This window comes from Elgaria multicarinata, chromosome 3 (genome assembly GCF_023053635.1).
Source record: "Elgaria multicarinata webbii isolate HBS135686 ecotype San Diego chromosome 3, rElgMul1.1.pri, whole genome shotgun sequence".
NCBI classification, from domain to species: domain Eukaryota; kingdom Metazoa; phylum Chordata; class Lepidosauria; order Squamata; family Anguidae; genus Elgaria; species Elgaria multicarinata.
Window position 1 is genome coordinate 63187500 of NC_086173.1, and position 288358 is coordinate 63475857.

The following is a 288358-nucleotide window of genomic DNA, read 5'->3' on the forward strand; positions in this document are numbered from 1 at the left end:
TGAGCATTGGGGAGGGTGGCCCCACAGAGACTGGGCTGCCCAGTCTGTGGGCCTGTGTGCTGAAACAGCCAGGTTTCCAGGAGAATGTGGTTGGAATGAGGATGGAATCCCAGGAAGAGTAAAAGGGTGAATGGAGGATTCAAGCCTTCCTCAAAGAGCCAGTGTGATGCAGGACTTCGACTAAGCATTGGGTTTGGTTGTGTTAAGGCCACATTCAAATCCCGGTGCAGTTGGTTGACTACTGTGCAAACAAAGTGCTGGACTAGGTGGGCCTTCAGTCTGATTCAGCAGGCTACTTCTTATGCTCTTATGAAGCCTACTCAGTGGCCCTGGGCAAGTCGCTTATCTCCCAGTTTAACTTACCCCACAGGCTTGTTGAGAAGCTAAAACTCCACTCAGAGCATCTTGGAGGAAGGGCAAGAGATTAATAAAAGTAGATAGAAAAATGGATTTCAGATTATTTATTTATTTATTTATTTATTTATTACATTTTTATACTGCCCAATAGCCGAAGCTCTCTGGGCGGTTCACAAAATTGAAAGAAGTGGAAGAAAACCTAGTGAAGGAGCCTTCAATACGTTGCAATCAGTAGGGTGCACGCCCTTCCCTGTGCTAGAAGCAGAATGTAGCAGTTTATAGAAGTTCATCTGCCCTGTGACGTGGGTAACGATGTGACTGAGAGACTCTGTCTTTTCCATCATGGGCAAATTATAGGGAAATGCTGAAAGTATATCTTTAGAAATGTCACAGGCTTTACATTCGTGATTTCCTTCCTATTGAAAACTGAGAAGCAGCTGTGGGAGGGGAAATGGAGGGAGCAAAACAGAGAAAGGGAGATGGTAGGAGCGGTGTTGTCCAGAGAGCTTTGGCTATTGGGCGGTATAAAAATGTAATAAATAAATAAATGAAATACATAACCACCTACAACCATAAGAAGAAAGTGTTTAAATTGTACATTTTGCAGCACTCTATAGGGCCTCTGGGCATCTTGTACACACACCAATGCTTGCCAATCTCTGTTGTAAACACCCTGGCTCTCAAGGCTGGCACATGCACAATAACCCCATAAAAACTTGCCATGTGGTGTCTTAAGGACATAGGGAGGCAATTGATTATCATTTATTTCATTTATTTATTACATTTTTATACCGCCCAATAGTCGAAGCTGTCTGGGCAGTTCACAAAAATTAAAACCATGAAAAGCATAATAACCAACAATCTAAAAACACAAATACAAAATACTTAAGCCCCATGTGACTTCTCTTCCAGGGCCGGCCCTAACATTAGACCGAGTGAGACAGCTTTCTTGGGCAACTGAACTGGGATGTCTTAAAGGGAAGTGAACTGATAGCTATTTAATTTATTATTGCCCTTTCTGCCTCAGGTGCTTTACCCTTAGGGTGAGGTGTTTGTGGGTCTTTCTGCCTCAGGTGATAAAATAACTTGGGTATTATGCACCTTGATATGAAGAGAGAAGGTGCCATTTGCTATTCCACCCAAGACAGCAAAATGTCTTGGGCTGGCCCTGCTCTCTTCTTCTGCCACTCAGAAATCCAGGGGTGCAGAGGGAGTGGGGCATAATAACATGGTTGGAGACTTCCTCCAGTTAGAAGTGCCACACAGGAAGCATTCTCTGAGTTCACCTTTAGTGACCAGTCCTTCCCATATCCTTCAACAAAGGTTATAGAACTTTCTCCACTAATTAAAACCTTGAGTAACTTTGAATAATAATTGGTTCACAGTCCCCTTGTTTTCACCAATACACCCGGATCCTCTCCAGGAAATAGACTCAAAACATGGAGCCCAAACTGTGAAGCCTTCTCAACGTTACCTTCTTCAAGGAGAGCTGCCTCCGTGCCTAGGTCTGTGTTTCCTGGGTGCTGCACTGGCTAGCTGATAGGAGGCACATATGCCACATCCATTTCTAATTACTGGCTTCCTCAGTGCTCCATCATGTCTCTGATCTGACCTTCTCCCTCCCCCGAGACTCTGGGCAAGCAGAAAACCGGAGGAACTGCTCAGAAAGTTCCCACTCTGATGACAGGAAATCAGGAAAGCATCATCATTAGCTTGAAAGGGAAGAGAGCAAGGAGTCAGTCACTTGTGGGGGCTGAATGAATAGGATTCCCACATTCTCTTCCCAAGTTGTGACCCTAAAGAAGGGAGGGATGGTTCATCTCTTTCGGGCTTCCTGAAATGATGCCTTCCAAATGTGGTGAACTACAACTCCCATCACACACAGCTATACTGGCTGGGGATGATGGGCATTGTAGTCCAACACATCTGGAGGGGGTCTGGCTTGGGGAAGTTTGACCTATATGTTGAGTTGAGATGGTCTTCCAGCTGCACATCTGAGCATTTAATACCAAACCAGTGTGAGAGCCAGTGTGGTATAGTGGCTAGAGTGTTGGACTGGGAGTCCAGAGATCTGAGTTCTAATACCCACTCAGCCATGGAAGCTCACTGGGTGACTTTGGGCCAGTCACAGACTCTCAGCCCAACCTACTTCACAGGATTGTTGTTGTGAGCATAAAAATGGAGAGGAGGAGGATTATGTATGCCACCTTGGGTTCCTTGGAGGAAAAAAGATGGGATATAAATGTAAAATAATAACAAATAACAAACGAAGCAGCAGATGAGTTTTCCAACCACCCTTTCCCCCTCCCAATCCTTTCGTCCCTAAAATACATCCCACCAGTCTTTCAGGATGCAGAATGGCCGGGGGACTCTTGCAATTTCCCTATCTGGGGCCACTGACAGAGGCTGGAGGAAGAAAGAAACATATACCTGTCGTTCAGCCTATTGCCTCTGTGTCTTCCGAAAGCTGTGTCAACACTAATTCAGCTCTTCAAAGTGGTTGCACACTGAATGCACATTGATGCGTAGTGAGCCGGCGCACTGCAGACAGCCAGGCCTGATTGCTATTGCGTCAGCGGCATCAGCTGTGCATTGTGTCAAGAGCAATGCTGGCACCAGGTCATCTCACTCATGCCGTTCTTGACTCCAGAGGCACAATCTGCACCATGACCTTTTCCTTCCCACTTCCCCTCCCATTAGACCGGTGGGAGCCAAGAGCACACACCAAGGGCCCCCAGTGGCTGGGCACTGGTGGGTGATCTCAGCTAGTTTGAATGATATACAGGCATATTAAAACAAACCCATGCCATCCATTTATAGTTCCCTCTTCCCCTGAAAGGGCTCCTTGGCCTCCTGCCTCATGTGGGAAGGCTATTCAGAAAAGCAGGGAGGGCGACCGGATGGGACATCTAGACAGTGTGATTTTGAACAAATCAACGAGCGGCTGAGGCTGGAACTCCCTGGGAGAGCGAAAGGATCATGAGACAAAAAAGATTAAGGAGCCAGCTCAGTTACATGCTTCTTTTATTTCCAGAAAGACCTTCTGGCAGATTTCCTAGGAGTCTGAAGAAAGTCAGGCCAGTTGAGATAGGGGTATCAGTTAACCAGTACAGATACTGGGTTGGTGGTGGGGGTGGGGAGATGACGGATTTCAGGCTTGCACCTTGGGGTGAGGGAGTTGTGGCTCCCTGGTAGAGCACCTGCTTCCCATGTAGAAATTCACAAATTCAAACCATGGCATCTCGTTAGGGCTGGAAAAATTCCTGCCTGAAACCCTGGAGAGCAGCTGCCAGTCAGTGTTGACAATACTGGGCTAGATGGACCAAGGGTGGATTCCCATGTTCCTATCTGCTGGAAACGTCTCCTTTTAGAAGACTATTTATTATAATATAATATAAATTGTAATAGCTTCTCTCCCTAGACCTGGTTCTGATTTCATTGCTTTTTGCAAATGTTCTCTGCCTGCTTTCCATGAGCTGCTTGTAGTACAGGGTGCCTGTGTTTCCATGGGACGGTTTGTCAAGTAGTATTTTCCATTGGGTGTATCTGTGGAGTAAAAGCCTGAGTCCTTCTGTTTGCATTATTACACTGATAGTCTGATTATGAGGAAATCAGTGGGGATGTAACTGATGCTCTGGAACCGAACCTGAAATCTGTTTTCCACATCAGGGCTAAGGATGGGAGAGAAAGTAATTCAGTTCACATTTTAATGCAACCTAATTTTGTACTTTTGAACTGCTATGTGAACTGAACCAGTGTTATCATTTGAAATTCACATTTTTCCAGATTTTGGAATAGTGTTCTCCAATTTTAAAAAAATTCATACAAAAGTGCATACTTTAGAGAGCATGTGTTCAAAAACACATTATATAAGGAAAATTGCTTGTAAATAAATGTATATTAGGGGGAAATCATGCATTGGGAGAAAGGTGCATAAACTTGCTTATAAATTTTCTTATTAACTTTTTTTTTAATCTCAACATTCAGGATGAACCAAATTTAAAATTGGAGAAATTCTCGAAGTTCAAGATGAACTGAAGATTGGAAAGATGGGAAAGTGAAAGAAAAATAAACCAACAGATTCATCCATCCATAATCAAGGCTGAGTTCTAAAATTTTTGAGGTAAGAATGAAACATGAAGCCATCTAGACCCTGTAAAATTCCATAAATGAGGCAGTGAGATTGCACAATAAAAGCTTAATCTGGAAGCACCCACAGAGCCACTCCAACGGAGGTATAACACCCAAGTACAAAGCAGGTGTGCACCAAATCAAACATGAAGTGAACTTATATGCATCTTTTGCCACGTCCCATTAAAACAGACATGGCTGACATTTATTTATTTATTATATTTATATCCCGCCTTTTTTCCTCCAAGGAACCCAAGGTGGCATACAAAATCCTCCTACTCTCCATGTTATCCTCACAACAACCACCCTGTGAGGTAGGTTGGGCTGAGAGTCTGTGCCTGGCCCAAAGTCACCCAGTGGGTTTCCATGGCCAAGTGGGAACTAGAACCTGGATCTCCTGACTCCCAGTCCAACACCTTAGCCACTACACCACACTGGCTCCTTTCCTGGTTGCTGCTCCTGCATATGTATGAAACTTTCCTGATTGCTGCTCCTGCACATGTAACTTCCACAGCTTGTGCAATGTGTATGTATTTTGTACTCAGATATTGTACCTAAAAAAACACAAATATGTTAAACAACAGGGACCACAGGGGACTTCTTCTTTTGTATGGCGCCAATCTGTTCTCTTCTGTGGGTGGCCACCAGCTAGAAAGGAGGAACAAAGAAAATAGCAGTGTTTATAAAGAGAGTTGTTGCTGGCGAAGCAGCACAGGCTGAGGGCAAATGGCCAGCACAGCATAGGTGCACAGAAGCTAGATTCTGGTAACTCCAAACACTGTGATGAACGCATGATTATTTTTGAGCAGGTCAAAAAGCTTTTTGGTGTCTACCCCTTCTAAGAAATAACAAAGCTTTTAAAGAGCACATTCTTTTTGGTTACCTAATTAATGCCCCATCTCTACATGCTCATAAATGGTAAGGTGAAGCTGTATGGTATTCAGGTCCACGTGGTTTCAGCTGGGCCTCACCATAATTAAAAGCAGAGCATGAGCCATTAATAGCTGTTGGTAGTCAGAACTAAATCCAAGCCGTTTCCTGTTTAAAACACCATGCTCACTTCCATTCCAAGGAGCCGAAACATAGAACAAAGGCAGGAAATACAACAACGAGGCACACTTTGGCAAATAGGCCTCCTATTATTCCCTACTCCTCAATTCCTATTCACATTCATTTTCTACTGTGGGTACACCTAGAAGAGCTCCTTTGCTGTTCAAGCCTGAAATCTAGAGGGTGTCTATATGCAGGGCCGGTGCCAGACTATTTTGCATCCTAGACAAGGTGAGCTATTTTCAAACCCACCCACCCCCAAATAAATAAATAAATGCCAACTTTGATTTTTAAGAACATATGTTTCCTGGAAAAAATAAGAAGCACAAAACTTGAAACTGCTAAATTTATTTTAAAGTGCAAGAAATACGTCATGCCAATTATAGCAAACAAATTGGAAAGGAACGTCTATGAGTCTAAAATGCGTTATTTAATAGGAATATCACCTCCAAATCATCCCCCCCAACTCACACGTGTGCACACACACACTCAGCATCACTCACTCCAAACAAACACACGAATGAACACATGCATTCACTCAAAGACCGTATGCACCCCATTCACCCATACATTCTCTTTCTCTCTCTCTCTTCCGAGTGCGTTCCAGAAGTCTGAACGTGGTGCCGCCCCACCCCCACCCCAGCATCCCTGGCTTTGCTTCAGCTGGGCGGGCGTGGGGTGCCATCTCGCCCGCCCAGGCCCAGCTGAATCCTCGGGCCGGGCCGGCTCACAGCCAATGCGCGAGTGTTGCAATGTGCCCAGCGCCCCTCTTAGCTTGGTGCTCTAGGCAGCCGCCTGAGTGGCCTATATGGTAGCACCGGCCCTGTCTATATGATGCTGCTATGCTGCTTGGTTCCCACAAAACCCCACAGCATCACAGCTGCAAGGCGGGAACGATCAATCCGAATGGCGGGGGGTGGGGTTGCCCAATCAGCCAGAAAAACTGCAGCACTGGTGGCCTGTGGAGCCTGCCCCTGGCCCTGCCTTCCCACCCTTACCTGGACTTACCCTGGGCTTCGATCTGCCCCCAGGAATGCCCACTGGCTCAACCTGAATTGAGGCTCCCACAGTCAGACAAGGAAACCTTAAAGTACCTTAAAAAATTACGGTAAATCAACAGCTCAAAAAAAAACCCCGCAGTTTCAGGGGGTGAAGCCAGATTCGGCTGCGAGTTGGTGGCTGTATCATATAAACAACGCAGCACCACTGCGCAGCCACAACAGGCTAAACAGGGCATATAAACAAGCCGCTAGAGGCACTATTGCTCTGCATTAGCTGTATAATGACTTAACGAATAGGGCTGTTGCCACAACACAGGCTCTGAACAACAAGCCCGGCCGCAGCCACTCCCTGCCCAAGCCAAGCACCACCGCTTGATACGCCTGAGGTGAGGGACAAACACCGCCTTTCTCCAAACTACGTGGAGGAAGGGGTTAAAATGGAGAAGGATTTCAATAATAAAATAATACGCCGTGAATTATATGTGCTGAGGTGAATTATTGTCAGAGTGGGTGTTAAATGAATAAACTTCAGATAATAAATGCCAAACAGACACGTGGGATATTTGTGGTAGTTAAAACAAAATAATTAAAATTTATTTTAAAAGTTCACAAGCTTTGTTTCAAAATAAAACATTTAAAAACCCTTTTGAAACCTTTCATCCAATCCTTTCACTTATTCACATACACGCTTTCCTTTCCCTCAGACAATCACTCTTGAACTTTATTATCACTATTACTATATACAAACTGTCTATCTGCACCCCACCCTCACAAAACACGACTCTCTATACTGAACCTCAATCTCTCCAGAACAATAGCATTCTACACACCAAGAGCTAAAGCACGAAAGGCTAAAGTCTCTAAAAGTACCTAAAAAGTCTCCTCTCAATCCCCTCAGTCCTTCCCTTATATATCACTCCTCCCCCTCCCAAGACATTCTAACTCCACCCACTCAGGTCAACATTCTAAACTCACCACAGACTTACCAATACAGACATACATTAGGGGACTGACTTGTGGGTGGAACACTACAGCTATCAATTTGGTTTTCCATAAAATGTCACCTAATTGGAGTCCAGGTTTTGATGAAAGTACCTTATGGTTAAGGACTTTTTGTAAATGAGCAGTTCCATCCTCAGGGGTGGAGTTTGAGGATGCGGGGGGTGGGAATACAACCACATTATTGTATACTGAAAAGGTTAGCTCCAGACTTAGTCATACTTGGAGTAGAGCCATGAAATTAATAGAACTGAAATTAGTCTGTACTAAGTATGACTTAGGCAGGATCTACACTACTGCTTTAAAGCGCTTTATAACAGTTATAAAGCGCTTTAACTGCTTTAAAGCACTATAAAACTGTTATAAAGCGCTTTAAAGCAGTAGTGTAGATCCGGCCTCAGTCTGGCTCTAACCCAGATAAATACAAATAAACCCAAAACAAAAATAGCTATGCTGGTCCATAACGGGGGGGGGGGGGGGAACAAACCCAAAATCCACAGGATTGTGTTTTTAGAGTGTTGAGTTGGCCATACTTATGCTTCCGTTTTGCAATGCCACGCCTGTCATCAGCGACGTATAATGATGGTGTTAGATGGAGCAGGTTCTCAGTCTCCTGGAGTCTGTAATTTTATCCACCCACTAGAAGAGTCTGTTGAAGCTGGGCACAGTGTGTGAAACAGCAGCGATTAAATTGAGTCTATCTGCACTACAGCCTCCATGGTACTGGAGGGCTCCAGCGGCATACATTTCATTTGCAACGTGTTACATCCGCTTACATGACTGAATGCTCCCTAACTGAACGCAACTGAAGGTTCTGTACAAGTTGAAGTGATTACACCACCCGACAAAGGCATGGTAATGAATGACTGAAGAACACCTGATAGTCAGGGTGAAATTGAAGTCTGACCATGGTGGAGGGAAGGGGTGCAATCACTCCCACTGATTTTAGTGAGCAGAAGACTTCCTTGAGGCCCTGAGGGGACACCCGTATACTACTGCAAATCGCTTCTGTGGCCACTGCGGTCTGGTTGTGGCGTGGCTTGGCGTTATCCTCTGCTGCCCTCGCATGGGATGCTATTATATTCATTCCTCATAATAAACTGTCTGCCTCAGCATTGCAAGAGTTCCAAGCAGCAACACGTCCTCACTCCCAGGAGGAATTAGATGAGCTCTTCTTTGCAGCAGAGCTTTTACATGCGGCTAAAATGGCTGGATCAAAATTCCCCAAACAACGGCCTCGGTGGCATTTCTATAAGTGAGTTACAGTTTTCTGAAATAGTAGTTTCTCTTGTAGTCTATACTGGGCAGGAAGCTTGAAGACATGTTTGCAAGTTTATCACACACTTTTATTTTTATTCCGAATTATTATTATCATTCATTCATTCATTCATTCATTCTTATCATACAGTAGTTCACCACTCAGGAATCTTGTCAGATACGGAGCAGTATATAAATCTGCAAATAAATAAATAAGGTTGAGTGATTCTTTTTCCCCAAAGTGGTGGTTTTTTTTTTTTTGGACCAGCAGCCTGGGAGGAGGAAGGGAGGGTTGTTTAACCTTTTCCCTAGCAGCTATTTGCCCACTCAGAATGGCCCATTCCCGAAGATACTTTCCAATCCGCAGGTAAAGGATACAGGTGGGTGACCCTATGGAAAGGAGGACAGGGCTCCTGTATCTTTAACAATTGTATATAGAAAGGGGAACTTCAGCAGGTGTCATTTGTATGCATGCAGGACCTGGTGAAATTCCTTCTTCATCACAACAGTTAAAGCTGCAGGAGCCCTGCCCTCTTGACCAGATACAATAGAGGGCAGGGCTCTTGCAGCTTTAACTGTTGTGATGAGGAGGGAATTTTGCCAGGTTCTGTATGCATACAAATGATACCTGCTGATATTCCCTTTTCTATATACAACTGTTAAAGATACAGGAGCCCTGTCCTCCTTTCCATAGGGTCACCCTAATAGTCCCTTGTACAAACTGCTGAATATACAGGTTAGGTTGCTGGCTAGTAAATCATCCTGATATCCAGTTCTCTCCAACTCTGCAATTGGCCCTCTCAGCCGTTGTCTTGTTTTGCCCGAGAGGATACAATTATTAGAGTGGGGATTCAATTAGATTACATTTGGGTCTCCCAGGATGGGCTGCGAAGTATGCGTTGTTTAGTTCAAGCTTTCATAATTCTGTGATGCTTTCTGGCTTTGACATGAAGTGACCTTGCTATTTATGATGGAATTCCTACGAGCTCCCGAAAGAAAACCACAGGAAGAGAACCAGAAGTGTATACACAGATCCATTACCCAACTCTGCATAATCAACATGTCCAGTATGGACACAGCTCTCCATTAAATGAGTTTTTTCTTTCAAATAAGGAAAACCTATGGTATAAGAGTTGACAGAGCATTAGATTTAAACTACATAGAGATGGGTTGAAATCTTTGCTCCCCCATGAAACTTGGGCAATTCATTGACTGTCTGTCTGTCTTTCTCTACATGGCTGCCAGGAACACCCCTTCACTTTGAAATCCCCTTGTAAACTAGATCCTAGCTTCCCTCGTGAAAAAAATGTTACAGAGGGAGCTGTTCCAAGCTTTTCTCCCCAATTCTGAGCACATACCAGAATCCTGGATCAGGAGTGAAGGAAGAGGGCTTAGAATTCCTGAGTTCTTGTCACATCACATCTCTAGGGTGACAAGATGAGTCGGCACAGCTTAGAATGGGGGAGTTTGTGAGCATAGCCTGGGGCCTCCTAGTGTGCTTGCAGAGAGCTGGACTGGATGCTTTTTATGTCTATTCCAACCCCAGAATGATAAAATTTGTCTCTCATGATTCCTTGATAACAGTTTCTGCTGGTATCCAAATTACATATGTCGTAGAAGATCTGTAATCAGGTCTACTGACACCTTTTTTTTAAACCTTAAAGGAGCTGTGGGTGCTCAGGGAAAGTATAGCTAACCCTGCGTTATTCCCCAGTACTAATTCCCCCCACTGCCAGGTTGCTGATACTCCCGCAGTGGAAAAGTTACAGGTACCTGTAGAGTGCCTGTCCTCCCCACCCCCTGCTTGGAGCTGATAGCATCATCAGTGTGTATGTGTGTGTTTTAGATCTGGAAAGTAGCATGTAGATAGGGGTGTTAAGTAGGGTGACCATATTTGGGAAACCAAAAAAGAGGACACCTAGTGTGTGTGTGGGGAAGCAGCTTTCTGAGTCCTGCAGAAAGTACGTTATTCCCCCGCCACCTTAAAGAACCCGATTGGAGTGGAGGAGGGGAAAGGATTTCACCATCCACTCCAATTGGGGCCTTTTCTATAATGTTCACGAATGACCCACTTTCCCCTTTAAGACCTCAATTGGAGCTCGTGGTGGGGGGAATGATGTGCCTCAAGAAAGCATGTCATTCCTTCCTGCCATGCTAATGGCAGCCTTAAAGGGGAAGGTGTGTCATTCCAGGACATTATTGAAAATTATAGAAAATCCCCCCTGACACCATGGAAAGAACAAAAACCAGGACAAATCTGGGGAAATCCTGACAGTTGGTCACCCTAGTGTTAAGCAGCCCTTCCTCCATCAATGCTGCTCCAATAAAAACTGGGCCATCTTGTGGCATCTTAAATCTATAATAATAAAAGAGGATGTGCGTCTATCAGTGTCATAGCAGCAAGACCGTGAAATGTAGAAAATTCGTATGCATACTCAGGTGCACAACCCCCGGAGTTATTTTGTTTTTAAAACACATTAATTTTAACCAATTTTAAATGTGCCCATGTGGTTGAAGCCAGAAGCAACATCTTCAGCCACTAGGGGCACACTTCCCTAACCAGGACATAGCTTTGCAGCCCATACAGTCAAGAGTGATCAGTAGGCCAAGCGAGAGAGTATGCCTTTGCCCCCTCCGTGCTGTGGGGCATCCCCCTCAGGGGAATGGAACGGACAGTCCTGGGGGCGGTGCATAGAGGTGCACCATGGCACAGGCTGTGCCGAGGGGTGCTAGTGAGCATGGCTTCACTGAGACAGGGTGGGCACAGTGCATCCAACTCTGACAGCCGTGTAAGTTTGCTTGAAGACTTTGCTGTATCAAACTAAGGGCAACCTAAAGGCTGCCTTGACGAGGGCGCATTGGTGCCTTAAGCCCCCCAAACCCCGCACCTGCACTCCCTCAGATTGTCCCCACCTGAGGAGCGAGTGTGGGGTTTGCATGCGAGGAGCAGCAGCTGTGCATCCCTCCATTTTTTTTATTTAAAAGAAACCCTTTTTCCAGGGGCCAAGTGTCCTTCTCCCCATGCTGGAGAAGCACAGAGGCGTTCCAGCAGCCATTTGGTTTGCTGGCCCGCCCCCTCCCTCCTGTCCGGAGCGATGGAGACCAATCAGGGTTTGTCATCTGCCTGGACAAGCCTCTGATGCAACTCCAGAGCAACGTGACAGATGGCAGATGCCATTGTTGCTTCACGGCAAGGGGGAAAAAGTCAGGTTAAGTCCCTAACTTTTTTTATTTCAGACCCTCGGGGGAAAGCCCTGGGATGGCTCCACAATGGCTTCTGTGTCATATAAATTTATTTATTTAATTTATATACCGCCCCATAGCCGAAGCTCTCTGAGCGGTTTACAAAATGACCTAGTCCACCGCGGATCCACCCCGAGGCTTTCCCCTTGTCAAGATAAGGCCCTACTTAAAGTTGGGTCCATCCGCTAAATTAAAAGAACACATATCTGACCCAAGGGAAATATAAGATACGTTGAAGGTTGCAAAAAATATCTGTTTCGAGACACTCGAGTTGCACCTGCACAGAGAAGCAGGGGGCGGGGTGTTTAACGGTAACCCTCAAGCACCCCCAAGGATCCTCGTGGTTCCACGTGGTTCCGGGGCCCTGCTTCTCTGCAGAGCCAAGTTCCCACATGCTTAGCCCAATAAAGAGCCACGTTTCACTAATTAAAAATAACTTCAAGCCGCTCTCAGACTTCTTGAGCCCATCTGCTTTGACGTTGTTTGCATGCTTGTGGGCAGCGACATAACCCACGCCACCTGTTTATTTTTAAACCACATGAAAAATGATGGTGCTAATTTAAGAAAGAAGTTCATTGCCTCGATGCAGAAGTTATAGAGAAAATGTACCCAGTAAACTGTTTGCGTTCTTCACTTCATTCGACATATTATGACTCCACATTGTTTTACATCCTGGAGGAGTAACTGATCTTTATCATAAAATCCAAAGGCTGAGAGGAATTCAGCATGTTTATGTGTGTGTGTGTGTGTGTGTGTGTGTGTGTGTGTGTGTGTGTATGTGTGTTTAAATATCTTATATGCTAGAGGGAAACAATCCAGTTGTTAAATCCTGGTAACTTCAGATCCTTGGTATTTCCTTACAAGGAGCCATGAAATGGTGATTTTCTGAAGAGGAGGAAAAGTCCTCTAGCTCAGTCCTATGTGTACTTACCTGGGAATAAAATGCCTCTGAGCATGTGACTGATGTCCAAGTAGACATAGATAGGTTTGCGCAGCCCCATTCCTTTAAACTCCAGATGCCTTTGGTAACCAGACACCTTACTTTCATAAGCTGTTTGTTGCCTTGATCCCTGTACAGGGGTCAATAGCCCTGCATGCTCTAGTGGCTATGGAAAGGCAAAGAATGAGAGCTCCATCACACGGCGGGGGGTGGGGGGACACGCTCCCTACCATCGCTTCTCCGCCTGTGTTTTCGTTCCTCAGTTACTTCCTGTAAGGAAAGGGTTAAGTGTACAAAGAATGGCTGTTTTTAAGAATTTTATTCATTGTCTATTGTCTGTTATAGAATTGCAGAAGTACCGCTTATCTCTCCACCTGGGCATGGGCGTGAGGCCATCTCCTGGCTCCGTCAAGGCGAGAGAAGTGGCCTTGGGGCAATTTGCATCTGTGAAGGGAAAAAATGGCCCATCCGGAGGGAGGGGGGAGTAGAATAGCTGTGTGGCCATAAAAAGTCTACCATACGTGGGGCCTGGCGCCTGAGCTGAAGGACACCTGGCTGGGGAAGTATATTCTGTAACATTGTATTAGTATTGCTGGTATTGGGGTTCAGGGTGTTATTTCTGCATCAATTTTAGTAGCTAATCTGATGTAATGCTTGCCTCTTACCCTTCCAATTTCAATAAAGGATTGGGCCTAACCCTTTCAATTTGAGAGCTGTGTGCTTTATTCCAAAGATCTGTGCAAAATCCAGTGGACAGCCGGTTTGGCTGAGGGTGATTTCCTTTACACTTCTGCTTTCAAAAAATAAAGTACAAAATGAGCACGAGGCCCATTGAGTCCACTGTTTATGGCGTTGCTTCTCCTGCACACAGCAAGAGAAAGCCGCAATTCCGAGTTTAAAAATACATTGGACTTAACGAGGGGTTTTTTTGTCACGAAAGAAAGGCCAGAAGGGGTGGAAGGCACGCAGGAGGCAGACTACGTCATGTGAGGGACCTGAGCAAACTCCGTGATCGCCCAGTTACAGAGCATGCTGTATAACGCTCATTGGATGGGGCTTTGGGATGACAAAGATCTGCTTTGCCCCAAACCAGTTGGTTCCCCTCGAACACAGTTTGCAAAGAAAAATAAAGTCTGCCAAAACGTTTACCCTAACTAAAGATATACAGAGAAGTTTGCATGTTATTTTGTTAAATTTAACAGCCAGAGATTTCCTTTCTGAGCAATAACTAAACTTTGATTTGGTTACTTTTAACTGTGGGCATTTGTTTACAAACTGTATGTTACTTTGATATCATTGTACTTTGGCCTGCACCTGAGCTTATAAAGGTGCACAGAGACTTCAATTTGAAATTAATTATGTTTGTATAATTATACTTGACATTTTTTACATCATAGTTCATTGTTATAGAGGATAGCCTAATTCTTTTTTTAAAAAAAATTATGGACATAAACTCCTAATTTTGAATTCTAATCCACAAGACCTCTCTTTTTTCCCAGCTCTAAGGAAAATCCATGGGTGCCTATCTCTAATCTTCATTTGCTCTAACTCTCCATCTCTCTGCATCTTGTTCTGTCCAACTGGGAAAAGCTGGGGAAGGATTTTTAAACCCCCCTTTCCCTGCAATATTTTTCCAGTGTCCCTTCCCTCCCCGCACCTTCCCCACACCCTAGCTGCTTTTTGTTCTTAAGCAGGAGATTCTGATCAGAAAAAAAACAGCATGTGGGAGGGAAGGGCTAAAACCCCCCACTCTTCTCCTCATGCTCCAGTCTGAATTCCACTCCCCCTGCAGCTGCACTTGAATCAGTGGAGGCCATGATGGAACTTGGTAATGGACCGCCTGGTGGCCATTACACTGAAGCTGAGCCGTGACAATGAGGAGGGACTGTGGAGAAGCAGTGCAGCATCCAGAAGCAAATGCTGAGACCAACATCTCTGGGCCTACTGGCGCTGCTGCCAGCTCCACTCCTCCTGTCATGGTCACCACTGTAGCAAATAATAAATTAATAAATAATTTCTTACCCGTCTCTCCTTCTGTATCGAGGCGGGGAACAACATAGAATACAAAAACATTATGGGCTGTTCAGGGCTGCAAGATGAGTGCCTGAACTCACCAGCTCCACCAGAGAAAGGGAGAGAGATGGGAGGGAGCTGGACTGAGCCAGTTGGACTGTCCTCTCCCCACAACGCTGCCAATTGCTCTGTGGGAAGGAGCACAGAGGAGACAAGAAGGAAGGCCAAGTTCACCTCAGGCCCCTTTTCCAGCAGGGCTGTCTCTCCCTCCCCTCAGAATGAATTGTTATTATTAATATAGTTTATGGTGTTTCTTTAATTAATCTATTGACTTACTCATACGCTGAATATCCTGAAAGGTCAGATATAAATAATTGCAATAAAATAAATATGTAATATATCAGGGCCAGGGTCAGGGTCATTTAGCTGGCAGCACTGGGGAATTTGGGCAGGTGGCATGGATCAGCACCGTTGTCAGGCTGCGTGCCGGAGGCGAGGCCTGTGGGGAGCAACAGGGGCACTGACAGCAGCTCCAGGCTCCGTGCCTTAACTCCCTGGTGCCGCCAGCTAATTTTGACTGGCCCCTGCTCCCAACGTCTGCAGTTCCTGGGCAGGGCTGGCATAATGAAGAGGGTGGGGCAGTGCATCCAGATATGCAGCTTGCCGCTCTGCTCAGTGCCACCGCTAGCATCATGGACAAGCAGTTCACAAGTAAGCCGCCCACCTCTCCAAAACACCTGGAGCTGAGCTGAGTCCTGTGGATGCATGGATGGCTCCCTGGTTCTGGGAAACGATGCCCAACTGGTCCAAGGGAAAGGCCGTAGGTCACTGGTAGAGACCCTGCTTTGCACTCAGAATGTTCTAGGTTCAATCTCTGGCATTTCCAGGTAGGTCTGTGAAAGACTCGTGTCTGAAAACTCTGGAAGCTGCCACCAGTTAGCACAGACCAACCTTTGCCAATCTGATGCCCTCCAGATGTTTTAGATGACAACTTTCAGGATTCCTGATACCATTGGCCACATAGACTGGGGCTGATGGAAGTTAAAGCTCAAAACATCCGGAGGACACCAGGTTGGAGAAGGCTGATACAGACCATATGCTGAGAATGATCTGTATACTTGGTATACAGCAGCTCCCTGTGTCCCTAATTTGGATTTATTTTTTACAGTCCTTCATGTACCCCTCCATCTGACGCAGACTGATTCCGCCCCCTTTTAATAAACGACTGGAGGCTCCCGCCTGGTGTAAATAGAAACAGGTCTCTTTCAAGTACTCTTGGTCGTGGAGCCTTCCTCGCCCTTCTTTCACAAAAGGCATTTCGCAGTTCCCTCTCATCACTGACTAGTTCCCTTCTTTTTTCTTTTCTTTTTTGTAAGAGATAGGATGTAACATAAAATCATAGAGCTGGAAGGGATCTTGGAGATTATCTAGTCCAACCCCTTACTCAATACAGGCTCTACACTTCAGGGTGCAGTTTTTTATTTTATTTTATTACATTTCCATACTGCCCATTATGCAAAGCTGTCAGCATCCCTGACAGATGGCTATCTAGCTTCTGCATCAAATACCTTCAGTAACTTCCTGAGCCATTCTATTCCACTGTTGAACAGCTCTCACTGTTAAGAAGTTTATTCTAATATTTAGCCAAAATCTGCTAAACAGGACTGTAACAAAATAAATATATAATGGAGCGAAATTTGGCACACATGTGTCAAGTTTAAATATAAGAACAGAATCTGTTCATAGGCACCCAAGTAGCAAGTTAAAACAAATACAGATACAACACGTTCAGTGTGGCTTGCAAGTTATGAAAGCTGGGGTGGTGGTCAAAATTGCAGTGATTTCACAGGGAAAGAAAGCTTGTGAGGAGCACGCACCTCTTCTGAACAGAGCCACACTTTTGCTTGCAAACAAGGTTGTTTTCTAGCAAAATCTCAGCAACTTTTGCAGCTGCAAAACTGGCAGGTAGGCAAGTGATACAGTCGCTTTCTCTTCATGCAGCAGTTTGGCCAGTGGGATTTTGTTGGTGGCAGGGGAACACCAGGAGGGCTGCATGCGGCTCGTGTGTTGACCACCCCTGCTTTACACCGCCTGGTGGCATCTCTCCAAAGACAGGAGTCTTTACCAACCTTACCTGGAAATGCCAGAGACCTGGCAGCTTTTTCATGTGCTCTACTGCTGAGCTATAGCACCTTCCCCACTGGCATCATGGCTGTCCTTCCCACTCCCCTTTTCACAATAGCTAGTAACGGCGGCATTTCAACATGATTTGACTTCTCCATCCCAGTTCTCTTCAAGCCTTCAATACTCATCTGGTCAAAGCAGGAAAGAACCAACTTAGGGTTACCAACCGGGTTGCAAAAAGCCAGCCTGGCCATTTTTAATTTGGTTTTTTGGGCAGCTGCCAGAAGAGCAAAAGTGAAGTAAAGGCTGCTCTCCAACCCTGCTTTTCTTTTTTCTATTTTAAAGCTGTACATTAATGAATAGAGGTTTTATTCTGGGCTGTGTCTTCATACCTACCAAAACATCAGGGCTCTGCCTGACTCCACTCTCTGACCCATGTATTTGTTGCTGCTGTTATTTAGGAGTTGGCAATGGTAAACTGACCCCAAGAACAGTCGAACTACCATATATGGCAAAACCCTCCGAAGGAGGGTGAAAGTCCAACAGACCACTATAAAATTGTATTATCCAAGGCTTTCACAGCAGTTCTTCAAAGCTCTTTAGCTTTTTCCGTCTGTACCTATTAATCACAAAGAAACATTCTTCACCACCTGCAGTTCCAAGAAATCATATTTTCTTTATTGTTTTAATTTTTTTTTGTAACTCAACAAGTTTCCGTTTTTTTTAAATATTTTTAAAATTTTCATTATTATATTTTTTTTCTGTTTAATGCACTCGACCCAAAATTGGTTTGGCATGTTGAAAGGAAGGGAAGGGAACTGAAAGACCGAGAAATGGAAAGGAAAAAAGGCAAAGTGGACAAAAGCAATGGCGTGGAGATAGAAATGGATCAGCACCAACCTGTAGAAGGGGACATTGCGGGACCAAGGAGGGAGAGAATGAATCACAAACCTTCCCAGCAGGCCCTGGGCTCCGGGGCACAGGCCTTCATGCTGCCATTTAAAAGGCACAGCTTCACTGGTAAACCTGGAGGGAAATGGAACTGGGAATGACAGTGGAGACCAGGGTGGGGCAGGGGGCAGGGCAGCTTCAAAGAGGCAGTGTGGCTTCAAAGCAAGCAAGCTGTAGGCTCAGTTTGGAGAGTTTGCAACCATTTCCTGTTCCGCCACCAAGCATCCCTTCCTTTTTTTGCATCCCTTTCTTGTCCCAGCGCAAGCACATCCTTGGCTCCGTTGTGCCTGGCATAATGGTTCTCATATCTTCACTGGAACAATAGGAAGATGGTGTTGGCACCTGGGCCCACCAGGTATTTGCCAGGTGGTCCTACAGACAATTATTAAAAGCTCCTTTAGTGGCACCACTGCACACAGACACAAGAGACACCATCTAGGGCGCACTGCTAAGATCTGAACCAGGTAAGGAGCTACTTGTAGGAGCCCCTATATGGCATCCATAGCCAACCAGAGAAGTCCCTTTACAAAGTTATGTGAAAATGGACTCCCCTTAAACAGGGAGGCCCCATTGCTTGGAGCACACACCTTGCTTGTGCGGTTTGGGGAGGATGGGTGATTCTCCACTTTTGAAAGCTGCTGGTTGATGGTTCAGGCTTTATAGCTGTCCTTTCACAGATTTTGCAAAAGAACCACCCTTCCTCTCGGGAGGTGAGGAATTTGGAGGCAGCCTGAGAGCTCCTGGCAGAGAAAGGAGTGCGGTTCGCTCCTGCGCAAGAGGGGATCAGGGCATGTGTGCCACCGCTTCCGAGGATTAAGCTCGGAATGGCTTTTAGAGCAGCAGATTCTGAGTGCTAAAGTTGCCCTAGAGGTAGTGCTGTCCTGAACTAGCTTATGCATAAGTGCCCCTCAGGTTGGCTTGTAGACAGCCAATGATAGAGAAGACAGAGATGGCCTAGATGAGGGGAGTACAGTGTCGTTGGTGAGGCACAGATGCTGACTTTCCCCAACCCTCTTTAGAAGAATGGGAACCACGGGTCATATCTTGGTCCTAGATGTTGCTCCATATTCTCCATCTAGTTTGGCCTGAAGGCTGGGCAGGGCAAGGGCCAATTTGGGCTAACCTTCCCATTTGCTTTCATTGCACCAAGGCAGTGATGGTGGATGGCTCTGGCAAAGCTGAAGGAAGTCTCTTTCCTAAAGTGAGATGAACTCATGGGTTTGCATAAGTCTTAGATGAAAGGGAAGAGAAAGAGAGCTGCAGTCCAGAGGCTTCCACTTCATGGCCTGCAAGCCAAAGGGAGTGCTGGCTAGACTAAGGGTGGCTAGAAGTGTAAACAATGTCAGGAGTGGGAAGGAAGCATCTGAGGATCTCTCATTGGGAAGCCCTTGCACTCTCTGGCCATAAAAATGGAGTGACAACTGTTGACTCCTGAGGGTTCATGTCGAATGGGGGTAATCAGGGATGTCTCCTTGTTTTCTGACTCTCCGACTAATTTCATTTTCAAGCATTTTCATTCCTTCCTGTGAGCCCCAAATAGAGAATTCAATGATATAAAATAAAAGACATGAATATAAAGATGAACTCTGTGCAAACATACAGCAGCAGACCCTCAATCTATGGAGGCCCTAGGGCAGATACATACCTCTGCCCCACCCCAGAATGACTGGAAATGATACATCTGGGTCTGGCAAGGTCATATCCCAGTGCTGGATTGAAGAGGAGGAGCATCTGTACTATGCAGACCCAAGGAAACCCCAAGCTTCTACCCTCTGAATTAGACTTTCCCAACCTAGTGCCCCATCAGAAGGGCTGAGACTACAACTCTGATCATCCCCATTGGCCATGCTGGCTGGAGATGTAGTCCAACACATCTAGAAGTGTGCCAGGTTGGGGGAAGGCTGCTCTAAGTAAAATGGACATTTCCTTCAGCTGTGAATTGGAAGGGTCTGTAAGTGTCATTGCTGGATATGAGGGGGAAGTTCTATTCAGCTACTGAAACTTTAAATCAAGTTAGTGGGTAGAAAATGAGACAGGAAAGCAATCTTGGGGACCAAAGTGAAAAATGCAATAATATTGGCTTTGCTTTGGCAGTCCAAAACAAACAAACAAACAAACAAACAAACAAACCACCCAGCAAATTCAATGTTAGAAAAGGGATTAAAAATAAAACAGAAAGTAGCACAATGGCATTCTATACACCTATGGTGCATCCGTATTTAGAACACAGTATGCAGTTCTGGATACCCTCATTCCAAAAATGAGACTGTAGAAAATAGATGGTTCAAAAACAGGCAGCTAAAATTATCAGAGTTGGAGCATCTTCCTTATAAAGAAAAAAAACCGAAGCCCTGACTAGGATCAGGGGATAAAGAAGTTTATAATGAATGGTGTGTGGAATGAAGGGATGTAAGTAGCATCTCAAAATAATTACAACCCATGCAGGGTATTTTTTTTTCATATATAGTTTTCTAAAATGGGGTAGAGTGAGGTGTTTCCCTATCCAAGTGGTAGCTTCATTCCTCAGGACTGGGATGGGCAAATCCGATCTTTATTGTCAGAAGTGGCTCTGCTAATCAAGGAATAAGTAATTGATAAAAGGCAAGAGATAGCGTATTTAGGAGAGTCCCAGTGTCAACCCATCTGATCCTCGGGCTGCTCCAAGAAAATAAAATCTGGAGCTGGGCAGCTGAGTTGGCAGCCACTATTTTAATTGCCCATAATGCCCCCAAAGTGTAGCATTGCTCTGCTGCATCAGAAGTATTGAGAGAAATTTAGATGGCAGCTCCCATACCCCTGCTCCGGAGCTGGCCCTGGATAGTCCTTCTCACATGGATACTGGAGGGGTATGTATTCCCTACTTTCTCCCTCGCCTTTATCCCATATCTCCTAGCAGGTGGGCATGCCCCTGCCCTCAGTGGCGATAGCAGATGCAGGACTCTTATCAGCCTCTCCTGTCATCCTTAACTTACAATCTGTGTGCCTAAGCTGCTCTCTCAGGTTCAAATGGTAATACTTGGCACTGAGATAAGTGATAGTAAAAGGAACTGGGCAATGATAAAACCCAAAGGATGCAACTAGCAAGAATTCTCCTTTAATTCATATCGATGCAGGCTAACACCTGCCCCATCCCCAAGCTGGGAACACCTGGGTTGATTCCAAAAGCAAGATGCTAAAAGCCCCTTACTAACAGCTACTTCAGAAGAACCATTCCTCTCATGCCAGGACAGATCACAGAGTAACACTGATATTACAAGTTGTTGATGCCTCCCTTCAAAGTAGTGTCCAAATCTCCACTGTAGTGTGGCCTACTCACAGCTAACATTAAACTGGAATGCAAAGCTTTGAAGTTGGGCTGCTAGATACTCGGTCTCTATAGCTTCACTCTTACAGGGTGGATGAGGGCAGATATGTCTTTGGTTTTTTTTAAAAATATGAGGTTTCCAAATGGAGGTACCTCTTGGTAATAATGCCAAGGAGGTTCCTGAACACAGGGCCTTCCTTGGGCCAATGCAGCAAATGCAAGTGGGGTGAATAAGGCTATTTGGTATTGGGAGGGATCAGAACCACAGTTTGGTGATGGGGCAGAGAAATGGTGGTGGGATCTTGTGCCCACCATACAAAGTGAACAGGTTAGTTCTGGACAAAGATCAAGAGTGTCAGGAAGGATTTTGGGCAAACAGATGTTCGTCAGGAATCCCAAGTTATCCCTCCAGCTTTCACACAATGAGTAATATAACCAAAGCCTATGAAACACCAACAGAGGAGGGTGAAAACCCCACAACCCAATCCCCCATACCCTTTGAAAGAAAGACCCGGATATAAAACAAATTAATTCTGAAGACTTTTGGAAGTCTCTTACTGCAGAAGTGTGGATTACACTGTGGGCTGGATAGAAAAAATATATTCTTCATGGAAAAGTCTTGAGTAATTCTGAGTCTCCCTGGATTCTAAAAGATGTCAGCTCAAGCTCTGTGCTCCAAAGCTGTATTAGGCTATCTTACTCTACAGCCATAGAATGTGCACGCTGGTCTATCATCCCGTTGTTGCGGTCTGTGCCTAATCTGTCTGGGCTCTTGACAGAAAAGAAGAGATCGATATGGGCAACATGACAAATCTCTCATTACCAAAATTGGTTAAGGGGCATTCTTAGGTGCTGTAAATATGCAGGAGCTAAAGGGGAAATACCATGTGAGGAGGCCTAGTCCAATGACAACAGAGGGAACACTGAGCAGCTAACCCCCCAAATAATTATCTCACGGGTGTCAGGATTAGGGCTTATCCCCTGATGGAAAAGACGGTATTAGTGGATTCTGCTGCTACTAGAGAGGGCAAGTAATTATTGGGTCCTAGGTTCATAGCAGTGGCACTGGGGTAAGACATGCAAAGACAAGGAATTTGCTGATGGCTCTTGGTTCCCATCCCAGTATGGTGCAGAGAAGGAAAGCCACTGCCCACTCCAAGGGAGGGGCTCCTCTAAAAATGCCAACCCCCCTCACTTTCTGCTCATTACAATCTAGCTGGGAGGGGACCAAAAGGGAAAAAAAGAAAAGAGAAAACAAAATAAAAACAAGAAAATAAACACTCGAGGCTCCAAGTAGCAAAACCACATACCACTTCCCTTTCCGATACTAGGTAACCAGGAAACTTCTAACCTGAAGGTTTCAAATAAATACAAATGATGGGGTTGCTTTTTAAAAAATGAAATGAAACAACACTCTGTCCCCCCGAAAATTCCTATAAGCAAAGGATTATCCTGGAACCTACAGCGTTACAGAATTACAGCATCTTTGGGTCTTGCAGTAAAAATGGTTTTTTTTGATATATTTTTTTTCCCTTCCCCACCCACAATTCCAAATTGGCAGTTAATGAGAAAATAACCACTTCATGTAGAGATGTATGAAAAAGGTACCTCATCCGGCAGGAAAGGGGAAATGCTTCAAGGTCACAGAAATGACGCAGTATATGTTATATATTACATAAAAATTGTGCCAAAATGTTTTTTTTTCCTTTTTTGATTGTAAAAAACTGCTCTTGGTGGGTTTCCCCGTCGTCTTCATCAAAGTAGGGATTTTCTTTTCCCTTACATGCTCCCACACCACACATGGGGCCAGAGCAGAGCTGAGTGCCATATATCTATATATATTCTATAGATATAGATATATTTAAAACCCAGATAGAAAAGTTCCTTGGTTTTGTTTTGTTTTTCCATTTTCAAGTGAGTAAATCAATTCTCCTTTTTGTTGTTGTTTTTAGGATTTCATATTTACAGCATTTCAATTGGTATCACGTCCCCCTTTCCCAACCCATTTTGACCCCGCCCACCGCCCGCCCCAGAGATATGATGCCTCTAGGTGAGACTGGTTGTTCCCTCCAACTCTCTCAGGATGAGAGTTGGTGAGAAAAGTCGGAGTTGTGCTTGAAGAGGGAGATTTGCTATTTCTTTTTCCTTTGGGGAAAAAAGTGCAGTCTGGGTTAGTGTTTTTTTGTTGCTGTTTGTGTTTTGTTTTTTGTCATTTTTCTGAAGGACAATCCATCCATTTTTTGGGGGGAAAAGAGTTCAACACTCCTACTTCTCCCCATGTGGTCCCAAATGTGTTCGGACGGCAGCCATATTTGCATTGCAGATACTCCTGACTTTTGCTTCTTCGTAGGCAGGAATGAAACAGAAGGAAGATTAGAGTATTCTTGCATCACTGTGAAATGCTGGAGAAGGAACTCAGCAGGCCGTGTGGAGGACAGATGGAACCAAGTTAAACAGATGACACGGGACGAAGTGCCCCCAACTCCATCCCTCCTCATCTCTATTTTGTGCGATTTTATTTTAAGCCTGGTGGCCACACCAAAGCAAACATGAGGGGAACGGCCACCAAATGCAGCCACAAAAATAAAATAAAACCTAAAGATAGCCACCTTGGTGCTACTTCCTCCTTCTTCCCCAGAAACAATGGTGCATTTCAAACATTCCTATGTGGGCTTTTAAAAAAAGAAACAAAGGAAATGTTCCTGCTGTCCTGCCCATCTGAAAGAAATAAGGAACTTAAATGCAAACCCTGTTGATAAACTGTGACAACCAACAAATACTGGAAGGCAGGTTCTGGGCTTAGCATCATCAGAGCAACTCCTTCCTCTCCCCCCACACATCACACCTTTCTCTCTCTCTCTCTCTCTGAATATTTTTTGGCAACAGTTGCATCTAAACCCCAACGAGGCCCAAGTGCCATGAAGGCCCCGTTTGTCCCTCGATCTCTTCTGGAAAACAGGCCAATAAAGTCACGGGAAGGGGAGGGCGGAGAGCTGACCCAGGGGGCAGAGGGCATTTCCCCCAGGTGCCCCATTCTCTGCGTGTGGCACCCTCATGGCTTTGATTTTTAGTCGCATAAAAAAATTATTTCAGCTTTTAAAGTTTTTCAATCTATTGTTCCTCCCCCCATTCTTTAGGAGGTATTGTCAAAATGTCTGGTCCTTTTGCCTAGATACTGCTCTCTTTCCTCCACTGCATTTGCCTGGAAAAGAAACCGACATAACCAAACTGGCAAGATGCCGCTTTCTGATTGGAAAACTAATTGGATGGAAGGAAAGCTGGGCAAAATGGCTGCCCACCCCCTCGGAGAAGCCCTCTGCCTCAGCTCTTTCTTCCACCTTCTGTCCTCCATTCATTCCCCAGCCCTGCTCCATTCTCTTCTTCCCCACCCTTTCCTCCAGGAAAAAATGAAAATGTTCAGGTCACGGCAAGGATGCCGCATTGGGGTTGGGGGGCATGGTCCCTCAGTCCCTTTTCAGCCCCTCAGAGGCTGGTCACCAGCTGCATTTGGCCATCTCCCTCCACTGCAGGGTTTTCTAAGCTTCCTGGGACCAAATAGCCATCATTGCTGGGTCTCCGGACTTGGTAGTAGGCCTGGAGCTGGTTGCGTGGCACCAAGGCTGGCCGGTTGGTATAGTAGATTTCATTGATGGCTTGGGCGTGAGGAAGCACTTCCCCATCTGCCTCGGGGCTGCTGTCCGGGTATGGGGAGTCCCTCAGGTTGGTCATACTGGTGTATAAAGAGTCCCTGTTGGGCGAAGGGGCTTGGCCGTCACCCCCCTCTGTCAGGTCAGCTGTGCAGCTCTCCGACTCCTCCAGGTCGCTCTGGTAGAGGATGGACTGTGCCCTCTGAAGCAAGAGCGGCTCCTCTAAGGCCTTATACATGAGTTCAATTTCCATGTTCTCCTCATGGGTCAAGGAAGGGGCGTCAGGCACAATGGCATCATCCTCATTGTTGGTACCCCCCTCCCCCTGCTACTACGTTGGGAGGGGGAGGTGGCCCAGGGGGGTTGGAGGTCTCCGTGGAACCCCCACCTCCCTTGACCACACCGCTGCCTCCCCCCCTCAAGTTGTTATGCACCAACTCAGAGATGATCATTTTTTCAAAGGCCGCAGCGTCACTCAGGTTGCGTCGGCAGTCAGCCATCTTGGTGCCGTCAGCTGCGAAGTCAGCACTGCGGAGGGAGTAGCTGTTATTGAAGTTGCCATTGAGCGGGAGGGTGTCCATGCCACAGGCGTCTCGGCTGTTGTTCAAGGGGTGCTCTGTAAGGGGTGGGTGGGAAACACAGATACGGGGGTTAGTGGGGGAAGAAGGGAGGGGGGCTATGAGCAACTGTGGAGATCAGGGAGTGGAAACCATCACTTGGGAACTGAGACACACAGGGCCAGCTGGTCTGTCCAAGTGGAGTGTAGGCAAGACCAAAACATGCCTGAGCAGCATGTAAGACAAAATGTGTATATGCACAAGAACTTATACATGTGTTTGTGTGTGAGCAAATGAACTGAACTAATAAGTGTGTGTGTGTGTATGGAAACCATATAGGGATTGTAACCCAGAGAGAGACCTGTCTTGTGTACATGAGAAAGGAGGGAAGCACCAAAAATGGCTGAAAAAGCAAGGAGAGAGGTGAATCTGAAGCAGGTGTCAGAAGGATAATTTATGAAACCAAATTGAACAAATAGGGCCTTTCAGAAGTTTCTATACTATTTCCGCAAGATGCTCTCAGGTAAGACTTGATCCATACATGACAATTACCATGTGCGTCAGGAGCTGCTTTCATTTCTTTTTTGGAATCCTGTGGATGAGAGGAAGAGAATTCTCCAACAGGGCCCACTCCAGTTCAAACAAAAGGGATGGAGAGGAGACGCCAAGGGACTGGATAGCCCCACTTCACTGCCTTGCTCTTCACCAAGGAGCAGAAGATGGCTGTGATGGTGTCAGGGAAAACGTCCAGGCTCCCACTCAGCAGAATGCCCCCCCCCCCCAAATGCAGCACGGCTGGCTTACCACATTTAGAAGGACGTGAAGTAACACACAAGGGCCATCCAAAGAGCCTCCTTCTCCGTAAGGCTGTTAAGTCCCGAGTCTAAAGTTACCTCATGACACTACTTGAAGGAGAAGCCATTGCTGCATACAAGTAACCTGCCTGCATCCTTGTCCTTCCCAGCAGCATTGCACTGAGCTTTTAAGAAAACACCCAAGTTATTTGGGGAGCAGTTGGTTTTGCCTAGTCGGGAAGAGTACTTACTCCCAGAATAGGCATGGCTCAGATGTTTTCCTCAATGCTCAAAGTCATAGCTGCCCTTCTTTCTCCTCTTCAGTCCAAGGTTAGCCAGCTCCATTCCCTTCTATGGGATTTTAAAGCTAGCATAGGAGGACGACTTTGGTACATGTCATAATTTTTTAATGCGTGAATTGGGTCTCAGAGTTCTAAAACAAGAAGAACAGATAGAACCTTGAAGAAGATGAAGGCATTTGTTGGTCTACTTTGGGTGATTTCTATTACATTTCTGGTCGACCCTTTGCCAGAAGAGAGACAGGGGGAGTGTGGCCCTGTGGATTCCCTTGGACCTCTCAGTTTAGTTCGATACTATTGACCATGCTAAGCAAGGGCAGTTCTGAGCCAGTGCCTGGGCATGGTAATCGACTGGATGAGGGCCAACAAACTGAGACTCAATCCAGACAAGATGGAGGTACTGTTGGTGGGTGGTTTGTCTGCCCAGCTAAGTGATGTTCAACCTGTTCTGGTGGAGGTTATACTCCCCCTAAAGGATCAAATTTGTAGTTTGGGGGTGCTCTTGGATCCAGAACTGTCACTTGAGGCACAGATGGACTTGGTGGTACGGCACAACTTTTATCAGCTTAGGCTGATATACCAACTACGCCCTTGTCTAGCTACAGTTTTCCATGTTCTGATAACGTCTCGTTGGGCCGCCTTTGAAAACGGTCCGGAAACTTTAGCTGGTCCAAAACAGGGCAGTGAGATTAACAGAGATTAGCCAATGTGATCATATTATGACAGTTCTTTTCCATCCACACCGGCTGCCAGTACTGATTCAAAGTGCTTGTATTAATAGTCACATAAACTGAAAGACTGAAATGCCTGGGGAAATAAGGTAGTCTTCACGTGGTGAAACTCATCCCACAACTGGTGTGCCACAATAGAAAAGGCCCTCTTCTTGGTAGCCCCACCACCTCATTTCCTTTGCCAGGGGATCCCAAAGAAGGACCCTAAGGATGATCCATATACACCCTAAGGCAGGTGTATATGGGAGGAGACGATCCTTCAGGTAACCTGGCACCAAGCTGTTGTGCTCTGTCTGGTGCCAAGTGAAGAACACCTTATTTTCTCAGGCATTTTAGTCTTTCCTTTTCTGCTTTAAATCTATTACTGTATTTTAAATCTTTGCATTGTTGATAGGTTTTATTTTGTTTTTTATTTCTATTTGATACGATGGTTTTAAACTTTAACATTTTTATATTGTATTTTATCATGTTGAATACTATGGTTTGGATTATCACGAACTGCTTCCGCTACTGGATGGTATAGAAATGTTGAAAATAAATAATTTTTAAAAATATCCACCCAGAACCTGTTTGCAGTTCACTTCTCTTTTTGCAGACTTGAGTGCAAATGAGCACAGGGTTCGGCTGCATGTGAGTTAGGTAGGCAGATGTGAGAACTGCTGCATCTTTGGGTAGTGTGAGAAGGATGTACATGTGTTAACTAATTTGTTAGGAGGTACCGAGATACAGGTGTGTGTGAGAGAGTGTGTGTGCAGAAAAGGGTTACAAAGACATAAACTTTAGGGTGATGGGAGACGGGTACAGCCACGTGGATATGCCTACTTTAGCCACGCACAGCCACATGCATTATGGAGCAGGCAGGTAATTTGTTTCACCAATGGAAGAAGCCTGCTGAAAGGTTACATAGCCAACTGCCTCTGCCCAATAAGGGAGACATATGGGGCATATTTGTCAGATATGGGATGGTTAGTCCTTTAGGGCAGGGGGGGCATACAGTAGGCTACAGGGCCCACTGTTTTAACCCAACATGCAGAGATGGGTCTTTTCGAGCTCTGCGGGTGCTTTTAGTGCCATCTAGTGCCCACAGCCAGAACTGCACGAACCATGCTGCCTCACCACCCCTTGAGAAACGGGACCTGCAGTAACTCGGGAGTTCACCCCCTCCCACAAAACCAGCGCTCCTGTCCTCCCTGCAGTGCTTCCTGCTGCTGGCAGGTGCAACTGAACGCATGCCCACTACTTGCTCACATCTGTGCTGTGCCCACCCCCAGCCTGCCAGTTAAACTAGCAATGAAAGAAACATTACTGCGAAATGGAACTGGAAAGGAGGGACGTACTGGACTCTCGGAAGCTCCCTGCAGGCAGCACACCATTTAAGAGAGGAAGAGAGAAAAGAGAAAGAGAGTTACCCAGGTGGCCCCAGGAGGTGAGGGGGCAAGAATGCAAGGTGAGAGACATTGCCCAGGTCCTCCCAATGGCCACAGCCCAGTGGTAAAGCACATGCATTGCATGCAGGAAGTCCTGGGTTCAGCTCCTGGCATCTCCAGGTAGGAATGGGAAAGGCCTGCCTGGGTCCTGGGGAGCTGCTGCCAAAGTCCATGTAAACAATACCAATCACCGTCGGCTATCCTGGACTTAATGGAACAATGTTCTGACTCAGTATAAGGCAGCTTCCTATCTACTGGAGGAATAAATCAGGAGCTCATTCACAGCCAGCTCTCCTGACCCATTTTCCTCAGTGCCCCAAAGCTTGGGGCACTGGGGAAAATGGCATTCCTTTAGCTTTCTAGCCATCCCACCCACCCACTGACTCTCAATAAAGAAATTGTGGAACAGTGTATGTGTGTCCTTATCCAGTCTTGGGCATCAACCCAGAGAGAAAGAGAAGGTCTGTCCTCCTGGATGGTGGTGGTGTCTTACCTGGAGAGTTGAAGACAGGAGGTGAGGCAGGGTTGAAGCCCACGGACTCAGCAATGAGTGTGTTGTAGGGACTCGTCCCGCCCCGTGTCTGCAGCACGGGGTTGGTCAGCAGGTGATTCCCCATTGTACCTGCAGGAAGCAGTATAGGCAAGAGTGTCAGCACTGCACAGGTAGAACAGAACTGGGCCCTCCATATCTAAGCGGGTAAAGGGCAGGGCTGGTTCTGGGGAGGAAGCGAATGAGAAGACGTCTTGCAAAAACGTGGGCAGAACTAGACTGGAGATCATCGATACAGAGTGGGAAGTGCTGAGTAGGGATCTCTTTCACCAGCTAAAGAGGCTGGCATGTGCATGTGTGTGTTTGTGACTGCTCAGTCAAGGGGGGGATGTGGGGGGGGGAATACTTGTCTGGGTTCTTGGTGGGCTCAGCGGGGCTGGTTTCTCATCTCAGTTGGGTGCATGTTCAACTCTGGTTCAGGACGGGAATGCTAGAAACGATGGGGAAACAGTGGGTTGCTTACCTCTATTGAGGGTGGGAGTGCTGTTGAGATCACCTGCCATGAAGCTGGACTCAGTTTGTTTCCTTACAGTATCATTCCACATTCTCCGGATTCGGCTCTGAAAAGAAAGCCCCGCTCTGGATTCAGAGGGGAGCTGGACTCCAAGGTCGAAGGACATCTCCCAGCCTCGCCCATTTACCCTGCACCTCCAGAAACCCAGGCCTCTAGAAACCTTTGTCTCCAAGAACCTCAATCCAATAACTGAGCCCCCCAACCCCGCCTCACACCTACACGTCCTTCCAAACTGTACCTGCGTCCCAGTGTAGTAACGGTTGTTGCTGCGGATGGCTGAGGTCTTGAGAGAGCCCAGTGTGGCCCCTGGTGGACTCCGTAGGCAGCAGGATGCGTGCCGCAGGCATTTGCTGAATTCCCGGTGAACCTGGTGGAGGTGGAGGGAGGAGAATCAAAAGAAAAAGAAGAAATGCACCAGCCCAGCTACACAAGGACCCTTCGTGTCCTTTCTGCATTCCTTGTTATTCCTCCTGTCAGCCTTTTTGTCACAGTCTTTACCCTCATGCAATACTATGGCTGTGAGATGTTTAATCAATTAATTGGGTAGATTGATTAAAAAACGTACTGCACTAAAAAGATGTCCAGATTAATCAGGCAGAGTACTTCTAAAAACAGCAAATGGTGTGCTTTTAAAGAGACATCCCTTCTTTTTTCTCTCACACACGGAATGCCTTTCATGGCACACATCTTGCTTCAGAACATATGACTCTTGCTTCAGAACTATTGTTCTCATTCATATGTATATTTATTCTATTAATACGCCAATTCATTAACTACACCAATTCATTAGTGAAAACCTATATGTTTATTTGACTAAGAGGGCAATCCTATGGTTCCTGGGTGAACGTCCAGGGACCATAGGATGGCTCGGATGACCCACTCCGAGGTAGGAGACAGTGCTTCAACCTCAGAAGGAAGAATTGGAGATCCGACCCCTCACACTGGCTGCCTCTCTGAGGCTGGAAAGTAGGCTTCAGGGGGGCAGGAAAGGGGGGAGGGGAGGTATTTGGAAAGGCCAGGATATGATTTATCCTGAGCCTGCTCCAGCCTCCTTCCCGTCACCCCTGAAGCGCCCTCGCCAGACAGGAGAAAAGCCTGTCTAAAGAAAAAATCAAATACTGGCGGACGGGGAGGTAAAGATTGCCTTCATCGCTCCTCCCGCCCTTCTGGCTTCAGCCTGGCAGGGCACAGGAATCTTGGAAGCCTCCGAGTTGGGGGGTTTCCAAGTAGTGAGGGCACAGTCCATAGGACCGCGCCCTAATTTTCATTAATCAGCTAGGTCCAGTGCCATAGTCTTCCATTTGGACCCCAGTCCTTTGAAGCCAGTGGTCCTCTTATGCTCAAAGGCCCCTCTAATTCCAGACACACAATCAAGACGTGCAGCCCTGCCCAGAGAGCCCTCCTGACTTCAGTAAAGTCCCTCAGCCTCCACCTTGCAATGCTAGCTCCTGCAGTTCTCCAAAGCCCCTTGTGATGTCCTTCAGTTCTGACCCACGGCTACCCACCTTTTTCTGCAGTGCACAATGAAACACAAAGATGAACATGCCCTGGATAGCATTGAAGGTGGTGAAGAGATAGGCCATGACAACAGACTCCTTGTTGATGAAGAGGAGGCCAAAGGCCCAGGTGAGGCCCAGCAGAAAAAGAAGAGTGATGGCCCCGAGTGCCCAAGACCTGTAGAGGGAGACACTTGTGGGTTCAAGGTGAACTTAGGTAATATGGGTTCCTCCCCTGATTAAAACTAATTTCACGTCTCCTTGCTCTTGGGCTGTTAGAAATCCTTGTACCGTCTATGGAAGCAAGGGAGTGGTTTATGAAAGGATGCCCTCAACATGTTCCGGGTTTTGGTGAGGCCTTGAAGAAGACCCCCTCAATGAGCTCCTTCCCTCACCACCATCACCATGAGCTGCTATTGCTCCTCTTCCTCATCATTGCTCCCACTTGCTTGCTTGAGAAACAGAGAGCCAGTGAGCAAGTGGGCAGAGGGGCATCTCCTGCTCCTCCTTCTCGCTACCACCATTGCCTCAGCCACAGGGAGAGGCAGGCAGGTTGCAATGCTGAAGGCAAAACGCAAGTCCAGGGCGCTCTTTTCAATGGGCCCTTGGCAGGTGCCCAACCGTACCCACCCTTGACATCGGCCCTGCCCTCCATCACCACGGAGACGGATCTATGGGCAGGATGAACCATGGCTTCTGCTGCAAATTCCATGGCACAGGAGCTCATCTGCACCACACAGCAGAAGGAACAGAGCTGGGGCTGCTTTTAATAATGTATTAGTTTTATATGTTTTAATCAATTATATGTATTTTATGGTGTTTGCATTTTCCTCCTCCTCCTCCTCCTCCTCTTCCTCTTCCTCTTCTTTTTCATGGCAGTTTTTAAGTAGCCTGGACTGGTGCTACACCCACTATTCAAGTCCATATTGTCATGCTGCACTACTTTGCTTCACTGTGTCCACACGTACCACCAATGAGAGGAAGCAAACTGAGAAGGTGCTCCTCTTACTATGAAGCTTTCTATGCCTGTCACCCCTCCCAACCACTCATTGCTACTTTTATTTATGAATTTATTCATGATTTGTTTTTTACTTGGCATTCAAAGCAACTTACAAAGGAGTAAAAACAAAGCAACGGTGTATGAATAAAATTCAAAACAAACTCTGTTAACCCTGTGATCTTGTGCAGTTGCTTGAACCATGGGTGGTCAGACTTCAACATTGTGGGATCTACTTTATGGGTTTTTCGTTTTCGATTTTTTAAGAACTCCAAGATTCACCAACAGAAGGTTGAGGGGAAAGGCAAAATAAATTCTGAGGCCAGAATTTGTTTATTTGAGTACCAGAACTGAAAGGAAATCATAAGGTTCGAGCATATAAGACCCACTCTGGCCCGCTCGCATTGGCTGCCTGTATGATTCCGAGCCCAACTCAAGGTGATGGTTTTAATTGATAAAGCCTTACACGGCTTGGGACCACAATACCTGACGGAGCGCCTTTCCCGACATGAACCTACCCAAACACTACATTCAACATCTAAGGTCCTCCTCCGGGTGCCTACTCCGAGGGAAGCTTGGAGGATGGCAACAAGAGACAGGGCCTTCTCTGTGGTAGCCCCCCAACTGTGGAACAATCTCCCTGACGAGGCCCACCTGGCGCCGACACTTTTATCTTTTTGGCACCAGGTCAAGACTTTTCTCCCAGGCATTTAGCAATATGAAATGAGCCTGGGTCTGTTTTTTGGCTCAGAGATTTTTAAAGTTGTTATAGTGGTTTAAAATGTATGTGTATATTGTATGTTTTTGTGGTTTTTAATTTTTGTATATTGATTTTAAGTGTTTTTATCATATGTGAACAGCCCAGAAGGCTTCGGCTATTGGGGCGGTATACAAATGCAATAAATAAATAAATCTGTCCACACATAAATCCACTCCTGGTTACGCCACACTTCTTGATTACAGTAGGATAAGTTAGGGCAGAGAGAGTAATATGGCTAGTACTCTTGTTAAACAACTGGGAGTCAGATATCTTTGCAGATCTACTGCAAGCCACCAGTAGATTCCAATCAACCTTCTGTCTACCCCTGGCTTAAATCCCATTGATATCAGTGGGATTTAAGTGATCTATGTAGAGGACAGCAGCCTAGGACAGCAACAATATCTATAAAATCCACAAGTAAAAAAATGTAACAGCAGCACCAATACTTCCTATAGAGTATTGTGCTTGTAGCAGTAGAGCCTTGCCATCACTAGCCCATGCATCAAGAAGAAGGGGAGAAAGAGGGATATGGGGGAGAGTGGAAAGGTGTTGAACGGGTGAGAACAAGCCTTGGTTCATATGTTGCTGGCAGCTTCTGTCAGAGCCCTGAGGACCCCCCCCTCCCTCAGCATGGTGCCCCCCTCCCCTCCCCTCCCTTGCATGTGCAACAGCAGTAAGGAAAAGCCAATCTAGATGACAAGAGCTATTGCTCTTGCTTGCCCACCACTTTAATTCCCCCACAATGCCTCTGGGGGCCCAATGCAGGAAAGCAACCCTTTGTTCAGCCACCAGAGGCATTGTGGGAGAATTAAAATGGCAAGTGCCAGCTAGACTTAAGTGCTGTGCAAAGGTGCACTGAGAGGACCACTGAGCCAGGAGGCTTTACTTGGCATTTTGGGTCAGTGGCAGGCTTGGTACCAAGATCTGAGGCTGTCAGCAGCGCCTGATGGTGCCAACTCCAGACCCTAAGCCTAATTGATGGCGGAGGCAGCTACCCTCCATCCTCTGCCTTGCCTTCCAAGAAAGAATGCGTGAGCCCTGCAATTTTTCTCCCACATGAGAGGGGCCGCCACAAAAGGATGAGCCAGAGAAAGAAGGGTAAGAAGACGTAAGAGGGTGGAGAAAGAAAGATTGGCATGACAGACAGCATCTGGAGAGGGAAGGGAGGTTCTCCCATGGTCCATTGATGAGAAGTATTAAAAGCCAACATTTTGGCTACAGAACACACACACGCACACTGGTGTGCCAGCAGTATAACACAAGAATATATGATAGGTTGTCTTTAATTCAAAGAATTATACCTTTTAGTACCAAGCAACCGACGTCCGGAAGCGCTCTCTGGTTTTTATTCTAAGAATTATAGTGGTATTAGCCTCAGTCATAGCCGTCTTCGAAAGAACTGCTTGTGTGTTGGATCAATGCATGCGTGGGGCCATGCTGACTAGCTCTGCTCCCGACATCACACATGTTGGCTTGACCCGCCCCCAGCGTCTGTGCCTATAGCACAAATGTCTGCAGCTGAGAAGCCTTCATGGGTGCAGCTGTTGTGTGCAACATCAGGGCAGGCCAAATTAGACTGGCCCCTTTCTCTGCATGTGTTGATCCAATGTGTCAGCAGTTCTTCTGAAGAGGGCTCCTTTCTTCGCGTAACATCTCCACGCCTTTAAAAAGCAAAAGTAAACGGGGACGATATGCATGACCATGGTGCAAAGGAGAAGCTGACAACCTCCAAGGAATGAAACAGAAAAACATAAGATAAAGGGGGTGGGGTGGGGAGGGAAGGAAGGTGACAAAGGCTCACAAAAAGCAGGTTATTGATGCATTTGGAGTGAGGGTGTTGTGGGGGAGCCTTCTAAGCATTTAGCACTTTTTTTGTAACTGTACATCGCCCTGAGATCCTAGTGATATAGGGCAGGATACAAATGTTTTAATAAATAAATAAATAAGGGCTTCATAAACATTTCCATCCTTGAGTGGTAAAGCAAGCTGTCACTGAGTGGGGTCTTTCCTTTAAAGCCATTATATTCCTCTCTTAATCTGGTAAATCTCAGATACTTTGAAAACAAGCTAGTCAGATAGAGCAAAAAGAAGTTACTTGTCTCAAAGGAAGTGGGCAGATTTGGTTTTGGTTTTTTAAAATGAAACGAAGCTCATGGAATGAAATGGCATGACCATACATGTATCACTCATCAGCAATGAAAACAGAGGCATTCTCCAAGAGGTTCCCATGAGACTCATGCAGGACTTTCTTCTGAGCAAACATAGTTAAGACTGAGCTACAAGTATCCTTCTACTGCCATGGGATAGTTAAAGTCAGATCTCCCAACAGAGTCCCTTTGAGTGGAAGGTAATAAGTATTAGAAATGTTCAACTGCTTATTTATCATTGGAATGAAAAAATCAAAACCCCAAGTAACATGTTGATGTGTCTATTTCTGACCTGGGGATTTGCTGAACAGCTCAATTGGCATATAAAATAAACAAAAGCATCAAGGCAGGAAGCGGGGCTGCAAAACCACACCAATAAAGAAGGAATTTATTGGAACATTCCGGTAAATTAATTAAGAAAATCAGGATAAGCAAGCATGTGAGGGCTGAGCAACTAGATAAAACCATCGTTATAATGTTGGCAACAGTGTTAGCAAAAGCTCCTCTGTCAATTAAGGCTGCAATCCTAAACATAGTTAATTTGGAGTAAATCCCATTCAAATCAATGAAGCTCATTCCAAGTTGACAGGGTTGGGCTATAAAGAACAAGAGCGAGATACGTTTTGTAAAAGGTCATCTGCAAATTAGCGTCATGCCACCTGGGACATGGATTTTTGCAACTGGAACTCCCAAAGTCTCCTTATTTTACAAAGAACAGCTGTGTTTGTGTGTACGCCTTGGTTTCCGGATCACAGCACAGGGGAAATAGAGCCTACCCGCTTTGCCCCCAGCACTGATTCCATGAGCCTCATACCTCTGCTAAACTTCCCTGGGTCAGTTAGAACTTCCCAGTTCTCTGTTTATGAGGTTTCTCTGGATCCATGTAAGATTGAACAGCATCTCCAGCCCATACTCCCCAGCACCTGCTCCAGCTACTTTTAAGAACTGTTCCGGCTTGGTAGGGCGAAGTTAAGATTGCTTATATGGCTATTAGGATGAGTTGAACTCTGCATTTCTCAGCTCTGTAGACTTTAAGCCAAGAGTATTTTTACCTTAACTCAACATTAACTAAGGTGTGTCCCCCCCCACCCCCCACCTCTGGATTATTCTCTATGAATATAAGAAGATGTGAACTTGTGAGTGGCACATGACGTTTGACAGTCTGGCATTTGCAGACTAATTGCAGCATAAGTCTTCCCAAGTTCCCTCAAAGGGGCACAACTCTCACCTCAACTCCTACATGATTCAGACAGTGTCTTTGTAGTAAACCAATTGAAAGAAGCACCCTAACTCTATTAATCGGCGAGGGCAGGAATTCCTGTAATGGGGATAAGGACATGTTCTCTTGTATGAGGGAATGAAAGTAGACTAGTAGCTCAAACCTCCTGGCGAAGTGAGCAGACAAATGCTTCATCATGGTACCCAGCGCATCCCAGCATGCTGGAAGGGACCATTCCAGCCCTCAGAATTTCAACTCTTTGGAACCAAGGCTGTGGGCCAGACATGAGGCACTGCTGGGACTGGAAGATGGGGGCCCTCTCTCCCATGGGCTGGGGAAAGAGCCTGCCCCTTTAAGCACAGAGTTGGCTACATCCTTTGGAGTGCACTGGCTTTGTCCCAATAAAGTGCTTCAGAAGAAGCAAATGTAGAAGAGGGATCAGAGGGCCTTGGGAGTGTTTTTGAGGGCTATTAAGGTAGGGAGAAGTCTGGATCTAAATCAGAGGATCAAAAGGAATCAAAGCATAAACTCACTTGATGTTGTCCAGTCGGCTGGAGTCAGGCTTGAGGACAGATGTGTTGCGGATCATCTTGTGCAGAGTGATCATGAGGAACACCAGGTTGATCTGGGGGATGTGCACAGCTGAGCGTGAGCAGAGGGTCCTTTGCCCCAGAGCAGCTCCCTTTCCCCCCTGATAGGATCTTTCCACAGATCCATGCTACGCTTGGCAAGGATTCTGAGGGGAGGAATGAGCAACCTGCCTGGCCCTCTTCTGAGCCCCCGGAAGAAAAGGAAGGTCTGATGGGTTGGAGAAGGATCAGAGCAAGGACGTTGCCTTTGTCTCTGATTTGGAGGCCGCGGAGGGAAATCCCGGTGCATCTCTTCCCAAACAATCCCCAGTGCCTGACTCACCACAATGACAAAAGAGACGGGTCCAATGAAGCTCCAGATGAAGTAGTTATCAACTCGAAGCCAGCATCTATCAAGAGAGAGCAGGAAGGTGTCCGACAAGAGGCAGAAAGGGCAGCAGACACCACAAGGCTTGTTGGCGTCAGATGGCACTCCTATAAATCCCCTTTCAAACCTGCATTCATTCCTTATGGATTCTTCTGCCCTGCCACTTTGCCAGGACTTCCCTCATAGCACCCCTAGACCTGCCTCATTTTGTATCTTTCGATGCAACATACCTACCTCTAATCTCACTGGCTCATTTCTGTTGCTCTCCTCCCTGGTTAGTGGGGTGCCTGTGATATGTCCTATATAGCCCTCCTCTGCACCCCTGACACTCTGCCTTTCATGGCCTAGTTTTGTTTGTTTGTTTGATCACCCCCACCCACCCACCCTCCTCCACCAGCTGCTCTCTGTACTCACGCTTTGTCGGTGCCATAGCTGCGATAGTCAATGGCAGCAGCAATACCCACAACCAGGGCAGGGAAGCAATAGCCGCCCACGTAGTAGTATTTCTTGCGGGAGTATTCACTCTCAAAGACCTCGACCAGCATGAGGTAAAGGTGAATGGCCTCCAGGCACATCCAGGAGAACGCTGCCAGGAAGAAGTAGTGCAGCAGCCCTGCAAAGATGGGGCAGGCAATCTGGGAGAGAGAGAGAGAGAGTTCCCATCAGCATGACGCCTCTTTTTCGGAAATAACTTATTTAAACGATTTATATCCTGCCTTTCTGCCGGAGAACAGGCCTCCAAGGCAGCTTGCAAGAAGCAGTACTAAAAGGAGAAGAGGACAACAACAATGGGGAAGAAGATGATGGCAGTGGTGGCCGGAAAAGGTGCTGTGCTCCAGCGCTGCTCTTTAAACGTCCTGCAATGTCTACACAGGGCAATAGCACCCCATCACCTCTACATACGATTCATCCCTGGGGCTGGAGCACTTCCATTTGGACAGACGGGGCTCAACTACACGAAGCAGGATATTCCACTATGAAAGCGGTATATAAAAGGCAGGAGCCACACTACCGCTTCATAGTGGTACTGAAGTGCACTGCAGGATCTACACTACTGCTTTATAGTGGTACTGAAGTGCACTGACAACTGTTGGGGCCCATGACACATCTACACCAAGCAGGATATAACACTATGAAAGTGGTATATAATATGTGTCATGGGCCCCAACAGTTGTCAGTGCACTTCAATACTACCCTAAAGCAGTAGTGTGGCTCCTGCCTTTTATATACCGCTTCCATACCACTTTCATAGTGGAATATCCTGCTTGGTGTAGATGAGCCCATGGAGAGCCTGTGGCTCCTGACTGAGGTGTCGGATTGCAACTCCCAGCATCCTCCAGCCAGCAGGGTCCTTGGCTGAGCTGCTACTACACTGGTTATGCGGCAACTGTTTATAAAAGGGTGCCTTCCTCCACAATGTTGTTTTGGGGGAGAGGCACTGCCGGAGGAAAGCACTTCCAAATGGATCTGTAAGGCAGGAGAGGTGACTTCTTCACCTCCTTGAATGGCACAAGTAAAATCTGAAAATACGACATCTGGAAGTACTATTATTGCTGCATAACACTTCTTCTACTACAGCACTAAGGTCAGTTAGGCCTCAGTGGGACAGCGTTCCCTAGAAAACTGCCCAACATACACATGCACGCACAACACTTCCTGAATCAAAGGGGCTTGCTAGTGTTGCACTGACTTGACAACCCAAATGGGTCCCGGGTCCCATCCTGTCCTACTGCACCACATGCCGCCCCTTGGTGAGCCTCTCCACTCCCTCCATGTGGAGGAATATCCCACGGCAACTGTGCCTGACCTGGAGGGGAGACTGTCACGCACCTCATACTGTGTCTTATCGATGCCGATGAGAAAGAGGAGCTCGGTGATGAAGAGATTGATGCAGAGGTTCTTGTGGATGGTGTTGCGGTCGGTCTGCAGCCCACGCAGAAAGCAGAAGGTGGAGATGCAAATGGCCAAGCAGACCAGGGAAATCACAATGCCCACCCACGTGATGACCGACAGCAGCAGCTCATTGATGCGGCCCTGGTACTGGAAGGAGAAGGAGAATGAGGCTGGGTGGACACAGCTTCCCTCTCCTGTTCTGTACTCTGCCCTGCTGGTAGGTTGAATCTAATGTTCTGAGCATTTAATTTACTACTGGATGGTCTCCATCTGATGGGATGCCATCTGATAAGCTGCCTAAATAAGGATTTAGTGAATCCTTATTAGCAAAAGAGAAAGGACCAACTCCCAACACTTCATGGCACAATAATGGTCACCTTGATTTGGGGCCGATATAAAAAAGCATACAGGTTCAGAGTGCATACTGAGCTGGAAGGGTGATCCTGACAGTGGCTGGGATGATGGCAGAAAACCATTTCCCTCTCCCTCCCAATCAGGCACTTCTCCACCATCCCGCCCAAGCCCCAACAGTGCGAGTGATGTTCTTACGATTTCACGATGGGCCATGAGCACTGCAAAGTTGGTAAGATGGCTGCATGCACAGGTGGTGTGGGTCTTGTTGGTCTCCACCAGCCGGCAACCCTGTGTGGACCAGTAACCCATCATGGAGCGCTCGGAGTAATTCCAGAAGGAGCAATTGGCATTGAAGTGGTTCTTGTCCTATATGGAAAGAAGGATGCCCATAGGAGTCATCAATAAGGTGGGGGGTGGGGTGAAACCAGGGCAGTAGAGGGACCTGAGGCTTGGAGGAGATGGGATACAGGAAGGTGATTTGTTACTGAAAAAAAGGAAATGAACTAGTACACAGTTAATTTGCACATGCCCAGAACATCATGGCAGCTCCTTACAAAGTCCAGAGATGGAATGCAGACCACCAAGCGCCTGTGTGTGTGTGTGTGTGTGTGTGTGTGTGTGATCTGGCACAGAAGGGGGAATGGCCCCAGTGGCCCCAGGTGTCATGCAAGTCTCACCTCCAGGTGGGAAAGAGTGAAGATGACAGGATCCATCAGGAAGACACGGCTAGATTCTTTGTTGATGGAGGCAGCAATAACTTGTGAGTTGACAACAAGTGAGGGGCTAAGCGAACCAACCTCACTACCCAGCTTGATGGTGGCATTCTCAGTAGAAAGGAAAAATCCCAAATTGTTGTAGAGGATGAAGACAACCTTGACCACCCCTGAGAAGACAAGAGAAAGGAGGTCGTTGAGGCACCAGTAGAGAACAAAGATAAACAAGATGGCTACACAGGTAAATATGGTTCCCAACACATTTCAGGAAATTCTTCATCGAGGTGCTGGAGCCACCCCCACCCCCATCCCCAATCCTGGCTTCTCACCATTTCGACTGTTTTGCTTGATTGTGTTGGCTGACAGCTGGATGGAGTTTCTGGTGGTATACTCATGCGGGAACACAATATCCGGCACCTGCCCCTCTGTATTCAGCACTGAGACCTCCAGCACTGCAATGAGATGGAAGAGTGAGATGAGTAAAAGCAGAAACTATAGACACCACATCCTGAACAGTTTTTAAGCATCCCCCTTTTTAGCGGAAACTGTACTTGCTTCCTATTAGGCAGGCACTTCCCACATGTTACCTCTTCTTTGGAATACCAGAGAAGTGGGGTGATTCTGTTTCAAGCTCTCTTTCAATGTGCTAATTATCCGTTCTGATCTTCATGCGGCTGCTAACACTATATTTGGTGATAGTCTATTTTGTTTTGCTCATATCCCCATTGTGAAGCAGCGTGCAAAATGCAAAAAATCTGTGCCGGCAACTGTAGCACTCCTGCTTACTTTGATTTGTCCTTTCCTCTCATTTATAGATTGCTGTTTTCATTCTTTGTCTAAATAGCCAGAATTATTTTGGTGTTTTCCTGCTTGCTGCTCTTAATTCAAGCAGGAGTGAAATACAGGGAAAGAATAGCAGAATGCTAGGTTTTGATATTTATTTTTCTAGAACTTTGGGTTTAGTACCAGAAACAAAGGGGTATTTTTTTTTTTACAAGTGGCTTGAGATTGAAAGGTGTCAGTTTATTGGTCTGATGCAGAACACGATTACTAGCACTTTCTGCACACAAGGGGTTTGGCTTTCAAAACAACCATTGTCTGTATTGTCTCAAGATAGTTCTGGCCAAGATAGTAACACTTGGTAGGTCATGTGAAATAAAATAGTCCGGATGATGCTGTTGAAAGGTATGGCAATAGTTGTACTAATGGATTCTATCTCATTAGTGGTTAGCCAAGGCCGGGGGTGTGGGAGGCTCTCCCCACCTTCAGTAGGGCTGGCAAATGTGCTTAATTGGTTCCCTCCTGTACTCCTGTGCTCAGACAGTTTTACTGCCTCAGTCTCACCTTATTTATTTATTTTTGCATTTATATCCCGCCTTTCTTCCTCCAAGGAACCCAAGGCGGCGTACATAATCCTCCTCCTCCTCTCCATTTTTATCCTCACATCAACAACTCTGTGAGGTAGGTTGGACTGAGAGTCTGTGACTGGCCCAAAGTCACCCAGTGGGTTTCCATGGCCAAGTGGGGACTAGAACCCGGATCTCCCGACTCCCAGTCCAACACTTTAGCCACTACTCCACACTGGCTCTCTTCTGCCATAACCAGCTCCTTCTCCTTGTATAAGAGCCAAACAATTTCCCATGGACATCAACAGATACTGACATGTATTACTCATTGGTGAAGTGCCTGTCAGTATGTTGGATGTCCGGCGTGTGCATGTTCCTAAAAGAAAGCTGCGTTGGAAAGCTGGCAGGACCCACACAGGACGGGCGAAAGTTCACAGGTAGAAGAGTGTTTGGAGTGGGTGGGAGTGCACCAGCCTCTCCTTCTCTCACCACTCTCGCTCCTGCCCATGTACTCTGGCCTTCTTGCCTCCCCTGACTCCAGCCCTCTCTTTCCTTCCCTGTGCCTTTCCCGTTTTTCTCCACTTGCTTCAGCCGCTCACATTGTACCTCTCCCTCTGCTGCTCAGGAGAAGAGTCTTCTCCTGATGGTGTAGACCATCTGGTTTGATTTCTCCATCACAACACCATCTTGCTTGGGTGGTGGCTTTTGGCACCCTCCACCATCTTGAAGCTTCTTTCAGCTGCAAAATGATGAGGCTGCGGTGCTTTCAGAGTGCGGAGAGTGAAGGAGAAGGGAGAGGCTCTAGGCACTTTAGCTCTCCACACCCACCCAGGAGCCGGTTTCAAGGCAATGGGTATTCAACAGGGCTTTCCCACTCACAGTTGTGCTTCCCTATTCCGAGTTAGTTCATGGGTTGGGAGTTGATTCGTGAGTCCCACCACCACCACCACCGAATCGAAGTTATATTTCTAGGTCACATCAGAACAGAGGCGGGCAACATCTTTGTCTCACTCTGCAACAGGCAGTGGAGCAGAGGCTGCACTGTGCATGGTCATATACTCACACCCTTACCTACTTACAGACACACACCAGCTCACTGCTAAAAGCTCTTTGCACTCACACCCTGCCAATCAGCAGGGTGGGGGAGAGGAGAGCAATTTAAATGGAGACAACGGTGCACTCTGCCATCTTCACCAGGTATGTTGCACTCTGGGAATGTCCTTTCTCACGCACCTTCTTCCTGCGCGCAGTCATGCGCCTCACAGCCCGCCAAACAGCTGTCAGGAACCAACCATGCTGTGGAAGGAGGTATGCGAGGAGAGACATCCCAGTGTGCCCTCTCATTCACAGTGCAGCAGTAGAGATGGTTCAGCAGCAACAGCCCTGGGGGAGGGGAGTTGGGGAGGGGCAGTAGTGACAATGGGTACCTGCAGCAGGCCATACAGGAGACCTCCAAGAGCCGCACGTGGCCCATGGACCGCCATCTTGTGGTAGCACATGACAAAGAGATGGAACTCAAAGAGACAGCTGGCTTTCGTATATTATGGCCGCCATTTCTATCACATTTGTCAGTGTAAAAAATGCTTTACAGTTTTCAGTTTTACTTATCATCACAACAATCTAGTCCATTAGGCTGTCTGAGATTGACGACCAAGTGAGCTTCATGACAAAGAGTCCCCTCACACATGACAAATGCATACATTCCTCTTTCTTTCTTTCTTTCTTTCTTTCTTTCTTTCTTTCACATACAAACACTCTGACTGCTGGCAGGCTCCTGCAAGTAAGGGCCCATGGTAAACTGGACATCTATGAATTCATTATATGGAATGGAACCCAAGGGGACGCAAGACCCACGTAGAAATGCAAGACCCATGTAGGAAAACTGTGTCCAATGCACCACACATGAAAAGCTTACATTTCCATGGGTGGAGCAGACACCCATGGAAATAACAACTGACCTAGTAGGTATTTATTTATTTATTATTGCATTTATATCCCACCCTTTTTTTCTCCAATGAACCCAAGGCAGTGTATATAATCCTCCTCCTCTCCATTTTATCCTCACAATAACAACCCTGTGAGGTAGGTTGGGCTGAGAGTTTGTGACTGGGCCAAAGTCACCCAGTGGGTTTCACCGAGTGGGGACTAGAACCCGGATCTCCCAACTCCCAGTCCAACACTTTAGCCACTACTCCACACTGGCTCAAGGATCTCTCTTAAAAAAAAGTAAAAGTCAATGAATAGCAGTGCCCCCACTTTTAAAGCCTGCATTTGATACGGCTCCTTCCCTTTGTATCGCGAGCTCAGGCACTGTGTATGGGATGCCCATATTCCAACACAACCTTCTGAAGAAAGGATGGTTTCGTTTGAGTAGGGGCAGCAGCCCCCCTGCAACTCCCCAGCTCAGCTTCCCCGCTCCCTCTTTCGTGTTCTGACATGAGCCAGGCATCCTCAACTTACCCACATTATTCTTGGCAGTGACAAAGCGGGCTGGCTCCTTGACATTGTCAGCCAGTAGGAAGGCTCCCTCCTCCAGGATGTCAAGCAGCATTGTGGCTGTGTGCACCTGCTCGGTGGCATTCATGTCCTTCCATGACTCTAGCGCCTCAGGACGCAGCAGGTTGTCCACCGTCTCCACCACAGCCTGGAAGGACATGGAGCTATGAGGGGATGGAGGCACGCATACGCCCGTCGTGCCCTGGAGGACCCTCCCGCTTGCCTCCCACTATAGCAGGGGTGATGAACCTCAGGCCCGGAGGCCAAATCTGGCCTGCTAAGAGTCCCGATCTCATCCACTGGGATTCCCCAGAAGACCACACACACACTTCCCCTGTTCCCACTATTCCCTTTCCCCCAAATGCCATTCGTTTGGTGGCTTTTGCAGGCCCCCTCCCCACCCAGCCATATTCTCAATGGTGAAATCCCTCTCCTAAGGCTGAGTTACTGGCATCAAGAGCTTTAAAGGTAAAATAGGCTGGTCTTTTTCAGTATTTCAAACCTACCCTCTTTTGCCTTTGGCTCCATTCACTTCTGAAATGCAGCCCCTGAGAGCTTCTCCAAAATTGAATTCAGCCCTCGAACTGAAAGAAGTTCAAGACCCCTGTACTATAGTAAACGTGCTAGGAACCAATCCTCCATGCTGCCACCTCCTCTCACAAAGAGAAGCCACCCAATATGTACTGTTGTGAATGAACATGTGTGTGTGTGTGTGTGTATGTGTGTAAACAAAGGCATAATTGTTTTACTCAATTGTTGCATGAGATATAAACATTCTCCCTCAAAGCAGATCTTAAATTGCAAGGCTTGGATCCCAACTTTGCTGGTGGGAGTGTTTCCTGAGTGGATCTCTGACCTAGAGAGGTGTCTGCCAGCAGAGGTAAAGGGAAAGAGGCAACTTTCACTGATTCCTCCTAACCCCTGCAGTCTTTCTGTAACCTCTGATAATCTTCTCTCCTCGCTCCCACCCACCCCCAACCCTGCTGCCTTCCTCCAGCGGGATCCTCCACCGGATCAAAAGTCTTTTGTGGATGGAAGGAGCCCTTCCGTTCTCGGAAAGCTAACTTTGGATCCAAGCCAAAGTGCTTTTCAAACCGTCGATAGCTGGAAACGATGGTGCAGTGAGATAGTATTAGACTCTGGACTTAATAGTCTTATGCGGTGGGGGGCTCCCTCTCTATATGACAATGTGTATTACTTCACTTAGGTCAAACGGTGGTAAGCTGGCCCTGCTGCATTTGGGCCCCCTCTTGTTTATTCTGCTGAGTGGGGCCTAGAAGTCTGCCCCAAAGTCCTACCATGAAGGCACCACTGGCTGGAAAAATGCAATGCTTCTCCCAGATCCCACAGCCAATGGGTATTGCGATTGTGCATGTGCTAGAGTGACCATATGAAAAGGAGGACAGGGCTCCTGTATCTTTAACAGTTGTATTGAAAAGGGAATTTCAGCAGGTGTCATTTGTATGCATGTAGTACCTGGTGAAATTTCCTCTTCATCACAACAGTTAAAGCTGCAGGTGCAGTCCATACTCCAGGAAATAAAGCCAGACTGCTCACTTGAGGGAATGGTATTAAAGGCAAAACTGAAGTACTTTGGCCACATAATGAGAAGACAGGATACTCTGGAGAAGAGGCTGATGCTAGGGAAAGTGGAAGGCAAAAGGAAGAGGGGCCGACCAAGGGCAAGATGGATGGATGCTATTCTGGAGGTGACAGACTTGACCTTGGGGGAGCTAGGGGTGGCAACGGCCGACAGAAAGCTCTGGCGTGGGCTGGTCGGTCCATGAAGTCACGAAGAGTCGGGAAACGACTAAACGAATAAACAACAACAAAGCCCTGCCCTCTGTTAAATCTGGTCACTCTAGTATAGCTTCATCACAACAGTTAAAGCTGCTGAAATTCACCAGGTTCTCCATATATACAAATGACACCTGCTGAAATTCCCTTTTCTATGCAACTGTTAAAGGTACAGGAGCCCTGTCCTCTTTTCCATATGGTCACCCTAGCATATGCTACAGGGATCTTGCCTTTTGTTGTGCATGGTGATGAGCAGCACACCTCCCAGCCCTAAATATTCACCGCTTGTGACAGTTTTAGGTTGTTTTTCCCCCTTACTGTTTCAGAGCCTCTCCTGTATTATTCATCACAGGAGCACGCATCTGCCTCTCTCCTCCCCACAGAAATCCCCTGCCATTTTGTAAACCTTTTGCTTTGCAAAAACATAACTGAACTTAACGTACACTGGGTGACTCTTTAGGAAATAGCTGAAATAATGAAGCTATCAAATTATATCAGAATAAGAGAAAATCAAGAATAAACAGAGTTCTGTTGAAAAATTGGATGTTATTTGTATATCAGTGGAACAAGAAATATGACACTGAACAATGATGTTCTTTACTATGCATGTAAGTTATTTTGTTATTTTCCTATATTAAAATAATAAAATAAAATAAAATATGATTATTGTTTTTGAAGCTGGCTTCACTACAAACCCCTGGAGTTATCATTTCTCATTATTTTCAAGAAGAGCCGGTGGTGGTGGGAGAGAATAGGGTTGTTATCCCACTCCACTTCTTATGTGCAGGCTGGATATTATGCTATTGTTTATGTCAAAATAGGACTGGCCACTGCTCAAAGTGAGAGGGCCCACTACTGGCATGCGCCCCCCTCACTTCACACACACACACACACAGGCCCCGTTCAGAAGGCACCTTAAACCACAGCTTTCACCACGGTGGTTAAGCCAGAAAACTGGGCTGTGTTTAGAAGACACCTTAAATCATGGGTTTAACCACGGTGAATAAAGCTTTTTGCTTTATTCAGTATAGTTAAAGCCATGGTTTAAGGTGTCTTCTGAACACAGCCTGGCTTTCTGGCTTAACCACCATGGTTAAAGCCGTGGTTTAAGGTGTCTTCTGAACGGGGCTATTCACACATACACACTGAACCCATTGGGAAAGGTGAGGAGCCAGTGGAGCCTTTGGGAACCAGCATGCCAAGGCATGAGGAACACCTTGAAGCGTCAGTGCCTGACTGAGCTGGCTTTTTTCACCCACCCACCCTCACCCTACTTTTCCCAACCGGGAGATGGGGGGGGGGGTAAGCGAAGCCAATTGAACCACTATCTCAAGCTACAATCTTTGAAGTGGCTGCTCAGTGGGAAGCTAACTTTGCTCCGCCCGTTCCTTTCCCAATGTGATGGGGAAGGTGGCCTAGTAGTCCAAATATGGTCCACGGGCCAGAGGTTCCCCATCTATGAAATTGAGGCTTTGAGACAAATGCAAAAAGGATGAGATGCAGTCATTCACTGATCACCAGTCTCATGTAGGGTATAGTTTGTTTCAAATCAGCCACGTTGCCACATTTATTTTATTTATTATTATTATTATATTTATATCCTGCTTTTTGTTTTCCTCTTGCAAGGAACCCAAGGCTGGTTGTACTTCTGAATTGTGGTTTTATATTGTAGTTTTACGCTTTGATATTATATCTTATGCTGTACTTAAGGTTTTAACTTTTTTGAACTTCCCAAAGAGCTTCGGCTATTAAGCGGTATTGAAATGAAATAAATCATTAAATGTGGCTTACGTGGCCCTCTCCACTTTATCCTCACAACAACCCTGTGAGGTAGGTTAGGCTGGGAATCAGTGACTGGTCCATAGTCACCCAGTGAGCTTCATGACCAACTGGGGACTAGAACCCAGATCTCCTGAATCCCAGCCTAACACACTGACCAATACACCACACTGGCTGTAACACCACACTGGCATATGAGAGTGAAGGCCAGTTTTTAAGCATTCTTTTTGATGTGGCAACTTTGGCCATTTTTACATGGAGTGTATGTGTGTGTGTGTGTGTGTGTGTGTGTGTGTGTGTGTGACTACAAACAACTTCCTACACAAATCTAAGGTGATAAGAGTCTTGATGTGAGGCCTGTACCTTAGACAGGCACATATGAATTGGTCCCAATTTTAGAGTGTTCTCAGGTGGCTTCATCATTTGGGATGCCCGTTCCTGGATCTCATACCTCAGTTGTAAATCTGGAGAGATTTATTCACTGAGATTGGTGGAAATCCAGTGGAGATGCTCTTCTCTATGTCCAATCTACAGTGGAGGCATGATTGGCTGGGACAAGCAAAAGGCCTTTGCCCCATGAGGTTTGCTTTGCCCCCTTCCCTTGCTGCTTTCCACTGCTTGGTGAAAATGTTCCTGTTCCAGCTTAAAAAAATCCTGTTGCCTTACTGAGCAGATGAGGTTTTATGTGGCAAACCCTGTTTAGGGCTTTTTACCTGGTGAACCTGTTTTTATAGTGGTTGATTTTTATACAGTTGTTTTATTATGGATTTTGTTGTTTTGGTTGTTGTGAACCACTCTGACTTACGTGAGTGTGTTATAAGGGTGGGATATAAATATCTGAATAAAAATGAATACTTGTCCTGTTGTAAATTTCAGGCAATCCCACAGAGACAGTTGTCTTTGTGATAAAAACCTGTAGGAGTCAAGGGTATTAGACTCTGCCTGAGATCCAAAGATTTTGCTTCTTGGACTTCAGACATATAAATAACATAAAACTAACTAACTAGGATCTGTAAATTGCACTCACCTTGATATAGTCCTTGCATGTCCTTTCTCTCTTGTGCATCTGTAGGTTAGAGCATCCACGCCCAGATTAAGCAGTAGTTGAGGGGAAGAAATAGAAAAGTATTAGGGCAGCATTCCAGAAGTAGGACCCACTGGGATAGGCTCTGTCTGTGACAACTTGAGGTGGACAACTTGTGGCCTTCCCGGTATAATGGCCTGCAACTCCCATCAGCCCTAGCCAGCACAGCCAATAGTAAGGGATCATGGGAGTTGTAGGCCAAAAAAAATCTGGAGGGCCACAAGTTGCCTACTCTGATGTAGGGGGTCCTTAAGCAAGTTTGGTCTTGCCATGAAACCATCAATTATTAATCAACCATCAGTTATTAATCATGGGCAGAGAGATATCAAAGGCATATCCTAGATGAAATGCTAAACCAAATCATCGTATTGAACATATGGAATTCAAATGAACAATTAATTTTATTTCCATAGTTTATTATTATTTATTTTCTATCTTTATTTATTTATTTATTGCATTTGCACAGCCGCTTCTGAGTGGTTCACAAAAATCAAAACCATAAGTACAATATAAAGTATATTTTCTTGTGCTATAAGACTGTTTGAATTATTACGATTTTGATAAATCCAAGTCAGAAATAGCATTGAGGTCCAGTATTGGGCAAAAGGCGGGATACAAATAAATATAATAATAATAATCGTATATAATTCCAATTATAAATGGTGAATTTTAAGTTTGAAACCCCAAATTTTGAAAATAACTTTAAGGCTGCAATCCTATATACACACTTACCTGGAAGTAAACTCAACAAGAATTACTACTGAGTAGATACGCATAGAATAGCACTGCTACCACTCTATTTTCTTTTTAAAAAAATCATAGATCACCAGTACAGGCACAAGCCTGCAAGCCGTGCATTCTCCACTCATATGCAAGATTCCCAAGGAGAGACCACTGAAATGAATGGAGGCTGAATACCAGTAGTGCTGTTGGACTGCACCTCAAAAGTACTCATTAAAGGATTTGTCTTCATTACCATTCTCGCATCAGACTATCTAATAAGCAGGGAATTTAGAAAACTACATCATTAAGATTGCAGCATAATTTATTATAATGATGTATAATTAATGTGGAAAAGCAATAATATATATATATATATATATATATATATATATATATATATATATAAAGATTGCAGCATAAAGCAAACAAATGTGGCCTCTAATATAAAAGCAGAAGCTTTCACAAAACCCAAAGAATTCAGCTTTCATTTAAAAATAAAAATAAAATAAAAAGCAAGCGTCTAGCTCTCATGGTTACCGGAAAAGACTCAATGCAGATTCCGGAGCACCCTTCACTCCCCAATGATATCCTTCTGCCCCTGAATCCCACTCCTTGTACCAACTCCATAGTTGCCATGTTTCGCCTGGTAGACTTTTGTATTTGTAACAGCTGCACAAGAAGCAGGATTTCAGCAGGTGACGTTTCCCCCAGCACTGCATTGTCCGACTGCCATAAGCTCTGCCTGTTGGACTTCTATCCGCATACCCAAGAGTACTGTTTGGTTTGTACTGATTTTATTTTCTAGCATTTTTGTTTTCTATGTTGTTCCCCACCTCGGTCCAGAGGGAGAGCCAGGAAATAAATAAATAAATAAATAAGGTGAGGACATGGAGCATTCTGGAGCCAGGCTCCCATGGTCTGCCAGCTCCAGAACTGCTGCCTAAGCCACTATTAAGCCACCCTGTACCTTGTTGTAGTTCTTGCCGGCTGACTCTCTCTCAATGGGGCGCAGGGCCTGAAGTTGGGCATCCAGGATGTCCAGGAGCTGCTCCATTAGCTTGACAGAGGAGCTGACATCTCCAGCGTAGATGGCACCACGTGTATGCCGGGCGAGCTCACTGGCAATGTTGGCTGCATTCTCTCCACTCTTGATCTACCAAGGAAGGGGGAAAGGAACAGAGTTGGGTAAAAGCAGCTGTGAAGGCACAAAGCCTGGTGCCCACTCTGAATACGAACTGTCTGACTGGTGACCGTTGTAATGGGAAGAAGCTCCAGGAAGATGAAAGCCATACCTTCTGTGCCACCTGGTTGACCCAAGGGCTTGTGCAGTTACTGAGATCAGGCCCCCGTGGGTTCCAGATTCCAAGAGATGCAAGACACTGGAAGGACGCAATACCTATGGGACAGGACAGGAAGGCAGGGCATGGGAGAGAGAAGAGAGACTTCAATCAGTCTCAGGCTGCCTAATTTCACCCTTCAGTCCCCATCCATGCCCTACCACAAAGCCAGCCCAGAGTTTCAGAGTCTCAGAGCAATCGTAAACCTCTAGAACAGACCCATTCTCAACTTGCCAAGAACGCAAGGGGTGCAGAGCACGGATAAATGGCTTCGTACTGCTGCCACTACAAAGGGAGTTCTGTTAGCACAGGTTGGAAGGAAGGAGCAACTCATCCCACTGAACCTGCCATCTGTGGAGTTATGACAGCTCCAAGTTCACACCGCAGAAGCTGTGTGAATGAATCAAGCCACAGAAGCAGTTCAAGTTGGCATAGTCTCTCCTTGAGTCGAATGGCGTAGGAGCTGGGTGACAAGCAATAACATGGCAGCCCCATTTGCTAGCTGTGCCATTGTCTAATGGAGAAAAGATGTTCTGCCAGAGTCCCAGCTTCCTGCTTTTGGGACTGGATGCATCTTTCTGTTTCAAGTAGGATTCAAACATGGCCACGCTCTAGGGTAAAGACGAGGTATTTTTGCCTGGGGCTGAGTTACATCCCTTGACGCTGCTCATTCTTACCTCGCGTGCCCTTCGGGCAAGGCCTTTCAACCAGCATGCCTTGCTGCGTGGCTGGCCACTGGACACGCCGCACCTCCTTGGCCTCACAGAAGAGCTCTGGAGAAACATGCTGATTGTTTGCTGGTGGACGGCGGGTGCTGGGCATGACGGCAGTGACTGGATGCAGCTCTGTCCCTTTCTGGTTTATGGCACCAACGGGATGGGTGGTGAGGGGGGTCTGCCGTGTGGTTGTTGTAGCGGCCGGTGAAATTGTGCTGGTGACAGTGGTGGGGCGGATGGTGGTGGTGGTGCTGAGTGGTGTTGAGGTGACTGGGCCTGTGGAGAGAAAGACAATGAGAGACAGGTCTCTTCTCAGCCCCACAGCTCCAGTCTCCAGATGCCCATCTGGAGCTCCACAGACAACCCTCATGTTATTTAGCCTCTGGCAACCCAGGAAGTTGCCTTGCACTGACTGAGGCCATAGTCCCATTTAGCCTGGGGCAGTCTGCTCTGTCTGGGGATGACTCTCCACAGTCTGCGGCACTGGACTTGCCCAGCTCAGCTACCTCAGAACCTTTAAACTAGAGATATCAGGGGAAGAACATGAAAACTTGCTCATGAAAAGCACATACTCAACCAGAGCTATGGCCCTTCCCCATAGGCGTGCGCATGGGGTGTGCCAGGTGTGCCCAGGCACACCCTAATTTCCCTCTGCTTTCCTGCTCCCCCCCACTGCTCCAATTAGAATGAAGGAGGGGAAAGTGCTCTTCCAGGGCCTCCGGAAACTGTTTATTCCCCACTACGCCAATGGCAGCCGCCATTAGCATAGTGGGGGAGAATTACACACTTTCTGGAAGCCCTGAAAAGAGTGCTTTCTCACCTCCCACTGCTCTAATTGGGGCCTTTAAGGTGCACACCCTAATGAAATGAGCTGCACATGCCTATGTCCTTCCCATGGCAAAATGTCTCACTCTAGAGTGAAAATCTAACCCCATCGTCTTCACCTGGTGCACAGTAGCACTTGCTGCAACGATTCCCACCAAAAACATCCATCAGATTCCTAAGAATCCCAGATTGTTTTAAATACTGTAACTTCCAGTTACCATGGTTGCAAAAATAAGCTTTAGAAGGTGAAGACAGTGGCTGCAAAGGATTCAAATGTGGAAGAATTACAAGAAGAAATCAAATTATTCTTTTCCTCTCTATTGTCTCCACTCCAAGCTCACTGACCCGTTTGTTACCATTGGACAATATCCCGTGAGTCACAATCATTCCTCCTTTTAAACACAGTATATTTTGCAATACTTCAGTGGCAGAAGCAAAGTATTTATTATTTAATTATTACATCTCTATAACACCCCTTAGCTGAAGCTCAGTGCTGCTGCTGGAATGCTGAAACAAATGGGTGCCTCCTAAGCCAAATGACATCGATCTATTAGATCCTATTTGCATAAAATGTGCAATTCGCAGAAACTGATGCCGTCACAATGAACTTCTGGGTTTGTTTTGTTTTTCAATAAAATGAAGGTTTTGTTTTTCAATAAAATGAATACAATGAATAAAATGAACCCTAACCCGTTTCCTTTACAAATCCCTTAACCTATATACTACCTAGAAAGCCCTCTGTGAGTTCCTCCCTGAAAGGATGAGACACAAAGGGGGATATCGTCACTTGTGCCATTTTTAATTTGAAAATCAAAGTAATGGGCATGATGCTGAATAACAAAGACTCCTCAGAATGAAATATGTTCTTAATTAGCCAAATGTTCAATCTGAATTTAATTGTGGCTATTTGACACATTTAGTAAGCTCCTGTTCATTTTGATGGTAACTCACAGCTTGATCCTTTTAAGCTAACAAGGGTTGTCACCTTGGACACTGGCTGTTGCCTGTTAAATCTCCAGTTGAAGTGGGAGAAAAGACAGATACAGGTTCTCCTGCAATTCCCTCCAAGGCAGTCATCCACCCCCACCCACGCACCCACCCGGTGCCTGCTCAGAGAGGGACAGACAAGAAGAGGGAAAGGGTGGGAGGAGCTAGGAGGGACTACCTTTTCCTCTGCTTTTGCTGCAGGTTTAAAGGGTGTCCAATGGAAGAGGAGGCAAGCCTAGGCTTAACTCTTCCCCACCCCCCAACTTTACGAGTAGCTTGTGCAGGCGAGCAGGCGACCATTCTCAGGTTTAACTGCCAGAGTTGCATTCACAAGAAGGCTGAATCCCATTCCCCCAGCCACAGCATGAGGTAATAACTGCGCAAATGCTCAGTTTGCCACTCAAGTCTGCAAATGCCACCCAGGCAGCAGCTGTGCAATGTGGGGTGAATGGACAAACTAAGAGAAACAAATTAGCTACACATTGTGCTAAACAAATCTGGATCTGGTACTGCACCTGGGCATGACTGATCTTGATTTCGCTTTATTCACAATAAGCACTGGATTTCCCCCCACCCCACCCCTTCAGTCCGGCTTCAAGGAATTAGTTTTCGTAGACTCTCGGCTTCTGCCAAATACCGCACACCAGACAATCCATCTCTGTCAATTTAAACTCCACGTGATGTTAACTGTCAGAATTTCAGGCACATGCTGACTCTGTTGAGGTCACAGGGAGTTTGAATTGAGCTGAGTAGATTCTCTGATACTTACTGTTTAACTAGAACTCAGAGCCTTTGCTTGTGGCAAAGTGGCAAAATTAAAGACACTTTCAAAAGCTGGCTCTGGGAATGAAGCCTTGCTTTTCAAGACGATCGTGCCATTATATCGTTGAATGTTTCCTGAGATGTGATGGATGCCAGATACTCTATAGAGTAGCAGGTGAGGAAATCATTGACTCAATAACTTGCAACTCATTGAAACATTTAGCTCAAGTGAAAATGCGGGAATCTTGAGTCATGTGCATTTGGGGATTGCTGATATATAAGATTTAGCATAAAGCATATATTTTAAATATGTATTTTAAAAAGGTCATACAAAGCAGATTCAGTATTTGCAGAAACGTACAATAAATCAGTAAGTGGACATCTATGCAAATTAACATTTTCTTTTTGGTCCCCTGATATATTTGACAATTCTAAGAGAACTGTGAACAGAAACCAAGGGCCCTTGATTTCCAGTTGTTAATGGCATCTTTTCCCCATCCCATATTGGGTGCTAGGCTTATGTCTCACCAGTGCTAGGGTCAGGTGGGCCAAACTCGAGTGCGTAGCGCAGGACGAAATAGTTGTTCCATACATAAAGTTGGTTGTCACGTGGGTTGTAGTCAATGGAAGAGATGAACTGGTAGGGATTAGGGAAAGTCAGTGAGATGGGTTCCTCGCGGTTCATGTTGGTGTTGAAGGCATAGTCAACGCGGTTACCAGCCGCCTCGCTGTCATCATCCACATAGACTGTCCGTACCACATAGAGGACTCCACACACCATGAAGGCATTGGATGCTGAGCGCTTGTCGTAGCCAGTCTCCCATGTGCCCTCAAAGCGTAGTGTGTAGGGATTGAGCTGGCTCACCACTAATCGTCCATTGTTGCTTTCAGTGGCATAGACGACCCATAGCCCATTTTCATCTACGGCCAGGTCAATGTCGGTCTTGCCGCCCCAACGGTAGGGTGAGGTGTCATGATAGTTGGCCGTGTTGATAACTGTCTCTCCACTCTTAATGCGTGTCCGCAGATCATACTTGATAATGTTGCGCGTCCGCTCCTTGTTGTAGAAGACTGCTCCATCATACACCACAAAGCCAGTGCCATCGACCCGGTTGGGCAGGCGATAGGTGGTGGTGTGTCGGGCGCCCACATAGTCCTCCCATGACGCATACTCCGTCAGCGTATCTGTCCGGTATGGGATCCACGGCATGACGTATATCCGGTCTCCAGCTTGAAGAGGGTCCTTGCACCAGGCTCCAGACTGGTGCTCTGACTCATGAGCCGAGGTAGGTTCCAGGATCTTGTGCAGCGTCCCCGGGCAAACGAATACTAGGGAGGGGATGTAAGGGAGGAAAGGATGATTGGGTAAAAGGGGGGAAATCCAGAGAGAATGCGACAGAGCGAGAGAAAAGAGAAAGAAAGAGAGAAAGAGAGAAGAAAGGATAAATTTGTAAAAGGCTGTTGGCAGGAGAAGTGAAATCCGCGCTGAGTTTTGAGAGCAGCTGCAATCATGTGACTTTTATCTGTTATTGAGCAGAGACGGCTCACTGACAAGTTAAATAAATACTGGGGCAGGGGAGTATCAGAGGAAAGAAACACTTTCTCTAGATCAAATTCAAATGGGAATTTGGGGGTTCCAATCCACCCCCACCCCCATGTGCTACATTCTCTGGCATTTGGTGGGGATGCCAAATTGTTTCCCTGCTGAGACCTGTGCGGAAGCATCTGGAAACCCAAAAATCTGAGCAAGAGGGTCACTGAGCTGACAATTTTAGCCTTCCTGGCCCCATGTTCTACATCATGCTCTGGAGGTCAGTACAAGAACAGCTAAAAGATCTGAGATAGCACTTAATATAAGCTAGAGCCTACATGATTGAAACCAGATCTTCTCTATTGGTGCTACCAAAGGATAGAACCGAATGGCATAGAAGTTAGGGAATCCAAATCAGATTTTAAAAAATGAAGATCTCAGTCTGGAGTAGTGAGTCAGTCTGTTTGTCCTAAGGGATCCATTGAGATGTGTATACTTGTTTGGTGTGTGGGGCTGATAGGAGCTGGTATTCTATGGGTCTCTCTAGAGAAGGAACATGTTTTTGTTTTTTCTCTCCATTAAACTCCTACAGAGTTTCTGTTCCATTGGGTCTTGAAGCAGCTGGGATTGCTTGTTCTATGGAGCTCCTCTGGAGCTGCAAGGAGCGCCATTAAAGCTGGTAAGATGATCCAAGAGCTTTCCCATTCACCAAGAGATGTCCTGTTTTTTTCAACTCCATGGGCCAAGGCTAATTTATGCCAGCCACCATGCAGCACTAAAACCTCAGTTTGTCTTGGCATAAATACCAATAGCAATGAAGCAGAGGGAAAGCGGGCCCTATTTCTACATTTGACTCCTTTTGTTCCAATTTTTCTCAGGGGTTTCTAATTCATTTCTAGAAATAGGGGGCTCCCATCCTTCCTACTTTTGTGGAATGGGAGGGGGGCAGATGTTAGTGGCCACTGCTCTTTCTTGGGAGTTGAGCGAGAGTGGCGGAAACCCTGACAGAGAGCTGCATGTTAACTCAATGCAGTCGAAAGCAATGATGCAGCTGGAAGCAGAACTTGAGGGTCCTGGTTCCCAGTTTCCACTCGTCCAAACTCCTTGACCTCACCTTCCACCACCAGGTAGCATTCTTCTATATCCTATCACTGGCTTCAGAACAGCTCTGAGGAAGTGCCTTCTCCTGGGAAAAGGATGAGGGGTTGCCATTGCTAAATGTTCTCTACTGATGTCAAAACATTGTTGAACGGGCAATGGGGAAAGAAAAGCAAGCCTTAAGAAGACCCAGTGTTTGGTCGCTTAAAGCCGACTAAATATAAAAGATAGGGCGTTTCCTCTTCCTGCTGAAACAGACTACTTTCATTCCCTGGAGACAGAGAGCTGTAGATTAGCTGAGGAACTGGCTCCCTTCTGGAAAGAAGAGCTAACAGTATCATGGCAGAAGGATGAAGTTACCAAAAGCTTCTGCTTCCCATTTCCTGGGTGCCACTGGAGCAACTTATCAGCCAGGTTTGATTCAGATCAGCAAAGGACATGAGACTAGTGCACATGGCAAGGGGGTGAAGGAGTGAAGTGACAGTGGGAGGGAGGGAGACCTGGGCAGATGGGAAAGGTAACCCATCCCTTCCACCCACACCCCAGTTGGCAGCCTGGAATCTTGGGAAAAGCCAGGAGGAAAAAGTTTGAAAGGAAGACAAATCAGGCTAGGCATTCTGCAAAGTGTCTCCCTCTGGTTAGCTGGAGCAAGGCTGGGAGAAAAAAAAGCATTTAGTGGTGGAAGGAGGGGGTGGAGGGGGGTGAGGAGAGCAGCATCACAGCAGAGAATTCACCTGTCTATTACAGCGCAGTGTCACTGAGAAGCCATAGAGAAGACACAGGAGGAGTCAAACCAAATCCAGACTGGAGGCCTTAAAGGCCGCACAGTGTCTTTAAAAATTAAAATGAGTGTTATAGAAGCCAGTAAATTGGTTTGATGTCATAGGACAAGGGCTGGGGGAAAAGTTGGAGCCCAACCACCCAGTTTCTGCTGGGGGCTGGCTTCCTCTGATTCTTCACGTGGCCATTAATATATTTCTCACTGTAGCATCACCAAGGCTTTTAATTGGACCTTGTGTTGGCCCCAGAATGTCTGGGAGTAGATTTTGTGAGTGCAGAAGTGAATTCTCTGCTCTGCCTTTATTAAATACGCGCAATTGCTATGATATGCCACATCACTTTGGACGCAGCTTGCAGTGAAACTTATCGGGGATGGGCATAACTTAGACTCCGCTCCCTTGGCTAGAGTCAGTAGTATCAACACACTTGGAAGCAGGTGGGGTGTACTAAGGACTCTAAAAAATAATGGCAAATCCCAGGTGGAGGCTGGCACCAGTCATGGAGGAGGTGAACAGCGTTTTTGCCAAAGGCAGGCCCCCATAAAGTATTTACTAATAACCCCACCCCACCCCTGATCCTGGCAGAACCATAGGCTGCCATACCAGTGCAAGTGCAAGTATTTTTGCATAAGAGGAGGGAGAGGAAAAGGCAAACATGGGCCTTAGGATTTGGGGCACAACTTATTCACAGTTAAGCAAGCGTAGGTCCCATTGAAATCAGTGGAATTTATGTGGGCTTCTGTGTATGCTAGATTGCTCCCGCTGTTTCAGATGGTCACAGTCCTTGGGTAACCCCAGGAGGAGAAAGCGGGGCTGAGTCAACAACCTGATGAGTTCACTCTTATTCACAGTGGTTAGGTCTCCATGGAGATGTCATGCTGCATCCTTCTCAGTAATAATAAATAACTCTGATTAATAAACCTTCTGCCATAGTAATTGCTGGCAAGTTCTGCCTCCTAAGTTCAGTTGTGAAGATGGGAGAGAACTGGCATATGGAAGGGAGAAGAGGGGACTCACCATGACAGATTATACGATGGGTTTAGAACCCGGGAGTGGTGGCTGCCGGACACCTTCCAACTAGTGAATGTTCTTTCTCCTCCGAGAGATGGAGGCAGAACTCAGGAAATCTAGTTCTGAGAGGCAGAGGGCCTTTGAGGGGCACATTACATGTTACAATTGCAATGGTGGTGCATGTTGCAGACCCATCCATGGTATACCTGAACAAACCCTAACATGTGAAGAGCACACACTTCTTTAACCCCATGTACACTATGAGACATTTCGCGAGAGGCTCCCCCTCCCCACCTTAAGTTTCTGTAATGAATGCATGGATAGGCAGGCTAGGGAGGGCCAATAGTAAATTGCCTGTCTTGTTTTAATTAGGAAGAGAGAGAGAGAGATTATTTCACATCAATCCTAGTCTACCAGGTGTGCAGAGATCATCTATCTAGTCTCCTTGCATAAAACAGCATGGCTATCTGCTATGGTTTGTGGTGCTGAGGGATGCAGAGTGATGGATTGGTTCACTGCTGAATGACAGTGTCAGGGGAAAGGGGGAACTGCCTAGCCTAGATGTTAATGACAAGGTCTGTTAAAGATCCCTGTAGTGTTTTCTAGTATGAGTCACCAGACAAGAACAGCTTAATGTGGAGCAGTTGGATTTTGTAGTGCTGCATGATGTCCCTTGTGTTAGCTATTTATCTCCGACTCATCCATGGTTTTCAAACTTTGTCATAGAGAGTTCTCCCTAAGTCAAGATCAAACCCACTCAAGACTCACTCAGTGTAACTGATGGCCATTTCAGAGGTTTTCTTTTTATTGAACCAGGTCTCAAGATGTAGCTCTTAAGATTGTGCCAGTATTACTTCACAGTGGCTGGACGCATGTAACACTTTGATGTTAGTGAGACCGGTATTTCCCCAACTAGTTTCTATACCTTTCAAAAGCCTGCATCCCACAACAAGCTGAGAACGGCTTAATTTTTAATTAAGCTTTAAAAAGTTTTTAACTTTTGTAAACCGCCCAGAGAGCTTTGGCTATGGGGCAATATATAAATGTAATAAATAAATAAATAAATAAATAATTCAGGGCCTAGGGTATTTTGTATATAGGCGGGATAGAAATTGAATAAATAAATAAATAAACAAAATGCTTAGGCTTTGTGTTGGAGCAAGGTCTAAGACTAAAATTGTTTTTAAATGGATACTGTTGTTTTTATACTGTTTTTATGTTTTTTAAATTTTTGTATACTTTTAATGTTTACTATTTTTAATTGTTGTAAACCGCCCAGAGAGCTTCGGCTGTGGGGCGGTATATAAATGTAATAAAATAAAATAAATAAATAAAATGTAATTGTGAGAAATAGTAAGAGCTGAACAACCTGCCCAAGGCTGTGAAGGAACCTCCAGATCAAGACCAGGCATGAACGATGAGGAAAGAGAGAGTATTCCATGATCAAGGAAGTCAAAGTGGATGGCTTGCTAACTTCATCCCTCTCTCACCATAATCCCTCTGATAGATATATCCATGTAAATCCAGAATGGACTTTTTTACGCCCTTCAGAAAGGAAGTTTGTTCCTTTCCTTATTATTGGGACGAGGCCGTGTCTGATTCCCCAAGTCAGTAAAGCTCCCCTCCCTGTCCCCCAAAGGAACAAAGCAGCCACATGGCCAGGGCTCCATCTTATGTTGTGCCCAAACCCATCCAAGTCTCCCTGGAAATTGATGGTCATGCTTCAGGGAAACCGCTTAGAACTGAAAAAGTTGTCATCATCAAGCCAGGGCGGGCAGCCTGAACCTGTGAGCTCCAACAATCATGGTTTATCTCCTTATTCTTTCGCCAGCTAAAGCCTTCTAGGGTACTTCTTCAAATCTGTTCCCATGGCTTCTCTATCTATAGAGATTCACTTGCGTGGCAAATACAGGGAAGGCAGCCATTGCTGTAGTAACCCTAGATCAGGGCTGTTGAACCTCAGGTCCGGGAGCCAAATCTAGCCCATCTGGGCCCCCAATCTGGCTGTCTGGGTTTCCTCAGAAGGCCATGCCCCTTCTCCTGGTCCCACCCCTTTCCAACTGCAATTTTGGTGGTTTCCTAGGTTTTGTGCAGTGTTTCCCCCCTAGTCTAAAAAGATAAACTGCCTCTCCTACAGCTTAATGACAGGCCGTTCAAGCTACAATATGCTGGTATTTTGATATTTTCACCCCCACCCATCACGGGAATGCCGCCCCTGAAAGCTTCAATGAAACTGAATTCAATCCTTGGACTGGAAGAGGTTCAATGCCCCTAAAATATTGTGCCAGGTAATGCACATCATTCTGTCTCGTTTCTCTCAAAGTAAAGTGGTCTATCATTTTGGTTGGGAGTGAGAAGCATGAGGGGCAGGTAGGCTGTCTGGAGCCACTCTCTGATATCGGGCCTGTTCAGACAACACACTAAGCCATGATTAAGCCGTTAACCCTTTTGCAGCAAATGGTTAGTGAGTGTGTTTAAACCGTGGTTATCTAGCCACCATGGTTAGAAATGGTTTACATGCCATGCTAAGCCATAATGTTTAGCTCAAAAGTCTTAACCATCATGGCTTAGAGTGTTGTCTGAACAGGGCCCTTGACTCCTTCAAAGCATAGTCAGGACAGGCAAAGGATAACAGTAACTTGGCAAGAGAGAGAAATCTCCAGACTGGAAACAGCAATGTGTGCCCAAATTCGCATAAGTCTTGCATGTATCCAGAAGTTGCACACAAAGGTGTCAAAGGATATTTAGGCAGTGTGCACCCAGGACATACTCTTGGAGGAGCTGGAGATACATTTCTGTACCTCTGGTGCTTATAGGAGCACGTGAACTACATTTAAAAATGCTGAAGCATTCAAGGAAGAGGCTTGTGTCATAGGAATCTGTATGTGTATAGATCAAAGGTAGACAGCTTGGTGCTTCCAGAAGTTTTGCACTACAACTCCAATAACCACTGATCATGCTGGCTGAAGCTGATGGGAGCTCTAGTCCAAAACATATGGAGGGCACCAGTTTGCCCATCTCAGGTGTAGGTTATATTTGTATGCTTCTGAGTGTGTGTTTATATGTGCCTGTGTCTGTGCTATCAAGTGCATATGTTTAATCTTTCATATGTATATGGGTGTGTACTACTGTCTTTTCCTGGACATCAAGCGTGGCTGTATTTTTGTAGGCTTTTGTATGTGTCACTTTGCATTCTTGCACGTGTATGTGTTACTCCTAGTTTCCATCTGCACACATTTAGCTAACCAGATCTGCTGCACTGTCATTTACGTGTACCCATGGTTTGCACTGCACAGATGCATCTCAGTGCTTTTTTAATGATATGTCATCCCCTCTTGCCTATGTATGAAAAATTGAGGCCTAGTAGCTTTAGGTATAACTTTTTAGCTGGGGGAGGGGAAGGATGTGGGCAAAATCCAAGAAATTTCAAATTTCTAGCCCTGCCTGCCTGCTCTGAACACCTGCCTGGCAACGTTGCCATCAAGCAGCTTCATGGAGTCTCACAGGTTCGGCTCAGCCCAGCTTCCCATCTGGGTTGGAGGGGTGGGATGGATGACTCCTGGCGGGGGGAGGAGAAACACACCATTAAAGAATGAAGCGCTGGCGAGGGGGGGACAGCACAAAGCGTTAACTGGTTCCGATCCCTCATGGATAGGGCAGTGTCGACTCAGCCTTCTAAGTCAAGATGGGGGCAACTGTGCTCTGGGGTCAGGGGAGAAGATGTCAGAAACAGAGAAGGAAACAATCAGTAAAAAACCACATCCAAAACCATGGAAACCTGTGGAAAAGAAAAGTATAAGTATATGCCTCCATCCCCAATCTTGGGAAAAAAATTCCAAACCAATGCAGGAGAAAAAAAAATCAACCGTGCTTTTAGAACAAACTAAACAGAGAGAAAGAGAGAGAGAGAGAGAGAGAGAGAGAGAGAGAGAGAGAAGAGGAGAGACATGGGTTGGGTGGAATCAAGCCTGGCTTTTGAGTTTTACTACTTTGAAATTAATTAATTTGCTGGATTTCTAGTGCTAACCTGACAACTTGTCCCTTGTTAAGACAGGCTCATTGCAGTTGTGACTCCTGGTACTTACATTAGGTTTGTAACCTCCAGATCTAGCCAAGATGTTGAAATTAAAAATACGTTGACTGACCCCCTTCTTTCATGCACCACCCCCATCTTCCCCCAATAACAGACAGAGCCAATAATCATGACTGCAGCTTTCTTTAAAAAAGGAAAAAAAGAAGAAAAAACAAGCAGAAAAAGAAAAGAATTAAAAAAAAGAAAAGAAATAAAATCACCCAGGATTGATCAGGAATTTTAAAAGGAAAGAAAGAAATAGAAACAGTAAGCAAGAAAATTTAAAAAGTCCACATCAAAGTGGTTAGTATATCAGAATAATTAATGTATATGTTTTCTATAAAAGGTTATTTTCTATGGGTATATCTGATTTCCACATAATTTTGATAGTAAAGCACACAAAACAGCTAAGAAAACAAGAAAAAGTCTCCTCAAGACAATTAATATCATTATTCAGGGATGTAGAAATGGCTCCATTGAAAATTTAGCTTGGGAATTCCCTCTAAAGAACTGCAAAAACTTGGGAGTAAAATTTCCACTGAAAGATGGATCACAAGTAGAGTAACTGGTGCTCAGTTTTATCCAAACATTTTATTCACTTTGCTTTTCAGAGTGGGGACAACAAAGTCAGCCAGGATTCAACTGATGCCACTTCGTATGTACAATTGAATTTTCCTCACGTAAGTGAGTCCACAAACCATAACGCATTAAACATGGTAAGGGGCTCAAAAGAACATCTCCGTGCTATTCAAGAGTGCAAGCCTACGCATGCTGAGACCGAAAAAAGTCCTAGAACACCCAACATTCCCTAGTCAACCATGCTCACTGAGGAATGCTGGGGGTTATAGGACTTTTTTTCTATTTAAACATGCATAAGATTGCACCCTAAAAGACTGGTTTCAGGAAAGCACTAAATGGGTGCCTTACACCTTGATCCTAAAATGGGGTTTGGAAGGTGGGCGAAAGCCACATTGATTGCAGTGGCATTTACTTCTGCATATGTCTAGGATCCAAGGTATAAATTTCCACTGGGATCTTGTAGATTGATTAAAGCAAGATTGGTTCTGTAATGAAAAAAAAGGGGGAAAGATAGTTCAAAGTATATATGTAAGGGCACTGAAAATTGTGCAGGAAGTCCTGGAAGAATAATTTTAAAATGCCCAAATCAGAATCAAAAGAAAAACTTTTTAAAACGAAAACCTATCCTCCTGTTTGTTCTTCTGCATTGTGACAAAATTGTTTCTGTGAATCCCAGGAAAAATTTAAGCATATCTTTAAAAAAAATCAGGAATTGGAATTAAAAACAAAAAGAAAGAAAGAGAGAAGTAGTGGTTGAGGTAGGCCAAGGTACCCACTTGGTTGCCATGGAAACATGAAGAAAGGAGCAGAGAGAATCAGTTGAATGATAAAAGACGCAGAGAACGGTTTGGAAAAGTGTATTTCCCCTGAAGGAAGCAAAACCAGAGAAAGGACAGCCATAGCCCAGACATTAATGGTGCTTCCCCTCCATATGTGAGCAAGGAGAATGGAAAGGTTTGGAAGGGGCCGTTCATTAGATGATTGCTCTATGTCCTTTATTTGCTGGGTGTTGTTTAGTTATTGGGAGATTTGTTTCTGGAGGGAGAGGGGGATGCCAATTGGAATTAGTGAGACCAAAGAGAGAAGAGGTAGGAAAACCAAGGGAAGGAGGGGTGGGAAGTTAGGAGGAGAAGGATCAAGGAGAAAAGGTAAAGGAAGGTCACATTAAATATGGCCACAGAGAAAAAAACAAGGTGCTGGGTTAGGGGTGGGGTCAGTGGTAATGTTGTTGTTTACCTTTCTGTTCCACTTCTACTTTATGCATCGGAAGGGAGAGAAGAAAAATATATTGAAAAAAAAAGGTGCAAGAAGGAAAAAAAAGAGAAAAGAGATTAAATTGCTTTTGTTTCTCCCCCCACCCTAAAGAAACCATTTTTTTCTCTCTCTTAAACTGTAAATTTCCCCACCCATCACCCCACCAGCCCAACGGACACCATCCCCTCACGCGTTGGAATCATCTCAAGGCAGAGAAGCGTGTTGGGCTTGATGGTGGTAGTTGCACTTGATCATTTTCCTCCCCCCGCCCCTTACACCATCTGATCAGTTTGAGGTTTACAGTTTTGGGGTGCTGTTGGGTTTTGTTTTGTTTTTAAAGTGGTGCCGGCGACATTGCCCTTCAGAAGAAAAGTCAGAAATCAAGCCAACCAGAAAGGACAACAAAGGAACAAAACACAAAAGGGGGTTGCTGGGTAGAAAGCATTGGGGGGGAGGGAGAAGGGCATAAGGAGGGAGAGGGAGAGCAGGCAGAAAAGTGAGAAAGGAAAAGAACAAGAGTTTGAAAGGAAAATAATCCCAGAATCTTTTCTTGTTATCTAAGAAAGGCTGACCCATCCTGAGCACCAAAGCATTGCCTGTTCTGCCCCCACCTCAAGAATCAGCCAATGTCTCCATCTATAAATCCATCCATGCTTCTGTTCCTCTGTCCCAATTCATAGTTCTTATGATAAACTATATATTAGTATAAATATTGACATGTTAATATTATAAATATATCTTCTTATCTTCTCCCAGTTTTCCCCCACTATAAGTCTGCTTTGCAGCTGTGGATGTCAATGTCAGCATATAAGGCGCTGCTTCTACAGAGTCAGGGGAATGATCCTGACAACACTGACTGGCAGTAGCTCTGCAAGGCCTATTATTTTTTCACCCCAAGGACTGGAAGCTCGGACTTTATGTATACAAGGCAAATAATGAACTCAGTACAACTATTCCTCATGCAAATCCCATATAGTGAAATTAACTAGACCACACTGGTCTAATCAATTTCACACTTAAGGTGAATTGCCTTAAGGTAAATGTTATTACTTTTTAAAGGGCTAGATGAACATATATATGAATACCCCTTTTTTCTCATTTGCTTTTAAACTTTAATTACAAAACAGTCCAAAGTGTTTCAGGCATTGAGTGGAATAAAGGGGTTGCTAATCATGGGTGCTATTGAATAGTTACACCAAAAACACACACTTCAATTTTAACAGTGCTTGTCATGCTACTAAAAACTTTCTTTCTTTCTTTCTGGCTGCAATGGTATACTCACTTACTTGGGAGTAATCTCCACTAAACTCAACAGGACTTACTTCTATGTAGATATGCATAGGACTGAAATGTTCATGATATAACTTGGAAGTGTTATGAAAGATGACAAAACAAGTTTGTCTAGAAACCATGGTGAGGCACAAAAACTAAGGGCAATGGCAACTCTGTAACATTGCCTCCAAGCCTTTGAAACACTACCATCTGTATATAGCCAGAGAGTACTTTCAGGGGTGGGGGAAGGCCTCACAAAAGCAGGAAGTATTGTCACATTTAACTGAAAATCTTCAACATGTTCTATTCTCATTTTATCTATGGGGTCTGGCATAAATAAACTCCCCAATAGCAATCCTGCTCCTACAGATCCATAGAGGCCCGTGGACGTTTACAGAATGTTGCCTGCTTTGGACTGAGATATAATTTGTCATAAAACGTGAACATGTCCAATAAATTATCCTTTGAACTTTCACTCCTAGCGGGTACCAGTTTCTAGCCAGCCTCAGACTGTAGAGAACATGTGTTGCCTCACTCAAGAGAACAGGCAGGCATGGGCAACTTCTTTCAACAGATCCTATGCAGTTGCATGAGGGAAAGTGTGCCTTGTTGGTTAGGTTGGAGTGGGTGTTCCCCTTCATCATCAAGCATCAAATGAAAGATACCTGTTGTCTCAGGGGGCACAAGACAGAAAGCAGATTCTGTTCTTCTCAAAGAAGTGGCATTTCCAAGCCTATGTTTTATTGAAATGTTCAGAGGAATCTAGAGGGGCAAAAAATGAAACAATCTGGGCACCCTGATCTTAGGAGGGACATTTCAGTGAGCAGATATGATTAAAGATCTTGTTATTTATTTAACTGATAGGGCCAGGATGCTTTCTAGGGGTGGTCACTGAGCTTTGATGGGGCATGGCAGAACAGCTAGAAGTGGCCCAAAATGGTACAGAGCCTGATCGGTGGATAATTTAGACAGCAGCACTATGTGAGTTAAGCTGTGCTGATCCTGGTATCCTTAAGAAGAGGAAGTTCATTCTCTTGGAGCAAGATCTGAAACAGCACACTTTGGGGTGGTGACTTCCAGGTAGTTTTGCAAGTCATGGTAATAACACACAGGACAAAATTGGGCAGAGAGGAAAAGAGATGTTAGGAGACAACAGATCTTCACGCTGGGGGACAATTGTCACAACACAACAGGAAAGAAGGAAGGATACACTGTCCTAGGAATGCTGTGGTGCACTGATGCTGAATTCATCCCCAGTCCTGTGCAGGTGCTGGCACAACAATCACACCAGGTGGCACTCTGGACCTATTTGTGGTTGCCAACTTAAAACTGGCTCCTGTTACAGTTGAGATTGCATGGGGCAGTTTTGCATTGGTGTGTAGTTAATGTTACACCGGGAACATGGGTCTGCTCCAGTGAGGTCACAGCCCAAGTTTTAAAAAAACACATGTCAGACACAAAGATGACTTAATGATAGGGTGAGGGGTAGAGAAGATCATCATGAGACTTTGGTCAAATCTTATCATTAAACTGTAGGCAGATGAGCTATATTTTTCTTCTTGGAAAAGAGATTCTAAAAAGTTAGCAAATAGACTGATGTTAGATAAAGTGCTGACTTCCATGTAATTTGGACTGAACAAAGGAAAGTAAAAGTAAAGAGAAAAGCAGCTTTGTGGCTCAGAAGATCAGAAACTTCAGCCCATGATTTACTAGAATGTCTCCATGTAACCAATGCTTATGAAGATCCCAGCTCCCCATGTACGTAACGGAGAAGACTGCTCTAGATGGTTTTAGGGGACATGTGTGAAAGTGAATCTTTATAAGATTATGATTTATGCAGATACGGAAGCAAGCGGGGTCAGGGATGCACAGAGAGATTATTATTCAGAATAATTTAAAGTCAAATTAGCTGTATAAGGCTATATATAACACAAGAGCCCAAGAAACAAATAGGTAAGAAAAAGAAGTCCTGTTTAAAAAGGAAGTAATTGCCACACTTTGCTGAACGTTCAGCTAGGTCTGCAGGCTCTGGCATCCTCTGAGGGAAAACATGTTTCAGATTCCTAACCTTCCTAAAACCATCCTGCTTACAGGATCTCCCAGTTCTATAAAGAACCTGGCCTGACCCACCATGCTAAGGGAGCAGGTGAAGTAAGGTATTTCTGCAGACATCATCATCATCATCATCATCATCATCATCATTTTAAAAAGGTAAAGCAGGAAATATGCTTACATGTTAAAAGGCACAAGTAACTCTCTAGAATTAGTTTATGGATATATGTTGGCAAGTTCCTACAAATAAACAAGAAGGACGGTTTCCTATAGGCTTGGGTACTGCTATGAGGATGAGATCATCTCTTCTCTTAAGAATGGAGAGAGAATTAGGCCCAGATGAAAGATTTGCCTGATGCAAGTTGCAGAATCAGTCACAAAGCCCTGTCTTGTTTGCTGGCCCCGTCAACAAGGGAATTCTCAATCTACTTGGGTCCTAAGGCAGGCCTAGGAGAGCCACTTCCCAGCACTGTCACAACATCATGCGCCACTCTAGCTCGCACTGCAGTCAGAAGACAGGTAGGCAGAGGGGATGGAGGAGTGAGAGTGAAAAGAGCCAGGGTAAAGAGAGGTCACACCCACAAAAGCCCACAGAAGAAGCCAAGGAAACAGGGTCATGGCTACTTGGACAGGGGTCGCCACCAAATCTCCAGGTCTGCCAACACCTGGATGTGAGCAGGTGTGGGGGGGAGGGGGGAGAATGGAATTATGAAGCCATGATAAATAAAGCATAAATAAAGCCAAAGGCTCTTTAAAGAGATCACCTAGTCTGAGGCACAATACCAGAGTGCTAAATCATTCCTCCTATATATATATATGTTTATCTAGCCACTTTGTAACAAAGCCAAGGAAAGAGATTCCATAGTTTCCCTCAGCAATTTGTTCCAATGTAGTTACAAATGTTTCCCGGCACTTAAGCCTAAATCTATTGCCCTGCACTTTAAATCCATTCCTTTTAGACTTATCCTCACTGGCAGTGGCAACTGATTTGACATTTTCATGGAATCTTAAATTTAAATATCTGAAGGCTGTTAACAACACTCCATTTAATCTTCTTTCTTGAGGCTGCTATGTAGCTCCTTCACACTTCCTTATACCTTGCAATTGTTTATTAATCTTCTTGGTTTCTGAATGGTCTTCAGTTTTACCTCATCTTCCCTTGAAAGTGGTGCCCAAAATGGAACGTAATTTTCTAGCTGTACATCTAACCAGTGCGAAGAGTACAGCACAAGCGTTACTTCCTCAGAGAAGCCAACAAAGCAAACCAAAAGATTTGCTTTTCGCAACTATAATATATTCTTTCCTGTCTCATTTTTATTTTGAAATCACCCTCACTTCAATCTGCTTTGTGGCAGCACTATTGCTAGCCATTTCCCAACAGCTCTGTTTAGTGTCTACGGGCATTTCTACTCTTCTAGGTTTAAACTAGTTTTAACTTCGTTAAACTTTAACTGTTCAACTCTGGCTCCCGACTAAGAAATAATCAGAAAGGTTGTTCTCCAAAATGACAGGGAGCCTCTAACAATGCATTCTCAGCATCTCTGTAAAACTACAGCCTTTCAGTTCATGATAATGAAACCAGGGGTGGTGGTGGTGGTGGCTGATCTCACACTAGTTTAAATTTGACCTAGGGACAGACAATAGTGTTCCCCCACCCCTCCCCCCAAGACACCTGAAAGCAGCCTGAAAGAGGAATCAGCACTCTTGGTGCATATGTTAGTCCAATGTTTACCTCTGGTAAACAGGTTTTGAGGCTTGTGTATTGTTCCAAAGATTGCAAAGCCTGTCTTACAAGAGTGGACAAAAGAAAGACATGTAGACAAGAGGAAGCAATAACTCTCTCAAATCACTTTCACCACTCTTACAGTGAAGATGGACCTAATGTTTGTAGAACAGTAGCATCAGTTTCAAATCTGCAATCTTAAACTCACTTACTAGGGAGTAAGCCCCACTGGACACAATGGGATTTACTTCTGAGCAAACATGCATAGGTCTGCGCTGTAAATGTCCTTACTTTATTCAACAGAAATATATATTTTCCTCTTCCGGGTCAAACTCTGAAAGAAAAAGTCTGCTGCCAAAGTTAGCTGTGGACAGCACTGGTTGGCTGTGCCCATAATGTCACCAAGACATCCTCTTCCCACAATCCTCAGGGAATGTTTTGCAAGTTTAAAAAAATGTTTCAGTGCTGTTTTTAAGTAAACCAAATGAGGAAAACATAAATGTATCAATTATAATTTTTTTAAAAATAGGCAGCCTGATTGAAGCATGGTGATGTCCAACCAAGTATTTGATGGGATGCTTGTCTGTTATGCAAACTGCAAAACTAGAAGAAAGCGGAGCTCATACATTATGGATAAAGAAGCTGCTATGACTTCCCTTTAAAAATTGCTTCATATCTTCACTTTAAAAACACCATGTCTCCAGTCTCGTAGTACAGATGAGCCTTTCCTAAATCTCTGGAATATAAAACTGCACAGTGAAGATACAGTAAGTAAGATCTATTTAGGCTGCAAGTAGGCTTAGGGACCGGCTAAAGCTTAGCCCCCCAAATTTCTGTTTGGATCCTTGAGTTCCATTTAGGCAACAAATCCCAGGTTTATCAAGTGCTGGTGCTCCCTGCAACTCCTGGTTCTTTGCCTAATTTTCAGAAGCGTTTGGTGAAGCCTGGAAAATCCTATTCACTTTTAGGAGAGAATCCAGGTAGTAAATAATTGTACAAGCAACCATTTTTCTGTGTGAGTGGTGGCATCGCAACAAGTTCCTTAAACATCCATTGCCAATCATTTTTTAAATCCCTCAATAGTGGGGCATCAAGCAGCCCTGGCCTACAAAAAAAAAACACACACACACACAAAACAAAGAAAGCAAGTGGCAGAAAACTAGGAGTGAAAGAAGAGGGGAAAGCTGGGGAAAGGAAGGAGCTGGCAGAAGGCAGGGGAGAGGGAGGTTGTGTTTTGAAAAATATTGACACAATAATAACAATTCACTTTGAAAAAATTCAAAACCAAAAATCAGACACATTAAATGAATTGTTTTGTTTTTCCACATGTCATGATTGGTCCCTGAGGAAGGAAGATCTGGTCTGGTTAGAGTGGAGGCAGCTGCAAAGGAAGGAAGCAAAAGGGTCTGACAACAGAGGCCCCTCCCACATCTGCCATCCCTTTGTTATCCACCCTTCTCCCCCTGGGTCTTCAGCTTCCTGTGCTTCCCCCTCCCATCACCTGCCCCAGCCCTGACCCCCCCATGACAACAGCACTGGATCAAGCCATTCCCTGCTCAAAGAAGCAAGATAGGGCAGCCAGCTGGGAGCGGTAGAAAGGTGAGCTAGGACAGCACAAAGCACTGCATTTGAAATGCCAAACGGTCACGACAGGTTGCCATGAGTTGTATCCAATGTTAGTCTAACAAGTCTCATTCACTTCAGTGGGTCTACTGTGAGTAGGACCAACGTTGGGTACATCCCCATGACTGCTAAAATCCCTGGCTTTTAGCATTTTAGCAAGATGGGTAATGTTGTGTTAGCATCTCTCCTACCTCATGTGAGTTGGGCCTATGCCTATATGAATGACTTATTCCAAAAATGCCTGCCCAGTTCAATCATTTCCAGTTTGGGGAACTGCAAGCCAGAGCATTTGTGGTAGCTAACATTTGTGCCAAAAATTTACCACTTTAGAAGAAATAAGATGGTATTTTTAATGTGTGGCAACGATCAAGGCATCGTGACGCTTTTTGGAAGAAAGGAGCCATGAAAGTAAGTTGGGAAGAGGATGTAGCTTCAGCAGATTTGAATCAAAAGGAGAGGCGCACACAGAGACATATCTATCTTATCATCCTGACAGAATATCATCCTTATTGCAGCTGTGTTTACAGCAAAATGGGGAAAATAAACCTGGATTTTAAGTGTAGATCCAGGGTTCATCTACACCAAGCAGGATATTCCACTATGAAAGTGGTATATAAAAGGCAAGAGCCACACTACTGCTTTATAGCATTATTATTATTATTATTATTATTATTATTATTATTATTATTATTATTATTATTATTTATATAGCACCATCAATGTACATGGTGCTGTACAGAGTAAAACAGTAAATAGCAAGATTGAAGTGCACTGACAACTGTTGGAGCCCACTGAGACATACTATATACTGCTTTCATACTGCTATATGCTGCTTGGTGTGGTTCCTGCCTTTTATATACCACTTTCATAGTGGAATATCCTGCTTGGTGTAGATGAGCCGACAATGGCTGTATTTGGACATGGCTTCCCACACCATGGTTTATGAAGTCTGTTTTCACTGTGGAAGTGTGCTCTTCCATCCTGGTTTGTTAACTAATATTAACCCAATTTGGATGTAAAGGGGAACTTTGGTTTAATGCAGAGGAGGATCTTTATGCCAAAGCCAGTGTGTGAGGAGACAGAGGAAAAGGAGGGGCCAGGGAGGAGCGCATGGCTACAACACCTGTCCACAGCTTCATAAAGTATGGCTCAAGAAGCCACAGACAAATGTCTGAATATGGCCAATGAAAGTCTGCAAGGGAAATGTTGGTTTGATTTGGCAAGCGGGTTTACACGTATAACTGCATATGTGAATAGGTATAACTGGAAACATTGGTACAGAGTATGTAAGTAAACAGGCAGATTTCTAAGATATTAAATTTATGTGTGTGCGTGTACATGAGGGACAGAGGGAAAATGTGCAAATATGGAAAATGTATGCATGTGGGCAAATATATTCAAGTATGCAAATATGTAATTACATGAGTCTGCATATGACTAGAGGTGTGTATACAAGCACAACAATAATTCATTGAAATTCTCCAAATTCCACCTCAGAGCTCAGTCCATCTCATGTCTCATGTATCAGGTTGAGATCTTTTGCTTTTTCCATGAAAATTCATGTGTATTTCCCCCCCAAAAGTATGCATCAATTGTATGCATCTTTGAAACATATGCATTCTTCTTCCATTGATTAATGTTTGTGCCCATTTTTCAAAAGGAGGTATTTTTTCAAATGGATGTATGCTGTGTAATGCATTTCCTTGGGTCCGCGAGTCACATTGCAAGATTGGCAATGTAGGGACTTCAACCCCAGATTGCATTTGAGTCCACTTTCAGTCCAGAAATTGCAAACCGGGTAAATCCTGGTCGAAAACAGCCTGAAATCAAATTCTCATACACCTTTACATATGACTCTGGGAAACTCTCTGTGAGTGGGGCGGGGGGAGAAGAAAGATCATATGGACAATCCACAGTGAGTTGTCACCTTTGTTTGTTTCAGGGTACCTTGTTGTAAAGTCCAAACCCAGTGCAGTTCCCTCAGCGTGGTTTGTTAACCACCCACAAGCCAGCCTGAGAACGCATGGCTGCTGGGATGTTCAGGGTAGCTTGTTTTCAGCATAGCTTGTCATGACATATGAATGCAGCATGACGGCTTTTGCATGGCTTGTTGAAAAGGGTTAGAGACCATCTGACAAGAGTGGCGAAAACCCAGCCTCTCCCTATGATCTCAGTAACAATATCCCCTCTCTATTATGTCTTGAAACGACACCAGTCAATTTATTCTTCCACGTCGTCGCTTCCCTAGAAAGTGACACCTTTTTGTTTTCCACCTTTGGGGACATTTGCTCAAATGTAACACTATTTTGTTTTCAACTTTAGGAGATTTACACATACTAAATGTTATTTCCCCCCCACACACACACACCTTTGGGTAGATTTGTGCAAATGTAATGCTATTTTTTTCCACCTTCAAGGAAACTTACGCCAATTTAACCTTTTTTTTTAACTTTTGGAAAGATTGGCAATAGTTACTATGCCTTAGTGAATTTGCATAAACCTTCCCGAAAATTAAAAAAATGTTACATGTGCACGAATCTCCCCAAAGGTGGAAAAAAACCACATTAAATATGTGCAAATTTCTGAAACTAAAAAAATAATTAAAAAATTCTACAAAATAAATATTGGCTACCGGGCCAGGTTTACAGTATTGGTACTAGTGTACAAACCCCTAAACAACTTGGGACCAAGATTCCTGAGAGAGTACCTTTTCCCTTACCAACCTGTCCGTCACTGAGGTCATTGGAAGGCATACTCCTGGTGGTTCCACATGGTCCATTGACCCGACTGGAGTCCACCAGGAGAAGAGCCTTCAGTGTGGTGGGTCCTCCTCTTTGGAACTCTCTGCCCCTGGAGGCCAGGCAGGCATCAACACTATGCTGCTTCTGGTGCCTCCTGAAAACAACTCTTTTCCAGGAAGCATTCCTTAACTTGACCAGCCACGGTTTTTATTGGTCCTTTGATTAAAATTGAACAATTTTAACTTGCTGGTTTTAATCTTTTTTCTTTTTTCCTGTTTCATTCCTATGTGCACTGCTCCGGAATGGTGTAGGCTGTCGAGGTTATGCCCTAAAGAGAGCTGGTGGGAGGACTAAGGGGGAAACAAGCCACAACAAGCCACAGAGTGCCTGAACATCTGTTGGCAGTAATGTGGGTTAGCGAGCAAACAAACAAACAACCCGCCATAGCTTGCTTTCAGACTGGCTTATCATGACGTGTGAACCAGCCCAGAGAGAGAACGAAAACACATGAATAAGCTTGTAAATGTGCCTATGAGTAAATTTTTACAATGTAAAAATGTGTATAAAAGGCAGGCTTTTTAAAGGATGTATGCAGTGGTATATACACACTGATGAGGCAATCTTAGTGTCAGCGTCTCTGCTGTGTTCAGTTGCTCTCCCTGCCCATTAGACTTCATACAGGTTCACAACACCCCCAACATCATCCCTATTTCTCCCCCACTTCCACCTTTGGGCTGCATTTTCATTACCCAGGTGATTTAGTGCCCTTTGCTGGTTTTGGTGGATCCCCAGTGCTGTTAATTGTGGGGGGTCAGGACTGGTTATACCCTGAGATGAGCGTTGGTTTGTTTCGAAGCCACCCGGTAGCTGGAAGGAAAAGGGGCAGGAATGAATGTTAAGAGGTTAAGAGGTCACGCCTGCCCTGCTCTGCTTCACTTCATCTGTGAGGAGAAACCAAAGGGGCATTAGCAGGGAGGGGAAGGGGACTGACCCTCCCACATGGACCCTAGCCCCAGTGGAGAGTGTACAAGACACCAAAAGACGAGGAGCACATCTCTCCACACACCCCAAGCAAGACAGAATAGGAAAGGAGGAGGGTGTATGAGCTGCTGACCCAGGAAGGAGGGACGCCACAAACTTGGCAGTCAAGTAGCTTTTATTAGATTTGCCAGATCAACATGTCAATAATAAGGGGTGGTCAAGACCCATGGTGCAAGGATCACGGGACTTTGTTTATCATCTGTGGGGCTGTTCTGAAGTTAGGAGCATTTTTGTTTTCAACATAATAGACACCTAGCAGCCCTATCTTGAAACCCCTGGCATGGCCTGTTGCTCAGAGGGGAATTGAGAGACCAGGTTAGGGAATGGCAGCCTCTTCCATCAGTATGAATGAGACAGATTGACTCCAGGAGACAAGAGACCCTCATAACCACTGCTGCTTATACTCTATAGTGCCTGGTGATCGCCTCCCAAGCCAGAGGATCAAATTGTACTGCACTCAGCTTATCAGCGTACTTAGGTGTGCATTTTATTAAAGCTCACAACTTCTTTCCCTTGAGAATAATTATTGCACATGGCTGCCTTCTCAGGAGTGGGTTTCTTAGGAATGCTCTTCCCACCACCACTATTTCTCCAAGGAATAATGCAGCTATTAAGCTCCATTTCAGGTCTCTTGATCTGGATGCAGATGAGTTTGGGCTTAAAACACATGGGATGGTGGTGCAAGCACATACATGCCCACACTCAATAAACGTGCATACATGTGCATACATACAGAGCCATAGCTATACCTGTGCTCACGACTTCACACGGCCTGTGAGCATTTATAAAGATATACATGGGTGTGCATACACACAAACAGCAATCCATCTGCCTACAGGCATCAAATGCAAGAGTGTAGACAACTGCCCTAGCTCCATTAAGGGATGACAGCCGTGTCTTTGGGGAAGCCATGCCCCCTAGTCATTCTCAGCCTGTCTCTCTGCAGGGAAGAGGTAGCACCCCTGCCCCCTGCTGCCATGGCTACACTCAAACAGGCTCCCACCTCCCAGATGGTGACTGTAGCCCTGATGCAAAGGCACATAGAGCCACCCCCTAGCACACTCCAAGACACTGAAACATGCACGTGTACATACACTCAGAGTTTGTGCACATGCATTGCACACAAACATGGAGATGGTCATACACCTGAGTGTGCATACAAATACATTGTGTTATCCATATGGGCATATAGACCATATATGCATGGATGCAATGCATATATACTCAGAGCACGTGAAGCACAAATGTATACATCTGCACTGGGCGTATTGCCCACCCAGACATTCACACAGCGCACAAAGCACACCAAGGATGATTCGAGTGCTATAGAACCATACATATCCGCAGAAGTGACCACAGCTGTTACCAACATACAGTGCACACCCAGAGCACGTATTTCAAGCACTTGCACCTTGCATACACAGTCATGTGTGGGCTTACATGCACACAGTGAGAGACTTTCTCCTGAGGGCCTGTGTGTGGCTTTGAGTTTGTGTTTTCCTCAAATTTGGGTTCAAGGTGAGAGGACAGCAATATGATCCTGCTCCTGGGATCTTTCTCTTAGGAGGAAGGCCTAAGCTGAGCTCAAATGAACCCTGGGTGCTTAAATGGACGAGGGCCATGGATGGTCTGGTTTCAGCCTATTGGGGCAGGTCTCACATAACAGCATAAAAATAGAGCTGCGTTCAACCTTTGTCCTAAACCTGGACAAAAAAGGCCTATTTGCCCAGGAATATTATTTCCCAAATTTAGAATCGTAGCATGTTACCCAGTCAAGTACATGGCACTCAAGTATGAAAGCCATTAGATGGGAAGAAATGGTAAAGAAGCTAAGGCAATGGACACCCAAACACGGTGAGTTAGTGACAGAGTTGCAGATGGAAACCAGGAATGCTTTTGCCCAGTTGCCAAAGTCCAATCCATTAGCTTTAATTCTCTTCTCAGAACCCAGAAGTTTTGGTCTCCTCCACCCCGGTTCTAGCTACTGGGTTTCTCCACCCCACCCCCAGTCCATCACAAGAGACACTGAGGAAAGGGCATGTTTCTTTGTTACAGATCTGGCAGGTACATCCTATTCCCATGCTGTATGCCAATATTGTCTGGGTGTGCATTAGGGAGCCAGTCTGCGAAGTCTCTCCTCCCTGGGTCAAGTGGGGTCTTATTTGGATCAAGAACAGAAATAAGGAGAAGCATCAGAGTACAATGAGAAATGGACTCACTGTAGGGGACACAGTCATACTGGACCTCCAGGTACTTGTAGGTGCCAGGGCAAGGGTCTGGGAAAGCATCTGAGCCAGCCACCACAACACACTGTGTTCGATTATTGCACCTAAAAGAGAAGAGAGAGAGAGAGAGAGAGAGAGAGAGAGAGAGAGAGAGAGGGAGAGAGAGAGAGAGAGAGAGAAAACAAACAGAATAGGTTATTATGCCAGCAATACATAATGCAGTTCTAAGGGAAACCACTAGATGGCAGTGATTGACACCCAGAACTGCACATACTTTCCAGACGGTCTTTGAAAAACTGCTGCACCACTATTTTGTTTGGGATACTGATTATAATTTCAGGTATGAAGCTGCTGCAGGCAGCAAGCAGGTACAACTACCTCCAGGATAATAAAAAGACACTTCTGTCATAACATACTGACAGCCCTTCACTTTATGCGAGGGACCATGGCTCAGTGTTAGAACACCTGTTTTGCACGCCTGAAACCCTGGAGTGCCATTGCTGCCAGTCAGTGTCGACCATATTGGGCTGGATAGACCAATGGCTTGACTCTGTATAAGGCAGCTTCCTATATAGCAACTCATTCCCCGACTGGTCAGCAGAAGACTTGCAAGATATCAGACATTGCTACTTCCCTGTTTCTCTGGCTTTCTCTTCTATGAAAGGAAAACCACGGGCCAGAGACTGTCGAGAACATTTTACTGTTGCGATAGTGGATTATGAGGCGCTTCTAACATAAGAGTATTCCTGGCAACCTTTAATTATGTGCAAAGCTCCACAAGTTGAAACTAATTCACATATTGTGCATTTATTTATTTATTACATTTCTATACTGTCAAAGCTCTTCAGTACATGCCCATAAATCCATAGGCGTATGCAGACACTCATGTCATAGCAAGCTATATTCGTTTTACAACTTTGTACAAGCACCCAAGAGGACATATAATTCCCATATATAATTGGGTTTTTTTTGCTGCCCTTCAGAACTGGGGGCTGTCTTGTAGGAGTGAAATGTGTTTTGCCATTCTCTCCTCTGCCACCAAGGTAATGGGTCCCTCCAAGCCAATATCGCCCCATTGTGCAAGAAAATCCTGGACATATACATCACTTCTTAAAAGCGAACGGACCATGGGTAGGGGAGGGGGAACATTATTACCTGACCCTACATAAGTAGTGCTAAATCGAAGAATCCCTCTATGACGTTTATCTTTTTCTCCAACAACCCAGGTCACAACTGGCAATGCAAGCAGACAGTCCTCTGACAACCCATTGCTAAATCATTAGACTTTCACCCTCACTTGGGTCCAGAAGGAGAACCAAGAAGCAATGCCCCCCCTTTCCACATTTCCCACTTCGTTAGCTCCTGCCACCTGCTCTCCCTTGAAAGGCTGATGCAACAGGCAAGGGAGGTTGGAAGGGGGACTCCCAGGAGCTGTCGGCTGCCAAAGCAACTGGAGCCGGTATCAGCTCATGCCTCCTGGGGCAGGACAGCCACCACCTGCTTCACTGAAGCTGGGTTTGCCAGTAAAATGGGTAGGATGAGGGCTAAGGTGGTGGTGCTTCCAGTTCCATACAGCCCCATCAAATGCCCAGTCACTTTCTCAGATCTTGCTGTGAGGAATACCCATCCATTGCATCCCTTTCTTAGAGCAGAACGTTCAAAGGGTCCAACCCCACTATTTGAGAGTTGGAATATAGGGCATGATTGCCGCAATACATCCGACTGCAGACTTATGTTATAGGTTGGGATGTGTAGGCCAGAGGGGAAGAGGGAGGGAAAAATTGAAGGATGAGAAATAAAAGTAGGAATTAAGTGAAGAACAACTTTCCTCATTCAAAACTAAGCTACACATCTCGGTCCTCACCAGAAGCTGTGCAAGAATCTTCCAGATGGACAAATCTGAGGATGTGATCTTTAACTAGAGGCAATTTTGTACACAGGAAAATATAAAATAGCAGGATAAAAAAGGCTATTGGTTGAGGTGCTGTGATCTCATGGAATGTTCAGGCACAATTTAATGCTCGGGGGAGGGGGGGCATCCTTTCAGTAATAGAATTCTAACAAAGTGCAGCTTCTGTATGAAAGGTGAATAAGCTTGGCTAGGAAAACTCAAACAGGACCTATGGACAGAAGGATATGTATGAATATTGAGATTTACTGATACTGTTTATTATGTATTTATATTTGTAATTATATTTACCAATTGTTATTGTTATTATAAGCCACTTTTGGCACAATCTGGGGCAAAAAGAGGCATAAAAATGAATGCATCCATGCATGCTGGCACTAAGAAGGGGGAAAGAGGCGAAGAGGTTAGGGGGTTGGGAAGGCTAGTGGGGAAGCCAGCCCAAAGGTCTGGTGGCTGAAAGATGGGGGACAGAATTGCAATGGGCGGATAAGCGAGGGTGTGACGGAAGGGGAACAGGGATAAGCAAGGGGTGTTGGGGGAAGAAGCAGAGGAGGCACAAAGATGAACAAAAGAGTCCAAGGACGAAAGCCTACACTAGATTTAGAGACAGGCAAATCTGGGTAGAAACCACACTTGGCAGTGTTTGAAATGCTCTGTCACACAGAGTACATAGCAAATTGTTCTGCTTTGAGTTAAAGGGCTTAAGTTGTTTATGATGCTGTTTTTAATGGTTCTGGAGGATTTGCTGTGGTGGACTAAAAGTGTTTTAGATTGTTATTTTAGCTTTGTAATATTAAATTAGTTGATTTTTAATTACATTTTATGTTTTAATCTTGTGTGTGTGAGCCACTTTGGGAGGGCTTTCTGTCCTGAAAGGTGGTACAGAAATGGTGGAAGGAAATAAATAAATAAATGATGATGCGTTGACGGGAAAGAGGTGAAAGGAAGTGTGGAAGACTATCAGATAGGGACATGAGAGGCAGGGAAGCCCCAAATACCCCAGGGTGGGAATTTCACATATCGATCTGAACTAAACTGGCCAAATTTGGGCTGCAAGCCATATCTGAGCTACAGCTGCTTGGTGTGTTACTCATAGCACCACCTGACTTTTGTTAGGCATCCACCTAATACATATCTAGTGCCTTTCATCAAAACAGTAGCCTTTGAACTATAACATAGACTTATGTTGGAAGGAAGCAGTTGGGTCCATATTGTGGCTCAAAGAAACCTCCACCCATGAGTACTATGTTTACTTGAACAACGACTGAGTGCTCAAATACTTGGGTGACCATATGAAAAGAAGGACAAGGCTCATGTACTGTTAACAGTTGTACAGAAAAGGGAATTTCAGCAGGTGTTATTTGAATTCATGCAGCACCTAGTGAATTTCTCTCTTCATCTCAACAGATAAAGCTGCAGGATCCCTGCCCTGTTTTGTATCTGGCCACTCTACACAACTGTTAAAGATAGAGAAGCCCTGTCCTCCTTTTCATATGGTCACCCTACAGATACCAAAGATAGCTCAACCACATAAACACTGAAGTTCTTTTGGGGGAAAGTATTTAAAACAAATGTTTATTATTTTGTAAGCATGCATTTCATTTTTTAAAAAACCAACAGAGTCCAGTATCACTTTTCTATTAACCCATTTAAGTGATATGATTTGAGACAAGATTAGAGAAATAAAGCTAACAATATCAAACCAATATGATGATGTTTGCTAAACTGGTGAGTGGAAATTATCAGCAGATAATGGAAATCCACCATTCCAAGCACCTCCTGCCATCAAGGTAGAGAGTGGAGGGAGAAGGAAATGCCCCCGGACCAAAGCTAGCCAATTGGGGAAGGTTAGTGATGTTGTTGCAGCACCAGGGTTGGTGGGATATATTTTCCACAGCAAGGGATGATGAGATATAAGCGGACTGAGAGGGGGGCAGGGGCTGAGTTAATCAACGCACAGTAGCTTAATAAGCTATGCATAGTAGCCTTTTGGTTTGATCGTGTGGGGGGTAACCATAGCTTATTTTCAAAATTATTTTCAAAATAAGCTACTGTAAATAGCTTTTTATCATATTCTATCGTGATGCCTGAATTGGGTCCTAGCTTAAAGAAAGATCCCCAAGACATGGCAGGGAAATGCTCTGTCACCATAGTATGGCTCAGCTTTTGAAGAGAAGTACAAGAGAAATAGTAGATAGTATGCTTATGATTAGTTCATAAAATGTGCCAAGGCTTAAACATGCCTGGAAGTTATACCCTCTGACCTACAAGACGCTTACCTGAAAGTCAGTCTAACAGGATTGTACCTTGTGAAATAGCACACTTAGGATTGTACTATTTCAGACTGTGGGGGGAGAGGAACTGTATGTCTGGCTGCTTTCCCACAACAAAAATGCTCCACATGAAGGAAGATGCCACATCAAGAAAAAATATTCCAGCCTAGGCTTTTGCCTGATGTGTTTATTTTCTATATATATTTACTTTATCAGGTGGAATGTTCAAACATTCAATAATCCCCGATCTGCAGTTTGAAGTAGTACAGATACCATAGGGCAGATTTCCCCAATCTGTTGCCTTTCAGATGTATTAGACTAGAGCTTCCATCATCCCCAGCCGGCACGACTAGCTGGCTGGGAGATGAGAGTTGAAGTCCAATACATCTGGAAGGCACCAGGTTGGGGAGGGCTGCCCTATGGCATTTCTGAGCATCCAGTTTGTTTCTGAATCTTGGTTGTGTGGTGCCTGGCTACGGTTGCTCCATAATAAGGATAACAAAAAGCACACACTGAGATACATCATCTGAACACAGGGCTGAACACTGACACTAAAAACAAGTTATGGGGCTAAGCCAGGCCTGCACAGCTTTTAACCTACCAAGAAAAACACAGCTCTCCAGCCATATAAAGCAACCTGATGGGGAGGCTCAAAAAACCTCCTGCTTTTGTTGTCTCCCTGGGAGCAGAAGCAGTGGGGAATCGCAAGTTGTGCCAGCCCAGGCTATTAAACCCTGGCTCAAATTAAACTCTGACACTGAATAAAAGAAAAAGAAGGAGAATAAGACCCACCCACCCACTCCTGTTGGATTAGAACAACAGTCCAGCATCCCTGTTTCCTACAGTGGCCAACCAGATGCCCACAGGCCTTGTGGATTTCCCAGAAGCCTTGGTGGCAAAAATAAAGCCCAGCTAGATGGAACATTAGACTGATCTAGCAGTAGGGTTCTTCTTATGTTCTTAGTTTGAGCCAGGGTTTAGTTTAGTTTAGTTTGTTTATTTATTTCATTTCTATACCACCTATTAGCCGAAGCACTCTGTTCACAAAACAAAAACATTAAAAACACATTGGAAAACGTAATATAAGATCCATAAGTTTAAAACAGAATAAAACTAAAGTAGGAACCAAGATAAAAGCCAGCAATACGTGATGCCAATTAATTTTTTAAAACTGAAGGGCTAAAAAGCCTGGGAAAATAAAACATATTCATCAAAAAGACCACAATGTAGGTGCCAGGTGAGCCTCTCTGGGGAGGTCATTCCACAGCCGGGCTGCCATCACTGAAAAGACCCTGTCCTTAGTAGCTATTCGCTTCACCTAATTTGGCAGGGTCACATTAGAGTTTGGGCAGGTAAGGCCTGGCCCAGTCATGTACAATTTGTGATTCCCCATTTACTGTGGAAAGTCCCACTGGCCTCTTCTTTGGGGTAAATGGATTCTGGATTGCAGTTCAGGCAACAGATATAGCTGCTTAGCAACAGAAACTCCACTTGTATAATTAGTGGATAATACTTGGTAACAAAAATGAAAATCAAAACAGCATGTAAATGCCTTTATAATGGTACTGGTAACTAATTAATCATTTCATATTGTTAATAATTAGTGAATTTTGCTGCTAAGAGCCATTTCTAATTATTTAAAAAATAATCCACCAGCAATCCTCGGAGCGCTTGGGGATGCTTGCTCGCCCTCTGCTGCTCCTGCTACCGCTGGGGAAACTCACCAGTGATTCCTGATAGAAATAATAAAAAAAAGGAAATATGTTGGTAACCAGGCAATCACCAACGAAAGTGAGTAGGAGTGAAGCAAGCAAGTCACCAGCCTACAGGACCTCTGGCAAACTAGAATGGTGAGGAGCTGCCTGACAGGTGGGAGACTTATGGAATTCTTGGGATGGGATGTTTGGGACGCTACAGCTGTTGAGGTGAAATAATGTATATGAGCATAGGAGAGGCAGCCATTTCTCTGTGTTGGGCATAATCAAGGGGTGTTGGACGTAGGGTCAAAAATCAATTCAGATACTGTACTAGAATTGGTGATTAGGGGAAGGATAAATAACAAAGCAACACTGCATAATTACAAAACCAGGGAAAACGCCAATGCTTACTTTCTACAAAGAGAGGTGCCAGAGAATCAAGCTGCCTGGAAACCAGACCTTCTGACTTGGAATCATTATCCTACAGGCCCAGATGTGTAGAGGTCACATGCTCAGAGTTACTCTCTTCCACGTTATTATTACTCTACTTGCTCCACGGCTGAGCCCTGGCACAGAAAGCATGTTTTCTGGAGCTGAACCCTAATGAAAGATGGCTTAGATTAAGCCATGCAAACCCCCTATCTGGAGAAAAACCTGTCTATTAATTGACTGTTCTTGTAGACCAATTCACCACATGCCCAGATCGTTTGTCAGCGATTGTGTGCTAAGTTCCGCTGCCATTGATGATCTGACTGAATGGAAAGCCTACGCATATGAACAATCACAACTTGTTAAGTCAAAGCAGGTTGACCAAAACAAAAACAAACCAGTTTGAAAACAAACTCAAAAAAGCACTGTGTGAATCAATGCCAGAGAAATGTAGCGTGCTTTCATGAGGAAACCTCCAAGCGGGACGCGAGTGCAAGAGCACCCTCCCGCACACATTCTCCAGCAATGGTAACCATTCAATATCAGTCTTAGTAGAAGTCCCTGTGGGAATCTACACTGGTGTTATTCTAACGCTTTGAATGGGTGACTGTGACGCATAGTGTCACGTGACCCTGGGTCTCCCACGTTGTAAATGAGTCGTACTTACAGGTTCTGTTTCTTAGTTCCAGCGTGGCTGCAGATTCATGTGCCTCCTTATACCGGTAATTCTCCTCTCGCAACCCAGAGCTGCTGGGATTGCTCCGCCCACTTCCTGTTCTCCTTCCTTCACCCCGTTTGCTGTCTTATCTGCTACAGCAGATAAATCACACCAGCCTTATACTGTGCAATCACTGACAATTGTATGCAAAGGACTCAGAAGTTTTCCACCTTAGAATCGGCTTTTATTGTGAAGTACTCCCATGCATCCTGCCTTAAAATTTGAATCAAATTGGGTCATCGGTTGATTTTTTATGATTTTTTAAAAAAACATTTCCCCCCTCTTTGCAAAGGAGCTGTAGCTCCCTGCAGGAAAATTAACAAGGGTCCAAAGTCCAAAACTCATGACCAGTGGGGCTTAAATGCGGCTGTTGCTAAAACTTTTCAATTTGGTCTCCCATCCTAACCCTGATCAGACCCAACCCAACTTAGCTTCAACAAAGTGGCTGGTTCCTGTGCATTCAGGCAATTCCCTGGCACTTATGTTAAGATGTTTTGGGAGGGAGGGAGTTTGTGTGTGCTTATGACTTGCCCTGCACTGCTGGCTAGGAATGAGGCAGGCAGTGGGTGGAGCAAACCCAGCAACGAAAGGATTTAACAATGTGCCCTGCAGTAACGTTACAGCTACAGAGAACCGATACAGAGAACCACGTTAGAAACGGACACTAGCAACATTATAAGACTAGTGTAGATCCGGCCCCTGTCTCTTTATTGCAACTTCTGAATCCTCATTCAAAGGCCACAACTTGGTTTCTATCGCACTTTCTCCTCTGTTATCCTTCTGCTTTTCATATTTGCCAAGCCTCTACATCAGCATTCTCCAACTTGGTACCCTTCAGATCTGTTGCACTACAACACCCATTATCCCAAGCAGCATGGTCAATGCCAGGTTGGGGGAGGCTACTTTACACGTTAGATCCCGATTTAAGCTGGATCAAGTGCACTGATAGATGTGGGCTTCCCTACTAAAATCAGAGAATCATAGAATAGTAGAGTTGGAAGGAGCCTACAAGGCCATCGAGTCCAACCCCCTGCTCAATGCAGGAATCCACCCTAAAGCATCCCTTCCCTTTCTAACTCTCTGAAAATGCTACACAGAGAGTCAGGAGACCCTGCTAAATGGAGTGAGCTGTGGTATGTGGAGGAGCGGGTATCCTCCAAAACTGTGCAGAAGGACTTTCGGCAAGCAAAGCCCTTCCTCTCGTAGAAGGAAAATCCTGGATCCAACCCAAGGGCTACAATCCAAAAGGACAGGAAAGCACACACCATCCACACATGTACCCAAATCATCTGGAGAGTTTTGTTCTCAGCAAGTGCCTGCTAAATTCTTCTGAGCTTAAAAAGCAATTGGCTGTTTAAAGGACACAGGGAGGTGCATCGGCAGCAGCACCCTTTAAATAGCACCCGCATTTGGGTGCCAAATGACTTCTTAAACTCAAAAGCGTTTGAAATATAGCTTGGTTGTTTCATGGGGACTGCTGATGAAAGGAAAACGCTAATGAATACATAAGAGTAAGCGCTCCTTTGGATCACCATCATTGTCCTTCTATGGGGTGAAGAACATAACAATATGCATTCAGTTTACTTGGTGATTAAAATAATAATAATAATAATAATAATAATAATAATAATAATAATAATAATAATAATGGCAAAGCCATGGGTTAGTTTGCATTAATTTGGAACACCTTTTTTGGGGGGGAAATACTTTGGAATACTTGTTGGAATAAATGTATAAGATACTGAGCTATTATCAATGTAGGCTGCCTGTAGAATGAGATGCAATAAGAAATGTTAAAATACTAACAAATGTAAGGGGTTTTTACATATTTAATTTCAGGCAAACAGTAGATTTATCTCCCTGCCCCTTTTGCATTTGGAGCTTTGGATCCTGTTTGTTTGATATGGACTGAGGAAAAGAGGTTGGGATTCCTGCAGCATTTAGGGTCAAAAGAGAAGCTAAGAATTGTGCTGAATGAAGGTGTGCCCTTCTTTGACTAATGGAAGCAGTATCCTGAACTTTCCTTGTTTCTAGGGGAGCAATTCTAACCATAGGAATCTCTGGAAAGAGGTGTTTAGGACAGGGCAGAGTTTCCATTGGTGATCGATTCCAAAATGGGGTGTTCAGGTGGTGGATAAGAGATGGCCCTGGATCCACTGGATTCAAATTGTCTCCATTCTTCCAAGAGGCTTTGGGACAGGGCCCATTATTATCTACACCAGCCTAGAGCAGATATTGGTGATTATTGCCTCCCACACTGAAATCAATTGGGGGGGGTTTTAAATTGTGGAGGGCCACCGCTGGAGAACACTCTGGGGAAAACACCGCCCAATCTTCTGTATTTAGCAGAAATTCTCCATATGGAAAGTTTTTAAAAAACTATTTCACCATGTAAAAACAGATAAATTCAAACAAAGCAAAACAAAATAAACCTTAGGTTCTCCGAGTTCCATGCTGCATACTTTGCAACCCAATCCAAGCCACGCATTGTTTTTGTGGAGGCAAAATGGTTGACAAATGCGACCCACAGAAGTGCTTTGCCATCTCTCACTTTCCTGGTGACAGTTGCGAGTCCTGTGCTTTGAGCACATTAAACAGTCATGGCATACACTGCGAACTGTGGGAACCTCCTCCCAAGGCTGTCACAGTAGTGCCTTTCCTGAAAAATTGCATCTAGATGCACCCTAATTGTCTTCTAAGCGCTTGAGTAACAATATTTATTACATCCTAATAACTAACAATAAATGAAATTATTTTTAAATAGTTAGGGTCAGTACTGGTATTAAAATTTAAAATAATTTAAGTAAGCCAATCCTGTTCAGTAGAGAAATAAAATTCACAGGAATCCATGACATACTAAGTAAAAGATATAGATAATCCTATGGGAGGAACAGTCTACTAGGGAATCAAACGTGCCTTCTTTGAAGGTGGGTTTAAAAACAACAACTAAACTTCCTTAGGTAGTTCTTATACAGCAAATATCTATAGTGTTGGGTTTGTTGAAGTGCAAGTATGTTTCATGTTAAGCTCACGATATTATATAGGTTAACCATATGATTGGGGAGGGGAACCCATCCCTACTTCCTCCACGTTTGGAAAGAACTTAATCTGTCAAATTTCTGCCCATAGCACAGATGTTAAAGGCACAAGATACCTGCCACAAAAATAAGGCAACAAAGTCCTTTATTTTAGTGACATTTGGGAAGACTTAGAGCATCATCACATGGGGGGAAATCACATTTCCTTACTGTCACTTCTCCAACTGGGCTTCTCCAACTGGGCCTCATTACTTCCTCTTTCTCAGTGAGAGGAAAGAGGAAGTAAACAACAGATAAGTGGCCCATTCAGTGGGCCATTTTGATCACGCTGCTTCTCCTGCACACAGCAAGAGATAGTGGCAAGTTCCATCTCCAAAATTATTTGGATTTACCGGGGTATTTTTTGTTGCATGAAGCAGGCTAGAAGACACGAGAAGTGCACAAGATGCAGATGACGTCGAGAATAGGGCCTGCGAAAATCTGTGAGTGGGCAGTAACGAGCGTGCAATAAAATGCTCGTATGATGACTCCCTTAGAGGAAAATTTTCTAGACTTCAGAGACCTAAAGGTTTGAGAATACTTGGTCTAATCATTTCAATTCTATGGCACTAGATAAGCTCAGGCTTTTAGATAAATGGTGTCTGTTACACTGGGAAATATATTTACATTCATTTCATTACAGGGTACTTGGATGAAAAGGTCACAGGGATGTGCGTGGCTTTCTGACCTGAGCATATTAAGAAAATATGACGCCTTGAAGGAGTTGTTGCTGAGGAACAAAGAACCGGTTGGTAGACCATTGAGCTGTTTGATGAGAGAATTAGGGCAATGGAATTGATTGACTCACTCTTTAATTTTTTCTTCCCCAGCAATGTGGAGAAGGTTTGAGTTGCTGAGTAGAAGTCATTTTGAGTGCCATGGATTCCACACTCTTCTTTGCCATCTCTCTTTCTCTCTGTTTAGAGTCAGCCACTAGTCCATCTTTTCTGCCCATTTAACCCAAGGATTTTTGGGATGGGGTGGGGTTAAACTCTACTAGCAAAGTGAAAATTGGTATCTACAATTCACCACATTTTCAGAATTCCTCAATTAAGCTTGAGGGTTGGGAGAAGACTTCACAAGATTTGTTATGCCTGTCCCTTAACTTTCGTTGTTGAAGTAATCATTAATATATAGAGAGTTCTCCTAGTTGCAGAAAAGACTTGGAAAAACTGGGTTAAATGCAGGTTGGAGCAAATAAATTAATAAATCAGTTTTCTCCCATTCTTCTGCAAAGGAACCCTGCTTATTTTCACAACAACTCTGTGAGGTAGGTTAGTAATTGTCCCAAGATCACTCAGTGAGTTTATGGGGGATTTGAACCTGTCTACCCGCCAGTCCTTGTCTAACACTATCCACTACACCAGCCTTCCCCATCTTGGTGCCTTTCAGATGTGATAGACTACAACTCCATTATCCCCAGCCTGAATGACTATGCTGGCTTGGGATGGTGGGAGTCGAAGACCCACATATCTGAAGGGCTCCAGGCCAGTGAAGCCTCCATGCTGGCTTTCAATCTGAAATGATTGCTTCAATCTGAAATGGCAGTTCATTTTTGAACTGTCCTGCCTCTAATTTCCCCAAAGGACCACATAATGGGTTAAGAAACGAACTGCTACTCAGGGGACTCAACTACATATTACAAAACAGAGATTTTGGAGGAACAGCATGAGACTTGGAGAAATCTTAAGGGGAAGAGGAGGACAGGGAAGATAAATGCTACCTTTACCCCACAGAAATTGTCCAGTATCTCTTACCTTTGGGACATGATTTTGAAGGCGTCTGGAAGGTAGCACTGGACGTTCTCCATCTGGAAGGGGTCAGCATCACAGATCTTGTCATCTGTGCGTCCATAGTTGGCATTCTCCACCATGATGACATCACTGCCTGGGCAGCGCAGCTCAATAGGGTAGCCTTCGCATGCCAGTTCCCGACGAACCAGACCAAAGGGTAAGCCAGCCCGGCTTAGACCTGCTGAGATAGGAGATGAGAGAGTAAGGGCTTCGGGCCTGTTATGCCACTCAATCCTGACATTCCAGTTCATCTCCTGATTGATTGCTGTAATTTCCTCCCATTCTTAAGTATGCATAGCACATATCATTAGACCAAAGCATGAAAATCAGGACTCCAGGGTTGCTTGCCTAACTCTGGATTCTAACAGGCTACAAAAAAAGGACCTGCTAAACCAATATTTCATTTCCGCCCTCGTATTTTCCACTCAGACACTGTGAGATCTGCAACATATTTCTTTACTTCTAAGTCCAATCCACCCCCACCTCTGTTTCATTCTTTGAAGGAAAATGGTAGGGGTTTGGGATCACTTCTCCCCCCAGAGATGTGACATGTCTGTGTATGCCTTGAATGTGAAGGTATGCTTGTCCTGACACCACCCAAATAGTAAAAAGAGATCTGGCCCATTTACTGGGCTGAGTTGAATATTCAGACTAAGCTGTACAGATTCAGGCAGATGTCTCTTTAAAAACCCAGACATGTTTTTCATAAAGCTCTTGGCTCCCCGCACCACCCGTGACCCACTTTAGAAGCAGCAGCTGAGGAAAGGGTCTGGGAAATGTGCTGAGAAAATTCTTTGCAATCCTCCTGAATCCTGCAAGGTTTTGCGAGGCTGGAGAGGTGGAGGTGGGAAGTAAACAAGGGAGGGAAGGAGGGAAACCAATTGAGGACTGAATATGGATATTAGGGAGTTTTCCAGAAAGATTCATGCTAGAAAATTCTGCTCATCTTTTTTATGGGATGGATGCTGAGCTGAGAGCTCAGGCTCCTAGATTGAGCTACCATCCCCGTAAGAAAGGAGGGAAGAAGAACAAGGACACTTAGGATTTATCCCACAGATGGTGGAGAAGTATTTCATTCCAGAATTCTTTCCACTATGATGTGGCAGATAAAAGCTGTGGGAAGCTAAGATTTCTGGGCACAGCTGTCTAGTGCCATGCCTCAGCCCCTAGCTCACCTTGGTACACACAGGCCAATAGTTTTGGGCTTTCTTTCATTCAAGTTGCAGCAGCATCCTTCCTGCACCCGGTCACTGCTGTGACTGTTCATGGGTACTCCGTTCTAAAAGCATTATTTGGGGGAAGCACAGCCACAGCTACATTTGCCCCCAAATCTGTCCGTTCTGTTACTCCAAGAGGCAGGAAGTAAGTGTGTTGTGGTTGCCTAGCAACCTTGCTGTGCGCTCCCCAGCTACAATGAGAGCTGGTTGAAAAATGGGTACGTTGGTTACCTAATGTACAGATAGCCAACTGGAGGCCTACAGGCCGCCTCTGCTCCCACCATTCCCTTTCCATGCTAAAAAGCAGGAGGTGCAGCAGTATGTCTTCCCTGGCAGGTGCACTTCTCATATTTTTTTAGGAGTGCCTGCAAGGTAAGAAGCAGCACTACACCTCACATTTATAATCTCTCATAGAGCAGGAGCAGGGGCCTGTCAAAACAGCATTAAAACAGCAGTCACGTACCTGGACAACACTGATGTGAACGGACACCTACGTCCTGGCTATTTGGCATGCTTCCCAGGGCTAATACCCAAGAAAAACATTTACATTTATTCAGTGCTCCATTTGCTTGGGCCTGCCCTGCTCTCTCAGCTATTATAATATGTATTACATTGGGTAAGGCATCCATTTTGTCTCTCCTTGCCTCCCAAGGAGCTGGCAAGCCACAGGAAGGAAATGGAAAGGAGAGCATCTTCGTCGTGTGTGGCAATATACTGTGGCCCATGTCTGGCAGAACACCACCCTCCTCGTGGGCTCCTCAGACCCTCTTAGCTTGTTGCAGCTAATCAGCCAAGAGACCTGTGCCTTAAGCTGCAAAGGGCAAGAGTCAGAGTCCCTAGTGGGGAGCCTACATTAGTGGCACTCAGGGCTTTAAAGGGAGGCTAGAGAGGGGACTGGGAAGCAAGCATGTCACCGCTGCTCTTTGTGTAATTTTTCCTTCCCCCTTGCTGGGTTAATGGAAGGGCCCTGTGGAGGCAGTCTGTAATTAAACCATTAGCTGAGTAACTAACTAGTACAGCCTGGCGCTGGTGGTTGTGGCGGCACACAGAGGGGGCCGGGGGAGAGAACAAGCAGACAAGAGAAGATAGGAGCTGAGAAAGCAAGAAAGGGCAGCTGAGAATGGATACATGAACGGAGGACATGAATGAAGAAGAAATGAAAGACTGGGCGAAAAGTACGAGAGAAACTGAAATGGGGTGGCCAAAGCCACGAGTTCTTGCACAGGCTGCCTCGGGATAGGCTCACTTCAAAGAAGCCCACCGGTCCTCATACTTCATCTTGTGCAATGAGTCAGGGCTGTGACACTTCTTTGGTTTCAGGGCAGGCAGGTTGGTGCAGATCGGGTGTCTAAGAGTGATCTGAGATTTTCCTAACCATCTCTACAGGGGCACATTGTGGTGGGAAACCTTTGACTCCATCTTGTTATTCTATCAGCTGTCATTATTGCCACTAGCCTGCCTCCCTCCCTGCCATATGGCCCTCATTTCTGAGTCGGGGAGAGTCGGTAGGTCTAAAGTCCCAGAAAACACTGTGCCAGCAGCTTCAAGAGCTCCAGCAGAATGTGGCAATGCTCAGCAGTGACATTGCACCCCATAGAGAAGACTTCCAAAAACTGGTATCCTCCAGATGTGTTGGACTGCAGACCCCAGCTTCCCTAAGTGAGTCCAATCTCCCCCCCTTCTGCCTGCTGTCCTAGATGGACTGCCATTATACCCCACCACTGCAGGAAGGAAGGGTAGCTAACCCGACATTTGAGCACCAAGGCATGAGTGCTTTCTGCTCCATACTGGTTCACTGCCCCAGAACATGGAGCTCCTAAAGCAGGGGTACAGAACCTCTTTCAGCCCAAGGGCCGAATTCCATTTTGGAGAAACTCTTGGGAGTCACATTCCAGTGGTGGGTGGTGCCAAAGACAAAAGGGGTAGGACCAAAATACGGGCATATTTTAGCTTAAAATTCTTGTTAAAGCCAGTAACTAAGCCTTAGGTGAGACATTTCAACCTTTTAGAATGGAGGGGGGGGGGGGGCTGCACAAAATCAAAGAAACCACGAAATGTTTGGTGGTAGTCAGGGAGCGGAGGCAAGTCAAAGGAGTGGGAGACCGGAGAGGTAAATTTCCTTTGCAAAGTATTGACTGTCAGACAGACCTTCCTAGTAGAACTGGACAGGGAGTGTGGGGGGCAGAGAAGTTGCATTTATCATGTTTTGATTCTCTAACTATTTAACGCATAATTCCAAATCAAGCTAATGGAGCCATTCTTACACTGGACAAGCCAGCAATCAGCTAGTATGCCTCAAATAGTGGATCATGAGAATCTTGCAAAGAGGCACAGGCTGTCAGAAGCAATTTGGCACAACAGGAGAAAAGGAGAAGAGAATGGGATTGAACATCTTCCTTTGGGTGGGTTCCCTTGGAAAAAATTTTCAGAATGACCAGTCCACTGATCCTCATAGGGTACCAGTAGCTCCTCTATCCACTCATAAGCAAGAACATCATTGTATGCCAGGTAGTGATAAGCATTAGGATGGGCATTAGCTGTCCGTACCCAAGCTGTCAAGCTCAGCCATGCAGACAATGGACCAAGGGTTCGTGTGGATAAGTGGCTTTGTTTAAAGCCACCCCCTGCCTATCAAAACCCATGTGGTTGATACTTTGAAGCTGGACCCATGAGCTGTTCAGTTGCCCTAGCAGAGAAACACAAAGGGGCCTGAGAGATGAAACACCAGAAGCAGCCGCCGCCGCAGCGCCTTGAAGTGGGAACCATGGGACAGAAAAGCACTGATTAAAGAGAGGCCAGGTGCATTATGGGAGATTCACCAGTGACTTTGACTGCAAGAGCCTTCTCCTGAAAGGGAGAGGGAGATCAAACATTCCTCTCTCACAGCAATCTCCAGCAATTTGACCAGGTGTGATATGGGCATTGGATGGAAAATGTGGGGAACAGCAACCCTGGGTTGGACACTAACTTTACCGGTGTTCACATGCCCTCTGCATTCTTGCAATAATATATCTCCATTATTTTCTTCTTTGAAGTTGTGTATTTTTGTTAATTAGCATTTGTAGATGTGCTGCTGCATGTGCTCCCATATACCTGGCAAATATATGTGACTGAGGGGAAAACAAGAACTTGTAAGTGACTTCTGGCTGCAGCCAATCCTCTTCCTCATATCATTTGTAATGTGAGGCTCAGGCAAACACATGCAATGACATCACATCATATGTTGCACTGTAGTAGAGGTTTCAAGGATGAGGGGACAAAGAGGCACAGAGTGCTGGCAGCTCATGTCTTTCGTAATATATCATTCCACCTTCAACAAATATTCCTAGTCATAGGTCTGAAAATATGTATACACATATAACTGTATCTGTGAATGTTTGTGCCTATGTGATTTTAGGCAGATTCACAGCCACTTTTTCATCCTGCTGCTGTATCTCAAAGACCACTATTACTAGTAGTAATTCTACAGTACCATCAATACATATGGCACTTTACAGAGTAACACCTCAAGGAGTGTAGAGTAAAACTCAACATAAAAGAGAGAGCGAGAGAGAGGGAGGTGGAAGAAAGGAAAAGCAGGGGAGGAATGTGGGTTTGGTCCAATTACATGCACCTGGGCTGGTTTCTGTAGGTAACAAGTTCTAAAGGGCAGGGCCAAAGGCTCTATGGAAAAACTATGTCCCAGCATCTCTAAACCTAAACCAAAATTATCTTGGAAAACATCCGAGGCTGATTTGCACATAACACTAAACTATGGCTTAGCACAGGGGTGCAGAACCTCAGAACCAGGGGCCAGACCTGGTACTCCTGAGATCTCCCAGATGGCCATGCTTCTTCTCCAAGATGTAAACCCTTTCTCCAACCACTGATGATTTTGTAGTTTTCTGGCTTTTTTTGCATTTCCCCCTATTCTAAAAAGTTAAAATCCCTCTCTTAAGGATTAGTTAATGGCAGTAAGTCTGAAGCTAAAATATGCTGGTTATTTTTGGCCTTTGACCTCATTCACCACTGGAATGTGGTCCTCAAGAACTTTTCTGAAATAGAATTTGGCCCTTGGGCTGTAAGAGGTTCAACACCATTAGTTTAGCATGACATGGAGGAGCCCAGGCAAACCATCAGGTTCATTCCCTTCCTTCCCCTCCCACGAAGCAAGCGGAGGACTAAAATAGAGTTTAATTTCATTGCTAAGATCTTGGCTTAGTGTCATGTTCTAAACAAGGATCCTAGTTTAAAACAAACTCTGGTTAGTTTAATAAGCCAGATTCTGAACCCATGGTTTGAAGTTGGTTTCTTTAGTAACCAGAGTTTGTTTTAAACCTAGGATCTCAGATTCAAACATAACACTGAGCTAGAATTCGTAAAAGTGAAACTAAACTCTGCCAAAGTCCTTCTCATGGCCCCGTGGGAGAAGGAGAGAGGAGGGACAAGCATGCAAGTCCAATATTTTGCTCAGATTCATCCAAGCTTGTCCACATAATGTTAATCCATGGTTTAAAGCTGCATGTAAACCAGTCCAATATCTAAATTCCTTCACATGAAAACCTGATGAATATGTATAAGATTTGAAGGGGGAAAACACCTTCTGATTACTGTATTAAAAGACCACATTCTCCACTATGGTCAATAAGAGCAATGCTTTCTTAGGTTTAACCATCAAGTGCCCAGATTGGACAGCAAAAGCATGTAAAACCGCATGCTCATGGACTGTCTGTATTCCACATTTTACAACTGCACTGCAGGGGTACAGAAATTGCTACACAGTCAAAATGTCAACATGTTCACAGTCCTAGTGTCACAGGGACCAAGAGCTAATCTAGTAGAATCTTCTCACTACATTCTTCGGGCCCTGGGGTGATGAATTACATGTACGCAAGTACAAACAGGGAAACTCATTCTAAATCAAATCCTTGATCTATGAGTCTGAACTCCCACAACTGATCAATTGTTTATTATTCAGGCTGACGAGTATGAATTAAGATCCAGGCCAGAGAACCTTAAGCAATCCCCTTAGTCAGATATGTGTGTGTGTGTTTGTTTATTTCGGTCATAGACCAGCACAACATGAAAGTCAGACAAACAGGTTGATGGGAAATAGAAGGACCTTGTTTTAGTCAGATAAAACAAGGTCCTTCTATTTCCCATCAACCTGTTTGTTTCTTGTCTATATACAAAGGCACCATATTGCAAGTCTAGGTGGTAAGGTAATGTATGTAGGCCAGCTACTTCTATTACTAGTAGAAACAGAACAATGCAAAGTAAGCAAATATGTGCAAATGTGCACAATCCATACAGATCATCACAGGATTCAGCTTTTCCTGGTGCAAAATTTTTGCAGGCTTTTTCTTTTAAAAGCATACATAACCCTGAGTACCCCAAACTCTTTCAATCTGAAACATCTGCCACAGCACCAGCTTGAGTATCTTCAGGCAGACCTCTTTACATAGATTATAGTGGCTGGGAAAATAAGGAACCATCTTCATATATTTTTTTGGTTTAGTAGCTGTTTGGGTTTGCTTTCAAAGGATGATTCGTTTAGCTTTCAGGATGTAAAAGTTTAGATATTTAAATAAAATAATTAATAGGGCCTCAAAGAGGTTGTTTTTGTAAATGTGTGCACACTGTCTTATGGCAGGAATGGGGAATGCATAGCCCTCCAGATGTTGTTGGACTACAACATCTGGCGGGCCACATGTTTCCCATCCCTGTTCTATGAAATGCATGGATTTTTATGTGTTGAGCTGTGTGTATTTGAATTCAGGTGGCATTAGTCAAGAGAAATTATGGGTGTGGGCAAGTAGTCACAGGACCACAGGTACCTGTTTCTAAATACTGCTGCCCTCTAGTGGGTCCAATAGGCAGTATACAATTGCCCATTCTCCAGACAACCAAAATCCCAGGAGAGACCAAAACAAAGGAAGCTGGCAGATGGTGTATCCCTTTGGGACAGAGTCTAGTAGGCAAGAATCTTATGAAATCACATTTTCCTTTGGGAAAGAGCATGCTTTGATCTCTTTCCATTCACCAAAGGCTTCTGAAATATTACAGGCCTTCAAGGCTAAGCACATCTGAGTGAATGGAGATGCCTTCTCCTCTCAAACTAAGAATACAGGTTTTCCCCCCTTGCAGGAGACTCGAGACCTCCAATCAACCCCACTCTCCTAGTCAGATTCGCTCAGTCTAAAATTAGAGTGCAAGCCAGATGGTGCTGTATGGATCCGATTAAAAAAGAAATCTTCTTCTACCCTCCCCCCATTCCAAAAACCTTGGAGGTAGCAGAGTATTTGGGAGACATCTGCTTCCAAGAAACTTAAGTTCTTAATAATGTATAAAATTTAAGGTGCTACTGTTAATCCATGCCCCTGTTAGAAATAGTCCCCAAAAACTAATATAAGAGACTGAATTCCATCGAGGATTGCAAGTTTTCCCTTATTTTAAGGCACATCTATTATTCTAGAGCAACCACGTTCCTAAGGAACATAGTGCCTATCCTTCCCCCTTCCCCATTTTTCTTTTTCCTTCAAACTGAACTAGCAACTCTTAACACCAATTCAGCCATGTACCAGCCCTTCTTCGCAAACCCTTCTTCCCAGTTCGCCCCTTGTTCCATGCTGCATTTCAGATCCATCCAGGAAATCAACAATTGCTGCCCAGAGCAACTAAACAGGCAATGTTGAGCCTGAAAAATGCACACAGGAAAGCCACCATAGACACAAAGGGTGAGTGATTATATCACTTGAGATGCTGCGTCCAAACCGGTGTCCAAGCCTCATAGATGAAGAAAGCTGGAAAGAACAGAAGTTCATTCTAGACCCACCTCCTGCCCCAAAGAAGGACTGCCCACTCACTTGCCATATCATCATGCCCTGTACAGTGCAAATCAGACAGTAAGCTAGTGAAATCCAGTGTAGACCATGTGCCTTGAAAACAAATTGCTCCTGACAATTCATGCGAGTAAGCTGGGCCACTCACTACAAAATGTAGTAAAGGAGGATGGGATGGGGGAGAAAAGGAAGAAATCCCCAAGCAAATACACAAACATATAAAAATGCATTTTGGCCACCAAACAATCTGATCAGGGAGGGCAGGGTTGCAAGGAAGAATCCTTTTCCATTCACAAATATAGTGATGAGTCAAACGCTGAGCAGAACAAATGCCAGCCAAATGAGGTGATCTGTGGGAAGGGGACGTAATTCTACAGTACCTAGCATCCTGCCTCTAATGTCAGTCATTCATTTCAGCAGACCAAGTGCGTTAGGATAAGGCTCGTGTAGGTCAATGTTTCACAAAATGGCTATTCAGGCTGCTCATAGAAAATTGCTGTAATTTTCTAAAACATCCTTGTATGCAAGAGATAATTAGGTGTGCAAAGTAAGAGATCACTACAGATTGAAACTGAAGGTACAGAAATGAAGGTCAGAAGAAGACATGAAATTGAGGTTCAAAGAGAAACAGGGAAATGCCCCCAAACTAACAGCATGGTGGAGAGATCAAGTGCTTTCTCAGCCCATTTTCCTAAGTTTCCTCTATGGAGCAAAATTACATGTGTGGAGATGAATCCGAAGTATTCTTTGAGCTTCCATTTGGAATGACTGAGGAAAGAAAGACAAAGAGCAGAAAGGCTCAAGAAGTGTAAAAATGGAAGATATGAGCAGACTGAGGAAGAGCTGGGGCGGGGGATGACATTATATCAAGTGACAGATCTAGGGTTCCTCTCCGATTACATTCTTCCAACCTTTCTGTCTTCCCCATGATTTCACAAGGCTGCTAGAGTGATCATGTTTTTCTCTGGCAGGGCACCAGTTCTTTCAACATCTGCATAATAGACCAAAGTTCTACAGGTAAAGCTTTCCTCTATTACTCCTTGTATGAGGAAACACATTTCCTTTTGAATTGCTGCCTTTCCTGTTAGAGATAGAGGATGCCTGTCAGGAAAAAGGTAGCAATGGTATGCAGTGGAAGCAGAGAAGCCTTCCAAAATTGTAAAGATGGGGACAAAGGTGATGCAACAGGGGTCACCATGTTGCAAATCTACAAATTCTGCAGAAAAGTGTAACTGCACAATGAATGAATGTAGTCATCTAATGGTAAAACTAGCTCTCCCAAAAGCAGCTTCACACTTTTTGCTTATGTGGCTCCTAATTTTATACATACATAGATTTATATTATTATTATTATTATTTATTTATTTATATAGCGCCATCAATGTACATGGTGCTGTACAGAGTAAAACAGAAAATAGCGAGACCCTGCCGAATAGGCTTACATTCTAATAAAACCATAATAAAACAATAAGGAGGGGAAGAGAAAGCAAACAGGCACAGGGTAGGGTAAACAGGCACTGGGTAGGGTCTCTCTCTTCTTTCTTAACAGATATATAATTTCACTATAAAATGAATTCTAGCATGGGCATTTAGCTTTTTCATTTAGAAGAGCGGTGGAAGCAACCTGCAGCTCTCCAGAAGTTTGGGATTACAACTCGCATAATCCCTGACCAATGCTGGCTGGGATTTATCAAGAGCAGTAGTGCAAAACATCTGGAGGGCACCAGGTTGTCTACCTCTGATTTAGATTCATATCCTGTCCTACTCCTAAAACATACACACACACACACATACACAGAGAGAGAAACAAGGACAGGAATTGTAATTGCAAAGCAGCGTACGTTTCTAAATAAAGTACTTCTGTTTTCAGTACTTAATTAGAAAATATTTTGACATGCTCAACAGAAGCAGTTAAATGGTGTTCTAAAAATTCTTTTTATTATTTATTCTGAAAGAAATTAAGTTTTATTCCAGAAATTGTGAATTGCCCTCTTCTATATTTTAAAGGAGTTAAGGGTTTTCTTCTAGACCACCACCTCCCAGCTCTTGCTCATGAATTGATGTGTCACAAAGCTTGCCTCATTTAGGAAGCAGTCTTGCTTTCTGAGGACTGCCTCTCTTGAACTCCTCTTACCTTGTGTAGCTGAGGTGACAAGGACAGTGGTGATGCAGAGACTCCAGAGGGCATGGATGAGCCGGGCCATGCTGCCTTGATGCTGGAGCTGTCAGCAACCTGGAGCCACTCTGGTCATCCCAGAGCAGGGGACACAACAGCAGGCCTGGTGGAGAAAGGAGAAGTCTTGAGTCTCGTGGGGAACAGAAACAGCACTGGGGTGAGCTTGTTCCTCTGCCCTTATTCCCCCCCCTCCAGTAAAAATCACAACTCTTGTGGTCTCTTCCCTGCCCTAAAGCAATACACTGTTAACCCAATCAGACCTCTCAGTTAGTGTATTTCCTAAGATGCCCTTACACCATTTATTTCCAGAACTCATCTCTAGAAAAGGAGTTTTTAACAGAAAGGGACAGAGATACTGGAGTTCAATCCCAAAGTAGAAGTTACTTGGAAGGGAAAATCAGAAGAAGAAGAAGAAGAAGAAGAAGAAGAAGAAGAAGAAGAAGAAGAAGAAGAAGAAGAAGAAGACGCCATTATCAACTAGGCTCTACCAGTTTTTGCCCATAATGTTCTCAACAGAATATAGTGTTCTATAAAAGGATGGGCAAAACTATGTTAAGGACATGCAAAGCAACCAAAATTTTCAGGACACTTATTTCTGGTTACTGCCTGGCCCCCATTACACATGAGGGATGCTTTTTTAAAAAGTTTAGGTAGATTCTAGGAGTCTCATCTATTTATCAAGAAATACCTTGTTTCTTTGGTATGTTTCTAGACTTGCACAACCCCTAAATACTTCACAAGTATCAAGCCTGCCCCCTAATTTAGACATCCCAGTAAAGACTCTTCAGTGGCATGCAGCTACCAGTGCACATATTTAGCTTTTAAAACAATTATCTAAATGTACCTCCCAGTGAATTGTCTGAGTGTCACACATTTACCACAAGAGCAGGTATTCGCTAGTGAGGTGCTTCTGATCTGTCTAATTCTTAACAATGCTGGTACATTCAACTGCAGTGGCTTTTAAATATTCTGCCAGAAGGGACACCATATTCCTGTTTCATGCACTAGGAATATCCAGACAGGAAGCTCCTAGTGCTATGAATGAAAAGACATTGTGCAGCTATTCTGTTTTTACCTCAATTGATTTTTATTTTTGTTTCTTTTGTGGTGGGGGTGGGGGAGATAGAAAAAGCTGTGGGAAAACACAGGAGGGTTACAAGTGGAAGGTGTTGTCTGGCCTCCCCTTGCCCCAGCAAAATTCTGTGAATGAGGCAGGGTGATTGCAGAACAGAAGCCTTCTCTAAAAACATCCTTAATCTCTGTTATCTATCAAAAAGAGAGCTCTGTTTCAGACTTTCTGTATCAGTCTATCTGCTGATAAAACTGTGTGTTAGGCATGGAACCATTGTGCATTGAGGATACTGGGTAAATTCTAGAGCCCAAATCAGATCACACAGGGCACTGGATAGTCCTATTGGACCTAGCTGACTGTCATCCTGGATGAAATGAAAATGTGCTCTGGAACAAACCCAACACTCCCCCTTTGAAAGCTCGTCCATCATTAATCATCTTCTTACTGAGGAACCCAATTAACTTCTGAGGAATCTCAGGGTCTTCCAGAACACAGATTGAAAAGCACTGCTTTAGCATCTTCCTTCCCCATCCCACTTCAGTTTGAGGAGTCCCCACCCCATCCCAGGAAATGAGTTGGTTAAAGAATTCATCCAAGGCCAGAAAAGTATAATAGTCTCTGTAATAATTATACTCAAATATTTCAGACATATTTATCTCTACTTATAAAGCTGAAAGTATGTGTGGGGGTTTGTATGTCTGGAAAGGTTTACCCACGACCAAATAAGTTAGAAATTAGAAATTTGACACACTGATAAGTCTGGCTGTACATTGTACTAAAAAAATCTAAAAATACAATTTTTCAGTTTTAAGTATTTTTAAAGAATTTAACCAAAAAAAAAAAAAAACCCACCATAGGCTTATGCTTACAACTCCCAGCATGCCTTGTGCAGGAGGCCAGACTTACTGGCCTTTGGCAGCTATTGTGAGAAAACATTTTGTCTAACAATATAAGAATCTATTTCTCTAGGACTGAGTGTTCAACCTTTGAAGCTACACGGAGCCACTTCCCTCTGCTTGTTGCTGAAATAAAAATCTCCAACCAACTTAAAGATGAATACGTTACAGAGATATTTGATATTTATCAAAATACACGTTATTCAGGAACCCTTGAAATTTTCAATGCCGATAGGTCTTTGTGTACAAAGTTAAAAACAACAACTTAAATCCAGAGTTTTTGCAGTTTAACTTTAAAAAATAATAATAATTTAAAACATATCTTAGGCTGACGCCTACAACTCCCAGCATGCTTACAACTCCCAGAAACTGAAGGCATGCTGAGAGGTGTAGGCCTAAGAGATCTTGGGGGATTGTGCCACATGGGCGATCTCATGAGATCTTTGTAATGGCTACACAGCCCAGCATGCCTTTGCCAGAGCTACCCACCTTGGCAAGAGGAAGAAAGTGCCTCTCAGAGGACGCAGGCAGTGGCCCACCAAAGGCATGGTAGCTGATAGCTGGTTGCCCAGCTGTGGCTGCTGTCTAGTGCCGCTGCCTTAGAAGACAGGCCGAGGAGAGAAAACAGAGATGAGGAAGCAGGCGCCACCTGCCTACTGGTGCCAAATCTCAAGGCTGCAAATACGAATTGCAGAGCAGCAGTGAGGCAAGCCGCTGTAGAGGGTGGCGGCAGCCCTGGCCCAGTGCGGAGACCTACCCGCTTGGCATCGTTGGTGCGGCTGATGGCAGCAGTGGCAGCAAGTGTGGAGATGTTGGACAGGTGAGAGAAAAGGACATGAGGACTGAGGGGATGGAGGTGCTCTTCTGGGACCCGGGCAACCCTGGGTATATCAGCTAGTCAGTGATGAAGTAACGACAATGGCTACCCGGGATTGCCAACTTTTTTTATATAGAAGAGTGCCTCTTCTTTTAGCAGAAAAAGACAGGCAAAAGTTTAGCCCAGAAGGCTTTTCTTGTCACTGAGATTGAAGTAATGGGAAAAGCTCCACCCGATGAATGTCTGTCACTCAGACAGCTGATGAAGGCACTACAGCCCTATCAGAAAAAGACATGGCAATCATATTACAGAGCACAGTGAGTTTAATGAGTTTACTGAAACACAGGAATTTGCAAAAAGTGAAAGGTGGATAAACTAAAGCTCTGAAGTAGGAAATCAACGAGGACGCCCCCACACACACAGTCTTTCACCCAGAGCAAAGCCATTCTTTTCTCTTCTCTGCCCTATTTTGTTTGTTTGTTTGTTTTTAAAGCTATACACCTCCTGAGGTGAAGTGACAGCATTTGCACTGGGCCCTGTCCTCCGACCAGCCCAATACAGCTTGGCTGCACCCCTAAACCTGCTCTGAGCTCCACACCCAGCTAATTTCAAGAGCTGATAATCCACCCCCCCTCACCCACCTACGCAAACTGCAGCATGTTGAGAGCTCCTTCGGCATGGTGCTCTGCCAATGCTATAGGGGAACATGCGTGACCACATGGGCAGGGGGTCTTACCCATGGAATTAGCACTCTTGCTGAAATGGCTCCCAAGTGGGCACATGTAAAGAGGGGAACCTGAGCTCAAGCCCTTCTCTCCTTTCCTTGGAAGAGGTTAACCTTGCAGCTGCAGACCATCTTTCTGACACAACTAGAGTCTCTGCGGGACCATGAACATTTTTGCACCTGAAGAGTAAAAATGATATCCCTTATGAACTCAACCTCATTTTTTTTCAAAAAAATAACACTTACATCATTTGATTAGATCTTGATGTCCTTGGTGGTAAAAGTCTAGGATTTCTTTTCTCATAGATTGTGGTACATTAATACAGTTTCCTTTTGTTGGTAAGCCTTGCAATTCGCTCAGTTGTCCATTGTCAGCAAAGTATTTTCTACTTATCTCTGAAGTATTGCTAGGATGTTTTAGGCAATCCTGATTTGTTACAATTTCAACTACTTGAAGTTCTGGATCTCCACAAGTAGCTGTTCGGATCTGATAAAGCTTATTTTTGGATGCTGGTAGAGAAACATGTGCAACATGAATGCAAGCTTTATCACCCTCCACTAACTTGTGTCTACTTGTATTGACAAGGTGCCTGCTATGACCAACTTTTTTCCTAGAACATGCTCAGCTACTGGGTTGAATCTCATTGTTCTTATTAGAAGATTTTAGCCTCATAATGGGATTTCATGCAAATCCTTTACTTTAATGAAAGTAACCAAGAGTTTATGGTCCATGAAGAATCTGAAGGAAGGCAGACCACAGAGACATCTATCAAAACTTTTGCTTGCTCAAATATTAGTTGGCATTCTATTTTTATTTGTGCATATTGTTTTTCTGCTTCGGTAAGACTTCTGGAGCAGAATGCATCTGCTACCCAGTCTGAACCCAAGCACACCTAGTTTGTAGCTGCTTGCATCAGTGCAGACCATTGTGGGACTTGTTGGCATCATAAAACTGGAAGATTGTGCACCTGAGGTCACGTAATTTAATCTTAGCAAAGGCAGTCTCCTGATCTGGCCCCCAAATTAGGAGGTTGTGGAATTCAATTTAGTTGTGTATCTTCATCCATATCAGCCTGCCCACACGTTAAGATCGGAAAGAGATGACCTTCTCATTTGCTCACCTGTGAGCATTTAGGTGGGTGTCTACACGGGAGAAAGCCTTCTCTGCGGTGGCCCAGAACCTCTGGAACAAACTCCTATTGGAGGTCCACCATGCACCATCCTTGCAGGCTTTCAAGAAGGCCTTAAAAACATTTACCATGGCCTTCCCATGATGAGTATTGTTATTGTTGTTATATTGTTTTAATTGCTGCTGTTGTTGTTCCTGCTGGTTTTGCTTTAATTGTTGTTTTATTGTGATCATGTCTTTATTGCTTTTAATATTTTGTATATTTTCTTGTTGTTGTTGTTGTTGTTATTATTATTATTATTAGTATTAGTATTAGTATCCCACCTTTTGCCCAATGCTGGGCCTCAAGGCGGCCTTACAAAGTTTAAAATATACATGGGGGGGAGAGGGAAACAAAACTATAAACAATTAAAAAAATACACAACAAAATTATAAGACATTAACATAGATGGAGGGCTGGATTATTCTCCAAAGGCCTGCTTGAACAAAAAAGTTTTAGCCTGCTTCCGAAAGCCCATCAAGGAGGGAGCCAGCCTAGCTTCCCTGGGAAGAGAGTTCCAGAGCACCGGAGCAGCCACCGAGAAGGCCCTCTCCCATGTTCCCACCAAGCGTGCCTGTGAAGAAGGTGGGACTGAAAGAAGGGCTTCTCCAGAAGGTCTCAAAGCTGCCTTGTGAGGCCCTCTGCTCTGAAAGGTGGCAAAGACACGTCTTAAATAAAATAAAATAAAAATCTGTAAAAATGTCTTGCAAATAGATAGTTCACCATTCTCAGAACACATCACCGTTCTGTGGTGTCAATGCTTTCAGCTCTCTGATGGCAGTTAAATTTTCTGGACATGGCTTTTTCCTGCCTGCCCCAAGAATCCTATTCCACCTTGGCATCTTTAGCTGGAGTCTGAATTCATGATTCTGATTCAAGACAATGGCCAGAGTTTTGTCATGGTTTTCCATTGATGTGCCATGTATTAGGATGTTTTCCATGAGGACAATGACTCCTTTTATGCCACTAAGGAGTTCTCTCATCTTCCTTTGAAAAATCTCAGAAGCACTTGTGATCGCAATGGCAAGCATTGAAAATAGAATCTCCCAAAGGGTATAATAAATGTAGCCTATTTAGTGCTCTGGTTCTCAGTGGTATTCGCCAAAACCCACTTAAGGTATCCAATTTGGAAAATACTTCGATATCTGTTACTTTGGGGAGAAGGTCTTCTAGTGTTGGAAATACATATTTTTCTCCAGCTACAGTTTCATTAATCTTTTAAAGATCTACAGAGATGCAGATGTCCCCATTTTTCTTAATGACTGGGACTATTGGTGCACACCACAAAATCGGCTCGGAGATTTTCTTCATATTGCCATATTGTTTCATTCTTTTCAGCTCCATTTTCACCCTGCAGCATACGGAAATGGGGATTCTACAGTGTTTGAATGCTCTATAGCATCCTTCCTCAACCTGGTGCCCTCTAGATGTGCTGGACTGCAAGTTCCAGCATTCCCAACCAGTAAGGCTAATGATCAGGAATGCTGGGAGTTGTAATCCAAAATATCTGGAGGACACCAGGTTGGGGAAGACTTCTCTATGGTTTGGCATCAAGTCTTAAAACAATGCTCAAAGGATCTCCTTTTAGTAGACCAGTGTCTCCAATCACTGTTTTCAGTAATCCCATTCTGGCAGCTACTTCACAACGAAGGTTAACTGGATATGACCTTGTATCACATACACGATGAACATAAACTGGTTTTCTTTGTAACTTGTTTGTGTGGTAACACATCCAAGATAGCCCTGGATTGTGTACAATGGTTTCTGCTTTATGTAGGTCTGGGGGGTTCTGGAATTCTGTGTAAGTCTCCTCTGAGATGTGACATAAACTCCTAAATCTATGTTGAAATTAATGGTTGTCTCATCAATAATTACATTTATTCTCTAGAGAGGGTCAGTGTCTTCCCAAAAGATGGAGCCTAAGAAAAAAATTATCTTTCTACTGCCGTGGTCACTTCTTGTATAATCTGGGCACGTACAATACATGACATCAAAATGCCCTTTTTAAAAACATTTCCTGGGCTTTGTTCCTCTAGCTGGGCAAACCCCTTTAATGTTACGAACCTTTTCACATATTGTGCATGCTGTCTGAAAGGAGGGCCCTTTTGCTGCAGAGTGCTTTTAGAATGGATGGATTGCTTTTTCTGGACTTTTTTTTTTTTTTTGGCACTGCTTTTGCAGACATGAGGAGTGAATTTGCCCTTTTCAAAATGGCAGCTGCAACTTTTGTAGAGTAGAGGTTACTTCCTCCAAGTCACTCCCAAGTTTTATTTGCTCTCTGATCTGGGTTTCGAGCAGCTCAGCTTGCCGAGCTATCTCTATGGCTGTGTGAAGACCTAAGCCCTAAGCCCTTTGTGTAGAATTCCAAGCACCAGTCTGCCTCTAAGGTGTCCCTCTTTTTAAAATCAGCAAATCCACAGTATTCAACCTGCTCATAAAAGGGTCCAACCAATGACTCAACCATTTCTCTAGGCTTCTGAGCTTTGATAGAAAATTATCTACTCATAAACCACACTCTTCTTGAGATTGAAATGGGCAACAAATGTGGTCAGAACACTCTCATAGTTAGTGCTTATTTAATTTGTATACTGCTCCACATCTAGACAGATTCTGGAGCGGTGAACAACAAGAGATAAAATGAACAGAAGATAAGAGGAAGAAAGATTAAAAAAAGATTAAAAGCTTACGGCTCCCTTTCTGCAAAGGTAAAGGATTTATACATATTTTTGGCTTTGTCTCCATAGCATGAAGGAGTGAACTTACTCTCACCGTCCCTTCCTTCTCGCGGAGCTTTGATTTGCTTGTGTTCTCCTTCTTAATTATTTTCATTAAGGCTATTAAAACTGAAGGTGATTTAAAACTTACCTTCTAACACAATGGGGCTGTTCACATGACATGACAGGACACTGTGGGTTATTTAACCATGGGGAGGCTACAGTGCATGTGGCCACCATTTTGAATATGGAAAACCAGCTCAGGGATTGTGTCCTTCCAACCTGGCGAGCATAGTTTATATGCAGGTTAAACAACTCTCACATAACTCTTGTTCTGTATTAGGATTATGTCAAACCTCTATTTGAAGGTTGTTTAACCCTTGCATAATCCATGCTTCCTGGGTTCCCATTACACAACAGCCCCTTAGCAGGAGTTGCATATGTAACTAGGTGCTCACTGGCGCTGCAACTTGTCGTGGGTTAAATAACCCACAACAGCCATGGTGTGTCATCCAAACCCGGTCAATGTCATGGAAGGTTTAGAGGCCACACTAGTGAAAAAGCTAGAGAAAAACCTGACTCTCCCCAACAAGAACTGTTCGCCCGGATAAAGAACCGAAAGAAAGGTGAGCAGGAGAGGTTTTGAAATTGCCTATTAACAGTTAGCACTTAGCAGACTGAGGTTGCCTAGTCAGGTGTCTTCCCCACTAGAAATATTGTATTTCTATTTAAATTATAGTAAATATTACCAGATTTGCATCTATTTAATCATTTATTTATTAGATTTATAACCCACCGTTTTCCCTCCAAGGAACCCAAGGCAGTGTACATAATCCTTCTCCTCTCCATTTTTATCCTTACAACAACAACCCTGTGAGGTAGGTCGGGCTGAAAATCTGTAACTGGCCCAAAGTCACCTAGTAAGTTTCCATGGCCAAGTGGGGATTAGAACCCGGGTCTCCCGACTCCCAGTCCAACACCGCACTGGCTCTCTCATCTATACACAGAAATATGCATATGCACATTTTATTCAAATCCGGCCCTTCTTTTATCCTCCATAGGGTGTGATACATTTTCTCTTTATACCAATGCTTAAGCAGCCTCCCCAAGGAACAAGTCCAATGCCAACTAGTGATTAAACTATATGACACTATCCACACATTCCCCACCATGGTGCCTAAAATACTGAACCCGATCAGTGCTCATCCCAAGGCAGGAGGTGGACTAAATGGCTGTTGGCACATAGGCAAGGATTAATCATTGCTTCAAACAAGACAGTATCTTAAACAAGGATACACAACTCAAATCACTTGAGGGGCAGATGTTGTTCCCCACACCAGAGATCTCTCTGCACATTAGAAGGGCCTTGCTGGATCAGAACAAAATACCTAGCTAGCCCAGCATACTGTTTCCAACAGTGGCAAGCCAAATGCCTCCAGGAAGCCCACAAGCAAGAGCACAAAGGCTAGCTAGAAGTCTCCTCCTCAGCATCGGGTATACAGAGGCACACTGTTTATGTGTGTGGAGGCTTCATTATGCTATCGTCTGCCACAAATTAGGTCTAATCTCCTTTAAAATGCGTAAAACTACTGACCATGATCATATCCTGTGGCAGTGAACGTCATGGGTTAATTCATGGGTTAATTACATGCTGTGTGAAGAAGTACGTCCTTTTGGGTTGTATCCAATGTTCATCTTACTTTGAGTAGACCCACTGAAATAAATGAGACCTAAATTAGTCATGGCTAACTTGTCCCATTCATTTCAATGGGTCTACTCTAAATAGGATGAACATTGGATACAACCCTATGTCCATTCTGAACCTCCTGCCAGTCAATGTCATTGGGCGACTGTCAAGTTCTACTATGATGAGAAGAGACAAAAAGTTCTATCTGCTTTCTCCACACCATTCATAGCTGTCTAAACCTCTATCATACCCTTTAGTCTTCATTTTTCTAAATGAACCCCACCTCTGGATGCTTTAGCCATCATAAGGGTCGTGGGATGAGTTCCAACTCTGGGAGGAATAGCATGATGAATAGCATGAGGAGTTTTGTTCCGTATCTGGGCTGTTCTATAGTCTCTATTCACCAAAAGAAGGGTGTAAACATGGGATTAAACATCTTCGACACAGAAGAAACAACAACCCACTCCCCAGCCATAATCCCCATAGCCAAGTCTGATAACAGGCCCCTGCTGGTAGACAGATGCTCTGGCAGGTGCTACTCGCCCCCCAGCTGAGCTACAACGGGGGCTTGGCTGAACGAAACACAATGGTTTCACCATCGTCTGGGCCACCCTCTGTGCTATGACCCAGAACACCAATCCCATGTGTAGGCTGCAAACAAGGAAATGTCCACTCAGTAATGGGAGAGTGCACTTGTTTTGCCAAACTAAGAAAGATCTCCATGGCCTTGTATAGAAAACAATTTGCATTGCTTGAACTGGAAGAGGAATTATGTCTAGAGCAGTCTTCCCCAACGTGGTGCTCTCCAGATATTTTAGACTGTAACACCCACGGTTTCTGACTACTGGCCACATAGATTGGGGCTGATGGAAGTTGAAGTCCAAAACATCTCGAGCACGATATTGGGGAAGGCTGGTCTAGATGAAGTGTCTGAGAAAGGTTTCAGCACCAGATTTTAGGGAAATATTAACAGAGGAAGAGGGATAGAGGAACAGGGAGTTGTCAGGACTCCTGGGTTCTATCAACAGGACTCCAACCTCAAACTGTTTTAAATACACATTCTATGATTGAGTTCCACATATGTGATATAAAAAGGGATCCCGCTTTGTTGTGCTCAGCGTTTTCTGTGAAATGCAACGTATCAGCAAAAAATGAGGTGCTGATTGCATTTGTCCCCACATCCCATACTGCCTACTACTAGGTTCTCCCTGGTGCTGCAGAAAGGTACTGCTGTCCCTGCAGGGGAAGTGTTTGTTACTGAGCACTGTGACTTCCACAGCTTCCCAAACTGGGAGGGGGATGCTCACAGCTACTGCACAGAGGAAAGAGAGATACAGGCGCCCCACTCTTGGCTTCAGTGCCTGGTTCCCTGGCGCTGAGACAGTGATTCCCATGGAAGCCAAGGACACAACATGAGCAAGCAGCCGTAAATTTTCGCATAGAATAAAGGAGTATGGCTTAGCTTCGAGTAGGACAGGAGATGGGGTGAAATAGGACCATATATATCTCAGAGCCAGAGAACACTGTGTTCTGAGCAAGAGCCATCCCTTTCACATTCCCTTCTCTGCCCAAATCTAATACGGGATGCAGGGCTGGTGCAGAAATGACTCCCACCCTACTGGCACCTTCCATTTGCCAACACAGCAGTGATTTAGATTCTGGAGTAGGAAAACTGTAAATGGGTCTTGCCCACATCCCTAAAACACCCGCAATGAGTATGAAGAGTCACAAAGGAGACTGTGCCATACGGGGGTGGGTGGGGATTGGTCCTGTGCCTACAGATGCCCCAGCTCATTTTCTGCAGCATGGTGCATTTTACTAAACCTGCACACCCACAGGACACTACATCCTGTTGACCGCCTGCACTGAAGGACAGTGCCTACCTTCCTTAAGCACAGCACTCTCCTCCGCGAAGCCTCAAACACAACCTTTTCGGATTCTGATCATAAGACTGCTAATACAACATAGGTAGCTTCAGGAAAGTATGCATAGCTAAATGTCACAATATGGTGTGGACAGTAGTTCCTACGACCAAAGATATTCACATACTATCAGTGCTGACAGAACAGCACCAAAAACAGAACCACTTGCCATTCTTGACTCTTCTGACTCTGCCACAGGAGTGTCCACGACCAATCACGCTGTGTGCAGTATTTAATAACTAATGGTATGCTTATGATCATGCACCAGGTGGAATTAGCACACACCCAGTTTACTGCTCTGGAAGCCAGTATTATTGATCATGATGATGATCAACATTTATATAGCACTTTACAAACTTTGTTATTGTTTGCACATAAAATTTATGGAGGAGAATACAGCCCTCACCACCCAGCAGCATCCAGATTCATGCCTCCCTGGCCTCAGCCCCCTTCCCTACATCACATCATCCCCTCTGTCTCTGCAACACAATACTCCACAAGCAATTGTGTCAGCACTAACTGATGGGAGAGATTATCCCCTGCAGAGCCTTTCATGTTAATTTCCTGCTCTGCCATGCAAACAGACCCAAACCATCCCAGCTTAAGCTAGGGGTTTAACAAGCAGGCTGAACGCTGCCCTCACTCCCGCCCCTTGCCCCAGTGCTGAGAGAATGCTGTCGGACTCCTGCCTCAGCAGGGTCCCACGTCTTGGTCCTGCAGCACGTCACCTTGTTTGCTCTGGGCTTTGTGAAGCAGGGCCGAGAGTACGCTTCCCCAGGCAGGGCTGTGTGCATTAAAGACACTTTCAAAAACCCTCCCTAATTATGGATTTATCATCTCTCCACAAGGCTGCTCTCTTGCTTGCTCTCTCTTGGGAAAAGACGCCGCTTCTTAAGAAACTGCCTAATTACATCTAAAACTGCCAAATTATTGCATTACCCCCAAGAGGGCGGCGATGTACATATCTCTGTAATGTACACCAGGGTGAGACAGCAGCCAGATGTAGGCCTGGAAGAGATTATTACACAGGGGAAGCGAAAGGGCAGTTGTAGTGTGTGCCTAGCTGGTGCAGTGTGATCCAGTGATTGAACACTGGAGTCAGAGCAAAGACAATATGGCTTTGATCCTCAGCTTTGGGAGAAGAGTGGGGTGCTATGCCTGTTTGTTGCTGCATAATCTTAGGCAAGTCCTCCCTCTGCACATCTTGTAGTTTATCCAGACAGTAAGTTCAAACCATACCACTTCCATAATTTAGCCCTTGTAAAATAATCCTGAGGGAGGGACCGTCGCTCAGTAGGAGAGCACATGCTTTGCATGCAGAAGGTTCCAGGTTTAATCCCTTGTACCCGCAATCGAAAAAAGAAAAGTGACTGGAGAACAAGTAGCAGGCAATGGGAAAACCTTTGCCTGAGACCCTGCAGAGCCACGGCCATTCAAAATAGATAATACTGGGCCAGATGGACAAACAGTGTGAACTGGAATAAAGCAGATTCCTATGTTTGTAAATCATGATTCAAACACAACAGCATGTGAAGCTTGTCCCAGAGATCTGTTTTCAAGTCTCACTTCCTTTTTAGGCAGCTCTGTAGCAAAGGGGTCTCAGAAATTAGACTCAGTTACAGCACTGGCTTCTCCCTCCTAGCCTGAGCAGCAGCTTGAGGCAAGGGCCAGGTTTGGAACTCCTCTCTAGTCCAAGAAGAACATTTCCACATAGGATTGGCGCGCACACACACACACTCTCACACACACCACTTTAAATATAGCCCTTATCCAACCCTGTATCCTATCTACTTGGTGCAGCTCAGCCAGCTGGATCATGTGAGCCTCCTGTAGATCAGCTGACCACAGGAATTGCCGGTAGGTCAACTACCCAGATGACTGCACCACATAGCACAATATCAAGCCCACACAAAATGGACTGAGGGTAGCCATGGACTTGCTACAGGTATGCTGGAGAAGCTGTTGGTTCTTTATCAATGAACTGGTGTGTGCCTCAGTTTATCAGAAAGGGAGTGTGCAACCTGTAAAAAGGAGACTTGCATGGGAACTGAAAATGTTAAGTCTCCAGACAAAGTACCATCCTTTGTAACAATTCAGTGGCCCCATTCAGAAGACCTCCCTCACCACAACTGCACCATATTGTGACCCAAGCACAGCCTGCAAAGAAGATCTTGTGTGGAAGCCAAAATTGATTTATTTCAAGGTAAAGTGAGGGGGAAGCCACTTGATAGTCGCATGCCAACATCCTGTCTTTAGATTTTGCTTTCCAATATTCACTGGCCCCATTCAGAAGACACCTTAAATCATGGCTTTAACCATGGTGAATAAACCAAAAAGCCTTCTTCACCATGGTTAAAGCCATGGTTTAAGGTGTCTTCTGAACACGGCCTGGCTTTCTGGCTTAACCACCATGGTTAAAACCATGGTTTAAAGTGTCTTCTGAACGGGCTGTGCTTGGGTCTTCTTTGCAGGCTGTGCTTGGGTCACAACATGGTGCAGTTGTGGTGAGGGAGGTGGGTTGCTTGATGTGACTAAACAGGCCTGGGAGTCAGTGCTTGGATGAGAGACTACCTGGGTACACCACCAGACATAAATGTAAAAAGCTTCATAAACACTGGCAATGGGGACATTTGACAGTTCTCCAATCACATTCAGTACTCCAAGTCACAATGGGTTGTATCCAACCCTGGCTGTCCACCAACGGAATGGAAACCACTGGCAGAATGGTTTTCCCCTCGCCCCTGAACACACCAAAATCTGTTCCGGGGGTTAGGGGACCCTCCAGAGGAGATTTTGGGGTGGAGTGGGGGCTGCAGGAGGAAAGAGAGCAAGGAGACATTCTGTTGCACAAGCAGAAAACTGCTCACGCAATGTTGGATTTAATGTAAAGAACTACATTTTCCTGGCAATGATATATTGCAGTTTGAGTTGCAAAAAAGTGCACTGTTGTTGAAAGAAAAGTGCTTCCTAGCATGAAAATGCCTATATTCTGCACAACAAATGAACTACTACTGCTAGTATTACTGCTGCTGCTGCCACACATTTGTTGTGCAATAAACACTTCATCTTAAAAGGCCTTTAACTTTGGGCCTGTTTTATTCAAGCTGGAAACTTTTGTATGTGGAATGCCTGTACTTGTAAAGCAACATCTGGCTGTATGGGATCTTGATGGTTCAAATATCAACCTGATACCATAATATCATTGATAAATAATATTACAGTGATTTAGCTATACTTAATTGTTTTAAGGCCATGGTTAGAGGCATCAAGTTAAACCAACTGTCATACTCAATCCCTGAAATAACTGCATAGAAGGTGGGTGGGTGACACAATCACGTAAAATCAAAGATAAATTTCTTATTAAGCCCTGGTAAAGTCATTTGGTAGAGGAAAACTATTCCTTCCCCTTGCATTCTGTCAAGGCCCCCACCCCCCATAGATTGTGATGGGTTGAGTAAGAGCCACTCTCAATAACCAAAGCAAAAAGCTGCAAAAAAGACAGGCCCTTGGAAAGACAGCAGCACCAGTGAATTTCTTGGCATTCAGAAGTCTGGATTCCATTTCTAAATACAAAGGTGCCCTGGCAACTTCTGGCCTAAAGCTCCTTCCCCCACATTGTAGCTGGTGCTTTGCATAAACGGAACCACAGTTTTTATTAGGAGGAAATACACAGGCCTTGTGGACAGCTGGCAAGGGACTTAGGATTTCTGCATCCTATTTTGAGCTGTAGAAAAAGCACAGGGCTTACTGGTCAAGCAGACGGCAAGGAGCTAGTATTTTTGGTACTGTACTTTTCTATTTCCTCAGCTTGCAGAGGAATTTACCATTTAGTACCTGACACCACTTTCTAAACTGACACCAAAGGCCTTTCAAGATGATTGGGGGACACCCACCCCACATTGCATACACAGTGCTGGTGAGACAGTGTGAGGGTGGCCATGTGCCCTACTTTCTCGAGGACAATCCTCTATTTGAAGGACTGTCAGATGACAGTCCTCTATTTTGAAGACATTCTCCGTTTGAAGGGCTGTTCAGTCCAAGCCTGGTTTAAAGATAAAGAACCATAGGAAAGAAGAACAGCAGGGGCCTTGAACAACAGAGAACATCTGGCCCACTGGCACCTTGCATCATCTCCTGCAGTAAGGGCATTGGGTCATCTCTCAGCGTCAGCCTCTATTTGACTCTTACCTTCCAGTGCACTGGTTCATTGGCCGTTGCCACCAAGTGCGCAGTCATGATATCCAGTGCAAACAAAAGCTGAGTGGTGAAATAGTTACAGGGAGACAGATGGAGTTTTCTGCAATTTTTGAATGCACATATCAGCGCTGGAGTGGAGGAGAGTGACAGTTGCCCAAGGACAAAGTCATGATTAATAAAAAGTAGTGTTTCCTAATTTTTGCTTGTTTTTCAGGAGTAACATAAATGCTCCCATGGCCATGTGAGTGCGGCCAACCAGCCGTTGACCAGGAACCCACAAGCAAGACACAAGTGCAACAGCACAGCACCCTCCCACCCATGTGCCAAGCAACTGGTGTACATAGGCTTACTGCCTCTGTTTTGAAGTCTACCTCACAGGGTTGTTGTGATGATAAAATTGCAAGGAGCGCATGTACACAACCTTGACTCCTTAAAAGAAACACGGGATAATGATGATATTGAATTTTCATAGCAACAAAATATTGCTGTTTTCCTTGCTAAGGAAATATATCCCCACAATATATCTACTCTATCCTTCCTCATCCTTCCACCCTCAGGATGTGTTGGACTACAGTTCTTGTCATTCCCAGCCAGTATAGCCATTGGCTGTGGATATTGGGAGTTGGAGATGACAAACTCCCATCGTTTGGTACACCATTTGGTACACAAACCAAAACGCAGTTATGTTTTGATATTCACGTTTTTCCAAAATTTGCAAAGCAGTTGCCAGGTCATGAAATGTATACATTGGGGAAAGATCCACACAAAATTTATATATTACTGAAAACAATGTACAAAAAATCATTATATTAGGGAGAATTGCTTGCAAAAATGCATATATTAGGTAAAATAATGTACAAAATGCACATGAATTTTCATGTGGAGTTTTTTTTTTTTTTTTTAATGCAAGCTAAAGCAGAAATGGGATGAAGTGAAGTTATGGTTGCAAAAATGAGAAACTGAGTAAAACCTAAATTGACAGATTCAATCCTAGCACAGAGACAGTTGGCATGATTGAATCTGAGATTTCCAATCTCCCAACCAACACAGCGCAAATGAGCCAGTTAGCTCTGAGAACAACGCCAGTCTCTCCTGCTTTGCTGGTGCATTGTCCTGGGCTGCCTCGCAGCCAGTGCAGCTTTCACAGGGCTACTACTACCCTAGGCAGGCAGCACCAATTTCACCAGTAAGCCCAAACAGTCTTTAGCCAGCCAGGGAAGCATTTCAATCACAAAACAAACGCAGTCTTTACATGCCCACCATAACGTTCACATAAACACATTCAGCACACACGAGGAAAAGAACTTTGCACATGCACAAAAGCACTCAGCCCAAGGTGCTAGAATTCTTAACACAACAGTTGGCAACCTTGATTCTATTTCCAAAGACCTTAAAAAAAACCTATTGTGTACAGCACTAAAACCATTCTTGGCAGAGATGTAAGGATTCTTTTTCCTTCTTTTTAAACTCATGGTTAATATGGCACATATCACAGGAAACAATCACTTTTAATTTGAACATAATTCATACGAACGAGTCAACTTGACTCAAAAGATCTGGTAGAGATTTTTTTTCTGTCCTTGGGGCACATAGAAAATGCTGAGGTACCGTGAATATAAGGGAAATATTCCAGATAATTCTGTGGCTTAATACATAATGCCAAGCCACGGTTACTGGTCCAACAACAAGCCTGCAAGCAAGGAGTCTCAGGATCATATGCTCCATGTGCCACAACTCCCATTTTTAATTATTTATTTACGGCACACAGGATTAGAAAACAGGGCTTGATCCTGGTTTGCAAGGCAAGAGCAAACCATAATTCGCCAGTTTGGACAAAAACAGCAAACAAACTTTAAAGCCTGCCAGAGTCTTGTGTTATCAACTCATTCATTTGCATGAGAGGAGGGAAGGAGCCCTGTGCAGAACAGGGAGGGGCAGTCACCATGGCATCCTCAGAGAGTGCTTTTATGGATGACTGGGGAGAATATATGCTTGTCTAGATTTAGGTAGATTAATTTATGCAAATAACCGTGGCTGCAGGTGTTCTTCATTTACACACCCCCTCCATAAGAGGAGTGGCATTCCTACTCCTAAAGCAATCCCTTCATAGCAGGTCCTCCCAACACTTTTTTTTCTCCACATCGCACCTCCAAATTATGTTTTCCAGGGTTGAGCAAACTTCTGGCTTGTGGAACTATCCTCAACCTATGCATTAAAAAAAATCCCTGCTCATGTTCACAGTTGTGAAATTTGTAGCAATCCCAAGCTGCCTCTGTGCGTTTCCTGTCTTGCTGCTCTAGACATGCTGAGCTCTTTTAATCTCACTTATTTAATCCTCTAAAACCCTTTAATCATTTTGTTGCAACTTCTCTAGAATTCCTCTCATTTGATAACAGTTTTGTCTCCCCAGATTGGGAGGCAGGGTTGTCCCGAGGGTCCAACTGAGTGGACGTCTGCTTTTCACTTGATGGAAGGGTGGAAGCACCTTTCTTTCCTTGAGAGAGCTCCCTTTGTAAAATCTCAATATACAGCCATCACTTTTATCCTCCACTCATTCCCTAAAAGGCATCCTGCCTTATAAACTTATAAACTAATGCTAAAAGGTCAAACCAAACGGGGTCGGGGAATGTTAGCAGGTACAACTAAATCAGATCCAGTAGCAATATGGGATTGCTCCTGATCCTTGCAGAGTACTGATGCCTCAGAACAAAAAGATATGCAAAAATGAGACAGGCTCCCACCAGGTTCAGTATTTACAACAGCAGGGGGCAAACTTTTTGCACCAAGGACTGTATTCCCTCAGAGGTAATCTCTCAGGGGCCAGATGCCATCTGTGAGTGAGTCCAGAGTTGCAACCCCCACTCTCAAAATCATCTCCACCCCACACTACTATTCTGTCTTTTTCTTTCTTAAGAATCTTAAGAGAGAAACACAGTGTGATGATCTTAAGAAAGAGAAAGAGTGTGGAGTGATGATTATCATAATCACCACTGCAACCTCATTTACTTCCCCCACCCCCCACAAACACACACTTATTCACACATACACATATCCATTCCATTTTCTCCCCCTCTCTCTCCAACCCCTCTTTTGCATCTCTCCCCTTCTCACCCTTGTCGCCAAGGCCTTGACACCTTAACAATGGGCACCTCCAGACCAGAGGATCCAGCTGCCACTACCACAAGGAGAACAAGAGAGATTGGGAAGCCTGACCATGGAGCGTGGAGGCTACAGCGCCTTTCTGAAGAACATTCCACTGCTCTGACAGCCACAATACTTCCTGGTTCCGAGTGTGCATGTACAGCCGCCTGCCTCCTGCTCTTCCTCTTGTTCTCCTTGCAGCAGTGGTGGTGGCTGGAACAGGAAGCAATGGGAGCGGACCTGGGGCTACATAAAATAAGGCCGAGCGCAGCATGCAGCCCACGAGCTGTGGGTTGTGTACCTCTAATTTATGAGCTACAAATGATAACTAAAGAAACACAAAGCACAGAAAAGGATCAAGAGAACTCTGACAACCAGAGGAGCGGGGTGGGGTTGGGGGAAGTGTATATAAATCCAAATTTGAAAAGTTTGCATCTAATTCCACATAAAGGATCATGGGATCTTTCACATAATAAAAGAGGCTAGGAAGACAGACAGGTACGGAATGGTACTTGGGACAGCCTGCAACAGTAACAGGTTGTAATGTCTTTCCAAATATAGAATGTGCTTCCCTCTAAAGAGAGATCTATATTGCTAGAAAACCCGTACTATCTCTCCAGTCTCTAGTTCTCCATAGTGACCCCCAAGCAAGTGCTCCTATCCTTGACTGCTTGGATTGGGGGAACATTGGGGCAAAGCCTATCTTTTGTTCCGCATTTGCTCATAGCCCAGCACAGCAGGGCCTTAAGCATAAGCAGGGCTGCTCTGTAATAGAAACAGTAATGTCACCATCATGCTGGGACTAATTCTCGCTCCCTCTGACTCTATTTGCACAGGGCTGTGCATGGATCAATATAAGCCAATGCACTTGCCGGCTGATAAATTATCCTCACACTGCTTAAAGCCACAGCTAAGGTGTAACCCTTTATCTACCTGATGTGTAGGTCTCCAATTGGATGCAGGTCATCAAGCCTTTAGCAAGGAGATAAGGCTTCAAAGTAAAGGCAGGTCACAGAACCAACCACCAAGAGTTGCTACCCATAGAATACCGGGTTACCACAAGCTGTGTTTTCCATCCTGGTTGGATATCATTGGGTAACATAAAGGGGAAGGCAGGCATTCAGCCATACAGCTGAAGCAGATCCACATCTGGATGCACATTTTCAATTGAATTGCAGTTCAGCGGGTCCCGTTGAGTTGTCTGGATGCCTTTCAGTGTGAATGGGAATTCCCATCCCCATCTCAGACCACTAGCTTTTGGGCGAGACCAGTGGCTAGAGCTGGAACAGTGTCTCAGGCTGGGTGCTGCCTGTCCTCGTAACATTTTCTGCATTCAGAGAACAGAACTTTTTATTCAGTGAACAGATCATGGAATAATTTCTGTAAGTTCCCAGAAATCCTGCACAGTGAGTGTGTTTCTGTCAACAAAAGGCACGTTTATAGAAATTATGGAATAATCTCTTCACTAAATGCAAAGTTTTCATTAAGAAACCCAATGAGATGTTACGCATTGTAGGTGTTATTTCCCCCACTTCCAATATGCACATTGGGATGAAGTCTTCAAAGAGCCAAACTAGGCAAGACACGGAGCTGCTTGCCTCTTTCCCACAATGATTTTTTTTAAAAAAAGAATAGCCTTAGAGTCTGTGATCAGGAAAGGAAGAGTGGTGCAGGGAGGAAGGTGATAGGAGGGGAGTAAAGGAGCAGCTTAACCATCCCCCTCTAATAATATCATTTCCATGGTGAAAAGAAAAGATTTGGGCAAGGGCAATTTTGAGCAGGGAAATGGCTAGAGTGGCTTGGATGGGTGACCAAATCGAAAAGTTTTAGCAGCGCAGAAGGGGAGGCCTGTTTTTGGCAGCCCCAGCTGTTGGGATTATTTCAAACACACCATTTAAGCCCCGCTGGTTTGAGTTTTGGACTGGTAGCAGAGACCCATGTTAATTTTCCTGCACGGAGCTACAGCGATCCTTTGCTTACCAAGAAGTGATTTGAGCGCTCCTCAGTTCCTTTGCAAAGAGGGGGGAAATGTTTAAAAAAATCATAAAAAATCAACAAATGACCCAATTCGATTCAAATTTGGTATGCTTAAAGCTCTCCCTAACAGGGCAAAGCGAAGGAAGGAGAACAGGAAGTGGGCGGAGCAAACCCAGCAGCTCTGCTACTCTCAGAGAAGAGGAAGAGGAAAATTACCGGTAGAACGAGGCACATGGATCAGTAGCAGCGCTACAACTAAGCAACAAGAAAGGGGACAACGAAATAGAACCAGTAAGTACAACTCATTTACAACGTTAGAGATACAGGGTCACGTGACGCTGTGCGTCACAGTAACCCATTCAAAACCGTTAGAATAACATCAGTGTAGATTCCCACTGGGACTGAGGAAACTGTCTTGTATCAGGGAAAGCAAGGAAGTGGGAGAGAGCCTATCCCAGTTTTAATCATCACAGCACAAAACTCAATATATAAAAAGGGTTCCAGAAATGTTATCCTCTTAGGGTGACCAACTGTCAGGATTTTCCTGGATTTGTCCTGGGTTTTGTTCTATCCTGGGTGTTGGGGGGGGGGGGATTTCTGTAATTTTCTATAACGTCCTGGAATGACACGGTTTCCCCTTTAAGACTGCCATTAGTGTGGTGGTGGTGGTGGTGGGGAATGATGCGCTTTCTGGAGGCCCCTATTGGAACAGTGGGGGGGGGGCAGGAATGACACGCTTTCCCCTCCTCCTCTCTGATTGGAGTGGAGGAGGGAAAAGCACACATTCTGGGGCTTCTGGAAAGCGTGCTTTCCTGCCCCACCGCCCGGACTGGGTCTCCTCTTCTTTGGTATGGTCACCCTATCTTAGTCCAAGGCAAAAAGAAAAGCTTAAAGGCCAAGCCCTGCAGCGCACATTACTTTTTTCCCCCTAGACAGATATAACTTTTGTGTTTGTGTATTTGCTGGTGGGGTAGGGTGGGAACAACATGTACGCAGTTATTTCTAATCGTGCACCTGTCTATTTTGCTAGAATTATGTATATTTGGAAGCTAGTGTGATTTCCAAAAATACATGAGAGAAAATAGACTGTTGTGAGACTCACACACAAAGGTGTGCACAGGTAGACTCAAGAGTCCCACCCCCACCCCATACACCACACACTAATACTATCTCTCTTTTAAAAGAAAAAGAAAAAGGCGAGGCATGTGTGAAGTGACCTTAATTGGTTTGAGCATCAGTTTTTGTATGGGGTGGAGGGCCTTTGACCGTCAATTACCATCCATGCCCTGAAGCATGATGATTTATCACTGTGCCCGGGATTTGTCAGCATGAATTATTCTATCCCTGGAGAATTCTTCTTTTGCTCACGTGCACACTGCCGATTCCTCCCAGAATCAGGACACATGTCCTATTAGGAATAGACTCCTTTGGGGAAATGGTATGAAGGTCATTGATATGGTCACCTGATGAGATCTTTTGCCAATATATCCATCACATAATACTTCTTTTTCTGGTCTTTGGTGACTTCCAAGATCATTGAGGAACACACAAAGACTTCTTTTTAGAGCAGGCTATGGCCCAGTTTGCACATCACAACAACCCAGGGTTTTTTTAAACCCTGGGTTGATGTGAATGTTGCAGTGTGTTAGTGAACACTGCCTGATTACTCCTGCTGCAAGCAGGAACACCTAAACAATCGAGGAATACTCCATCCCTGTGTTTTTAGCTATGACGTGAGAAGCAAGAATTCTCTCTGCCAAAAAGCCAGAGTTGGAACCATTCTCCTTGGGTTGTTTAGCCATTCCCACTTGCAGTGGAAGCAATCAGGCAGTGTTGACACACACACTGCCAGGTTCACAACCTAAGATTTTAAAAAAGGTTACAAATCCTTTCCTCTTGGGATCAAACTGCTCCTCTGTGGGACCAGACAGCCCCTTCTTCATCAAGCTGTTGCATTGGAGGTAGGGTCAAATCACTCTATTTTTTGCAACTGCAACAATCCCCTTTGGTATATAACTAATAATTAGCTATACAAATGATGCTATACGTCATGATATTAGTGCCTGCATACGGTATGGCAGAGGTGGCTATCAGTCGATCTTTGGCTAATTTGAAGAAGATTGGCAAGGAATTCTGACTTCCAATTGTTTAATAATAACAGCAACAAAATTACTCCTTGCTGCCCTAAATTATACTGCTGAAATGAAGAACGCTTGAGGGAGCCAAGATTGGAATTTGCATGGAGGAGCTGTTAATTCCGGTCAGTTCTGATACCCAAAACAAATTCCTGGCTCAAAATTCTTTAATTTTTGCACCAGGGTTGGTAAAAACAAAAAAGCACAAGTAGATCCCCCAAGCCTGAGGTCTCCCCACCCATGTAGTATGGTATGAGCCACATCCAATCTACCCATATAACTAACTCGCTTATTCACTACCGGGCCAGGTTTAAGGTTCTTGTACTAGTGTACAAAGCTCTAAACAACTTGGGACCAGGATACCTGAGAGAGAGCCTTCTCCCTCACCAACATGCCCGGTCACTGAGGTCATCCGAGGGCCTGCTGCTGGTGGTTCCACATAGATCCATCCTTCGATTGGAATCCACCAGGGGAAGAGCCTTCAGCGTGGTGGCACCCCTTCTGTGGAATTCCCTGCCTCTGGAGGTCAGGCAGGCGCCAACCTTGTACTCTTTTCGGCGCCTCCTGAAAACATCTTTATTCCAAGAAGCCTTTCTTTAACATGCAGCCTTGGATTTCTGTTTTTGCTTCTTTTAAAATTTGTTTTAACTGTTTTATTCTGTTTTTATTTTCATTTTACCTTGTACACCACTCCGAATTTTTTCAATGGGGAGAGGTATATAAATATTCTAAATAAATAATAAATAAATAAATAAACTCAAGGGCTTTTTGACAAGCTGGCATGTCTTGCTGTAATTCCAGTATTTATACATGCTGATACCAAGAAGTGTGTATGTGTGTGTTGCTGGTAGCACAGACAGATAGGGCAGCCACATCAAGGTGGATGCCTGCTGTGCCCAGTGTGGCTGCTATTCCATCTTTTGTTTAGAACAGGTGGGAAAATCTTGTAGATGTGTTTTATTAGCTCACAGATTTTACAGCAGAGACTATGGCTTATGCCAGCATCACAGAAGGTATTCCTAAAAAGTACTAGGTAGATAGTGCCTGAATTTGGTTCCCGCCTCAAGATTCCTGTCAGGCTGTCAGGATCTTGCCTAAGCTGATAGAGGAACGGTGAATTAAAATGCCACAAAGTGTAACATCCTAGCCAGTTTGGACATGGACATTGTCCTGGAGTCTATGTTAATAGTGTCAAACTGATCCTCCCTTGGGGATAGATCCTAGCTTATCCTTCAGATACCCTTTCTACTCTGACATCACGTTTAATTATGGGCTTGCTACATACCTAACTATGATATGGAAATTTGTCCAGGTCCCAACATTTCTAGAGCCATTTCCTGCTAAAATTATCTGAAGATTTTTACCAATGTGCTTAGAGAGTGGCTTTTTTTCATTTCATAGGGCCTGCCTGGCTATATACATTTGAACGAAGTGGAAACTAGCACCCTTCTCCAACCTGGTAACTGGCAGTCCAAAAAGTCTGAAAGGCACGAGGTTGAAGAAGGCTCCTATGCAGCCATTTGTGATCATTTCTTGCATAATTCTTGGCATTGGGGAAAGACATGCTAGAACATGATCAAGCAAAGCAAAAGCTCCAAAGTCAGGCTGTTTTGTGGATACTGCCTTGTGTTTTGAGTAACCAAAGATGTTCTTGAAATTTCTTATTGCCCCTAAGACAAAAAATAATGTAGTAGGCCTTCTTCTCCTGTGGATGAACTCACAAGAATATATGCAAACAATAGGTACTGGGGTTATTTAAAAGGGAACGAATGCTTGTCTTTTGTACTGCTCATACATTTTAACGAACAGAAGTGCATAGTACTGGAGTGTTTTTCTCCTAAGAAGAATGGCATTCAGGGAACTCATGTAACTATATCCCAGAGTTCCTCTTGGCTCTGTTTCCTTCAGAGGAATTAGTCAGAGAGCCAGAAGCACCCTATGAAGGAGAAACATGGGCCCTAATCATATAGTGAGTGTTCAGATGAACAAACAGGGCAGTAATTAGAGCAGGGTTAGGCAACTTGGTTTCCTCCAGATGGACTAGAGCTCCTATAACCCCTGTCCATTGGCCATGCTGACTGGGGATTATGGGAGTTGTAGTCCAAAGCAACTAGAGCGCACTGGATTGCCTACCCTTGAGTTAAGGCATTACTCCTCTTTAAAGGAGATCCCATGCTATTACTCCTTCCTATCTTTAAGTCTCTCAATATGAACAGTGTAGGAATAAGAGAGTGACAATGACTTAAAAGAGTGAGAGCCAGTGTAGTGTAGTGGTTAGAGTGTTGGACTGGGAAGACCTGGGTTCTAGTCCCTGCTCAGGCATGAAGGTCACTGGGTGACTTTGGACCAGCCACTGATTCTCAGCCTAATCAACCTCACAGGGTTGTTGTGAGGATAAAATGGAGAGGAGGAAAATCATGTATGCTGTCTTGGGTTCCTTGGAGAAAACGGTGGTATACAAATGTAACAAATATATAAATACATTTGTTAAATGGACATGAACTGTTCACATTTATAAACTGCTCGGACATCAGCAGAACCTAGACTGTTGGCCTTGATATGAAATCAGCATCTTGCTGGTATTCCCAGTTGAGGGCAACAACCAAGAACTGGAATGCATAGTGCAATTTGGTCTTGTTCTCCTCTCATTTTGATGGCTCTCTTGCACAATATATGCCAAACCTTCAACATAAGTATGGCATATATTTTGCAAATACAGCTATCAAAATGCTATAATTCCAATTCTAGAACAATTTACAGCTTCATTACAATAGCCCAGGCGGAGTCTATATGTACTAGATGTATAAAAATAAAGAAGATAGAGGAATGAAAATATGTAATCCCTGAAAGCCAGGTATGTAGCCAAGCTTGAGTGAAGGTTTGCCAACTCATAAGTGGTTGTATTAATCTAGTCAGAAATAAGTGTAAAATGCAGCATGTACACTTTACATTTAATACATGGCAGCAAGTCCATTAGGAACTTTGGAAAGGGTGAGTCACAAAGTGATAATACGGAGATCTTTACACGCCAGGCCTGGCCAGAGGAAGAAAACAAGAATGGAAATGTTGGCTTCTCCAATTCTTGCTGTTCATGAGGTACAGCCTAAATAAGTTAATTGTGATAAAAGAGCATTTCATGAGATATCTACTTCATTTGATGACAAAAAATGAAAGATGCGAAGCATGAGCAGCTACATCTATAACTGAAATATAATAAGTGCACAGAAAATACTAAATGTACACACACCCATATGCTGGGATTAAATACCTGGAGGATCACCAGTATTGTGTAAATTAGAGAATGACCCAATACAGATAACCAAAATGGTAAGGTTTTCCACCACAGATTTGCTTGGTAATGCATACCGATGAAAACATTGTAAGTTTTTTCCTGCCATGGCTGGAAAAGCTGGGCCCATTACTAAGTACTATTGGGCTGTATAGAAATGCAGTAAATAAATAAAATGGTATGGTTTCCCCATGTTAACCACTTGTGAGTTAACCCAAATAACCATCTCTGTTAACCCAAATGATTTAGCATTAATTAGGAAAGAACTGAAGAAGAAATAATATTCTCAATTTATTTACAATTGATGGGTCTACATCGGAACTGCATTCTCTTCAGTATCTTTGCTACAATCCTGCACCTATGGCTCTCCAGCCGTATAACCTTGACCTAGAAAGATTTCCTTGTCTATGCATTTGTCTTAATTTCTTGCAAGACTCCCTCTCACCTTGCTCCCATTCAAATGCAGGTTTTGCTTTTTTATGGTTCAGGAAAACTATATCAGCCTTAACTATAAGCTTGCTACATATAATGTGCAATTGTCACCTGCAAGGTAGGAAAACTAAAATCCAGAACGGTCAAGAATAAAAAGGAGAGAACAGTAGAGCACTGTACACTGCTTTACTACACTGTGTACTAAAATGAAGGTGACTAAAAATATATGCATCTGTTGGGAATATCTCTATTAATTATCAGAAGAACACCTATCTCATTTTGGAAGGCAGGGAATCATCACCATCATCATCCTTACCTGCCATCAAGACAATCAACAAAGTTGATCCAGTTGGCAACTAACTGACCATCATGCCTAGCCACCTCCACAAGCTGGCTCCAAATTTGTTCCACAGATGTATAATGGGTCAAAGTTCCTCCGTAATAATAATAAAAAAGAATGAATTAACCCATTAGATGTCAAATTGCTATCTAGGTTATGGTTTGTTGTTCTTCTTGCTTGTGGCAGCAGCTTGGGAGACAGATCTGTAAGACAATAAGGTTTGACTTACTCTCCAAGTTAAACAACTGCTCCGTAATAATGGAATGGTAGGACACATTACATGCCTTGATGTTATAGCAACTTCCATCTCCAGATAAGTTAGAGTTTTAGCTAAACAAGCTTGTTATTTTGTATTCTACTTATCTATCTGATTCTATGTTCTGTTCTTATTTCCCCAAATAAACGTTTTAATTCTCTAAAAATATTCTTGAGTTTCTCCTCGATTATTCAGAGGCTTCGTCTTAAACCCATATAAGAGTCAAACTGCTTGGTAATATTTTACTTAAAATAATAAGTTATTTAGGAAGAATTGAGTCTTAATAAAGACTTAATGTTTATTTATTATTAATTTATTACATTTCTATACCACCCAATAGCCGGAGCTCACAAAAATTAAAACCATTCAAAGTATAAAACAACAGTATAAAACCATAATATAAAATACAATATAAAAGCTCAACCAGATAAAAACAGCAGCAATGCAAAATTACAAATTTAAAACACCAAGTTAAAATTTATTTATAGACTATTAAAATGCTGGGAGAATAAAAAGGTCTTCACCTGACGTCTAAAAGCATATAATTAAGGTGCGAAGCGAACCTCCTTATGGAGCTCATTCCACAGTCGGGGTGCCACAGCAGAGAAAGCCCTCCCCCTGGTAGCCTCACTTTCTTTGGCAGGGGCTCGCGGAGAAGGACCCCTGAGGATGACCTTAGGGTCCGGGCAGGTACATATGGGAGGAGGCGTTCCTTCAGATAGCCTGGCCCCAAGCTGTTTAGGGCTTTAAATGTTAATACCAGCACTTTTAATCGGGCCTGGACCTGGACTGACAGCCAATGAAGCTGGAAAAGGACTGGCGTGATGTGGTCCCTAATAGACTCTTTAGAACCAGCTATCCTTATCTACCTGAAATTAAAGATATGGTAAGGTGGTGGTAGCAGCTACTCTGACTGAGGTGACAGTGTAAGTGTCAGTTAGCCTACTGGTGTGTTAAGAATCATCCAAGGACTAGATTCAAGTATGAGAGGCTTGCTGCTCAAAATGCTCAACTCAATCATTCTTGAGATTTCTGCTAGTGATCTAATCTCCTCAGAACAATGCTAAAAGGCAGTTGAGTCAGGGTATCAGCATTCAGCCATCTCACAGGACCTTATGGGTGAAACAAACATCTCTCAACAAGGAATGGCCTTATTAGCATCAGGGGATAGCATCAAAACGCACATCCTAAGACTGATAGGTCATACTTATAAATCACCCAGCTCAACCAAGAACTAGGAGCCTCCCCCCACCCCACTTCACTAGCTTTCAAGCTTTATTTTTCCCCAGAAAAAAAAAATCCCCAGAAAAAAAATTCCCCCAGAAAATGAAGGAATCCTGACTCTCAGCCTCCGTCAATGTATAATCTGTCTTGACTCCATGAATGACATTATCCTAGTAAGCAGTGGGAGAAGACATGGCAATCATGTTCAGGCAATACTTAATTCTCCCTACATTCATGTTTTGGTGGCCGAGGGCAAGAGTGGGCAAAAAATAGAGCACCAGACATTTTGGACTTCAACTCCCAACATTCCTTACCCTTTGCCATGCTGGCAGGGGCTTCTGGTAGTTGACATTCAAAACACCTGGAGTTCTACCTTCTGCCCACCCCTGGCACAGAGCAAAGGGAACCTTGCCTGCACACACAGAACTGGGGTCTTTCTAACCCAGAACCTAATCAACAATCGGCAAGCACGCAAAGAGGCATTTGGTATGATCCTCAATTGGGAGAAGAAAAGACTACCCAAGACAGCAGATTTGATCCATGCCTATGCTCAATACAGCAAATCTAAGGTAGGGCTGGCTGAATCTGTATGGGATGCCCTTCCACTCAGTTGTGTACGGCAAGTGAAAGTTCTAGCTCTCTCTCAAGGCCACCATCACAATGCACTGTGCCCAGGGATGAGGTGAGGAGGACAGGACACAGATGTTTCAATCACTGTACCCAGGCTATGGAAGTATTTTCCCCAGGAGGCTTATTTCATCCCCTTGCTTCTCATCTTCCAGCCTTTTGTGATCATCTGGGATGTGATTCTTAGCTGAGGCTCAGTCTAGTAGGGTTTCAGGTTTTGGGGTTTCCCCCCTGCCCTCTTGTTGGTTTTTTGCTTGTTTGTTTTTTGGTCTTGCTGCTGCTGTCAGTAGTTTGATTTTTGATTGTATGGATATTTGACTTTTTATTTTGTTAGCTTCCTTAAGTGCATTTGTTAAAGCAGAAAGGTAGGATGGAAATGGTTTAAAATAAATACATAAAATAAAATGCCTGCCTCCCTACAGCCTGCAGAATGGGATTTTAAAAAGCGAGCCCAGGAGACAGAAGTAATCTCCCCCCCCCCCCCCGCCACACACACACATGAGCTGAGTGACTCATGGTCCCTTGGAGATACATGAAGGGGCCCTCCTGGCAGACATTTGCACTAGGAAATTCACGCACACTGAGATCCAGAAAGGAAATCTGTAGATTTAATTGCAGTCTGTGGGCAAGGTTCAAGTTGCCATTGTCTCAGGCTCTCTGCTAACACAGGCTGTGGTATCGCTGCCACAGTGTCTCACACTGGGATGGCTCCCCTCCTAGGCAGAAGCTTTGTAGCTCTGCTCTGCTTCATAAGAATTAGGAAATTGTTTTCTGTGTTCTTTTTAATCCACTGCTTCATAATGCTTGGTGTTGTTACTTTGCCCCTTGAGTTTTTCCTTTCCGCTTCCATTGTGTTTATTTTTAATGAGATTTTAGGTAGTAAATAAAGGACAAAGGAGAAGGATGGTCTCAAATCAATTAACCTCAGACTTAAAATGGCTCTAGCAGGTCAGGATTTAAGAGTGTCAGTATGGGAGCTAAAAGCTAAGACGACAGAAGCACTGCAGGTAGAAATTTAGGGGCATAGGCAGTACGTGGCTACTAGGTGAGGGTTCAAATCAAAACTTGTTCTGGTTTCAGAAAAGCTTGGGAAACCCGGGACCAGGCTGGGGTGCTTGTTAAGAAGGTTGTGAGGGTGAAGCCCGTTGCTGTGGGCCTACTTTACTCCTTTCCATTTTTTATAGGCTCTGTCACACTCTGCATGAATCTCAAGTATATACAGTCCTCTCTATATCTCCTCTCCTTTACCTTCCAGTCCCATCATACACAATCTGTACAAATCCAAAAGTTTCCATTGCTTTTATTTCTTTCTCCTATTCTTATGATTTCTATAAGAACATGATAGGTTGCTATGCTGGATCAGAGAAAGGTTTAGTTTGGCATTTTGCTCCCAACAGCATCTGGTCAGATATCTCTGAAGGTTCCTAAGCAATTCACAAACTAATGGATATCTCCTTAATGTAATATTGTTCACCCCCAGCACATGGTGCTCAAAACCATTCTTCCTATGAGCATGGAGGTTTGATTTAAATATTATAGCTAGCTGCTTTTGATAGATCTATTGTCCATAAATTTGCCTATCCTTTAAAAAAAAAAACTATCACCACATCTTGTGTAGTGAATATTATAAATTAATTAATCAGGACTTGGGATTTCTTGTTGTTGATTGTTAAAACTGTTGACATATATATGTGTGTGCGTGTGCGTGTGATTTCTGTTTATATGTTTGTATATAAATGACTCTTATATTACGTACAATATTGCATTTTTCAGGTTTTTCAGCTTAGTAAACCTCCTTTGGCTTTTGGGTGGCATAGATATGTAATAAATGAAATGAATTATACATTGGGTGAAGAAGTTTTTCCTATTGTCCATCTTTATAAGAGAGAGAGAGTACTTTCTACACACCACTCAATTTTATAAATTCCAGTAATAGCACTGGGATGTTTCCTTTGCCAGGAAGGACATTCTGCCTTTCTCCCCATCAGTTCACTTCCCTGTCTTCTGTTATGTTGCTTCTCAAGGCCCAGCAATACCTTTTGCTGAACCAGATCTACACCAAGCAGGATATAACACTTTGAAAGTGGTTTGAAAATGATTTACGAATGTGTCATGGGCCCAACAGTTACATGAGTTCAAATCCATTACAAAGTAATAGTGTAGAGTCTTCCTACTTGCATCACCCAGTGCCCTAGACTCATCCTACTTGTACCATCCAGTGACTCTCTTTCACCACACCCCAGGTCTACGTTTGTCAAATCCCTTACCTTTCTCAAATCTCATCCTGCCTCCTGTAGATTATAAACCCTCTGCTCAAAGATTATGACTGTTATATCCTTAGCTCACTGGAGACACTTCATGAATGTCGTTTAGTAGCAGAAGAGCAGGACGAGGGCAGAACCTGTAGGTCAGGATTAAAGGATACAGATGAGAAGCCCAGGGCTGGTTTAGCCAGGTGCATGACAGATCTGCTGTCTCTCCATTTGCTGTGGTGCTCACGAAGTCTGGTTTTATATTTGCTGGAATCTCTGCCTGAAGGAGGGTTTCTCACTAATGGGCCGAAATGGAGCTACGATATGGCAGACACAAATGTCCTTGTCAGCTCAGTGGCCCCACTGTTGCCTGTGAGATGGTTCTCTCTCAGATTAGTTCTTGCGCCAAGATAAGGCATTTTGCTCATAGCTCATTTGCATGGAATCACAAATCCATGGAAGGCCTACAGAGCCCTGAAAGCTAGAACTGAGTGATCTGGCAGTGTTTGGGGAAGGGGCAGCAGTGAAGAGGAGAGGGGAGTGTGTTTCTTTGCTAAAAACACACCCTGCACAGGCTTGTGAGGGCAAGGCAGGAAACAACAGTGTGATACATTTACTGAGGCATCAGAGTCACTCAAGGCACAACTGTACTTACTGTAATACCTTCTAATATCGTAGCTGCATAGCTCCCCTTTGTTCGTGTTTTCCCAGCCTTGACTATAGGCCTACGTACATCCCAAACCCAAACCTTTCTATATCGCCATGGTATCTAAAGACCTACTGTTCTCTGAATGCAAGTCTAAGCTGCTGGTGTACCGTATTCTTTCCTCTGTGAAGTCTAGTCAGAGGGCTTTAGGTCCCCAGCAGTGCAGTGTGTTCCTGTCAAAGCTGGGAACTTCTAAGTAGGCCCAAGTCCACCAACTCCTGAGAGACATGAAGAATTAAAAGTATTTCATGTGTCATGGCTGTTAAGGGAAACAATCTACAGCCAGATGTAGAGACTCCTCTCTGAAACCCAGTTTATTGGAAGGAGTGGGGGAGTGGAGCATGTCTCCTACAGCAAGATATCCCTGCCCAGAAGCCAAAAGACAAGTGTGATGGACAGGAAAGAAAAGCCTTTGGCAAAGTGTTCTAGTACTTAAAGTAGAGGGGCAAAAATGTATAAATAAAAAAATAGGACTTGCTAAGGATTTGCAAAACCTAGAACCTGCATCATTCAAAATTATCTCTGTGTAGGATGAAATTATAAGCCACAGAATCACTGGGGAGAGAGCATAACTCAGTGGAAGAGCACATGATTTTTATACAGAAAGTCCCAGGTTCAACCCCCGACATCTCCAGTTAAAAGGCCCATATAGCAGGTGCTGGAAAGAAAGGCCTCTGCCCTACAAAGCCGCTGCCAATCAGACTTACCCAACATGGTACCCTCCAATGTGTTTGACTACAACTCTCATCAGTCCAGGCAGTATGGCCAGTGGACAAGGATAATGGGAGTTGGAGTCCACAACTTCTGGAGGGCTAAGATAGATGGACAATCTGAAATGAAATAAGACAACATCGTATGTTTCTAGATTCCAATATTCTTATATTTAGAAAGAACCAGAAGCTTCGCCTAGCCCAGTCCCTTGTCATAGCCATTCAGCTACGATCCCCTCACAAATAAACCTACACAATATGGACCATATATATATCACAAGTGGAGAACAGGAACACTGCAGAATGGTGCATGCAAACAGAAAGGCCCATAAGGCTCAAGCAAGTGAGCCCAGGCCACAGACCACAAGGGGAACCCTCTTCTCCAGGGCCAACTCACAGGCCATTTTGCCCACGAGAAAATATCTTCCCATCCCCAAGAATAACACTCACTCAGTCCCTGAGCAAAAGCCTTCCAAACCCTGAAAACCATGGAGAACACAACACCATACCACCCAACAAGCTGCCCCTAACTGTTGTACATGGGGAGAAAGGAACAGCCGTGGGCCACAAATGAAGCAGCAGAACAGCAATAAATAAATAAATCACTGTGCAGCCTTGCAAATAATTACCGAAAAGTTACTATATTATATATCAACTCTGTCTTTCTTTTTTCTAAGGCAGAAGGGGCAAGCTCTTTTAGTCTCCCCATAGAAGATAAATGATCCATTCCTGTAATCACTACAGTTGCTTATCTTTGCACCTTTTTCTACTGTAAATTCATTTCCCTCCTTGTACATAGGTAACCAAGAAACAATGTTCTGTATGTTTGCCTTCTAGAAGGCCAATACACCCTCTTATCTATTTATTTCAAGCATTTTTACCCCATAAGTCTTGCCCAAATATATTCAATAGTTGCAACTATTTCAGCTGTATCATATTTGTGGTTCAATTTTCCAAGACAGAGCTTTGCATTCCATTAACCATTTTGTGGTTAAGCAGCATGGTTTAGCCGTGTTGTCTGAACGGGGCCATTGTGTTTTGGAGGGTGTCACTGAACCTTCCAGTGCTCACTTCTTTGCATCTTACAAGTCATAACCAGCCATTTTTCTCCCAGCAATAAACCATGACCAGAAATCTGTTCCATTTGGGGGAAAGGATCTAGGGAAGGGTTATTGAGAGAAATGGCAGTTAGAGGAAAGGAATTTAAAACTACCCTCCCACTTGCTGCTTTTCCACTCAAAAATCACTCCCACCTCCCACTTTATGGGTGTTTTCTAGAAAGCCATGCTTGAAGACATCGGAGTGTAGTTATATTGGAATAAACCATACATTTGTGTGAATGATACTGTAATAAAGAAACAATAGTCTGGATCATAATGAGTCAGAATGAGGAAACCATCACAGGACTATCAGGTATTTGGTTGAGGATCCTGCCTTGGCAACTTTTAAATGGTATTTGTAATGCCATGTATGCCTCATTGTGGAGCTAAAAATAACACCATAATGAGAAACCAGTTGAGGCTAAAGAAAATCTCCTATTTGTAACACCTTTGCTAACAAGTTGGGAAGGAGCCAAATTCACTGAATCCAACACCCTGGAGGAGGAACCACCACTATTAGTAATCTCTTCTATTTGACGGCAAGTATGTAGAGTACTTTCTGATTCAACAAACCCCCTCATTCTCACATAACCATATGAGGGAGCCGGCTATTATTCCCAGATTACTGAAATGGGGTTGACTGTGACTAAGGATAAGTTGCCATCTAATTGAGTCCATAGCTAAGGCATAATCTGGACATGTCACTATCTCCCAAGTCATTCCAAGTCCAACTCTAGGCTCTGTTGGGTAGATTCCATTAGATTTCTATTTTCCACGAGATCTTGTCGATCAAATGCTCAACATGAAGGCATCATATAGTAGCAAGATAGCATCACAGAAAGAGTTCAAAAATGGAAGTAACCCAAATAAACTAAGTAGAAGACATCTACCCCAACACCATTTATTGTCCTACATGTGAACTACTCCAGACTAAACCATTGCATGTGACATGATATTTAAAAAATATTTAATATGAAAAACATCTATTATTTTTAATATATGTGTGTACATATATCCTACCTTTCCATCGTAATTCACAAGTTGGCTACGAACATCTGAAGCTATCTTATACTGTCAGGACATTGACTTCCCAAGCCCAGTGCTGTCCATTCTACTTGTCAGGGATCTTTCCCAGTCCTGCCATCTGAGAAAATTAATTGAAATGCCAGGGATTGGACCCAGTATGTTCTGCCTCTACCACATTAAACTACATTTTTTCTGCCATTTCAGGTGTTTGACATGACACCTCCCAGATTCTAGACACCAGAATATCTGGTAAATATTAATCTCATACCATTGCATTTGGCAATAGTCCTGTGTGCAGATGACTACGGATTGTGTATAATCAACTCATGAAGGGGGTGGGGATATTTATATTTTATTCTGTTAGCCACTTCTAAAAAGAGGTATAAAAATATTTATTTGTTATTTGAAATATTTATACCCCACCACTCTTCTTTACAACAGGACTCCAAGGTGGCTGATAATAAGTGAAAATCAATGCATTATAAACATAAGATTATAGAGCTCTGGGGTACAGTGACATAAAATGTCCACTCCCAAGACAGAGGTTGTTGCTGCTGCTGTGGCTATTTTAACTGCACCCTTGAAGGTTCCGTGGAGATCACACAGGAGAGAATGCCCCCCTTCCAGCAATATGTGCTACCTAGGAACTAGGGCCAGCTAGCACCAGATGTTTTAGACTTGGGGGAGGGGGAGGTAGAGCATATCCTTGCCAGGGCAGCTGGACAGTCTCCAATTCCTGGCTCTTACCACTAGCAGGGAGGCCTAATAAAATCTCTGGGGGGAAATCATGTAAAATGTCTGCTCCCCATGGCTTTAGATGTTGCTGATTTATTCTGTATATAAGTTTTTTGTACAATTTCTACCCTGTCCTTTTTGCAGCACCCAGATTGTGTAAACAGAGTCCATGGACCTTGAACCGCTTGGGATGTAATGCTAAGCCAAAGGTCTGCGATATGAGAAGAAGCCACAGTGAAGCTCAGGATCACAAACTCTCCTCTCATCCTCCAGTGTAGCCATGAAGAGAGGATTGGAACCTTTAACTTCCACTGTAGTGAAAGTTTAGTCTTACGTTCGTATCCTAAATTATGATTAGTTGAAACAACCCAGCTTGATTAGTGGAAATAACCTTAGTTTGAATTATGATTAGTGGAAATAACCTCAGTTTGAAATTAGCTTGTTTCTACTAACCAAAGTTAAGATTAACCACAGTTTGTCGGGCTCATTTGACACTGCAGCTCAGCCTCATAATACTAATACTAACAAAACCATGGTTTAGAGCTTTTTGTGTACGCACAGGTTTACATGGAGTTCAGGGGCAAGGGCTGGCTTTTGTCAGCCACAACCACATTGCAGTGAGGCCATGTGTTTTACTTTATGGAGAAGACCTCTATTTGCAGGGCTGCCAGAGGACAGTCCTCTATTTGAAGGTGTCCTCTAAATAAAGGACTGTCCAGTCCAAGTCTTCTAAATTTTATTTTATTTATTACATTTCTATACCGCCCAATAGCCGGAGCTCTCTGGGCGGTTCACAAAAATTAAAACAAAGGTAAAGAACCATAAGAAGGGAGCCTTGAAGATGTTCATCACCAGTTTGTACCTGGACAGCAGACTGAAGAGTCACCTGGCTACACTCTTCCTCACTATCCATGTATTGGATCTCTATTTAAATTGTAGTAATTATTTCAAAATTAGCATATATTCAAATAAATTGGCATATGCAAATTTTATGCAAATCTGAATGGCCTCTTCTGCCCTTTTTTTTGAGGGGGGGGATGACCCTAAGTGGCCACTCTACTAATGGATTGTTTGTACCCTGTTTGCTGTCAAATGGACAGAACTAATGTTTCACGCCCCTCCCCAAGTCTCGAATTATGCTCACTAACAGTATGCGTGCTTCCAATATTTCACAGGTGAAAAGTCTTGTAACCTCCCTGTTCTCCCACTAAGAATAACTGCCTGAGTCCCATTCAGCTTCCTCATTACACATTGCTGAAGATTCTTTTCTAATCACACTACAATAATCTGCCCTGCCCTGCTCTGGCTTCTCTTCTTTCCTTCCTTTCTCTCTCTCTCTCTTCTTACAAATATGTTTTATTGTACTTTCAAAACATGGCAATAAAACAATCAATAAAGAATGTGAGTACACCAAATGCAGGTCATGTGGTTCTTGAATCACAGCTGATTTCATATAGCGACATCACATAATACTCATGGAATTAGGGTCTTTCTAAAAGCTGTGCATTATGACAGGGAACTTCTGAAAGATTGGTGGATGGAGATGAAAGGGAAGCATATCACGATTAATCTATCTTTTTTGACCATTCCAATTGGCTAGCCTACATGTTAGTTTTCCAACAGTTGCCCAACCATAAGAGTTTCCTTGAAAACAACAGCAGCAACCCAGTGCTTCTGCTTGTACCCATTGTAGCATGTTTGAAATTCAAACACATTTAGCAGCCATTTATTATCTTGATAGGAGTTTATACTGGGAAATGGAAGGCAGTATACTAGCATTTTATACCCATGTACATGCATTGATGTCAGTGAGCCCTAGGATCAAGATACATGCGTCCCCAATGAGATATTTAACAGCTAGAGTCACAGGGAAGGGAGCGCCTGGCAGACTCTAGTGCATTTGTGTGCACAATAACAACATCCCAAATATCTTCCTTGAAAGGCAAAATAAAGTCAAAACATGATCAGAGGTTTACCAGGCCAGAAAATAAAATAGAAAGAGCTGGAACATATGCTAACAAAATCACAACATGGAAGAATGACCTAGTGGCCCAAGCCAACTTTACCTGGGTTATATGATAGGGGTGCTGTTAACACTAGGACATGCCCAAATTTATTAAGAAGCAAATGATTAGCAAGTTTGGCAGGTTTGCATACTCATTTTGCAAGTCTGTTTATAAAATCCAGCAAGCCATATTAGCAAATCTTTTCCCCCCTTTCATGAAGTCACCAAGATGAAGCCTCAGAAAGCATCATCATCAGATGATAACTATCTTAATGGCGCTGCTAGTTGCAGAAGTGTGTCCTTTGAATTGTCTCTGGATAAAGTGATTGATAGCTGTTTCGCCTTTGCTGTTATTAGTAATTTCCCTCTTTTCTTAGCTTTGCTGCTACTTAGGGATTTTGATTTTAATCTTCTATAATCTCTTTATTTCCAAGATGTATTATTGAAAATTTATTTATTTATTTATTACATTTTTATACCGCCCAATAGCCGAAGCTCTCTGGGCGGTTCACAAAAAAACTCCTCTAGATATGTGGAGACAGGAACTGGGACTGGGAGAGGTATATTCTCATTTTGGGAAAAGATTAAAAAAAAAAATCTCAAATACAGTGGTTAACTCAATTTCCCAGATAGAAACAATAGCTATTGTCTGTGTTGGTCAAAATATTTTAATGACCTCTCATTATGCTGCACACACACTTCTGCCCTTTACACAGACAAAACAAGGCATTTAAAGTACACCACTTATTTACAGACCCACAGCAGAAGGAGGGCAGCAAATAGCAATAGATAATCATTACACAGGAAAGCGATAAAGCACTGGTAGAATAAATTAAAATTGGTATAATCATTTAATGCTATAGAACCCGTCAGCTTCACAAAAGCAGTATGTGCAAAAAAAAAAAAAACCCTCTCAAAGGCTCTCACCACATGTGTGTAGGAGTTGGTGAGTTGGATCCAGACTCATACTTAGAATAGACCCATTGAAATCAATGTGACTTAAATTGGCTATGACTAAATTCAGTCCCATTGATTTAAATTGGTCTACTCTAAAGTATGACTAAGTCTGGATCTAACACCGTGAAAGCAAGTCAGCATTGGTAAAACAGCTGGCACAAATACAACCTTATCCATAGAACCTATCATTCTTTGGAAACACTTGTATAAAATTTCACTTCTTAATAAAGGCAACAGATTTCAGTGCTTCACTCTCCTATTCAAAGGCATTTTATCAGCAGGACTAAGCCTGCTCCCACTGGGGTCTTAATTCTCATAATTTTGTCATCTGGTTCTTTACTGTTCAAGCCCTGCTAGCTGTGGAGAAAAGCTGGAATACATTCTGCGGGTTCAGAAACAAAGGATAAATAGAAAGAATAAAATAATCAGAACACTTGTGTGAAAGTTTTTTTTTTTTAAGTGTGAATGGTTGAGAGTCAGAGATCAGTGGCAGAGCACATGCATTTCATACACAGTCTCAGGTTCAGGCCCTAGAAACCCTGGTAAAAAAGGATCACCATAGCAGTGTTAAGGCGGACCAGCCTTCCCCAACTTGGTGCTCTCCAGATGTGCTGAACTGCAACTTCCATCATTCCTAGCCAGCATGACCTAGTCAGCCACATACTTCATCAATGCCTCTTTCCCAGTGTACATCTACACAATGTTTCGCACAGCTTATCACACGCACAAACCTATCACATCATGGTCATACCATAACCTTTCAGAGACATCCAGCTGTATGCATTTAGGCTGATGTTTTTCTATCACTCACATTCATCAGCAACAAACGTGCAAGCAGGTTTGCATTCCATCCCCCTGGGATACCCCCTCCGCATACACACATAAATTGGGAGGTGCACAAACTAAGCTCCATGAGGACATCACTCAGATTTCATCATCACATACAGATACCCAAGGAAAGAATACCAAATATCAACACTCACACAGAAATAGCTCTATATCCAAAGCCAGAATACAAACACACACACACACACACACACACACACGCAATATTGGGCATCCATTTTGAAATAGCTGAAGTGCTCATAAATTCAGCATGTCTGCGAGCACTGCCACACATGCATACATAGAGCAATTACATTTGTATGTGGGAATGGCACATGGGGGAGACATGTGTCTGGCTAGCTGAATCAGAACACTATTCATCGTGTTCCATGGGCTCGTTCCCGACAGCCACCGCTGCCACTACTAGTAGCAGGCTGAGTCACTGCTGCTGTCCCTAGGAGCTGGACTGTCCTCTGCAACAGTTCACCTGGCCATGGAACCTGGCAGCAGAAATGCCCAGCCAGCCCTTTGTCCCATGGAGCCACTGGTCTCTATAGAGTAACTGAGAGATGCACAGGGCAAAGGAAATTAGATAGCATTGCTGTTTGGACTGTGAAATGCATCTTGTCCCCACCCCCCACCCCACAACCAAGATCCCAGTGTCAGATTCCCACTCATCAGCATTTTCCTGCCAATGAAGGTCAGGACACAGCTGGGAACTATGCAGAGCAGCGGCCGGAATTAAGGGGGTGGCATCTCCCCTCCTAGGCAACGGTTCTGCAGCCCAAATCTGGAGCAAGGGTCTCCCATCCCAGCTCCACTGACTCCTCGCAGTCCCCATGGGCCAAACTCAACACTGTGCGGGAGATACGTGAATTGTTGCATTGCTGGTTTTAAATGTCAAAGCAGCCGCATTTTCGATCAGGGCTGCAGCACTGGGAAAGGTAACCGACCCCCCCAATATAAGTCTTCCACAAAAGACTTTGCAGGGGGAAGAGACCAGGATGTACAGCTACAAAGCAATGAAGGCTGGTGGCTCCAATGTCAGTGGGGTGGAGGCTCCGCTCTGGGTTTCAATCAGAACCAGTCAGAGCAACTTGAAGAGCTACTTTAAATTTCTGACTGGTTTTCCCTGAAGCCTGGAGCACAGTCACTGCCCCACTGACATTGGAGCCCCCAGCCCCCACTGCTACAAATGTATAATCCTCCCTCCACCACTCTGGCCCTGATCCAAAAGTGCCCCCCTCCATGACTGCTTTGATGTAAAAGAAAAATCTGCTTTGGATCTCCTGCAGGACATCCAGCATTGCCATGAATCACAGCCTCTTTGTAATATTGCCCTGTCTTTGTGCAACCCTGTTTTTGTCTCATCAGTGGCAATATACAACCCATCATCTTTCCCTCTTGATTGCTCTGTTCTGAGCAATGTTGGTTGCATCTTCAGCCAGGAGGAGGAAGAGACTAGGTATGTTGTATACAGCTCTTGCAAATGGTGGACGTGCTTCATATAGACTATCTTGCACCAATTCCATAAGATGGGGCCCATATAGTTATCCACCTATGGCAGGTGAGGCTTGCCTAAGTAAGTGGATTGCCTACGATCAGCTACCGAGTCCACAGCAGAGGCAAGATTTCCACTGGGGCTGCTTCATTGTTCTGGCTCTTGGCCATTCTGCTACCCCAGCTCTTATGTGGGGACAATTTCTTACCAAAGCCCTTGAAAAGAGAATGGGAGTATCCTGAATCTCGAGCCTTTTCTCTCTCGCAGTGAGGAAGAGGACAGGCCACACTTGGACTAAGCAGGCCACCAAAGGCAACACAGCCGTATGATTCAAGAAGGCCTCATCTTTGTGAGACATGGAGCAAAACAGTCTGCAAGCGTGTACAGTTAACCCATCTGACCTTGACAGCACATGTCAAAGCAAGGCCCATCTGTGTCCCAGCCCACTGCAGCAGACTCCCTGGTAGAGCTGGGTGTAAAACTAGGAGTCTTTCCTACTAAATACCATGACTTCCAGAGGTGTCTCTGAGTTCCTAGATGCTCCACTGTTTAGTTTCCCCAAGAGAATACAACTAGAATCATAGTTTTGTTGGCGCTGCACAGAAACTACAAGGCAACTCAGGTGCAAGATGTCCTGATGTCGGAGGTAGGAAGACACATGCTCCTGCCATCACTGCTGCCACCACCTCCTCTACCTTCTCCCTGCATCCCACCCACTCCGACGAGAGATCAGGCTTCCCTGGAGAATGCGTTGGCCTCTTTGTACAACTGGCGTGGCTCTCCAGAGAGGCTGCTTGCCCACCCGATCTCTTGTTTGGGGGATGCTTCCAGGGCATCTCCCAAAGTGAGAGATTGGACAGGTGATCCACCTGGAGAAGCCACCTGCCTGATTTCTTGCTTTGTGAGAGTGCTCAGAGCGAGACTGGGGAGGGGGTTGCTCCTCCAAGGAGCCCTGATTGCCGCTTTCCTACTGTGGCATTTGCCAGAAAGTGCAAGTGGGGGCAGCACAGTGGCAGTACACAGAGGGACCCTTCCTGAGGGGGGGGGTAGGAGATACAATCTGCCACCTGAACAGCAGCGTCACCCTGCCTCATGGGAGGGCCAGCACTGATATGAGGCCTAGCTAGTACAGTTCACAGGCCAAGCAAAGGAGAAATTGTTGTTACATCTGCAAAGGTTGGGAAATCATCACCCAAAGACTAGCAAGAGAGGACGCCAATGACAAGAAGGGAAGAAAGGAGGGCAGTATGAATCCAGTAGCAAGAATTCAGGATGAACCAGAACTTGAACCTCTAAAGTGACTATGGATTCTGGATCCCACCTTGTTATATCCTCTCTGCCTCTCATTAATTCTTACCGGGGGGTGGGGGGGGAGATCCAATTAGTTTCCTTTCCTGGCTTCTAAATGATTTTTCATCCCTGTAATTAATGGGCAAGTCGGAGCGGAGCCGCATGGCAGGCAAATTGCCGGTTCAAGGGAGCGGGGGTAATTTTCTAGATATGATAATGAGGGTTGCTTTCTTGCTTTTAAATAATGAATTCATTATTGGGGGGGTGCAAAGGGGAAACATCCAAAGCTTTGGCTTCTTGTTCCTTTATTGAGGAGAGCCTAATTAGGGAATGGTGCCATTGTATCTAAAGGCTCTGCAACCACAACTGCCCCGTCATATTTAGGTCAGTGGTAGGACTCGCTGGCCGCTAGCTAGCTTCAGGAGTGGCGCAGTCCCAATGGCCAGCAGCAGTAGGTTGTTTCCCAGTTCTGTGTCACTCGGTATTAATGCACAATCATGTGATGTGGAACTCTGGCCTATGGGATAGTTGATAGAAGAGGGCAAGGACAGCGTTCTTCATTCGTACATTATCTCTCACTCACTCACACACACACGGGTGGGTACACACACACGGGTGGGTGCGTGCACACACACACACACACACACACCGCTTTCACAAAAGCATTCCTGGCTTTGCGACAAATGTCCTTTTTCATGCTCAAGACAAGACAGCGATAAAAGTACACTCCAACTGTCAGACCTAACTAAAATCTTATTTACATCTCTCACTAGCTGAAAGCTGTACAGATTGGCCTGTTCTAACTATTGGGCCAATTTGACATGGGGGAAAAGCTAAGGTTTTTTATTTATGTTGCACCTACCGGTTGTGATATAGAAAGTAAACACAAAAAACCAAAAAACCAGGCCCTTGCCAAGGCAGCTCACAATCGAACGGAGGCTCTTTTATCAGGAATTCAATGACATCAAATGTATGTGTGAGGCTTTGCTTTGTTGGGGTTGGCTTTTCCCAACCCTGACTTTTGCCAGAGATGCACTTCTTGCTTGCTGCTTTGTGTCAGAATGAAAGGGATATGATTGTTGGGTGCTGTGATTCATCGGAAATGGGGTAGGAGATTGGCAGCTCCGAATGACCCAATGGCCAACTGATGCACATTGCACAGCCACGCTTGTAAACTTCATAGAGCATGGCACATGTTGTAATCATCCGGCCTTTAACCTTGCACGAAAATCAAACACTTTCCCCCATCTATTTATCTAGCAGACTTGGGCCAAAGATAGTCACCGACTCAATTTGTATAGCACCGAGGACAACAAGGTGAAGCTTCAAAAAGCGAAACAGAGGTCAAAGGCCATTTAGAAATCCTGAAATGGACAAAGCCAGACACTTTCTTTAAAGCACCAGCAGCCCCTTGTAAGTTTGGGGAGGGTGGGCAATCCAGCTAGGAAGGAGACCATGAACCAATATTGCACCCTTCGTTATTTAAGTGGATTGTGGGATAAGATAAATATACTTTCCTCTTCTCCCAGGCATTTAACAGCATTTAACAGCATATGCTGCGTTTTTAACTGACCCAAGTATAGTTGTTTTAAATGGATATTGTTGTTTTTATATTTTTTGTGGCTTTAAATTTTGTATATCTGTTTTTAATGTTCATTGTTTTTAACTTTTGTAAACCGCCCAGAGAGCTTCTGCTATGGGGTGGTATATAAATACCATCACTACCACTAGGCATAATTTATTATTTATTTGTTACATTTATATCCTGTCTTTCCTCCAAGGAGCCCACAGTGATGTACATAATCCTCCTCCTCTCCATTTTATCTTCACAATGCTGAGAGCCAGTGACTGGTCCAAAGTCACCCAGTGAGCTTCATGGCTGAGTGGGGACTAGAACCTGGATCTCCCAAATCCCAGTCCAGCTACACCACACTGGCTCTCGATAAGACTCTCTAATCATGGGATGGGAAGGCAAACTAACCCTGCAATTTCACCAGGCAGCCAGGGGCTGACTCCAACTACAACCTACAATTGTTTTCTCCCATGTAGACCTCTGTCCCTTTTCCTCATTTCTTGTCCCTGCAGCCACCCTTAACCTACAAAGCAACAATTCCAAAGCAGGTTTAAACCAGCAGATAGAGGTGTTCTCAGCCAGTACGCACTGACTACATAGGCAGCAAAGGACAATGCTTTATTTATTCATTTATTTATGTTTCTTTTGTTTGTTAAATCTATAGCCCAGCTTTTCACTAAAAGCAGTACTCAAGGCAACTAACAATAAAATATATAAAATTCTATACTTAAAATATTAAAACTCATCCAGTAAAAACACATTAAACGAACACACACACACACTATATAATTAAAATGTGAGGAAATGCTGAGGGTTATGACAGAGGTGGGAAACCATTTTTCTGTGGGGGGACCTTATTCTCTCGTGAGTTATCTGTTGAGGGCTGCATGTTGTTAGTGGGCGAGGCAGAGCCAAAAGTGGGTGGATCTCCCCTTTTCTCTTTCTGCCACCTCCTTTTGTCTCTCTCCTTCTTTCTTCCCACCCAGTGGGCTACCAGGGAAGGAGCAGATCGATCTTGCCAGAAATCTGAACTGATTGCCCACAGAGGGCTTCTGAAATTAGGCCAGCAGCCACCTATGGGCCTTGCCATATGCTTCCCACCCTTGATGTATAGAAACAAGTGGTTCATAACCTGCGCTGAGAGAAATGTTATCCCATCCCCCTACCCCACTTCATTAATAAGAACTTATCTGTAACTGTCATCTATGGCCCTATTAAATATTTTCTTCATCCAAATTAGCTCTCAGAATTTCCTACTGCTGTGGAATATTTCTTCACTAAAATATTACCTCAGCAGTGAGTGGGCTGAAAGACATGACATCTCTCCCCCTGCTTGTGCCTCACCAGTGAATGATATTATTGACAGTAAGAAGGTGATCTTATTAAGAGTGACAGGATCCTATTGAAAGTCAGAAAGACATTGCAACAGGCTCTTCCCACAACTGCTTTCTCTGACATCCAGTCAAAGCCCAATCCAAGCTGGAGAATCACTGAACATCAACAGCACCCACAGAGTTTGGGCTGACACTATTGCCCAGCAGGCCAAATCCCTTTGCAAAACCCAAGCCCTGGAAAGTGGGAGCCTTAATTCAGTTGTCTCTGGAAAGTCTTGCCCAGCCTTCCGAAATCTGTTGCCCTCCAGTTTTTTTCGATTAAAACTTCTGTAATTCCTGACCATTTGCCCAGCTGGCTGGGGCAGATGGGAGTTGGAGAGCACATGTTGAGGATGGCGGGGCTATACTATACCAGCCTTCACGCGAGAGAATCCACAGCACAAAGCAACAGTACGTGTCTTGCTCAAACCCCATCCAGAATCGAGTTGGAGTTCAAAAGCAGAGCACCCTTCTTGAGGGCCTGCTTACTTGGCAATCTACTCAAGAGACTGCTGAGAGCTGCAAGTGGGAAGGGGCAGCACACTCCAGCACAGAGCTGGGGTGGGGAGAACGGTGGTGGTGACAGAGCCTTGTGGCAGGCCGGCTGAATTCTATGCATACACATGGTCACACATAGATAAGTGCCGGTTCCCATCCCCTTGCCTGCTGTTTGGGTGCCAGGAAGAGCCAGACGCATATGTGTGGAACCTTGAAGCTCATGCATTACTGGCAACATTGGGTCTCCAAGGCTCACATCCTCTTTTGTTTACTTCCTCAGCCTCCAAGTTGGCTTGACAAACAGGAGGTGGCCACCAGTGTTTGCTAGAAGCCAGGCAATATGTTAGAGGACTGAGAGGAAAGGGCATTATTTCCAGCCCAATACTAAGACAAAATGTCCCATTATCTCAGGCACGTAAGTTCCAAGCAGGCTGTGTTATACACATGACTTGAGATGTACTTTGGGGATAGGATCACAAGATGGCAGCAGTGCAGGGTGGTGGTGGTATGGGAGAAAATGTTTACCTCATCTGGGGTGACAAAATACTTGAAACTGCCCTGCCCTTCTTGGCCAACCTGTCCACATGAATGTTTTAGCAGTGTGCTCAGATGACTCTTGATAGGGGAAAATACTTAAGGTTACTAATGGCTTCTAAACTCTGTGTCAGGGAACTCAACCCCAGTCAACCGTATGCACAGGAGAGAAGCTACCCTAAGAAGACACTTAGCCTACACAGACTATTGCTGTAGAGAGCTCAGCTTAATGTCTGGTTGCCCCCTACAGAGGCAGCCTTGATGAGGGAAGCCAGTCTTCAGGTCTAGTTCCCAGTGATGCTTTTGAAAAATGGATGCTGTATTATCTCCAACTGAGTTGTGTCAATAGCCTCGTTGCTTTTGATACCGACATGTCATGAAATTCTAGCTGCTGCTCTTCTTGTCCCGTCAGTCCAAGCATTGGTTATAACAGTCTTCCCCAACCTGGCATCCTCCAGATGTGCCAGACTACAACTCTCAACATACCCAGCCACTTTGCTGTTTGGGGATGATGAGTGTTGTAGTACAAAAGACCTGGAGAATGCCAGGTTGATGAAGGCTGGGTTACACTCTTGGTGCATGTAGCACATTAGATCACTTTGTCCTCTGGCCTCCAAGGTGGGGGCTTATTCCAGTCACAAAAGACTCTTCCCAGTGACACCCTCACCTCCACCACACGAGAGTTATAATTGCATGATCTATGAGGGCAAAAGGCTAGCATAGAAAATGCCAAAGGCTCTTTCGCTATCAGAAAAGGAACTTCTGCAGCCTAGAGGGGCCCACAAGGTCTAGCATCTTTCTGACATTTATAAAAACAGAAACTCTCCATAGAAAGATGACTCCAAAAACAAAGCAAACGACCACAAGTGGTGCATCCAGTTTACAATTTTTATAGATTTTTTTAAAGAAATCTGAAATGTAAAGCTTATTATAAAAAATTTTTAAATGTGAAACATCTTGGTATAAAACACCCATTTCAGACTATTTATCCATCTAGCCCAGTATTCCTACCCTGACCAACAGCACCATTCCAGAATGTCCAGCAAAGGATTTCCCCATTGCCTGCTACCTGATCCTTCACCTGGATATGCCAGAGACCTTCGGACCTGTGTTCTGCCACTGGGCTATGGTTCTATCTATTTCCTCCTCCTCCTTCAAAATGTTAGGCTTGATGAAGAAATAAACATATCTCTTAATTGCCAAAGCAACCTGTGATTTCTTCGCAGCACTTCACACATTTTGTTTGAGATAGTTTGCCTTAAAGTTTATAATTCAAACCCCTTTCTGTGTGGTGGAGTTACAAGAAAGAAACTGTGTCTGTAACAAGTATAGACATATAATAGGGGGCAAAGGAATGTGGGGAGTCCTGGAAGTCAAGGATCCTGTGAGAGAAGGTTAGTAGTGAGGAGAAAGGAAGGGGTCATAAAAGCAACGGACTAGGCTAAAAGGTTCTGTGCTCAGGTCTGCCTCTCTGAGCATATCCAGTCCCGTCTGCAAGGTGAGTTGGGATCCCCTAGTGACAGGCAGCCAGGAGCTAATTAATGCTCATTAATCTACATGGCTCCTGCAGGGATTGGTCCTGGGAGCACTTAGTCAATGTTTACAGCTTGGCTTTACAGCTTTCAGTCAATGACCCTCACAGTAGCACATGCAAGAACGGAATGAAATGTGTACCACTCCTGATGATTTGGGGTACAGGTTCCATGCATTGATTGAGCCAGTGCTATAGAGCAATGGGTCTGGAAATCACAAAGCTGGCCCTACGATTAGGCAGAATGAAGCGGCCACTTCAGGCAGCAGATCTTTTGATGTCATGAAAAGGCATCAAATACGTTACTATAAAAACTGTTCGTTTACTTTTATTGTGTTTTTACTGCTGGGGAGGAAGGTGCTGGTGGGAGTCTCTGCCTCAGGTGTCAAAATAACTTGGCTGGCATTGGGTACTATGCACCTAGGGGGGTTGCCATTTACTTAGGGTGACCATATGAAAAGGAGGACAGGGCTCCTGTATCTTTAACAGTTGCATAGAAAAGGGAATTTCAGCAGGTGTCATTTGTACATATGGAGAACCTGGTGAAATTCCCTCTTCATTACAACAGTTAAAGTGCAGGAGCTATACTAGAGTGACCACATTTAAAAGAGTACAGGTCACCTGCAGCTTTAACTGTTGTGATGCAGAGGAAATTTCACCAGGTTCTTCATATATACAAATGACACCTGCTGAAATTCCCTTTTCAATACAACTGTTAAAGATACAGGAGCCCTGTCCTCCTTTTCATATGGTCAACCTACATAATGCTAACACATGATATGGGTTACTGAATTCTGGGTTGTCATGAAGTGTGAACACAGCCATGGGAAACAAACCATGATTTGCTAATCATGAACAAACCAGAAGGATAACTCATGGTTTGTTGTTAAGCCGTGAACTCTGGGTCGTTTAAACCATGGGTTGTCATTAAATGAAAAGCCAGACCCATAGACTGTCCATGTGTTGTTTCACCAGGCTACAGAGGTGGTGGGCAAGAGTGGTAAAACAAAAACAAAAAATCAGCTGCTCTACATGCCAGTACTACATGGCCACAAAGGCATTTAAGATATAGGGAGGGAGCAGGTGAAGGAGGAGGGAAAGCAAACAACTCAGGGTCTGAGAAAACAAATCACAGTTCATTCAATCATCTGCCAGACAAACCATGGGTTAAGTAAACCATGGGTTAGCATTATGTGTGAATCAGACCAATGTGTCAAGTAGATAAAGAACTGTGTTCCTAAATCTCTTTCTCCTGTTCCAACATCAACCTTTCCAGGGCAAAAAAGGCTGGTGTGCATCAGACAACATGTCCTTCCTTTCTCCCCCCACCAAGTACCAGAGCAGTAGGAAGTGGATTTCATTGCTTTGATGGAAACATGATTAGAACTTTTTCCAAACGCTCCAAGCCCCTGACCAAATTAAACTGGAACTCTTCTCCCCAGCTTGGCTCCAACCAATTATCACCATAATCACGTCTGCGCCCAGTTATCCTATCAATTAGTCGCAGCTTTAGCAGAGAAAAGGATGGGAGCTATGGGTGGGAAGACTGCTGAAGAAGAGAAAGTGATAGATTAGAAGGAAGGTGGAAAAATTAGGAAGAGGGGGAAGAAAAGGCATTTGTGAATGAAGAATGGCCATGTGTGTTTCCCTAGAATTAGCTATCACATTGGCATAATTGTCATCGTGGCTAATGTGTATTTGCTACAGGGTAAGGGTATAAAAGAATCCACAGCACTGAGATGCATTTATCTTGCAGGAATGTATATACAGGCAACATGGGGTCCCTGGTCAGACTCCCATCTAAAATACTGTCATAGAGGGGAGGAGCCATCCTGCTTGCGTATGATTATTTATACAATAAAATACACTGACCAGAATACACTTTTCAGAGATACACAGAGCTAGTGACACAATTAACTTTTATTGAGCCAAGCGATGTTCAAAGTGCTCGATATAAGCTTTGGGGCAAGACAGAACTCTTCTTAGAAAAAAGGTGAATATGGGGAGAGATGATAGAGATGTACAAAATTTTGAATGGTGTGGAGAAAGTGAGTAGGGAGACTTTTTTTCACCCTCTCTCCTAATACTAGAGCCCCATGGGGTCATCCCATGAAGCTGATGACAGGAGATAAAAGGAGGTCCTTCACACAGGGCATAGAGAAGCTATGGAATTTGCTACTGCAAGACGTAGTGATAGTTGCCAGCTTGGATGACTTTAAAAAGAGATGAGACAAATTCATGGAGGAGAATGCTATCAGTGGCTACCAGTCATGATTGTTAATATATTACTTCCAGTGACTGAAACGATATGCCACTGTATACCAGCTAGCATTGGCCATGGTGCTTGGAAATTGGTGTGACTTGTAGTCCAACTCATCTGGAGAGACCAGGTTTGGTGAGAAGGAACTAGAGTCTCCCTTAAAATAAAAGGATAGGTTGGCTTAAATTGAGCTTAAGTTAATTAAATTGCAAAAACAACCGCTTCCACAAGAGAGCAGTTTATACCCCTACCTATCACTCCAGCCAGAAAGAAAGTACAATACATTTTTTTAAGATGTAGATATGGGGGAGGGAGAATCAAGATAAGGAACTCTTTTCCCCCAATGCCTTCTGTCTTTCATATTTTTATTTTTACTTTCAATAAATTTCAATAACTGCATGAAGAGCTCTCAAAAGCTCAACCTCTGCTTTTTTGGAGCATTAAAAGGTATCGCCTCATGAGCTCTGTACATTTTTATTTCAAGAGACCAATACAGTTTAGCTACTAAGACTCTGATCTATGGAGGATGCTTTTAAATATATATATATATATATATATATATATATACACACACACACTTTGATTTTCTCCAAAAGCAAAAGAGATACTGATATAATTGATTTCAATCTTTTACTGAAAATTCTTTTTTTAAAAAAAGAATAGATTCAAAAATAGAAAGCTTCCCCTAAGAAATGTTTGGGCAAACACAGGGGAAAATCCGGAATGTATCCTACTTCCATAAGGGGTATGTTCATTTGCCTATGGGGATCAGCCTTCCTTTTGCATGCCCCACCCCTTTCTTATAGGCCTGTTCAAGGTATTTCTAAAGCAGCCTTGCCCACACTGGTGCTTTTCAGATGATTTGGACTACAACTCCCAGCATTTCTGATCATTGGCCATGCTGGCTGGAGCTGATGCAGCCCAACACATCTGGAGGGTACCAGGCTGGGGAAGGCTGTTCTGAGGAATCAAACTATTGCCAGTATTTATTATTGCCACGTGTCCAGTTTATCCAGCCTGAATAAGGCTTTCCAGAAGCACATAGCTGCCACTGTGACCTCCCAATAAATAGTACTGTCATTGCATCCTAGCTCAGAGCATTCTGTTACTGTCCTCAAACAGCTCTTTTGGAGCAAAATTGGTCCATTGCTGAAATGCCACCCATGTCTATCCATCTGAGCCACCCCAAGGGGTGTGTTCATTTGCCTATGGCTAGGGAAAGGAGGAAGGCGAAAAGGTATGCTGAGAAGTATTCCTGCCACTAGCTGTAGCACCAGTGTGTCTGAACCTCTTCTATCCCAGAATCCATTGAGGAAACAATTCCATGCAAATTTAGACAGAAAAGAAGTCCTACAACTCCCAGCCTGGCTGGCTGGGGAATGCTGCGAGTCGAAGGACTTTTTTTCTGTCTAAACATGTATAGGATTGTACCCTGGGCTGGCTCTGTAGGAAGTCCTTCCTTGTACTGAAACTGAGCCAACATAAGGGTACACTGGCTGCTTTCTAAGCCCTTGGCTCTTTTTGCACAAAATGGCCTCTTCTAGTCTGTCCAACAGTAAGGAACCTGATCCATTGCCTTGGGAAGTCAGAGGACTAACTACAGCCTTTCTTATGTCAAGAAGACTGGAAATAGCTTGAGATGGATGTTGACTTTGGAGAACATCTCTTATCATCTTCCTAATGTTCCAAAGCTATTTAATGTAGCAAAAGACTTGCTAGGATCAATTTTGGATCTGCAATGACTATGGGTAGAACACCCCACTATTCCAACTCCTCTTCTTCAAACTATGGCATCGATCCCTTTCAATAACTCCAGGGCAAGAGTAGGCAGAAGGTAGATGGAATCTACCAGTAGATCTCTGGGTAGTTTGCAGCAGATCAGCAAAAATAATCTAACAGCAACAACTAAAAGTCTTTCCCCACACACACTAAATTAGGTTGCTAAAACAGAAAGCTTGTGGGAGAACCTAGGCGTGGATCTTTATCTTAGGCTAAGCATGTGCTCAGAGGCACCCTGTCTTTAATTCTTACCATATGTCTGCTGACCTGAGCCACAGCTTTACACCTGGCTTTGGTTGGTGGGCCTCAGGGTTCTAAAAAAATTAAATAAATCCTGCAGACTTAAACCCTGCCCAGCCCTGATCTAGGGGATCCATTGCAACCCCCTTACTCTTTCTCTCAGGAGATCTGAAAGCAAGCAGACACCCCGGCATCAACACATTCACTCTACATATCTGTAGCACCAATATGCTACAGATCTGTTAGCATTAGGGTTTTCACCAGGCCAGTTTTAACTCAGCTGGACCAGGTGCACTTTAAAACTCAATATTGCTGCTAAGCAAGTGGCAATTTCAAATTTGCATGCATGATAATAAACACATGCAAATGAGCAATGCTATGATTCTTTTTTCTTCTTGGAGCAACAACAACCTTAACAAATTATCCCTTGGCAGGAAATAACCACTGCTTGCCTGAAGAGAAGCACATAGAGCATGGAATAGGCACAGATAACTAGACGATTTTTTATTTGAAATTATATTTAGGCTGCCTTTAAGGGTGGAACTATCTCAATGTGCAGCAGGGGTGGGGAACTGGCAGCTCTCCAAAGGTGGTTGGACTCCCATTCATCCCCTTTGACTACTAGGGCTGATGGAAGTTGTAGTCCAACAACATTTGGGAGACCATATTTTCCCCACCTTGGATGTACAGGTATGAGCAACTCAGGGTGGGGTACTGTGATCTGTGAGCAGCATGGTTTGCCAACAGGAAAATCTTACGCACATACAACATGGAAAGCACATCTGAGCCTCTCTTGTACTTTGCAGGTGTATATCTTGAATATGAAATTAAAAGTGTAAATACAAGCTAGAAAATGCTATGGGAGCCTTAAAATGTATATTTTTAGCAACATAGGCATTACATCTGAGGTGCCGACATGGCAAAATGCAAAAATAAATACATAAATAGAAAAATTAGTGCCACTGGTGAAATATCCCTTGGGAGAAACTGACCTCATTCGACTGGAAGTCAGATGGATGAGAGAGTGAATTGGTGGCTGTAGAACTGCTTTCCCCCAACCTGCTTTGAACTACAACTCCCATCAGCCCCAGCCAGCATGCCCAAAACACCTGGAGGGCACATGGTTGGGGAAGGCAGAACATCCTAATGCCACTGAAGCCATTCTCTGCTGAACACCAACTGTCCTCACTCCCCATGATAAACCAAGAGGTTCATGGCAAGGAACGGGATCTGCACCCTGAATTCGAAAAAGTAGTATTGAGGATTGGGACGCAGGAAGGGTTGATAGCCAAAGACAGTAAGCATAGGTGAGACTGAGCCCCGGTACATATGGCTGAGCAGGCCCTCCCAGGGATCAGCCAATGGGGTAAACACTCTGGCTCACACGTTGCTTCTCTCAATCCCCATCCCCCAACATAGCTGCAGTGATGGAGGCTACTATGTGGGTATTAACAGATGGACAGCAAAAGCAGATACTGGGAGTTCTTACAGTTGCAAAGAAACTTATGCTTGAAGCTTGGAAGGATAACCCCCACCATTTATCATTCAATGGATTGGAGATCTTACTGCTCTTGTTGCATTTGAATGTATCTCCTAAGCCATCAATTTCATTTGGACGATTATTTAGATAAATGGACTGCTTATATTAATGTATATATTTGAAATGGAAGTGTTAAAACCTACTTTTACCTTCCTTTTCTTTCTTTCTTTATATTAAGGGTAATGTAAATGATTGTTGTCTATGGATGTATTTTATGGTATGTTCCTCCTCCTCCTCCCTCTCTCTCTCTCTGAGTTTCCTCTCCCTCATTTTGTTTTGATTGTGTTTGTTATTGTTGCAGAGCCTATGATAGTCCAAGAAAGGGTTCTTGAGGAAAGTATTGGAGGAGGGGAAATTAACAATAAAGAAATAATATTTACTACTACTGCTACTACCAGAACCAAAAGAATGTGTCAGGTTAGCAAGATTCTACGGTTGGACAATTTATTGGACAGAACTGGCAAATGTCCCAAATCTGGGCAGCCCTGGTTCCAACCTTCTTCTACTTTCTAGAATTCCTGAATCTCAGAAGGAGAGGAAGCCTTGATTTGTAAAGATACCATAATGTAAAATGGAGGATGCCAACTTAACTGAGACCCTTTCCATGACCAGAAAAATCCCTTCATGCTGGAGATTTTGATGCTGTCTGATCATGCAGTCTTGTAGGGAGGCGATAGCTCTTCTGCATGTGTGCATGAGAAAACTTATGCAGACTGAGAGACCAGGCCAAGCACAAAACATTTGCCTGAGACTAGAGAGAAGATGGGGGTGGCGGCTTCCATTCCATGTACAAAAGCTGAGTGGACTGGTGATTGAATCTTTCTTCAGCACTGGCAATGGGACAGCATCCTTCACCACACCTGAAGGCAGCAGGCTAGCTTAGGGGCCTCAGGGAAGGCCATGTGGCCCACAACTCTTTCCTCCAACATCTTCATGCCATATCCCAGCAACTGCTGCCTGAGGCGATTGCTTCACTCTGCCTAATGATAGGGCCAGCCCCGCAGCCAACCCCAAATTTGAGAGCCCTCTGATGTGTCCTCTCCTCTGTTGGCAGGTTTCTCTGGCAGCAGTAGGCAAGCATTTAAAGTGCTGGTTTCAACCTTTAAAGCCTTAAAGAGCTTGGGGTCAGGTTACCTGAAGGAACGTCTCCCCCTTAGTTACATACCCGGACATTAAGATTATCACCTGAGAGGCCCTCCTTCAGCTACTCCCACCAAATGAGGCGAAGGATGGCTACAAGAAAAAGGGCCTTTTCAGTGGTGGCACCCCATTTGTGGAATGCTCTCCCCAGAGTCTAACCTGGCATCTACATGGTGCTCTTTCTGGTGACAGATGTAAACCTTTTTATTCTCCCAGGCATTTTAACACATGTTTTTAGTGCTTTTATACTGTTGCAGGTTTAAAATTAGTTTTATTATGTTGTGATGGTTTTATCCTTTGCTGCTTGTTTTATCTTTGATTTTATTCTGCACTATTTTCATTTTTTTAATTTAATGTTTGTACTGTATGTTTTAATGCATTGTACACCACCAATAATGTTAGTTATTGGGCAGTTTAAAGGTACAGTACATAATAAATGAACAAGAGCACTGTATTCATTTGTGCATTGCTCTAAGCACTGCCACCATTTGAATTTCCCAGAATGCCCCTTACATAGAGCCAGTCTGGGGCATTGTGGGAAATTAAAACCCAGCCATTTTTTTTAAAAGGCAAGCTGAGGGTGGGCATCAGTGATGAGCTCTGCCAGGGCACAAAGGCCCCAGTAGGACCCATCTGCCTGACAATGCCAGATGCTGACACTGCATGGGGTGGGGTGGGGAGTGGCAAATCGGAACTTTGAGCCTGCTGGCGGAAAGGTAGAAATCGATAAGGGGAAAACAACATTTTTAATTTAATGTTTGTACTGTATGTTTTAATGCATTGTACACCACCAATCATGTTAGTTATTGGGCAGTTTAAAGGTACAGTACATAATAAAGGAACAAGAGCAGCTGTATTTGTCTGTGCATTGCTCTAAGCACTGCCAAAAATTAAGGAGAATATGGATATAGGGATTGATGTCCATGCATAGTTTGATCTAAGATGCTGTGCGGTGATAAGAGAGAGGAGGGGAAGGACCATAGCTCAGTGGTAGAGGACCCACTTTACATTCAGAAGGTCCCAAGTTCAATCTCCAGCACCTCCAGGTAGGGCCTCCTGCCTGAAACCCTGGAGAGCTGCTGCCAGTCAGGGCTGACAGAGCTGAGCTTGGGGGAACAAGAGCCTGACTCAGTATAAGGCAGCCTCCAATGTTCCCAGAACAGGAGGGGAGAGTCTGAGCTCAGCCCGTCCCTCTGACTTGGCTGCATCACCTCCCCACCTCACAGAATGCAAGCAGATTCCCGTCCCCTAATCACCCCCAGCATGTGGCTTCTAATCCCCAGGCAGTTGCTGAGGCTGGGCAGAAGGAAAGGGCTCATCGGCCACGCTGATCACGAAAGAGCACATGACAAGAGAGCGACAGCATGTTGCACGTGTGAGTGGCTGAGGGTGTGTACACAGGCCTGAAGAACAGGTTCCCACATGGAGGTGGGCACATGCACAAGTAGGTACGCACGCATGCAGGTGAACCAATGAGGTGTCACTTGCATCTTCAGCACTGCTGCAGGAGGCCCTTGGGGAAATATTTTTTCCCCCGCCCCCCGCTCCACTTGCTGAACACGAGATGGTTAACACAGCTCTAGAAATGGGTTGCAGACGCCCACACGTTCCTCAGCTAAATAATAATCATTAAAAAAAAAAACACCACCGTATACACAAGCTAAGAAAGAGCCACCCACACGTACAAATGGATAGAGAGGAACTAATATAGATATAGATATATTTTTAAAAGGTCTCCCTTCCCCCTACCTCCAGCTCATGGCCAGTCTGCTGATCAACCATCAGATGCCGGTCTGCTTTCCCAGCTCTCTTGGAAATTCAGACTTCCCAACTCCAAGGAAGCACTGGTGGCTTGCAAATGGCTGAAATCTCTGAAGGAATCGGAATCCCACATGATCACGCAGGGAAGGGAATTCTTCTTGTCACATCAGAGGTTCTGGACATGGACACACACACACACTCCCCTGGGCTTAGGAGCTGGTGAGGTCTCTAAGGCAAGGTTGCACTGATGCAGGGAGATGTTGATTTAGATTTGGTTGAAGAGCTCCCTGCTCAGAGGCGTTTTTGTGCTGCAATGTCAGTTTCAGAAGATGGCCTTCTTGAAAATAACAGGATCCTGGCTCCGGGGCAAATGCCATGGGCTCGCATAAGCAAAGGCCCTGTCACAGATTGTGCACAGATCCACAGGGGCTGCACAGCACAAACGTGTTTGGTAAAAGGCTGCATACCTCCAGCTGGTGTTAATCAGCACACAGCCCATCCGTTTCAAAGGAGTGGTGCTGATTTACATCTGCCAGACGATCCAACTAGATTGGCTCCTAAAAAGTGAGGCTAGATTACACCAAACTGGGGACCCAGTCCATCTGCACAAAGCTGCCCCCCCCCAAATTGACTTGCATGCACCCTTCGACATTCTCCACGGCTGCAACAAAAACAGAGGCATGGTCTTCAAAAGCAGGGCAAGAGCGGAGCAGGTGCACACATGTGGTGGAAGAGCCCACATGATTTAGGTCTGCATAATTCCCCATCCCATTTCCAGGCATATATGCATTCAGCAAAGTCCTGGCTTATGGAACATCTCATTATTAGAATGAAGGAAACCCTGAAGAGCCCATGCTGGACCATCTTGTAATAGAAAGATCCCTAACTTTCTGGATAGGAACCTCTCCCCCATCCAAACACTAACTTGGATTCCAAAGATAAACTGAAAACCTCTGTCAAGGGGAGGGGCAGCAGTGGGCCAGATAACATTCAAAGAAACACCAATGCAGATTACAATATTTAGGGAAGCGCTTTCCTGCTTCTAGATGCAAACTTGGTGCTAATTGTGGGAAGGAAAGGCTATCTGAAAAACCACCATCTTCCATGTATTTATCATCTGCCACCAAGGCACACAGCTCTTGTTACTCATTGGAGGCAGGATACATTCTAGCTTGATTTGTAAATCTAATGCTGAGGAGTGAGCGCATTTCTTGTATCCTGTAACATGGGCAAGTATATGTCCAGCCTCCATGCAAACGTCTGAAAGAGCCCTGCAATTCCTGCAGTAGTATTGCAGTTCCTGTTGCACACTCTGCTGGGCATAGGCCCTGGTCTATGACAGTTCCATGTGCTCAGAGAACAGGGACAGAGTTAGCTATACAACTCTCCAGGGTTACACAGAAGAACTCCCTTCCTTCCACCATACTAGGGTGTTTCTCTGCTATGCAAAATGCCCAGGGTACTTATGTGCCTATTTCACTGGGTTTGTGGGTATGAAAAGGTTGGGATTTCTTGAATTTCAGTTACACCTAGGCTAGATTTACACTACTGCTTCATGGCAGTATTGAAGTGCACTGATAACTGTTAGGGCACCTTACACATTCCATATATCTCTTCCATAGTGTTATTTCATGCTTTTTATTCCACATTCGTAATGATTTGACACAAGGTGTAGATCTGGCCCTAGACTCTCTTTCTCTCACTGTGATGATATGGCAACATCTTTGATCTCAGAGTATACAGTCGAAGCACAGGGAAAGAGAAAAGAGAATGCGAACAATTTTGTATCAATTACAGAGATTTTCCGACATTCCAAACCAAAATATTCCCCCTCTAGTTTAGCTGAGCCACAGAGCAGGCTCAGTACTAAGCTTTGAAAGTTCTCTCCACTCCTTGGCATGGAGTTCACAGCTGCAATTAATGTGGGACGTTGTCCTCCACTTCCCATCCCATTCCAGACATGGATTCCTGTCCCTGCTCCAGAAGGTCTTAAGGTAGACAGGGCCAAGCCATACAGTCATGTGACTCTCCCTCTCCAGAACTCACTTTGTCAGATACGGTCAATGTCAGCCAACCCTTTTATCAGGTGCAAATGAAGATCTCAGTTCTACAAGAACATAAGAAGAGCCTTGCTGGATCAAACTAAGACCTTCACCTAGTCCAGCGTTGCATTTCCATAGTGGCCAACTGGATGCCTCTGAGAAGCTCACTGGTAGGAGATGAGGAAAAAAAACCCTCTCCCACAGTTATTCCCCAGCAACTGGCACACAGAGGCATACTGCCTTTGATCCTAGAGGTAGCATATACAAACGTGGTTTGCACATAACCACCACCCAGACTATATCCATGATTCGTCTGCCACACAATCACACAAAGTGCAGCGTTGTTGTTGTTTTCCAATTTCTGGATTGTTTGATTACCTCCTCCTTCAGTCACTCCCTCCCTATATCCCAAATGCCCTTTTGGCACTGTAGTTTTGGCATTCAGAGTGGCTGTTTGGGATTTTTATATCATTCTTGCCCACTGCCTCTGTAGCCTGGCGAAACAAACCATTAACAAACCTATGGTTCTGGGTTCGTACAGAATGACAACCCATAGTTAAAGAACTCAGAGTTCACAATCCAACAACCACCATGGGTTCTCTCCCTGAGTTGTTCATGGTTAATAACCCATTGTTAACCTATAATTCTGGGTTTGCAAATGATGACAACCTAGGATTCAACAGCTCATACACAATCCATACTCCGGGTTGTTACATTTGAACTAGATCACAACCACGATGTGTAGCAGCTGGTGATAGCCTTATCCTCCAAAGACAAATCCTGTTGAGACTTAATGCCTGGGATTTTTGAGCAACTCCTGACAAACTGCCCAGAGAGCTTCGGTTGTGGGGCGGTATATAAATGTAATTAAATAAATGTAATTAAATAAGTAGCCCCAAGCCTTTGCTCCCAAAGTACACATATACACAATGCTCAGAACTAAATCTGTTTACAATATCAGGGCTCAGCTTAGGGTCCTATGCAAAACTATTACAGAAGTGATTCTCTTTAATGAAATATGTGCAAGGTCCCCTCAATCCAGACGGACTACAACCAGCACATCAAACATATCTGAAACAGAAAGTAGAACTTCCAGGTCGGGGAATGGGGTGACAAGTTCCAGATACATGTAAACTTCTGCACATCTTACTTTTGAAATTAAACACCGGCTGAATGGGCAATAGCATCACTTTCCTGTTAGAGATCCAGTAGAAGGAGAACCCCTGGGATTCTAATTCCCAAGTTTCCCTAATCCAGTCCAACTGGCCACGGGACTAAGAACATATCCCCTGATCATTCTTGTTCAAGAAAAGGGAGAGTGGGTGAGTTTTGGAGTCTCTCTTTCTGATTTCCAGCTGCAGACATGTTCTAAAAGAATCTAAGGGCACAATCCTATGCATGTTTAAGTCCTACAATTCCCAGCACGCTGGGAATTGTAGGACTTTTTCTGTCTAGACATGCACAGGATTGCACCCTAAGCCTTTCCTGCTTTGCAATGCCTTCTGCTCGGCCTACTACCCCAGAGATGTTCAAAGAGCAGTGGACTGATGCCCCACTTTACCAGGACTCCCTGGGGCACAGCTGCTGTGGGACACTCTCAGAACAGAGATGTGATAACTGGCTGTTGAAGTACCCCTCTGTGGGCCTAAGCAATAACATCCACATTTTGTGGAGGGACAGTCAAAGATGCAGAGCAGAATTGGAAAGGACAGATTAAAGGGGGGGATTCAGAGCAGAATGAAAACCTTTAGCAGTGCAATCTTGATTTCCTTGCTCTCCAAGTGCCAAAATGAGAGGGTTTCATAAAACAAGGCCAAGGTTTGTTGCCAACTCGTCCTTTTAACAAACCTCATATTCTGTCATTCCCCAAAGAATTATTGCTTGACATCCTTTAATTCCCTCACCTTAATCAAGCTAACATTGGGAACTAACATTTATGGTGGGAGAGGAAGGGGGGGTGAGAAGAGGCAGACCATTCAATCGCCATTGAAAGCAGAAAGCTACCACAGGAAATTGGTGAGTGGAGGAGGGCCTTAAGCACAATAAATTTGGGGAAAAGGAAAAAAGGGGGAGGGTGGAGCGATTATTAACAGGTTCTTTATCGGATCATCCATTCCATCTTCATCTCCCCATCTGTTCATCCTTCAACTATATTTCTCTCTGTGTTTGTGTCCATCCATGCCTGTATTTGTCACCATCGTTTTCCTCTTCTTTTGCTAATCATTCTATGTTGGTCCTCGATAGCCCCTTTTCTATCCATTTCATTTCCCACCCCGAAAGCCTGTTTATTTCCCAAGTGGAGAAAGAGTTCACCATGCGCTTACAAGAGACCGGACTTCCTCCCCTTCCTGCATTTTCCACCCCTTTGAATTTTTTTAAAACAAACAGATTTGCAGCAATCATCAATCTATACCCATCCTGCTTCGCCACCATCCTAGCTTTGGATCTGATTTGGGAAATAGTGCTGGTTTCAAAGAAACCAATCCTATCTCCTTATTATTATTATTATTTATTTATATAGCGCCATCAATGTACATAGTGCTGTACAGAGTAAAACAATAAAATAGCAAGACCCTGCCGCTAAAATCAATGGGAGCCTAGACCAGAGCTGTTAGTACGCAAAAGAAAGCATAACCAATGCTCCTGTCTAATGGGGGGGGGGGTGTAGGGGGGGCGGTTATATGTGGATGCAGTCATTTAAAGGTGTCAGATAAGTTTCTTCTAGTCCCCCCCCCCCCCGCCCAGTTCTCTGCTGGTCTTTCTTTCACATGGGTCAATGAGAATCAGGAGATATTATACAAGTACCAAAGCGAACACACACACATCCTTGATTCAGAGAAGATCTTTCCTATGGCTAGAGGAAGGGAGAAGAAGTAGATCAGGCTCCAAATGCTGCTAGTGCTGCTACAGAATCGGACTCTCGGCCACATTTCCAGCTCCCGGACCCCCCAGGCGTCCCGAAGGTGGACTGCTTCGGAAGGGGTCCAGCCTAAGGTGAAGTAAGGGGCACATCAGCCCGCCCCCAGGACGATGCGCTCGGCCGCGGGGGGCGGGGTGGGCATCGAGGGGGGTGGACGGCACAGCCCAAGAGCCATCATCACAACAAGCAGAGGCGGCCCCCCCCCCCCGCGCGCGCCTTTCCTGATTAACCATTCCGCCTGCATCCTCCTCCCATCTTGAAATTGTACGTGGGGGGAAAAAAAGATTTGCGCGCGCGCGTGTGTGCCCGCCGCCGCCGCCTCTAATGCCTGCCTGTTACATAAAGACACGTATCAAGGAAATTTGAGGGTGTGGGGAGATCAGGCCGGGAGACGGGAAAGGGGCAGCTGCCGCGATCTTGTCCTGGTTCCGGCTATTTTTTTCCCCTGCAGCAAAATTCATATGCGGGGGAGGGGGGGGGTGCAAGACGACAAGGATAAGACCAGAGACGAGCTCTCCAGAAAGAGCCCTACCCTTCTCTTTGAGCAATACGGTATTTGGAGGGTAATTTCTCTTTCTCTCCCCCCCCCACCCCCACCACATATATACAAAAGCAGGGAAGGTGGTGGGGGAAATACCGCAGTAACGGCGGCGAGGGGCAGGGATTTTTTTTGCAGATGGCTTTGTCTTGGGGCACACGCAGAGACCGAGGCGAGGACAGGCGGCCGCCTCATCTGTAGGCGGAAAAAAGGACCCTGGTTTGTAGAGCCCCTGTCTGCCCGATCACAAAATCTCCGAAGAAAATGGATTGCGGGGGGGGGGGAGGAGGGGAGGGAGGAAATGGTCCCTTCCTCCCGGCATCGGAGTCCAGTCAGTAACCCTCCCCCCCCTCACCGTTCAAGTCTCAGTGGCTCAAAGAAAGCCTGTCTGTGGGAGACGCTAATAAAACACCAGGTCCAGCAGTACCCAAACCCCCGGGGGAGGGGAGGGGAGGGGAGGGGGGCAGATCTCAAGACAACGAAAGCTTCGGCTTTAATAAATTACTAAATAAATATCGCATCTATTCCCCCCCTCCAGTTAAAAAAAAGAGAGCAAAAACTGCTAAAAGCAACCAACACCTCCCTCTCCAATAAAGACTCGCCATCCGTCCGATTTATCCAGCTGTCCGAGGCCAACAGGGTCATTGATGGGAAAAGTGCCTGTGCAGGGGAGGGGAGGGGAGGGGAGGGGGGGCTTGGGAATCATCAGTTCAGTCCCCAGCAACACGCCAGCCCCACGCGCGACCCCCTCCGAAGAGAAGACAAGCCTGGCTCTTCTTACCTTCTGCGATCCAGTCCTCTCAGGTTCCTCCATTCAGGGATCCCTAATCCATCCTGCCGCCAGGACGGCAGGGCTTGAGCCCCCGCAGGTATTCGGAAACACGAGGCAATCGGATACGTGATGCGCGATCTCGATCTTCTTCCGATCGCTTCCCCTTGGGGCGTCAATTTCAGAGAAACGTGGAGGGGGGGCCGCACACACACAACCACACACTCAAAACGGCGCGTCCTGATTTCGGGTTGTTTTGGCCCTGGAGGGGCGGCGAGTGAAAGGGACGAGGGGAGAGAGAGAAGGGGGAGTCTGTTAGAAACCCAGCTCTGTCCCTCTATTTTTTGTTTGTTTGCAGCCGCCCCCTCCCAAAATAGCAAAAAAGAGGAGGAGGGGGGGAGAGAGAAGGGGCCAAATCAAAGCCCTCCTTCCCGCGAGGAGATGTCACCGGCGGACGCCTCCAGCAGGCGAACCGCCTCGCCTAGCAATGCGAAGGGAAATCTTAAAATATATCCATCCGTGGAAAGCAGTCCGGGCATTTTGGAGACGGTGGAGGCGAGCAAAGCAAGATCCACCCCCCGATCACACACACACACACATATGCGCGAGCGAGCGGGAGCGCGCGCTGGCGGCGGCGGGGTGGGGGCTCCGTCTGCCTGCTCCGCTCCCCCCGCCTCGCTGCACACAAACAAGTACACACGCGTGCTCTCACCGCCAACATCGGCTGGCAAGGGACGGCCGGGGAGTGGGCGCTCCGGGCCCTCGCCTGGCCCGCGCTCTAGTTTCCGAGCGGCCCCCTGCGCCCGTCCATGGCGCCAGGGCGCTTTCGGCTGCCTGCCGGGCTCCCCGGGCTCCCTCCTCTCGCTCTCCTCTGGCTACGGACGCCCCCTCCCGGCGGACTCGCTCGGTCAAGGCGCGGTGGGGAAGTGGATGCAGAGGAAGGTGACTGAAGGGAGCAGGCAGGCAAGGAAGGGGCTGGGCGGAGGGCGAGGGGGACTGGCGGCCAGAGGCGATCACACCGGTAGCAGCAGCGGCAGCGGCTGTGAGCCCGCTCGTCCCTCCCGGCGCCCGAGGCTCGATTCTTGGCCGCAGCAGAGCCAGGAACCTCCAGCAAGGATGCTCGGAGGAGGGGAGCTCGCGGCTTGCTTGGCACACCAGGGACCGGGAGGCAGCGGCGACCAGCCAGCCAGTGCCATTCAGGGCTAGGGAAGGCAGAAGGGAAAACGCGGAGCGGATTCCAGAAGGGACGGATACACCTGGGAGGCCGAGGGGAGGGACGCGGACAGCATACGGGGAGGAAAATGTGGTGCGGAGCTGAGGGGAGGATTGGGGCGGGGGAGGGCAGAGAAGAGCTTTCGTTTGGAAGGAAGGAAGATCTTAAATGGATCCGAGAAGGGCGCGCGGGGGGTGGGGAGTGGAGAGAAAAGGCTGGAGAACCTGGGCAAATGGGCAGTGGAGGGGAAATCCGGTGCAGGGTTGGAGATGGATACATCTAGGCAGACACCAAAAATCCACCAGGGCGTGGAGAAGATATGATGGGAGAAGATGAGAGGGGAAATTGGACTTCAGAATACTGGGCTACACCTTGTGGCTCAGGTTTGAGGGGGAATTTAGCCAAGAGCGGACTTGCACCCTAGCGCTAGATCTTCACACTCGGAGAGACGGGTGGGGGGTGGGGGAGTGCCGGAAGAGAGAGAGAGAGAGAGAGAGAAATGGAATTTCACTTAGGAATGGAGCCAGGTAAATGCCAGATTCTCCTAGCAGATCATAAGAAAAGGGTAAATCCGGCTGGACTTGGAGGGCACTCTTGCAGATGTACTTGGCCAGAAGGAGGGTGGAGACAAAATCCGGCCTGGAGCTGTTTGTATACCTGGCAGGTAGAAACACCTGAGTGGATGGATGGCAGAAGGGAAAAGCCTGCTTCCGATTCCACGCTGTGGTGGGAATCTCTGAGCGAACCAGAGACAAAGGAATCTCCGAGCTGAATTGCTTTATGCTGCAATATTGCATGACAACAACTAGTGGAGAGTAGGCACATCTTGTGTCTGGGCTTCCATGGAATCGGGCAGAGTGCTAGCAGGCAGAAGGCTGCCTTTGGCAGTCCAAAAGGCATTTGGCCTCAAGAGAAAATGCATCTAACACGGGTCTTGCACAGCCTGTGAGAGGCAAACATCTAACACGGGTCTTGCACAGCCTGTGAGAGGCAAACATCTAACACGGGTCTTGCACAGCCTGTGAGAGGCAAACATCTAACACGGGTCTTGCACAGCCTGTGAGAGGCAAACTTGCCCCCAGGGACTGGGTGGGTCAGCTGGGCACGCTGAAGCACCAAATAATCTGGCTGGCTGTTTTGCAAACCCATCCCATAACAAACCAAACCAGTGACCAGATTCAAAAGAGGACAGGGCTCCTGCAGCTTTAACCGTTATGATGAAGAGGGCATTTCGCCAGATGCTGCAAGCATACTAATGACACCTGCTGAAATTCCTTTTTCTTTACAACTGTTAAAGATACAGGAGCCCTGTCCGCCTTTCCATATGGTCACCATAAAATATGCTAAATGGGGGTGGGGGGAATAAATCCTTTCTCTGTACTTCCCAGATGGTTCAAACCCACGCTTTATAGCAGGGGTATAGAACTTCAGGTTCAAGGGCCAAAAGTGCCCCTCTGAGTGTCCCAACCTGGTTCTTTGGTGGTCTCCAGATGACACCTGCTTTTCCTCTAACTGGTGTTTGCGTAGTTTCCTGGCTTCAGTGCAGTTTTCTTCCATTCTAAAAGTTAACTTGCCTCTCCTATGAGTTAGTTATGGGTTTTAAGAATTTTAAGTTAAATTATGTTGGTATTTTGGGAGTTTGGTCTCACCCCTTTGCCTTTGGCCCGACCCACCACTGGCATATTGCTTATGTGAAAGAGGTTCTGCACCCTGGTTTATAGTACTCCAAAAATAATTTCCCATCAACCTGTCAGTAAAAGGTGCAGCCTCCAGTAGCAAATGTGATGAACACTGTGGTAGACCTGAGTTCTTTCAATCTCCAGCACTGTTGTCCACAGATTCATTGGATCATCCTGGGTACACGCAGGCTGAGTTCGGACAACAGGCTAATCAACGGTTGTTTTCCATTTTGTTCTTATTACCCACCCACCCTGTTGATTAGCATGTTGTCCAAACTCAGCTGCCATCTTGGCCTAATCTCTGTATAATGGGGAAAAAAGGTGTGCTATTGCACAGGGGTGTTAGAAGAATATGAAGAATTGCTTTTGCACATTGTGATGTGGGTGGGCTGACTACATTTCAAAGCCGCAATTTCAAGAATACTTACTAGGGAGTTGGTCATTGAATTCATAAGAATAAATATACTTGAATAAACATGCTTAGGACTGCAGTGCATATGAATTCATGCAACACATGGATTATGGTGTACACTGTTGATGCCAAGTGACAAAATGAGAGGGATCCTCTGTCCCAGTAGCTCTCTGAGAAAGATGATGGTTATTGACTTGCTCTTTTATCAACTGCCTTTGCCATGATAAAGCACATTATCTGATGCAACTAGAAATGTTTGCAGTGAAAAACTCTCCAATTGAAGTGACAGGTTGCAGGGTGGAGGTGGGGGAAGCTATCTGCCATATTCAGTAGCAACTGCTTGGCAGACGTTTCCCCCAGCCGTGCTTCCTGAGGTTCTTCAATTGGTGATATTGAGAACTGAGCCTACATGCAAGGCATCCTGTGTTCTAATGCCATTAATGGCGGCATTAGAAAAAACACTTGCAGGCCAATCCTCAGCAGGTTTTCTTGGAAGTAAGGTACAATGTGTTCAATGGGCATGTTCCTAGGGGTATCTGTATAGCAGGGTCCTCCAGATGTTGACTACAACAACCATCATCCCTGACCATTGATCATGCTGGCTGGGATGATGGGTGTTTGAGCCCAACAACATCTGAAGAGCCATAGGTTCCCCACTGCAAATGAATAGGATTGCAGAATAAGGAGGTAGGAAAGGATAAAGTAGTTTCCAGGTGTGTGTGTATGTAAGAAACATGATGATTTGTAATGGGGGTGCAAAAGAAGGATGCTTCCCCCTCCCCAGACACTGGCCCATTCCTACCTGCTGTAGTGGTTCTTAGGAACACATTCTCTCTCCTCCTCACCACAAATATTCTTTAGGGCATTTTCCTTGTGTTTCTAATCAGGGCTTATCCGCTTTTGAAATCTCTGCAAACCTCTACAAAGAGCTGGCATATGGAAGCCATATCTGGTTTTTTGAGACTGCGTTTTGTGTTTATGAAACCCATTTAACCCAGTCTACATGCACTTGTCAGGAGGAGGGGGGAAATCTTTCTTTAAATGTTCCATGCAATAACAAGAATACATGCAAGATCAGAGAGCCCATCTCTCTCTTTATAAAATGAGAAAGTTTGGAAATATTTCATATGTTCACTTGAAGGCTTCAATCCTATGCACACTTACTTGGGAGTAAATGCCACTGAACTCAATGGGGCTTCCTTCTGAGTAAACATGCACAGAATTTGGCTGCATGAATTGTTTTCTGTTGCCGGGCTGGATGGATCAATTGTTATCGTTGTTGGTTGTTCCCATCGAGGGAAAACCAGTCCAGTTTTTGCTTCCCACTTGCTGGAGGCCAAGACTTTTTCTCTCTCCCGTTCAAGTCTTACTAATCCACCCCAGTTTTGCCCCCAAACCGATCCGTTTTTTTCTGTCATTTGGATTCACCTTTTCAAGCTTCTCTCTGCTGCCACAAGGGTTAGAAATTCATTTTGTTTAAAAAATGAATCTGAAATGCTCACATAATACACTTTGTCCTCCAAAAGATCTGGGCTAAGTCATGGTGATGTAGTATTGGTGAATCAATTTTTCTCTGTATTTCCCAGAATAAATACCAGGTTTTCTTGGTGGGGGGGGGAGAAATGCAACACATCTGTACTATAATCTGTAGAAGGAAAGAGAGGAAATCCTAGAAAAGCTGTATGTAGAGTTCATTGGAAGCACCACCAAGCCCACTGCTGCTACATGGGGCCAGGAAGGAACTAGGGCGATAGGAGCCACCAATTTCAGCTGGCCCTTCTCTTCCTGATATCTGGCTGCGAAAAGCTAGCAAGGAAAATTCACCGGAGGAATCTTGATGCTGCTTCTGCAGCCTAGTATGGTGCGTCTTTCTGTGCTGAGGGAAACACTGTTGCAGCTTCTGTTGTGATGGCAAGGGGGAACCAGAGCTGGAGCATTATTGACAATTTAGCCTGATCCTCTAAAGGCTCTCCTACTTTGCAGATCGACAGGCAGAGTGTATTGATGATTAAGGCCAATGTGAGTAAATATGTCACAGCCTTTGAAGGAAATAAATTATTGGCAGTACATGTCTGCTGTGTGATACAGCTCTGCAGCCAACTCCAGCAGTTCAGACAGCAGATTCCTTAGAAATTTGTGGTCCAGATGGAAAACAACAGAAGTTTTTATTCATCAGCTGTGGATCACAAGGTACTAGACCGCTCTCTGATCTCAGGCCTCATTCCAGAACAACAACTCCCTCCACCTGCAATACACACAGGCCCCCCAGCTTTCAAAATGTATTTGGCTTTAGGGACAAGAGCCTCTTCACACAACTCCCCCCACCAGCAGATGTTGTTAGGCTCAAACTCCCATCAACCCCAGCCAGCATAGCCAATGGTCAAGGATAATTGGGAGTTGTAATCCAACAACTACTGGAGGGCCACAGGTTCCCCATCCCTACTCTGCAGCCTTCCCTAACCTGGGACCCTCCAGTTGTGTAGGACTTCAGCCCCCTGGTTCCTAGTCAATGGTGCTATCTGGAGGAGTGTTGGAGGAGGCGGAGGCTGTCTGTGTCTGGAGATACATTAGCCATGCAGTCCACCTTTCCACGATGGCTGCATCTGCTCATGTTATTCAAGGAATGTTGCGACAAAGATGCCTGGTATTTTATTTTATTTTGTTTGTTTATTTATTTATTTATTGCCTTTCTATACTGCCCAAGAATAGTGCTTACTAAAGGAGCCTGGGAGTTTGTGACCTCCATAATTCTTTTCTAAACCAGGATTTTTTGAAAAGTGCTGTGTGTGTGCCACATTCATTTCTCAGACTTAGTTTCCTTCAGTTGTTGGCTCCTGCCCTTTCCCACTGAACTTGAGCTTGCTCCTAAGAGTGCAGCTGTTTCCGCCGGGACCATGTTGGAGATAAATTTTCTACTCCAGACTTCTAAGATACTAGAGTAGACACATTAAACAAGCAACCAGCCAACCATGCACACTCTCCCCCCCACCCCCTTCACCAAATACTTTCAACCCCAAGAACAACATTCCATATCACATGCCGGATGGTTTTTGTTTTTTCATTTTGCTTGTTTGCTTGCTTGCTGCAGATCATTACCACACTGTCTTCTCATGAACTTTCGCCTCAAGCTGCTCCTCATGTGCGTTCACAAATGCTTGCTTGATCCTGAAACACAACACTCATTTTCCACGAGCCAAAACTGAACTCTTAGCCTTTGAAATGTAATGTCAAATACTTGACACTGATTCTTCATTGAAATGTGAATGGCATTATATGTATCATGTATGGTGGAAAGCTTTCTTTTGTTAATTGTCTAGATGGGGGTCGAACATTTAATTAGCAGAGCTGTGAGTTAAGGGCACAGTTGTTTACTTTTTAGACTAGTTTGGTTCTGGTGTGTTACTGTAATGAATAAAGAAACATGCACACACGCACACACACTGGCCTTTCCTTCTTGTAATGGGAGGTAATCTTTGTTTATTAAATTGCTAGTTCTCTCATGCTTCCTTCAATATCTCAAAAACATCTGTATTGAGTTTTTGGTAATATGCACATTTATTTAAATTTAATCAATTAATTAACTGATCAGCTAAAAGTCAGATTACTATAATGAACTAACAATTCATTAATAGTCTGACATAGGCTTAAAACACTGGAAATTATTGATGAGGCACAGTGGCCTACCCTTAGAAAGGGTGCTGGTAAGAGATCCAGAGAAAACAAATGCCAAGTTGACGATCTACCACAAAGGGCCCACTCACTCCAACAGCTGTGGGAAATTTGGGGAGAAAATGTCCAGTTAGGGAAAGCACAAATTTCTCTTATCAGAGCATGAGATCAGAGGAGGGTCTTATTTATTTTTATTTTATTTAAGGATTGTTATGCCGCCATTCAACCAAAAAAGGCTCTCACGGCGGCTTACAAAAGTATTTCTTGACAGGACCAGAACAATTTTTATATAAGGCTGAAGGGTCAGAGCAGCTGAGGAGCAAGCCGGGACAGCAGAAAAGGAGTGGATCTAATAGGTAAGATTGTCTATGGATTTACAGAGAACCTGATCAATGTTGTCTGGAAATTCTTAATTCTTCATGGGCTTGTTTTTTTAAAAAAAAATTTTTTTTTTTAATTTTTTTATCAGATCAATTTTTATTTTTATTAGAACAGTTTTGAAAGAAAAGCATAATTACAAAAAAACAAAAACAAACAAAAACAAACAAACAACCCCATCCTGTGAAGCCCAGGAGTGTACTGGAACTTTCTATTTTCCCTTCTGAAACCAAGGATGCTGGGCAAAACATGAGTCCTCCAAACAAAGCCAACCATGGGAGGCCCTCCACATCTGGCCTACATAATATTACCCAATATTACCTGTTTCAGCTTTCTCCAACTTGGTGCCCTCCAGATGTTTTGGAATGCAACTCTCAGCCTTGCTGGCTGGGCTGATGGAACTTGAATCCCAAAAACGTCTAGAAGGCTGGTATATCCTTTCTGTTGCTAGTTAAGTCTAGCAAAGGGCCAGTGTATAATACTCTTTGGGCAGCCTTGGATGCGAATAAGAGGAGAGGGACAAAAATACCACCAGTGTGCCTTTCTTCCCAGCTGGGGTTTCTCTTGTATGGAAAGGCAGAAAGAAGTGAGATTCACAGGGTCTGAGGCCGGAACTCTGTTGGGGATAGATGGAGCTGCTGCTCATGTTGGGCGGCTGTTCCCCTAAGGGCAAGTGGAAGCCCGTCAGGACCAGAAGAGCAATTTCCCTTTGGACGGAGTCCCAGAGGGTTCACTGAGATGATGTAGTATTGAGTTTTTCATTGAGTATTCAGTTAATCAGTTAATTATTTATTTATTTATTTATTTATTTATTACATTTCTATACTGCCCAATAGCCGAAGGTCTCTGGGTGGTTCACAAAAATTAAAATCATAGTAAGACAATCAACAGGTTAAAAGCACAAATATACAATACAATATAAAAAGCACAACCAGAATAAAAACCATGCAGCAAAATTGATAAAAAATTAAAATACAGAGTTAAAACAGTAAAATTTAAATTTAAGTTAAAATTAAGTGTTAAAATACTGGGAGAATAAAAAGGTCCATACCGCCCAATAGCCGGAGCTCTCTAGGCGGTTCACAATCAGCAGCAGCAGCAGCAACAACAACATTAACCAGACCACTCTAGGAAAGATGATTTGACACTTTTGAATGCAAACACTACAGACTGTATGGATGGGTGTGAATTTCATTCAGTTCATTTTTTTGATAAGAACTTTCCACAATCCACAGATGTCGAGCTCCATCACACCTACTTCCCCCCCCCACTTTGAGTCCGCGGTTCCCCCCATCCATTTCCTTAGCGAGTCTAGCGCTGGGCACTTTCACGTCTGTGCATTGTTGTGCTATTTCAGCTCATGTATCTTTTCACCTGGAGCACTACTATGCCGGCGAAATCTCCCATCCCCTATGTTCTCCTTCCCCCTGCAGTTAATATTTTATATTTTAAAAATATTTTTTATTTCTGCGCAAATATAATAGCATGGCAACAACACGCTCTGCATTCCCCTAAGATCATATTAAACAATATAAGTGAATAGAAAGCATTACAATTAGTTTTTGGAGAAGTTTGTGGTCAATGTTGGCATGGCAACGGGAAGCCAACATTGTTCTGGTCAGGAAACCTAGACATGCTTACTCAGGAGTAAGAGCCATAGAGTTGAATGGGACCGAATCTGGACATGGGTGGCGGCAGCCTCGCCTTCTCCATGGGGTGTTTGGGTGCCTTCTTCCTCCTCCTTCATGGTTGAGCAGTTGAGAACCGCCCTACCCTCCTCTTTTGTCAGCGAGACCACCCTTCCACACACACCCCCAACAAAAAATGGGATGGTCCGATATAGTACAAGGACAGCAATACACAGGACAGAGGAGTGGCTTTACTGCACATGGGGGATGACGACAGACTTTCCCCACCCAAAATAAGATAGAAAAGGGAGGGGAAGAGGCAAGATGAGCACAGGACAGGGATGACGTCATGTGAGTACCGCACTGCAAAAACATATGCAAGAGTGCGATAAATTGCTGGTGTGATGGAGTTCGTCTTCATAAATGGGATGGAAAGAACTTGAGATTTAAATCATCTCAATGTAGAAGAAATTGAAACTGCCAGGTTGGCCCATGCAGGCTGAGGGCTTTGAAGAATGAGTTCTAAAATAATAATAATTTGGGTTTGAATCCCTGTGGTGCTGAATTAGGGATGCCACCTCCTTTTTTCCTAGCAGGCTCCTCATCTGCAAGAGCTACATGGCAGGCAGGTACAACGTGGCCTTCTCTATGCTGAAAACAGCTGTACCTATTGGATTTGGCTGGTGCAGATGGGTAAGAATTTCATCACATTCACTTTTTCATACATTCAACTGTACATTCATACAGTTCCTTTGAAAAATAAATAAATCACCAGCATTCTCAAATTGCTCTATATAGAGGATGGAAAGAAGTTGAGGTTTACAAATCTCAATGCAGGCAAAAGTGAAACTGACAGGTTCATTCCTCCTTCCTACAGAAAGACTTTAATATGGGAACCAATGTGGTGTAGTGGTTAGAATGTTAGACTGGGACTCAGGAGATGTGGGTTGTAGTCTCCACACAGCCATGAACGAAGCTCACTGCCTGACTTTGAACCAGTTACTGGCTCTTAGCATAACTTACTGCACAGGGTTGTTGTGAAGATAAAGTGGAGAGGAGGAGGATCATGTAAGCTGCATTGGTGTTGGTTTTTTTTACAAGAGGAAAAAAGGTGATATATATATATATGTGCTAAATAAATAAAACACTGGCCTGCGAAGTAGGTGGGGTATCTATTTTAAACCAGCGCTGTGGATGTGGCTGGAGAGCTACATTTCTGAGATCGTTATGCCAATGCCCTGCGTTCTGAAAAATTGCTGCTGATTTGTGCTAGTTTATTTGCGTCATAAGCCTAACACAAAATTGTTTGTAGCATTGTGCCTATTAGAGAATGTGTTTGCTTCAAAGGGTAAAGGTATGTAAGAGCGAAAGTGAGGGAATGCAGCCAAACCCACATCCCTAGCACACGGTTCAAAGAGTGATCTCCAAAAGGATGCGTGTGGGCTGATCACACATATTGCCAGTGATGGATTGACTATGCTCCACATAGGATCTTCACATCACTATGCATCAACAAACCTCCTTCCTTTAATAAGGCAAACCGTTTTTTCTGTTCGGGATTGTATGTTTGGCATAACTAATTGACCAAGTCCCTTATGTCAGGAAACAGGAAACAGATCTTCCTTTCGAGAAGAATCACCTGGTAACTCTTTCTAACTTCAGATGTCGTATTTAACATCTTATGCTAAAAAGGAACAATTTTACACATACTTTCTAGAAAGTAAATTGAACTGAAATTAGCAGTGTTTGCTTCAACAAGGTTAGGATTAGGCTGCTAGTCAGTATGCTAGGTAGGCGTGTTTGTGTGTGTGTGAGAACATTCACACACACAAACACACTTCTATGTTGTTTTTCTACATAAATTTTACATTGTTAACTGTTCTTTAGGTTTACCCCCAGATTATCCAGAAGATGTGATACCCACAAAAGCCAACTGCTGCTGGGGAAATATATTTGTTTTGAATAAAAGGGAGATCAACAGTACAGCAGAGATACCACATGAGTTAAATAAGAGTGTGCAAAGTTCTTCATCAGATTTTCTCCTGACTGTTTTTAGAGCCCCAGGAACTCCTTTCTATCTGGTTTTAAATTTTAAAAAAGGATTAAATGGCGACAGCAAGCCTGAGCTGAATGCTGGTTCGCTTTCTCTTATTCTTTAGTGTTAAAAGGCACCCCAGAGATGTCCTATGGGCTATGCTTGGTTATGTGTGAGCACTAAAGAACCACATTTTTGCTCTGACCCACATTTTTCATCGCTTCTCCTCCTCCAGAGGTCATCTTCTGCCTAAAATCTTGGATGGAGTGCCCAAGCCCCTCTCTGAATCTCACCCACATACATCTTCAATAACAAACCCTTGAAACAAACCCTTCAGTGAGTAAATGAATAAACTGATCTCCTGCCCCTCCAGTACACAGCAGAAATGCAGGCTTTTGAAACATTCCTTGTAAAAATGCACACTGAGCAGTTCATTTGTTCCTCCCAAACACATGCATTAAAATGCTTATTTCCTTTAAAAATAATAATCCATTAATAGGCTTACGATGACAGAGTGACCCATATACCTCTTCACCCTTCAGTTTAGGATACTGCAGACTTTTGAGTCCACAGGGATGATCATCAATTAGCAGGGTTCATCTCTAGCAGCCAGGGCTCATTTATGAGTCACCATTTCATGCCCGATGCTCCTCCTGGCAGTGACCTGGTCCCCAGCTCCTGTGCACCATTCTTGATGTCAATGCCATGCCCAAGAAAACAAGTGCCTGAGCACTGAGCAGCCATAATAGTTGCAGCCTGGCTGGCACTGCCCAGCATTTAAAAGGCTACTGCCACTCAACTTTACACAGCAGCTGACTGGTGCATGAGTTGCCAGCACACTTGAGTACATGTGCACATATGCTTTCTCCTGCTTTATTTTGAGAATTAGAACACAGAACATTTAGTCTACTACTCTGTGTGTACAAACTCTCCCTCTCCCTCCCTTTTCTTGGAACAGAAGGAATGAAAACAAACAGAAGGGAACAAAATGGACACTGAAATGTCATGTCCAAAGCAGGAATCTCTCTTGCAATTTCTAGAGGAAATGTGGGGGGAAAAGAATCATAGAATCATAGTAGAGTTGGAAGGGTCCTATAAGGCCATCAAGTCCAACCCCTTGCTCAATGCAGGAATCCACCATAAAACGTTCCTGACGGATGGTTGTCCAGCTGCCTCTTGAATGCCTCTAGTGTGGGAGAGCCCACGAACTCCCTAAGTAACTTCCATTGTCGTACTGCTCTTACAGTCAGGAAGTTTTTTGTGATGTCCAGCCAGAATCTGGCTTCCTGCAAGTTGAGCCCATTAGTCCGTGTCCTACACTCTGGGATGATCGAGAAAAGATCCTGGCCCTCCTCTGTGTGACAAACCTTCAAGTATTTGAAGAGCGCTATTATGTCTCCCCACAGCCTTCTCTTCTCAAGGCTAAATATGCCCAGTCCTTTCAGTCTCTCCTCATAGGGCTTTGTTTCCAGACCCCCTCATTGCCCTCCTCTGAACCCCCTCCAGCTTGTTGAAGTGTGGTGCCCAGAAGTGGACACAATACTCAAGATGAGGCCTTACCAATGCCAAATAGAGGGGAACCAGTACCTCAAATGATTTGGAAGCGATATTTCTATTAATGCAACCCAAAATAGCATTTGCTTTTTTTGCAGCCACGTCACACTGTTGGCTCATATTCAGCTTGTGAACTACAACAATGCCAAGATCCTTCTCGCTTGTAATATTGCTGAGCCAAGTGTCCCTCATCTTTTAACTGTGCATTTGGTTTCTTTTTCCTAGGTGTAGAACTTGGCATTTATCCCTATTAAATTTCATTCTGTTGTTTTCAGCCCAGCGCTCCAGCCTATCAAGATCACTTTGAAGTTTGCTTCTGTCTTCCAGGGTATTAGCTATCCCACCCAATTTTGTGTCATATGCAAATTTGATAAGCATTCCTTGCACCTCCTCATTGAAGTCATTAATAAAAATGTTGAAGAGCACTGGGCCCAGGACTGAGCCCTGCGGTACCCAACTTATTACCCACCCCCCATTTAACAAGGTACAATTGATAAGCACTCTTTGAGTATGGTTCTGTAGCCAACTGTGGATCCACCTAATAGTTGTTCCATCTAGCCCACTTTTCGCTAGTTTGCTGATCAGAATATCATGGGGTACTTTGTCAAAAGCTTTGCTGAAGTCAAGGAATATTATGTCCACAGCATTCCCACAGTCAAGAGAGGTTACCCAATCAAAGAATGAGATCAGATTAGTCTGGCAGGCTTTATTTTTGACAAATTCATGCTGACTTCTAATAATCACTGCATTGTTTTCAAGGTGCTTGCAGACTGACTTCTTTATAAACTGCTCCAAAAAATTCCCAGGGATTGATGTCAGATTAACTGGTCCATAGTTTCCAGGTTCCTCCTTGTTGCCCTTTTTGAAGATAGGGACATTAGCCCTCCTCCAGTTGTCTAGAACTTCACTTGTCTTCCATGACTTTGCAAAGATAATATAGACAGTGGTTCTGAGAATTCTTCTGCCAGCTCCTTTATTACTCTAGGATGCAGTTCATTGGGCCCAATCAAAGAAATTAGGTGTTCCCTGACCATTTGTTTATCAATCTCAAACTGCAGTCCTTCCCCTTCAGCTTGTACTTCACTTTTTCCAGGGGGGTCATAGACACACTTTTGGGAGAAGACTGAGCCAAAGTAGGAATTGAGCACTTTGGCTTTTTCTCCAGAATGGTCTCTGTAACTGGTGGCCTAGATCAGCCTTCCCCAACCTGGTGCCCTATAGAGGTTTTGGACTACATTTCCCAGCATTCCTGATCATTGGCCATGCTGTCTGGGGTCGATGAGAGTTGAAGTTTGAAACATCTGGAAGGCACCAGGTTGCGAAAGGCTGGTCTAAAAGTGCCATCCCCTTTGTTCACAAAGGTTAGGAAAGGGAACCAATAGTCTTACTTGGAATTATGTCTGACCCATCTATTGCGCTGGGGCAATTTATATATATATATATAAAGCCATTTATCTGGTATGCCTTCCCTCCTGTTACTGTTTGAATCTTATCTACAATTTCATCATTTTAAGTTTTTGTTTGGATCTCTTTAAAGTGATACATTGAATTCTTCATGCCTTGTGAGCAAGTTAGTCTTTGTGTGTTCTTAACATTCTTGGAGGTTGCATCTATCAGTTATGATAGACATGCAACCATATTTCAGGAGAGTACATTACTCTTAGTACATTACCCAGTCTGTTGCAGCCAGCCAGAGATACTGCATAGCCTACTTGCTTCTCTTTCACTGGTGTGAATTGCTGGGAGAATGAAAGTCTTGTGTACTGTTGCTCAGTGAGTTCAGTGAAAAGGAACACGGAAAATGGAGGGGGAGAGAAACAGAACCCCAAAAACACTGGGTAAGAGAAACAGGGACAACTGAAATTTGGGCTAGGCAGACTTGTTAGGAAACAGAAAATGTGGGGGTGACAGAGAAAGTGCAAAATAGGACAGAATACTGTTGGGTCAACAAAGAAAAAGGACAAGGTTGCAGAGAAGGGGTTTACAGAGATACCTATGGTGGTGCAGAGAGAGGAGAGTGTTCTAGGGTGGAGATACAAAGGGGGCAAGAGATGAAGGCTCAGAGGGACCTGTAAGTGGGATATCACATGGGATACACATATTTGTGGTAGACAAGGGGGAAAAGGGAGTGGCAACAGAGACCTAAGTTGTCATTACATGCAAATTGGATCATAGAAACAATTTCTTTGCTTTCATGGTTTTGCCGGCTGCCATAGTGTCAAAAGTGCTTCTGTTGCAGTGCGCGTTTCCACATCATGCATGAAATGATTTAAAATTATTACGGGCTAACCTTCTGAGGGCAGTGTGGAGGATAGATCCAATTGTTAAAAAGAGGGCACTGAACATGCCATTCGATACCCTGGCCCCAAGCTGTTTGCCACAGACTGAGCAAAAGAGTAGTACCGGGGAAAATACAACACTTCCATTCTTGTCCGCCCTGTTTGCCATGATGGGAGTGGTTCTGCCCCTTTATCGAGCAGTAATGTGAGAAACCACGCAGCAAATAATGGACTATGATTCATTTTAAAAGACATTTTAGGGAAACACAATTGCCCTTAGTACAGTATCATGTATTTTTCTCTCCAGTACTCTCAGATATACTGTTGTGAGTTTGTCTGGCTGGATCACTGGGAATGAGTGGTCAAACCTTTGGCAAAATGATGTTAATGTTCCTTAATGACTGCGGCTGGTCCTCTGAATGACCAATTCAGCATCAGGGGTGGGCCCAGAGATGAGCGCTCTGCGGGCCTGTGAGGAAGTTAAAGTAAAGGCAAAGTATCTTGATGGGAGTGTTTTCTCTCGCTCGCTCGCTCTCTGCCCTGTTTAGCCCGTAATGGCTGCAAGTTGGCATTGCATTGTTGATATAAGGCAGCTGCCAACTAGCAGTGACCACGGGCTCTTCCCCCGCGAAGCGGCGCTTTTTAAAAGTCGCAGACTCATGACTTTTTCCTTTGCTCCAAGGTCACCACCTTCTTTGCTCCATCTGTCAGTGGTGACCTTGCTTCGGATTGAAGCTGGGGGTGCTCCAGGGGGCAGATCAGACGCGGAAGGCCGGGCATGATGAGCCAAATGGCCGCCAGGACTGCGGCTTTTTCAGCCAGAAAAATCCCTCCTGCCATCAAGATTTAACGTTTCCACCCTGCAGCTGTGATGCTGCGGGGTTTTGAGGGAACAGTGGGCATCATATAGGGTGACCATATGAAAAGGAGGACAGGGCTCCTGTATCTTTAACAGTTGTAGTGAAAAGGGAATTTCAGCAGGTGTCATTTGTATATATGGGGAACCTGGTGAAATTTCCTCGTCTTCACAACAGTTAAAGCTGCAGGAGCCCTGCCCTCTTTTGTATCTGGTCACTCTAGTATAGCTCCTGCAACTTTAACTGTTGTGTTGAAGAGGGCATTTCACCAGGTGCTGCATGCATACAAAATACACCTGCTGAAATTCTCTTTTCTACACAACTGTTGAAAATACAGGAGCCCTGTCCTCCTTTCCATATGGTCAACCTAGCATCATAATGACTCCTCCTCTGTCAGGATCTACTGTGTGTGTGTGTGTGTGTTTATGTCTGTTTGCTTGCAATAGGCTCCACTGGTATAATTGTAAATAAAACCAATTTTAGAAAGTCAATGTACATCTCCGGCACTCTCCCATCAAAAGAAAAAAAACAAAACCCTGCAGTGCTACACCAGAAACTTCTCACCGCTCAGAGGGAATGGCCTTCTGTCATTTCAGGCCACTGGTCCATCTTCTAGCTCTATATTATCTACTGTAGACATTCTACACTGATTGGCAGCAGCTCTCCAGGTGTTTCCCAACCCTGGAGATTGAACCTGGGACTTTCTGCATGCAAATGATGGGCTCCAGGACCCTTTCTGGCTGAGGAATGCTGGGAGTTGTAGTATAACGCATCTAGAGGGCCCCAGGTTGGGGAAGGCTGCCTCACAGCTTTGTGTGTTTGTGTTGCACCAGGACTGGATGATGTGAAGGCACGCAATCTGTCTCGGGGGAGGGGGAAGGTGTTGTGGCACAAAGGTGCGCCATTGCATGTAGTAGTGTACATGTGAGCGTGTTGCAGTGCCCAAAGATGCGTAACGGTTGGTATTCACAATCCATGAAGGTCCGATGTGTGTCAGAGCACATTACTGAGATGTCGAGGAATGTCAGGCTTTGCAGAAGCGTGTCTCGTTCAGGTGCTGCCTTTTGTTTAAGGTTTCAAAGGATTAATATTGCATACAGATATATTGTTTGTGGAGAGCCAGTAATGCAGCCTTGCAGACCCTGCAGATTCCAAGAGCAGGGGCGGGGAGGAGAATCCACATGCAGCAGCCTCTATTTCTTTTTAATTAAACTCTTCAATCAACCCCCCCTCCCCTTTTCCCTACTCCCAAGGCTCTTCCATTAGTGTTTCCCTCCCTATCTTACTAATGGTCTTCCAGGCCCTTCCCTGTTTTAACTCCCCCACCCCACCCCCACCCCCACACCGACCGCTCCACCTCTGGGTATTGCCACTCTCCCCTCCCACAACTGTATTTCCCAGCCCCCACTGTTCCGAGCATGATTTACGAGAAGGCAACGCCAATTCCAGTCTGGGAGGAGAGTCGGGTACCACATTGGCTGAGAGATTGGCGCCGGTGCCAGGCCTGAGGGGGGGAGGCACAGAGGGGGAGCTTCCCAGAAAGAAGGTCGGAAGGGGGCAGTTGGACAAATGCCGCAGCAGGCACGGGCTCGGCGGGAGCAGAAAAGCCAGACAATGGCATCAGGGCCAGAATTCCCTCCATACCACCAACCCCACCCATCTGTCTGAGGCAGGAATAGGAGGGGAATCCTGCATGAAAAAGCAACAGCAAGGCAGGTGGCCGGAAAGTTCCACGTGGTTGCTGCAGTGCAATACACCCAGGGCAAGGAGGCTGATACCCCAGGGCTTTCATTTAGGGTTGCCAGGTTTTTCCCCTGGCAAGGTTCTGTCCCAACTGCATGAGAAGCAGGAATTCTGCAGGAAAGAGGACTTCTTCTCCTTCTCCTCCTTCTTCTTCTTCACATGGAGATGTAATGCTGAGAAAAACTTCATTTGTTTCTGCTAGGAACAGGAGTCCTGCCAAGAAAACAAACAAACAAACAGGTTGGCAACTCTATCTAGGCTTCATTAATCACCTCGCCTTCGTCTTGCCCTGAAAAACACCATTTATTGAGTAGCCGGACCTGCCCAGAACTGAACACCATCACACACTCACTAGGGCAAGCCAGAATTCCATGGGCGCCATTGAGAACAGGAGAGGGGCAGGAGTAATTCACAGTAAAATTCAAAGACTGAATTTAGATATATTCAATACTGTTAAAAACAAACAGTATATTTTAGAGATTTTTGTGGTGTCTTTTTAGTACCTCTTACTGGGTCGTTAAGAAGACATCTTAAATCCTGGCTTTAACCATGATGGTTAAGCCAGAAAGCCAGGCCATGTTCAGAAGACACCTTAAACCATGGCTTTAACCATGGTGAGTAAGGCTTTTTGCTTTATTCACCTTGGTTAAAGCCATGGTTTAAGGTGTCTTCTGAATGGGGCCTATATCTGTAGGAATATTATCTACCCAAATAGTCATACGCATCCCCTTTGAAAAGAAAAAAATGGAAAGGTTGTGTGCTTTTGACATGCACACTTGGTACATTGACTCATTTCATTGTTTTTAAAGAGTCCTATCTTCTGGATAGAACCACTAAACCTATTATTGATAAGGTACTCCTGATGAATATTCATTTAGGGTACAATCCTATGCATGTTTAGATGGGGGGAAAGAAAGTCCTACAACTCCCAGCATTCCCTAGCAAGCCACGAGATTTCGTATTGTGTTTTTTCTTATTCCAAGGTTATTTCCAGAAAGACCACTTGTAGAAGTTAGAGATGGCCACCATCCCAGAAACAAAGCACAAGAAAGGTGCCCAGATCTTTCCCCCAGCACCATTCTTAATTGGTTTTCATGACATGACCATGCACTTCCATAGGGACATCTTTATTTTAGAGCAACCTGGCACCCTCCAAACATGTTGTACTACAACTCCCATCATCCACAGTCAGCATAGCTAGGGGTGCAAGTTATAGTCCAACACATCTGGAGGACACCAGGTTGGGGAAACCTGCCTTAAAGCATCAATGGAATCGTAATAATCCTGGACCTGCCCTACACCCCTGTAAAAAAATAATGTGCAGCAGAGAATCCTGAAGTTTGTCTGTGTTTGAAGACCATTTAGGAACAACATAAACTTGATGAGACTTCCCCAGCCTGGTGCATGCATTCTGTAGCTGCTATTTTCCAAGATGGCTGACATGAGAATGGGGATATGTCATAACTCATGAACGAATGCACATACAAAGCTAATTTCAGTGGTAAAATTCAGGGGGTTTTTTAGTCAAGAAGGTAGCTAATTTTGGTGGCAAAATTCATGGTTGTTGTTTTTAGTCATGATGGTAGAAGAACTGCTAGTCACTACTGAAGGCTCTTCTCCTGGATTGGATCTACACATAAGTGAATAAACCTTTTATAAATGTTTTTAATTGCATTTTCCATCTTATCCCGCCACATGACGCTTGTTTTTTTAATAGTTTTATCACTTACTGTTCCTGTCTTTGTTTTCTGATCTTACCCGTATAAGTAGCTGTATTTTCTGTAATGTGGCTGATTGTGTCGTTAAGAAACATTCCATTTCCAAATGCTTTCCCTTAGCCAATCACCTTCCTCGGGGGTGTTTCCCACCCAAAGTAGCAACCGTTTTAACTCTTTCTTGCCTTGTGTTCCTCTTTGCAGCCACAACTTCCCTTCCCCTTTCCGTGATCTGCATGTGATGTAAACAGTTGAAATCAATGGGATTTGCTTTACAGTAAATCCCCTAACCCTGCTGGAGGCTCCCTGCATGTGTATGGGCATTGTCCGACATGTGTTTACTCCGAAGTAAGACTCTCTCTGTTCAATGGGCTTTCCTCAAAGGGAAGCCAGCATGTGATGTAAACAGTTTAAATCAATGGGATTTACTTGAAATCTCTAACCCTGCTGGAGGCTCCTTCCACCCCTCTCGGAGGAGGGGCAATAGAAGAAAACAGGAAGCGGGAGGGGGGACAAACCGCAGACGGGAGGGATTTGAGGAAAAAACTATTGAAAATACATTGTGTGGCCCAGATCATATCTACGGACAACACAACGGTAAGAAACATTTTAATAAATATATGTGCCCATGGACGTATAAAATTGTAATAAAACAATACGTTTAATGACTCAAAAAATGACATTTTATATATGTGTGTAGATCCGGTCCTGGTAGATTCCAGTTGGGTCATAGGACCATGCAGTACCACCAGGAGCATGCCCACTGATGACCTCAGTGACTGGGAAGGTTGGTAAGGGAGAAGGTGTCTCTCAGGTATCCTGGTTCCAAGTTGTTTAAGTATTTTTACACTATTACCAAAACTTTAAACCTGGCCTGGTAGCAAATAGGTCTTCTACTGGAGAATGTCTGGTTTTCCAACAGTTTGATGTTTTAAAATCTGCTCCCTCTGATGTATTATTTTGTTGGTTGCCGCCGCATCATTGCAACTGCTTTATTGCAACCTTCCCGGACCTGGCTCCCTCCAAATCTGTTGGCACTACAACTCCCAACATCCCCAGCCAGCATGCCCAGGCAGAGGCTGATGGGATTGCAGTCCCAACACATCTGGAGGTTGGAGAAAGCTGCTTTATTGTTTTTGTTTGTTTGTTTATGTGTTTTTAAAATGATGTCAGCTGCCTTGAGATTTCTGAGTGCAGACCACTGGAACCCAGCTCTTTGTTTCAGTAGAGGTGCTGAAAACTGACGTCGGGACCTTGCGCGTGTGAAGCGCGTGCTCTGCCACTGAGGACGGACCCTGTCCATCAACGGCATTGCCTCCTGGTGCCATGCATTGGCTCTTTAGTGTGTGTGTTCCAAAGCAGACTTTCCCTTTGAAATAATAAAAGCATCTGGTTTCCTGCTCCCATTTTCAACATTTCTCACAACCCAATTAGATTTTGCTAGGGTAGTTGCATCCAGAAAATAGCTGGCAGTTTTAGAATCATTAGAGAACCTCAATGCTCCCTTTTCCAGCTCTTCCAGCACAGCCAGACATAGTGCTGGTAGCTGTCACTTATGCACTCTACTCATCTTTAAGCTCAATGTCCCCTGCATTCTTGTCTGGGCTTTTACACTTCAGCAAACAATGATCCATAGTAACTAACTTCTACTAAGCAACTTAAGTCTCCTTGAAAAATCTTTCACTATTTATACTGGAAGGAGTGATCCTCCAGGTGTTGTTGGACTGCAATGCCCATTAGTCCTAGCCAACATAGCCAATGGTGAGGGATAATGGGAACTGCAGTCCATCAACATGTGGAGGACTACACATTCCACATTGACAAAAGAACAACAACAACAACAGCTGTATGTGATGACATCATACACTCTCTAATTGCTTGGTTATTTGTACTTCAGAGACTACAAATCAAATAACCACTGTATATCAGAGAAACCTGCCCTCATCAAAATATCTGTCCATACTAAAAATGGTGACAACAATCTAAAACAGCCTTCCCCAATGTGGTGCCCTCCAGATGTTTGGGAATACAAGTCCTATCAACTCCAATCAGCATAGCCAATGGTCAGGGATGATGGGAACTTGAGGCCAAAACATACAGCAAAAACCAGGTGGGGGAAGGCTGGTCCATGAACTATGCCACTGTTTGGAGTTCATTTTAGGGATGCAACATTCAAAGTGTTATCAAAACAAGCCATTGAGTTTTCATTCATATCACTTTCCAAACAAACGTAGCCCCCTCTCCTAAGCATGAACATTTCCTCCTTTCCTAAGGAGCCCTAGAGCTGAAATTTTCTGAGGCTCAGTTCCTATGTCATCCAAGTGGTATAGTTGCCACTTCTGTCAGACGCACCTGATGCTGCTCTAGTTATCTATCGAATGGCAAAAATATGTGCAGAGAAGAATTGTGCAGGACATTCCCACAGTAGTGCAGCTATCCCCAGAGAGATGCCAGGCTGATGTGAGAGTTCCCATGTGATCTCTCTCCCTCATGTGATTTCACCTTTTCATGTTCCTAGAGCAGCATGGTATGGAGCCACAAGGAAGTGGCAACTATGCCTTCTCAGATAGGAAATGAATCAGCTGAAGAGGGATCAGGATACAATTAATCTCTCAGAGAATTCTTAGCACCCCTGTGCCATGCCTTACCTGGAGGAGGATTCATTGGATGAAGAAGAGGAGGGAGAGAGCCAGCACAGTGGGCCCTAGCTGGTGCCAGGCAGAAAGCTGGAGGCTCCAGCCAATAGCACTCCCCTGTAAATATTGGTAGAGCAGCCTGGTCCCTCCAGTGTCATTCATGGACTCCTCCAAATGCAGGGAGCAGAGCTGGAGATTATTCATCCCTTAGAATGGGAGCACCAGAGAAACAAGAAGAGGCCACACTGAGAGGCCTCCCTTAAGAACAACACCTTGACCTAATTTGCCAGCCATGCTGATTAATGACCAGCTATAAATCAGCACAGCTGGAACCAGATCTCTGCTGCAGTCAACTTCAGCAAGTTGCTTTGCTTCTTCAGACCTTGCTGCCTCCTGGACTCTCAACTACCCTCCTGGATGCTCCCTGACTGGCTTTGACATTTGGCTCAACTGAGTTCTGTGAATTGACCTCTGGACTGCTTTTGATCTTGCCCCTGCCTTCTCCTATTGTGCTATTCAGATTCCTGTGTCTGACCTTGGGTAGGGTGGCCAGTTGCACATGGAAAAGGAAAATAGAAGTGGTGGGGGGAAGGATATGCTTTGCCCCAAAAGAGGGCAAAACAGGGCTAGTCGCACCAAAATTGCATATGCTAATTTATAGACTTAGATGCAAATGTATAAATAATTGATATAATTTAACTAGAAATACAGCCCATCTCAACAGAGTATGGAAGCTGGTGACCCGTGTGCCTGCCTGCTCAGTCTGCTGTCCAGGTGCTAAGGGTTGATGGGAAACTCCAAGGCCCCTGCTGCCCCTCCATCTTAGAGTTCTTTCTCTTTAAACCAGAGTGGGCAGCTCTTCAAATAGGATGTACTCTATTTGACCTTCAAAGAGAGCATTGTCCTCTGCAACGTTGGACCTATGTGAGTTGGGCTCCACCGCAACAATGCATTGTTGTGGCTCCTGATGAAATACATGTGATGAGTGGGTGGCAGTGAACCAGCAACTGAGAGCACTTGTTAGAGCACCCCGGGATGCAACAGGCAGAAGGGCTCCTATGAAGGGGAAAGGGGATGCTTAGCAGGAGGGCCAGGATGTCTGAAATTGTGCTGGAAGACTACTCAACCAAATCCAGGGTTGTCCCTTTGGGAGAGGTGGCACTCTATGAATAAGGCAGCCTGCCCATATTTTCTCTGCAACGAAAAACAAAAAATGCTGGAAACACCAGAGTTTTGCTTCCTCTTCCCTGATCAATAAGAGATTCATCCTGCCTAGGATCTATTTTCTTGAGAGGGGAGAGCATTGGATGCTTTTGTGAATGCAGCACAGACCGTGTTGTTTTTAAGGCAGAATCTAGTGCAAGATTCAAGAGGGCCACACGCTCAGAGAGCTGATCCTGGACAGTATTGCTTCTAGATCCTATTCAGGACATGTCTGCACCAAGAGCTGGTTTCATAGGCATTCCTTCTCTTCATCTTTATGTGAAGCCATGACAATTAAACTGGTATAAAACCAACATAAAAGTGTTCATGTAGCCTCAGAACTCTTCTCTCAGCGTAGGGATCTTCTCTCCTGCGCCATTTTTCTTTTCCAGACAACCCGGCAGCACCTCTTTCCCCAGCTGACTTGCCACACAAATTCAAGTGAAGTGAATAGGCCCTTGGAAAGGTATATTTCACTCCCTTTAAAATAGTTGAGTTCTTAACAAAACAAACACAATGCCCAAATATGTACTCTTCAGAAATGCATGCCATGTAGTAGCGGTGCTCCAATTGATTTTTTGAGGTGTTCGCATTTGGGTTATTTGCTTTCCATTTAAAAATGTTTTCTTTCTTTCATGATCAGTCTTTGTTTTGTTTTGTTTCCCGATTGGGTTTCTTTGAGCTGTAAAAGGGCCCACTCATTTTCATATCCGGTGATGAAGCTGTTGTTAGCCTGGCGATGCGGAACAATAAAAGGTCTCCTCTTCTTGCTTCTCCCGGCCTCAGCTGGCATTTGGGTTGCTGTGTCCCTACCTATCAAAGGTTATGTGTTGGGAAGAGGAGAAGGTGTCTGGTTGAGTCCCGTAGTGCCATGTTGATGGTCAGACCTCTCTTGACCAGGCTTCTGCTGATTAGCTCCCTCCCAGCATAATAATAAGCCTTAATCAAACAGTGGCAAGTGCAGGGCAGAGAACCCAAGCAGCTTTGTAACAAGGGCATGGAGTAGGTAGCCTTAGCTGGGATCTCTTTAGCAATAACCCAGAGGTAATGACAGCTGCCTGGCTCTGATTCTGGCCTCACATGTGGCTGCCACAGTTCCAGCATAAAGCTGGGAGCATGGACTGATTTGCCTGTGGGAAGCATCTCCAAAGGAGACAGGTGTTACCCTCCCCCCCCCCCCCAGCTTCAGGCCAAAAGCTGTGTGGAGTACTGGAACCAGGTACACTTAAAGGAACCAGGAACACTGAAAGGTTTGGGAAGGAAAGGGAAGGATGTGAGTGTTATGGTGGTGCCAACAGCCACCATAGGGATGGGCCGTACCTCAGTGGTAGAGCACCTGCTTTGCATGCAGAAGCTCCCAGTTTCAATCTCCAGGTAGGGCTGGGAAAACTCCTGCCTAAAACCTTGGAGGAGCCACTGACAGTCAATGTCAACAATATTGGGCTTCATGGACCAATGGCGGACTCTGAGCTCCATCAGATGCCTCCCACCCCTTCTAGCCTCTGCGCCACAAAAAAACACCCCAGTAAGTCCGACTTAAAATAAAGATGGAAGGTGCCGTTTTCTCCTGCTGTGTGTAGGAGAAGCAGCGGGATCAAGCCGGCCCACTGAATGGGCCACGTGCATGTTGTTTACTTCCTCTTTCAAAAGAGGAAGTAATGAAGGACAACGGGCTCAAGTTACAGGAAACCAGATTGCAGCTGGACATCAGGAAAAACTTCCTAACTGTTAGAGCAGTACGACAATGGAACCAGTTACCTAGGGAGGTCATGGGCTCTCCCACACTAGAGGCATTCAAGAGGCAGCTGAACAACCATCTGTCAGGTATGCTTTAGGGTGGATTCCTGCATTGAGCAGGGGGTTGGACTCAATGTTATAGGCCCTTTCCAACTCTACTATTCTATGATTCTATGAAATGCACAGGTGGAGAAGCTAACACAATTTCCCCCTGTATGATGGCACTCTGAGTGTAAAACAGTCTCTGTATTCTAACTGATACCATTCAAAAGAAGCATTTGATTCGTTTCTCCTTGAAGAACTCTGGTTTCCACACTTCTTTACCAACATAGGTACTACATTTTTTACCCAATTCAGCTTACTAAACCTGCCAAAATTCAGTATGCTATGAAGCTGAGGTACAAAAGTGGGCGGACCTGAGGGTTAGTACTATCTATCCCTCCTACAAGGATGGGAGCGTCATTTCAATATCTTGCAACCCTTTGCCTTCACATTTCCCTCAAGATAAGTATGTTTCCATGGGAAAGAAGGCATGAAGAATAATTACACAGAGGATTGGAGATACCTAGAAAGATGGCACCTTGCACCGTATCCTTGCAGTAAAGTAATATGAGGCATTAACATTGGATCCTTCTCAAGCATTGCATTCAGGTATTGAAAATCTCCCTTAACACACAAGAAGGGAGCAGGACCACACTATATAACACCACCCTGCACCCCACATTACATATATGATGTCACACAAACACACATATGCAATGTGACCATCTAGAGAGGAGGGGGGACTCCATGTGATCTGGGACCCTGCACTCTCTTCAGGTGTCCTTGGAAAGAGAATTCAGGTCAGAGGCTCAGAAGAGGTTGGTGTTCCCTTGAAATCAGGGTTGAGCCCAGTGAATAACTACAGGACTTGTGGGTAGGGGCTGCAGGGCCTAGTCCAGCCATCCCAACATGGCTCCCTTCAGTTATTTTGCATTAGAACTCCCATCATCCCTGACCATTGGCCATGCAGGTCCAACACATCTAGAGGGCACCAGGTTGGGGAAGGCTGGCCTAGCCCATGCTATGGACCTGGAGGAGTATGTTTCACAGAACTCTACAGAGTGAAGGGAAATCTCTTCTGTGGAGTTGACGGGCTATGTTTTATAAGACCAGTGGAGGCTGGTAGCTCTGCAACTTGGAGAGTTCCTTTAGAGTTCTGATTGGTTCTTAGTGAAACCTGGATCAGATTCATTGCCCTACTGACGTTGGAGTCACCAGCCTCCACTGTATAAGACTTAATGGAGCTCAAGGTACCTGATCTAGTGGGCCCTATAGAACATTTCCCTTAAGTTAGATGGATCTGTAGTGTATATAACCTGGACTACTATGGAATGGTGGTTCATATGTGCTGGGGTCTGTCTGGGCTGTGAACCCATATTTTTTGTCCCCTCTCCCAATAACAAACAAGTTGAAAGATCAAATATACAGATTTAGAGTTATCTGACAGGTATCCATGCAGATGAAATAGCTGATTCTTGCATTGCTTCCTTGTTCCCTTACCTTTCCACTTAGCCAGCATATCTGCACTTAAAATGACTTAGTCCTGGCCTCAGTTGGTTATTACGGGATTGCAATCTATGAGTTTTGTGCAAATGCAGTGAATTCCCAGCTCATGTTCCTTACCATAGAAGTGAATTAAGAGAGAGAGAGAATCATTTAACTGCTTCATATTTTTTTTAATGACGGATCTAGGACGAAATCTGGGGCAGTAAAATTATCCGTCAGTGGACAGGGGTATCATTATCACCTGGTTCATCTTAATGATTTGGGATCTGTGCTTAAAACGCGCACACACCTGGTGATGCAGCAGTAAGAGGGTGAAAGATTATTTAAGATGTAAAAAGAGAGTCAGGCCATAGCTAGACGGGGTGATATCCCAGGGCGATCCCTGGGATCATCCCTGTGCGTTCACATGACACACAAGGGATCCTAGGATCAGGGAGGGATGATCCCTTCCTTACCCCAGGATCTCGCCCTCGCCTTTGAACCCACTTTTTCCACGGTCTCGGGCTGATCCCAAGACCACGGAATGTGTGTGCGGGCATCACGGTTTGTCCTGGCTCCTCATGGTTACTTGCGAGGAGCCGGGACCCATGCACGGGGCGCAGAGCTTCTCAGGAGCTCTGCACCCATCGGGGGTGGGGTGGCGGGCGCAGGGATTTTTTTTTAAAAAAAATGACTTACTTTCTGCGCACGAGCACTCGTGCGCTCCTTCTTCTTTAAAACAAGAAAATGGTGGCCGCGATGTCGCATGCCACATGTAGACCAGAGCAACGATCTCACAATCATAAAATTACAATATCGTCACAGAACAACCCACCCCCATCCCCCGGTGTAGCTGAGGCCTCAGTTTCAGTTCAAGTAAACCCTGAACTCATGGGATTTACACACAAGTAAGTACACACAGGATTATGGCCTTGGCCTCAGCTGGGATGAGGGGGGAAGGACACCAGGCAGGGAATAGCTTTTCATGGGCTGCAGCAGAAAACAAGGTGGAAATCGTTTTTTAGTAGCATAGGAGAAGGGAGGTTTTGCTGCTCACTGCTGCCTCCTTGTTTCTGCCCCCAGCTCATGAAAGGAAGCAGAGTAAAGCGTAGTCAAAGTGGGACCTCACCTGGGACTCCTTGAGACTATTCAGGGCTGGTGCCATTGTGTCAATTGTGAGCTTCTTTGAGAAGCGTGCAGAGAAACAGGGTCAGAAGCCAGAAAGACAGTTCAAACACAGAAAAACCAATGCAAGAGGGGAAACCAAAGTCAGAACCAAGTAAAGCCAAGGTCACCAGCCAAGGAGTCTGTCAAGCAGAGCAGAAATCCGGGAGCAGCGTGAAGCTAGAGAAAGGCAAGTCAGGAACACAGGCTGGGAAGCACGGACCAGGAATTCAAAACACACACAGTGACGACTATAAAGCCTGTGTCAAATCACGATGGGACTTCAGATTGCTTGCACTTGCTAGAGAGAACAAACGGTGCCCTTTAAAAACGATGCCCCCCTCCCCCTAAAATAAGTTTCCCTAAGTTATGACAGCCACCTTGAAATGCCTACCTTCTTGGATTGTGCTTGTAAGACTCATGCCACCAATGTGACCCTTTGGGGAAGGGCCATAGTTCAGGATACAGCAGACGCCTTGCATGCAAAAGGTTCTGGGTTCAATCCCTGGCATTTCCAGGTAGAGCCATCCCATCTGAAACCGTGGAGAACTGCCGCCAGTCAGTGTAAGTCCAGACTTCCCCAACTTACTGCCTTCCTGATGCTTTGGACTACAACTCTCATCAACTCCAACCAGCATGGCCAGTGGTTGAGGCTAATAAGAGCTGTAGCCCCAAACATCTGGAAGGTGAGGCTGGGGGAGGCTGATGGAGACATTACTAGGCTAGATGGGCCTTGGTATAAGGCAGCTTCCTGTATTCTTGGAATGGCCACCTGCTGATGGCCACACTATGCCACAGGAGGTCCTTCGAAAAGGAATCTAGCGCTCCCACTAAACACCTCCCTATGGCTGCTTCCTAACCGCTGACCGCCAGCAATGTGCATGTGAATCAGCTACAAAAAAATCTTGGAACTGCTCCCAATGAGAACTGAAGTGACTGCCTTATATTGGGCTTGAGCAAACCATCAAGTAGTTGATAAGAGCATGATGGGAGGCAGGTATGGGCAGTCACACAGCTGAATCTGCCCAGAGCAGCCAGGAGCTCTTGATGCTTCAGACCCATCATCAGAGCAATATCTTGTAGGGCGTTTCCCATCTTGCTGGAGGACTTGGGATGTGTGTGCAGAGGTTTGGATGATGTGTCCAGAGGAGGAATCTATGGCACCTGCACGCCCATTTGTCTCTCTCCTCTTCCAAACACAGAGGGAGTGAGATATTCCACAAGTGCAGAGGATCTAGGAAATGCATCCCCCCACCACCACCACACACACACTCCTCCCCAAGAAGATTAAAGCCCCATTGTTCTCTTGCCAATTTTAGCCCATTAAGCTAGCTAATCACAAGGAAAGGCCATTATTAGCTGAACAACACACTGTAAATTATTAATGCAAAAAGCAGGATTGCATCCCTGGAGAGACATCCTGGGTTTCAGCCATCAGGGATAGCCCTGGTTCAGGGAGCCCTTTGCAGCCAGAGAGGAGGAGGAGGAGGAGCTTTCCCCATAGGCAGCACTCATCGCCTGCACCGGTGGGAAAAAGGGAGGACACATCACAAGACATTTTTCTCCGGAAGGAAAGATGCAACTGTTGGTCTGCATGTGTGGGAGGCAGGCATGGATCTCTTAAGAAGATTCTTAGCAGATGCGAGAGTCCCTCTGCCTGGAGAGTCTTGGCACACCGCCAGGCAACTCTAATTCTGGGGATCAATCAGGTGTGCTGGTTCAGTGCTTCTCATCCCCACATTCAGGAAGTGCAGAATGCTTTGAGCCTGCAGCGCCTCGCTGGGAACATATCTGGCTGAGAGGGGCCTAACCAACACGCAGCATCCACCAGCCTTCCCAGCACCCCCTAGTATTTAGCAGGGGCAATTCTTATTTCAGGGTACCACTCCCATCAGCCCTAGCCAGCATAGGCAGTGGTGGGGACGATGGGAGGGCCACATGTTCCCCATCCCTGCCTTATATTTTCACATTCAAAGTTGTCCCCTCCCTAACTGAGAGCATCCGGAAGCAGGTAGTTGCCTTAGATGGAAGAAGGCCATTGCTCCATCTAGTCCAGTACTCTGACTGACAGCCTCAGCCTTTTCCAGTTCTGTTGCCTTTAACTGGGGAGATGCTGGGAACTGAACTTGGGACCTTCTGCCAGCAACCCTTGTGCTGCACCAATGAGCGATGCACCCCCCCATCCCTTACATTTCCCCTTCCATTGTTGGATCATGGCCACACAATGCTATGCTTGCTGTCAGGGATGCTTTAAGGTGGACTCCTGCATTGAGCAGGGGGTTGGACTTGATGGCCTCATAGGTCCCTTCCAACTCTACCATTATCTGATTCTATCTGACTGCCTCTGGGAGGAAGTGGGTAGTGTTTGGAAACCACCTAAATGCCTTATGCCTTTCCCAGAAGAATTAATGATCATGTGTGGTGTAAAACATGCCACACAAGAATGTGCCAACCCAAGAAGTTCTCAGTGATTACTTGTACTTGATGCAAGTGCGAAAAGCTGTGTCACAATGTATCGTATATAGCAAAACCAAGTTCAACCATTTACTTGCATTTATCAGTGAAGAATGCATGAATATAGTCTCTGATTCAATGTTAATAAATAAATATTTATTTCCTTCATTTTAATTCCACCCTTCCTCCAAAGAACTCAGGATGGTATACATGTCTCCCCCTCCTCTTATCCTCACAACAATCCTGTTAGTGTAGCCTAGTCTAGGAGATGGTGCCTGGCTCTAGATGTGTTGGACTACAGTTCAATCTCCCCTCAATGGGTATGCTAGGCCAGGGATGGTGGAAGTTGTAGTCCTAACACATCTGGAGGCAACAAGTTATGGAAGGCTGTTTTAGGGTATCTGTGATACTCTTGTGTTGAGGAGGTTAATTTAATTATGCACCTGTGGTATTAACATAATGCACAACTGGAAATAAATGTTAGCCACTAACATAGCACATAATATCAAACCATCCCAATCCATGGGATTCTGCCACTGGTGCTGTAGCGCAAGGAGTGATGTGATCCTATCTTGATATCATCCTTTGTCTTAGCTCAGAGACCATGAGCTGTTCACAGAATTGCCACAGCCCACTGTGGTTCATTTAAGCCACAGTGGCCATTTTGAATAATCAAGCTGTAGTGAATGGCTGCCTTGGCTTGTTGTGTCCGGTAATGCTGGCAAGGGTGGCTTATGTGAGAGTTAAACAAACCTCGTGTAATCCTAAAATAGCCCATGAGCCCCAGCAAACCCCTTGAAAGTACAGGAGTCCTAAACCTCCAGTCCTTTCGGTGACAGCAAGGGGACCTAAAACCAATGGGGTTCAAAGAACCTTGCACTTCAGTACCAAAGGTGTTACTTTTGACCTTTGAAGGGCCCTTCAGAGCCTGAGAGCTGCCTCTCAGCAAATGCCTGTCTCTCTCCTCAGTAAAATTGGCAGGGAAGTTGTGGGGGTGGCAGGAGGAATCAGGGCCTTTTCCCAAATAGCTCTGAGGCTCTGGAACGAATTGCTAGTGGAGGCGAGTCAGTATGCATTGCTGTTCGGGGTTTTGAAAGCTCTGTAAAGCTTATTTATTCAGGCAAGCTTTGGGGAGTTGAGCAGGTGAACATGATCTAATGGTGCCGTCTGTAAGAAGGAGCTGAATTTGTGCTGCTAATGTTTTGTGGTTGTCGGTTTCTGTTGTGCTGCGCACTTTTTATCCCATCATATTTTGCAATATTTTCCATAAGCCGCCTTGAGCAAGTGTTAGGGAAGCTTTAAATAAAGTTAATAAAATCACTCTGATACCACCATCCAGGTATTAAGAGAAATAAAAGAACATTGCCCATGCAGCTAAGATGTTGTATAAAGGTATTTCTCCCCTTTACATGGCACTCAAAATGGCCAAAGTCTTGAGCTCCATATATGCTCTTAGCACTGCAACTGTGTGTTTGTCTGCTTTGGCACATAAACATGTGTTTGTGGTGGGGTTTGTAGTCACAAATTCATAGCTTTGGATATACAGTCTTGTACACGCCATGAGCTTGTTTGCCTGGCATCCTTTGTGTGTATGTGCAAGAGAGCTGAGTTTGTTTCCATGTGTGGGAACAGTAAGTGTGTCACACCCTCCACAATCACACCAGAATGCATGGCTGTAGATGGCAGAGGCTCCCATAGGAAATGGGGATTGGATTCTAATGATGTCGACACAGTATGAATAACATGAGGCACAGGGAGGCAGGGAAAGGGGGATGTGATACCCTGATGTGTCCCTCCCACCCCCACCCTGGCACCGTGACGACCGTTGCTAGGAAGCAGAGAAAATTTAATTTTGCAACATTCATCTGCCGTCGTGAGAGAACCTCTTCCTGGATTGGGAGGGAGGGAAGACAAAGGGGGGCAGAAGTAGCGACAGCTAGGACATGGAGTTTGCTCCCGGTCCTTCCAGAGCAGGCGAAATGGGGCAGGGGCGGGGGGGGGGGGCAAGGTAGCATGGGACTGAGGCCAAGACAAAACATAAACAGCTGGGTGGAAGTATCACAGGCCTACAGAAGAGCTGGGCTTCATGGATTTGGAGGAGAAGGCAAGGAAGCTTTGGTTTCTTTCCCAGCTCTCAGGAGGGAGGTCTACTGGTTGACAGCAGGTGATTCCAAAGCCAAAAGCTTGGGGATCTGACCACAGGAGGAATTTCAGGTTTGTGAACATGTATCAATGGGCTGTATAGCATCCCTACCCAACCTACTAGACACATCCCTCTTGTGGTCTTTTACCATCATTCTCAAAGACCAAAGGGTCATAGCTCAGTTGTAGGGCACCTGCTTTGCATTGAGAAGTTCCCAGGTTCAATCCTTGGCATTTCTAGGTAGGGCTAGGAAAGAATCCTGTCTGAAACCCTGGAGAACTATTTCTGCCAGTCAGTGTTGACTACACTGTGCTTGATGGACCTATGGTCTGACTCACTATAAGATGGCTTCTTACGGTCTTTTCAGCTCCAGCCTGTAGGGTACTCATCACAAGCCAGAGAAGCTCCTATAGGGCCTGGGTTGAATTCCAGCTGTATGAGTCTATAAAGGATCTCCCCCCACCTCGATGCCCTCCAAACGGTTTGGATTTTAACTCCCATCAGTCCCAACTAGCAGGGCTAATAGTGAAGCAGGCTGAGAGTGAAGTATGCTGAGAGTGAAGTAGGCTGCTCTTAAGCTTCCTCTCAGTCTCTTTCCTTGTGCTCTTAAGAGTCTAGGATTCATGGCTACATAAACAGCTAGTGATCTGTGTTGACTGCAGGTCAACGATTTCTGCACTCAGGAAGGCTAAAGTCTGCATGCTCGCTACAAGCAAAATACTTTATGCAAATTAAACAGCTTATGAACATTTGATTTACACAACTTTGGTTTCCAGCATACAGTTGCAGTTGGATCAAGAAACTATTTTTTTTTCAATAGCACCAAGCAGTACTTGGCTCCAAGAAGAAGAGAGAAAGAAGTTTGCACACATTTCAGACAGGTTTGGCACCACTCAGATTCCAAAATGCAGACGAAAGAAAACACATTTAAAACTATAGTTTGGTGTCTCTTCTCCAGAAAGAAAGAGAACCTAGCCCAGGCTGCATATCAGTCTTACCTAAACTGGAGCCCTCAGGATGTGTCAGAATACAGCTCCCATCATCCCCTGACAGCATGCCAATGGATAGATGTGGCTGTGGGTGATGGGAGTTGTAGTCTAACACATCTGTAGTGCTCCAGGTTGCGGGAAGCTGCATGCTATCATTTCCATTGTGAAAGGGCGATGCATCACTTCTCCATACCCACCTGAAGTGATGCTAAGAGGCCAACCAACCTAAATCTTTCCTTCTAAAGCTCTTTAGCAATGAACTGCTCCTACAGGCCACTTACAGACATAAGAACATAAGAAGAGCCATGCTGGATAAGACCGAGGGCCCATCTAGTCCAGCATTCTGTTCACAGAATGGCAACCAGCTGTTGACCAGGGAACCATAAGCAGACATGGTGCACAGCATTCTCCCACCCATGTTCCCCAGTAACTGGTGCATATAGGCTTACTGCTTCGATTACTGGAGGTAACACGTAACCATCAGGACTAGTAGCCGTTGACAGCCTTCTCCTCCATGAATTTATCCAACCCCCTTTTAAAGCCATCCAGATTGGTGGCCATTACTACCTCTTGTGGTAAAGTTTTGCAGGTGTTTTGTAGTTTTGAGGGCGATGGACACTTTGAATCACAGTGCCAATACAATGTACATCTGCCAATCAATGCAGTGCCAATCAACTCAGGAGAAAAAGCCCTATGCTTCTATTTCTAGCTACAGGTCATAGCTCTTCCCCTTCCAGAAGATTTACACACAGCCTGAAGTAGTAGATCCAGTTGGAGAGGTGGGTAAGAAATTTATTATTATTATTATTATTATTATTATTATTATTATTATATTACTGCTCCGGACGAAGGGCCAGCTAGAAGCTTAGGCCCTGCTCAGGAAGATCAGTTCACTAGGAAAGACTCCAGCTTGTCAGTTACACCAGCAGGCTGGATCCCTGCTCAGCAGCAGATCAGCTCACAACAGATCACTTCGCCTGCTGCTTCCCACAGTAGGCTGGAGGCTTCTACCTGAGCTCTTCAGATAGTGATCTTGGAGCGTACAAATGGCATACCTGCAAAGAGCAGCGTAAGAACATTCTGGAAAAACAATCTGGAAGGAGCATCACGACAAGGTAGGATAGCTGTGCCCTTCTCTTGGAAAGGAACTGGATGGTGTGGTTGGGTGATACATCGTTCTAGTGGTCAGAATGAAAGGGAATGCTGGATTCTATTCTCCACTCAGAGTGGAGAGTCTTTCCCTCTAATAACAAACTCAGGAGGTGCCAACAGAAAAGGAGCCAAAATGAGGCCATTATAAGCCAACTGCTGCTTATATTATTTATTAATACCTGTGAGATGGCACCAACCTCACACAGAAGGCCTTGCCTAGCACACCCTTCTCAAGCCAAGCACCACCTCTTGAAAAGCCTGAGGAAAGGGTAAAAACAACACCACCTTTCCCCTATATGTGAGGGAACAAGGTAAAGGGTTTTGGAAAATAGGTTCTATTGTTGAGGTACTGAACTGCAGGTGTATTGTTAGATGTTTTTACACTATGTATTATAGCAGGTAATAAATCCGAGCTCACACGTGGTTTGTGGCAACAGAACACAAAGTAAAGTTTATTGAAATTTAACAGATCTTTGGTATTTCAATTTAGATCAAACCTGCATATTTTTATATTTAAAACAACAATCCCAAGTCCTGCTTCTCACTCCTCACACACCAAACACTCTCATGAAGCACAAGCCAGACTAAAACTCCCAGACTAAAACCAAACCTCAAACTAAAAACTCACAATCCCCTCAGCCAACCTATTTATACTCCTCTCTCCCCGCATCACTAGCCACACCCACTCAACCAAACATTCCGCACTCACTAGAAATACAAACTCAGACATACCTAAGGGACAGAAAGATGGGTATTGCCACAACCTGACTATGTTGTTGTTGTTTTATTGTATCTGACTCTGGCTTATGGATTCTTACCAATTGGTAAATAATGTCAATGGGCATTCTGTTTTAATTATTGATATTGTCTATTTTATAGCAAATGTAAAATGTCAGAATGTTTGCATTATTGGAATGAATTGTTTATTTAAGCTGTTGCATTACACATTGAGATGAATTGGCACTAGACTGTTCATTTTAACAATGTATTGATATATATTCTTGTGTTGTGACCTGATTTGGGCATATTTATATGGAAAAGCGGAATACAAATTAAAGTGGTGGTGGTGATTAAGAAACAAGAGGGAAACATCAGCATTTTAGTGGGAATGCCAAATTTTGCAGAAGTAAAAAACAAATTTAGGGTGGATTCCTGCATTGAGCAGGGGGTTGGACTCAATGGCCTTGTAGGTCCCTTCCAACTCTGCTATTCTATGATTCTATGAAATAAATTTTAAAAAATTATTAAAAACTAAGGATGCAACGGCAAACCCCCTTCTCCTGCACACTCACTAGCCACAAAATGTTGAGTGTCAATTGAGAACAAAAACTGGAAAATGAGGAGAGAGTGTTTCCATTTACAGCTTATAATATCCTGGAGGAGGACATGGCTGGCTGGAACGTGGATCAGGAGAACTCCTGTTATGAGCTGAGGATACACTGCACCATTTTATTGTAGGTCCCAGTTGTGCCTAAAAGCTAGGGGAACTCCTGGGTTCTAAGCCTAACTCTGCTGCTGCCTGCCTGGGTAATACTTTTTTCCTCTTTGCCTCCATTTCCCCGTAGAATGGTGCACCTTCTTCCCTTCTGTACTCAGTTTGTCTCACTTCTCCTTCAGTGGGTGCTTGGAAACTCATTCACACCTGTCTCTGAAAAGCTCTGGAGGAAGCCAGGGAGACGGTCAATTCTTCCAGCTTTGGCTATTTAAAAAATATCCCCAGTAGAAAGGGGAAGTTCGGTCCCCCGTTGCCTGCTGGTGAAAGGTAAACAGCTTGTGTCAGTGGCACAATGGACCATTCATTGAGATGGCCCCAGCGTCTCAATTCTGAACCATTGTTCGCTGCCCATTCCCTTCCTGTTCCTGACCTTCCTGCTTTGTCTGAGCCAAGGAGAGGGTCTGGCCCCTTTCCCGCCCCCCTACATCAGAAGGAAGAACACACACATTCCTGCCACCCAAGGCAGAGCCAGAAAAGACAGGTGCACCCTTAGGCATTTGGAAGCCCTGTACGCACCTGACCATGCTGCTCAAAAATGGTCAGTGTACAAACTCTTGCCTCTTATTCTAGGGCTGCAAAGATTTGTTGATTAGACAAGGCACACTGGAGCATTTCTGTGAGCTGAAAGGACCAGTCTGTTGTTGCAGGGCTCCAGGTGCTGATTCATTATTACACTGAAGCTGGGTTTCCTTCACACACACCCGCTCCTCCCCACCTTTTGTTTTTGTAGTGTTGCATATGTCAAAGCAGACTGCGTAGTAAGCACTGCCACAACAGTAATCAAGAACCTCATTTTCAACTAAATAGATCGCCTTTAAGAAGGTGTAGGATCTTTGTACCAGTTTTAGTGTATGCGATCTCTCTGGGCTCTCCCATTTAGTTTGTGTAAACATCTTGCTGTATGGGGAAGAGATTTACTCTATTTGAGGGCTGGTAGATGGCAAAAGGGAGCTGACATTGGCTGACTTTTAGGCAGCCTCTGCCCTGGCCTACAAGCTATGTTTGCAGGGTTAAAGCCAAGATCCAGCAACAGGAGTGAGATGGGATTTGGGATTATTGGAGGCAGTGGAGGCCAGCATCTGAAAAGTCAGCCCATCTTGGAGGTGAGAGGTAAAAAAACGAGGTCAAAAATGAGCTGAGGTCAGCAAGCAGGGAAACCATTGAGAGTGTAGGAAGGAAAGCAGAAAAGCTAAAGTCTGCAGAACTTGAAGGAAGATGGAGTCAAATACAGACATAAATGGAGAATGGATAGGCCAGAATGGTTGCAGGAGGGTAAAGAGAGGGCCAAGGACTAGATGCAGAGGCAAGTTTCATGGAGGAGGTGTGGCAAAGCACTACCAATCGTCAAGAGCCAGGGAAAGTAACTTGCTACTCAAGGCAAAAGGCTGGGTTGACTTAGAAGTATATATACCCAGTAAGGGTCAGGGAGAGCCAATCATAGAACCTGGTATGTAGCTAGGGAAAGACCAGATGCAAGAGGAAGGAACCTCTCTGCTGGTGCCTGGACAATCTTGAGAGAGGTCTGAGTGGGACAGTAAGGAGAAGCTATCTGTTGAAAAAGCAAAAAGTCTGGCCAGCCCTGAAAAGAACAATTCTGCCAGGCCTAGCTAATAGCTCTTCTGGGAAATTTGAACTATTTGATCTTGATCTTTTGTATTAGGTCAGGCTGGTTTTATCTATTCCAAATCAGTGGCCCATCTCAAAATGGACACTCTACTTGTTTGGTACGGTAAATGAAAACACAAGGGATCCATGACAGAGGCCCAATGGAGAATGAGGTTGTCTTTGAGCTGTCCAAAAGTTGCCCACATCAGGCCTGTTCGGACGACACGCTAAGCCATGGTTATGCCGCTAACCCCTTTGCAGCAAATGGTTAGTGAGCGTGTTTAAATTGTGGTTATGTAGCCACCATAATGTTTAGCTCAAAATGCATAACCACCGTGGCTTAGCGTGTCGTCCGAATAGGGTCATCACTTGTCACAAGGTGATCAATAAATACAATTGAGGTCTAAACATTACCAAGAAGAATCCTACTACATTGTACCATGTCTTGGGTGCTTTCCCCAAGGGCTTTGCTTTCCATGGACCGCTTAGTCTGTGATCCACTATAGGCTCCTGTCATTAGCCAGCTGTTCTCCACCTTGTTTTTGTGCATTTGGGCTTTCTTTCATCCGTGCAACACGCACACTGCACATTCGTCTTCGTTGGGTTTTATTTTGCTGTTTTCAGCTCAGTTCTCCACTTCATCAAGATCATTAATTTTGTGTGAATCCACCCACATATTTGCAGTCTTTCCCAGTTTTGTATCTTCTGCTGGCACGATAAGCTCACTCTCTCCTCCATCATCCAGGCCATGGCAAATAGGCTCGTTGATGGATTGCCCTGAGCAAAAGAAGCCTCAGGTTTGCATGCTTGGACTCGACTTGTGTTTGGATGGCTTGAGACTTGTGCTCATGATGAACTTCTTCAGATGATGGGGTGTTTGCCACAATCAGGCCTCAGTATTGGGAAGGAGGAGGGTAACTCTCATACCAGAACCCCAGCAGAGTCCTGTTGTGAATGTGGCTGAGTTCAGCTTTCAACTTGTAATTGGAAGTGAATGACAGCAGATGGCCTCCTCACAATCCTGTGGGTGGTTTCCTCCTCTCCTCCTGCCCCACCGTGACCTCGTAAGAGCAGAGTGGAAGTCAGTTCTGTAGGATCTCAAACAGATACAGGTAAGTCATCCTCCCTAGGGTGACGCTGTAGGGTGTCTTCTTATTCTTGCCCTTTACAGGCTATATGAGGAAGAACCTACAAACACTTGTGATCACTTTGACCTGGCTCTAATTTGGTGGCTTTTCTTAACTAGACCAATGCATTCAGAGTGCCGGGCAGGTTTAAAGTCAGGATTCTGGGTTGTGTGACTGGGTGCGCTTGATATCTTCACTCAGTTTTGTCCCCATTCTGCTAGGATCCCAGGTTCTCTTTTCCACTCTGCCCTTTTGCTGCAGCTCCCTTTTGCAAAGTGAGAAAGAAAAAAACCAGCCCAGTATGCCTTCCTTTGTAGAGGAAGAAGATGGACTGCCTGTAATGGACTTTCCTTAAAGCTAGGACTGATAACGCCCTCTCCAAACAAATACAGAGAAGCCAGAATCACACAAGTCGGTAGATTAGGGGTGCAAACCCCACTAAACTATAACTCAGGTCATCCTGAATTTAAAAGTCAAACCTGACTTGTCTTTCTTAAAAGGAAAAATTGAAATCAAGTTACAAGCGTGCAGCCTCCAGATGTAAACATGCAACTCATGGAAGATTTGTCTTTTCTATAAAGACATACGAGGTGACCCTGCTCTCCCAAATCAGACCATCTGGGTATGCTTTGATATTGAGCATCATCACATGGGTGGAGGGGAAGTCATGATTCCTTACATCACTTCTCCATCCACGCATTTGTCCCTCCTTACTTCCTCTTTCGAAAGAGGAGTTAAACAAAGTGCAGGTGCAAAATGCCTGTCCAGTGGGCTGTTTTGATCACACTGCTTCTCCTGCACACAGCAAAGGATAGCGGCAAGTTCTGTCTCAAAAAATAAGTTGGACTTACTGGGGTGGTTTTTTGCTGTTGTTGTGCCAAGAAGACTAGAAGGGGCAGGAGGTGTGCAGGAAGCAGACAACATTGTGAGAGGGACCGGTGAAAATCCATGACTTCCCAGTAACTAGAGTGCAATAAAACACTCGTCTGATGGAGCGCATTATTAAGAGCATAAGAAGTTGCCATTTATTTATTATTACTATTATTATTATTATTTATATAGCACCATCAATGTACATGGTGCTGTACAGAGTAAAACAGTAAATAGCAAGACCCTGCCGCATAGGCTTACATTCTAATAAAACCATAATAAAACAATAAGGGGGGGGGGGAAGAGAATGCACCAAACAGGCACAGGGTAGGGTAAAACTAGCAGTAACTTGCTTCCTTAAAGCATTTTTACCCCATGTGTAGCCAAAAAGACTCCTAGAGTGGTTTACAGTGCTTGCCCTGAAGCTTACAACCTAATTCTAAAAGACATGACATAAGGAAAAGGGGGGAAGGAGGGAGAAGGAAACAAACAATTTCAGACCTTGTTCTTAAAGTTACAGTCCTTATCACAACCAGCTGGAATTGAAAGAGTTCAGGAAGACTGATAGAAAGACTGCCTGCAAGATGACAGCTGCGGAGAGCCAAAGGCAGCTGGTCTCTCAGCAAAGGCATGTTATAGCCTGGCTTCTCTTCTCTCCCTTGGCTCTGCAGCCTGGTGGTCAGAATATTAGTACATCTAGCCCAACAGTGTTTACTCTGATTGGCAGCAACTCTCCTCAGGCACAGGCCTTTTACAACACCGGCTATCTGACCTTTTTTATTTTTTTTCCTTTTCCTTCATTCACTAGCTATGCTAGTTCCCCCTGTCACCTGAAGCACCAGTGTCTTTGGCACTGTCTCTGCACTCAAACTGAGGCACCTCTCCTACTCCCTGCAGCACAGTGCCGCCTAGTGCCCATTTCAGTTCTACAACACCATCAAAGGCTGGCCACAATTAGGACTTTTAAATAAGGAAGCACAAAACGTCACGCAAACACAGAGTGCAATGACCATACATCCAGCATAGCATGAAAGAGGCGGAGACTGGGAGATATTTTGTATTGCAAAAACAGCAGAAATTAGAATACATTAATGTAAACTTATATTTAGAAGAAGAGTCAAAGGCAGTCCTTCCTCCTCCTCCCACCCCTACCTAATTTTGGAACTGTACTGAGTGCTACATATGTCTACATGCTTCCAACTCCCATCCAGAACACACCACAAAAGCTATCATCTACTAAAGGCAAGCCCTACAATGCAACTAGAGCCATTCTGACTCGTCAGACACAGATTCACAATTTAGGCTGTAATCCTATCAGTGTAGGCTGATGGCTCTGATTTCGGTGGAGCTGTAAATCCATTCTGGGTTTCAGTCAGAACCTGCCAGAACTCTAAGGGGGCTATCTGAGGTGATGGACCTATTTTGTGGCTAGGGTTCAGGACTTTAGATAGCTCCTTTAGAGTTTGGACTGGTTCTGACAAACCCAGAACGGATTCACATCTCCACTGAAATTGGACCCACCAGTCTCCACTGAATCCTGACCCTGTTTAACTAATGATAAGCTCCACTGACCTCAGTGGAACTTTCTTTTGAGTAGGCATACACAGAATTACACTGTTAAGGATTTACATGAGGCATTTCCCTTAGACTATAATATTCACCCAATGAAATAAAAAGCAGATTAATAATAAGGGCAGACTGGTACCCAAGAATAATCTACTACACAGGACAGACCCCCAAAAAGAAAGTAACAGAGCAATACTTGTTATCACCTATAACTCCCAGCTGAAACCACATATCATCTAGAATTGCCAGCCAATCCTAGACCATCCTCGCAGCCATGACTGGATTAACCATTGGCCTCATGGGCTGTAATCCCCAGCCCATCATCTTAGGAGCTTGGTAGCTAGCCCGGATTCCCAGTTTCAAATTAAAGAAAAGAGCAGGCCTCTAGCCCTTGTAGAATCCGAGATATGAGACAAAATGTTCAGGTGCGATTTTCTACAATTGCTATGTGAGAAATGAGCCTGCTACCACCTTTCAGTGTGTTTAGCCAATGGGCGAAGTCACAGCTATGACTTCACATTTAGCATTTCAACTCAAGTCTCTTTATCCACTGAGTTCTTTATGTTCCTTATAACCTGAAGGAAGGAAGGGAGGGGAAGAAGAGAGATTTAGGCTGCAAGTCTATGCACACTGACCTGAGAGTTAAGTCTTATTGAACACAAAGGGTCTTTTCCCCCCCTAACTAGACATGCATAAGATTGTGCTGCAATCTTATATACACTTGCCTGGGAGGAAACTCCATTGAAGAGAATGCTACTTCCTTCTGAGTAGGGTTGCTCTATTAATAGCAATTCTTTGAGTTGATGATCATGAAGAAGATGGAGACAGATGGTTGAGGCAAATGAGAAGCGAGAGGGTGTTTTTCAAATTTTGAATTTTTAGTATGAGTTATATCACTCTTTGGTCTCCCTCTCCAGGGTTTCTATAAAATACATTTCCAATTGGAGCACTGGGTGCATATTGTCTCTAGTGTACATACATGTAAACGAGGGCACACAGTAAGGCAGCATGTAGTGCTCAGCTGGACATTTTACATGCTAGAGAGGCTTTTTTGAAGTATTAATAACATAGTGTAAGGCAATTGTGTTTTTTAGTGTGTCTATTTGGGGGGAGGATATTTTATTACATTTTTCTTCCTTTCCTCCAAGGGCTAAAGCTATCCCCATTTTTATCTTCACAGCAGTCCTGTGAGGTAAGTTAGGCTGAGAGGTAGTGACTGGACCAAAGTCATTCAGTGAGGAATGGGAGACATTTGCTGGTTGTCTGCAGGCAGCAAAATGTCCTGGACCAACCCTGGCTCTGTGTGCGTATGTGTCTTCTCTCCAGTTTGACTTTTGTGTCTGAATGAGGTACTGAGTAAGTTTGAGTCTTTTTGGAGTGTGTGTTTGTGAGAGAGTTTTTATATGGGTTTATGTTTCCTGTGTCTATGTGCTGTATGCTGTGAAAAAGGAAGCTTGTGTTTGTATTTGAATTCTCTGCTACGGATGAAGTATTTGTTTTTTATTTCCAGAAAAGCATAGAGGACGATTTCCACGAAAACATGCATATATCATTGTTGTACATAAACTAGCTTCCTTTGAGTGTGTGCGTGTGCATGCACAAATGTCATAAAAGGGTTCGATATTGCGGACAGAGTAAGGGGCTCACTACAGACTGTGAGGCCTGGGCCTGTCATGGCTTTCTGGCCATGCTCCTGGGCCTTGGGTGGCAGGCCTGTCTCTGCTTACAGATAGCTCCCCAAACTAAAACAGCTACTCACCAGGAAAAGGGAACGTAACAGAGACACAAACACAGGGACCAAACCCTGTAACAAACCCATTTGCCAACTCTGTCCCCGTATCCACTTAGGCAGGATCTACACTACTGCTTTATAACGATATTGACAAGTGTTGGGGCTATCTGGCAGTATAAAATGTAATGTAGATGACATATTCCATATATCTTTTTCAAACCGCTTTCAAAGTGTTATATCCTGCTTGGTCTAACTCTGTTACAGGATGTAATAATAACAGCCACAACATCGCAGGTTCATTCCATTTAGCCTTTTTAGAATATGTGGTTTCAATGCTTTTATTGTTTTTTAATGATCCTTTTTTATTAAGGTTCCTTGTTTTAAATTGTTGTACAACACCTTGATGGCTTTTAAGCAAATAAGATGGGATATAAATATTAACAATAAATAAAAGGAATATAAATAATTCATCTGCTCTTTTTCAAATGTTTTGTATGCTATCATCTGCCCACAATGTCCTTCTGAATGCAAAACAAGGCAAATAAAATAATTATACACAAATCTGACATGAGAAATGGCAATATCCAGAAACCATTAGAGCATTTCACTCTTCCAGGATACTGATATTGACCTTAGGGTGGCCATCCTTGAACAAAGGGACTCCAAAGGAAAACTCTAGTGCAGCATTGCCGAATTTGCAACTTATCAAAAAGTTCGGTTTTATTCACTTGGGACTGAACAAAGACAAAGTTTTCCTGGCTGACTTTACTCAGCAATACTAAGGTGATTTGTGTTATCACCAACTCCCTGTTGCAAAGGGTCACTATGGTTATTTTGCATACATTTAAGGTGTAATTCTGTTGTCACAGTGTACTCTTTGCATTTCATTGCCATTTAACTCCCACTTCTATATATTTTCCTCTTTGCACCTATTTGTATATATACCTGCCAACTGAGAATTATACTTCATGTAGGATGACCATATGAAAAGGACAGCAGGATTCCTCTATCTTTAACAGTTGTATAGAAAAGGGAATTTTAGCAGGTGTCTTGTATGTATGGTGAAATGCCCTCTTCATCACCACAGTTAAAGCTGCAGAAGCCCTGCCTTCTTTTGTATCTGATCACTCTAGTATAGCTCCTGCAGCTTTAACTGTGGTGATGAAGAGGGAATTTCACCAGGTGCTGCATGCATACATATCACACCTGCTGAAATTCCCTTTTCTATACAACTATTAAAGAAACAGGAGCCCAGTCCTCCTTTTCATATGGTTACCCTAACTTCATGCATATGATGAAGTGGGCTGTAGTCCATGAAAGCATATGCCATAATTAACTTGTTAGTTTTTAAGATGCCATATCACTCTTGCATTTGCTGAAAGAAACTAACACAGCTACCCCTCTAGAAAATATTTCAACCACAAGATCCTAACACTTTCCTAGGTGAGCTGTGCCTCTACTCCTGCAGGTTTTGTAATTGTTTCCCCTTATCTGTAATGCTATCTAAGAGACCAGTACAATCTGAACACTAGCACAGTGTTTACCTTGGAAGCCAAATTTATCCCAGATGTGCATTTGACCTTTCAGAAAGTGGCCTATGAAGTTACATATTAAGGATTGTATTTCATCTGATACCTATCCCTGTTTGCATTTTTTTTTAAAAAAATGCATTCAGAAAAGTGGCTAGAAAACAACCCAAGAAGAGTGTTTTTGCAATGCTGGTAGGACTAGAAGTGAATGAGAAACCATGAAGTCCAGAGGAGGGTAAGGGACTCCACGTTTCTATCTAACCTTTCTGACTTACAAAGATGACTTCATGTCCTGCTGTTGGGTTGTTGTTGCTTTTTAAATGGTGGGAAAGACATGTATGAGCCTTTCTACATGAGGCTCATAATCAGCTGTTAATTAGCTGTATGCATTTGGTTTCGTTGCATAATTGAGATCCAAGCACTAAATGAGGAGCATTTCCTTTCATGATTTTCCACTAGATAACCTCTAGGTGGCATTGTGGTATAGCAGAATAGCGCAATTACACAAGTGAACAGCTAGGTAATTTAAGATGCTGGGCTTTAGATGGCCATGCATATTATTTAATTGTGAAGCACATAGCTAATATTTCTCTTCGCTGCCCCAAATCCCATTCTATACTTTACAACTGTTTCTTCATTCCTGATATTTTAGAACTGGGGGAGGGGGGAACCAACTCTGGGCATGTGCAATTTTGCATTTTAAACTTACTTTCATGACAAAAGGAATAAAATGGACTTTGCTTCTTCCGCCCATTTGCTAAACACATTTTCTTGGTAATAAGCAATATTTTGTTGTAAACTAGGAAGAAATAAAAAGTAATAATAAAATGAGATTCTGTGACCATGTACTTGTCCAACCAGCTGTGAAGGAGGAGGAGGAGGAGTAGGAGGAGGAGGAGGGGTGCTGTGAGGAGCAGTGTTGGTCTTGGTAGGCTCAAGCATGCCCACAGTCTGAGACATGGCCTGTTTGCCACTGTCCAATCACATGACACTCTCTGATCATTTGAGAACCCCCTGGGCTCCAAGGCCTCTGGACTTCAGCCCTAAAGTCCAGCCATAGCTGCACCACTGTGCAGAAATCTCCTTTGCACTTGCATACCTATGGAGCTCTCAGCAATACAGCACCCCCTAGCCTAGAGGTGTGGAGCAGCACTTTCTTTCTTATACGACCAGCAGGTCCTTTCCTCCCCTCATCCAGTACCAGACAAGACCAACAATGTCTGAGAGAAGAGAAGCAGAAGGGTGCCCCCTATTGAGACTCTGTGCCTGGCATGGAGTCATTCCCATGCCCCCCCCTCTCCATTTCTATTTATACCAGCATCTGGGGAGGTTTCTAATCGGCTAGAAATCTGGTCTGCCTTCATTGTAATAACTTTAAACCAGGTTGCTTTTCTGTACCAATTACAGGTTAGTAAGGCTGGTTGCCACAGCAACAGCAGCTGTGAGCCCCCCCGAGGCGCCGCTCGATACCTTGATTCCTTTATAAAAGGGGGGAAAGACAAAAAGGTGGGATATATATATATATATATATATATATATATATATATATATATAATCTCCCTCTGCCTAGACTTAAAGGGCCAGAGGCAGCTAAGGCCTTGCTACTGTGGCAACCAAGATTGTGTAAGCGTGAAGCTAAACAGGCTGACTTCTGTATTGGATGGGGCTTCTCTTCACGCACACACTTCCTTTCATTCTCTGGAAATGTATCAGGCAGGGTGATTCTGAGGCTGGAACAAAAGAAGGGGGGAGTGTCTTTAGCAAGGCTCAGACGAATCATGACACCTGGTTGCTATCTGCCTAATGTTCTGCTGCTAGCTGCGGTTGCCAACTTTTCAGCTGGCAGTTGTTACTGTGCCTTTAAAATATGCAGACCTTCCCATGTTTATCACTGCATCATAAAAAAAAGCTTCGCTTGCTTGTTTCTGCACCTCGAGCTGCTGTTAAAACCACAACAGTAACGTATGATATTTTGTGTTTGTTTGTTTGTGATCAGTTGGCAACTCGAAAGCCTACAGATGCTGCTATTTGCAGTTAGTGTGTATAATAATACGAAGTGGATACAATAAGGTTTGGCAACCTGACAGAAAGCCACAGTTCGTTATGAACTGTCATCGTGGTCTTTGCGATGCAGGCCCAGTGCAGACACATCCATTATGCCTGGCAGTTCATATTCTGAAGGCTGCCCTGCAGCCAGCCAGGCTTTTAGTTCAGCTCTGCGGTTCCAAAAGAACTATGACGGGTCCCGACACAGCACCCCTTTCTGTAGTACAGACGTCGCCAGGGCTCTTGAAATGTCATAAGGGGCTCCTGAGACTACCCCCTATTGCAGCTTCCCCAACTTGTCACCCTCCACTTGTGTTGGACTGCAACTCCCATCATTCCCAGCCAGCACGGCCATTGGCCATAAAGTTTATTTATTTATTTATTGCATTTATATACCGCCCCATAGCTGAAGCTCTCTGGGTGGTTCACATAACGTTGGAGAAAGCTGTCCTATTTAATATGAAAATAGGAACACCCAACCACACTGAATATACACATTCCTCAAGTAGGGAGAAATCTCGTAGTTTGGCCTTTCTTCTCCTGGTCTCACTGGGCAGACTTAAGTTGGACTGGCATTGTTCTGTGGAAGGCACAGTGCAGCACTGGCTGTTTCTCAGCTGACTGAAGGTGCTTCCAGACGAAAGGCTGTTTGCGCTACCAATGGGAAGGCATTGTGCAACTATTTACAACTTGATCTCCTTAATAGATTTTCCATAAGAAAAGAGACGAAGGAAGGAGTCAGAAAACACAGGAGGGCTACAACTGATGACAGTGCAGTCCGGACCCCCAGTATAATTCATGCGAATGAGGCAGGGTGGTGGTGTAGTAAAACCCTTGTCTAGAAGTACCTTAAATTATTCCTGCTCAAACTTGTTGCTCAAACCCAAGATGGTGGAAGAGTTTTCTAGCCGATACACCAATGTATTTATTTATTGCATTTATATCTTGCCTTTCCTCCAAGGAGCTCAAAGAAGCCCCACCATCACCACCACACACACACTTTTATCCTCACAAGAAGTCAAGAACCAGAATATTAATCTAAGAAATAGAAATAAAGAATTTAGAAGCAGAAGCCTCAGTAAAGGTGCAGGTTAAAAGTCTCCTGTAGAAAAGCCCATAGTCCAACACTCTAGCCATTGCAGAATATTGCCTCTCCTACACGTTCCCTGAATCTGCCTCTCTTTTCTACAGCATTGCCAATTCATCTGTCTAGAAGATGGACAGAGAGAAAGAGAACTTCCTTCAATATACCAGGAAGGAAGGAGGGAGGGAAGGAAGGAACTGAATGTGCACTCAGAAGCTGAATCCTGCCCCCTGCATATTACTCCTATCTCCGTGCATCCTTTCCTGAGGTATTTGTTCCTCTGTGGGGACCGTGTGTGCTTCCCTTCTACTCCCCTCAGCACTACATGCCCTCCATGTGGGGAGAAGGCACCACTGACCAGAGTGGGCTGCCAGCACAAAAGCTGCTTCAGTGAATGCCACATGGCAGCTGCCTGACACTGGCATTTGCTCAGTGGATAGGGAGGGATTAGAGCAACCCAGCATTAGTTTCCCTAGCAGATGGCATTTATAAAAGCTATGAACTGAGTGTGTGTGTGTGTGTGTGTGTGTGTGTGTGTGTGTGTGTGTGTGTGTGTGTGTGTGTGTAAGAAAGCCCAAGGGTTATAATGATTGCAGGAAGGAGCATTTGCGAGAGCTGTGAGGGGACTGTAACAGTACAGAACCAAAGATGCATTGGTGTGGAAGGTGGGAGGGTTGTTGAGATCAGAGGGGATGTAAGCTCAGGACTGAGGTTTATCTGTCCAGCAGCTCATTTAGCAGTGATCCATCTCTTACTACCTGGTGCCTGCTATCAAGGGGAGCCAGGAGTGGGGGGGGGGATCTGCTTCTGGCTGCAGCTGACCTGGCTAATGATCTGGTGGACCAGACCTTTGGCTGTCACACTTGGGGTGGATGAGACTGTGGAGGTTTCTGGGAAGAGGACGGGTGCTTCCAGGCAGAGAGCTCCTAGTGCTACCAATCAAAGTACCTTGTACACCGATTCTGTTTTCCCCTCTATAATAGATCTTTTCAGATAAGAATAAAGATGGAAGAAGTGGTAGGAAAACATGGGAGGGTGACAAACGGGAAAGGTCATTGTCTGGACCCTGTGTAAAAATCTGTGAATGAGCAAGGCAATGGCACAAATAAAGCCTCATCTGGAAGCACCCATAGAGTCTTCTAAACACTCAAATGAAGGCCCATCAGATGACAGCTAAGCAGAGGGAAAATAACATGATGCATATGAATGTATGCTGTTCTAACAGTACTTGCAATTCACACATGGAAGAGGCTAGGGGAGAGCCAAGCCAAAGTCTTCAGGGGCGTTATATGTGGGGTAAGAGTGTCTCTATTAGATTAGACTCCCTGTATGCAATCTGATCTCCCCTGTCCCTTGTTCACCCCAGCCCATTTCTGATCTGTTATGGGTTCCTATGAACATTTTAGGGAAGTATCTATTTACTTTGAGTCTGAAGTGCAAGGATCCAAACAGGTCTTGTTACTTCACCATAAGAATATAAGCAGAGCCCTGCTGGATCAGACTGAGGGTCAATCTAGTCCAGCACTCAGTGCACACAGTGGCCAATTAGCTGTCAACCAGGGACCAACAAGGCAGGACATGGTGCAACAGCACCCTCCCACCCATGTTCCCCAGCAACTAGTGTATACCTCTGAAACTGGACGTTGCACTTAGCCATCAGGACTAGTAGCTGTCAGGACTAGTAACCATAAAGGATGTATTTTCATAATGATCCATGATGTTCAAATGAAGCTTTGCATTTTCTGTTTCTGCAATGGGAATGTAGAACCTACATTGGCTAGAATGTACTGTTGAATGAAGGACAGGCTCTGCTTTGCTTTCTGTCTCATATTAACAACATTCACACGTGCGCACAGTAGTATGAGAGGGACGGAGTCACAGGGGCTTTCTTGTGCCATGCATGGAGCACCTACGTCACACAGCAGATACCTGAGGCTGGAATATCAGAGCAATGGAAGTTGGAAGTAAGAGAAATATGAACAACTGAGCATGATCAGTGGCCTAGGGCTTGGTCAGCAGAGGTGAATGGCAGTGACCAGTGGGTACTGACACAGATGTACAAGGCTCCAGAACTCTGGTAATAGAGAGGCTATCACGGTTCAAATGGAGGGATCATTGGCAGAGTTAAGTTGGAGAACAGGTTTGAACTTGCAGAAGGCCACATGCTGTACTGTTAGTTTTACCCTACCCTGTGCCTGCTTACCCTACCCTGTGCCTGTTGGCATTCTCTTCCCCTCCTTATTGTTTTACTATGATTTTATTAGATTGTAAGCCTATGCGGCAGGGCCTTGCTATTTACTGTTTTACTCTGTACAGCACCATGTACATTGATGGTGCTATATAAATAAATAAATAATAATAATAATAATAATCATTAACTGGGCTAGGATGCTGCTGCTGTCTATGGGATATGGTACAGTCGATTCAGTTCCTGGCAATAACACATAGAGGAAAATGGGGGAAAATATATTCTTGACAAGCTTGTGTTGCTGTTAAGGCAGATAGTACAAGCAGGTTTTTCCTGAGAGTATCTGTCCTGCGTTGCCTTGACGTCAAGATTACAGGGTTGGGATAGGTGTATTCTGATGCACTGATTCATAGCATGCAATCCTAGCAAGCCAACATAGATCCATGAAACCTTTATATCCCCTGAAGTCTGCACTCTGGAAACCATACAGGCAGTATAGATCAAATGGAGAATGGGCACACATGCTCTGCACAACACAGCATCTTCATTTTCCAAGTGGTGGTCCTTCTGCTGCTTCTGGTTTTGCACTAAAATATAAAAGTGGGCACTTTTGGAAGGTCCTATATTTTTCTAGCTCCCTGGTCTGAATGGGGAAATCAGCTGCTTTTTGCAATGGAGTATGTAGACCAGGTTTTAATCTCTGTAAACTGCCCAGAGAGCTTCAGCTGTTGAGTGGTATAGAAATGTAATAATGAAATGAAATAAAATTGGAAGTGATAGGAACCCTCCATCTGGAAACACACTCATTCTTAATAGTTGTGGATCGAAGGGGACCCCTCCCCCCAGCTACAAAGCCATGCTATGTACTGCTGCACTGTGTGTGTGTGTGTGTGTGTGTGTGTGTGTGTGTGTATGTATCTGTGTCTTGCTCTAGCTCCTACACTTCAAACTATGCCACTACACCACTGTTGCTTACTCAGATGGGTGGGGTGGTGGAGAACTGGAGGACAGAAGGGAAGGTTTGAATCTGACGTGTGAGCTAGAAAAAAGTATCCGATGTACAATTGCATTGCTCTAGTTGAGATTACGGCTTTGCCTATATAATTATTTCTGAATTGGTTCTCTGAATGGTTGAACTTTAGATGGGCAATGACTACATGGCAAAAAATATTCATGAACAAAATCCACCATGAACATGGTACATTCCCAGCTTGGGGGTGGAAGTCTTTCCCAGTGAATGAACAATCCCAGCCACTCTAGCGTGTGTCCTCAGATTCCCCTCTGTGTACATACACTGCTCTGCTTGCTAACAGCTTTATAGTTAAACTGCATCGGGCTGGCATTTGTCTTCAGCCAGACAAGTTTTGCATCATCTTGTCCCCTTTAGGTCTTCAATTTCCCTCCTGCCACCCTTGATTTCATACACTGTGAGCTTGGTGGGACAAGAACGGGTCTGGAATGTACACATTATAGAGCTACTTCACCTTATGGGAAGAATGCTTAGGCACAGAAGTGAATTCCCTGGATCCAACAAAGGGATGACTCAAATGGGAAATCTGTCAGCAGCGCCCCCTGCAGAGTTTTACAAACCATTCTTGCAAAGGGAGAAATGAGAAAGAAAAAGAGTGAGAAAAAGGAAGTAAGGACAAAAGGAAAGAATGAAGAGAGAGGGAAAGGAAGAGAGATTCACTGTAATTTTAATACTTTGTATTATTCTTCAGCTGTTATGCTGTGTGTTTTTTTAACTGAAACAGATAATTTGAGTTTAAAATGTAAATATTTTTCAATAAAAGTCTATTTTTATACAAAAGAGATTATCCTCATAGAAATTTTATGAACCCATATATCTAAATTAAGTTGGGATAAGTAAGTAACCATTTTCCAAGATGGTCCTTTCTGATGGGGAACAAAATCTAGTGAGAAAGCAGGGCCACAAGCCTTGATATACCTGCGCTGCATGTAGGACTTTATATGTAGTCTGGTTCTTGCAAGTGAACTGCATGTTGGGATTGGAATGATATATGCCTGAATGTGTTGTAATGCTGAAACTTCTTAATTGGAAGGAAATGCTTAATTGGAATTTCTAACTGTCAAGACCTTTTGATATAAAGACAAATCAGCTAGCTTGATAAGGAGGACTGACCATCCAGGTCAATCTGACGTTGCTAGAAGAGTTATGGACCATCTGTTGATAAGGTATAATGAAGAAGTTTTCTTTGACCTGTCTTTGTTTTGCTTTAGAATTTTGCTAATTGTTTAAGATGCTACGGTGTATGAATATACCTGCTTTTTACACTGCCAGTTGAGAAGTTCTTTGTCTGTAGGACTCTGTCGTACCACTGTATTACGTTCAATAAAACAGAGTTGCCTTACAACCAAAGTGGATTTTTATCTTTGACACTAGCAAACCCAGATTTGTTTAATTACTCCGAATTTCTGGGTACTGATAAAATCTCTGCTCAGAAGTGGTTGGATCCACCATAAATCTAAAATAGGTCCATAGGGCTAAATCATTTCCACTCACACCTCTTATTCAACTTAATACTTTGGTTGCCATTATCTGAAACAACATTTTGGGTGTGGTGCATGCATCCAGATCAGGATTTTATTGTGCATTCATGCTGCTTTAATTACAGAATTGTATGGGAAGTCCAGACATCATCGTCTTTGATTTGTAAAAACAAAACAAAACAAAACTTGTTTTCCCATTGTTTCTTCCATCTTTTTTCTTAATCAAAAAATATGTGTTAAGGATGGAAAGATTGAATAGCAGCACAATGCTAGGAGCCCTCCATATGGATACGCCTGGTATCTCTTTCACATCTTTTGCAGTAAAGACACATCCAATTCCCCTATCTTTCTTCAATATTCCTCTCATGCCTTTATTATCCAAAAGTCCTATTTCTTCTAGCTAGTTTCACATTCCTGACATATTTAAAGACATTTTTATGATTAATTTGCATTTCTTTAGTATTTTTTTACACCGATTCTTTCTTGCCTTCACTTGCCATATTGTAAATGTACTTGCGTTGTGCCAAAGTTTGTGCTCTTTCATCTCCCGCCCTGCAATTCATGCAAGGCTTCTATTTAAAGGATGTCTTATTGCCTTTTATAGCCTTGTTATCTCTGCTGTTTAACATCATTGGCATCCTTTTGGACTTCAAGGAATGCAAATTAATACAAATACTAGTGGCAAATAACTGTCTGCCCAGGTTGCATTCAAGGTACCCAAAATGGGTCTTGGAAGAGCTAGGGAAAGATCATGTCTTTCTCTTTCCATCTTCCCAACACTGCATAAAGCAGCCCAACTCACCCCGAAATCCCTCGAGTTAGAAACTAGACAGGCTCCCCAACCTCATGCAGCTCATAGGTACATTCAGAACTCCCATATTAAAAAAGAAAGCAAGCAAATTGGTGAAGTAAGGGTGTAATAACTAGCCTGAAAACAGAGTACAAGAGAGAGGTGGGATCTCAGTGCCAAAACACAACATCACTCCTTTGAACCCATTGTTCAGTTCCAACAGAATCCCCCTTTCATAGAATGCAAAACACCCATTGTAGAGAAGGCAATTTCACTGGTCCTAATACTGCATGTGGGTCCGAGCGTGCCAGCCAACTCATTCCCTCAAATAATCGCTTTTGGTGTTTTTTCATCGTCCGCCTCCCTGCCTCCAGCCGTATCCACCCCATTTTTCACTCACTCCCTACCTTTCATTCTTCAGTCCATGACACGCAGGCATTGCTTGATCACTGCTGGGGGGATTCCACACGTAGTACTGAGGGTGCTTCCATGCGCCTCCAGTGCGGCCCCAAAGCGATCGTGTAACTTGCCTACAGAAGAGACGAGGAAGAGGCGTCCTTGCCGCCGCCACCCACCTACCTCCGACCTGGCCGGGTCGGAGAGCTCGGCGAAAGAAGGCGGGGTGGACCCCGCCTTCTTCCGCCGAGCTCTCCGTCCCGGCCAGCGAGGAAGTAGGTGGGTGGCGGCGGCAAGGACGCCTCTTCCTCGTCTCTTCTGTAGGCAAGTTACACGATCGCTTTGGGGCCGCACTAGGGGCGCATGGAAGCACCCTCAGTACTATGTGTAGAATCCCCCCTGGTCTTTCTCTCTCCCCTCCAACCAACCCAAACACCTTATGTCCAATCAAAATGGAAGTTGGCACCTGCAGCAAAGACGGAGCAAGCAAGGAGAGTCACAGCACAGGCTTGGGAGATCATTTAAAAATAATAATAATGATAATAATCAAGCAATCTGGTGTGGATGGGAGGAGATAGCATAACACTCCAGAGGTCTGCTATAGTGTCCATGGGCACCACATCAGAGACCCAGAGAGCCCAACTACTGCCTACACTAGCTGGTCCTGAATTTAGGAAAAGAACATTGAGTCTTGGATCACTCCTCTGCTGCAAATACAGTTCCTCCTGTAACTTTTTCTGCATTCTCTTCAGTCTCAGCTGATGAGCTGTCTAGAATTTTGCATTCTTCGAAGCCTTCCATTTGTTCTCTTGATCCGATCCTTCCTCAAGTCTTTATCAATATTATTCCTGTTATCCTCCCTTCCTTGTTTCATATTATTAATACTTCTTTGTACTCTGGTTCATTTCCTTCTGCATTTAAGCATGCTACAGTCTCTCCTGTTCTTAAAAAGCCTTCTCTTGATGTGCTTTCTCACTCTAACTACCATCCTGTTTCCTTGTTGCTGTTTGTTTCAAAGGTCCTGGAGCAGGTGGTTTACTCTTGTTGCCTTGATTTTCTTTGTAGTAACTCTGCTCTGGATCCTTTTCAATCTGGCTTTCGTCTTTTGCGTTCCACTGAGACAGCCTTTACGAAGATTACCAATGATCTTTTTATTGCTAAGTCTAAAGGCCTTTATTATGTTCTTATTATCCTGGATCTTACTGCAGCCTTTGACATGGTTGATCATGATCTTCTGTTGGATTCCCTTCATGACCTTGAATTTCGCGACTCTGTCTATGACTGGTTTGCTTCTTATCTAGCAGGTCATTCTTTCAACGTATTGGCTAATGGCCGCTCGTCTTCTTCCTTTCCCCCTTTTAGTTGGGGTTCCTCAGGGCTCGGCCCATTGTTGTTTTCTTTATATTTGTTGTCCTTGAGTAATCTTATTCAGTCTCATGGCCTCCAATATCATCTGTATGCCGATGATACACAATTATATCTTTCATCTCCAGAACTTTCTCCTAATGTTCAGGATCGTATCTCAGCATGTGTTTCAGATATCTCAACGTGGATGCTTCATTGTCGTTTGAAACATAATATGGCAAAGACAGAATTGCTTGGTTTTTCCTCCCAAACCTTCTCCCCATCTTTCATTCTCTATTACTGTTAATAATGTTACACTTAATCCAGTTGAGGAAACTCATAGTCTTGGTTTTATATTCGACTCCTCACTCTCCTTTATTCCTCATGTTGAGGCTGTAGCTAAGCCTTGTCGTTCTTTCTTATGTAATATTGCCAGGATCCAATCATTTTTGTCTGTCTCTTCTTCCAAGACTCTTGTTCATGCTTTGGTTATTTCTCGGCTGGACTATTGTAACCTTCTCCTGACTGGCCTTCCTTCTTCTCACGTCAGTTCGTTGGTTTCTATTCACCACTCTGCTGCTAGGATCATCTTCTTGGCTCAATGCTTTGATCACATTACTCCACTCCTGAAATCCCTTCATTGGCTTCCAATTCACCTCAGAATCCAATATAAGCTTCTCCTGTTGACTTTCAAAGTTTGTCACAGTCTAGCTCCTTCCTATCTTTCTTCTCTCATTTCACATTATTGCCCCGCTCGTGCTCTTCATTCATCGAATGTTATGTTTCTAACCTGTCCAAAGGTCTCTACTTCTCTTGCTCAGCTTCGTCCATTTTCTCTCGCTGCCCCTTATGCCTGGAATTTTATTCCAGAGCATTTGTGGACCACGAATTCAATTACAGCTTTTAAAGCTCAGTTGAAAACTTTTATTTTTCTAAAGCTTTTAGAACTTGATTTTGATCTTACTTTTATACTGTTAGTTTTATTGTCCCCTCTGCCTGTTTGGTGCTTTCCCTTTCCCTTACTTATTGTTTCATTGTGATTTTATCAGAATGTAAGCCTATGTGGCAGGGCATTGCTGTTTTATTGTGTTACTATGTACAGCACTGTGTACATTGATTGTGCTATATAAATAATCATCATAATAAATAAATAAATAAATAATCATCATCTTTCTGCCCTACTCAGAGCTGTGAATACAAAACAAAGCAAAAAAAAAAAAAAAAAAAGGCCACCTGGCATTTCCATGGATGGTCATTAGGATTGGTGTCTCCTGAATAAAATGTACCTGCAGAACTCACTACCACAAGATGTGATGGCCACCAATTTATTTACCTCCCCATAGCCGAAGCTCTCCGGGCGGTTCACAACAGTTAAAAATAGTAAACATTAAAAAGTATACAAATTTTTTAAAAATTGGATGGCTTTAAAAGAGCGTTGGATAAATTCCTGGAAGAGAAGGCTATCAATGGCTACTAGTTCTGATGGTTATACACTACTTCCAGTATCAGAGGCATTAAGGCTATATACACGAGTTGCTGGGGTGCATGGGTGGGAGGGTGCTGTTGCACTGTTTCCTGCTCAGGGGTCCTTGGTCGGCAACTAATTGACCACTGTGTGAACAGAGTGCTGGACAAGATGGACCCTCAGTCTGATCCGGCATGGCTCTTATGTTTTTAGATATATTTCTTTTTTTCAATTTTTTATTTTATTGTGCGTTAAATCATAAGTATACATTCAACAAAAATACATCAATTTAACAGATATAATTCATGCTAGACCGTTCCGGTTTTCTGAGAGTGGTGAATGGAGGTCAGGACCCTGCAAAGGCAGAATTAACTCACCCATCATTTTTTACTTCCTACACATTTAGGTCCCTGCCTTCCCTCCTTGTTCCCAATATCAACCATCCTCAGCGGCAGGAGGCTGTGTTAAACCATGCTGCCATATGCTTGTATCACCTAGGATTTGCCAGAGCTGTTCTCTCTTGCCCCGCAATGAGACCTGCTACCGTCTGAGCGAGTCTGCCTGGTGCTTGAAATGTTATACCCATGGTCAGGAAGCATTTAGGTGGATTTGTTACCCCTTTTTGGTCAGGAAGAGTGTCCACGGGTGACAAGTCCTCTTTCTTGCAATGTCACTGAACCTCTACGTGCAATGGCAATGGTGATTCTAATCCACCTTATTGACTGTGAGGGCAGGACAGGAAGGTGGCAATTATTCTAGATTAATTAATCTGAAGTAGAGTCCTGTGCACTATTGAGCACGCGTGACTGAAATCCACACACCCCACAGCCATTTTTACCGTTGCGTCCTGCATCCACACACTATCTGAAGAGCCCTAGTATGACAGAGTGTGTTTGTCTGTCTGTCTCTTATCTTATGATTCTGCATGGAGGGGTGGGGGTTCTGTGGGGGGAGGATTGGCTGCCTGCCACCCTTGCTGATAGATGGGGTGAGGGCCAGGTACCGCAGCTGCATGCTTGAACAGCTAGGGGAGGCTTTCTCACCCCGGCCCCACACACCCGTCACTCATCTCATCGATCAGGTGCCAAGGGCGGGGGCTCAGGGGGCTTCAACTGAGCCTGGCAGGCCTCCTTTTTAAAAACACAGAATAGTGGGAGTTGAACAGCCCTCTCACCCCCCAGCCCTGACAGCTGAGCAGCTGGCAGCTTCATGAAGACATCACCAGGAGGGAAACACAGGCAGACCCTAGGGCAGGGTGGGAATCTGGCTTGCTGCTGTCTGTGTCTGGTCCCATTTGAGACCCTCATTGTGTTTCTCTGAACCAGGGAGATCCAGACTCCTTTGTAAAGGAGCATATTATGTAGTATGTTCCAGAATGTGTAACAGCGTGAAGGGTGCAGCTCCCTTTGTCATTAGATCAAACTGGTAAGTTTCCAAGTGACCAGTGTTACCAATATGGGTAGCACCTGCAGAGCACCCTTGCCAGCGTTCGTCCCTCCACAATTAATCCAGGAGACCCTCCCACTGAACACAGGTGGGGGTGGGCAGCTTTGGGATTGTATCTGATGGTTGAATAGGGAGCATCATAGGAAGTGTCCTTACAGTGAGTCAGATCATTGATTCATCTAGCTCACTATTGTCTATTAATCTACATGACTGGCAGCAGCTCCCCAAGGTTTCAAAGATGAATTTCCCCCAGGCCTACCTAGAGACCTCAGTGATTGAACATGGGACCTTCTGTATGCAAAGCAGGTGCTCTGCCACTGCGCTACACTTATGCCTACACAAGAAGAACTTCAAGGCACTTAAGGTTCTCTCCGTGTCATCTCAAACCCTGCAAAAAAGCAGCCTCCCCAATCACATCTGCAGAGCTTATGCACCCAGAGTTGTAATTGCCTAGACTCTATTGCAGAGATGTGGAAGCTCAGGCCAAATTCAGCTCACCTGGAGTTCCAGTCTGTTCCGCCAGGTTTCCCCAAATGGCCACACACCCTTCCTGTGGCTCCTCCCTCTTTCCCCAACTACCAATCATTTGGTGGTTTCCTGCTGTTAGCATGGTCCCCTACCACCCACACACACACACACACACACATTCTAAAAGGTTGAAATGTCTCTTTTAAAGCTTTGTTCCTGGTAGTAAGAGCTTTAAGCTCAAACATGCTGTCATTTTTAGTATTTTGGCCCCAGCTCTTTTGCCTTCAGCCCTACACATCCCTGGGTTCCCACCCACCCACCCTCCCTGCCCGTTCTTCCCCCCACCTGCATCTTTTTAATTTAATTTTTATCTGTATCTGCACAGCTTCATAGATACAGATAAAAAAAACAACCAGGGGGGTGGAAAAGGCCCCGTTCTTCTCCCCCCCCCCCACTGTTTTTTCTTTCTTTCTTTGCAGGGATGCGTGGGGCTCTCCTGAGCTCCCGGATGTCCACCCCCTTCCCTGTCCAGCCCATGGCGACCAATTAGGCAGCGCCAAGCCTCCGCTGCCAAAACGTCAGGGTAAGTGCCCAGCTTTTTTTGGAGCGGAGTTTCCAGGGTTTGCCCCCGGATGGCTTCGCAATGGCAGCTGCTTCATGTAGATGACCTGCCGCTACTGCAAAGCCACCCCGGCGCAAACCCTTCGTGTAGACGTGCCCCTTCTGTCACATGGGCTCTGCCACCTCTGTGCACAGACTACAGTCCTCTGAATCTACCTTGTGGTCTTGTAGGGAAACCAGTGTGGTTTGTGCACGGTTTCTGTGTGGCTTCAAGGATATTTGTGCACTTACTGAACACAAATAAGCCCGTGAAAACACACCCACACCCACACCACCTCCTTTGTAAACAGACCCTTAGAATCCTATGCAATGCTCCCACAAGCAAGTTGAGGTGAGTTTACCTAGGGGGACCTTTTCTTCTCAGCATGGGCTCCTGCTAATGAACCAGCCGCCTCTGCGGAGAACCACACACACACCCTATATACACAGATAACCATTTTATGTAGTTCTTCTCTGGTGATTCCATACCTAAGGATTATGATATGGTCCTCTTTTTCTCTTTAAAAACCCTTTATAGTGGAGAAAACGCTCTCTTAGCTCAGAAAATCCTCCCATAGAAAGGAAGTGAGCCGGAGAGAACGGTTCTAGATCAGCTGGGATGCTGCCCTTGGATTTCTACCGTGCCCCCTGCTGGTCAGAAGTGGGAACTAAAGCAGTCTTAGTTTCCCACAGCCAAAGCTCATCTGCCCCTTGAAATGCCAACAATTGAGGGAAAGTTTGAACTGAAATAGCCAAGGGTTTCCTCTTTCCTTCCATATTATAGTCAAGTTCTATTTGAGCACTTTCTGAGGGATTCTTCACACGAGCGAAATAAGGCATGCTTGTGACTGGCCACTCACGGAAGTTTGCAGATCCTTTTTTACAATGATGTCAATCTCCTGCACATCTCCAGCACCTTCCCTCGGTTATTCTGTTCAACCACCACCACCCCACAAAACACACCTGGTTATCCCAATTCTTCTGAAATATCGTGGGATTTCCTACCATGTGCAGCCAAAGTTGTGCTACAAAGCACCCACTATGGGGCGTTGTCCCATAAATGGCTATGAGCACTGAAAGGAGGGGAAATTTTCATTACAGATGACGCGGTCGCCCCTCTCCACCTGTGTAATGCAGCCCATTACACTTGTGCAAAAGAAGCAGGAAGCAAAGCCCCTTAAGGCAACGTGATTTCCCCTTAATCTAAAGAAGCCATTAGTGTGGGCTAATCCAGGCCTTTCAACTGGCTTTGGGCTTCTGTTGCCACTCTTCATAGAATTATAGAATAGCAGAGCTGGAAGGGGCCTACAAGGCCATCGAGTCCAACCCCCTGCTCAATGCAGGAATCCACCCTAAAGCATCCCTGACAGATGGTTGTCCAGCTGCCTCTTGAATGCCTCTAGTGTGGGAGAGCCCACAACCTCCCTAGGTAACTGATTCCATTGTCGTACTGCTCTAACAGTCAGGAAGTTTTTCCTGATGTCCAGCTGGAATATGGCTTCCTTTAACTTGAGCCCATTATTCCATGTCCTGCACTCTGGGAGGATCGAGAAGAGATCCTGGCCTTCCTCTGTGTGACAACCTTTTAAATATTTGAAGGGTGCTATCATGTCTCCCCTCAATCTTCTTTTCTCCAGGCTAAACATGCCCAGTTCTTTCAGTCTCTCTTCATAGAGTTTTGTTTCCAGACCCCTGATCATCCTGGTTGCCCTCCTCTGAACACGCTCCAGCTTGTCTGCATCCTTCTTGAATTGTGGAGCCCAGAACTGGATGCAATACTCTAGATGAGGCCTAACCAGGGCCGAATAGAGAGGAACCAGTACCTCATGTGATTTGGAAGCTATACTTCTATTAATGCAGCCCAAAATAGCATTTGCCTTTCTTGCAGCCATATCGCACTGTTGGCTCATATTCAGCTTGCGATCTACAACAATTCCAAGATCCTTCTCGGTTGTAGTATTGCTGAGCCAAGTATTCCCCATCTTGTAACTGTGCATTTGGTTTCTATTTCCTAAATGTAGAACTTGGCATTTATCCCTATTAATTTCATTCTGTTGTTTTCAGCCTATTGTATTAATTTCATTCTGTTGTTTTCAGCACTCCAGCCTATCAAGATCACTTTGAAGTTTGTTTCTGTCTTCCAGGGTATTAGCTATCCCACCCAATTTTTTGTCATCTGCAAATTTGATAAACGTTCCCTGCACCGCCTCGTCCAAATCATTAATAAAAATGTTGAAGAGCACTGGGCCCAGGACTGAGCCCTGCGGTACCCCACTCGTTGCCTCTCCCCAGTTTGAGAAGGCTTCTGTTGCCACTCTTCCCTTTGACACAGTTGTCAGCTTCTCACTCCCACCCACACCCCAAAGATCAGTGCTTCTAACAGATGCAATTCTATATCATAGAAACTGTGCTTGTTCTTCCTGTTCCTAGCTATTAAGAACACAGCACTCACCTCATCTGCAGCTAGCATGGATGATGGGGGTTGTAGTCAACACATCTGGAGGGAGCCAGGTTTGGGAAGGTGACTCTAACATTTTATTTCTTGTGGGGAGGAGGCAGGGGCTGCTTCCAAGTAAGAAAAGTTGGGGTAAGTAGCCAACTTTTTTAAACCGAAGCTTCAGGGGAAAACCCTGGGATAGCTCCACGATGGTGGCTGCATCATATAAATGACCTGCTGCCACTGTGGATCCACCCCGGGGCTTTCCCCTTGTCAAGATGTACCCAGAGTCGGAAAGTAGGCAGGGTGCTGAAACACGGGCATAGACCATCCAGGCTGCTCCATGTCAAAAACTATTCCTTGAAAAGGGAGGGGGCACTGTTTAGCCGTCACTAAACAGTAAATATGGGGATTCACTATAGACAGCTGTCCTAACTCACTCTAGACAGATAAATTAAGCCAAGAGTGAAAGAAGGCCAAATCATGTTGTAGAGCAGCAAAAAAAAAAAGAGAATCTTCTGGATATCTGGCTTCTACTTCTTCCATTCCCTTCACAAAACTGGGAATGACACACAGAGCTCTTGGCTCCCACATGTATCCCATTTGACTCGTCTCTAAGCGCCTCCTTTCTCAGACACAAGGAAAGAAGGACCCAAGAGCCTTTTGCTCTCCCACACCCACAATAACCTCCAGACCCAATTGATTTTCTCCCATAGATATTCCCAACACACACACCCAAATAATAATCTTGCAATGAAATCATACCAAATCAAGAATGAAATTAAAGCCTGGCTAATACAGCAGTGACGGCAGCCCCAGGGTGGGCAAGTTTATTTATTTCTCTTTGGAAATGAATTTCATCTCCTCTTCCCGCCTCCCCCAACCCCCTCCAGGAGGTGCCGTTCACTCTGTCTCATCCATCATCAGCGGGAGCGTGACGGCTAGCGGGTGGTGTGTGGGCACACGCCAAGCCCAGGGGCACTGAGAGCTGCCTCCTCTTCTCCCCACCCTCTGCAAGCTGTATTATTATACTTAGGAGGGGGGCAGGAAACAAATACTTCACAAAACCTGAAAGGGTTGGATGCAAAGGAAGAAAAATACCTTTTTAACTGGGTTAGGATTAGAGGAAAACTCACAGAAAATGCAACCGATGTGACTGACAGCTGAGCGTCACCCACACATGGCAGGATCAGGGCAGACACTGTAGGGAGAGAAAAAAGCCTGCTCGACCCCCTTTTTTTTTTATCCAATCCATTCATGCAGCCGTCTCACAATGAGGCATTTGGAAAGATGGATTGGTATGTGTATAAGTGTGTAATGAGTAGGAGGGATCCTTTCTATACATTTTTAAAGCCCTAAAGAACTGTGGGGGTTAAAAAGACACAATGTGTAAATCGAACCAAAGGTGTGCATGAAGCAAGTGTGAATGAACAGACCCTGTGAATGATTCTCTGCAGGGATTCTGACATAAATACTTTTCTTGCAGGAAAAAGAAATAGCAATGGACAAATACGCATGGGGGGAAAAATACACTGGAATGCCAAGACCAACACTGAAGAGAGAGATCCTTTAGCACAGGGGACCAGGACTTCGCCATAACGGTTTTAATTTCGATCATGTCATAATCTAGTCAAGTGTTACTTCCCCCCCCCCCTCATTACAGGACAATATTTTTGATTGATTGTAAATGGCTTAGTACATATTAAGCCCTATTGAAATAATAAATGATGATGACAATAAAGATGATGAACAATATCTGTGGAGAAATGCATATGAAAAACATGACGTTAGGAGAATAAAAACAAAATCCACATGGACTTTTTTTTTCCTTCAGGGAAAGTCTGAGAGCAGGAATAGGCAGAACTCCAACCAGGCAAGTTTTTATGCTTGATTATATCATAATATAGGTTTTAATTCTAATCTAAATGTCTGATGTTCTGTTTTCCCTCTACGGAATAATGTTCATATGTGTGAAATGTGACATTCCAAAGACATTATGCTAGAATTGGCCTTATATTGCTATGTGCCTATAGATATGCTTTTGTGTGCACATTATTTTCCATCCATGCTAAAGAGCTAGTTCCCCCATGCAAGGGCTTCCTTCCCTCTTCTCGCAACCCCAGCCTTTCCCAGCCCCCACCCACCATGGGCACGCAGTTTGTGGTTAGATACCATTTATTTGTTGTTTGGCCTGCCTGCTGGACTGGGTTTCAGGAGGCTGTGATACTACCCGGCTGTGTGTGACAGAAAGCGATGGCAGCATATTGCAGTAATTGCACATGGTCTCATTAGGCCGTGCTGCTTGCACGCACCAAGGTCTGATTGTGGCTCCCTCGTCAGACTTCTAGCAGGGAAAAATGATGTGCTAAAGATTTTTTCCTTCTTTCAGTTAGAAGCGGTCCTTACTGCCTGAGGCTAGAGGCTTTGTAAAGAGGACTGGAAGCCTGGCTTGCAGCACTAGGCCTGCTTTATTCCCTTCCCAAATGCACAGACAGCAAAATTGTGGAGCTCTGATGGAACGCTTATGGCCCACCGCACCTTTGAGGCTGCAGCACTTGTGTGACACTGGTGAGGTGTGTGTGTTGGAGGTAGCAGTACAAATTATTAACAAATATATATATATATATATATATATATATATATATATATATATATATATACATACATACATAAAATGTCAGGTTATTAATCTGGCTGCCGCATTTTGCACAAGCTGCAACATCTGAACTGTCTTCAAAGGCAGCTCCATGTAGACTGCATTGCAGTAATCTAACTTGGAGGTTACCAGAGCATAGACAACTGAAGCCAGGTTATCCCAGTACAGATAGGGGCATAGCTGGGCCACCAATCAAAGTTCGTAGAAGGCATGCCATGCCCCCGAGGCCACCTGGGCCTCAAGTGGCAGAGATGGTTCTAGGACAACATCCAAGGATATGAACCTGCTCTTCAGGGAGAGTGCAACCCCACCAGATCAGGTTGAGTACCCTCCATCTAGTCAGAAGAACCACCCACTAACTGCATCTCAGTCTTGTCTGGCTTGAGTTTCAGTTTATTAGCCCTCATCCAGTCCATTGTCGTGACCAGGCACCAGTTCAGCACATTCACAGCCTCACCTGATGAAGATGAGGAGAAGGAGAGCTGTGTATCATCAGCATACTGATGACAACACTTGGCAGTTTCAATACTTAGCGGTTTCATGTAGATGTTGAACAGCATGGGGGACAAAAGTGACCCCGGCGGAACCCCATACTGGGGAATCCATGGGGCAGAGCAGTGTCTCCCAAGCACCACCTTCTTATTACAGAGGGAAGAAAAAGTTCTACATGGGGAAATAGGGTTGGCAGAGGGCAGTGAGGGGGACTGCCGGAAGCAGGGCAGAGAGAGAAATGGTAGGCAGAGAAAGACAGTTGTTTTTCTTATGAGTTTCACAAAATTATTTTAGAACCAGAGCATTTATTCCAAATGTCCCCCACCCTGAATTTAATTAAAAATAATTAAAGAAATGTCTTTTCTGTTTGACATTCCTGCTGGATGTAGGAAAGCTGTTCTGATTTATTTGTTCTGTCAGCCCTAATTATTACCTGTAAAATGGGAAGAATGATCACGTCCAACCTAGCGCAATGGGCAGTTATCCCATTGTAGTTTTGTTCTTTAATCCAGGAGTCCCATTTCCAGGCTCCAACTGTCTTTCCCATCGTGCAGGTGGCAAGCAAACACTGTGATGAAATACTACATTTCTTGCTTTCCTTGTGCTAGCAGCAGCAGCAGCAGCAGCAAATAACCACCCAAACTGTGCAGGGATGTCCAGCTTTCTAGCATGAGATTCCTGTACTTTGCATCCTTGAACAGGATTCCTGCATTGAGCAGGGGGTTGGACTGGATGGCCTTATAGGCCCCTTCCAACTCTACTATTCTATGATTCTATGATTATTATTTTTTGCCAGTGGTGCTGCCAGGGTTTTGAAAAACCGCATCTGTGACCGTGACAAGCCACTTTAAATCCCCTCTTCCTCACAACTGTTAAAGCAGGTGCCCTCCAGATGTTTGGACTTAAACTCCCATTAGCCCCAGCCAGCATGGCCAATGGTCAGGAGTGCTGGGAGTTGTATTAAAGGGACAGGTGTCCTAATATTTAAAGATTGGCCATCCAGGCAATTCCGCAATGTTGATTATTAAACACTAATTAGGTGGATTTAATTGTCAATTAATATTACTTGCCTGCTCCCATCTCCACTCAGCTATAGCATCCTTTCTTTACATCACTCCACCTCAAGTTAACAATATTTGATTCCCAGTGCCCCTGGCCCCCGCCCTGTACACACACCCTTCCATCATTTTGTATTTGCATTATGCTAAATAAAGGATTGCTCAGGGATAGCTGCTTAGGGAAATCAAACCAGTGTGAAACCAAGTATTGTTGGGGGAGGATGGAGAAAAGGGAACAAATGCTCATTCAGCCACCGCTGCCTGAGGCAACAGCGCCCCCTGGAAGGGGAAAGGGTGTGACATTTCCCTAAAGAGGACTTTTAAAAATATACCTCCTTCCTGGAGGCCAAGAAGACTTTAGGTTAGATTAGGCTGGGATGCAGCAAAGGATGGTGGTCTTGGTGGTGTGCTTGAACAGTGGATTATAGATAAGGGTGGCATGTGTTTAACTGTGTGGTCCGTGTTTTGGGAGAATGTAGCATGCCCTGGCGATGTGGCTCAGCTGGCAGCAGAGGAGCCTTTGGGTTCTGAGGTTATGAGTTCAGATCACTCCCCAGGATGCCCGCTGACATTGGGGTGGGCACAAGCTGCCCTTCAGTGGGGCAGACAGCAAAGTCTCCTTGGGCTGCAGCTACATCCAGAGAGGCTAGAAAAGCGAGGGAAATAGGGAGAGGATTCCTTAAGGAGTTCGGGGGCAGAACCCACTGGTCCTGGCTTTACCCACGTATGCAAGATTCTTCTTTCTTGAAACCACTATATCAAGAGAGGAGTTGCTGAAATGCTGTAAAGGGCACATCATTCCGAGAGGGCAAAAAAGGTGGTGGGTGGGTGGGAGATGCTGGGAGCTGGGTTTAAATAAACTGTCAGATAATATTACTCCAGTAATACCAGAACACAAAGAGACAGATCCAAAATTGGGCACAGTCATTTCTGACATCCATAATCTAATGCAGAGGCAGCTTCAACCTTCCTGACTTGGAATCCATCTTTAACCTTGCTTACGCTATGGAAACCACTTCTAAAGTTGTTGTTGTTGTTGTCATAGATATCTCTCCTGCCACCTCCTCCCCCACTTCCCATTTCCTTTCCTTTAAAAAAAAAAATCCTAAACAGACCTTAGGTTGAAAGAAACCTCATTCATGGATCCCAACGTACAACTGGAAGCAAGTTATATCTACACATGCTAAGAAGAAAGAATTCCTGGGAATGATGCATCTTCTAATAACCTATTTGAATTATTGTAATGTGCTCTTGTACAAGGGGCTGCCTTTAAAGATGATCCAGAAAATTCAGTTAGTATGGCAGGCAATATGGTCATGTTACACACATTCATTTTTGCCCGTTGGCTTCCAATCCATTTCCAGGCACAATTCAAGGTTTTGATTTTGATTTATAAAGCCCTGCATGGCTTGGACTCACCTCTTCCCAGATGTATCTATCTACACTATATGAGCTCCATCACACCAGCAATTTATCGCATATGCGCCATGCCTAGTACGCTGTTTTGCAGCTTGGTACTCACATGACGTCGTCCATGTCCTGCACTCATTTTGCCTCTTCCCCTCCATGTTTCATTTCTTTTTGGAGTGGGGAAAGTCTGGATTACATTCCCTCCATGCAAAATAAATGTGCTCCTCCCTCTCGTGTATTGTTGTCATTGCATTCTATCTGACCATTCCATTCTTTGTTGGGGGCGAGTGTGTCTAAGGGCTGTCTCGCTAACAAAAGAGGAGGGTCCAGCAGTTCTCCATTCAACTCTATGTTCTTACTCCTGAGTAGGAATGACCAAGGCTACATTTTCACCTTAAAAGAAATGTTGAAAATGCACCCTCCTTGCCCACAGCTCCCTCATTTTTAAAGATAAAGAGATGAAACTGCAGACCTTGAGAGCTCTTAAGTAGAGCTTTCAGTATGCCAAGTTTGAATCAGATTGGCTCATCATTTAATTTTTTAGGACTTTTTAAATTTATCCCCCTTAAACCCTTTTCCCAATAGTCCATCAATGCGAAAGTCCACCTGTTTACAACTGTGAAGGATCAATTTTTACTTTGATCATGTGAAACCGTACATCTCCAAGGTCATAAACTACAGATCTGCTGGTTCCCTTACTCAAGAGTAAATCCCATTGATTTCAACACTTACATTGAAGTCATACTAAAATCCAATGCATGCTTACCTTTGAGTAAACAGTGGCCTGGGTCAGACAACACGCTAAACCATGCTGCTGACCCAGAAAATGGTTAAGGGAATGCATTGAGAGATGTACTTGTGAGTAAACACATATAGAACTGGATTTTAATAGTGTGGTGACTCAGAAGCTTTTTTTTTAAAGTCTAAAACACCAAACTGGAAAGAAGGGCTCTGCAACCCCATGCTTACTTCTGAGGTCTTACTTCTGTTTATCTATCTATATGTAGTGTGGGTGCGTGTGTACGGGTGTTCTATTTGTTTGTTGCTGTGTGTCTGTATATATCAGCATGACCCTATGGAAAGGAGAACATAGCTCTTATGTCTTTAAGAGTTGTATAGAAAAGGGCATTTCAGCATAGCAAAGGGAGCCTGGCCTTTGGAGAACTGCAGAGGGACAGATTGGGACTCCAGAACTGAGTTTCTGTAGCCCTGTTTTAAGATTATCAGTGGACGCCCTTTTTCATGCACCCGCCCCCCCTCAATTGGAAGGCTGAAGGATAGCTATACAACAGAGGGCTTTCTTTCTTTCTTTCTTTGGCCCTGCAGTTATAGAACATTTTCACCCATAAAGCTACATTGACAACTTTTTATCATTACACTTTTTTTTTTATTTATTGTCCCGGGCTTTTTAAGGCATTGTCTGAATGTTTGTAATATTCTAATTAAAGTTGATATAACTGAATGAGAGACCACGAAGTTACAATTCAAGAAATTCAGTTCTGTCTCTTGCAGCTTGAATTGGGACAAAGGTATTTTTAACATCATACTACACATATTAATTGGCTTACCCAATGCCAGAATGTTTCTGTGAATGTACTGTGAAGGGATACTGTTAGTAACATGATTGTCACTGTTTGTACTTTTTGCATTTCATTTCCCTCTGACCTCACTGTTTACAATCCCCTTCCTGCAAACCATGTGTATATATACACCTATAACTCTGGATAACACTTCATGCATATGATGAATTGGACTGCAGTCCACAAAAGCTTATGCCATAGTAAATGTGGGCTTTTAAAAAATTGCTTACAGGGCAGTGTTTATACAAGCTTGAAAGTCGGAATATCAATATCAGAACAGGTAACCAATAACAAAAACACAGAAGAAGGTACTTTTGTGGGCTTTGCACTGGCAGAGCAAGGAAAACACAGATCCATGCACAACGTCAACCCTGAACATGTAGCCTACTAGATTGCAACTACCCATCTGTTAGTCTTTAAGGTGTCATAAGACTCTTTGTTGAAACATTTTAATCTTTGTATTGGTGTTCTGACCCTGTGTGATTGCTCTTGTGTTGTATTACTAGATATGGATGAAGTTGCTTATGCTTTTTACTTGTGAATTTTAGTGTTTAATTAGTATTTAATTTTATGTCTATCTATCAAATAAATAAAATAAAGTAAGTAAAAGTTTAGATAATCTATTATTATTATTTATTTACTGTTATTACTCTGAGAACATTTTTATTCTAGAGTGACTCATAAATATAATAAATAGGAGGAGGAGATTAAACTGGAAGAAAGCTAGGAGCTAGGATTCCTGGGCTCCTTCATCTACGAAAGGATGAAAAATAGAGAGTGCCATTGTATCAGCAACAAGACTGTGCCACATGGTATGGAGTGGTGGAGCTGCACACAATACCAGCAAGAATCATAAGAATATAGCCACTGTGTTAATCCCATTGAATCAAAGACAGGGTGGCTGCCAGTGTGCAGGGGCCTGCTGAGATCATGGTCTGCCAAGGAAGCCCCAGGCGCCAACCTGGCGCAGGAGGGGAGAGAGGGAGACGGATGGGCAAAGGGTGAAAAGCACAAAGGAGCGAGACAGAGTGATACGGCGTGAGGGGCGATGGGGATGGGCAGGACACTGGCCTGTTGTAGCCCTTCATTGACAGTGATCTCATCCTATTAGCCAGGAATTAGAACCCTCATTAAGGCATCCATTAGACCTATTAGTTGGGACCAAAAATCACTTCCCTCCTGCTGCGCCATGTTATTAATCCCTTTGCAGTAGAGAGCTGGCCTGGAGGGGGGCTCTCCTGCTGTTAGGGCATGCCCTCTCCCTCCCTCTGTCTCTCTCTCTCTCTGGTGACTGCCAGGAATTACCATTCCTGGCTTTCACTGCCCTCCCCCCCCCCCCAATTTCTCTCTCTCTCTCTTACACTTACACACACACTCACACTCACACTCACACTCACACACACACACACACACACAGAGCAAGTGGCAGAATCCAAGGCCTGTGGCTTGCAGCCACTCTCTCCTCCACTCTCCACTTATCTTTTGGTGATTTGTTTCCAAAATGGCCCTGGCTTGCTTATGCTCTGAAACAAGACTCAGAGCTCCATCACACCAGTGTTATAGTCTGCTGTCATGGTGCATTGTTTGCAAAGGACTCAGATGACATCGACCATGTCCTGCTGCGATTGAGGTTCTTCCCTCCCTCTTAGCGACATTTTTTGGCGTGCGGAAAGCACACCTCTCAAACTTCAACATGTATTTTCATCCATCGTTTTCAATCCTATGTTCTGTGGGCCTGTTTTCAAGGGGTGGTATTGCTGATGAAAGTGTGTTTAAGGGGCGGTGTTGATGACGAAAGAGAGGGACATGCCTTTTCTCCAGCGGGTGTTTTTAAATTCCAATTCAAATCCTTTCCTCCTCCTGCTTCCTGGCTGCTGGGCTGAACAAAAGAATGGTCTATTGTACTTTCATTCCTCCACCTTTGCTTTATGACGTTCTTTGGTGGGGTGGAGAACCGAAAGGGGGATGCATCGATAACATCGTAGGAGGTGGGTGGGTGTTCCTCACCTTTATTACCTAGGAGGTTGGGAGAGGCAACTTGGCATGCTCTCTGGGCTGGTTTCCCCACCAAAGTGTTAAGCTGGACTGGTCTGGCTGCGTAGCTTCTCTCTCCTCCCCCTCTCTCCTTTTCAATAAAAGGGGGCTATAAGTCGCCCTCAATCCAAGGCTCTGATGCAGCTTACTCCTAATTAAGCACGTGCAGGATCGCAGCTGGGCTCCTACTCCCGTGAAGCAAGCCATCCCTTTGTTCCCACCTTCCCTCAGCTCAGTATAAAAAGGTGGAGGGGGTTCGAGCCCATTGAAATGAACAGGATGCAACTGTGAATAAGCATGCCCACGCACGGAAGTGCATGACGAAGGGAACACTATGCAATCTCCAATGGCAGCTGATAGGAGTTTTAGTTGATTAATCAATTAATCTATGGATTAAATTTGCATGTGTGTTATAAGCAGTCCCTCTGGAGCAAGAAGAGGTCCCATTGAACTCTGTGTTCTTACTCCTGAGTAGGCATTTTCACCTTAAAAGAAATGTGGAAAATGTACCCTCCTTGCCAGCAGCGCCCTCATTTTTAAAGATAAAGAGATCAAAATTGGCACTGTGATAGCTCTTAAGGAGGGCTTTCAGCATGCCCAATTTGAATCTAATTGGATCATCCCCTCTGAGCAGCCAGTCTCCTATGAGCCCTGCCAGCCAGCAGAACTTTTTGAAAGGTCCTAATTCTCTCTCAAATAATCCATTACTTTCTCCTCTCCTTGTGGTTATCAGGGTTGTGTAAGGAAAATGCTGTTTCCGTTTTCCATTTGTTTTCATTTTTCAAGTCTCATTCTTTTTGTTTTCCGTTCATCTGAATTGGATTTGTTTATTTACACATAATTAATTAATCGGTTTGTTCATTTTCCCCATGATTCCAATAAGAGATCCAGTCAGTGTTCTGCTGCCTATAATGTCTGTGTTCCCACCCAAATGGCAGATATTTGCAGATATTTGCAGACAGGTATCAAACCTGTAAGGTTTCAGGGAATCTTGTCATAGAGCTAATTAAAAAGGCATATCTCTTATAGCCTTCCCATTACTTTCAATGAGAGACCCAAAAACATTTCTCCTGCTTGTAATACCTGCACTTTTCATCCTATTGGAATGACATTTCTAGATATTTCACTACCCTTTGAAAGGATCAGGCCTGCCAAATTTCAGATGGATGACAAAGTGCTCCCAACTTACGGGCTATTTCAAAACATACACAGAGGCAGCCTAACGCCTACCTAAATCAGATTTCAATCTGTCAGTTTCACTGTGTTCTCTCTTTCTCTCTCTCTTCCCCTCCTTGTAACCTTTCTCTGACCTGTAGTAGGTGTTCCTAGAACTTTCCACTCTTTTCAGTTTGGTTTTCCTCCATCACTCTGTAAACTATACTTAATGTTCTACTTTGTTTCTTCAATGCAAAACAATGCTTCCAATGCAAAGCAGCTAAAAACAAATGAACTATACTGAACAAATAAATGAACAAAGATTTGTTTAATTTTCATTCCTTCCAATGCCCATTTGCTATTACTACAAAAATGAATAAACAAAAGCGGTGGGGGGGGGGGAGAGTGTCATTTGCTTCATTTTTCATCCGTTTTTTTTTTAAATGAATGCATGTCCCTAATGACTATTAGCACTGTTTCTCATTTTAGAAGGCAAACCCATCAATGGAAACGCTAGCCTTTTTGTGTATGCCAGCTCACTAGCATTGGGCTCAGGCAACATAAAAACAGCATTAAACCCTGAAGCTTCATGAATAGATCTTGGAAAACTATGTGAACCACCCAGAGAGCTTCGGCTATTGGGCGGTATAGAAATGTAATAAATAAATAAATAAACAAACTTGTGTGTCTTACATAAACAGTTCTGATAAAGGGAAACCAATACATACATAAGTTTTCCCCTCTCTTATACCAATTACCCACATATAGGAACAACAGTGTCAAATTGCATTTCACATATTACTAATGTGGGCTGATCTTCAAGGCTTGGTTGGTCTGGATAGATTCGCACAACCATTCGCAATACAGGTGAATTTTTGAAATCATCTTGTGTGTATCTGGTTGAGATCCATATGGATCCGAAAGTTATGAATAGTGGTTAAATGTACCACCCTCCGTCAATAAGCTGATTTAAACATTTATTTACTTTTATTTTTCATCATTTTGGTTGATTTTGTTTTGGAAAACCAATTTAAAAAATTTAAAAGCTCTGGTTGTGGGCTTATATGAGTCCAGCACATCTTGAATACTGAATTTGACAAATTTGTGCTGGTTTAGTAGCTCATAATTGAAATGAGTTATACTATTACTGACAAAGAGATGTATATAGTGAGTGGGAGGGGAGAACCTCACAGTTTAGAGCTAACGCTAGCTATGGGTGATGGGAGTTGTAGTCCAACAAATCTGGAGGGCACCAGGATAGGGAAGGCTGGTTTAGATAAACCCAGAGACTGGAAATCAACTAGCATGATGCTGCAGAGAATATTGACATGAATATGGACATGAAGAAAAGCAGGGTTACAAGGAAGAGTCTGGAAGAAATAAAAGGGGCAGTTCTGCTTTCTGAGGGCTGCAGTACATAGAGTTGGAGTGGGAGGAGAGTCCCAGGATTTTGAGCTGCCACCTGCTGGGCTCAGGGAGAGAGTTATGAAGGCAAAGAGTAGACTCTATTCCTGCTCTAGCAACAATGAGAATGGAGTTTCTCATCCATTTCCTCTAAATCAGGAAATCTGCCCCTCCAGATGTTGCTGGAGTGCCGACTCCCATTATCCTTCACCATTGGCTATGCTGGCTGGGGCTGATGGGAGCTGCAGTTCAACTACATCTGGAGGGCCACACATTCCTCACACCTGCTCTACATGAAAGGAAAGCTAATCTTGGATAAATACTATTTTTCCTGCTTGTCTCCTTCTTCCTTCCCTTCTCTCCCCACCCGCGGCTCTAGCTACATCCAGGGCTTAGCCAGTCCTTTAGCAGGCCACAGCTAATTCACCTCTTCTCAGAGACTTACCTCTCTCAATTTTCCAAGCCACTAGTCATGACTGTTCCAAATCAGCCAGGGCCCCAGACCTGCAACAACCAGTACTTGGCATGTGTGGCTGGCAGGCTTCTGCTATGTAAAAAGATTGAGAGAGAGAGAGTCCTAATGGTGCCCCGTTTCTTTGACTTCTGAAACATTGGTCCCAAAAACTAGACTTTGCTGTGAATAGACAACTGTCAGCACAATGTAACCAGAGGAAGGAAGAAGAGAGGGTAGAGAAGACAATGACTCTGGTGTGGATCCCAAACTACGACCCAGTTCCAGGACAGATGAAAGTGAGGAAATGAAGAAGAACTGTACTGTATCAGACCAAAGGCCTTATGGAGTCCAGGATTCTGTTCCCACAGTGGCCACCCAGATGCTCCCAAGGAAAGACCACGAGCAAGACATGAGGGCAATACCACCTCCCCACTCATGTTCCCCAACTACTGGGATTGCATCTGATACTGGAAGTAGCGCATGACTAATCCTCCTTTAAAGTGATCCATTATTCATAGCCATCACTGTGTCTTTTTATCTGTCCTGAATTTCCCATCTTTTAGCTTCATTGGTCACCCCAGGTTCTAGTATTATGAGAAAAAGTAAAAATAAAAATAAAAAAATCCTTCACCCACCATGAGTAATTTGTACACTTCTAGCATGTTCCCCCTTACTCTCTTTTTTTCGAAGCTGAAGAGACCCCAACATTGTAACCTTTCCTCATGTGGGAGAACCTCCAGCCCCTTGATCATTTTAGTTGCCACTTTCTGAACTTTCCCCACCACTTTCCATCCTGTTTAAAGGTGCAGTGAGCAGAACTATACACAGCATTCCAAGTGTTGTTGCACCACACATCTATATAAAGGCATTGGGATATTGGCAGTTTTCTTTTTAATCCCTTTCCTATTGATCCCTTATATGGCATTCACCTTTCCACAGCTGCTGTGCCCTGGGTTGACATTTCCCTTGAGCTTTTCACCACTATTCCAAGATCCCTTTCCTGGTCAGTCACCACCAGCTCAGACTCAATCAGCATAGATGTGAAGGTGAGATCATTTGCCCCAATGTATTTCACTTTTCACTTGTTTACACTGCACCAAATTTGCTATCCCATCCGTTTGGAGAGATCCTTTTGGAGCTCTTCACAATACATTTTTATTTTAACCACCATAAATAATTTGGATTTATCAGCAAAGTTGGCCAACACACTGCTCACCCCTAATTCCTGGATCCCTTTTTTAAAAAAAAATTAAAAAATATATCAATACACTGGCCACTTTCCAGTCCTCTGGTACTACACAGGCCAATCTTAGGGACCTGTTACATATTTTTGTTAAAATGTCTGCAATTTCACATTTCAGTTCTTTAAGGATTCTTGGATGGGTCCCACTTGGCAGCCCGGACACCAGCTCTCCTGCCCCCCGAGTCCAGAGAGCACACGCCAACACATTGTGACCCTCCCAACCCCCTTCCCTTTACTGTGTTGCAACCTCCACCTACCCCTTCCCACCGCTGGGTTGTGCCCCCACTCTTCCCTTTACCATGTTGCACCCCACTCTCTTCTCCTGACTGCCACCCCATCATGCCCCCTTCCCATTCTTGCATCTTCTGCCCCATCCCTTATCTTTACTGCATCAGACACCCTGTTTCCCCTTACCTTTACCACCAAGCCATGTTGCCCAAAGAAACAGCTGGCATGGTCTTCATAATGCCTGGTTCTGAAGAAGGAGCCCCTCAGATCCAGGCATTTAGGCTTAGCTGGCTTTCTAAAGAGCAGCACCAGCTGCTTCATCTCCAGAGGGCAACTGTGCCAGGGAGCCCCGCCAGCTGCTCTCTTGCTGTGGCAAATGCCACGGCGGCAGAGCAGCTGGCAGGGCTCTTTGGAGCATCTGCAGGAGGCAGTGGCAGCAGGTCCTCCTGGTGGTGGTGGAGACAGTGTAGTTTGCTGTTCCTCCACCTGAGCAGGGGCTGCACCCCACCTCTTGTGTCTTGTCTTATCACTACTCAGTTCCTCAGACTATGTTCCTGAAAATATCAAATCACGCACAGGTATCTGCCCTTCTCCTTCTGCAGTGAAGAGATGCAAAAAAATCATTTAGCTTCTCTGCATTTTCCTATCCTTCTTTAACTCCTGTGACATCCAACGGTTCTGCAGCTTCCCTACCTAGTTTACTGTTTCTGATGCATTTAAGTAATGTTTTATTGTTGGTCTTAATGTTTTTAGCAATATGCTCCTCAAAATCATTTTTACAGACCTAATTGTATTTCTTTTGTGCAAGTTTGTTTCCCTTTTCATTCTCCTCATTTGGGCAACACTTCCATATTTTGAAGGAAGGCTTCTTTTCTCTAATAGCTTTGTTAACCATGCTGGTGACCTCCTGGACTTTGTTGTACCTTTCCTGATTATCATGTACCGGTCTGGTATCTGACTAACATATACCTAACTAGTACCTTTCCTGATTCTAGATGAACTTCTATTGTGGTTTTAAGTAACACCAAAGCATTCTGGAGAGATTTGACCTTCTTGACTTTCCCTTTCATGTTTCTTTTTACTAGTCTCTTCATTTTAAAGAAGTTTCCTCGCTTTAAGTGAAATGTCACTTTGTTGGATGTCCTTGGCAGTTAAATTTGATAGCACTGAGGTTGCTGTTTCCTATTGGGAGTGGGCCTGCACTATCATGTCCCTGAGGGTCTGATCCACCAGTCTTTCTGCCTCTCTCAGCTTCTCCAGGTCAGCTATCTTGGACTTAAGCGAACCAAGGTGTTCTCTGAAAGCCAGTAGCTCATTGGACTGAGCACAGACTCATGACTTCTGCACAGCAGGCAGATAGTTGTACATGTGATGCTCTGTGCAATACACCTGGATAGTTGTCTATATTAATAGTTGTTTCTTTATTGAGATTGGTTACCTGGAAGGCTAAGACATTTTATCTCAAAAGGGAGGAAGGATTGGTTGTCCAGGTCTCCTTGCCCTGTTGCTAAACTCACCAGTCTGTGTAACTTCTTATTATCCTGATGCTTTGTCACTGGGTCTGCTTCATTCCCTCACAAGCCTGCCCTACTTCCTGGGCTCCCCCTCAAATCCCCTGCTAAACTCCCACGTAAAAATCCATTTGCTCACCCTGCTTAGCTGCAGGCCCCACCCACAACTAACTCAATGCCCCGCTTCAGGCAACAGAAGCCCCTCCCATTTGAACAATATGCCAGAGTAGTTGGGAAAAAGAAACCGAAACCAACCAACCAACCAACCAACAAGGAACAAAACAGAACCAAATAGTTCCCATCCCACTAAAAGCCTCAATACAAATACCATTAACTCAATCCCACTTGGCCTCTTTCACTGCTGTCATGTGAAACCCCATTTGCTGCTCCTTTTTGCTTGCTGGGGAAGGCAAATGATCCACCCAGAGCACCCCTAAACCAAGAGCTAGATCTGCTAGTTGCAACACCAACTGAATGCACAGCTCTGGTTCCCAGACCCCCTTCTAATCACTAAACCCTATTCTCCCAGACATAGGGATCCTAGCCCCATGTCCTCCTTCACACCCAATCTCTCTCTCTCTCTCTCTCTCTCTCACACACACACACACACACACAAACACACACACGAGATTTATGTTGTCTCTCCCCTCCCAGCTCCTCCTTTGAGCCTCTTCTCTCTAAGCTCGGTCGCCCACTAGCCAGAACTGTTCAGCATCCACTATGTGCAAGGTCAGACAGAGGCCAGCCATGGGCCATGCTCCTTACATCTGGGAGCGAGCACAGCACTTGGAAGACGGCGTGTGGCGTGTGGTGACACTGCAAACAAATGACTCTGACAGCGATGCAATGATCTGGCTGTTTGTGCCTGGGCAGCATGTGCCAAGAACAAGGGAGGAGGGGCATCTGCCACAAGCAGCTTGACGTGCGTGCGTGCGTGTGTGTGTGTGTATAAGACAGGAGCTTACAGGCCCTGTGTCACCTTCTGCCAGGGTGAACAATGCAGCCTTTCCATCCCGAGGGGGAGAGGGTCATGCCTCAAGGGGACAGATGGCTGTTGTGGGAGAATTGGCCAAGGATCGTCCCTCCCTCCATCAGGTCCGAGGGAGAGGCACTGCTGACTCAGCCAGGACGGTTCGTTCCAACCCATGACCATGGCCATATCATTGTTCCAGCCCACTGCCATGGTTAGGTAGGGATGAGCTCACCCTAACCTGGGCACTCAGAAGAGAGCAGGAGTTTGGCAAAGGATTCATAAATGGATAAATATTGTGCTTTTCTTAGATATGCAAGTAACCCTTTTGTGTCTGTTGTTAGGTCAAATTCCAAAACAACTCAAAGAAACTGTCTTTTATTGACCGGCAGTGGCAAAAGGATTAGATGCTAAATCCCAGAAACAAACTCAATCATCCTTTATACATCTGTGGCTTATAAAAGTATGGGCTATGTTTTCTATTACGAGGCTTACATATGTGATTAGATTTGGGAAAGACTTTTTTGTTTTTGCTTAGTAATGTAGATGTAATAAGACAATCGGAGCGAATCTTAGGGGTTTTTTCCCCTAGCAATATGTAGACTACTATCTCTAATTATAGGTATTGATACTTGGTTGTTAATCTGTTACACAGTTATTTCTCTAAACATTTATGGATATAAAAGAAATGAGTGAAACAAAATGGATGTCTAAAATCTGAAGCAAATGCATGCAGTAACATTTGTAAAAAAGAAGTTATTGCCAAGACGAGCCGCTATCAAAGCAGAGAGGGAATTTGGAACCCTCTGATATCTGCCAGGAGCCTGTTGACAATTCATCCTGAAATGGGGTCACCCCTTTAATATATTTTCCATTTGGGACCCAGCCACAGCAACTGGTGAGCAGGCAAAGGTTTCTGTGCCTGTATCCATCCTGCCTCCACCTTCGTGCCTTTCTGTACTTGTAAAGGCCTTTAACCTTCCTGTTCCCAGAATTTCACTAATTCTGTAGTCAGGGAGCACCTGCAGTCCACGTTTCCCTGAACAATCACTTTACTTTAAGGAAACCTTAAGTGTGTTTTCACTCCTGTTGAGTTTTTACTGAAAGAGGGGCAGAAAAAGAGGGGGGGGCATTATCGTGCATACACATCTACAAAATTTCAGTGATGAGCCTGCTGTAGAAGTGGACTCACTGCATTTACATTACACTTATGATCATCTTGCCTGGATTGGGACCAGGGGGACCTATTTGTGGGGGGGGGGAGGGTGAGTTGAACACAGAGATATAAAGATTAGATTTGGCCTTCTCCAACCTGGTGCCATCCAGACATTTTGGACTGCAAGCCCCTATCATCCCCATCCACTGGTCATGCTGGCTGGGGCTGATGGGAGTTGTGGTCCAAGATATCTAGAAGGTGCCAATTTGGGGGAAGCTGGACTAGAGTCACACACACAGCCCAGTAGGGGCAAAGCAGGCAAGCAAATGAAGCATAAGATGTCTACAGTCAACTGAAGCTGGCTTTGGGTTAGGGGGCAGGAAGGATTTTGAAGGGACACTTTAAGCTTCCTTGCAACTTGAGATACGTTTTGTGTGGAGTATATTTTCTTGGAAATCCAAAACGGTTCCAAAGCGACCGGGTTTGTGTATGTATATGTGTATTATGTCATCCACCACTTCATTTTAGAGCTCTGTTTAACAGCCCTGAGGCCCAAACTACATGGGAGATCCATGATTCAACAGTTTGGGTATGCTTTTAGCTAAGGGAAATACAGACTGGGAGGGAGGGAAGAATTAACTGCAGCTGCAATTGATAGCTGCTCTATCCCTGGGTCTCTATGGTGAAAAGTCTGACATCCCTGGCATTGGCATTAAAAATAGGAACCAGCTCGATTTAGTACTGCAACAAGTGCCAACCAGGGCTGTATTAGGGCTATATCTCCTCAGTAAGGGCTGGCAAGGGATCATGCCCAAAATGCATTTGGGGGGGGGGAATCTATTGTATTTTCCCTGAAACATTGTGTTTGGAGTACTCTAATGTGCTGCCTTTGAAAATGGTTCAGAAACATCAGTTAGTTCAGAATAGCATTACAAGACTGTTAACTGGGACCAGATGATTTGAACATATTATGCCAGTGCTTTATCATCTGCAATGTCTGCCAGTCCATTTCCAGGCACAGTTCAAACTGACGGTCTTGACTTTTAAAGCCCATATTTACCTACCCAGGTATTAAGATGAGGCCTCTTCCAGGTGCCCCCACCAAATGAGGCGAGGCAGATGGCTGCAGGAGAGAGGGACCTTTCAGTGGTGGCCCACTTGGCACCTATGCTATGGTCTTTCTAGCACCCGGCGAAGACTTTTTTTTTATTATTCTCCCAAGCACTTTTAAAAGTTCCATTAGTACTCGTTTATGCTGATGATTTTAATTTGGTTTTATCATGTTGTTATGTTTTTCTTCTTTGCTGCTTTTCTTCTGCACTGTTTTTGTTTGTTTATTTGTACAGTATGCTTTCAATGTATTGCACACCACCCAGAGAACTTCAGTTATTGAATAGTTTAAAAGTACAATAAAGACAACAAATAAACAAAGAGCAAGGTTACCCAAAGGATCGGCTCCTCTCACACATAAATACTCAGACCAAATCCTCTTCAGTGTCCTTTGTCTGGATAACCCCACCAAGAGCGTCATCAGACAAGCATTTTTATCTCACACACATTACTGCCCACTCACAGTTTTTCGCGGATCCTTTTGACGACACTGTCTGCCTCCTATGCATCTCCCGCTCCTTCTGTCCTTCTTTCCGCCACAAAGAGTATCATCAGAGTGTTTTAGTGCACGCTTGTTACTGCCCCCTCACGGTCTTTCACAGGTCCTTTTGAGACCACTGTCCGCCTCCCATGCGTCTCCTGCTCCTTCTGGCCTCCTTTCCGTCACAAAATAGACCCTGATAAATCCATATACATATGGAAATAAAATGTGCCGCCATTTCCTGCTGTGTGCAGGAGAAGTGCCGCGATAAAAACGCCCACTGAATGGGCCACATGGTCATTGTTTACTTCCTCTTACTTCCCCATGTGAAGAAACAAGAAGTATGGTAGGACAGAAGCAGGGGGAAAGTGTTGGTGAGGAAACATGATTCCGCCCCCACCCACCCCACCTGATGATGTTCTAAGTGAGGTGTGATGGCTAGCTACTGAGGAAAGCGCCATTTTTTACTGTGACACCCAAATGCTCTCTTCAGAGGGGCTTATCTAGCACCTACCTAGTACTCTTTATGGCACCAGGTGAAGACCTTTCAATTTTGCCAGGCATTTTGGTTCTGTGCACTTTTAATGCACTTAATTTTAGATCTGCTCTGTACTTTTAATGATACTGTATATCTTATTTTACAGTTTTACTTGCTGCTGCTGATTTTTTTAATGTAGCATTTTAATTATTTTATTAATGGTTGAGAGCTTTTGTATTTTACAAACAAACTCTGGGATTCTCCCCAAGTGGCTTTAGTGAACTTGATCTTCTTTTAGGAGAAAAGGATATGTACTCCCTGGTTCGCATGTCACAACAACCCACAGTTAACAAACCAATGATTGTTGAAAATGAAACAGGAGTGAGCAAGAGTGCCAGTTCCCAGCTAGCTGCTTGCTCCCACTGCAGCTGGGCAAAGTGTAAGAACTGAGGGGTGATCTGTCCTTGGATTGTTTATTGTGATGTCTGAACTTGGAACTCTGGGTTGTTGGGAGAGACACAACCTGGAGTTGGAATCCATGGTACAACCAGCATGCTCACTTCTGCTTCATTTTCAACCACCCACCATTTGTTAACCATGGGTTTTTCTGATGTGTGTATGAAGAATACAGAAACAAAGAGGCACTCCTCCTAAATAATTCCTACACATGTAATACAATGTTGTTAACTAGATCAGATGTTCACTATTGTTCATGTAAACACTGCACTTTTGCCCATTTTGTCTGCTAGCCCAGTATGCTGGAAGGAGTTGGCCATTTTATACACACACACACACACACACACACACACACACACACACACAGAGAGAGAGAGAGAGAGAGAGAGAGAGAGAGAGAGAGAGAGAGAGAGAGAGAAGCAATACGATTTCTGATACTTACAGGAAGTACCAGGGAAGAAAGACCAAGCTCTTTTCTCACCTCTTGGTCCCAAAAATGTCCCATCTCCTTCTTCTAAATGCTTGGCGACATACACAACAAGCCTAAAAACAGGGACAACATTGCATATCGACATTGATTTAAACATAAACAATGTATATAGATGTGTAATATGGGAAGAACGCTTGAGGGGGTGGAAAACACCCACTTGTCTGAGTTTGCATAAAGCCCTGAATTAATAGCTGAGAGGAAAGAGGATGTATGGGTAGCTGAACAAACAGATGGAGAGATATCTGATTGTTAAACTTTTTTTTTTTTAACCCAAGTTGAGCAAGTAATTAATTTTGGGCTTTGGGAGCCTGTTTTGGTTCCTTGCCTGGGCCTAGAAATCATCTCTTCAAGTCAAATTGTGTGTGTATATACAATCATTTCTCTGGATTTACAGGAGCACATCCCCACTTATTTGTCCTGTGGCACTAGCTCTGTTATTACAGTGATGGTGTGATAACAGTACAAATGACTACACTGTACAAAGTCATCAAAGGAGGGGTGATTCACTGCCATGAGGCAGCCTTCCGGTTCCATTTTCCTAATTCATAATTGCACCATACAAATCAATGGAGTGATGCAATTGACTATACAGGATCACTAGCCTAACCAATGACTCTCCCAAGGGCAGGTTCCCCAAAAGAGGGCACAGACAGCCACAAAAGCCATTCAGGATCCAAAACTCAGGTCCAAGCCTAGAGGCATCTGTCTGGGGTGGCGGTAGGGGGAGGTTGCAAACCAGAACAAACAAAGAAAGAGCCAGATGTCTTTTGAGGGAAGGGGTTGGGTCTCTGGGCCACTTGCCAGAATTTTTTATGCAAAAGCCAGAATTTTTGGTTTGCTGCCAGAACGTTTTGAGTAAAGCCAGAATTTCGTTGAGGAAAACCTAGCAGCATTGTATTCGCTTGGCACTCGTGCTTGAACTGTGTGGCCAATGCATGTGCGCTGAGGAGCTAGATTGTCCAGCTCAGCCCCCAGCACATCATTTTGAAGGTTACTCCCTGAGAGACAGCAGAGTGCCGACGTGTGCTTCCTCCAGTTGCCCCCAGGGGCTCTTTTGAGCCAAAACAGGAAGGGTGGATGGTGGCAATTTGGCAATGGCAGTTGTGGGAACTGATCCTGCCCACACTTCCCTAAGCAACATGAGAAAATAAGAAGAGCCCTGCTGGATCAGACCAAGGGTCCATCTAGTCCAGCTTTCTCTTCACACAGAGGCAATCAACTGCTCAGAAGAAACCCACAAGCAGGACATGAGTGAAACAACACCCTCCCACCCATGTTCCCCTGCAACTGGTGTACTTAGGCATACTGCCTCTGATCCGGAAAGTAGCACATAGCTATCAGGACTTGCAGCAACTGATAGCCTTCTCCTCCATGAATGTGTCTAAATCCCCCTTTTAAAAAATAAATCCATTTTTATTGTGAATATTAAAACAGAAAAAAAATACATTATGAAAAAAAAAACATTACATATATAGGAATATCATCATTTTCCATCAGATATCCTGTTCATTTTTTAAAAAGGGAGAGAGTTATGCATAGGTTTCAAGAAAAGCAGACCACATATCCATGTATTTCTCCGCTCGCAAGTCACGCCTATATAACAACTATTCAAATATTGATAGCGTTGTTAAGTCCTCAATCCATCGCATTATGGGAGGTGTGGATTTGTCCTTCCAGTGTGACAGTAGAAGTCTTTTAGCTGTCATAAGGGCTCTGAAAATCCAGCTGCGCAGACCAAGCGTTAACTTCCAAGAAGCTGATAGGTAGTTTAGGAGGTCACGCACATTGTTCCATGTTAAAGATTACTTCAGTACAAAGTTTTTTCTTATTATAACCTCCTCCCAAAAGGGGCAACTACTGGGCATTTCCAAAACACAGGAATTAAAGAAGCATTAGGTGCATTACGTCTCCCACAGTTATGCAAGTTAGACAGACCCTTATTGAAAAGACTTTGCAGAGTCCAATAAACCCGAAACAAGATTATTATTTTTTCTGAGTAAGACGTAGCCTAAGTTCCATAGAAGCACACAGGCACAGCACACTGTAGCTCCCAGGATGAGCCACTGGGGCTAACAAAAAAGCTTTTATAGTTAGCTTTGCTCCTGCTACAGTTTGTTCCTGACTCTCCATTCCTGACCTGACCCCCTGGTGCCACACATTGCACATAGGATAGCCAACTTTTGATTCCCATGTATTGAATGTTGGCCATCCTAAGCAAAAGGCTGCAGGACAGAGGCATGGTAAATAGCCACATCAGTTCATGGTGGGTGGGGGATGCCTGTCCACCTTACTGCTTAAAAAGTATTTCTCCCTATGCCAAATGAACATGAGCCCCCAGAAGCCCCTGGATAGGCCTAGAGGCTGCATTTTGGATTGTATATACTGGAGGTGGTGGATTTTTTTTTTTTTAGAAAGATGTGCTTGAGACACCAGCATGATTTCTGAAAAGCCAGAGCCCCATACACCCCATCGCATCTGATACCTCTCTCCGAAATTAGGCCACAGCAATTATGTCAACAGCCCTGCCTAAATGGGGAAGAGGAGGAGGAAGAAGAGGAACAATACATTTTTCTACGGCAGAACATTAGGAACATAAGAAGCAGCCTCATACTGAGGCGTTTATTGCACAAATGTGATTGGTCACTCAAAGAAGTTTTCAGGGCCTTTACATGACATCATCAACCTCCAGGGCATCTCCTTTGCTATTTTACCTTTATCCTGCTTTTTAAAAGATCAGAGATAATCCGATAAGAACACTAATCCGATATAACTTCAGCAGTACCTAGTGGCTGCATAAGAGCTTCGGCTATTGGGCAGTATAAGAAATGCAATAAATAAATAAATAATGAAACATGGAATTTGCTAAGAAAGGAAATCCTTGATTCAAAGCATATGTCCACTCGTGTAAAGAAGCCAGTGTTAATCCCACAAAGAATGTGGAAGTAGAAGCCCTGGTAAGGATGTGGGATTTTTAGCTTTGTGTGGTGAAGCCCCATGTCACAACATCGGTCTGCATAGCCCAGTATTGTTGACACTGGCTGGCAGCAGATCTCCAGAGTTTTAAGCAGGAGTTTTTCCTACCCTACCTGGAGATGACCAGAAATGAACCAGGGACTTTCTGCATGCAAAGTAGGTGCTCTACCATGGAGTTTATGGCTCTTACCTCTCATTGCGGGGAAGTTGAAAAAACCGTGCCCTGATTTAACCCCCCTGTCCCCACCTTCTTTATAAAAGGACATAAGCGCTCATCTGAATAAGAACCCATCCTTTCACCATTTTTAAAAACAGTTTAAAAAGTCACCAGAGTGCTCAGGACATAGGGCAGAGCCCACACATTTTTCACTACCCAAGAGCAGCCCAATGATTTTGAATCATTGCAGCAAAATGTTCACACCCTTATTCCAGCAGGGTCAGCTTTCCCAAAAAATATCCCCTGAAGCAGTACAAAACCCCACAGAACTAATCTGATCAAAAATCATGGGAGGACACAAACGCTGAGCATGTGTGTCGTGGGCAATGACAATGACACCGCTACAATGCCGCCTCCAGCGCTCCAAAAAGCTCTCTCGTCTGTGCACTTCATTCTCCTCACTCCATACTGCCAATAGCCTGGCAACTTACCCTCAAGGTTCTTGGGCCCATTTGGAAAACACGCAGTCAGACATCAGTCAGAGTTCTGCGCTGTGGGCCCAGCACTGGCATACTCCAAGCCACTTGGTTGTCTCCACTTGCCATTACGACTTGCAGGGCAGAGTAGCAAGGCGATGGGGAGCGCGGGGGGGGGGGGGGCAGGTCCTTAAGGGTGTCCAAAGCCAGGGATGCCTAAATCTCTATGGTGGTAAAAGTTTCTCTGCTAGCAAATTGAGGTGGGAGGACTGGGGGTGGGGGGGAGGAAGAGGTAGGCAAGGGTAGGTGCCTGGATGTTTTCCGTGAAGCCAGGGGTGGGCAAAGGCTTGCGGGGAGCCATACGCTTGTGGCAACAACTTCCCTTCCCTTTGTGCTTTGTTGCTTAGCAGCCTTGGCAGGCTTTGGCTTTTTCAAGGCTGCTTGTGAATTACAGTGTTAAAGATGGGAAAGGAGCAGAGGGGAGAAAAGAACGGCATGCAGATCTGAATCTGGTCCTGGAAGGAGATACGACGCCCCTATTCCTAGGATGTATCTAGATCATGTTCCATACCCAACCACTGGTTACCAATGCGGGATGAGTGGATCAGTGCAAGTTTGACCGGAGTGGGTGGGTGGGAGAATGTCCCAGTGCCTTCTGGAGTGGCAGAAGCTGGGCTGCACTGGCCGTTCCCTTCATCCTTTCATACTCTGCAGTTCTTTAATAAAACTTCTCTCTCTCTGCAGGTAATGCAGAAGCATCAAGGGTAGGAAGAATTGGGCCTGAAATTTAGATCCAAATTCAAAGTTGGATTTTAATCTGGGTACTTCATTGTGTAGGTCTGAGTCACTATTTGGCTCATCACCTGGGGCCTGTCTTGACAGTGGCATATTGGTCCCGTGAGTCCCCCAAACCCCGCAGTTTCGCTCTTGCGGGGTGGCGCCACGTTATCCCCACACCAAGGAGCGAGCACAGGATTTATAGGGATCATCGGAGGAGGAGGAGTTGCCACTCCTGCCACCGCTGCTGCCCGTCCCTCTCCGGCTTTCCCCCTCACCCCTTACCTCACAGGGATTGAAGCCAAGGGAACAGAGAACTTTCCCCCCAGGAAAAGGGAGTCTTTTCTCCCCATGCTGGAGGCAGTGTGGGAGTATTCCAGCAGCCATTTGGCTTGCTGGCCTTCCCTTGCTCCTGCCACCCCCCAATCAGGGGTCGCCATCTGCTTGGCCACACCTCCGCTTCGCTCCGGAGCAGCGGAAGACAGCAGAAGTGCGTCCTTAGCTCGATCTGGGGGGAAAAGCCAGGGTAAGTCCCCAACTTTTTTACTTTGAGCTTCGGGGGAAAGCCCCGGGACGGCTCTGCAGTGGCTGCTGCGTCGTATAATTGCCACTGCGCCACCACAGAGGCACCCTGGGGGTTTCCCCACGTATAGACAACCTCCTAGATTCTGTTTCCAGGAATGATTTTCCCTGTGCTTCTTTTCTTCACAGAAGTAACCATTGCAGCATGCAGGAGAGTGGCATTAACACATTGAAAACACATCTCCATTTCTTCACACAGACAGAGACACTCTGTAAGAGCCACCCAAACACTCACTTGCAGGCCCATTCTTTTAGCACATAGACATGCAAGTATTGCCATTATTCACACACATACTGTTGCCTCCCTAGACCAGTTCCAGCAGCCCCTGGGTGACTTCTGGCATGACCGCCATAGTTGCATATGTGTGAAAATGTGTCATGCAAATGGGCCACCACACAACTCCCTTGTAGCTCATTATGATGGAAATGTACTTCTGTTCACAGTGTTATTAATAACTGGCTTCTGTTAGTGATACGAAAAGCCATGTTGACTAGGAAAAAAACCTACCCATCACTTCTGTTCGTTTCACCTATCTTCCCACAAGCAATGTTGCAAGCCCTCTTCAAACACAGGTTTCTAACAACTGTTAAGGCCCTTCTTGGGAGCAATTAAGAGTTCTCTTTCACATCTAAGTACTCTTAGGTAGGGAGCCATTGCATTGCTAGGGCAAGCAGTCACTCTCCCATTGGGAGCTTTGTAAACACTGATTTTCCCATCTACATATTTCTGGTTCCAAACTGAGACCACATTTGCATAAGAGATGGAAAGCCTGTTCTAAAAATGATTGGTTCTTACGATCCACTTGATGCCAGTGATTTTGTACTAGAATTGATCTGGAGACACTGAGGGTGCAGGGCGGGCCCAAAGGCGTTTTGCTGCCTGAAGTGAGAGGCAAATGGGTGCCCCCCCCCCCAATCTCCTTGGCAGGGTACATAACAACCAAGGCCAGCTAAATTATTCCAGCACCTAAGGCAGAAAATCTCACAAGCACCTTTCCTCCTCCCTGGAAGTGAAAAAGAACAACAATGAAAACAACCATTTGGGGCCGTTCCTTTTGATCCAAATGCACGGCTTGACACAGCTGCCTCACTATGCTGAACCTGTGGAGGAATCATCTTTCCTGACCACCTCCCCAATCCCAAATTTCTCATTTTTAGATTCCTTGAATATGGGATTGGACTGTGACCCGCTTCTGGGTCCCTGTGATCCTGCCGACTGAAGCACGTGCATGCTTTGTCTAATGGAGGATAAGACAATGACCATGTTCAGACAAAACCAGCATTGTTCCGAATCCTGGCTGATTGTTCACAAGCAAATGTTCTTGTGCATGCCACTGGATCGCTCCTGCTTGGCTCCTCCTGCAAGCAGGAGCAGCTTGACTAACTAGGGTGTAAAGGCTTAATGTTATGCTCAAACCAGAGCTCCTGGGGGCTGGCTACACGTAGAGAAAGCCCCGCAGTGGCTGTGGATCTGCGCCCCATCGGTTAGACGATGCAGGCACAGGTTCACAGCCACCATGGGGCTTTCCTGCAATGCTGTGGTTTGAAAAAGTCAGGGATTTACCCCAACTTTTTAAAGGGAGTGATGTCAACACTGAGTTTCCATCGTGTAACGTCGCTCCACAACCAATCAGGGGCCACCCCGGGTGTGGAGCCAGGTGGAAGTTGAGCAGCAATTGGTCACCTTCCATCAGGAAGAGGGTGGGGGTAGCTCCGGGACTCGGATGGACCCAGACACTTCACACTCCCTGCTTGGCGTTGGGATTACCTGACACTGCCCCAGGAGTAGGAAAGCACAAGGTTAAGGAGGGAGGCGGTTCCAACCCCGTGCTGTGAAGATATCCCCCTGGTTTGTCACTCCTCTAACAAGCCGTAGTTTGAAGTCAGAGTTTCAAGATAGCCCCTAGATCCAGGCTTGTTAGAGACGTGATAAGTCAGGGTCAAGCTTTTAGAGAAGTGACAAGCCTGAGGTCAGAATTAATCCTAAACTTTTCCACCTTGGTAAGTTCCCGATTAAGCCTCCCCTGGTTGCAGGAGGAGCCAAGTGGGAACGAACAGGCAGCATGTATGGGCATGCTTGCTTGTAAATGATCAGCCAGGACCTTGAATAATTCTGCCTTAGCACTTTGTACAAACGCAACTGGTGTAACAAGCAAGTGCGAAACTTGCCTGCTCTAGTAAAATCAAGGGCAAACAAAATAAAGTTAGCTAGAAATGTGTTTTAATTAAAGTGCCTTACTGCCTAAAGACCCTTTCTGCCTCTGGTAAAGAACCTCATTCTTTCAAACATCAATGTTACCTTCTGTAAATACATAGGAAGTAGCTGGCCTACTAATATTGTGTGTTAGCACTGAGCCTAATGCTGCTGTGTGCTCAGGTACAAAGGGAAAGCTTCTTTCCAAAATTAAAAATATAAAGAAAATACGTACAGATTCTTACTGAATTTACTGTATAAGTAGCTTACTTATTTTTCCAGTAAGGAAAGTCTTTGCAAAGGAAAGTTTGCCAAGTTTGCCAAGTTTGAATCATATTGGTTCATCCCTTGAGTTTTTATGAATTTTTTAATTTCCCCCCTTAAACCCATTTTCCTGGTAGTTCTCAAGTTCAAAGGATCAATCTTCCATTCCTTTGAAGCTGTGCATCTTCAAGTTCATGAACTACAGATCTGCTGGTTCCCTTACTCAAGAGTAAACCCCATTGATTTTAACAGCATTTATATCCAATTCATACTAAAATCCCATGCATACTTAACTTTGAGTAAACTACATTTTAGTAAGTCTGTCTCTGTTCAATGGGGTTTACTCAAAAGTAAGCATACATGGGGTTTTAGTATGAATTGGATGTAAATGCAGTTGAAATCAATGGGATTTACACAACCCTGCAAGCCTCTCCAGGGCGAGGTGTCCAACTACCACCAACCAATGAACTGTAGGGGGAGGTACAAAGGAGATCTGAGAGTGCATCTCAATGGAACAAGAGCGATGGGCTCGAGGGCAGGAGAAGAGAGATGTAAAGTTGAATGAAACGTTAAAGTGCAAAGGTGTGATCAGGCTTTCACACACTATGGAAACGAAGGCGGATAATTTGAGGGCAAACGTGTAGGTGCGATGGAGCCCTCTGTGTCCATCCCAGTTACCAGGCAGGGGCAATTGCTCAACTGAGGGCACAATCCTATAACCCAATGCAGAGTGGCTGTCTTATGCTGGACAATGCTATAATTGTGGAGGGAAAGATAGGGAACCCTTTAATGAAATTCACAAGATTGACCCATGACTTTACCCAATTTACCTGTAGCCTTCAAAACAGTAGCTAAGGGGGGTGGGGGCTATCTGACAAGATAGGGGTCTACCCCAACCCCCATAATTTGAGCACTACTGGATATGTGCTAACAAGTTTTGCACTTTTATATAAAATGTGTATGCATACACAATCGTCCTTTCCTGCTTGTGTGTAAGCTTCATCCCACGTACCTGTTTCCTTCGAATTATCCCTACAGCGCTAAGCTGTCAGCGTTGTTGTTGTTGTTGTTGCTACTGGGCGGCTAGATCTTTTGCATACCAGGAAATGGGTTTAAGGGGGGAAATGTAAAAAAAATCATAAAAAACCAACAGATGACCCAATCCGATTCAAATTTGGTATGCTTAAAGCTCTCCTTAATATCTATTACTGTGCCAATTTTGATGTCTTTATCTTTAAAGCTTATGCAGATGTAAGCATTTGTTTAAATTTTCTTCAAATCCTGCTCCTGTGCTCCAGTGGCCGCTCGGATGATACACTCGAAAACTAGTATCAAAATATGGCGAGTCTTTTGCGTTTATAGCATAATTAAAGCAGGACGCATGGGAGTACTTCACAGTCAAAGGAGATTATAAACTGGAAAACTTCAAAGTACTTCACAATAAAAGCAGATTATAAACTGGAAAACTTCGGAGTCCTTTGCATGCAATTCACAGTGATTGCACAGTATAACGCTGGTGTGATGAAGCTCTCTCTGTATGTGTGTGCGTGCGCATGTGCCTTTTAATTTTAGGATAAGGACCATATTAAATGCTATTTTTCCTTGTGGGGTGGGAGGGCTCCTTAAAATGGCCTCTGTGTTGTAATATTTGGAAAAGCCCACCACTTGGTTTGTGGCCGGAGGAATCGAATAATTTTTTAAAAAATAAATAAATCCCAAGGGGTTTTGAATGGCAGCTGCTGAAGAACGTGAGCGGGAGAGTGCTGTTGAACTCATGTCCTGTATGTTGGCTTCTCAGGTGCATCTATTTACCACTGAGAACAGAATGCTGGACTACATAAGCCTTTGGTCTGATTCAGAAGGGCCCTTCTGTGGTTCTTATGTATAAAATGGAAAAACAGAAAATCTCGGGTGAAAACCCCCCAATCTCAAAATGTATTTTCTCTTTCAGAATTATAAGTGAAGTACTTTTAAAAGCAGTGTGTTTTTAATAATAATAATAATAATAATAATAATAATAATAATAATAATAATAGAGTTACAGCCAATTCATATCTTAGACCCAAGATTCAAAGGTAATAACGTTAGTGGTAATAGCATTGCTACTGCACTTGACTGGATTACTAAACAAGTAGCACTCTTAGGCCGTTATAAAGGAAAGCAACATTCAAATGTTGCAGAATATGGCTGCAGTGAGCGATCCCAGTGCTTTCTTTTTCTTTCAGAAGCACCGCCAACAAGCGTAATACATGCTCCAACATTTGTGAGGTCGCGAGAAAGAATCCCAACCAAGCCTTAGAACAGTCCAGTCTGCCTGCAACGAAGCTCTTTGCTTTAGTTGCAGCAGGACAAGTTCTTTCACAGCCCCTGCTGCCATCTGCCTTCACCACCCAGACTTCAGCAACTCCTGCCCTTAGGGTCCCTTGGCTGACTTCCACTCATACCTGCTGGTGTTGTATGTTCAGGTGCACAGCACCCTCAGCTGGGGCAGGTGGAGGCTGCAGGTCATCTTGAGTTCAGTATCCCTGCTACAGCCTCTTACACAACGCTCCCAGCAGATTTCATGGCCTGTTCTCAGGTGCTTATTTATTTATTTATTACATTTTTATACCGCCCCATAGCTGAAGCACTCTGGGCGGTTCACAAAAAGATCTTCTTCATAGGCAGATCAGATTGAGGGGAGACATGATAGCACTCTTCTTCAAGTACTTGAAAGGTTGTCACACAGAGGAGGGCCAGGATAGCTTAGATTTTTTTTAAAAGAAAAAAGTGCTTGAAGAGTTCTGTGTAAAGTGAAAGCTTGCACTTGAACATCCTTTGTCCAATAAGAGACATAATCTTACTTGATGTGTGTTTTGTTGTTCTGTGGGACCAATAATGCTATCCAGGATTTGATCTTATTTATTTATTTATTTATTTATTTATTTATTTATTTATTGAATTTTTATACCACCCAATAGCTGAAGCTCTTACAGTCATGGACTGGCAAGTGCAGAAGCAATCCATCCATTATACAATGACTGTGTCAGCCAGTGTTGGCCCAGGACATTTTGCTGCCTGAAGTGGAGCCCAAATACCCCACCACTCCATCTATGCTAGGACAACGCTTTAAAAAATCATCCTGTTCTATTCAGACATCAGTTCCTGTCTTCATTTGTCTCCCTCACCCACCCCCTTCATGGCGCTGCCTGAACCAGTTGCTTCTTCCTGCTGCAAGGCAGGGCTGGTCCTAGAATGTCATCAGACAGGTGGATTTCTTGCATTTCCCTACCATTGCTATGGTCTCCTGCTGCTGTCCCACAATAGCAATGGTTTCTTTACATGGGGAGAGAAACGGGAAACAGCAACGGCCACATAGCCCATTCTGGGGCTGTTTATATTGTGCCACTTTTCCTGCACACCGCAGGAAATGGAGGCACATTCCATTTTTTTAAAAAAAAGACAGATAAAAGGGGTCTACTTTGCAATGGAAAAATGAGTGGGAGGCGTGTGGGAGGTGGATGACGTCGTCTAAAGGACACGCGAATATCTGTAAGTGGGCAGTAGCGAGCGTGCGATAAAATGCTCGTCTGCTGATGCTTCTAGTATGAGTAAAACAGTAGGTGAAATAAATTAAAGGGCATTTTCTGAACGCGTACAGTTTCAGTAGAAGAAATGTGGAATGCTGCCGATCTGGACTGGACTGGAAGTGGACTGGGCATTCCTTATTGGAAGGGAACAAGCAGGGCAGTCCCGGGCTGAGCTAACACAGAGGTTGTGTACAAGTTAGGGTTCAGAGGTGTTCGTGGATCAACAGGATGTCCAGAGGGCAGAGATCACAGGGCAGGGAGGCTACAGACTTGAGAAAGGATCATGGCAGAGAAGCGGGTGGGGTTCAGGTCTGAAATTAGTGAATGGGGAGCAGCTGGCTTGGATTGAGTGTGCATGCAGCACTGGACCTGGTTGGGGGCAGTAAAAGGGAGCAAATACGAGAGGAAATTATAGCATGAGGATAGCATGGAAAAGTGGAAGAGAAAGCGAAATGCTGCACCAGCTCCAGCCCCCTGACAGTGTTTACCTTGAGCAAACACCCCCACCCTGCGTCCCTGGGGAAATAACCAGAGCAGGGAGGGCCCAGCACGGCTCAGAGCCAGCAAAGCCCCTAATCCCCCAGCACACGGTGCACAGGTGCCAAAGTCGGGGCGGAAGGAACCAGGCTAAGCCTTGGTAAATGACAACTGCATGGTTGTGTGTGCGTGTGAGGAAGAATGATGCATGAAAACTGAATTAAGCTCTGGGGGACCAGTGATGTTGTGTTCTATAGGAACCTGCTGAGCTGGGTTTGCCAATGTCACAGGGTGACAGGGAGGTGTGAGTTAGCCTTCTCCAGCCTAATGCCCTCCAATGGCCATGCTGGCTGGGAATGATGGGAGTTGGAATCCAACACAACTGGAGGCCACTAGGTTGCAGGAGGCTGGGGTAAGTTCTATGGGAGCTGTTTGCTATGATTCCATGGAGTTGTTAGTTGTTCATCTAAAATGGCTTAATGTAGCCTAGGAACTCCACGTGGGGTTTCTTGTAGGTGCTAGGGATGCCCATTGCTAGAGTAGGAAAACAAGAGGAGACAAACTTGCAGAGAGGGAAGAGTGATAGACTAGGAGAGAAGATGGGGAAGGGATTCAGAACTGAAATTGTGTGGAGCAGCTGGTTTGGTAAAGGAATATAAGCCAAAATATATAGATCAAAGAAATGGAAAGCTTTGAATATTAGGGCTAAAAGCTTGATGGTATTGTAGAGAGTGGTAGGGAGCCAGAACAGAGACCTAAAGATGGGAGCAGGAAAGAACCATGAATTTAGCAGAGTTGTTCTGAATTGAGTGGAGGGGGAGGGGGAGGGGTTGGAGATGTACCAGGAACCCAGATCAGCAAGGAGGAGGTTGCAGTAATCTAGATGAGAGGTGACTAAAGCATGGACAAGGTTTAAGCACTAACTACAGAGAAAAAAGGGCAGTGCTTGGAGATGTTGAAATGGAAGCAGCTGCAGGCTTTGGCAATGGCTTGGATGTGAGAAAATGACAGAAGAGGACTCAAAGATGACCCCAAGGTTGCAAGTGGGTGGATAACAGTATCTCCAACTGTGCCAGACAAGTGTAGGAGTAGTGACGGTTTGGGTGGAAAGATTAAGAGCTCCGTGCTTACAGTTCTGGTTAATATATAAGATACAGCCTGTGCAAGCTTTGTTTGACTTGATTTATATGGCTTGAACCAAGTCAGCCAACATGAAGGCAATTTTCTACCCGGCTTGCTACATCCCTATGGGCTAAGCTTCCTGCTCATGGTTGTTCTCGCGGACGATTTCCATAGATGATACATCCTTTTTCTGGGAAGTCAGATGATCACCTGAAGACCTGGCCTAACGAATGCTAATCTCTTATTCTCTTTACCTGCTCACCCCCTAGGCTCTGATGAACCTTTTAAGATTTATTTAGTCAAACATTTTGTATTGTTTGAATAGAAAACATGATCGTTATCACTCAAAGCCAAGTAGCACTGAGATCTCATCCAGGAGTGCTTCTTTCATAAAAGAGCATTTCCTGACATACTTTGTCCACCTGCAGCCCTGTATACCTGTTGAAAGGTTTCGTGTGCACCCATGCTATATGATGGTGGTCTAGTTTGCTCTTCAGGGTGCTTCAGAGGGGATGGGGTGTGATGGTTTGTGTCCAGAAGCACCCAGCTTCAATCCAGTCATCTTCAGCGACCAAAGCTGAGAAAGACCTCTACCCCTGGGTCCCTGGAGAGCCACCACCACCAACCGGAGTGTAGGTAGCATCTAAAATTGAATGCATAGCTTTGCCACTTTCATTAGGCAAATTGGAACAACGCACTTTAAAAAGTGTATGGGTATAGGGCCCTCTTGCATTGCTCAATCAATTTCCTTCTGAAATTGGCTTGAACTTAATTAATCCCTGTTGGTGTGCCACACATTTATAATTGTGGGTTTTTTTTAGTTAATATCCTGCAATTTCTGCCTCCGCAAAGGTAAAAGTGTATGAGATGTTACTGCTGGGCAGTTTCTGGTGCACTGATGGTGTTTGGTCTCTGCCTAAACCTGCCACCCAGCCTTTTCTTCCAGCCAAGTAAAGTCACACACAATCGCTCATGTGTGCTGCACCATGTTTTTGAGTAGTTGTTTGTGTGCAGAGTCACATACGATTAATTCCCCGCTACCATAACATGTCCTCTTTTACAGAAGACAGTTCTCTATTTGAAGGGCTTCCAGAGGACTGTCCTCTGTTTTGAAGGCAACTCTTTTTTTAGGAGTGGCAGAAAGTAGATTGCCAGATGTTCTGGGCTTCAGTTCCCAGCATTCCTGACTATTGGCCATGCTGGCAAAAGCTTCTAGGAATTCGGCTCCAAAAGATCTGGAGATCTACCTTCAGCCCAATCACACTCTATCTGAAGGACTGTCCAGTCCAAGTTCAGTTGAATGATAAAGAACCATCAGAAGGGAGAGCACAGGGGCCTTGATGTTGCCTGTCAACAGCTCCTGGTCAGCAGATTGAGCAAAGCACACAGGTCACCTCTGTGAGATTTACTGAAAGGTTACCTAGAGTGCCATTTTTCTTGGTAGAAAGGCGGGATACAAATCAAATCAATCAATAAAATGTTTAAATTATAATAATCATTTCTAAATCTTCATCTATACATATACATTAGTATTTTTATGCAAATTGGTGTCCTCATTTTTGGTGATTCACAGCCAGCCACCCTAGATTACGGCCTCCGGCTCCAGCTACCGCTGGTCTACCTACAACTTCCTATGTATGCATTCAGTTCTCTCTATCAAATGTGCCACTCCTGTGAGTGTACTTTATGGTGGCAGCAAAAATGTGGGTTTCTAAACATTTTGTATTATTACATTTATGAGTCACATTATAACAACTACAAAAAGAAGTTCATAAAGTGCCAAACAGTAAATAAAAAATTCAAATAAAAAATAAAAACACTAAAACCAACAAGTGCAACTATGCGTGCATCTGTCACACAACTGTTACCCCCTCAGAGTGCCATGGTTTACATATCCCTCTGCGCTCCGTAGAGAACTACGCAGACTCCTGCTGCTGTGCTCGTGGAGCCCTGCCGTATGCGTCAGGCTGTGGTCCAATGGGCCACAGGGCCATAGAAAAACTCTGCACCAGCAAGAACATTGCCAGAAGTGGAAGTCACTCTTGCCAGCAGACTCAATGATGGCAACACACACACACCCCAAAAAACCACCATCAGACAATACAGGGACCACTGTGGATGCCCACTATCCCCACTGCAGCAGGTGGGTAGCGGGTATGGATAGTTCATCGTGTGTGTGTGTGTGTGTGTGTGTGTGTGTGTGTGTGTGTAGGGACCCCCGCCATGGTAACACACCGTGGATCATGTTTTTGAGTGATCCACAGTGGGTTAGCAGGTTGTCAGAACAGGGCCAAGGTGAGTTTTCAGTTTGAAAACTACTGAGCTTCTATTAGGGAGGTCGTGGCCTCTCCCACACTAGAGGCATTCAAGAGGCAGCTGGACAACCATCTGTCAGGGATGCTTTAGGGTGGATTCCTGCATTGAGCAGGGTATTGGACTCCATGGCCATATAGGCCCCTTCCAACTCTACTATTCTATGATTCTATATTTCTATGATTCCTGAACTCTCCTGGCAGGGCTGGAACATCATTTTGGGAGACCCAGTATCAAATTGCAACAAGGGCCTTCTCCCACACATATACCCCATTTTCCTTCCATACATACAGCCTCAATGAGCCATGAAAGAAAAGCTGCTATTTTAATTCGGAAATTACATTTTCTGTATTTTTGAAATTACACCTTGGTTCATTCTGGGGCTTTTCTACCATGTCCCCAAATGCACGCATGTGCACGTACCCCCTTTTAATATTTTTGTTTAATAAAACATCCAGCATGCTCTACAAAGCTTCTTGACTAATTTGTAAAGTAATAGAGGCATTGTACTGCTGATGTATATTTAGATATATATATATATATATTTAAAAAATCTAATAAATAGATGTGGTTGCAAATAATTTATACATAGATCAATTCACCAAGTTGGTTTCTCTTGCACACTCAATACAAAAAAATAATATCTAAGAGCATTAAGAGGGCAATCCTGTGGTCCCAGGGGCATAGGATGTTCCAGGCCTCTCCATCCATTGCAAAGGGGAAGGACCACCCACCAGGGCCGGTGCCAGACTATTTTGCGCCTTAGGCAAGGTGAACTACTTTCTCACACGCACCCCAAAAATGCCAACTTTGATTTTTAAGAACATATGTTTTGTAGAAAAAATAAGAAGCACAAAACTTGAAACTGCTAAATTTATTTTAAAGTGCAAGAATAAGTAATAATCAAATTTTGATTATCTTTCGCAAATACAAAAGAAAATATTTTGGCACACAAATCATTTTGAACTAAAGGGCACTCGGTAAAAAGTATACCTCCACCATTGGCAACACAACATTAAAACCTTTGACTTATACTATTTAAGGTAACTTGGCGTAACCAACCCGTCATGTTAACAGAATATTTTCCTTACATTCAGATAGAGAAACAAACAAAAACCTTCAGAAATTAGGCCTACAAAAATATATGCACGCCAACATCCAGAAAGCAGTCATACTTAAAACATGTTCAATAGTCAGGACATTTCTGAATCAGTCAAAGACAGCATGACTTGACAAAGCCTGTCATGTCCATCTAGAAAAACCACAAGCAAGAAAAGAGAGATAGATGATGATGATGATGATGATGATGATGATGATGATGATAATAATAGCAACCCTGTTAAATATTTAAAAGGGTTTTAAGAAGGATGAACAATTATCACCTATTGTTACAAAATGTACGTCATGCCAATTATAGCAAACAAATTGGAAAGGAATGTCTATGGGTCTAAAATGCATTATTTAATAGGAATATCACCTCCAAATCATCCCCAACTCACACACGCGCGCACACACACACACTCAGCATCACTCACTCCAAACAAACACACGCATGAACACATGCATTCACTCAAAGACTCCATGCACCCCATTCACCCATACATTCTCTCTCTCTTACACACACGCACCTCAGTCTTACCTTACTCGCTTCTTCTCTTTCTTCTTCTCCACCTTCTGCTGCTTGCTTCTTCCCCCTCTTCTTCAGCTCTGGGGGGGAAATGCTGGAGGCCCAGCTGCTTGCTACAGCGAGCGAACTGAGTCCCCCCCCCCCGCCTCGCGTCGCCCTCATGCTGACGAGCATGAGGGTGACACGAGGCAACGGCTGGGGCTCCGTCTCCGCTCGCCATCGCCAGTGGCTGGGGCAGGCCCAGCTGCTTGCGACAGCGAGTGAACTGAGCCCCATGCTGCCGCCCACACTCTCGGATTTTGGATGAGTGCTGCGCTGTGCCTGGCGCCCCTCTTAACTTGGCGCCCTAGGCCACCGCCTTAGTGGCCTTAATGGTAGCGCTGGCCCTGCCACCCAAAGTAGTCTTCCCTGGACAGCAGTGGATCTTTCCACCACCGCTTCTCTGGGCTTCTTTAGATTAAGGGGAAATCACGTTGCCTTATTGGGGCTTTGCTTCCTGCTTTTTTTGCGCAGTTCTAATGGGTTGCATTACACAGGCAGAGAGGGGCAACCACATGGTCTATAATGGAAAATGTCCCCTCCTCTCAGTGCTCATAGACCTGAATGGGACAGCGCCCTCTAGTGGGTGCTTTGTAGTGCAACTTCAGCTGCACACAGTAGGAAATCCCATGATATTTCAGAAGAATTGGGATATCCAGGGGTTTTTAAAGAACGGAATTACCGGGGGAAGGCGCAGGAGACATGCGGGAGGTCAATGTTGTCATCAAAAGAACCCACTAACTTCCGCGAGTGGCCAGTCACGATCATGCCTTATTTTGTGGCTTTTCAAGGTGTGTCAGGACCAGACTGGGGAGGCTTTGAATCTACTGATCCAAAGCCCCTTGTTCCCAAGAACTGGGGAGGGGGAGGGAACTATGGCAGCTCTGGGTCTTGTATAGTGAGTTTCCCTCCCACTTGTCTTTTTCTCCTGCCTATACACAAGGAACTCTGGGACCAGTAGTTCTTGAGGGAGCATGTCACACAGGGAAGCACAAATGTCTCTGCCTCTCAAACTGCAAGTCTTATTTGCACAAACACAGAATGCAAGGAAACTAGAGAAGCAATTCACTGATCAGAATGTTCCTTGTTCTGTTCCAACACTAATTTAATTGGCTCTAACAAATCTCACAAGCTTTGGATAACAGGTACGTCAATACAAAGAAAAAAGTTCCCAGAAATGTCCTCAAACATGATATACAGGTTAGCCTCATTTTCCCACTCAAGGTAATGGGGTTACAGCCTAGAATGCTACCACCCTTGGATTTCTGGGCCCTGGTAAATTAGACAGACACACACATGCTTTGGCCTGCCTCCTACGGTACTATAAGGCTCTCCATGAGCAGTTTAGCTAATAAAATTAGATTCCGGACATAACAGTCTTATGAGGACTCCCCACTTTAGATGGAAAGAAATGCTACTTCACTTACTTCAAAATATGCTAAGCCTGCCGTACTGCATTTAGGGGCCCTCATGTTCATTTTGCTGACTGGGTCCCAGGACATCTTCCCCATAGACTTGTCCTGATGACACAACTCCTGTCAGTACTCACAAGGCCCAGCTGGAGCAACTGGTTCTATTTCCTAAAAGCATGTTTTAGATCTCTGAGCATAGGACTGCCTTTACTTTCCCTTTCTCTCTCTTTAATTCCTCTCCTGTGCTTTGATTGGGAATTGTCGGCATCTCACACCTCTGGGAGCTCATTATCTCACTAATTCAAATCAAATAGGCAGGAAAAAAACACAACGTAGAAACCCTAATCTATTTAAAAAAAAACCACTCACAAAAAAACCAAAACTCAAGCCCCTTAATGAGATTTTTACTCTTGGCAAAGTCCCTCAAGGACAAATTCACACACTATTGTACTTTCAACGGGAATGAGACTGTTAAAACACAATCGTAATAATTAATAACAAATAGCAATAATTACTGAACAGAGCAAGGATGGCAGATAATCTATATTTTCAACATTAGTGACCATTTATGGCGGGGCTGCTAGCACACATAATGTTTTCCCCCTAAACCCTTGGAATTGATTAATAATTGTAATTGGTTATTATGGAAATATGCAAGATCACCTATAACTATATGCACAAAGAAAATAATTACCGCTTTCTTCTATGTCAATTAATTATAATATGCCATAATTATACGTGTTCGTAATCATTATTAACACCTGTAGTGACTGCTGCTGTTGTGGCAGGGGTCACCAGGTGGTGCTATTGCAACCTTCTTCTAAGGGTTCATGACTGTTAACCCTGCAACTGCAAGCAAGATTCTACTCTTGAGTAATAGCAGTTGATTTAGGGTTAGGTAGGGCAGGATTTAGAGTTGCCCGAGTATGCTGCTGAGTAAGGCAGCGTTGTGAGGTTACAGCTTGGACACCACACCTCTATATTTAATAAAGCATTTCTAGAGTGGGAGAAGTTGCTGCTACTGCATCTCTTGCCCATTTGTTAACCTGCCCTCCTGTTGCTTACCTGCTTCATCCATTTGCTAGCTATAGGGCAAAACTGAGGTCCCCCTTGTTTCAGCAGGTGAGTAAGAAAAGTGAGCAATAGGTTTAAATGAAGCAGCTAAAAGGAAGTACTTCTTCACACAGTGCATTGTTCATCTCTAGAATTCACTCCCACAAGTGGTGGTGATGGCCACCAATTTGAATGGCTTTAAAAGGGGGCTGGATGAATTCATGGAGGAGAAGGCTGTCAATGGCTACTAGTCCTGATGGCTGTGTCCTACCTCCAGTATCAGAGGCAGTAAGGCTCTATACACCAGTTACTGGGGAACATGAGTGGGAGGGTGCTATTGCACCATGTCCTGCTTGTGGGTCCCTGGTTGACAGCTCATTGACTGCTGTGTGAACAGAGTGCTAGATGAGATGGAGCCTTGTCTGATCCAGCAGGGCTCTACTTATGTTCTTATGATTTGGAAAATCAAACTGGTGGGAAGCACAGCTGCAGCATTCCTCCCCTGCTTTGTTTATGCATAAAGGTGGGATCTCTAGGTTGCAAACTACAACCCTACCCTGCTCTACAGCATGCTTGGCATAACTGTAAATCCTGCCCTGCGTAATCCAAAACCAATAGCCATAAAACACAATCTATGACCAATTGCCACTACCTTCCTCATCCGAAACTTCCAAAAGCAGACACTTGCTAGTTCCAGATCGCAGCCTGGTAACCCTGGGGTCCCAACCAATATTTAGTCATTGTTATTTTCTGGGAGTTTTTCCAGTTCCTGCTTAGGTCTCTTGTGCCCTTGACTGGGATTTTTTGCAAGTCAAATGGAAACAATGGTCATGTGCCCAGTTTTCAGAGTGCTGGAAGCCTGAAGAGTACAAAAGCAAAAGGAAACTGCATGTGTTTGTGTCTGCATTTCTGTTAGTCTGCCTTTGAGTATAAAAGTGGGCTAATGATCAAGTGCGGACTATTTCAACCAGAGATCTATAGAGCTCCAAAACATGATATCACATATAGCCCTTAAGTAGTTTACTCCAGCCAGTTTTCCCTGGTGGTGTGGGGCCAACCAGTAATACGCTCTCTCCCTTGTGCAGGTACTGGCTCAAGTCCTTGGAGGGGCCTATAAATTTGAGAAAAGACTGTAGCACAGTACTAGAATACAAAAGGGCCCATTTCAAGCCCTGGTATCACTAGGTAGGGCTACAGAAGTGGTGGCTCCAACATTAGTGGGGTGGTGAATCAGCTCTGGGTTTCAGCCAGACAACACACGAAGCCACTGTGGATTGCTCAGAAACATGATCCATGCTGGATTAGTCTGTAAGATGTTTTGTGGGCATCCAAATGGTGGCGACCATAGAATCCACCAGCAAGAGCAACTGCCACTTCCAGCGACGCTCTTGCTGCCTTGGACGTTCCTCATTGTTGGTGGCCATTTTTATTTTTTTTTACATTTTCGTCAACTAAGCTGCTGCTAGTACCTGCTTATAGGGGAGCAGGGATATAACTTTAAGAAGAAGGATTTTCCTCAACACTGCAGCAGGGTAGGAAAGAGTTAAATTCCCCTCCATTTATATATTTATGTATTATTTTAATTCTTATTTTAATTTAGTAATTATTCTCCATCCCATTAATAATGACATAATTCGCTAGCTGATGTAAGTTGCATTTTAAAGATGTAAAGATGAATTTAAAATCAGGTGTTGTTTGGTGCTTAGTCTCTTTTTATGCTTTGATTCTATTCTCTTTCTCCAGCCTTGCCTTCTTAGTAGTGCTTCACCTCACTCGGAATTGTGCAATTACACAAGATTTCTATCCATTCAGAAAAAAATGCTAGACTTTCCTCATTAGGGAAAAAAATGCAACCATGGTTGCAAAGCATGGGAAAGGCCCTGGAGGATGACAACGTCATGTAAAGCACCCACAAACTATCATGAGTGAGGAATCAGGAATGCACAATAAAAGTCTTGTGTAGAAAGGCTCTCACTCTCCCAGCAACTGACATGCTATGAATGTTTCCACTCACTATGGGGCAGCAAACCTAGGTTTGTTTGCTTATTTTATGGATTTATTTATTAAATGTATATCCCACTATATCTGTCAAAAATGATTGCTCAAGGTTGCTATGAACAATAAAAGAGAATCTTGATTAAAACATTTTAAAAAACAATCTATTAAAAACACAATTAAGGGGGGTGGTTGTTTTAAGTATACTCTTAACCAAGAGTAACAGCCAATCCTGGTTGCTGAGTGTACCCCTTTGATATCTGTGTTTCCAAACACTTGTTTGGATTATTCACATGTTGCATTTTCCAAAGTAGAAGCAGGAGAGCGAATTTTGCGTTGCACTTTTGGTGAACTGGCCCTGCTGCTCAGCACAGCTGCTGGTTACAGGAGGCTGGAAAAACTGGCACAAACTCCCCTATACACTTCTGGAGCCAGGGAGAGGAGAAACAATACACAAAACAGTGAAGGCGTTCTTCCATCCCCATTCTCATTTTTGGCCTGCGCTGTGCTGCAGGTAACCCCCAAAGGGGTGGGAAATGGCCTCAGCCTCAAACAACAGATGTTCGGAATTCCTAGGGAGACACAAATAATAATGCAGCACAACGCATTAGGACAGTGCTTGGTATGGGACCCACCCTTCCCAAGTGGTGATGGATTTAAAAGAGCAGGCAAAAACTGAGCATAGGCAGGCGGGTATGGATTAAGTCCAGGCAGGATGAGGCCCACGGTGGAAAACCCCAAGTAGAGGAAGAAAGCAAGGACAGGATCAAGGCCAGACTGGATTTAGGAAGGAGCCTTGACCAATGTCCAGTACCTTTGCACATATGTTTCTATATTTGTGGTCTGGTGTGTCTGAGACTGGGATTTGCAGTTGCATTCCAGCCAGATCATCACACCACAGATCTTGCAGCCCCGCAAGCTAAATCCAGAGTGAGGATACTCCCAGCATGCCGTACATTTGGGATCTCTGGTGCAAGGAATGGAAAGACACTGTAGATATTAGACCTACATTTCTTGTTTCTATGGTGCGTGCGTGCGTGTGTGTGAAGTGCACACCAGGCCTAGATATGTACATGTGCCATGTACTGCAATGGGGTAATCTGCGATGGTGTTAGAAATCTGTCCCTTCCTGCCACTTGCTCTAGCGTGCTGCCACTTCAGGGCTGTATGCACGCACACATGTGCACACACATCTGCATACCCCTTACTCCAGAAGCCCATTAATAAAAAATGCACTCGCTGCCAGCCAGCCTTAGGCCCCAGCTCGACAGGAACGAGGCGGCTCATGAATATCTCATGGCACCCTTGCTGGTGCAGGGGAAGGACGCTGCGAAGGGGGAGGTCGTCAGCAGGTGAGACTGCTTACGCTCTGCTGAGCCTCATAAATATGGCAATAGCAGGACAGGGACATGGCTCTGGCTGGGAAGACCCGGCCTCCCCAGCCCTTTTGGCTCCAGTCACCCTACCTGTACAGATGCATGGTGTGGGGAGAATCCGAATGGAATGGATGGAGCTGCCCGCCATGGGCCTGTGATCAAAAGAGCCACGCTGCAGCTGGGATCAATTCCAGCCCCTGCTCTATGCACCATCTCACCCTGCACCCATGACTCCTCACCCATTCTGACCCTTCAGAGGCCACTGGAGTTAAATGCCAACTGTTCTCCTACTGAGATGGCAGATTTGGGTATTTCCTGTGTGATGTCCAGCATCAAATGTGAGAAACAAAAAGGTGATGTGTGAATGAGTTGCCTTGCCCAATGGCTCAGGTACTGAGAATGTCAACACTCCAGTTATTCCAGGTTTGGGAGGTATCATGCATTTTGTACCCCGCCCATGCATACACCAACGCCAGCACACAGCAGGAGATAGTGACAACTTCTGTCTTTAAAAGTAAGTTGGGGCAAGCCTACACGAAGGGTTTGCCCCAGGTTGGCTTTGCAGTAGCGGCACATCATCTACATGACGCAGCCCCCATGGCGAAGCCATCTGGGGGAAAACTCAAGAAACACTGCTGGAAAAAAGTTGGGCACTTATCCATGCATACTTATCTTTGAGTAAACCCCATTGAACAGAAAGAGATTTACTTCTGAGTAAACAAAAGTAAGACCTCAGAAGTAAGCATAGGGTTGCAGAGCACTTATTTCCAGTTTGCTGTTTTAGACTTAAAAAAAAAAAAGCTTCTGAGTGACCATACTATTAAAAGTCAGCTCTATAGGTGTTTACTCACACATAAGTTTCTCTCTGTTCAATGGGATTTACTCAAAGGTAAGCATGCATCTGATTTTAGTATGACCTGGATGTAAATGCAGTTGAAATCAATGGGATTTTTAAGGGGGGAATTAAAAAATTCCTTAAAAAAATCAAGGGATGAACCGATCTGATTCAAACTTGGTGTGCTGAAAGCTCTACTTAAGAGCTCACAAAATCCCAAGTTTCATCTCTTTAGCCTTAAAAAAATGAGGGAGCTGTGGGCAAGGAGGGTGCATTTTTCATATTTCTTTTAAGGTGAAAATGGACCCCATGCCATACCTACTCAGGAGTAAGAACAGAGTTAAATGGGACCTCTCTCCCTCCCCCTTCATGGTTGAGAGGAGAACCACACCGCCATCCTCTTTTGTTAGCGAGACCACCCTTAGATTGCCCCCAACAAAGAACGGGATGGTCAGATAGAATGCAATGACACCAATACATGGGAGGGAGGAGCACATTTATTTCACATGCAAGGAAAGTAATCCAGACTTTTCCCGCTCCCAAAAGAAACGAAACATGGAGGGGAAGAGGCGAAATGAGTGTAGAACATGGACGATGTCATGTGAGTACCAGGCTGCAAAATTGCATAACAGGCACAGCGAGTGTGTAATAAATCGCTGGTGTGATGGAGCCCATGATGCCCTGATTCTCCTGGTGTGGATGGTAGTGATAGTAGTAGCAGGAAGGCCACCCCTGGGATATGTCACAATGAGAAGAGTTGGAGCCTAACAGTCACAATTTAATCCATCGCTTGAATTAGGGAGGGAAATGGGAGAGGAATTTTTATGAAATCCAGAAGCCGCATCCTCCCTTTTTATTTTACTTTTACAGGCCAATCAGGGGGTGCCATGGGCTCCACTGCCAAAAAAGTCAGAAGTGCCAGACATTTTTGGAGCGGAGTTTCCAGGATTTGCCCCCGGATGGCTTCACAATGGCGGCTGCATCATGAAGATGAGGCGCCACTACTGCGAAGCCAAACCCTTCGTGTAGACGTGGGCCAGGTCTTGTGAAATTGGGTCCAGCAGAGTAGAAAGGCCAGGTTAGAGTTAGCAGGACAAGCAATGTTCTGATCACTGAGTGCTGATGCAGGCTGTTCTCTGGAACAGAGTATGCTTGTGTGTTAAACAAGGACTTGCAGATTGAAAGGCAGAGAGATTTGTGCAAGATATTCTCTCAAGAACTACCTGTCCCAGAGTTTTTTGAGCGTAGATAGGAGGGAGGGACCGGTGGTGGGAGGAGCAAAGCAGGGACATTGGGATCTCAGGGACGGTGGATGCGGGGCTGCTGGTAGGATTTACATCTCTGAAATATATGTGAGTAAATGTCTAGTTCTCTCTCGTGCACGCACACACACACACACACACTGTACTGCCATGACTGGCTATAAATACAAATCAGGCAACCAAAAACACAAGGTTAAAAAGGGGGAACAAAAAGAAGCCAATGGACACAAATCAATTGTCCAGTTTTTTTTCAAAATAGATGAGGCCTTACTGCAGTTTAAGGACATAGATGAACAAAAACAAAATGAAAATTATTTCTATATTGAGATAGTGTCTGGGTCAATCAGGGCCGGTGCCAGACTATTTTGTGCCCTAGGCAAGGTGAGCTACTTGCACCCCCAAAAAAGAACTGCCAACTTCAATTTTTAAGAACAGATGTTTTGTAGAAAAAATAAAAAGCACAAAACTTGAACTTGTTTTTTCTTAAAACAGCTAATTTGTATAAAACTGTGACCCTTAAAGGGCAGTACTGCATCCCTCTGAGGTCTGCGCCCTAGGCGGCTGCCAGGTTGGCCTAATGGTAGCACCGGCCCTGGGGGCAATTGACGATGAGGAATACTACTCCAATTATAATGCTTTCAAAAGATAGATAATGTCGCCATTAGAGGGATTAATTCATGATTCTGCACTGGGCAAAAATAAACCATTAAAGTGATCTATTAATAAAACGTTTGCAGCCATGTTGGTCCATTAGAATAAACAAATCAAAACATGTACAATATAATCCCAATGAATAGATTACAAAACAGTCAGCAACCTTTGTAGGACTCTTGTGGGTGTAAAAGCCGGAATGTAATGGGCCAGAACAACCTCTTTATATTAAAAAAATAATAATCCCAAAAATAGTGGAATGTGTTAGGAACACTTGTGAATAAAATTTTAGGACATAAATCCTTGCAATATTATATTACTATTAACCCCATAACTCCCAGAACACATTCGGAACAGAATGGAATGGCCACTTCTGAACGAGTGAAATCCGCAAAACTCACCAGTCACATGTAACTCCATGGCAGGGATGCCATAAGCCACAAAACATCCACAGAAACCACATTCCGAAACCCGTTCAGGGCCATAGTCCATATTGCACAAAACAGGCCGGAATGGCAACTTCCAAGTAAGCCAAGTCAACCAAACTCACCAGTCACACTTGCTTGGTGGGACAGATATAATAAGCATCAAAACTTCCACAAAAACCGTGTTCCAATACCCATTCCGTGCCATAATCCATATTTTGCAAAACAAGCTGGAACGGCAACTTCCAAATGAGCCAAATAATCAATCAAACTCACCAGTCATGTATTACTTCAAGGGACTGATGCAATAAGCCACAAAATATCTATAAAGACCACGATCTGATACCCATTCTGGGCCTTATTCCACAAAAGCCATTGGTTGAGTTGGCTCACTGGGAAGATGCTGTTCCGGCCTGTTTTTCACAGAATGAGTATTGGAACATGGTTTTCATGGCGCCCCTTGCCTCTTCCTGTGGATGCCCATGTATCCTACTCCAGCCCACAGGGAGAGAAGCCATCCCTCCTGTGGGTGGTTCCTGATGTCTCTTTTCCTCCCTCCCACTCCATCTCTTGTTCATTTCCCTGCTGGAGATCAAAGATATACTCTCCTTGGGGCCAAAGTTCTTTTGGATCCAGACATTACTGCAGATACAAGGCATCTTTTCAAGCCCAGCCCCTTACATGCGTTGAAACAATGAGCAGTTGAGGTTGTGGGTTGTGCGGCCTAGATCCATCCCTCATCATAGGTGTGCAAATGTCTCCCTCCTCCAATCTGTGTGTGCTCTACAGACATCAGAAAGGGTCCTGTATGCATTGTACTCTATGTGAGTAGAACCCCTTTTCCCATTTGAGCCGTAGATCTTCTAAAGAGGACCTTCTTTCAAGACTGTTTGGTGGCAGTGTGAGAGAGGGCCATTTCCGTGGCCAGTCTCCCACCTGAGGGAGGCTTAGTTTGTTTACTCCCTCTCCGTTGTCCTTCTGCAGGCAAGCAAAGGCCGCTTTATTTAAGAAGGGCTTTGGCCTGCAAGTGAGTCCGTTGGATTGGGTGCTGTTTTATATATTTTTATTTTCTATTTTTTTTTATTCTGTAATTGTTATGCTTTTGTTGTCTTTTAATGTATTGTTTTGTTGATTTAATCCATTTCAATTGTGTCTGCAAGCTGTCTTGAGTGCCATTTTTTGGTAGTAAGGTGGGTTACAAATCAAATCAAAATCAATCAATCAATCAATCAATCAATCACCCTTTCCGATGTCTGCCAAATGCATGGTCATTGGGGGGAGGCAGCACATAGCTGTGGGTGGGAGGGTAGGACTAGCCCATTATCTCCTCTGTTCTTTCAATGCATGGACAGGGGTGATGTGCGCACACACCCTAAAAGCAGCTGGGACCCTCCCTTGAGATGTGGTGGAAGTTTCTGATTGTTATGAGGAAGCATCTGACCAAACCAAGGGTGCCGAGTAGGTGCTGCGCTGCTGCCCAAATCCCCCACTATCCCTGGTGCGCTATTAGCCTCGCCGGGCCCACCCCACTTCCCTCCCATGGCTTTCGGTGACCGATAGGAGGTGGCTTTTCACCCGGGAACACCCCTGGAGTGGCTCCGAGCGAGGACAGACCAGCGGAGGAACTGGCTGGAAAAGTCGGGGTAAGTCCCCAACTTTTCAGTCATGCAAATCTGGCTTCAGATCTGCAGCTGCATCATCTAACTGGCACAGCGTGGATTTGGAGCCACCCTGGGGCAAAGACAACATCAAGACAGTCCTCAAGTCTATGGGGAGAGAAGGGCAGCCAATCAGGTAGCTAAAGAGAGGGCCGACCTGGGGCCATAGCATGGGTGGATGTGGATGCTATTATGCGTTTATGCCATTCTGAGCCATAGGGAGATCAAATTATGCCCCCCTGTAACCTTCTCAAACAGTAGCTGGGGAGGCATCACAAAAGGTAGGAGGGGGTAGCTCCCCTCCCAATAATTTTAGCACCGCTTTTGTTCCGAGAGATTCTCAGTGGAGTTTTATGCAGGCCAGGAAACAGGGAGAGCAATTGCCTCTGTCAACAACATGGAGTGATAAAATAATTAGGCCAGGTCAGCCCTGGCATGCCAGTTCACTGCGGTGGGCACCCACTTTCAGACACCATCTTTGCCTCCCCTCCTAACACATTTCTATTCTCTCTCACCGCACTGAGAAACTCGCCAGCCCCAGCATCCTACATGCCTTTCCCTCATGCTTTCAGCTGGCCCTGTGAGCTCTCAGCCAAAGTGATCCCTCAAATGCAGCCAAGCATCTGTCAGCAAGCCTGGCCTCCACACCCCCTCCCTCATGGCTTCCCTCTTTGGTTTGCCTTGCCCTGCCTGTCCAATCTAGACAGCAACCTCCTTGGGGCAGAGACTGTCTCTCTCTGGGGCTCTGCAGCACTGACAGCGTTCAATAAATGATAAATAATCATGTCCTGGACTCAGCATCCTAGGAGAGCCTGGAGCGGCTATAGTGAAGCACAACAACCATCTGTGGCTCTGCTGAAAGACATCGCTGCTTCTGTTTAGCCTTCCCACCGAGCGGCTTCGTCCTGTTGGACAAAAAAAAGGGGGGGGAGGCATTGCAAGCTGAGAGCAAAAATTCCGTCTGCCTTCTCAATTGCCAGGCAGGTCTTAGCATCCTGGGGAGAAGGATTTCTACAGAAATGGATCCTGGGGAGCCCATACTTTGTGACACTTAGCAACCACAGCTCAGGCAGATTGGGCAGAGGAATGTGAAAATTGTCCTTGAAACTGCAGTGTCTATATTAAACTGAGCTCTGCCTTGATCATTCCGTACACTCCGGAATACACTGACCTGCGTTTTACATACACGCCTTCACACAATGCTATCATCTCCCATGGGTAACAGATTTACACTTAAGTTCAACCACAAAAACTACATGGTAAAGGATGTTTTTATCTGTACGCCGCCCTGAGATCTTAGTGATATAGGGTGGGATATAAATATTTTAAATAAATAAATAAATAAATAATGATGAGAAGGTAGAAGCTGTCAGTTCTATTTTGTAGTGCAATGCCAAAACTTCCTCAGACTCTCCCCAGAAGCACAGTTGGTTACTGCAAGCAAAGTTATGGGATCCCAGAAATACAAATGCAGAATGTATGAAGACTGCATATGCAGCAGTTGGTGTAGAGATACCCTTTCTGCTTTGTTCGCTTCCAACAGCAGGGAAGGAGAGACTGGGAACTTTCAAATGAGCTGAGCTCTGAACAAGAAACAATCAGAACAACAACAACAACAACAACACCCTTGCTCCTGGCCTTTTGACTAGGTTCACACAACAACCCATCATGGGTGACAAGCCACGTTGGGTTGTCATGCCATGCAATCCCAGACCGATTCCCACAAGATGGGTTGTTGAACCCACAGTGGGTTGGCATGTCATCCAAACCCAGCACTCCCAACCCATTGTGGGTTGCGAGTATTGGGCAGCAAGCCGCTTGGCAGGAATAGCAGAAACCCCTGCCATTCTTGCCAAGCGATCTCACCCACGAGCAAGTGGGAGCCCGTCCAATGGCGCCCAAGTGGCACTTCGGAGGGACTGACACTCATTCACTAACCCCTTTTTTAAAAAAAGAAAAACCTCTAGACTTTTGCGCAAATTGAGAGCAAATATATTTTTCTGCCCCAGTAATGTGAGCAAATGTCCATGTAATGTTTTTATTATCATTATTTTGACAGATTTCCAGAGTTGCACAAGTGCACAACTCCAGCTGTCCGAAATAGATAGGCTTGCTTTGTTCCGGACCTTGTAAGTTTCAGCTGTCAAACGCACAAGTTAACTGACAAAAGGGGACTGCATATAGGCTGATTTTGCAGCCTTTGACAGTGGATAGGTTGGGAAAAGGGGTGCAGATCAGCCCCTTAGCAGGGTGATCCTCAGAGTTTTACATATTGCCCCAACCCTTCGGGATGCCCCACTTTGAATCCCCAGCTCCTCGTTTTCATAGAGAAGTACAAGCCACCCCCATCTCTGCCCCCTTTTGCCTTAGCTGCACTATGTTTGACAGCTGTCAAAGGAGCTGTCAGAGGTTGCTGCGGTTAGAGTGAAGAGGACCGAAAAGGGGGTTGCATGTCGATCTCCGTCAGAGGAGGTTTGCTTGGCACCTACGCTATACTCTTTCAGATGCCAGGTGAAGGCCTTCTTATTCTCTCAGCATTTTAACAGTCTATAAATGTAATTTTAACTTTGCTGTTTTAAATTGGTATTTTAAATTTGTATTTCTGGACTGCTGCTGATTTTATCCTGGTTGTGCTTTTATACTGTGCTTTTATATCATGTTTTTATACTGTTCGTTTTATACTTTGAATGGTTTTAATTTTTGTGAACTGTCCATAGAGCTTCGGCTATTGGGCGGTATAAACATGCAATCAATCAATCAATCAATAAAACTAATCTCTCTATCCAGAATTTCAGAAACGGGTCTTTCTCAGCCTTACACCAAAATGCCAGAGGGTGAAATGGAGACTTTCTGAATGAAAAGCATCTGCTGTACCACTAAGCTACTGCACTTCCCTTTAGGCCCTAAAGTTTAAAGAAATGCTACACTGCAGCTTGGAATAGTCAGAAATTGACAGCTTTGAAAGAATGAAGAGATCAAACCCACCTACGCTGGGCCTTATTGCAGTTCAAATGGGTCATACACACATCCGGTAGCAACCAGGAACCCGCTTTCAGTACGTTCTGGATGGGGCCTGTTGTTGCTGGGAGAATCAGTAATTCTGCCTATTGGGAATAGAGCCAGAGCCATTGATTCCCACACAGGCTTACAGAGGCAGAGCAACTCAGACTTGATGTGAACATTGCAGGCCAAGCCTATGCATGTTTCCTTAGCAGTAAGTCCCAGTGTGTTTGCTGGAGGTTATTCCTAGATAAATGTGCATACGATTGCAGTCTAACTACCCATTACACCCTAATGAGTCCCAGGACTGCTTCTAGGAGGGATATTTCCAGTGAAGAAGAAGCACCTGCTTAACCCTTTCCCCTGCCTGTCACTTTTCTGCTCCAGATCCTCCTTTCCCAGTTGCTTTCTCCCATATAGCATTCCATTTTTAATTTTATTTTGTGTTGTTGTTGTTACTGTTATATCCTACCTTTCCTCTAATGCGCTTAAGGCACTTTATCCCCACAAAACCCCTGTGAGTTAGGTTAAGTTGCAAGTCAGTGACTGGCCCATGGTTGCCCACATCTAGTGAGCTTCCTAGCTGCATGAGGACTGGGGCTCGGGTATGTCTAGTCCTTGTCAAACAGTCTAACCACTTCGCATCTTGAATCCTGTGAGAGGAAAAGTGGCTGGTCAAGGGGTGGGTGATTTGAAGCAACGAGGTGATGGTCGAGGAAAGAAACACCTCCTCCTCCTTCCTGCCCAGTGATGCTTCCCTCTTCTTTCAAAAGCTTCTGCTCCCTGGGGGCTATCTTCATGGAGTTTTCCCTGTGGCTTGCCTGCATGGTGAGGCCCTTTGCAGCACATGACATCGTGACCAGCATGCTCCCAACCAGCCTGGAATAGACATGGTATCGGAGAGTCCTTTTACTCCATTCCTTTTAGTTAAAGCAGCTCCCAGGTGCTTGATTTGCAATGTACCCCTGTGCCTCCTCATTAAATCCTGGGCGTGCTTGAGACCTGGGTGTGAGATGGACTGGACCTTCCTCCATTCACTCCTTTTGCATTCCCATTGAGGGATGCCAATGTGTTTCCTGTGTGAATTAACTCCAGAATTGTTTCATTCGCTTCTGTGATGTGGTGTTAGCTCTGTAGCTGTGCAGCTCCAGAGTTGCAAAGGGACTGTGTTAATTCGCTTCTGAGCTACACAGCTCCAGAGTTGGAAACTGCATGAATTGGGTTCTCTGATGTAGTGTTAGGACTGGTGCGATACTTTTTGGAGTGGGGTTTATTTGTGCCAGTGGGGTGCTCTCATGGGGAGGCCATTATTGTGAATTAGTTACTCCCCATTCCCATTTATAAACTGTAGTGGCAGGAGGAACTTGGAGAGGGGCATGTAACAAGCCTCTCTCCGGATGACTACTCCCCTCTGCCCTCTTTCCCCGCCCCACACCTGGAAGTATGTCTTTTCTGGCACTGAAAAGCCAGGTTTTAAGGGCGTCTGGCTCTGCCATGTGACAATGCTGGAGCAGAGCTGATTTCAGCATACTGCAGAGGATAACAACAATGTGTGCTCTTCCTATGCTCATGAAAGTGAGTCCTAAGAAGCTTTGGGCTTTTGTTACACAATATGTAAAGTGTGTAGTTCCACCTTAGTTACCTATGATTCACACTCAAACCTTTGGGGGCTTAAATGTTAGGGAGTGAGCAGTTTTATCATACTGAGGGCCAAAACAGACATTACTTTAAATCTGGATGTGGCAGCTACCTCAATGTTTTCATTTACTCTAGAACAGGCTGTGTGTGTGTGTGTGTTGATTAATTTCAGAACCCTAGCATGGGAGGGTAGGAGCCTTTTTGGATTGGGGCCTCTGAACCCACACTAGAGTAAAAATGCACTTAATGTCAATTAAGTGAATGTACTGACATTTGTGTATTCCCCCCACCCCCATCTATAGGCCTTGGGACATGTTTTCCCAGAATTAGGTTTTTGCGGCACACACAGCCTTCTCTGTAGCCATCACCTCACATCAAAAGTCCCATCCTCATTTTAGTCTCTATTCCACAGATGGGCAATTTGTGGTCCTCCAGATGTTTTGGTCTACAAATCCCATCATCCTACACCACCGGCTATACCAGTGGTCTTCAACTGGTGGATTGTGGCCTAAAAGTGGGTCATGAGACCAGTCCAGATGGGTTGTGGCAAAGCTGTTCCTGCCATATTGGACATGGAGAAAACTGTGACAGTGCGTCCCATGTTGCAGATTGGGAGTCCAAGGTGGGTCTCGGGTCTGGACCAGTTGAAGACCACTGGGCTATACTGTCTAGGGCTGATGGGAATTGTAGGCCAAAACAACTGGAGGGCTACAAGGCGCCCGTCCCTGCTCTATCCCATTCATAATATGCTCCCAATATAGCACTCCACTCTACCTGAGAGTCCACAGAAGATTAGAGAATGGTCACAGATAGGGTGAGGTTATAGAACTTGAGTCCTAAGAACTGGGAAACAAGGATACCTCAAAATGTTGCAAAGCATACACTCTCTTTAGACTGTGACATCCATATTGATCAGTCAGCAAACCCTCTCCCTGGAAGCACTCTCGAAGTTGTCGGGATCTTGGGATGTTAGTAAAAGTAAAGCCCAATTTAATTCCTTAGCAAGACACACTTTTTAGATCTGTAGTTCTCTTCCCAAGTGGGAGTTTAAAGAGTCCAGTTGTCTGTGCAAAAGGGTGAGAATGAATGCCGTAAAGCTAGCACAATCCAGCCGAAGTTAGGCACTTAAAAATCCTATTGATTTCAAGAGGACAAAGTTAGGCACATGCTTAACACACACTTTCTCTCTCATTAAAATCAATAGGACTCAAAAGTGTTTAACTTTAGCTGGATTGTGCTCTGTATTTGTGGAACTGTCTGAAGCCAAGGAAAGTAGCCCATTTTTAGTATTATTCCATTTGAATGATTTTAACAGTAGCTTATGATGTGGTATTTTTTATTTTTTAAAAAAACCTCTCGAGGCTAGTGAGACAGGATTTAGAGGCTTGAGAGCCTCTCTTTATCTCTTTCTAGCCAGCAGGAAGTCACACTCTGGACTGACAATATATTACACCTAAAGCCAAAACAGTAACAAGCCTTAAAATGCTGTTATGTATAGCATTTGCAGTGTGTGTATGAGAGGAAGAGGGAGGGGGAGATGCCTTTGGCCAATCAGATTAGCTCGTGTGTGTGTGTGTGTGTGTGTGTGTGTGTGTGTGTGTGTGTGTGTGTGTGTGTGTGTGTGTCTGTCTGTTCTCCTTGGCATTCTTTTCTCATTTCAAGGGACCCCCACACCACCCACCCCAGCCCTCCAGTCTCTCCTCACCCACTGGTTCTTGAGCTGACGGCCAGGATGCTTGGGTTCAATCCCTAGCTTTCTTTCCCATTCTGTCTACACAGGCGCAAAGCTCTTTGAGGCAGAGATTGTCTCTCACCTTTTGTCTGCAGTGCCTGACAGAACAGTGTCTGACCTCATTTGGGGAATATCAGCGCTACTAAGGACAGAGGATCACACACTAAATATGAAAGAACAGTGTGAATCAGCCACAAAGAGACAAATGCTCTCTAGGCTTACTCAGAATGTATGATATCACCAAGACATAGGATGTATAGTTCTTCTACTGTCCTCAGTTGTGGTTTTTCCATCACAATTTAAGAAATGCATTGACCTTGTGGAAGGGCTTGGTAAACGGGGATATCTACACATTTTCTTCACCATTTTCTTCATTTTTGAGCCGAAAGAGCAATTTCTTTTTATTTTCTCCCTCTTCCCTCCCCATCCCCTTTTCCTTGTGTGTCATGTCTTTTTTAGAATGTAAGCCTGAGGGCAGGGACTGTCTTCTTTACTGATCAATTGTAAGCCACTCCGAGAGCCTTTTTGGCTGAGGTGCGGGATAAAAATACTCTAAATAAATAAATTGTGTTTCTCGATCACTGAACACTGGTGATCTGTCTACACCCACCCACCCCTAAGAGCTGTACTTGTGCCCTGCCATGAATGTTGTTATAATTTGGGTGGCATAAAAAACTGTTGCAAAGGTTGGCAAAGGTGGGTAAATGAAAATGAAAACAGGAATTAAATAATATAATTACATTTATGTTGTTCAAAATCCAAGGTTGGACAAAAAGTATTGCTCAGCTGTAGATTTTTTAAACATTATTTTCCCCCTTCCTCATGGACCAACATTGCTATCTTGTTACGTTTTTGTATTTATATTGTTGCTCACCTCTAATGGTCTCAAATACATAACTTCATTGAACAAGTTGCACAGTACACACCTCTCCCTTAGCTCGGAACGCCCACTCTGGCCCCTTTCCTTTCAAATTCTCACTTCTTGTGTGGGAACGTCCTCTTCTAAAATGGCAGGTATACTTTCTAGAATATTCCTCTAGATAGCATATTACAGTGTTGAAAGACGAAAAGCAAAGCTCATGCTCAGCCATGAGAAGAAGAAAATTAGAAGAGAATGAGTGGACAGGAAGATTATTTTCACACATGTAGAAGGTTGCAATACTGAATGCAGGAGTCAAGAGGCAATGTCCTTATACAATGTAGAAGAGATATAGGCTAGTTATTGTAGTGTGTATACCTCAAAAGCCCAGGAAGATGTGAAGAGGTAGCAGTACAAAGAGAGAGGTTTTGATGAAATAGGGCTAGTGCAAATTAGAAATCATAGAATTATAGAATTGTGGAGTTGGAAGGTTCCACAAGGATCCCCTAGTCTAACCCTCTGCACTGTGCAGGAAAACCAATTAAACCATCCAGGGGAGGTGGCTGTCCAGCCTCTTCTTGAAAAACCTCCAGAGATGGAGAAACCACAACCTCCATAGGTAGAGTGTTCCACTGTTGTACAGATTTTACTGTCAGGAAGTTTTTCCTTACATTTAATGAGAATTTAGGTAGCTATAACTTATACCCCAGGTCCTAATTTCTGTGGCAAATGGAGAGTGAGGCCCTCGCAGAATCTTTCATTGCCCCCTCTGCCCAGACCTTGCCTATGGATGGGGAGAGGCAGAGCAATTACTAAAATCTGATATGAAATGGTTCTAAGTTCCAATGCAATAAAAATAAAGCTGGATTAAATATTAACCTGTTTCATTTTTCAGGGCAAAAGTAGTGCTTTCTGGAAGGGTCAAAATATTTCTTGGGGAAACCCCTAGAGGTTATACTAATGTTCATCTTGTTTGCTGTGCTGTTTCCGCAAATTTCTGCTGTTTCCTCACCATTTTGTGGGATTTTCTTCTTCTTGAGAATTGTCACACAGACAATCAAAATACTGCATAGCCAATCTGATTTGGCTAAGTGATGATGTTACAAAACCAATTGAGACTGAGGGTGATGGATCAATGTTGCCCTCATTCTGAATGGGCCAAAATGTACCACCCTGTTTGGAGCAACACCTGAAAAATTGCTGGGTTTGCTGCTGCATGATATTTTGATGAAAATGTCCCCCTTTTAGCTCTGCTCTAATTAAAACTCTCATAAAACATGGAATCAAGGAGCTTGGAGTCAAATTATACATATTACCATTATCAAGAAGGATTTTTCAGCTACCATCATTATGGGCCAGAGGAAGAAATTAAGTGTGCTTCAAACAGGCTGCATAAACACCAGCTAGGTCAAGAGTAACTGCTTTGGCTTCAATCCATGGTTGTTCATGTGTGGACTTGGGGAAGTCTCTATATCACCACATTTCTTCCCTGGGCCATAACGACGATGGACCTCTCAGTAGATTCTGGTGGCAACAGCACTGAAAATGGAGCATCTTTCTTCTCCCAGTAGGAGCCAATGGATATTCTATTGACTGCGTTCTGCCTAGATTGCTGGCATGTTTTTGCTATAACTCGATTTTAATGAAATTGACAGTGGCTGCTTTATTGCATATTAACAGCCAGATGTCATACACTTTCCTGGCTGGTAACTCTGTGTGTAAAGCAGCTGAGAAGTTCCAGTTTTAATCTCTTTCTTCCACATGGAGTCATGGAACATCAAGGAGACCCCATCACTGGACTATTTTGTGTGGGGGGGGGGGACATTTTACAGACACATCTCCAGATAAAGAGGGAAACCCTAGGGGGCATGCTTTCTTTACCTCCTGCCCCAAAATGTTTCATTGCCAAGAATCTCAAACACTGAAGATTCCTCTGTGGAAATTCCTTCAGCTCCATGCATCCTGTGTTCATCACTATGCCAGACTCAGAGGCAACAGTAGGCATATCAACTTCCCCAGAGTTCACACCTTGGAAGCAGGGAACTGCTGCTTTAACTGATATCTTCTACAGAGGTAGAGCCTAGTACAAACAATATGTAATTGGCTGGAGGAGGTATTGCTGATATAACCATTAGAAATATCTCAGTAGGCTTCAAACCACTGCTGGAGCAACATTCCAGGTCATCTGCTCTCTGGCTTAGGCCTACACCATGATCAATTGTGATATCAAAAGCCACTGAGAGATCAAGGAGAATCAACAGGATTGCACTCCCCTATCTCTTTCTTGCCCAAGGTTGACTGTCAGGATTAGCAAGGCTATTTCCATGCCAAACCCCAGGCTAAACTCAGATGGTTATGGGTTTAGATAATGTTTAATTGAACAGTGCTTGGAGTTAGACCACTTCTTGAGCACCTTGCCCCACTTGGCCATGGAAGCTCACTGGGTGACTTTGGGCCACTCACAGACTCTAAGCCCAACTTATCTCACAGAGTTGTTGTGAGGATAAAATGGAGAGAAGGATTATGAACACTGCCTTGGATTTCTTGGAGGAAAAAAAGATGGGATATAAATGCAGTAAATAAAAAAATAAAAAATCCTCATGAGCATTCTAGACTCAATCAGACTCTATAAGTCACCAGGGGTGGACCAATTTAATGGGCCCACCATCCCTGCAGAGGTGGAAAACCACCATCAATCTAAACTTCACCAGGAAATGGTCTGACCATGACAAGAGGGTAATAGAGTAACCCCCAATTCCAGAACTCCCACCTCCTGCTCACTTGAAAATACTTCATCAAGAGTGTAAACCACCCAGAGAGCTCTAGCTATGGGGGCGGTATAGAAATGTAATAAAATAAATAAATAAATAATGTGTCCTGCAAAATATGTAGTCCAGTAACATGTTGAGGCAGCCCCATAGTTATCATGGCAGCTAAGAAGTCCTAAACAAGCCCTTCTAAACTGTCCCTGACATGAAAGTTGTCTAGTACTATGCCCAAGACTGCTTGGGCATCCACACCAATTAGTTTGCATCTGTCTGAGGGGTCAATTGACCACACATAGGCTAGCACTGCTGTCTAAAGAACACTCTTGCCATATTGAACCTTTACTGAGTGGCTGGTTGAGGGCCCAGAGAAATGGTGGCATGGAAGGTATGGCAACAAGGCCACTGGAGGTCCCAGTTTGAGACATAAACACCCCTCAATGCCTTACAGGAACCCAAAAACGAATCTTTGGGATGGACAGGAGTGAAAATATTCCCTCTCAATAATGGATTCATGAGGGGAAATGTTCTCTGAGGGACAAATTCCCTGGCTCTCTGTAGACTGGAAAACTCAAGCTTCTCCTCCTTCATTTCCCCAACTGAACATGAACTCACATCTGAGAGGTAAAGGAAGATACCAAAGTTGAAACAAAGGACAAAGGCCTCCTGTGGTGTGCCTTGGTTCCTCTCTGCTCACCCCCTCCCCACTACAACAAACCCATCAGTTAAAATATTCAACATTTTTCTTCCTCCCCTTACCACTGGACCAAATATATAAATTCATCACAGGAACGGGGAGGAAGCAGATGGCTTAATACAGCTCAGTTCTCCTCTGTCACAGCAGCTGGTGTCTCCTGCCCTTTTTGTTCCCTTGTCCCCATCCTCTTCCAGTATGGGAAGTGGGGCCATCACCAACACCTCCTCACACAGCGCTGCCATCCTTTATTCATGGATCTCAGACACATTAGCTGTCTTCCAAGACCCCCCACCACTATGACTCCAGGGACTCGCAGCCACTCCCCCTTCAATTAAGTCAGTAACATACGGTTAATAATTTAACAAAGTTGTAAAATATTCAAGGCAGTCCCAGTGGACCTCCAGCACAGAGGAGCCAGTGGCTTACTGAGGGCAGCTACCTATCCCATTGTGAGAAGCCACTTTAGCTCTGTGGATGGCCCCCTCTGCAGGATGAAGGATACGGCAGGGAGCCTACCTGGAACTGGTTTCCCCCTGCACCAAGGATGTGTCCCACCTAATAGGAAAGTGAACAACAGTGCCCATGGTGGGATCCCTGTATAAACAGCTACTGTAACTGAGGTGTGGCTGCATCTCAGTGCTACTGTATATAAGATCCCTTCTAAACCGATCAGATTAAAATTAGAATTCTTTAGGGAGGAGAGGGGGTCCTACCCTGTCCCATTCCTGAAGCAAACTGGCCAGGCTGTCTGCAAAGAAGGGCACTGAACTGAGTAGGACCAAGCGTGAAAAACCTCCAAGTTTTGTTGTTTTCTTTTTCACTTCATCTTCTTCCAGAGGAAATCTCAGACATGACAGCAATGTTCTTCTGGGCTGGAGCTGCCAGGGCTATTGCAATCACACATGTGTGGAGACCTGGAAAAGAGCCAAGCTGACCAGAGGCATAGGCTGCTGGCTCTGCACACCTCCTGTCAGGTGTGAACCCTCCAAGAGCCTCTGCAGGATTACAGCTTGCGTACAAACACACATGCAGGTGTATGCACATGCCACAAGCTGGAGACGTCCATCAAAATTCAGAAGAAAAGCTAGCAGGAAACAGTCAGGTCCATCAACCATGAGAGCCAGGTAACAGAACAAGGAAGAAGCAGCAGAAGCAGAGAAAACAAAGTGGAGTCAAAGTTTTGGCCAGATAGACTATTAGAGGAATCATTGGTTGCAAAGGAGGAGGACTATAGGCCTAGATCAGCCTTCCCCAACTCAGTGCCCTCCAGATGTGTTTGACTACAACTCATATAATCTCCCATGATTGAGAGGTGTAGTCAAACACATCTGGAGGGCACCGGGTTGGGGAAGGCCAGCCTAGATAGAGGTAGGCTGGGATGTGTATGGGAATACAGGCTTAGGGTGCAATCCTATGCATGTTTAGACAGAAAAAAGTCCCATTATTATTATTATTATTATTATTATTATTATTATTATTATTTATTTATTACCCATCTCACCCTCTGGATCAAGGCGGGGTACAACACAAATACAAAACACATATATATATATATATATATATATATATATATATATATATTTGATTAAAAACATATAAAACTAATACATTATTAAAAGGCAGCACATTATTAAAAGGTATCTTAAAATTCAACTGGGTAGGCCTGCTGGAAGAGATCAGTCTTTATGGCTCTCTTAAATTATGGAAGACTGTTAACATGACCTAGCCATGCTGACTAGGGCATGCTGGGAGTTGTAGGGCTTTTTTCAGTTCTATTCACGCATGGGAAGGTGCCTTTAGAAACCTTAGTTAGGAGCTTGAGCCCAGGGCTTTTTACCCTTTGCAAATAAACCAGGTTCTTCATTCCTATCACCATTCAAGTTCTTCTTTGCATTCATTGCTTTTGAACTCAACTTTCTCAAATGTTGCGTGATATGAACTTGGACAGAGTAATCCAGATACATCCTCACTAGTGCCCTGAAGAAAGATAGAGGTACTTCGTAATCCCTACCAGAATGAAATACCTCACTGGAACACACTGAAGTATTGTATTAATCCTCTTAGTAAGTAGCCACATCACACCAGCAGCTCACAGTAATTTTATGATCTGTTTCATAGAAATGCAAAAGAATCAAGAGAGTTTGAAGGTGTTAATGATCATCTATTCTATCTTACCCAATGACAAGGCCATCCGTTATGAGCCCTCTCACACTTTAATCCATGCCATGAGCACCCGGCACAGTGGGGCAAAGGACGAGATCTGGAGGGCCCTCCTTTAATGCTTACGTTATTTTAATGCCCTGGTGATGTAAAGAGACGTCCTGGGACGGGTTGTCTCAGAGGCATTGGAGAAGAGGAAAGTGGTGGCAGCTTCTCTTTACATCTCTGGATTGAAGAAGTACCCAGTAGCTGGAGCTGTATCTGTCCCCTCAACTGCCTGCTGCCCTTCTAAACATAGCAACTAAAGGAGCCGCAAGGCAAGATGCAAGAGGCAGGAACTGTGGCACGTTTCAAGCGCCTCTTGAAAACATTTCTTTAAACAGGGTTTCCTTGACCTGTAATGGAGTATGACATTGCTCTGTTGTTTTCCTGTAATGTTTACAATTATTTATTATTTTATATTGCTTTTATATTGTATTATATATGCATTTTAGTATGGACCCCTTAAGAGATTTTATTGTATTTTTGATATAGAAGTATTCTAAATGAATAAATAATATATAAATGAAAGAATTAATTAATTAAGGAAAGGGAGCCAGGCCCCCTCTGGGCCTCCTGTAATTCAAGCACGGCCCAGCAGTGTTGACCCCTGGCACTCCTATGCAGGGAAAAACATGAGGTTAGCACATAAATTGTCATGTGTAAATATCACACCTCCATTATTTTGCAGTAAGTTCAAAATCAGCAGCAGCTTCCCAGGGCACATACTTTTAGTGAAACGTAAATGCATGCACCATGTTGATATGTGATTTGCAGCTTAATGACTGTAAACTGTAATGCCAGAACTTACTGCATATCTTGACATTTATGTTGTGTTTTCACGTTGACTCATGTTAAGTTGTTGTTTCCTCTCCCCACAGTAAATTCTTTGACAGTAGAACTGAAAGAAATGACACCTTTGAGCTCTGGAAATGGCACCAAACCCGCTTAGCATTGCTCTTTCAAGCACTTGGAAATAATCAGAAATTATTATTGGGATAAGGAACGTTTATTTGTCAAAATGGATTAAATGAATAATAGATCCCTTTGCTACAGTTTCCTCAAGCCATCACCACGGGGCAGAGTTAAGGTTATGGGTGTGCCTCAGGTACGTATAGAAGAAATCGGACGCTTTACACTCAGCCAAACTACTGAGATCTCAAGACTTTAAGGCAGCTATTTCCAAACGTTGTTGCTACTCCTTTAATAAAATAAAACGATGCTGGGCAAACAAGAAACATTTCCATTCTCAGATACCATAATTCTTCTTCAGGGAACTATATTAGAATAATTTCAGCATACAACAAAATCGATTGATTTCTTGAGAATTCATAAGGATTTTTTTTTTCTGTATTAAGCAGACCTGGATTAATCATTATGCTAAGTATGCTGCATAGTAATGCCCCAGCCATACTGGGGTTCCCTTTGGAGTGCAATTATTTCTGAGCTGAGAATGGGGCTGTGTGGGGCCCTTTAAAATTCTTCTCAGTTCAGAACACATGGGCTGCATCTCTTGACCACACAGGAGAATGGGGGCAATGCTCCCAGTTGTGAAGACATTTTAAAAGATGGCTAGTTGCACAGCATGAAAAGCAGAGTGACTGCTCTCTGTATGACTCCAGCTTTCAGGTAAAAGATTAAACCAGGAACGGGGAATGTGTGGCCCTCCAGATGTTGTCGGATTAGGGCTGATGGGAATTGCAATCCAACAACGTATGGAGGACCACACATTCCTCACCCCTGGATTAGAGGAAGATGAAAGGGCTCCTGTTTCTTTCTATATGGCTGCTTCTGTGTACTTGTAGCAGAAAATAATGTTGCTAATTTATCATAGAAATGTGGGGTCCCACGTCTACGAAGTCAACATTTATATTACTAAGATGGCAATTTTGGTCGTCAGCAATCAACAAATGGAAACCACAAAAATAGGCATAACCACTCACTGAGTAAAACCATTTCAAAATGTAATAGTAACAATAACATTTATATGAGAACTGCAAAACATACTTCACACTAAGTGCCAGATTAGATGAGACAGTGGAGATCTGGGATTGGATTTCCCTTCTCTTTAAATTTTAACGAATAACGAATCACCACCAGTACCCCTCAAATTCAGACGGGGTTTGCAGTACTGGAAGGATGAGAAGTTAACCCTTTTCCTCAGTGATGTTTTGCCCATGAAAAATTCTCTTCAAGCTTCTGTTTGCTCAGTTGGGGGAAACTTTAGCTACATGTCTGGGATTTTAAACTCCCCAGCCTCTTCTGTGACTAGCAATCAGTTTAACTTCATATCTTAAAGAGCAAAGGAACTAGCTTAGTACAAATATTTCCCCCCAGACAAATATTTTCTCCTCGTCAACTTTCTCTCACGCTGCTACCAAAAGGCAAGCTCCGATTTTCAGCCTGATGACTTGAGAGTCCCAGTTTTGAGAAGCTCAGCACCATAACTCAGGGTTCACAAGGTCATAAAAATGTGATGCAATACTCTATTTCACCACCATGTGATAACTGAAATAATAACACGTGTTTCTGCAAAATATGGCCAGAGGTAAGTCACAGAGATTGGAATTACACTCTGTGGATCTTAAATTCACTCCCGAAGGAGTTAATAACTCAGTTCATTCCTTACTTGGCGGCAGGTTGCAAGGTAGTATATTGCCTTCTTTATTTTGCATAGAAGCAGGTGCTGATCATCTCATCACTTTTTAAAGTGGCTACTATTCCAATTGAAGAAACTAATTCCACATATTCGAAACAATGAGGTAGATGATATGGCTGTTTAAGGAGCAACAGCCCAGAGGAAGCTGAGGAGAAACAGACAAAATTATAATCAAACAGGTAGCAGCAAGGACTGCCCCCACTCCATGCACAGTGAGGATCTGAGTGGGGACAGGGTAGCTAAGCAAATCCACCTCCATCAAGACTGCCATTGTTTCAGATGGGAATGACTTCCCTGTCATCAGGGCTAATGTCAAAGATTAGTGTGGCTGGGCACCTGGCTAGGGCTGGCAATTCAGCTGAAGGCCCTACTGGCAAGAGTTACCTCGTTCTCCATATCATTGTACCTTGCTTGTTCACTTGGGCCATACAACAGTGGTGGTGTGAAGGAGGAGCAGTAGATGTCAGGGCCTATTTGCTCATTGACACTCTGCCTGGCAAGCAAGCAAGTGGTAGCAACGATGAGGAAGAGGAGAAGCCACTGGCAACAATGCTGGTAAGGAGAGATGATGAGGATTGCAGAGGATGATGATGATGATTTGAGATGATATGATGACGATGATGATGGGGGATGGATTAAAGATGAGAGTTATGAGTTTTGGATTGGAGTTTGGAGGAAAGTTTGGTAGAGATTGAGAGACAAGAGATAGGAAGGGTCTGCATGCTGTGTTGTTTTGAGTGGATTAGTGTGGGGAGTAAGCAGGAGAACCTGAAGTTGTATTGTGAAACATATAAGAGAAAGAACTGACTGAAACCATTAAGCATTGGGTTGTCACATGTAGTTTTCCCCTCATATGTGAGCGTTAGTGTTTTACCTCTCTCAAAACACAGCACACAGACCCTTCCTATCTCTTATCTCTCAATCTCTACCAAACTCCAATCCAAAACTCATAACTCTCATCTCTAATCCATCCATCATCATCATCATATCATCTCACTGACATGAGCCCACTAATGGTGTCTTCCCCAATGTCCCCCAAAACCTGGAGCTAGCACTGCCTGTCATCCACATTTTAAACCACAATTGCCTTTGGCTGACTGGCTGCAGATGATTTCTTAATCAAAGTGTTGGTCTTCAACTGGTGCACCATGGCCTAAGGTGGGTTGTAGCAGTAACAACACCATTTTCTTTCTTTTGTTTACCCTTTTTAAGAGCAGAGAGGCAAGGCAACTGTAGGCAAAAGGAAGAAAGGAGGAGAAAGATGGATATATAAGAGTCAGCATTAAAAATCAGTCTTACTGGCTTTTGGGGGGTTAAACATGGATCAGCATGGATCAGACTACAGGTCAGACTACTTCACTAAAGCACAACTGGGGTGTGTTTTTTGCCCACTTTGAAGCTTTGCTGTTGTTGTTATTGTTGCATTTTTACATTATTTGTACATTTTCCCAAGAAGGATACCTCTGTCTGTCAAAGTCTACAGTTCACTTCAAAACGCTTAGCCTGTTTCATTTAGTTTTGTCTTTAGCTCTGTGATCACTCAAATGAACATCTGATGACAGCTGGCTTGATTTTTGTTTGTATTGTGGCAATGAGATACCAGCTAGTACATGCAGACTGGGTGGCTCACCTTTTGCTGCGGTGCCATTGTTATGGGGCTGAGAACATCTGTGTGAGGATGGATGCATTCCTGGATCAAATGCTTGGACTGTTTCTCAGAGAGTGACAATGGTGAACATACTCTGGGGTATCCTGGAACAAGCATTCTACTCACTGGTATAATATGGTGGCTGAACACTTGTGTATCAGAGTTCCTGGGTTCTATTACCACCTACACCCAATGTTGTTTCTCTAAATTAGATGCATTTCAGGTTATTCTTTTCACATTAAAATTCAAACCTTGACAAATTCCTGCTCAGCTGTCAAACAGAAGAAAGATCAAATATTTATCTACACCTCACAGTTTCTGGGACAATTGTGTTAGAGTGCAGCAAGATGAAGGAAAGATAAAGTAGCTATGCAGTACATAGCTCAGGTATATGTATCTGTAAGTAGTGTTTTATATGTTAGTATGTGCATTTATTCCTGCGTACTCTAGGTATACATGATTAGCCCGTGTCTATGTAGTTGAATGATGTATACGTAACTACCGTATCTGTAACCATGTTATTCTTGATGTTTGTTTGCACGGATTAGTAATGCCGTATATTCTGTATGTTGGATTATACATTGAGCTCCATCTGACAAGTGTTTTATTGTACGCTTGTTACTGGGCACTTACGGATTTTTTGCAGGTCCCTCCCATGACGTTGTCTGCCGCCCACGTGCCTTCCGCCCCTTCTTGCGCGACAAAAAAAACCTCTCAAGAAACTCTGATATAATTTTAAACTCGGAATTGCTGCTCTCTCCTGCTGTGTGCAGGAGAAGCAGCGCCATTAGAACAGCCAACTGAATGGGCCTCGTGCTCATTGTGTACTTCCTCTTTTGAAAGAGGAAGTAACTGAGCAACAAAAACACAGGCAGAGAACCAACGGTAGGGAGCGTGTTTCACCCGTGTGGTGGATTTCATTGTGTGCATACAGTAAGAGTAACTGTGCATCAAAAATGTTTTGTGTACAGTACAAATATTCTTGAATATGTAATTTTTCAAACATGGCCTATTGTTTCTTGTTTGCTGCATCTGGACAAAGCTTTCCTACAAAACATTTGGCCTATATGGTTGTTTATA

At 44.6% G+C, this 288358-nt stretch overlaps 1 protein-coding gene across 1 annotated transcript; it reads right to left on the reverse strand.

Moving 5' to 3' along the window:
• Nucleotides 1-21497: 21497 nt before the first annotated feature.
• Nucleotides 21498-162182, reverse strand: ADGRL1 (adhesion G protein-coupled receptor L1). The gene is given in 24 exon segments (XM_063120487.1): nt 21498-25336; nt 25338-25633; nt 28736-28753; nt 29319-29447; nt 29839-29935; nt 30128-30256; nt 31395-31563; nt 37042-37133; nt 37421-37487; nt 37880-38100; nt 39296-39505; nt 39908-40078; nt 40390-40595; nt 40755-40877; nt 44232-44415; nt 48871-48909; nt 50618-50803; nt 50943-51046; nt 51665-51979; nt 54806-55606; nt 77273-77382; nt 89139-89355; nt 99347-99491; nt 161625-162182. Coding segments are annotated over 23 exon segments (4437 nt in total). The 5' UTR covers nt 99417-99491; nt 161625-162182; the 3' UTR covers nt 21498-24853.
• Nucleotides 162183-288358: the final 126176 nt, after the last annotated feature.